The 288358-nt window shown below is 44.7% G+C and overlaps 4 protein-coding genes across 5 annotated transcripts; all 4 read left to right on the forward strand.

The window, feature by feature from the left end:
- Positions 1-6829: 6829 nt before the first annotated feature.
- On the forward strand, positions 6830-35844 carry FAM53C (family with sequence similarity 53 member C). Of its 2 annotated transcripts, none has more exons than XM_044277369.1 (5): positions 6830-6908; positions 8416-8616; positions 22256-22313; positions 34359-35116; positions 35205-35844. In XM_044277369.1, the coding sequence occupies exons 2-5, from the start codon at positions 8539-8541 to the stop codon at positions 35430-35432; spliced, it is 1122 nt and encodes a 373-aa protein (XP_044133304.1). In that variant the 5' UTR covers positions 6830-6908; positions 8416-8538; the 3' UTR covers positions 35433-35844. The 2 variants fall into 2 exon arrangements, with proteins under 2 accessions (XP_044133304.1, XP_044133305.1); XM_044277370.1 differs by lacking the exon at positions 6830-6908 and adding an exon at positions 7267-7360.
- Positions 35845-78315: 42471 nt separating this feature from the next.
- LOC122928121 (C-terminal-binding protein 2) lies at positions 78316-99599 on the forward strand. The gene is made up of 10 exons (XM_044280629.1): positions 78316-78396; positions 83824-83887; positions 86812-86966; positions 89201-89345; positions 89435-89641; positions 89785-89999; positions 92174-92304; positions 92382-92509; positions 92628-92742; positions 97370-99599. Exons 2-10 carry the CDS (start codon positions 83845-83847, stop codon positions 97530-97532), a joined length of 1302 nt encoding a protein of 433 aa, XP_044136564.1. The 5' UTR covers positions 78316-78396; positions 83824-83844; the 3' UTR covers positions 97533-99599.
- Positions 99600-105305: 5706 nt separating this feature from the next.
- Positions 105306-179653, forward strand: KDM3B (lysine demethylase 3B). Its single transcript, XM_044280631.1, has 24 exons — positions 105306-106075; positions 111956-112123; positions 113051-113164; positions 113257-113365; positions 117079-117203; positions 117385-117459; positions 125879-126442; positions 127738-128932; positions 136240-136441; positions 137065-137279; positions 138464-138616; positions 149450-149563; positions 149831-149958; positions 151205-151454; positions 159680-159927; positions 168062-168325; positions 168407-168578; positions 169209-169299; positions 169997-170127; positions 173081-173200; positions 176300-176439; positions 176527-176703; positions 177095-177229; positions 178457-179653. The coding sequence occupies exons 1-24, from the start codon at positions 105911-105913 to the stop codon at positions 178535-178537; spliced, it is 5136 nt and encodes a 1711-aa protein (XP_044136566.1). The 5' UTR covers positions 105306-105910; the 3' UTR covers positions 178538-179653.
- A 5543-nt stretch (positions 179654-185196) lies between these two features.
- On the forward strand, positions 185197-211012 carry REEP2 (receptor accessory protein 2). The gene is made up of 8 exons (XM_044277372.1): positions 185197-185388; positions 192460-192532; positions 195341-195417; positions 200299-200419; positions 202352-202465; positions 203951-204098; positions 208192-208349; positions 209532-211012. Exons 1-8 carry the CDS (start codon positions 185357-185359, stop codon positions 209604-209606), a joined length of 798 nt encoding a protein of 265 aa, XP_044133307.1. The 5' UTR covers positions 185197-185356; the 3' UTR covers positions 209607-211012.
- The last annotated feature ends 77346 nt before the right edge of the window (positions 211013-288358 follow it).

Genomic DNA, 288358 nt, shown 5'->3' on the forward strand with positions numbered 1-288358 from the left:
ATGAGCACAATACATTAAAAATAATAAAAGTGAATAAAAATAAGACAAATAAAATCTTCTGACATAACAAGTCTACTCTGTCCAACTTTTTGGTGACATGGATACATATAATGTATCCATATCATGGGCGTAACTATAGGTGTGGAGGTTGCCCAAGGATATGGGCCCTGGTGCCTCAGGGGGTCTAAAAGGTTCAGTTTCCTCATTGAGGACACTGTGCTATGAATGAGTTTGGAGAACCCATTTCAGATTCTGCATCTGGGCCCTAGCAGCATTGTTACCTGTGCAAAACACTTCATTTTATATTGCTGCACACCATGGATGTCAAACTCATGGCCCTCCAGATGTTGCAAAACTACAACTCCCAGCATTCCCTGATAGCTGCAGTATGCCCAGGCATGATGGGAGTTGTAGTTTTGCAACAGCTGGAGGGCCACAAGTTTGACATCCCTGCAGTGTACACTGTAACATGCAGCGGTTACTTTGTGATATTATTGAGCTTGATACTTGAACTAAGATAACCACTTCCAGACAGGGCCATTTACTCCCCTTTCTGACAAGTCTAGTTTTGCAAATCTGACGTGTCACTTTATATGGTAACTTTGGAATACATTTTTTTGACGCACCATACTTCAAGTGGTAAATTTGGATCCATATATTTTACCTTGGTTTATAAAAAAAAATCCCAAATTTATCGAAATTTTGCCAAAATTAGCTATTTTCTAAATAATGATGCCTCACAAAATTAACATTCACCATATGTCTACTGTATTTTATAAATGTCATTTTATTTTCAATGTTAGAGGCTTAGAATTTTGGAGGCAATTTTTTACATTTTCAAGAATTTCCAAAACTGCCTTTTTAAAGAACCAATTCAGTTCTGAAGACACTTTAAGAGGCTTATATAATAGAAACACCCGTACATTATCCTATTTTAGAAAATGTATCCCTCAAATTATTCAAGATTGATTTTTCTTCCTAGGAATGAAAAAAAAATATTGTTTTGCAGAATTTCCATTTTCCTGTAACACAGCAAAATGAGCCTCAATATTATCCTCATGCTGTAGCTTACAGAAACACCCCATATGTGGTCATAAACTGCTGTATGGGCACAGGGAAGGAGGGCCCTATGCTTTTTGGAGGCCACATTTTGCTGGAATGATTTTTGGGCATTGTTACACGTGAAGAGACCCTGAGATACACATATAATATCCCCCCCCTCCTCCAAAAAAAGTGACTCAATTTTTTCCAGGGGTTGACTGAGCACTTTGACCCAAGAGGTGTTTTATAGAGTTTAGAAACACCTTGGCTGTGAAAATGAAAGATATTAAACTTTTGGACCAATTATTTTTTTTTCTCCACAAGGCGTAACAGGAGAAAATTACACGACAATATTACCCATTTTCTACTAAATATGACAACACCCTATATGTTGTGGTAAACTGCTGTATGGGCACACTGCAGGACTCTAAAGGGAAGGCGTGATCTATGGCTTTTTTTTCAGGTGCCATGTTCACATTTGAAGAGACCCTAAGGTATCCTTATAGAAATTAATGGGTCTGCATCTGACCTACAAATAATAGTTTGGGTATGGACAAAAAACACTGCTATGTGGATGAGCCCTTAGGGTGCTGGCACACAGTGCAGTTCTGACATGCATTCAGGATGCAGCTTTCTATTTAGCCAGTTTAGCAGCCTCGATAAACCCTGGTGTTCTGCATTGTGGGGATGACTTGATTCATTTCAGCTAGCTACAATAAACTGCATTCTAACAGTCGATTTGCTCATCCCTTGTTGTAATAGATGAAAAAGCACCCCACCTTTTTTGGGGGGAGTATGACAATACCTCCTGTGTTGTCATAAACTGCTTTTTGGGCACATCTTAAGGTTCAGAAGAGAGCACCATGTGTATTTGAGGCTTGGCACAAGTTCACACTTCAGTTAATTGGTCAGTTATTTCCATTAGTTACTGCAAGCCAAAACTCAAAGTGAAGCCTACTCAGATAAAGTATAAGGCCGAATGCATGTGGCCGTGGAACACTGATGTGAGTGGTCCGTGGTATCCCGGCCTGGCATCCTGCTGAAAGCAGGGGCGCACAGTCATGTTTGCTATGACACCGTGCGCTTTGTGCCGCTGTACAGTAATACTCGTATGATCTATACGAGTCTATTACTGTACTGCAGTGGTGGCACGAAGCGCACGGTGTCATAGCAACCAATGATGCCGTGCGCTCCTGCTCTCAGCAGGATGCCAGGCCGGGATACCCCGGACCACTCACATCAGTGTTCCACAGTCGTTTGCATTCGGCCTAATGGAAAGATCTGCTCCTGTTCTGTGTTTTTGACCTGCAAGGGAGTCCTCTCCTGCATAACAGAAACGGGACAGATCTGTTATGCAGCTCATAGACTTCTATTATGACGGAATGAATAACGGATCGCCTCTAAAGGCATTCCTTTATACATTTCGTCATCGAATTGCGTTATGGTCCGTGGTAATGGAATCCATAACGCAATTTACCTTTTACCAGTGAACAAAGTACAAACTAATTTCAAAATATGAAATGTGCTCATCTCTAACTATATGAATAGTGACAATCGCATGTCACACGAATAATTACGGTACATAAAGTAATCAAATGTAGATGAACAACCTGTAGCCTAATAATCTCTAATAAACTCTGCTAACATAACTGCATATCATATGAAAATTGAAAATTCAGTGCAAAAATAAAGCCTTTTTTTCACACTGGCGTGTAGCGTGTGAGGGCTGGACAGGATGCGGGTGCATGTTTGGTACCCAGACCCGAACTTCTTCACAGATGTTCGTGTTGTGTAGATTTTATTATTTTCCCTTATAACATGGTTATAAGGGAAAATAATAGCATTCTGAATACAGAATGCTTAGTTAAATAGGGATGGAGGGGTTAAAAAGCATAAACGTAGTGGATCTCCTCTTTCTACATCCTTCAGGACCTGGCTAAAGGACCTTTTGATGACATCACTGTGCTCATCACATGGTCACTCACCATAGTGCTGGACCATGTGATGAGTGCAGTGATACCACCACAGGTCCTTTATCAAAAAATAAAGACATGCCAGGCTGAGCGTTCAAGTGGATTAAGGCGAGTTTATTTAATTGTTTTTAAGAAAATGTAATCCCTCGATCACTATTTTACTATGCATTCTGTATTACGAATGCTATTTCCCCTTATAACCATGTTATAAGGTAAAATAATAAAGATCGGGTCCCCATCCCGATCGTCTCCTAGCAACCATGTGTGAAAATCGCACTGCACCCGTACTTGCTTGCAGATGCTTGCGATTTTCACGCAGCCCCATTCACTTCTATGGGGCCTGCGTTGCGTGAAAATCGCACAATATAGAGCATGCTGCCATTTTCACGCAACGCACCAGTGATGCGTGAAAATCACCGCTCATGTACACAGCCCCATTGAAGTGAATGGGTCCGGATTCAGTGCGGGTGCAATGCACGCATTGGACCTGAGTAATCCCCCCCCCCCCCCCGCACTGCACCCACATAATCCTGCCTGTGAAGGTGGCACTTTACTGGGCATATTACTGTGTACATATCTGGTATAACTACTGTGTGGTGGCATAAAGGGGGAATAATTACTATGTGGGGGGCATTTAGGGGACAGGATGGGATTAGGTATTTAAGTTTTATGTTTTGTGCGGAGTTAGGGGTGTGGCCTAGTGCAGGAAAAATTTGCCGCGGCGTGCTTTGCTCAATATGTCACTCTTCCTCCTTTTCTTAAGTTGGGAGGTATGCAGTCTAGCTGGAAATGGTATATAAGGAGAGCAGTCAGAGGCCCTAGTGTTCTGCAGTTAGGGAACAGTGCTTGGAAGAGGAGACTCTGCCAGACTACTGAGTGACCAGAAGAAGACACTGAGACAGGGATACGCTGCCACAGACCCTGGATCACCAGCCTTGGACCAGGGTACCAACCTTCTGAGAGAGAGGGACAGCTAGCTCAGGCCTTAGTATCAAACCCTTCTTCTGCCAGGGAGGAGACTGGAGAAGCCAGCGCTATGCCTCGCCTGTATTGTTTTGCACCTGAATTCCTCCAGTAAAGAAGCACACTGGTTACTGCAGACCCTGACTCTCTGGACTTATTTCCCATTGGGGTGCACCACGCCTTATCATCCCTTCCGGAGAGCAGCAATACATGGTGACACCTCAACGGTGTCCTGGGAACCTAGCGTAGCGTTGGGCCCATCCCAAACCCGGCCACTGCATTATCGCACCGCCAGGAAAAATGCCCACCTCGACACGTGTTTCACCTGCTGGCTTTGCCAGGAAGTGTCTGCTATTAAAATGGCCAGGCGTATATAGGCCCCTGATCCAGGAAATCTGATAAGGGACCCAATTGAGCTCACCTGAGACGTGCAAAGCGACGCAGCAGCATGATGTGCTCAACTGGTCCGTGCTCACGCCGTGCTTCTGGGTCACGTGATATCCGACGCAAATGTCAGGCACGTGACCCAGACTGCATGTAAATTTGGCTTTTTTTTTAAAATTTTTTTTTTTTTATACATACCTCATGAGATCCTGAGTGTTGATTGCACTGCCCAGGTGCACTCTATATTGGTGGGATTTTCTATTTCCCTCTAATATTCTTCAGCAATACTGATTTTTACATACTTGTATTTTGTGTTATTATGGATTAATAAATTATGCTATGCTTTTATTCTGGACCTGTCTTTTCTTTTTGTTGTTGTGCATTGGAGTCATTCAACAAGGTATTGTGCACGTTTGGGCAGAGAGACTTTGCTGCTGTGAGAAGGAACATTGCTGGCACCCCTTCCACACTTTGGAATGGTTTGGCCAGCTGTATCTTAAAGGGGTTGTCTCACTTCAGTAAATGGCATTCATCATGTAGAGAAAGATAATACAAGCCAATTACTAATGTACTATTATCCATATTGCTTCCTTTGCTGGCTAGATTCATTTTTTCATCACATTATACACTGCTTGGTTACATGGTATGAGTAAGGATCGTTAACTTGAGATCTGAAATGCGGCGATTCTGCATCTGTCTGGTTTTGTATGGATTTTACTGCATCGAATAAAGGATATTGTTTTAGCAGAAGCTGGACCCTTCCACTTTTTACACAGTTTACATTGGCTTTGTCCTGGCCACATCAGTGCCTCTGATACGATACGCAGGTGAGCGCTTCAATTTGACTTTCTATGTTTCCATGGTTACAGACCACCCTGCAATCCATCAGTGGTGGTCATGCTTGCACACTACAGGAATAAGCAGTGTATAATGTGATACAAAAATGAATCCAGCCAGCAAAGGAAGCAATATGGACAATCACAATACATTAGTAAGTGCCGTGTATTAACTTTTTCTACGTGATAAATGCCACTTGGGGTCCATTCACACGTCCGCAATGTGTTTTGCGGATCCACGGATCTGCAAAACACAGCGGCAATGTGCGTTCCCCATTTTGCGGACCACACATTGAGAAAGACCTTTACGGTCGAAACGTCGCCTTTTTTTTGCTGGTAAAATAAATTCCACTGAATTGAAGACAGGAGAGTGCTGCGGTTTCTTCTATATGATGCATCCAAGGGGGAACTTCTGACTGGCTCCCAACACGGCTGGCACCACCACAAGATAAGACTTTAATTTTTCGTTGTGCTGCTATACGCATTTTTTCCATACATTGCTGGCACTAATTAAAATATGCCTATTCTTGTCCGCAATTGCGGACAAGAATAGGACATGTTCTCATTTTTTGGGTAACGGAATTGCGGACCCGCAATTCCGTGTCCAGGCAGCACATCGTGCTGCCCCATAAAATGAATAGGTCCGCAGTTCGGTTCTGCGAAATTGCGGACGTGTGAATGGACCCTTACTGAAGTGAGACAACCTCTTTTGATTCTGCTCCCTGCATGCCGATTTAAAAGAACCTTATTGCATGCCTGAGGTTCTGCAGAGAGACTTTAGGAAGACTGAGTACTATAACCCCCATCATTGGATTTGTCCATATGTTGCTATTGGAGAAGGAATTGCACTGTGATTCTACTTGAAACTGTATGTACTACTACCCCTATCTGTCACTTTACTAAAGAGACTTATCTATTGATACCAACTGCCCTGGTTAGTGACTGTACTATATATTGGTTACTGTACCGACACATGCCGAACACCTAACATCAAGCAGGAAATAAGGGAGAATGTGTACCGGAGTGAACCTGCTTGTCTGAAAGTAGCCGAAGGCTACGTTCACAGAATGGGATTTTTGGGCAATTGTGACAGGAAATGTTATCTGTGATGTTTGCCATAAACCCAGGCCAAAGAACACCAGATGTGAACATAACCAAAGGGCTCATGCAAACTAACGTATTTTCTTTCTGTGTCCGGTCCAGTTTTATTGTGGACTGTATGCGGAACCATTCATTTCAATGGGTCCACAAAAAAAGGTAGTTACTCTGTGTGCTTTGTTTCCATGTCCATATTTCTGTTCCGCCCAAAAAAATAGAACATGTCCTATTACTGTCTGCCCTACGGACAAGGATAGTACTGTTCTATCAGGGGCCAGCTGTTCTGCAAAATAGGGAATGTACATGGGCGTCATCTGTATTTTTTGCGGATTGCAAAATACATACGGTCGTGTGCATGAGGCCTACATGTGATGCAGATCTACCATGGCCCCTACGGCAGCAGCAGTACTCAGAGTCCAGAAAGGTTCTTTATACAAGTGATAGGAAGAAATTCTAGTGAACTCTATGAAACCCATTGTAGAAAGAAGGGTGGTCCGGGTCTGAAACCAGCTATAGGGCACGTCCGGTCTGCAGCATGACTGCACTGTGTGGACATGCCCTCAGGTGGGGAAACACATACCTTCGTGAGAAGAGATGAATGGAAATGGGGAAGGTAACGTAATGGCTTTCATACATGTATGTGATGAATAGGTCGTGTATTTATTACTTGTCACTTTCCAGCTGGCATTTGCCCTCAGTGCTGGAGGTAGGGTGCCAGGCTGTTGCACACCCTCAGTAGCAGTGTGGTACCACAACATGGACACTGGAGGGTCAGGCCTGCATCATCACCGCACACCCACAAGTTAGAGAAATACAGCAGCCTGGCGCTAGAAAACTACACTTCCCAGCACGTCCTGCTTCCACACGGAACCCGTACAAATAGCGGGGGGGTGTTCCTGGCCTGGGTTGTGACCGGCCAATCCCAGCATGCCGCACAGCCCGCGACACACGCTAACGATACCGGCGACACTGCGCCGAGCTCTGGTGACAGCACCCGCCTGCTGACCGCGGTACCCGCTAGAGGTGCAGGCTGACAGAAGCCCAGCCGCCCGCCCCGTCTATGGTGTAAGATGGTTTGTTCCGCACTAGGGACCAGGGCAGCCGATTCGTCTGTGGGGGACACTGATACGACCACGGCTTGTCTCTCCTCCCGCAGCATCACCTTTGCGCTTCAGAAGGCAGGCCGGGACTAAGTAGCTAATATACTGAGCGCGCTCGGCACAGGGTACTAAGGTTTCCATAGCTTTTGTACCTTGCTGTGCCGTTCACTGACCCGGCCGTTCTCCCTATAAAAGTGGTTCGGTCCAGACGGTATTTAAGGGCTCTGCAGGGCCGCTGGTGGCTCACAAGCTGCTCTGGGTCGTTGGGAGGGTCGTTATTGGGGGCAGGTAACGGCAGAGCAGGTGGGGGCGGCGGAGACAAGGTGAAGGGGAGGCGGGCTGACGTGGGAGGCCTCGGCGATGCGAACGATGTAGAATGCGGCCCGGGGAAGGCGCCGGCCAGGCCATCTCCTGAGGAGGGAGATAAACAAGCCTTTAACTCTTCACGCTCCAGAGCAAGCGCTGCAGTCACTGGGGGGCCTGTCATTGCTGCCCTCAGCACCGCATCCTATTCCTGCACAGGCAGAAGATGTCACTGGGCAGACAGGCCGGCACCGCATTGGTTTGGAGGTGGTGAGAGCTGCTCTACCCCCATCCTCCCTCAGATCCTGCATCCCCCATGTCACGATACTAGCACATCAATCTGGAGATGCGTCTGCAGGCCGCACAGATGAGACCCTCCGGGGTGCATGCGATCTGTGTATGTGTGCCCATTGAGAGAACATCCTAGACGTGGTGTGCAGTAGGGCCCAGAGCCCTGGCATAAGGTCAGCGTGTCTGCATTATTTACTCTTCCAATAGATGCCACCCTGCCAACCTTCTCCATATTGCATGATTACAACCCAGTGCTCTGCAGGCCTTCCTCTCACCAAGACCACCTGACAGTGTAGGTAGATGGTTTGTTATGGTCACTAGGCCCCGAGATGATAGTGGAGCCATCAGATCCATCACTATGGGAGTAGTTGTTGTAGCTCTGTCCTGCTCTGCCCAGAGGAATGACTGTGTGTCTGTTTAATGCAGGATGGAATGATGGGGTCTAACTGATTCTCAGCTTGTTGGGCCCAGTGAAGACTGGCACTGAGGTTGCCATCATGTCCTATACTTGTTACTGAGAAGACCAGTGAGAAGCCTGACCTAAGCATCATGATCTCCATGATTACAGAACAATTACAAAAACAAAGTCTGGAGGACCTGAAATGCAAATCTTTCAGTATAAGTCTGGTAAGGCCTTGTGTGTCCTGTTGTGTTCATCTGGTTCATGTCAGGGGAGCTCTATGGTGGTGGTAGTCGGACAACGCCAGTTGGTGGGGTTGTATAGGACTCCCATGAAAGAGTCATGTTCATTGACTTCTCAATGGCCCAGTTGTCGCAGGCTTCTGTGTGAATATCCTAAAGTGATGTCACGTTGCCCTCCTTCATTACTACACTATTTATGCCATGTGCCCTTATGTCACTTGTTTCTGTATTTCTGACCAACAGGTGGCCCTCAAATAAGCTGAGGGGTCCCTGATATAGGCTTTGAAAAGTCATTGTCCTATGGCATCTAAATGCAGATTTGCTCAGTATTTTGCCTCAATATGTGTGTACTAGAAACAGGTAAATTTTCCCTTTTTAAGATGCTCTTCTGGTTTTGAAGTAAAGGCTATGAATGCTTTCAGGAGCATTTGTGTATGATTTCATTATAAGATAAAAATCATGTTTTCAATTAGTCTTTATAAAAAAAAATAAAAAAAATTTCAACCGTTTTTGTCCTACAGGGTTGTGGTTACAGCCACGTCTAGTCCTTATCTCTGAATTCCTGACGACTCATAAGCACTCATTTGAAGGCTACAGACAACTTTGGGGCAATGTTTTATGATTTAATTATTCTCTTTTTGGGCTAAAAAGCATTTTTTCAAGTGGTCTTTGTTAAAAGAGTTCTTCAAGATTTTGATACTGATGACATCATCAGGACAGGTAATCAGTATCTGATCGGTGGGGGTCTGACACCCGCAACCCCTGCCGATCAGCTGTATGGAGAGAAGGCGTACCCTGCGTGTGTGTGCCGTCTCCCTTCTCTCTTCCTGCTCACTATATCTATCTATCTATATCAGGTGTCGGACCCCTCCCAATCAGCTGTTTTGAGAAGGCACTGGCACTCCTGTGAGCATCGCGGCCTTCTCCATGCTCACCAAGCAGAGCGCCGTACATTTTATAGTGGCTGTGCTTGGTATCGTGCTCAGCCCCCTTCCCTTCTATGGGGTTGAGTGTGATATCAAGCACAGCCACTATACAATGTACGACGCTCTGTTTGGTAAGCACGGAGAAGGCTGCGGCGCTCACTGGAGTGCCGGTGCCTTCTCAAAACAGCTGACTGGCAGGGGTCACGGTTGTCGGACCCACACCGATCAGATACTGATGACTTTATCCTGAGAATTGGTCATCATTTTTCAAACTGATCAGAATATCAAGGGTAAGGAATCACATGCACCACCAGCTGATGGGACTGAGAAGTGATACTCTGCATACAGACTGCTTTGTATCAAAAACATCTGAACATAAAAAATAAAAAAAACAATTAATATGATTTTTAGCCCACCTCTCGTCTGCCGGTTGACTATAAACGTCCGGGAGGTGGATCTCTATCTCTGGACGTTTCTAAGTGTCCATTCAGAGATGGCAGCTGCACGCTAATCGTGCAGCTGCAGATCGGGTTGCCCACTGTCAGTGACAGCAGGGCAACCCTTAGAGAAGGCAGGGACAGTGCCCAGGTGTCCCTGCCTTTTAGATCGCTGTATACACAGATCAGGAAGCGTCATGTGACCTCCGAGGCAGAGTGCAGGAGCTGTCGGGTCTTCTACAGACCTCGACCAGCCCTGCACTGAGGCTGTATAGCGTTGTATAGTGCTGTACAGCCTCTCTGGGGGGGGGGGGGGGGGTGTATGTCCCCTGTAACTGGGGCTATTATGTCAGCCCCAGTTACAGGAGGAATCAAAAGTGAAAAAAAAGTGCAGTTAAATGTCCCCCAGAGGACTTGTATGACCTTATGGGGGACGCAAAGTGTAAAATGAAAAAAAGGTTTCACATGTAAAATAAAAAAATTCCCCAAGTAAGGAGTTTTTTTTTTATAAATATATATTTTAATAGAAAATAAAAATAGACATATTTGGTATTGCCGCGTCCGTGATCCACCCAGTCCTATAAACACCATAAAAAATAAATAAATTATAAACTGTGTAAAAAAAAAAAGCAATTTTTGTCACCTTGCATCACAAAAAGTGCACCAAGCGATCAAAAAGGCATATGCCTCCAAAAATAGAACTAATCAAACTGTCATCTCATCCCGCAAAAAATGAGACTCTAAGACAATCGGTCAAAAAAATAAATAAAAACTGGCTCTTAGACTATGGAGACACTAAAACATAATTATTTTGGGTTTCAAAAATGCTATTATTGTGTAGAACTTAAATAAGAAAAGGTATACATACTAGGCATCGCCACGTCCGTAACAATCTGCTCTATAAAAATGTCACATGACCTAAGCCCTCAGGTGAACGCTGTAAAAAATTTTTATAAATAAAACAACCTATTTTTTGGGGTCACATTGCCCCATAAAGTGTTATAATGAACAAAAAATCATATGTACCCAAAAATGGTACGAATAAAAATGTCAACTCTTCCTGCAAAAACTGGCAGAAAAATAAAAAAAATATGGCGTTCAGAAGATGTAGACACAAAAACATATATTAAAAAAAAAAAATGCTTTATTATGTAAAACTGAAACAAAGTAGACATATTTGATATCATTGCATCTGTAACAACCTCCTCTATAAAAATAGCGCATGATCTAACCTGTAAGATGAATGTTGTAAAAAATAAATAAAATGGTGCTAAAACAGCCATTTTTTTGGGTTACCTTGCCTCACAAAAAAGTAATATAGAGCAGTTAAAAATCATATGTACCCCAAAATAGAACAAGTAAAAGGTGAACAAAGTTTATAAAATCAGATTTGAATACCTTGAGGGGTGTAGTTTATGCAATGGGTCATTTTTGGGTGGTTTCTATTATGTAAGCCTCACAAAGTGACTTCAGAACTGAACTAGTCCTTTAAAAAGTGGGTTTTGGCAATTTTCTTAAACATGTTAAGAATTGCTTCTAAACTTCTAAGCCTTTTAATGTCCTAAAAAAATAAAATGACATTTCCAAAATGATGCAAACATAAAGTTGACATATGGGGTAGGGCTGCAGCTAACGATTATTTGAATAATCGATTAGTTGCCGATTAATTTCTACGATTAATCGATTAATCGGGAAAAACGACAAAATTACAAAACAGAGGTTTATATGATCTTACTTGAAAAATTATGTTCAAAGGCCATATTAAAACAAATTGTGGACGACACTTATGGGGGATCTGTGGACGACACTTATGGGGGATCTGTGGACGACACTTATGGGGGATCTGTGGACGACACTTATGGGGGATCTGTGGACGACACTTATGGGGGATCTGTGGACGACACTTATGGGGGATCTGTGGACGACACTATTATGGGGGATCTGTGGACGACACTATTATGGGGGATCTGTGGACGACACTTATGGGGGATCTGTGGACGACACTTATGGGGGATCTGTGGACGACACTTATGGGGGATCTGTGGACGACATTTATGGGGGGATCTGTGGACGACATTTATGGGGGGATCTGTGGACGACACTTATGGGGGGATCTGTGGACGACACTTATGGGGGGATCTGTGGACGACACTTATGGGGGGGGATCTGTGGACGACACTTATGGGGGGGGATCTGTGGACGACACTTATGGGGGGGGATCTGTGGACGACACTTATGGGGGGGATCTGTGGACGACACTTATGGGGGGGATCTGTGGACGACACTTATGGGGGGATCTGTGGACGACACTTATGGGGGATCTGTGGACGACACTTATGGGGGATCTGTGGACGACACTTATGGGGGATCTGTGGACGACACTTATGGGGGATCTGTGGACGACACTTATGGGGGGATCTGTGGACGACACTTATGGGGGGATCTGTGGACGACACTTATGGGGGATCTGTGGACGGCGTTTATGGGGGATCTGTGGACGACACTATTATGGGGGATCTGTGGACGGCGTTTATGGGGGATCTGTGGACGGCGTTTATGGGGGATCTGTGGACGGCGTTTATGGGGGATCTGTGGACGGCGTTTATGGGGGATCTGTGGACGGCGTTTATGGGGGATCTGTGGACGACACTTATGGGGGATCTGTGGACGACACTATTATGGGGGATCTGTGGACGGCGTAGTTATGGAGAGGGGGATATGTGCACTGTTATGGGCATAACAGTGCACAGATCCCTTTCCTCATAACAGTGCACAGACCCCCCTTCCCATAGCAGTGCCATACACAGACCCCCCCTCCTCCCCATAGCAGTGCTATACACAGATCCTCCCCCCTCCCCATAGCAGTGCTATACACAGACCCCCCTTCCCCCTAACAGCCCCGGCGCTTGCATCTTTATTTTACCTTTTTACAATGACGCTCCCGCTCCTGTAACAGCCAGGCAGAGCGGACGGCGGCGTAACGTCACTCAATCACGTGACGCGCCTGCTCCGCCCACTTCATGAATGAAGGAGGCGGAGCAGGCGCGTCACGTGATTGAGTGACGTTACGCCGCCGTCCGCTCTGCCTGGCTGTTACAGGAGCGGGAGCGTCATTGTAAAAAGGTAAAATAAAGATGCAGCGCCCGCCCGCCCGCCCGCCCGAATAGCAACGAATCGGCGATTATTCGATAACTGGATTCGTCGACAACGAATCCAGTTATCGAATATAATCGATTACATCGATTAATCGTTGCAGCCCTAATATGGGGAATGTTAAGTAATAAATATTGTATGAGGTATCCCTTTCCGTTTTAAAAGCAGAGAAATAGAAATTTTGAAAATTGCTAATTTTTTTAACTTTTTGGTAAATATATATATTTTTTCATAAATAAGTGTGAAATATATTGACTCAAATTTATGACTGTCATGAAGTACAATATGTCACGAGAAAACAATCTCTGAATGGCTGGGATAAGTAAGTGTTCCAAAGTTATTACTACATAAAGTGACACGTCAGAGTTGCAAAATTTGGCTGGTCAGGAAGGGGGCAAATGGCCTGGATGTGAAGTGGTTAAACCATATTGTTATAATAGCCATCGGAATAACAACAGGACGGCTCATTGTGAAACTGAAAGCAAGATACTCTGCAGATAGGCCGAACCATAATCCTGTAGGACAAAAACTAACATTTTTAACAAAGACCAATTAAAAATGATTTTTAGCCCAAAATGAGTAAAATGCAATTGTAAACATGCCCTCAATGATGTGCATAGCCTTTAAATACAGATGCAAAATACTGGCCAAATCTGCACTGTGTGAAACTGGCCTTGTACTGCTTTTCGTATCTATAATTTGTACTGATGTGCTTTATATATGTGTATTTTGTGAAAATGTTTGCAGTCCATGACAAGAAGAGATAAGGCAACTTCATCTGTGAAATACTTGATATTGGGTGAAAATAAGAATATAGCAGGACAACTCTAGAAGGCTATGGAGTGTTATAAAGTAGTCTTGTAATGCAGGCTGATGCATTGGCAAGGGGCAGTTTCTTTGTTCACATCTGGCCATTAAAGGGCATCTGTCAGCAGATTTGTGCCTATGACACTGACTGACCTGCAACATGTGCACCTGGCAGCTGAAGGCATCTGTGTTGGTCCCATCTTCATATTTGCCAGTATTGCTGGAAAAAAAGAAATTATAATATATGTAAATGAGCATCTAGGAGCAACGAGGGCGTTGCTGTTACACCTAGAGGCTCTGCTCTCTCTGAAACTGCTGCGCCCTCTGCACTTTGTTTGACTGGGTCAGGAACGATGACATTTACACTGCCTGTCCTGTCAATCAAATTCAAGAGGGCACAGCAGTTGCAGAGAGAGCTGAGCCTCTAGGTGTAATGGCGACACCCCCGTTGCTCCTACAGGCTCATTTGCATATATTAAAACATCATTTTTCTCAGCAATGCTGGCACATATGAAGATGGAACCAACACAGATGTCTTCAGCTGCCAAGTGCACATGTAACAGACCAGCCAGTGTCATAGGGACAAATCTGGTCACAGATGCCCGGACAAAATATTGCAGCATAAAGGCAATTTTGTCCGATAAAGTGTTGGATCCCATGACAGAAACCAAATGGACCTCATATAGTCAAAGGGGTCCATCCAACATTGTTAATGTCTGTCATACAATCTGACACTTGTTATTTTTGATTTATAGGGATTTTCCGAGATTTTGATACTGATGACTAGTGTTGAGCGAACTTGTATTTCAAGTTCGGCGTACAAGGTTCAGGTTATCTAAGAATTCTGTTATGGATTCCGCTACCACAGACAATAAGTTATGGTCCGTGGTAGCGGAATCCATAACGGAATTCTTAGATAACCCGAACTTGAAATACAAGTTTGCTCAACACGGCTGATGACCTATCCTCTGGAAAAGTCATCAGTACCTGATTGGTGGGAGTCCGACACCCGGGTCCCCACCGATCAGCTGTTTGAGGAGGCACTGGCGCTCCTATGAGCACTGTGGCCTTCTCACAGCTTTTCTTAGGCCAGTGAGGACGCGTTCATCTCTCACGTGGCCTAGGAGCAGCTCGGCCCCATAGAAGTGAATAGGGCTGAGTGCAATACCAAACACAGCTGCTATACAATGTACAGGACTGTGCTTGGCATCGACTGAGAAGGCCACGGCGCTCGCAGGAGTGCCGGTGCCTCCTCAAACAGCTGATCAGCGGAGGTCCTGGCTGTCAGACTCCCACCAATCAGATTCTGATGTATATGAAATCTTGGAAAAACCTTTTACTTTGCTCTCATTACTGATGCAGAAGTGAACTATAGCATTATATAACTGCAGTGGTTTCATCCTGTCTTACCACCCAGAACTGCCTTCATAGTTCTGCTAGTTACACTCGGGAATAGGCTCCCGAGTGGCCTGGTTGATTTCTTACATCAGATTGCAGTTTCTTGCCTGGTGTAAAGTCTACACTTCCAGGAATGTCAATCATTGGAGAAAGTTCTGTGTACATGTTACAACAGCAAGGAATGCCTGGAGATCTCAGCTCTGAGGCCTGCAGTATTCAGTGCAGCTCTGGGCTAAAATACAGGCAGGAACCCATGACTGGTTATGTGATGTACTTTATCTATGAAGTTAGGCCCTTACATATCCCATTCCGAAGAACCACTCTCCCGTATGTCTTTTTAGATCAAGGAGGATTTGATCGTGGCACAAGTGAGAGAAGAAGCGCTCCCTAAGAAAATGGGGTGCTGTGATTTGATCCTCCATTTGATCTGAATGGAATGGGAGAATGGATCTCCAGAACACGATGTGCAAGGTGCCTGACACTACTTTTTTCTGTAAATAATTTCTGTGTGTAAAATGATGGGGATATGCACTTTAAGGGGTTTCCCCATAAACTTCTGCTGCTTATCCAAATGATATGGGGGGGGGGTCATGCATCCACACTATCACTACATTCACACAGGGGGCTTTGGGTGCCTTATACTTGTTATGGGGGGGCCCCAGCGATTATGCACAGTGAGAAATGCAGCTTATGGGAAGACCCCCTTACATAGTACAGTTCATTTAAACATCTCAACCCAGTAAAGTTTTTCCAAAACTGCTCGGGATAGGTCATCAATATCAGATCGGTGGGGGACCGACACCCAGCACCCCCACCGATTAGCTGAATGAAGGGAAGGTGTGCCGTCCCCCTTCTCTCTTCCTGCTTGCCATAGACATAGCAACGAGCAGGAAGAGAGAAGGGAGACTGCACTGTGCACGCCTTACCTTCACACAGCTGATTGGTGGGCATGCTGGGTGTCGGACCCCCACCGATCTGATATTGATGACCTATACTGAGGAGATGTCATCAATATTAAAAGCCCTGAGTACACCTTTAATATGGATCAGGGGGGAAAGGGAAGTCCGAACTCTGGGATGTCCCGTGATCCTGAGAACAAGTCCTCTGAATGGAGGGGTATGGCAGTGCCCCATTCACTTCTGTGGTATGATGGCGCGCTGTCTAAAGGCCCCATTACACTTATTGATTATCAGACAATTGTCAGGAGGGAAGCATTCTTTCCTAACAATCGCCTGCTCGTCAGTGAGGGAGACCTCTGCATTTACATGCAGCGATCTCCACAGTACAGGGAGGAGCGATCACTAATGTCATCACTCGTCACCATACAGAATCATTGTTTGCTGGCAGCAGAGACTGTTTAGACTGCACAATCTACTGTCCGCAAACGATTTAGGTGACCGCACAAACAATTCTATTATCTGATGAATGAGCATTTCGCTTGGTACTTACTCAGAAGAATCTGGCTGATTCTCGCCCCCAGTGTAAAGGTGCCTTAACTCAGTCCCATAAAATGAATGGAGTTGTGGATTGGCATGAACAGAGGACTCCTTGTTCTCTCTCCTGCAGATTGGTGACAGACATTTTTTTATGGCATAACCCCTTTAAAAGGAATCTTTAATGTTGAGGGTGTTCAGCATGACCAGTTCCCCTTTTAGGCTGCGTTCACACGGGCAGTAGGTGAACGCATTGCACCTGCACTGAATCCTGACCCATTCATTTCAATGGGGCTGTGCACATTTTTTTTCATGCATCACTTCTGCAATGCTTTAAAATCGCAGCATGTTCTATATTCTGCGTTTTTCACGCAGCCCTGGCCCCATAGAAGTGAATGGGGCTGCGTAATAACGCATTGCATCTGCAAGTAAGTGCAGATGCAATGCGTTTTTCACTGATGGTTGCTAGGAGATGTTGTTTGTAAACCTTTAGTTTTTTATCACGCGCGTGAAAAACGCATCAAAACGCATTGCACCCGCGCGGAAAAAACTGAACAACTAAACGCAATTGCAGCCAAAACTGACTGAACTTGCTTGCAAAATGGTGCGAGTTTAACTGAACGCACCCTGAACGCATCCGGACCAAATCTGTCACGCTCGTGTGAACTCAGCCTTAAGGCTGGGTTCACACCTGAGCGTTTCTCAAACGCGCGTTTTTTGTAATAGTAAACGCGCGTCAAAACGCCCCAAAGAAGCTCAAGTACTTGATTATGCGTCAGGCGTTTTACAGCGCGATCGTACGCGCTGTAAAACGCCCAGGTGAGAACCATTCCCATAGGGAAGCATTGGTTTTCATGTGTTGAGCGTTTTACAGCGCGTTTGAACGCGCTGTAAAACGCTCAGGTGTGAACCCAGCCTAAAGGGTTTGTCTGGTTTCCTATATTGATGACCTATCCTCAGCTGTTTGAAGAGACCACAGTGCTCGTATGAGAGCCGCCTTCTCTTCGCTGTTTACCTGCTTGCTGTAGATATTGCAGTGGCAAGCGGTGTAATTACAGCTCATTCACTCCAATGGGACGGAGTGTAACTACAACTGCTCCTTCACATTGAAGTGAATGGGACAGCTGTAATTACAATGGTTGCCGCTGTAATGTCGACAGCGAGTAAGTAACAGTGAAGAGAAGGCAGCACTTGCACGAGCACTGCATTCTCTTCATACAGCTAATAGGTTAGCAGTATATCCGGAGCATAGGTCATCAATTTAGGAAACTGGACAACCCCTTTAAATGATGTGAAACTGTTTCCAACAGAAAAAAAGTCATGATCAGATCATGTTTAAGCCCATACAGTGTTAGAAATATTAATCACCAAGTTTTGACATCATAATGAGTTTGTCGATCCTTTGATTGTTTTGGTGCGGTATACCAACATCTCGGCATGAAGTAGAAATGGTGTTGAAAACCAACCTAATCTTATTGTCACAATAATTTCTTACACTCATTGACAAAAAAACAAAAAAAAAAAAAACTCACCAAGGAGTTGTTGGAATGAAATGAAACGTTCTATGTGTGACTGTAATGATGAGATATGTAAGTGATTACAATATGAGGGAAAGAAGATTATTGGGGAAACCTGTACAATATAAAGGAGGCTCTAGTACCCACATGGGCCACTTCGGGCCTGGACACAAGATGAGATATGGTTGGGCATGGAGGCATACAGCGGCACATTTGCCCATAGATGTTACAACAGGGCCTGTAGCTCCTGCACACTCATAGGTTGCCGAAGCTGGTGTCCCAGCTGGTCCCATACATGCTCAATTTGTGATAAATCTTGCAACTGGGCAGGTTAAGGAGGTGTTGTAATCTGGAGGAGACATTCGTGGGAAATCCTTGCTGTGTGTGGAGGAGCATTATCCTGCTGAAAAATGCCAGTTGGAAGTCCTACAATGTGAGGCAATACATGTGGCTGCAGGATGTCCTGCACATATCGCTGGGTTGTTGGTGTCCATTTTATCACTACTAGAGGTGACCGACTTCCAAATGCGATGGCTCCCCAGATCATCACAGCAAAGGCACGATTAAAGCGCTCACCAAGAGGCCTCCATACTTGAACCCAACTGAACAAACAGAACCTGATTTAATTACTAAAGACGACACAGTTCCAATCTGTAGCAGCCTTCTTCACGATACCACTGCAAACGAAAGTTACGGTGGCTGGTTGTCAATTGCAGAAAACTAGAAATGGTCCAGGCAGAGACAGAAGTGCGTAATAAAGCTGCTGCCTGTGTCTTAATGGTGGACAAACAAAACTGTGGGAGCTGCTTGTTCTTTATCAGTGGATCAGATATCCTGTCTACTGGTGTGCGTGTAACTACTGCTCTCAACACCTCCTAACAGTTTTATCAGAATACTCTACATGTTGGGCAATTCATCAAAATAACCATCCTTCTCAGTCATTTGCTTCCCCTCACAAAAGGGGAAAAATGTCTTTGAGTGCATCGTAAAGGCATGTCCAACAGTCAATGATCACTACCCACAAGTAGCCTCTGCAAGTCTTATAGGGCAGCGGGGGAAGCACTTTTGCACCCTCCTGTGACAAGACCCAGTGTCTAATCAGACCACATTTGTAATCATTTATATATCTGGCTGAGACATAACTGCATGCCAAGTTTTGCAGAAATCCAACATTTTTATCTAGATGCGTTACTTTTATTTTAATTTTTTTGTCAATGACTGTATTTATATGCTAAATTACATAATGGGACAGTAATTTTGTTGTTGCTGTATTAGCTCATTGGGACTCATTTATCAAAATTTCTTTATTGCGCATCGCAATCAAACAGAGCTCATCTTTCATTCCTTAAAGGGTCTGTCTGGCTTTCTGATTGACGTCCTATCCTCAGGATTGGTTATTAGTATCAGATGGTACAGTTCTCAGCACCTCCACTGACCAACTGTTTGAAGGGACCACGGTGCTTGTCCTCTTCATACTTTACCTGCAGGCCATCTACTTTGTAATGGTGGTTGAGTGTGACTTCACAGTTTACTTGAATGGGAGAGGCAGCTGTAATTACACTGCATTGCTGCTACAATCTAGACCAAGGGTGCACAACCTTTTCTGGTTGGGGGCTACGTTGTCAGCCTAGACCAATTCCAAGGGCCGAAAATAAACCTTAGAAGTACTAACAACTGAAATACTATATTTTTGGCATATTGAACATACAGTATATATCATAAATGTCAGTTACACTTCTATAACTCCCATCTAATGGGAGAATACATGAAAAATACATGTAAGCAGCCACAAGACAAATAAATACATATCTGTTACCAAATAGTTGGGGGCTGCACAGAATGGTATCGAGGGCCGCATGTGGCCTCTGGGCTGCAGGTAAACAATGAAGAGGACAAGCACCGTTGAACGATGGAGGTGCTTTGGAGTTGGACAACTGCAGATCTGCTACTGATGACCAATCCTGATGATAGATCAGCCGTATCATAAAACTGGACAATCCTTTTAAACTGCTCTAAAATGAAAACTGGACTGTGATTGATTACCATGTCATGGTACTGTGAGAAGTTTCGATTGGTGGACATCCTTTTGTTGAGACCCCACCAGTTGCTAAGACGAATGGGCAGAAGCACCTAGCTGAGCACTGCGCCCTTTCATTTCTGTTTTGGCTTTGCTCAGGTCTTCAAGCAAGCAGTATGCAGATTCATAGAAGGTCCATAGACCTTCTGTCAGTCCACACACCAATTACACTGCTTTTCTAGAGGATCCAAACAGAAAGGAAGAGGCACAGTGCTCCCCTAAGCTCTTAGCTTCTCCGCTTGGCTGTAGATGGGAATCTCGGCACCTAGACCCCACACGTCAAACTATTAAAAATAATAGGTATCCTTTAAAATGACTACAGATCCTTTGTAAATACTTGTTGGAAGAACCATGCCCTTAATGAACAAGGACAGAGCACTTCAAGTAGTAGTGGAGAGGAGTTGCAAGGAGACTTTCCCTGGTGCTGTTGTTAGATTAGAGCCCTCAGAATTCTGTCTGTGACTAAAAAAGACAATTCTGATGTACCTGTAAACTTAGGGGGCGATTTATCAAACCGCTCGAACTAGTAGAACTGGCTTAGTTGCCCATAGCAACAAACCAGATTCCACATTTAATTTTCCAAAGAAGATGAAAGGTGGAATCTGGTTGCTATGGGCAACTAAGCCAGTTCTAATTTACACCAGTTTTATAAATGACCCCACAAGTGTTTCCCCATTCAGACAGAAATAAGTAAAAGTAGAAATCATTTTTAGTTACATAAATTTCTGTAAAATCCACTGCGTGTAAATTCACCATTAGGGCCCATGTATGGCACAAGACCATATTCCAGATCTGTCTTGTATTCTTTTTCCCTCTCACATATCCATGCTGGGTGTGGTGGGGTGGAGATCTCCAATGCGTGCTGTACTCAGGGTATTATCCATTAGCACCATACCTTCTAGGGGAGAACATTTCTGCATGAAGGTATCAAACAGTACCGCACAGTGGGGGTCATTTGTTATGCTTATCTGGCGTAAAAATAGTCGTAAAGGGCATTTTTGCAACAATTTTAATGCCTGTGCGACAATATTTTTACAAGGGAAAAAGTAGACTACAGGCATACTGGTACATGGATTGCCATGTGTGTATGTATAATTACATACATGCATTGTACGGCAGCGCAGGGGGGGGCAACTTAGACCAGTGAGAAAAGCCGCCCCCCAGCGCCTGCAATTCCATGATTCCAAACAGGGGTGTGGAGTCAGAGTCAGTGTCCATTTTGGTGGAGTCGTAATAAAATGGACCGACTCCAAAAATATATAATAAATTTGTTCAATGCAGTATGTGCTGAATATATTTTCATAAGAATTTGGGAAAATGATGAAATGTCCTATAGAGAGGCTGTTCTCTAGCCTTAAAATAATTTGATCAGATTTGAGGTCATCTATGAAGGAGGATCTGATGGAGTCAATACTATTTCTCAGAAAAAATTCATAGACTCGCCCCACAAATGTTATTCAGGACGTGTGCAAAACGCATGTTGCCTTACCTGTACATTTTTCTCCAGAAAATAACGACAAATGGGCTTCAAGGTCCTTTATGAACAGTGATTTTATATGGTTTTAGTCAATGTAGTGCCCCCCACTTTACAATGTTATTCTTTCATGGGTTCATTTATTTCCGTTCCTAAATGGATTGAAAGGGTTTTATCACCTGATATTCAGAGGGTGTAAGTCAAACCTCTACTCATTTCATAGGGGGAGCAAGCAAAAACTGGGCCCAGCACTCCAGTGAGGCTCTAACGTATGTTCATGCCATGACATTGATTATTTTTTTGAGTTGTTAAATAGATCTCTGTTGCAGGACAACCCCTTTAAGACTTGTATGGACTGTTAAGCTTTGCAGCAGCTCTCACTTATGTTTGTGTCTCTCCCAGCCACTGCCTGATCATCCAGACCCTGAGGGGTGCAGCAGTCCGTACCATTTTGTGACAGGTAAATGAATCTCTTTGATGTGCAGGCGTGGTGGATGTTGCATTTGACACCTTTCGTGGATTTTTTTGTGTGTGGTTGTTGATGTAGTATCACAGTGGTCGGCTGTGTGCATGTGATTCTCTGAAAACTGGGCTTTAAAATGGCAATGTCACACTTGACTGCATGTCAAGTATGACTTCTATTCCATAAATCTGTGAACATAACCAAAATTAGTTGTAAAAATTGCCATGCCAGTTTATCAGTCTGCATGTATGGGTTTTATCGCACCATGTAGTTGTTGGTTTTGTGTGCGCTATTTGCAGTGTCTCTCGGTGTATGTATGACTGCTCTATGAGGGGAGGTAGTTACTGCCTTATTTGTGGCCACTTCTCTAAGGGTACGCCCGCACCTTCTGGATTCAAATAAACAGGTAAGGCTGCATTCACCTCTCCGTTTAGGAGATCCGGCTGCTTGACCGGTGCTAATGCTGGCCATCGGCCGGACAAAATGCCACTGCATGCTTTTTTGTCCAGCCGAAACCCAGCATTTATACTGGAAATCGGATGGATCACCGCTGGAGTTCATTGCAGACAATGGGGATCTGGCGGTGAATTCGAGGATCCGGCAGACTGCTCTGTGCCAGAATAGCCTGCTGATCTAATGGAGATGTGAATGAGGCCTAAGATAGTATCTGTCCTTTATGCTTTCTCTGCTTTTATGATCCACTCCTGGTTTTGGCTTCAGAAACTGCATAAGAAAGCCTGAATGTGTGGCAGCACCCTTAGCCTTTCATATGCTAAAGATGCTGTAATGGAAACCATATTTGCTCATGAAACGCAACACTATTTGAACAAACTTTGTAATACTTGAGAGAGGGATATATATATATATTTATAATTTATTTTTGTTCCATTTATGTTGTTCTTCCTGAATGTTCATATATGATAAAATGGTTAATTGCAAAAGAGATGATGTGACATTTGTAAGGAACAAATGTTAGTCCTATCACACTGACAATACATAGTAATCTGCAGGCAGCATGTTACAGAGCAGGAGGGGCTGAGCAGACTGGTATATAGTTTACGGGGGAAAGATTCAGTATAACTCGGGGATCAGCAACCTCTGGCACGCCAGATGCTCTGAAACTACAACTCCCAGAATCTTCCTTTCACTTCTATTGGAGTAACATAAACAGCTGAGCAAGTGTGCATGCTGGGAGTTGTAGTTTTACAGCAGCTGGAGTGCCAAAGGTTGACGCTCCCTGGCATGACTGTTATTTCATTCATTTAAATTCCTGCTCATTCTGGGCTTTGATGTGACAGAGACGGTTCCTATCAGTGACTGACAGCTATCTCTATATACACAGTCATAGAGGGAAGGCTGTCAGTCACTGATAGGACCGAACCCTTGTCTTCAGGCAGTGACTGACAGCTATCTCTATATACACAGTCATAGAGGGAAGGCTGTCATCACCGATAGGACCGAATCCTTGTCTTCAGTCAGTTACTGACAGCTATCTCTATACACAGTCATAGAGGGAAGGCTGTCAGTCACTGATAGGACCGAATCCTTGTCTTCAGTCAGTTACTGACAGCTATCTCTGTATACACAGTCATAGAGGGAAGGCTGTCAGTCACTGATAGTCACTGACTGAAGACAAGGATTCGGTCCTATCAGTGACTGACAGCCTTCCCTCTATGACTGTGTATAGAGATAGCTGTCAGTAACTGACTGAAGACAAGGATTCGGTCCTATCAGTGATGACAGCCTTTCCTCTATGACTATGTATACAGAGATAGCTGTCAGTCACTGACTGAAGACAAGGATTCGGTCCTGACAGCTATCTCTGTATACATAGTCATAGAGGAAAGGCTGTCATCACTGATAGGACCGAATCCTTGTCTTCAGTCAGTTACTGACAGCTATCTCTATACACAGTCATAGAGGGAAGGCTGTCAGTCACTGATAGGACCGTCTCCTTGTCTTCAGTCAGTGACTGACAGCTATCTCTGTATACATAGTCATAGAGGGAAGGCTGTCATCACTGATAGGACCGTCTCCTTGTCTTCAGTCAGTGACTGACAGCTATCTCTGTATACACAGTCATAGAGGGAAGGTTGTCAGTCACTGATAGGACCGAATCCTTGTCTTCAGTCAGTGACTGACAGCTATCTCTGTATACACAGTCATAGAGGGAAGGCTGTCAGTCACTGATAGGACCGAATCCTTGTCTTCAGTCAGTGACTGACAGCTATCTCTGTATACACAGTCATAGAGGGAAGGCTGTCAGTCACTGATAGGACTGAATCCTTGTCTTCAGTCAGTGACTGGCAGCTATCTCTGTATACACAGTCATAGAGGGAAGGCTGTCATCACTGATAGGACCGAATCCTTGTCTTCAGTCAGTGACTGACAGCTACCTCTGTATACACAGTCATAGAGGGAAGGCTGTCAGTCACTGATAGGACCGAATCCTTGTCTTCAGTCAGTGACTGGCAGCTATCTCTGTATACACAGTCATAGAGGGAAGGCTGTCATCACTGATAGGACCGAATCCTTGTCTTCAGTCAGTGACTGACAGCTACCTCTGTATACATAGTCATAGAGGGAAGGCTGTCAGTCACTGATAGGACCGAATCCTTGTCTTCAGTCAGTGACTGGCAGCTATCTCTGTATACACAGTCAGAGGGAAGGCTGTCATCACTGATAGGACCGAATCCTTGTCTTCAGTCAGTGACTGACAGCTACCTCTGTATACATAGTCATAGAGGGAAGGCTGTCAGTCACTGATAGGACCGAATCCTTGTCTTCAGTCAGTGACTGGTAGCTATCTCTGTATACACAGTCATAGAGGGAAGGCTGTCATCACTGATAGGACCGAATCCTTGTCTTCAGTCAGTGACTGACAGCTACCTCTGTATACATAGTCATAGAGGGAAGGTTGTCAGTCACTGATAGGACCGAATCCTTGTCTTCAGTCAGTGACTGGCAGCTATCTCTGTATACACAGTCATAGAGGGAAGGCTGTCATCACTGATAGGACCGAATCCTTGTCTTCAGTCAGTAACTGACAGCTATCTCTGTATACATAGTCATAGAGGGAAGGCTGTCAGTCACTGATAGGACCGAATCCTTGTCTTCAGTCAGTGACTGACAGCTATCTCTGTATACATAGTCATAGAGGGAAGGCTGTCATCACTGATAGGACCTAATCCTTGTCTTCAGTCAGTGACTGACAGCTATCTCTATATACACAGTCATAGAGGGAAGGCTGTCATCACTGATAGGACCGAATTATTGACTTCAAATCCTAGAATGAGCAGGAATTTAAATGTATAAAATGCAGGTTTTATTTCCCACAAAACTGTATATCAATCCTGTTCTAGAACATGCTGGCTACAGCTCGGACTGTATGGTCAATGTGACCGATTCCCTGAGAAAATGCACCCAAACCTGCACTGTTGTACCATGCAGACGAGTCAGAAAATCACTAGTATGGTTCAGACTTCTGACGTACAGAATGCACTCGGAGACGTCTTCTCTGTGGGACTTAGCTTAAAGGGGTTTTCCCATCAGACAATGGGGGCATATTGCTAGGATATGCCCCATTGTCTTATAGGTGTGGGTCCCTACAATGAGAACGGAGTGGGGAAATGAATGGAGGGTGCACTGCTCATGTGCAGCTGCCCTCCATTCATTTCTATGGGGCCGCTGAAAATAGCCGAGCGCTATGCCCCCATTGTCTGAGATGGGAATACCTCCTTTAAAATATTATTTTAAATACTCAAATTAACATATCAAAAGATCAGATACTGAATTTCCTGATTTTCTTACTTGGTACAGAGCAGACATTCGTGCAAATACTGCAATAATAGAATAAGGTAGTGAAATTACCAGACGATAAAGCCCATTCTTGGCCTGTCCTGCTGATTACAGTTTATGGCAGTCTGTATTCTTATGCCGACTAGTATAATAATCTAGTTTTCAGGGGTTAGAATCAGAAACTTACTATCTCTTAGTTTATTCATATTTTTTATTTTTTTGCAGCGATATTTGCAAAATTGCAACGTGACAGCTCGGCTGTGCAAAACACGCAATAACCTCTCCATTTCCTCTCCAGGCTACACAGACTAGTAGACTCTGGAGGAAGTACCAGAAGGTGGTAGACAAATATAGGTGGCTGAGAAGTTGGCTTGCAGAAAATAACAAAAGTAGAGAATCCTTAAATGTAGTGTTTTCTGCTGCTATGTGGGTTTACTGTAACGCACATTGCAGGAACTGTTAAGTTCAAATGGAAGCCATACTTAAAGGGGTTGTTCAGCTAAATAAACTTTTTAGAAATGGGGCAGGATGGGTTAAAAAATAAATAAGTCTTACCTAAATGGTAGCCCGTTGAGGCGTGGTCTACACTGGTCTCCACTTCTTAGACTGATCTAGCAGAAAAATGCCTGCTCAGCAATTCTCCACTCTGAGTGACCATTTTCTGTGTGTTACGAAGGGGCCAGGAAGTGGGGATATGGTGGGCATCAGAACAGCAATGGACTGGTGAAAGTAATGCTTAATTTTTAAAACATTCTGTCCCTTTTTTATTTTTTATAAAAAAAACTATTTAAAAAAATCTCCCTGGACGACCACTGTAAAAAATCTAGTTTGCAACTGACCCAATGTGGAAAAGGACTCTGTCATTTCAATGGACATTAAAACTCATGAAAAGCGTTCATATTATTTCTGCTTTGTACATCGATTGAAACTGGAAGTCGGTGGAACAGCTCTAGCACCCTTTGCTCTGGGGCCCATGAGCTTCAGGTTATGTCTCTGGTCTTTGTGGATTTGGATTTAGATGTAGTCTGTAGGATCAGACCGCAAAGGGATTTTTGTTGGTAGACTTGAACGCTGGAGACACATAGGTCTGTGTATGATTGGTAGGTTCATTTTAGTTAAGACCGTTATATGGGTGCAAAAGGTGATCTTAGCCTTTAAATATGAACTATATTTGCTAAATGTAAAATCCCCCTAAAGTTAATACAGTTTCAGTTCTCTTCTTCATCCCAATAGTCCATCTTGTGCACCATATTATAGTTTTAAAGGGTCTCTAATAACTTCCCATTATCCTGGCTGGTTAGTAGATCACATTTGGTTTTGATAAGTCATGAACAGTAGACCTCCCTCACATAACCATACTATTCATAAGGCTGAATGCACGCGGCCGTGTTCCGCGGCAGAGAGTGGTCCGTGGTATGCCTGGCTAGATTCCTGTTCAGAGCAGGAGAGTATGGCGTCATTGGTTGCTGTGACGCCGTGCGCTTCCTGCTGCCACCGCAGTACAGTAATGCACTGGTATAGATCATACGAGTGTATTACTGTACTGCGGCAGCAGGAAGCGCACGGCGTCATAGCAACCAATGACGCCGTGCGCTCCTGCTCTGAACAGGAATCCAGCCCCGCGGAACACGGCCGTACACACATCCATATTTTTGTGGCTGTGGAAAAATGTGGAGTGCACCCAGAGGTTATCCCTATTTTGTGGGCCATAATATAGACACTGCTGTGTGCATGAGGCCTTCAGATGTGCACAACCTTTTCTGGTTGGGGGCCACATTTCAGACAGATCCAATCCCAAGGACCAGAAATAAAACTTGGAGGTATTTCCAACTGAAATACTGTATATCGAACATACAGTATATACCAGTGATGGCTAACCTTGGCACTCCAGCTGTGGTGAAACTACGACTCCCAGCATGCTCCATTTATTTCTATAGAGTTCTGAGAGCAACCAAGCAAGGGGGCATCTTGGGAGTTGTAGTTTTACCACAGCTGGAGTGCCAAGGTTAGCCATCACTAGTATATACCATAAATGTCTGGTTACACTTCCAGGACTCCCATCTAATGGGAGAATACATGAAAGATATGTGTGAACAGCCACAGGATATGCAGTTGGGGGCCGTACAGAATAGTATCGAGGGCCACATGTGGTCCCCCAGGCTGCAGGTTGTACACCCTTGCAGCTCAGAAGAAGCCTCAGTGGGTATTTGCTGACTATTGAAGCTTGATGTCTGCAGCCCATGCCGCATTATGAGCAGTGACATGTGCAAAGTCTGTGCTCTGCTATAATAGATCCCTTATTGAGTACAGCTATCAGTGTTGTTGGGGTTTCTATTTCTTTGCCCAATCTATTGTATCAGTCTAGCGCACACAGGAGTAGGGAAAGTATTCAGAAGGTGATGGTATAAGGACATTAGAATGGTAGTAATACTGGTGCATGCAATTACATCCACTTAAACCGCCCCTGATATGCCAGATAGGGCAGTGGAAGGAAAGCACTTTGTTTCTGTGGAGTCACATGAAGTATCACATGATCCATGTCAGCCAGTCTGCTACCCTGAACAGTGACCATTTGATGCAGCCTGTCCTGAGCTAGCCTCTTTTTCAGGGTCAAAAAGTGCTTTCTCTTTAGCTCTCCTGTTTGGCATATTGGGGAGCTGTGAAGTGGGTGTAGTTAAGGCAGTGCGCCATCTAGTGTGTGAGGTGCAGCTGGGTAGGCAGTTTAGACAGACTGGTACACAGGGCTGTATATAGCTGCACCAGTCTATGGTTTACAAACATAAGGGGCTCCTTTTTGTGCATATTTTGGTATTCTGCTGTCTTCAGGAGATAGGTAAAGGAGTTGTCCAGGTTTCTAAAATATAGGACTGACTTGCAATGACTTATTTGCTAAAAGTCCCTTTACGTGGGACGATGCATAAGTAGATTGTCGTAAAGGAAGCGTTCCTTCCTGAAAAACTGCTGATCACTAGCGGAGGAGACTGCTGCATGCACTGATGTCCTCCAGAGTATGGGGAGGCGCAATCTCTAATGTCATCGTTCTTCCCCATACAGACCCGTTGTGGTTACACAGCACGATTTTGCATTTTGCTTGTTTATTGGGTAATCGGCGGTACATTTACACCGCCAGATCATGGCTAACGAGCATTACTATGAACGCTCGTTAGCAATGATCTTTTCAATTCTCAGCCTGTGTAAAGAGCCATTAAGCTATCACCTGGCTCCTGTCTTTAGGTCCTCCTGGTCCTGGCTGCATCCCGGTCCATCTAATTTATATGAGCAGGAAGTATTCAGCATTATTAAACCTCCTGCAGCCAGGACCAGGAAGACTCAGAAGCAAGCCTGTGGACGTGACCTCACTGGGGAAGAAAAACAAAGAGCAGATGGGGTCGCGTGACTGGCGTCATTATCTGCAGATAGGGTCCATACAGGTAATAACAATTCTATTAGTAAATGAGCAGTTGCAGGACAGTTATCCAGTGCATTTGAAAAATCTTCAGACCCTTTCACTTTTTTCCCTTATTTTTTGTTGCGGCCTTGTGCTAAAATAAAAAAAAATTACGTCCCCCCCCATCATTCTGCACTCAGTACTCCATAATGACCAAGTAAAAACAGAATGTTCAAAATCTTTGCTAATCTATTGAAAAGGAAAAACTAAAGTTTTGCACACATGAATTTTCTGCAATTCTTCTCTGCAGACCATCTCAAGCTCTGTCAGCTTGGATGGGGAACAGCAGTGAACAGCCATTTTCTGGCCTCCCCAGAGATGTTTGATTGGGTCAGTTCAGGGCTCTTGATGGACCACTCAAGGACATTCACAGAGTTGTCCCTAAGCCACTCTTGTGTTGTCTTGACTGTGTGCTTAGGGTTATTTTCTTGTTGGAAGGTGACCCTTTGGGCCAGTTTGAGGCCCGTAGCACTTAAGAATATCTCAGTACTTTGCTCCATTCAGCTTTTCCTCAACCCTGACCAGTCTTGCTATCTCAGCCAGTGAAAAACAACCCCACAGCATGATGTTGCCACCACCATGCTTCACTGTAGGGATTTTATTACATAATTTATCAGGCTGAAAAAAAAGACTTTCCATCTTTCCATCCGGTTCAGCCTGTTATCCTGCAGGTTGATCAAGAGTAAGGCAAAAAAAAAAAAAAAAAACTGAGGTAGAAGCCAATTGTCCTCCTTTTAGGGGGAAAAAATTCCTTCCCGACTCCAATCAGGCAATCAGAATAATTCCCTGGATCAACAGCCCATCTCGATTAACTATAACCTATAATATTATTGGGCAGGTAGTGTCTGGTTTCCTTTAGACCTGACACTGGAGAATCTTGTTTCTCATGGTCTGAGAGTCCTTTAGGTCCTCCTTTTTTTTTTGCAAACTCCAGGCAGGCTTTCATGTGTCTGGAGTGATGCAGTGATGGCTGACCTTCTGGAAGTTTCTCCCATCTGCATCTGTGGTGCTCAGCCAGTAATCTCTCTTGATTACTTAGTTTGGTGAGATTGCCAGCTCTAGAGTCCTTGTTGTCCAAACCTCTTCCATTTAAGAATTATGGGGGCTAGTGTGTTCTTGGGAACTTTTAGTGCAGCTGAATTTTTTTTGTACCAGTCTCCAGATCTGTGGCTTAACAAGATAATGGGGGACATTTACTATACATGTTGCGCCAGAATTATAGTGTACAATGCTCTAAAAATAATGGCCTTTTGATGTGCGCCCAATATATCATATATGTTTTCTCCTTATTTTTCACCAGAAAGAAGGACACGCCAGAAAAGTGTTTTAAATGTCGCATTGGGCGGCGCTACCAAATTAGCGTATATTATTCCTCATTTATGAACTTATGTTTGGTTTAAAAGATGCAGATTGTACCGGTAGATTAATCCTGCTAAGGCTACTTTCACACTTGCGGCAGTGTGATCCGGCGGGCAGTTCCGTCGTCGGAACTGGCCGCCGATCTGCCGCTGACTGAAAGCATTTGTGAGACGGATCCGGATGCGGATCCGTCTCACAAATGCATTGCATTGTGTACATTTTTTTTCTCGTTTTTACCGATATGCGCATGCCGGAACGACGGATCCGGCATTCCGGTATTCTGAATGCCGGATCCGGGGCTAATACATTCCTATGGGAAAAAATGCCGGATCCGGCGTTCAGGCAGGTCTTCAGTTTTTTTTGCCGGAGAGAAAACCGTAGCATGCTGCGGTTTTCTCTTTTTTGCCTGATCAGTCAAAACGACTGAACTGAAGACATCCTGATGCATCCTGAACGGATTACTCTCCATTCAGAATGCATGGGGATAAAACTGATCAGTTATTTTCCGGTATAGAGCCCCTGTGACGGAACTCTATGCCGGAAAAGAAAAACGCAAGTGTGAAAGTACCCTTATGTGGTAGTGATTATAGTTATTTAGTCAAAGTCCCATGTCTGAACAGAAAAAACGACATTAAAATATAAAACGTGGTGTAGATTTTAAAATTTAAAAAAATCTATATAATCACTTCCCAAAACGCAGATACATTTGAAAAAGATGTACAACAAGAGACCTGACAGCTCTCCACATCAATATTACCTTCCAGTCATCAGTTCAGCGCAAGCAGATGTGATACTCTGATGTCATCACAACATGTGTATGCGTCATGGTAGTTTTGTTATTAAAATGATGCAAATCAGCTTCTAAAAGTCGCACGCTCTGCTGCTCTGGGGCGGCTGATAAAATGATGCAAATGGCTCTAAAAAGTTTTGATTTTTAGCGTTAAAAAATCTCAATATTGGGAGAAGAGACCGGTTAAAAGTTTATATTTAGCAGAGACACCTTTTAAAAGTTGTGTGCACCTTTTTAAAAATTTGATGAAACATATTACTACTTTTGATTTGTAATGTTAGTATTTTTTGTGGTGCAAAACACGACATTATTGATAAATGTCTCTCAATGTCTCCAGGCTTTTCCTCCTTCTGGCTTGGTTTTTAGGCTACTTTCACACTAGCGTTCGATCGGATCCGTTCTGAACGGATCCGATCATATTAATGCAGACGGAGGCTCCGTTCAGTACGGATCCGTCTGCATTAATAACTTAGAAAAAATTCTAAGTGTGAAAGTAGCCTGAGCGGATCCGTTCAGACTTTCAATGTAAAGTCAATAGGGGACGGATCCGCTTGAAGATTGAGCCATATGGTGACATCTTCAAGCGAATCCGTTCCCATTGACTTACATTGTAAGTCTGAACGGATCCGCTCGCCTCCGCACGGCCAGGCGGACAGCTGAACGCTGCAAGCAGCGTTCAGCTGTCCGCCTGTCCGTGCGGAGGCGAGCGGAGCGGAGGCTGAACGCCGCCAGACTGATGCATTCAGACTGCATCAGGGCTGGACGGAGGCGTTCGGGTCCGCTCGTGAGCTCCTTCAAACGGAGCTCACGAACGGACCTATGAACGCTAGTGTGAAAGTAGCCTTACTCTGATATGCATGGTCAGCTGTGAGAACTTTTTCTCACAGCTGTCTGGCCCATGCAAGACAATGACCTCTGTGGTCAGGTACCGTTGCATGTCATCTAGCACCCAGACCTCGCTGATGTAAACAGTTTCAAATGGTCTGAAATGACACCTGGGTGCCTCTCACCTCCCTAACCCCATTATCTGCATTATAAGTAGCATTCAAATATGGGGACTATAATGCAGATCATGGTGTTAGTGTTCTATAATGGTCATTTTAGGTAAAAGACTCCCTTTAAATGTGCCTGGACTTGTGTGGCATTCATAATCTGGTTCCGCCAGGGCATTGTTCACAATGAAGTAGTCAGCAGTGTGGGATGTGGCTTAAAGCTCCTTGTTAGAGTTAAACATTAAACAGTTGGACACGTGCATTCAAAAGTCTAGAGAAGGTCACATTACGTTCACCGGTAAAGGTTAGAGTGCATTTTCAGTTCATCCTGAAATTTCACCCACAAACCAAATATCCCTAACTTTTTGTGAGTAGTGTATGTCTATGACAAATTCAAATTTTAGTTGTTTGTGTGTGTTTATTTATTTTTCGTTTTTTCTCGCTCCAGTCATAGTCACATCTGTTTAAATGAGAATGCATAGAGTTCCCCATAATGTTTACAGGGGGACTAGATTTTAACACATTACTTGTGTTAAAGGGGTTTTCCTGGATTTTCATATTGATGGCCTATCCCCTGGGTTAGATAGACAGATAAAATAGGGTAACCTTTCAGAATTGACCACATTTCTTCCCATGGTGTATTTTTGCTCCATGCAGGAAATTCATCTCTGCATAGATAAATATACAACATCCATGATCACAAAATATGATGAAATGCTAAAAACCTAGGCTCTTTTACATAGTGATTGTCAGAAAACGCACCATTGCACCATGTAAACTTGGCACTGACTCCTGATTACCCTGCGCTGCAACCTCCTCACAGCTTACCAAGCACAGTGCTGTACATTACATAGTGGCTGTGCTTGGTATTGCAGCAAAGGGCCATTCACTTGAAACAACTGATTGGCAGGGGTGCTGGGAATCGGACCTCAACCAATCGGATATTTCTGACCTTTCCTGCGCAGTGGCCATCAGTGTAAAATTCCAAAACAACCCTTTAACCACTCTTAGCGAGAAATCAGAAGTTTATCTATCGTCTAAGGAATTTATACCTGTGCCTTTTTGTATAAGCTTCTTCTATTTAAAACAAAACACGTAGTTATTCTTTAAACGGGTTATCCAACTTTATCAAACCCCTTCAGAGTGTCCGGACCTGTTGTGGGGTTCATACTTAGCTGGTCCCCGCTGCTGGGTTCCTGGCTCCATTGTTCCATGGCCACCCTGCAGATCCCAGGTGTCTTGGAATCAATTTTCTGTTGATGGGGCAGCAGATGACCGCTGCATCCAATTACACATGGATGACACATCCCTGCTGTGGCCAGTTATTGTCTGCAGCAGTCATGTGCGGCCCCATCAAGAGGGTGTTGATTCCCAGAGACCCAGGACCTGTGGAGCTGGAACGCAGTGGTGGGGACCAGGCAAGTATGAACCCCACTGTGGGTTCCTCCACTTGGAAGGGGTGTGTTTAAAGTTGGATAACCCCTTTAAGCTGTAAACTTGTTCTATACTTAAGACTATTTGTGTGTTCGAACTTTATCTCATATCGATGAATTAACTTTTCTTTTTTTTTTTTTTTTTTTTTTTTTTATATATTTTTTTTTTAACTTAGGTTAGATAACACAATGAGAGACTAACACTACATTTCTTCTTTACAGAAGAACGCTCCTGGGGCATTGTTAGTCATTGTCCACGGATTGAACTTGAAGATGGAATCCGACCCGGTTGCCATCACCTCTCCAGCCTGAGTCTTCATTTTCCTGTTTTAAGTAGAGAGAACTCGCCAAACAGCAGAGACCCTTCACAAGCACCTGAGGAAGGGAACTCTGCGGCACCTCCAGCCCCACCAACAAAAAGACACTGCCGCTCCTTATCAGTGCCAGAGGACCTATCACGCTGGAGGCCTATTTGGAGGCCTAGTGGTTCTAAAGTTTGGACTCCTGTTAAGAGGAGATGTAACAGTGGTGGGGTTGGAGCAGTACTGGGAGTGCAGACTCAAAGTCCATCTCAAGGGGTCTCCAGTCTCAGGTTCCAAAATGACCCCAGTGCCTCTTTTCGCTGCATCCAAGCCAACAGCCCTCCCTTCTTTAGCCTGGCTTTGTGCCGGGAGTCACCATGTCCCTACACCCTTTCCCCAACCACTATATTCTGGGAGAACACAGAAGGGCCAAGCTGCTTTCCTTTGCAGCGCCGGTTTTCCCTCTCTCCTGTACTCATCAAGGATGCAGGACGGTTCCTCCCTTCAGCCAGCAGCTCCCCACCTTCCACACCAGAGCTGGTCCGGCGACAGCAGTGTATGCCCCGCAGCCAATCACAGCCTTGTGACCTTGACACGAGGAAATGTGGACTCAAGCGAAGGCACGAGGAAGATACACGGTGGCATCGTCCTTCTCTGGACTTCTACAAGATGAACCAGGTGATGTTTTATATTTTTTTATTGTTTACTTTTCTTTGGTTAATGTTGGTCAAGTTTTTCATTTACTAATGGCCTGTTTCATTTGCAGAATGCTGGTGCTATGTGTTTTTTGGACAACTCTGACGAAGGCAGCTCTTCTCCTTTTATGGCTTGTCATCGGGAGTCTCCTTGCACTTCTGGAAGTCCTGTCACAACTTGCACATTGGCACTTAGTGAAGAAGATATGGGTAGGAGGGATCACTCGTCCTGCTCCCAGGCAATGCTCTTCCAGCACGATTTTGCGGACCTGGATTTAAATCTAATTGAAGAAAATTAACACTCTCAGGAAACATCATACTACAAACGGAGTTCTGTTCGTAAGGTGGATGTATGAATGAGAGTGTCTGGGTGCCTGCTGCAGGCCACCACCAAGAGACTTGCACCAAGAGCATTCCACAAACCTTCTAACCTTCATGACAGATAGGAATTGTTTGGGGGAGTAGGGTATAAGGGAGTCGGCCAAAAGTTCCAATCTATTGCTAAAGGAGTAGCCTGAGGCAGGATCATCTGTACTCCCAACCTCTGATTTCCCAGTGATTCTGCTGGCGTTGGGATCTCTCATTACCGTGTTACAAAACTTTACATAAAGGGTGCTGTGGGATTGCTTTATTTTTATATTGATGGCTTTTGGAAGGATGTGTTCTGCACTGCCCCAAGGGGATCACATGCAAATAGAGGCATGTGATTAATTCTTGTCTATGGTGACTGTTGGGGGGGGTATTTAATTAATTAAAACTAACAAGGTGGCAAATCTGGTTGTGCACAAAGGCTGATGCCTTGTTTTCAACAGAATGCCCCAAGACATGAGCCCAGAGCGTCACAGCAGGGGAACCCAATCCTGTGTGTTATAATGAACACCTTTTTAGTTCTCCAGTGCATCCCGAGGAAGGCAACAGAACAAAAAGTTGTTTAAATTGTTGTAGGTGTGTTTGTATATTTTTATTTTATTTTTCCTTTCGTATGAATATTTGCCTGTGGCAAATACTCTAGAAGCGGTATTGAATTTGTTCTTTTCAATTGCTGGCCAGTTAAAAGGGAGCTTCCAGGTCATCCTGAACCTATTTGTTGTCTGCACTGCCATCCAAGTCTTGCATAATGTGACCACCCCGATACCTCAGACAGGCGTTAAAACCTCTATCCTGCACATCCCAAATCCTCCTGTATCTCCCATCTACATGCGTTTCACTCTTCAGGAATGTGTCTTTTTGGAGCGTGCAATGAGATGTGGGTGGTTGTATCATTCTCCAGTGCTGCTGCAGTCCCCAAGACACTGCAGATCCATTCAGAGAGAGTAGTCTGGTTATTCTATATTATTTTGAATGTTATATGGAAGTCATGCAAGCATTTGGTGTACAGCATGCATTGTTGTACCTTATGGACTGAAAATAGCCTATCTGAGTCCAAATCTAAAACCACTATTTCTTGTAGGTTCATGTACAGTTCTAAAATAAGCTGTGGTCAAACTATGTTGCATCCATATAAAAACTAAGAACATAAAGCTTTGTAGGGCAGTGCCACCCCCTTGAAGATGTGACTTGTCCATATCGCCCACTCCTTCTTACAGGGAAAATTACTGTATACACTCCATAACAGTCTGGTACCTGTAATGTGGCACAAAAAACTGGCAAAACCCATTAAAACGGCTATAGGAAATGTTCCTAGAACTACTTCTAGCAATGCATGTAAAAATACAAGCTTGTTTCAGCATTTTTTTTGCCCTGCTGTATTACATCTTGTAGAAATCAGTAGAGGAACCATGCAATGGATGTTGCCTACTGTAGAGTAGGGAAAGATCAGCAAGCTGCAAAATGAAATGGTTAACAATTTCACTCACTTACTTGTTGCATCTGGCTGCCATTTAGAGGTGCGAACATAACCAATCCTCTTCCCTTAGGCCCTTTGTCAAGGTTGTGTGAAATTGGTTAATGTAGGGAAGCAAGAGAATAATTTGCTTTTCGCGACTTCACCTTGTTCCACCTGAGAAGGATGACGCAGCTCGGGGACAGTGTATAGTTCAGAAGATTACAGGCCATACCTGGAAGCAGTATACTAAATATTAGGGACACTGTATAGGCATTTGCCACAAACTACCTGTATGCCCCTGGATAAAAATGTTCCCCAAAAATTTGATCTGATCTGTTTAAGGATGCATTGAACAGTAGTAAATTGTATGCCCCTAGTTTTTTGTTTCCATCTTCTAAAAGAGGCATTTAACTGATGATCCGAGGTAACAGCAGTTTTACATATATTTCACACATATTAAGGATAATTTGTAAAACGTATACAGCATTTTAACATATTTGGCAAAAATATCTTTTAAAAGAGTGTTGTGCTATCAGTCTACACATTATGTCCCCACTTATTTCTAAACAAAAGGACTTGGGGTCCATTCACACGTCCGCAATTGCGGAACGGGTGCGGACCCATTCATTTTCAATGGGACCGCAAAAGATGCGGACAGCACACTGTCAACATCCGCACTTCCGTTCCGCGGCCCCGCCAAAAAATAGAACCTGTCCTATTCTTGTCCGCAGCCACGGACAAGAGAAGGCATTTCTATTGTAGTGCAGTCCACAAAATCCGGAACGCATATGGTCGGTGTCTATGTTCTGCGGATCCGCAACTTGCAGACTGCAAAACAGTTGCGGACGTGTGAATGCACCTTAAGGCTGGGTTCACACTTGAGCGTTGCGCAAACGCGCGTTTTTGACGCGCATTTTTATGCGCGTTTTTGTAATAGTAAACGCGCGTTTGACGCGCGTTTGTGTGATTCACTACAGTGTCCTATGGCCACAAACGCCCCAAAAGTCGCTCATGTACTTTTTGGAGCGTCGGGCGTTTTACAGCGCGATCGTACGCGCTGTAAAACGCCCAAGTGTGAACCATTCCCATAGGGAATCATTGGTTTCTCCTTGTTGAGCGTTTTACAGCGCGTAGGAACGCGCTGTAAAACGCTCAGGTGTGAACCCAGCCTAAGGGTTCGGCACCCCTGACGATCAGCTGTTTGAAGAGGTAGCTGCGCTTGTGTGAGCGCTACTTTCCATTCAAAGTTACCTGCGCATCATCTCACCTGTTCAAGCAAATGGGACGAGCAGTTGTAATTACATTGTGCTGCCTTTACAAGAGAAGCAGCGCACAGTTAATTTTGAAGAAGTAGCGCTCGCACAAGCGCCACTACTTCTTCAACCAGCTGATTGGAGGAAGTGGTGGAAGTCAAACCCCTGCTGATCTGATATAGATGACCTATCCTGTGGATAGGTCCTCAATATTCAACCACTGCACAACCCCTTTAATATTTCATGTATTGTACCGCCTAACTCTTGTACTAGTTGGTATGCTTCTGGTCTATGATTAATTTAGGAACTTTGCCTGTTCCCTTCAGTACTTTTAATTTCTGCTGAAGAAGGGCCAATACAGCAGCTTGACATCAAAATGAATAGGTCATTTGTGTTGGTTCCCTAGTGTCAACAAGTTTTAAAGGTTATGTGCATTTTATTTATTGCTCCAATGTATCTTAAAAATAGTCTTGATTAGGGGTGAGCAAATCAAGCTCCGGATTAGTTGCAAAACTTTGTTTTAATGCTGGACAGAAACCTGTCTCCGTATAGCATTAAAATGTATGTGCCTCGCGGAGGCCAAATTCATCTAAAAGTCTAAAGTTTGGCGAATAACATCGGGATTCAATTCTACGACCAAAACCATTTTAAAACAGGATTCTAAAGTCTGCTTCGTAAACGGGGAAACCAGCCGGTAGTGAGCCAACTTCGGATTCCTGTTTTAAAATGTTTTTAAAGTCGTAGAATCTGAGCTTGATGATATTCACCGAAGTCTCACGCAACTTCTGACTCTGGCGTTGCACCTGCTCCTAGAGGCTCCATTCGCCCACTTCATTTCCATGCCCTTCTGTCTTGATTGACAGGGCCAGGCCAGCGTTGGTCCTCCTGCTGGCCCCGTCTGCCGTGTAAATCTCGCACCTGCGCCGTCCTGTTCAGTATTCGGCGCAGTCGCAGTGCAGGCGCCCTGGCCATGTCAATCAAGACAGAAGGGCATGGAAATGAGGTGGGCGAACGGAGCCTCAAGGAGCAGGTGCAATGCCCCCCCCCCCCCCCCCCCGCTCCTAGAGTTTCATTTGCATATAATAAAAGTAAAAATTACACGAAAACGGGGGCATACTTAAATAAAAGAAATGTAGAGTTAAATTCAGGTGACATTTTTACATCTATATGTCAGCCTGTTTAATAGCGAAAATTGGGGTGACAGAAACCGTTTAATGAATTTTTGCCTCCGTGCAGCAAATACATTTTAATGCTGTATGGAGACAGGTCCATACAGCTGTAAAGCATTAAAACAAAGTTTTGCAACTAATCGACTTCGGATCTTGGATCTGAAGCTCTATTCGCTCACCCCTAGTCTTGATTAAATATTTTTTTCATTGGATCTACTCCTATGCAGACCTATCTGGTTCCATGACTAAAGCCTTGGCCCATCTTACACTCCCCTACCCTCCACACCTGGGGTTTGTTTGTAGTGTGTAACCATGGCTACAAACAGGTCTGCATAGGAGTTGTATACGGAAAACAGAAGGGTATTGTTTAAGGGTTTGTCCCGCCATTAAATATTGTGTAGATCATAAAAAATGTTTGCCGTTTACCAGTGAAGTTATAACATTGACTGATTAAGTATGGCGCCACCTGGTGTTCAAAGTGTACAGTAATGTGTACGCCCTTGTACTGAACTGAGTCTGGAAGGCCATGATGAGTCACTCTCCCCGCATAGTGATCTTCTGTTCACTGCAGAGCAGAAAATAGAAGGAAGGACAGTGATTCCGTCCAGAGTCTGACCCCAGCACCACCAAGGGGGACATTGGGATGCAAAGAGATGGGCATTTTTTATAAGCCAGGAAAACTGTAAATTGCTTTAAACTGCTATTAACTGCATTACTGGACTTCTGTTCTGAAACAAAGTTACTTCATTTCTTAGTTTAGATGCATTGGAGCCTTGAAAGTCTTGCTGCTCTTGGATATTAGTCTATACAGCAGATGGAGTAGGTGCTGTGAAAGGGAGTGCACCATCAGAAAATGGCATTATGTAGACAGTTTTGGCGTTCCTTCCATTTTTATGTGACTATAAAAATAAGTATTCCTTTCACACTGTCTGCTGGAGCATGACAATGTGACCATTTCGGCTTCCTTCCGCTTACTTCTATGCTTTTCTGCGCAGCCTGGGATAGTCAGCAGTCATCTCATTATTAATAGAGCAATGTTGGTTCTGTGTTACTGTTGTGGGACTAAGGCAGGATATCAGCACTATCCTAAGTGTATGCATTTGCCTTTATAGTTGCTGCCAGAAGGGGTTTAATGCTATATGATGTATAAGGCTACTTTCACACTTGCGCTTGATCGGATCCGTTCTGAACGGATCCGATCATATTAATGCAGACGGAGGCTCCGTTCAGTACGGATCCGTCTGCATTAATAACTTTAAAAAAATTCGCAAGTGCGCAAGTAGCCTGCGCGGATCCGTTCAGACTTTCAATGTAAAGTCAATGGGGGACGGATCCGCTTGAAGATTGAGCCATATGGTGACATCTTCAAGCGGATCCGTTCCCATTGACTTACATTGTAAGTCTGAACGGATCCGCACGCCTCCGCACGGCCAGGCGGACACCCGAACGCTGCAAGCAGCGTTCAGCTGTCCGCCTGTCCGTGCGGAGGCGAGCGGAGCGGAGGCTGAACGCCGCCAGACTGATGCAGTCTGAGCGGATCCGCATCCATTCAGACTGCATCAGGGCTGGACGGAGGCGTTCGGGTCCGCTTGTGAGCCCCTTCAAACGGAGCTCACGAGCGGACCGACGAACGCTAGTGTGAAAGTAGCCTAAATCGGAACAGGGAAAAGGACCTAATGGTTAAATCATGTTTTTATGTTAAATACATTTTTAAAGATGGGTTTTGTTATTTTAAATTTTCCATGTCAGTATCTATAAATAGACAAAAAAAACATAAAAATCCTGTAGTTTTTGCACTGGCCACTAAATGTGATAATAGTCACCATTTCATGGCCTGTGCAGATCACTTTACTGCAGTTATCTGCTTATTATCAAAGCTTATCTACCCCCTCCTGACCTCAGCACCGGTCACTGAGCAGGCCTAGAAAACTTTCCCGTAGATGTCAATGAGGTCCCCTCCTGTCCGTTATGGGGGCAAGATGGTCACCCCCATAATCATGTCCAGGAAATAGAATAAAAAATCGGTAACCAGAAAATAAAAAGATTAGAACAAAAGGATGTGTGTTACCATCTGGTTTTAACTGGTAAAAAAAAAATGTCAGTGACCCTTTTCCTTTAAGAGTGCTAGCTACCACTCTGACATGCCTTACAATGATCTTGTAGGCACTGAGGTTGTACCCACAAGTAGCAGAAGCCTGGTGGATATACACAATCTGGCTTGTGCCAGAACTGTTAATGGCAGTTTAACCCCTTAGATGTTGTGGTCATTAATAGCAAATGAATAAAGTAATTGGAGGGCACTCAAATATCTGACCACCTTCAAGGCAGGATATCTGACAACATCTAAGGTGCTTGTCAGAGGTAGGGGGTTTGTCAGCCCTTCTTAAACGTGGGGTGCTGATGAGTTACTTTTTAGCCAGGCCCCTAGCAAAGGCCCCATATCTGCCATGTGTTGAAAGGCTGTTGGGCCATATTTTGGAATACTAATGGGCAATAATGCTTAGGAATACTAAGGGTAGGTTTACACTCTTTGGAGGAGGAATTGAGGCAGATTTTTCAGCCAAAGTCAGAAGTGGAGTTGAAAGGAATTGGAAATACCGTATGAATAAAGAACTTATACTTCTTCCTGCAGAATCCACTTCTGGCTGGAAAATCTGCATTAAAACCTCCTCCAAAAAACTCTACGTGAACCAACCCTAAGGGCTCACGCCCACGAACGTAAGGGCTCCATGCCCGTACTGTGGTCCACATACGGTGGTTTCGCGATACACTGGCACCGGCCGCGTGCATCCTGCATCACAGATCGCTGACCCAGTCACTTGACTGGGTCCGCAATCCGGGAGATGCGTAACAGAGGCACGGATCGGAAGCACTACGGAGTGCTTCCGTGGGTTTACTGTACGTGCCTCCGCATCACAATAAAGTAGTGCATGCACTATTTTATTTTTTGCGGTGCGGACTGTCTGATGTGAGTGAATGGGTCCACGATCTGCATGCGGCTGCCCCATGGTCGGTGCCCTTGCATTGCGGACCGCAGCACGGGCATGAGCCCTAAGGGAGGAATTTATGACCAAGGACATTTTTTAATTCAGTTTTGCAGGAGTCTGATAGATAGATAGATAGATTTTTTTATTTTTTATTCTGTTTCCTAAACATGATTATGGGGGGCTGCTATCTTGCCTGAGCTATTCTTAACGGCATTTAGAGATATGATTTATAGTAGAAACCATGGGCCATAGGCACAATGGACAGGAGGGGACTCCATTAACCTCTATTTGGAGAGTTTTCTAGGCATGCTGTGACCTAGGATTGAGCGATACCGCGGTATACCATGGACACCGGTATATTAAGAAACGGTGATATCACCGTTTCCTAATAACCGCAGTGTTTAATAACTTCATAGGGGCAATAGAGGTTAATGGAGTCCCCTCCTGTCCACAGTGTGCTGTCCGCATCCACATTTCCCTGCCGCGGCCCCGAACTTCCAGGCCGTGGCTCTGCAAAATGTCCTATTCTTGTCCGCAGTTCTATGGGGGTGCCGGCCAGGTGTTTTGCGGATCCGCAATACACTAAGGACGTGTGAATGGACCCTTACATGTCAGCTCCTAGTTCTGAGATCTCCGGGTGCAGGTTGGCTATGTACAGGGAGCTCCCGGTGGGTTTGCAGTGCTCAGGGTCCATTTTCTGCTGCGTATAACGGCTGGTGCAGACGGCTCCTCTGAGCACGGGCGCTGTGCGATCTCTGGCCTCTTCCTCCTGCATTACTACTAGCGCACGGAGGGTATTAAACTTTATATATGCTTTTACAAACAAGCTGCATGTTAATGGAGGCTCCACGACCCGCGGACACATTTCTAACATAAACTGCTGCGCAAGTCACTTTGGTTTTATGTGAGGTGAGGTATGTTATTTCTTCCCCTTTTTTTTTTTTTCTTTTTTTTTTTGTATTAAGAGAGCATTTTCCACATAAAGCCCATCCACAACTATTGGGCATATCATGCAAAGCATCACAGTGCCGGCCTAGGTTCCCCCAAAATTGTGTATTTCAAATTACAAGCATGACAGCATGCAGTATAATGTCTCATTGGCCCCTGCCGCCCCATGCAGTATAATGTCTCCTTGACACCTGCCGCCCCATGTAGTATGTCACCTTGTGGCTGCCCCCATACAGTATAACGTCACCTTGTGGCTGCCCCCATACGGTATAACGTCGCCTTGTGGCCCCCATACAGTATATCTCTTTGTGGCCCCAAGTGTTTTTTTTTTTTTCTAAATGGGCATTTATTGCTATATATATTGCGATAAATTTCTTAATATTGTTATCGTGGGAATATTTTTGATATCGCCCAACCCTACTGTGACCTATGCAGAGATCAGGAAGGAGCTGATAAGATGTGACTTCACCGATTGTGAATGGTAGATCCCATGTTATAGATGTGATATCTGTCATTCTGAGGCTTGGTCCTTGTCTCCGGCAGTCTGTTCCGGCAGAGGAACAGACTGCCAGAGTTTACCATATCGGCACAGCTGGAAACCCAATCACTGTAATAGGTTTCCGGCGGAGATCCGGCATATGTTGCCGGCCAAGGGCTGACATGTACGCTTAATAAAGTGAATTCCATCAGTCTGCTGGAATTAAGGACGTAGATGTGAACCCAGCTTAGTCCTGCCTATAATGAGAGGACTGCTGAAACATGATCTGTACAGACCAAGAAGTGACGGCTATTAGGCTTAATGGTCAGTGCGAAAACTGCAGATTTTTTAAAATTAAATATAGGTAGTGACATGGAAAATTAAAAATAGCATCACCAAAAATAGAACATATTTAACATAAAATCTAGATGTAAACAATTGGTCATTTTCTGATAACACATTCCCTCTAACACTTCTGTCTTCAGATGTTACAACACTTTACTGCAGGAAGATTGAGACAATTTTTGCGACGTTTAAAAAAGTTTCAGCTGATAAGTTTGGTGTGAAACTAAATTGCAACATGGCCAACCACGTCTATTTTCCCACTCTGTTTTCAAAACTGGAGTGAGTAGTGTAAAACTGCAAAAAGTCGGAAATTTTTGTGCAAAATTGCTCAAAGTTTTTTAGGACAATTTGAAGTCCTAATTCTGAAGTCCAGGACTTGCTAAATTCACCCTTTAGGCTACTTTCACACTAGCGTTTTTTAAATCCGGCGTTCAATTCCGACACCGGAACTGCCCGCCGAATGCGGAAAAACGTGTGAAAATGGATTACATTTGAATCCTGATCAGGATTTTGATCACAATGTAAAAATGCATTGGAAAAAATGGATCCGCCATTTATGGACTTTAACTTTTTTTTTTTTTTTCAAAATTTTCTGGTTTAACATGCAAAAGCCGGATCCGGTTTGACTGAACACACAGCGTCGGATCCGGCGTTAATGCAAGTCAATGGGAAAAAGACCAGATCCGGCGTTCAGTCAAAGTGTTCCGGATTTTTAAAGGGAACCAGTCACCTGCAAAACGCATATTAAACTGAGCACAGTACCTTACAGTATCCCCCAGTGTGTTGCTAATCATGTTTTTCTTTCCTCTTTGGGTTTCTTCATACTTGTTAAAAACGCTGTTTTAATGTCGGTTGGCGCTGTCTCCGAGTCAGGCTTGAAGTCAAAGGGGCAGCGGCCTCCTTGCTTCAAGTAAAGCTCCTTACCCCTCCTCTCTACAATTAAATGGAAGTGATGGCTCGCGCTTTTCTAGCGCATGTGTGGTACGCTGCCTGTTACAGCGTGACGGTCAGGCGCGCGTGTGATCGAACTGTCCGGTGCATCTGCAGTCAGCAAAATGCGTGAGGATCGCGCTGTAACAGGCAGCGCACCGTGCATGTGCTAGAAGAGCACAATGCCCCCTTGACTTCAAGCCTGACTCGGAGACAGCAAAGAAATACAAAGAGGAAAGAAAAACATGATTAGCAACACACTGGGGGATACTGTAAGGTACTGTGATCGGTTTAATATGCGTTTTGCAGGTGACAGGTTCCATTTAAATGTTTTTAAACATTTGAGTGATAAAGACTATGGCTTCTGGTACCCTAGCAGAAAAAATTGAAATTAAGATCCATAAAATTGCACAAAATAAGTCTCCATCCATATTTTTTTTTTTTTTTTTTTTTTTTTTTTTTAAAGGGTATGGAAATTAGATACAGCACCATATATCACTTAGGCCTCTTTCACACGGGCATTCTGGATTTGCTCTGGATGCGTCACGTGTGCATTGCGTGAGTGTGCACGCAATTTCAGTCAGTTTTGACTACAATTGCGTGGTGTTGTTCAGTTTTTATCACGTGGTGCAATGCGTTTTGCACGCGCATGATAAAAAACTGTATGTGGTACCCAGACCCAAACCCGGACTTCTTCACTGAAGTTCGGGTTTGGGTTAGGTGTTCTGTAGATTTTATCATTTTCCCTTGTAACATGGTTATAAAGGAAAGCAATGGCATTCTTAATACAGAATACATAGTACAATAGGGCTGGAGGGGTTAAAAAAAATAATAAAAAAATTACCTCGCATTAGCCACTTGATCGCGCAGCCGGCATAGTCTTCTTTCAGGACCTGCAAAAGGACCTTTGACGTAAGATCCTATCTTCATTCAGCATGACCTGCGCTGACGTCACCGCGCTCACCACGTGATGAGCGCGATTACGTCATCAAAGGTCCTTTTGCAGCTCCTGAAAGAAGACTATGCCGGCTGCGCGATCAAGTGGATAAGGTGAGTTAATTTTTTTTACCCCTCAATCAAATTTTACTAAGCATTCTGTATTATGAATGCTATTATTTTCCCTTATAACCATGTTTTAAGGGAAAATAATACAGTGAATTTACTTTAATGGGGTCTTCACTATAATCTCCTAGCATCTCCTGCAGATGCGATGCTATTTTCACACCGCCCCATTCATTTCTTTGGGGCCTGCGTTGCGTGAAAAACATTTTCACGCAACGCACAAGTGATGCGTGAAAAAAATTGTTCATGTACACAGCCCCATTGAAATAAATGGGTCCGGATTCAGTGCGGGTGCAATGCGTTCACGTCACGCATTGCACCCGCGTGGAATTCTCGCCCATGTGAAAGGGGCCTAAAGAATGTAAAAAGGACTTCTTCCTGCTGGATCCATTTCTGGCTTTCACTCCAGAAACTACAGTTGTGTTTCTCACCCAAAAAATGCTGCCCTCTTAACTGCACTTTGAGCAGAGGGATGGTCAGTTGTGTGCTGGCGACAATCTTCTCATTTGGGTGCTTTTGCACAACTATAGTTGTAGACCATGTTCTCTCAGTTTTTATCTTTTTCTTTCTTTCCTGGTATCTGGACATTATTTCATGAAAATTGGAGAAGGTGGAATATTGGTTCAAAGATAACCTCACAAATGCACTCGTGGGTAGAGTGTACAGCTTTTCCGACTTGCCCACTATCATAAAAACTAGTTTTCTTTTAAGTCTTTTTTTTTTTTTTTTCTTCACACCAACTCATGTGGAGCTCAAATACGATAACTATTGTGATAAGACTGGCAAACTACTTGTGTAAAGCTTCAGGGACCTGTAATGCATTGATTGAAAACCTTGCAAAGCCCAAATGGCTTCCACATGTTTGGCTGATATTCTGCACTGAATGCATTTGGGAACTTGAAAGCAATAGTGGTAGGAAGACAGTCTGCACTTGGCTTCTAGACACAAACCTGAATGACCAAGTTTGGTGGCCTGTCATCAGTATTTCATGCTCTTGATCCTTGTTGACTATATTATATAATATATTCAAATTTGAGTAGCATATGTCTTCGTTTGGGGAGAAAAACGGCCTAATTTCTCCTTTAGGCCTCATGTACATGTGCTTTCTTCTCCATGGACAGCACACGTACCTATTGATTTTAATGTGCGTCACTGTTGGACCAAAATAGAGCATGTCTGTGTTGCAGACCAAACCCACCCATTGAAGAGTATGGGTCCGTGAAAACCCCCAGTGGTAGGAGATGCTCTAAAAATTAATTTTCAGCTGAGCAGTGACTGTGGAATACGGATGACATGCAGACCAAGTGCATATATTTCACGGATGAACCACTGATTATCTTGACACGGGTGTCATCATGGACACGAATGTGTGAATAAGGCCTTGGGATAGAAACGCACACAGTTTGATCAGGTTCCGTTTTTGAGGCAGTTTTTTTTTTTTTTTTTTAATTAGCCAAAGCTGGAAGTTCAAGACCCATGTATCCCACATAAAAATGAAAACCAGCCCTCATATAATAGATGATGATAAACCAGCCCTATACCTAACGCGGATCTAGAGATCTCCCCCATTCGTTGCTCCAATTCCCCTGCTTAGATTCTCTTCGGGCTGGCAGTTCAGAGGAATGTCCTTTCTGTTGCAGCTCTCTCCCTATCACAGCTTAGAGGGTGTGTCCTTTTTACTGCAGATCTCGCAGTAACCATCACAGCTTCTAATAGTAGATTTGTCTGGTGGCAATTGTAGGATGGAACTGAGCATGAGCAACCAACTCAGCGACATTACTGACGTGGTCGAGAAATAAAAGGCAAACAGCAGGTGGCGCTATACAGATCCATTTTATTGAATAACTTGGTGGATATACTAAATTATTTATTACATGCATTTGCAAAAAATAATAGGTACTTGCTTGAAAAATGTACAATATTAGTGCGTGGGACAACCACTTTAAAGGGGTTGTCCGGGTTCAGAGCTGAACCCGGACATACCCTTATTTTCATCCCGGCAGCCCTCCTGAGCCTGGCATCGGAGCATCTCATGCTCCGATGCGCTCCCGTGCCCTGCGCTAGATCGCGCAGGGCACAGGCTCTTGTGTTTACAATAACACACTGCCGGGCGGTAACTTCCGCCCAGCAGTGTGTTCGGTGACGTCACCGGCTCTGAGGGGCGGGCTTTAGCTCTGCCCTAGCCGTTTTACTGGCTAGGGCAGAGCCAAATCCCGCCCATCAGTGCCGGTGACGTCACCGGGGTTCCTGTCAGCCCCATAGAGAGCCCCGGTACGTCACCGGAACTCAGAAAATGCCTTTGCCCTGCGCGATTTAGCGCAGGGCAAAGGAGAGCATCGGAGCATGAACTGCTCCGATGCTCATGTCAGGGGGGCTGTCAGGGGGAAAATGGAGGGCTGTCCAGGTTCAGCTCTGAACCTGGACAACCCCTTTAAGTCTTTACATTATATTTTCCATTCATTTTGAATCCACTCCTGGATTTGACTGAAAAACTGCCTCAAAATGCATATGTGATCCCCACCTAACTTGGATGCAAATGGAACAAGATTACTCTCTGACCTTTTTGTATTTCTTTTAAAGCTACCTGTGGAGATAGACATCCCAGTTTGGGAAACCTCATTCAGGATCAGTTATGAATCCTTGTCTGATGTGAGTGAATGTGAATAACATTTAAGGCGCTTTCTATGGCTCCAGGCCAAGAATGTTACCACATGATTTTGGAATAGGTAATAAGCAGAGGAGGTACTTGCTAATAGATATATAGATTTCTGGTACATTTGTATTCATAGTGTATTCTGGTCAGTGGAGGTCAGACACCATGCTGATCGGCTGTTCTGCAGTAGCTCCGGTACCATAACTGCATAGCGCCATCCATTCTGTAGTGGACAGATCTGGTTACTGCAGCGCTGCTCCTATTCATTTCAATGATAGTGTGTAGTTCCAGTGAGCTACAGCAGAGCAGATGACCGTCGGTAGGAGCTGCAGTGTTACAGACCTCTGCCAATTGTATATTGATAGCCTATCCTGAGGACAGGCCATCAATATAAAAGGAGTGGACAACACTTTTAAGATTTCCGTTAAAGAAGAACTCCCGGGAAAAAAAATGTTATTCTGACCTGCTAGAAAAGTACATGATGTAAACTGTAGTGAATGTAATCTTCTCACCAGTGTCTGTACTTGTGAGTTACTGTATAACCTCCCTTCTGCTTCTCAGCTGTGTAATGTGACCAACTCTCTGATCTCCAACTGACACAGGACAGGAAGTCAGTTACTTCTCTATTCATTCCTATGAGACTGACATTGAGGCTCCCAACTGACGTCCTGGTCACATGACACATCTGAGGATCAGAAGGGAGGTTATAACAAATATAGTCACTGATGAGAAGATTACATTCACTACAGATTACATCATGTACCTTTCTAGTAGGTCAGAAAATATATATATTTTGCGGGAGTTCTTTAAAGGAAAACTAACTGCAAAAGTTACCAAACACCTAGCGTCCATAGATGTATGTTCACCCTAGTTGCTGTTGCAGCACCGTTTCTACACTGTAGCAGCCTGTGACTGTTATCTTCATGACATTTTCCCAATGTCAAGGCCCTTTTACATGGGCTGGGAATTTTCTGAATGAGCATTCATAAGAACACTCATTTCGAGTCCTCGGCCCATGTAAATATGGTAGTTATAATCTGGCTAACCAAGCAAACGCTTGTTTGTTGGCTGATCGCATCTTTTAGCCGAGCATGAATTTTATTGTCTGTGTAAACAGCAATGCGCTGCCAACAGAATGCAAACCGTATGGGGATCGACCGATTGCAGTGATGTTCTTTGGTTTCCCACTGTTTCCATTGGCCGGTGTAAAGACCCTTTAAATGAGTGCTGTTATTTCATCAAGTGGTGCTCGTTCAGGCCTGAAATTTGTCCCATGTAAAAGGACCCTTAGACCCTTCTGTCTTCCCTACCCTGGTATAAAGATCAGCTCGCTAGTGTCCACTCACTTGACCATCAAGTTGCTCCCATTGTAAAAAAAAAAGAGAGATTTTAAATGATGCAACTTTAGGCTGACACAATATTCCAGTATGTCCACACTTCACTATTCAAGCCTGGTCATTAATGTAAAGTTGTGTCATACTGGAGTTTTCCTTTAAAGTGCAATGTCATTTGGCAAAATGACAATACGAATAACCATTACAGCAGAATGCATTAAGACTTGCATTGGGCATCTACAGTTACATTCTCATGTGCTAATATGCTCTCACAAAAGTCCTTGCCAGCCACAGAATATGAACTGTAGCCATTACTTGAATTATGTGAATTTTCATATTGACTTTTATTTTTTTTATTTCAACTAAGTCTGCCTCCTTTGGCCATACTAGTACTTGGGTGGAAAAGATAATTCTGTCTGGGACCTCAGATACTTTATCTTCTCGGGTTGGGCGAAGTAAAAGGCTGGGCTGGACTGTTTTTCTGTTCATACATCCACTGGAATGAGCTGACGGTCTGATTATACATGCTATTACTCCAAGAAACTGTGTCCTGAACTGACCTCTGCTCCTCCTGCAGAGACCAGATGACTATCCATTGTGCATACATATCATGACCATTCATTTTCTTTTTCCCTTTCTTTGATATATTTGGGGATTCCTAGTTTTTTTTAATCAAAACCACTTGGTGAGGTGATGAAATGCTGCATCGTACTGTGATTTGTACAGACTCCATGCTATTTTTGTTGGAGTCTTTTAACAAATGGTAATCTGGGATTATTGGGTAGTAAGGGGTTTGTCAGTAATGCTGCTTTTGGGCACTTGCCATACATAAGGTATAAAATTCTGTCCTGATTACAAGATTAGTAATACATGTATGTGCTGGGGTTCTAACTGTTGGGATGCACACTGAGAGTCCCCTGTGTGAACGGAGAGGTAATGCACATGTGCGACCACTGCTTCAGTCACGGTCTATGGCTTGGCTATCTGTGTCATTCCCATTGAAGTGAATGAGGGGTGGTGATTGTTGGGAACCCCAGCAGTCAGAACCCAGCGACCATGCTATGTTCTGGATAGTTTAGAAATATAGTTTATGCAAATCAACCCCATTAAACAAACATGCATACCACCATGCCTGTATGGTGAAGAGAGCTGGGATGGTAGTGCCGCTCAGACTGTAGTACGGATATAACTACATAGGTCATATCCAGTGGAGACCTGATTGTATTACTTTGGTTTGTGCCAAAAAGCAACTTTCTGGAAACCCCTTCAAGTATATTGCATATGTCAATCCCTTCTCTTATTAATTTTTCCACATTCTAGAAATAATGTTCTTTAATGTCCATTAAGATCAGATTGATATGTCTATTTTTTTAAAGGTTGAAATGACAGATTATCCAAAAAAGGAGTCTACATGGTGGGCAGCCATAAAGCAGTGCATATAAGCTGTAGTGTTGTCTATAGCAGTGTGTATACTGCTTCCTCTAGCCAACACTAGATATTGATGGCTCCAAATTGGTTACTGTAGGCAACACCTCCTCATTCCCTTCGTACTTGTATTGATAAATCTGCCAATATGTGTCCATTATTGCTGTTGACAAGTTACTGTTTCAGAAAGTTTTATTTGGAGGATATCTTACTCATTACTAAGTCATTATCTTCTGTCCTGAAGCAGTAATCTTAAAAGGAACCTGTCATCAACTTTATACTGCCCATACTAATGGCAGTATAAACTAGAGACAGGTGAGATGATTTCAGCGATCTGTCATTTAAAAGTTAGAAGTAAGTGGTTTGCGAGAACCAATATGACAATCATTGCAGACTGGGCCTGGAAAAGAGTCCCGACCACCTGAGAAGAGTCATGGATTCCTGCCCACCTGCTGATGACTGACTGAGTCTTCTACCTAGTTTTCTCTCTTTCTGTCTAGGAGAGAACTGCCAACCACCAGCAGATGGGTGAGAGAGCAGGAGATTATGGATAACCATGACTCTTCGCAGGTAGATTTGACTCTTTTCCAGGCCCGGGCTGCAATGGTTATGATGCTGGTTCTTAGAAACCACTTACTTTTAGCTGATGAGTGGCACACCGCTGAAATCAGCATTTCTGTCACTATTTTATGCTGCCCTCAGTACGGTCAGCATAAAGTTGATGACAGGTTCTCTTTAAAGAGAGTTTCATCAGAAAATGTCCTATTGTTTAAAGGGAACCTGTCACTGGGATTTTGGGTATAGAGCTGAGGACATGGGTTGCTAGATGGCCGCTAGCACATCCGCAATACCCAGTCCCCATAGCTCTGTGTGCTTTTATTGTGGGGAAAAAACGATTTGATATATATGCAAATTAACCTGAGATGAGTCAGAGCTTGAAAATATGACTCTTCTCTGGTCACATAAGTAAGATATGACTCTTTTTTATGTTAATTTGCATATGTATCAAATCGTAGTTTGTTTGTTTTCACAATAAAAGCACACAGAGCTATGGGGACTGGATATTGCAGATGTGCTAGCGGCCATCTAGTAACCCATGTCCTCAGGTCTATACCCAAAATCCCGGTGACAGGTTCCCTTTAAATCACCTTTTTATCTTTTAGCTTATCTTTACTTTTGCATGTCACTATCTATCTATGTTAAAAAATGTATATAATCCAGAAGTTTACACTGGCCACTAGGCCTAAACTATGTTAGGACTTTCAGTCTTTTTGGAGCACCTACATGGGCCATAGACACAATGTACATGAGCTGACCCCATTGACTGATATGGGAGAGTTTTCTAGGCATGCTGTGACCTGTGCAGAGGTCAGGAGGGAGTAGATAAGCTGTGATATTGCATATTGTGGCTCCTGTCTTATCTATATAGAGGTGTTATTTGTCGTTATAATTCTGCCTGTGGTGATAATAGCTACTGAAAGTTACCTGTACAGAACAGGTCATGACCTATTATTATTATTAGACCTAGTGGGCAGTGTGAAAATAAGGAGGCAGGATTATGTATATCATATTTTTATTTTTAAATCTAGATGGTGATGTGGAAAATGTGAAAAAAAAAACTCACCAAAATTATGAAAAATGTTTAACTTAAAAATGTGATTTAAACAATTGGTCATTTTCTGATGGCACATTCCCTTTTAAAGGGAACCTGTCACCAGGATTTTGTGCATAGAGCTGGGGACATGGGCTGCTAGATGGTCACTAGCACATCTGCAGTACCCAGGTCCCATAGCTCTCTGCGCGTTTATTGTGTTAAAAAACTGTTTTGATTGATATGCAAATGAACCTGATATGTGTCCTGTATCCGGAGAGAAGTCCAGCGGAAAGGAGCCCAGCACCGCCCCGCGTCCTCCGAATCTCCTCCTTGCTGGCTGATGTCACAGAGCTGGAGCGCCGAAATCTCGCGATGCGCGAGCTAGCGCATGCGCAGTGTGAGATTTCGGCGCTCCAGCTCTGTGACGTCAGCCAGCAAGGAGGAGATTCGGAGGACGCGGGGCGGTGCTGGGCTCCTTTCCGCTGGACTTCTCTCCGGATACAGGACACATATCAGGTTCATTTGTATATCAATCAAAACAGTTTTTTAACACAATAAAGGCACAGAGAGCTATGGGACCTGGGTACTGCAGATGTGCTAGCAGCCATCTAACAGCCCATGTCCCCAGCTCTATGCGCAAAATCCTGGTGACAGGTTCCCTTTAAAGTTGTTTATTACTTAAGCATGGTGGAGGCTATATGGAGGTTGTTCTACAAGTCACGATGAACTATGAGTTTGCAATGAATTGATAAGCTGTATGCTAGCATCGCCTGTGTAATGGACTCTGTGATGGTGAGATGAAAGAGGACGCCTCCTTCTCTGAATCAAAAGCCTGACCCGGGCTCAAGGTGCTGCTGAATCATTCAGAAGAAGGTGCTCCCTTAAGCCGTTCCACCTCCTTGACCAAAAACTAGAAACTTGGTGATGCTGAGTTTGGTGACACATTTGCTTTACAATTGTTCTCTGGGACCATCAGATGAAGTTCATGAGTGTGTGATCCATTCCCCGAGAACCAATCTCTAGCTCCTGTATTTGTTACATGGAACATGCCTGAGGATTTTCGTACATACAACCTGTTTACACACTGTAAACTGCCTTTGTTAGTCCCGGAGAACCCCTTCTATAATCATTGTTTTTATCAGGAACCCCACCCCCCTCATTTAGAACTTTTGCCGTCAACCATCATCTTATTTCTATGTCTATTCAAAATGCCTAGTGTTAAACCAGGTATAAGCTTCGAAATTATTATACATTATGTAGCGTTGGTGTTACCATGATAGTATTGTAAAAGTAACTTCCTATTTTTATATTTCAGATGTCAGCTTTATTTATATGTAACTTTTTTTTTTTTATGGGAAGGTCAAAATATATTAAATCAGTGGCAGACAAGCTACACATGTCTGGTAGAGGTACAGGTCTCTGCTAATGATATAATGTGACAAGAAGTTATTATTGGGAAATATACCATGGTATTTTGACCCTCTAAATCGGACAAAAAGAAACCGTTAATATTGCATTATAAAAATTGTATTTTATTACTAAAATTTAAGGTGGTGATCGATAAAACTGTCCAACCTGCACTGGTCGACCATTTGAACTGATCGATGACTTTTCAGCTGTTCATGCATAGCAGCAAGTCGGTAACTTATTTTTTTCAGAGTGTGTTACAGATTCATTTTATGTGTATATTGAGAGCTCCCTATAAATGTCCCTAATGTGTTTCCCTCCAAATTATTGGCCTAGATATAATAAGGAATAAAACAAAGATGAATTGAGAAACTGGAGAGTATTTGCTTTAATGAAAATGTTCATTGTAAAATTTGGGCAGTTACTGCCCCCACTGTTCACTGAAATAAATTCTTCACTTTAGTTGCCATATTTTTTTCAGATTCTTAGGTGATCAATCATGTGAGTGGGTCTGTATTTAGTTCTAATATATATATATATATATATATATATATATATATATATATATATATATATAATCACCTATCTCCAGCATGAGACCCCTAAATTGAATAGAGAGTAGCCACACATGTGTAGTCACCCTCAATTCTGGAAGCTCCTTAGAAGTGAACGGAGTGGTGTCAGTGCTTTCTCGGTCCTCTCACTATTCATCTCTAAGGCTAAATGCATTTGCTTGGCTGGTTTCGGAACTCCCATAGAAAAGAATAGAAAGCATGCTGTTTTCCTTAACTTTTGGGGGTCCTTTCTGGAGATGGCCCTATCTATCTGACTTTGATGGCATATCCTAATTATATGTGGTCAAAGTCCGAGATGACAAAAGCCCTTTAATTGTCATTCTGTTCTTACAAAAATGGATTGTGTGAACATGGCCTTGCCCCATCTCTGCCTCCAGTTCCACACCAGTTTCTTTTTGAGCTGAACATCAGAGTAAGACTACCGTAGATTTGCATCTGCTATGAAATTCCATTTTCAGTATAGGAACAGAGAAGCTGAAGTGCCAGTTCTGACATGTCAGATACATATGGTACCCTGTGCATTTCATTGACTATAATGGGTATGTCGAGTTGCCATTATGGATTCCAGCATTTTGTCAGGCAAAATATATGCAGCAGCGTTTTATCCAGTATTTTCTTCTAATCTGTGACTGAAGCTCCTACCACAACTTCAACCGCAAATGCGAAACTAGCCTTACCTGCGACAGAGTACTAAGACCACATTGCCTCACCTCATGTATTGTATCCCCTGCTAACACTTTACAGTCGAGTCAAGAAGTATTTGGACAGTGGCACAATTTTCATAATTTAACCTCTGTACACCACTGCCATGGATTTGAAACAAAACCAACATTTGATTGTATTGTAGACTTTCAGCTTTGATTCAAAAGGTCTAACAAACGTTACATTAACAGTTTAAGGTAACGGCAGTTTCTGTAGAATGTAGGGTTTGAAAACCAAATTGTAATGGATTAAGGAAAGATAGCGGATGAAGTGATAATGGACCAGATGCTCCAGGAGTTTAGAGATTATTAGATTTGATTAAAAGTTAACGATTTCAGTTAGGGGAGTAGTGACCGCTGTGGAGAGAGAATTGAGGAGGTGTGAGAGAATACGGTCAGTAGTGCATGTGGTGGGGCGAGAAGAGAGGAGCCTTGAGACTTCTGCATCTGGGTCGAATGTGGGGCGTGAACCAGAGGAGAGGCAGGGGGGGGTCAATTACACTTAGAAGCTGAGTGCTGATTTCTTACCAGATATTTTCAATTTTTTCAATGAAGTAGGTGGCCAGATCTTTAATGCAGAGGTCTGCAATAAGCGCCTGCACTTCTGAACTGAGAAGGGACTGTAGTGAGGTTTTTGGATTATTGGATAGTGAGGAGATCAGGGTCATGAAATAGGTCTGTTTGGCGAGATGAAGGGCAGAGTTATAAGTTGTCTGCATACATTTATAATCCTGTGGTATGAAAGTTTTTTTGTTTTCCATAGTCGTTAGGCTCTTCTGGAGCATTGCTGGAGAAAGCAAGTTGGAGGTGTAAGCCAGGGTTACTTTTGTCTCACTTTGGAAGAGTGAGAGAGGAGAGTTAGTAAAGTCCGAAACAGAGCAGTGCTGAAAAAAAGACTGGGTCAAGTGTATTACTGTCTTTGTGTCTCAGAGTTAGAAAGTTGTGAAAGGCCAAGACAGGAGGTTAGAGATGGGAGGCACACTGGGAGATAGGGCTGTCTATTGGGATGTTAAAGTCTCCCTGAATGATAATGGTAATTCTGCAGACAGGAAGTGTGGCAGCAAAGTGATCAGGAACTGGGTGGGTGAGCCAGGGAGATGGTAAATAACCACCACTCAGAGAGAGGAGATGGAAGAGTCAGAGAGTGATGCTAATTGGGGAATGACCTGAAAAGTGCATAGTGGGGAAAGAAGTATTTCGACTCCACCACCATGTCTGTTGTCAGGTATGGGGTATGTGAAAAATGTAAGCCACTGTAAGAGAGAGCAGCAGGAGAAGCAGTGTCAGGTTACTGAATCCAAGTTTTGGTGAGCACCAGCAGAATAAGTGAATTAGTAAGTAAGAAGTTGTGAATGTAGGGGAGTTTGTTACACACTGACTGTGGGTTCCAGAGTGCACATATAAGAGGACAGAGAGGATAATCTGGTGTAAAAGTGCCACCAATTACCCAATGAAGGAGCAAACGATCGGATTGGGATATAGGATTGTTAATGTGGACATCTAAATCTTTGTTTGCCTGCAGTAGATAGTGTCTACTATCTAAACTGCACTCTGCTGCTGGTAAACAATGATTCTGTATGGGGACAAGCAATGGCATTAATGATTGCACTTCCTAATAGTGACAAGCAGGTGATTTTGTGGAAAGGAACGCTTCCTGACAGTTGTCTGCACAATTGAACAGTTTAAAGGGGCCTGATCACTCAAGTGTTAATTACTTTTGAGCCTCTGAAAATGTGGGGCACTATGTAAAATATGGCTGTAGTTCCTGAATGGTTACTGCTAGGGATGAGCAAATCGACTTTGGATGAAACATCTGAAGTCGATTCGCATAAAACTTTATTCTAATGCTGTACAAAGCAGGCGCTCCATACAGTATTATAATGTATTGGCTCTGATGAGCCGACGTTATTGCTTCACGCAATAACTTCATAAATTAATTTGTACTGTAAAAAAAACATTTCCTGAACTCCGGGTTCTGTTCCAAGTGGTACCTTGGAACTGAACCTGAGTTAGCGAAATGTTTTTTTACAGTACAAATTAATTTATGAAGTTATTGTGTGAAGTCTTGCGAGACTTCGCAAAGCAATAACTTCGGCTCATCGGAGCCAATACATTCTAATACTGTACGGAGCTTCTGCTGTTCAGCAAGCAAAATCCATAGCATAAAAAAAACAGTAGCTGAAAGCAGGTCAGTTTTGGTTGTGGTTTTGTAATTTGGAGGCTCTTTTTAAAGGGAGTCTTTCACCAAATATGACCATTACAGACCACTCAGATCAGGTTCTCCATTACTTTCCCCAGATTACTATGGTACCTTTTCATATTGTAGTCCATCGCCAATTTGCTCCCAAAAACACTTTTATACCATATGGTAATTAGGTTCTGAAGGTGCCCAGGGGCGACGTTCATGCGGCCGGTGCCCATGCCCCTCTGCGCTTTGCTTACAAAGCCCTCCTCTTTCACCCCTCTGGCCCGCCCTTGTTTATTCTGAATACCTCCTCCTCTCCGTCTGAAATCCCGTGCCGCCGCCCGCTGGATCGGGTTGCGCACACTGGCGCATGCGCATTGAAAGGCCCTGTTCTGCCCACAATGGGCAATACAGTGCGCACGCGCCAGGAATGTGTGGAGCGGCGAGGACGCAAGATTTCAGACAGAGAGGAGGAGGTAATCAGATTAAACAAGGGCGGGCCAGAGGGGTAAAAGGAGGAATTTGGTAAGAAAAGCGCCGAGGGGCCTGGGCCCCGGCCGCATGAATGCCGCCCCTGGGCACCTTTAGAACCTAATTACCCAATGGGATAAAAGTGTTTTTTGGAGCAAATCGGCGATGGACTGCAATTTAAAAGGTACCATAGTAATCTGGGGAAAGTAATGGGGAACCTGATCTGAGTGGTCTGTAGTTGTCATATTTGGTGAAAGACTCCCTTTAAAACGGCCTCCAAATTACAAAACCACAACCAAAACTGACCTGCTTTCAGCTACTGATTTTTAAGCTATGGATTTTGCTTTCTGAACATTGCCTCAGACCTCCCTAAATTAAAGGTAAAACCCCATTTTGATGGCTGTGTCCATTGTGGAGGTACAGTGCCTTGCAAAAGTATTCACTCTCTTTTTTGTGTTTTACATTACAGCCTTAGGTTCAATGTTTTGTTAATCTGAATTTTATGTGATGGATCTGAACACAAAAGTCTAAGTTGGCGAAGTGAAATTAGAAAAATATATAAATAACACAATTGTTTAGAAATTGAAAACAGAAAATTGGCATGTGCGTATATATTCACCCCCTTTTGTTAAGAAGCCCATAAAAAGCTCTGGTGCAACCTATTACCTTCAGAAGTCACATAATTAGTGACATGATGTCCACCTATGTGCAATCTAAGTCTCACATCATCTTTCATTACATATACACACCTTTTATTTTTTTAAAGGCCCCAGAGGCTGCAACACCTAAGCAAGAGGCATTACTAACCAAACACTGCCATGAAGACCAAGGAACTCTCGAAACAAGTAAGGGACAATGTTGTTGAGAAATAAAAGTCAGGGTTAGGTTATAAAAAAAAAAAAATCCAAATCTTTGATTCCCAGGAGCACCATCAAATCTATAATAACCAAATGTAAAGAACATGGCACAACAGCAAACCTGCCAAGAGACGGCCACCCACCAAAACTCACGGACGGGCAAGGAGGGCATTAATCAGAGAGGCAGCACAGAGACCTAAGGTAACTCTGGAGGAGCTGCAGAGTTCCACAGCAGAGACTGGAGTATCTGCAGAGGACGACAATATGCCGTACGCTCCATAGAGTTGGGCTTTATGGCAGAGTGGCCAGAAGAAAGCCATTACTTTAAGCTAAAAACAAAAAGGCACGTTGTGAGTTTGCGAAAAGGCATGTGGGAGACTCCCAAAATGTATGGAGGAAGGTGCTCTGGTCTGATGAGACTAAAATTAAACTTTTTGGCCATCAAAGAAAATGCTATTTCTGGTGCAAACCCAACACATCACATCACCCAAAGAACACCATCCCCACAGTGAAACGTGGTGGCAGCGTTGTGCTGTGGGGATGTTTTTCAGCAGCCAGGACTGGGAAACTGGTCAGAGTTGAGGGACAGATGGATGGTGCTAAATACAGGGATATTCTTGAGCAAACAGTGTACCACTCTGTGCGTGATTTGAGGCTAGGACGGAGGTTCACCTTCCAGCAGGACAATGCCCCCAAACACACTGCTAAAGCAACACTTGAGTGGTTTAAGGGGAAACAAATACAGGTCCTTCTAAAAAAAAATTGCATATTGTGATAAAGTTCATTATTTTCTGTAATGTACTGATAAACATTAGACTTTCATATATTTTAAATTCATTACACACCAACTGAAGTAGTTCAAGCCTTTTATTGTTTTAATATTGATGATTTTGGCATACAGCTCCTGAAAACCCAAATTTCCTATCTAAAAAAATTTGCATATTTCATCCGACCAATAAAAGAAAAGTGTTTTTAATACAAAAAAGTCAACCTTCAAATAATTATGTTCAGTTATGCACTCAATACTTGGTCAGGAATCCTTTTGCAGAAATGACTGCTTCAATGCGGCGTGGCATGGAGGCAATCAGCCTGTGACACTGCTGAGGTGTTATGGAGGCCCAGGATGCTTCGATAGCGGCCTTAAGCTCATCCAGAGTGTTGGGTCTTGCGTCTCTCAACTTTCTCTTCCCAATATCCCACAGATTCTCTATGGGGTTCAGGTCAGGAGAGTTGGCAGGCCAATTGAGCACAGTAATACCATGGTCAGTAAACCATTTACCAGTGGTTTTGGCACTGTGAGCAGGTGCCAGGTCGTGCTGAAAAATGAAATCTTCATCTCCATAAAGCTTTTCAGCAGATGGAAGCATGAAGTGCTCCAAAATCTCCTGATAGCTAGCTGCATTGACCCTGCCCTTGATAAAACACAGTGGACCAACACCAGCAGCTGACATGGCACCCCAGACCATCACTGACTGTGGGTACTTGACACTGGACTTCAGGCATTTTGGCATTTCCCTCTCCCCAGTCTTCCTCCAGACTCTGGCACCTCGATTTCCGAATGACATGCAAAATTTGCTTTCATCCCAAAAAAAGTACTTTGGACCACTGAGAAACAGTCCAGTGCTGCTTCTCTGTAGCCCAGGTCAGGCGCTTCTGCCGCTGTTTCTGGTTCAAAAGTGGCTTGACCTGGGGAATGCGGCACCTGTAGCCCATTTCCTGCACACGCCTGTACACGGTGGCTCTGGATGTTTCTACTCCAGACTCAGTCCACTGCTTCCGCAGGTCCCCCAAGGTCTGGAATCGGTCCTTCTCCACAATCTTCCTCAGGGTCCGGTCACCTCTTCTCGTTGTGCAGCGTTTTCTGCCACACTTTTTCCTTCCCACAGACTTCCCACTGAGGTGCCTTGATACAGCACTCTGGGAACAGCCTATTCGTTCAGAAATTTCTTTCTGTGTCTTACCCTCTTGCTTGAGGGTGTCAATCATGGCCTTCTGGACAGCAGTCAGGTCGGCAGTCTTACCCATGATTGCGGTTTTGAGTAATGAACCAGGCTGGGAGTTTTTAAAAGCCTCAGGAATCTTTTGCAGGTGTTTAGAGTTAATTAGTTGATTCAGAGGATTAGGTTAATAGCTAGTTTAGAGAACCTTTTCATGATATGCACATTTTTTTAGATAGGAATTTTGGGTTTTCATGAGCTGTATGCCAAAATCATCAATATTAAAACAATAAAAGGCTTGAACTACTTCAGTTGTGTGTAATGAATCTAAAATATATGAAAGTCTAATGTTTATCAGTACATTACAGAAAATAATGAACTTTATCACAATATGCTATTTTTTTTTAGAAGGACCTGTAAATGTGTTGGAATGGCCTAGTCAAAGCCCAGATCTCAATCCAATAGAAAATCTGTGATCAGACTTAAAGATTGCTGTTCACAAGCGCAAACCATCCAATTGGAAGAAGCTGGAGCAGTTTTGCAAGGAGGAATGGGCAAAAATCCCAGTGGTAAGATGTGGCAACTGCTCATAGAGACTTATCCAAAGCGACTTGGAGCTGTGATTGCCGCAAAAGGTGGCTCTACAAAGTATTGACTTTAGGGGGGTGAATAGTTATGCACATTGACCTTTTCTGTTATTTTGTCCTATTTGTTTGCTTCACAATAAAAAAAAACATCTTGAAAGTTATCGGCATGTTCTGTAAGGCTACATGCACACGAACGTTGTTTTTTCCGTGTCTGTTCCGTTTTTTGTGTGGATAGGATGCAGACCCATTCATTTCAATGGGTCCGCAAAAAATGCATCAGTATGTCCGTTCCATAGCCCCGCAAAAAAAAATAGAACATGTCCTATTCTTGTCCGTTTTAGGCAGTTATAATGGATCTGCAAAAAATAAAAAAAAACGGAGGGCCTTGCGGCCCGCAAAGCACATACGGTCGTGTGCATGTAGCCTAAATTAAATGATGCAAATCCTCAAACAAGCCATGTTAATTCCAGGTTGTGAGGCACCAAAATACGAAAAAAGTCAAGGGGGTGAATACTTTTGCAAGTCACTGTATACAGGGCTACATTCTGGAAATTGTGTCACTTTTGGACATAATGTATCTTAAATTACTTTTTAGCTCAAGGCTGGACTGGCACTAAGGGCTCTTTCACACCTGCGTTCTTTTCTTCCGGCATAGAGTTCCGTCGTCAGTGCTCTATGCCGGAAGAATCCTGATCAGTTTTATCCTAATGCATTCTGAATGGAGAGAAATCCGTTCAGGATGCATCAGGATGTCTTCAGTTCCGGAACGGAACGTTTTTTGGCCGGAGAAAATACCGCAGCATGCTGCGCTTTTTGCTCCGGCCAAAAATCCTGAACACTTGCCGCAAGGCCGGATCCGGAATTAATGCCCATTGAAAGGCATTGATCTGGATCCGGCCTTAAGCTAAACATCGTTTCGGCGCATTGCCGGATCCGACGTTTAGCTTTTTTTGAATGGTTACCATGGCTGCCAAGACGCTAAAGTAGCCGTGGCAGCCATGGTAAAGTGTAGTGGGGAGCAGCATACTTACCGTCTGTGCGGCTCCCGGGGCGCTCCAGAGTGACGTCAGGGCGCCCCGCGCGCATGGATCACGTGATCGCATGGCATGTCATCCATGCGCATGGGGCGCTCTGACGTCACTCTGGAGCGCCCCGGGAGCCGCGCGGACTGTAAGTATACCACTCCCCCGCTCCCCACTAATACTATGGCAACCAGGACTTTAATAGCGTCCTGGCTGCCATAGTAACACTGAACGCATTTTGAAGACGGATCCGTCTTCAAATGCTTTCAGTACACTTGCGTTTTTCCAGCAAGTGGAGTACACGCCGGATCCGGACAACGCAAGTGTGAAAGAGGCCTAAGCTGAAAGCTGCTTGGGGAATGGTCATGCCATTTCACATTTCAGACCATGTTATCATGCATTTCAGCCCTATACAGTAATAGGCCTCATGCAGAACGGAACTGGCGGCCCATTGTAGAAATGCCTATTCTTGTCCGCAAAACGGACAAGAATAGGACATGCTTTTTTTTTTTTTTTGCGGGGCAACGGATGCGGACAGCACACGGAGTGCTGTCCGCATCTTTTGCGGCCCCGTTGTAGTGAATAGGTCTGCACCTGAGCAGCAAAAAATGCGGCTCGGATGCTGACCACAACAACGGGGTGCATGAGGACATACATAAATAAAAAATCTGCTGCTAACCTTAGAACGGTCATCTGTATCTAGATACTCCCACCCGCTGTGTGCCCACAAACTGGCCCTGGAGTGCATTGAGAATACTCAATAACGAGTATACATAATGGAGAGCACTGCAGCAGAAGTCCTCTCAGTATATTCCAGGGCTGGTTCACGGGTGCACTGTCGGGGAATGAGGGTGAGTATCGACATACACATGGTGATCTAGAGCAAGTGACAGCAGTACAATTTGTGTAGTACTATACTTAATAAGGCTTGCAGGAGGTGACAGATTCCCTTTAATAGAATGTAGCACATTGGGTTTGAAAGAGTCAACAATGCTTTAGGGCCATGTCACACACTGGTAATGGTGCTCTGGATTTGGCATCTATTTTTCAAAATAGATGAGATCTGCCATAAGGGTGCCCAAAGGAAATTATTTTACACCATTTTCCCTTTTTGGATCCGATTTGAGTATAGAAACATTTTGCAAACCTTGAAGGTACCTTAAAGAGGTTGTCCCCAGCAGCTTGTTTTGACTAGTGAACAATATCCTACTTACCTGCTCCAGCTCCCAGGCTCCATTCAGTGCTCATACAGTTCACAGCCTACAATACAACCTATTGAAATGGCTCACGTGTACCACTGTAGCCAATGACTGGCCTCGGTAGTAATGTGTCCCCAAGGAGTGTGTGACTCCGTACTGTCCCCAAGCTGCACATTACTGCTGAGTCTAGTCATTGGCCACAGCAGAAAACATGATCCCATCCGGCCCAGGACCGGATGATTGCTAAATGGAGCCTTTGAGTGTGATTTTATTTTATTTTTTATTTTATTCTTCAATAAGTACAACACCCTGCTGGGGACTTTTTAAAAAGGCTGAACAACCCCCGTGCATTACATGTATGTTTAGGGTCAATAACTGGATGTAATTAAGTCTTGTTAGGCCAGGAATCCAGTCTTACCCTCCTGCTCTATATTGGCTCGTGCACAGAGATGTAATAAAGAAAGCAGTCCTCTTCTACACTACTCTATATAATGACACTGTGAAGCTTGAATGAGCTTGATTCTCTAAAACCATGTTCTATTGTGTTCCGTAGCATCATTTATGTTCTTCATTTTTTCTTCACTTGCAAAAAAAAAGTCTTCAGAACGGTTGCAACATGGGAAGTATACTGTATTTTTGCCCAAAAACTCATATGTCCATAAGATGCACCTAGGTTTTATAGGAGGAAAATAAGAAATGTTTTTTGACCTCAGACCTCAGCTCAGACCCCCAAATATTAATCAGACCTCAGACCATAATGGAAGTGTGTATTAGTATTCGCCCCCTTTGCATCATATAGGGTGAAAAACACGTTATATGTTTCTATTATCTGTTAAAATACAGTGGAAGGACATTTGAGTTAGAACATGTTGCAGTTGAAGGGTGGGGGGGTGCATATTACACTCTGAATGGGAATAGATAATTTTAAGGGATTGTCCAATGAATTAAAAGGTATCTTAAAGATACTTTAAACGGGTTGTCCTGGTTCAGTGGACAGAGCTGAACCCGGACAAACCCTTATTTTCACCCAGGCAGCCCCCCTGATGTTTGCATCGGAGAATCTCATGCTCCGATACGCTCCCTTGCCCTGCGGTAGATTGCGCAGGGCAAGGGCTCTTCTGTTTACAATAACACACGGCCAGGGGGAAGCTTCCACCCGGCAGTGTGTTCGGTGACGTCACCGGCTCTGATGGGCGTGCTTTAGCACTGCCTAGTCGTTTTACTGGCTAGGGCAGCGCTAAAGCCCACCCATCAGTGCCGGTGATGTCTCCGGGCTTCCTGACAGCCCCGATATGTCACCGGATCTCCCAAAAATGCCTTTCCCTGCGTGAGGGCGAAGGAGAGCAGCGGAGCATGAACTGCTCTGATGCTCAAGTCAGGGGGGCTTCCGGGGTGAAAACGGAGGTGTGTCCGGGTTCAGCTCTGAACCCGGACAACACCTTTAAGTCTGAAATCTTTTATGGATTGCCCAATTTCAGTGCCAGTCCGGGAAATGGAACTTCTTCTACAAGCACTGGCCTTCGAATGCTGCAGAGCTTCCTCCCCCTACCTGTGTTGGTGATGTGATGAAGGAGGCTAGCTGTCTGGCTCAGTTCATTTTCTAAACCAGCCCAGTTATCCCTCAATGCAGGGACAGAGAAGGGGGACTGGCTTAGCTAATGAAGTGAACCAGGAAGACAACAACCATCATATATGTCTCCCAGGAAGTTCTCTTCCGTGTCTGAGCCTGTAGATAAAGCTCCACGTCGTGGGCCATGGGATTGGAGCTGAGATCAAGCCATCTATAAAGTTTTCAGTGTAATTCAGTAGATTCCAGGTCTGGCAGGGACACACAGCCTTAAAAATCATTATAATGCCCTGCAATCTTGTCAGAGGAGAGGAGGTCAGAACGGGAGCTGCCATACGCTGCGAGTATCTCTAATTAAACTCGCTGTGTCTGGACAAATAGTGACTGATGAAATGCTAAAGAAAAACCCACAGCAGCTGTCAGTGACAAATGTCATCCACATTACATTGCAGCTGGGGCCCCTGGGTCATCACATTTTGTTCTTACTAGATAAAGATAATCATCTTCAATTATTACCAGTTATTTATAGCAAAATATTCAAAGTTCAACAAATCACGGCCTTATAAAATCTAAGGAAACATCCCTGTGCTGAAAGGAACATTAACACTGACTAGAGGCATGGTGAAGACCAGGGATGTTCTACCTGCAGCCCTCCAGCTGTTGCAGAACTACAACTCCCAGCATTCCTGGACAGCCTACAGCTATTAGGGAATGCTTGGAGTTGTAGTTTTGCAACAGCTGGAGGGCCGCAGGTTGAGCATGCCTGGTGTAGACCATTGCGTGCTATTAGTTCCTTAACTTAAGTTCATGTTAATGTGGTTTTTTTTGCTTTTTTTCTACTGGGTTTTTGGTACAAATTTGTGCCAAAACCCCTGAGTTGAAAATCCAGTTTTCTATTGAAGTAAATACTCATTGGTTAAAAACAAAAACCTTGTAAAAAACAAAACAAAAACGATTCTGCGCTGAATTATGTAGGTGGCGTTTCAAAAATGTGAACCTGGTGTCACACAGGTTTTCTCTAGTGTTTTTATTTAGGGCTTTTGGTGTGTGTTTTTTTTCCTGCTGCAGGACAAAGGGGTCTTTTGTAGTGGCATTTTTTCACACTTGAGATGCATTTATTTGTGCATCTGGCAATTTTACAAATTGCATAATGCAGGATTTTTTTCATACTTATTGCCTGGTATTTTTTTTCGCCACGAGCCTCCGTAGTTTTTTTTTTCCCTCTAACCATGACATTATCGCACCTTGTGCTCAAAAACCTAGGGCGCCTTCACACATGGTTGAAACGTTCACCAGAAAACACAGTGGTGCGGAGATCCCCCTTTGAAATAAATGGAGAGGTTCTACTTCAGAAAAGCTGCAGCACATCATTATTTATGCTGCAGAATGTCACAACACAGGGCAAGGACTGACAATTTTCAACCCCATAGGCATAGGATAACATGGGGGAAGTTTATTTTTTTTATGCTGCATATTTTCTGGTGGATTTTTTGACATCACGTGTAGGCACCTTAAAGAGCTCAATAAATTCAAGCATGGTACTGTAAAGCCTCATTCACACGTCAGTGTTTCACGGATGCGTGCTGTACGTGTCCTCCACCAACAGCACACGTCCCCATTCATTTTACTGTGTGTATTCAGACATCAGTGTTTTAGCACGGTCCATGGGTCAGTGCTTTTAGTATGGATACATGCTCTATTTTGTCCGTGTTCACGGATCCATCAGGTCCATTATAGTCTATGGGTCACGGATCATTAAGAAGAGATGCTTTGAAAAGTATTTTTCAGCTGTTCAGTGTCGGTGAAACACGGATGCAACATGGACAGCAAAAAAACGGACACACGGACCCAACACGGGTCATTCATGGACAGGTTCACGGATGCATCACTGACCAACTACTCACGGATTTGAGCACGGACGTGTAAATGAGGCTTAACAAGATGCCACCATTGCAACATGTCAGTTTGTGAAATGTGTTCCTTCCTAAATATTCCACAATCAACTGTGAGTGGTATTATTACAAAGTGGAAGAATTTAGGAATAATATCTCATAGCGCACCTCAAAGTCATCAATGGTCTGCTGACAATTGCAGAGTTCCAAACCTCAGCTCCAAACTGTGTGTCTGGAGCTTCAAGACATGGACTTCCATGGCCAAGTAGCTGGATGCAAGCCTTACATCACCAAGCACAACGCCAAGTGTCAGATACAGTGGTGTAAAGCAGTGGTCCTCAACTCCAGTGCTCAGGGCCCACCTGCCGTTCATGTTTTCAGGATTTCCTTAGTATTGGGCAGCTGATATAATTAGTGTCCATCCATCAGGATTTACGACAGGTATTCATTTTGTGGGAGGCTCCTAAATCCTGACCGGCAAGTGGGCCCTGAGGACTGGACTTGGGGAACCCTGGTGTAAAGTATACCAGCACTAGACTCCAGTAGAGCAGTGGAAACGTTCTGTGGCGTGACGAATCATGATTCTCTGTCTGTCATTCTGATGGATGAGTCTGGGTTTGGTGGATACCAGGAGAACATTACCTGCCTGATTTTCAGGGGTTGGCCTAGGATCCTTATTTCCAGTAATCTGAATGCTTCCACATAGCAAGACATCTTGGACAATTATATGATTCCACCTCTGTGAGTACAGTTTGGGTAAGGCCTTTTTCTGTTCCAGTATGAGCCTGCCCCAGTGCCCAAAGCACGCTGGTGTGGAAGAACTCGACTAGTCTGCACACTGCCCTGACTTCAACGCCATCCTCCTCATCGAACACCTTTGGTATGTTATATATAGAACAGAAATTATGAGCGAAGCCCTTGTGTCCAACCTCAGTGTCCATAAAAAATATTCTTCTGAATGAAAGGACAAACATTCCCACAGACACAATCGAAAATCTTGTAGAAAGCCTTCCCAGAAGAATGTTCTAGCTTCAACGGGGGGAACCAATTAATACCTAGGAATTTAGAATGGGATGTCATGAAAGCTTGTGTAGGTATAATGTATTGGTGTCTAAATGCGGTACTTTTCTCCATATAGTGTATCTATGCAGCTAATGGTTTGGCATATGAACAAAAAAATATCTCTTAGAAAAATAAAAATGTTTTACATCTCCATAACAGAAAGTGAACACACATGTGATTTCCCTAACCCTTTAGGGACATGGCGATTTGCTGTTTTTGCATTTCTGTTTACTACAGGCCTTCTCAGAACCAGAGCTTTTGTTAGTTTTATTTTTCTGTTCACATAGCCGGCTTGTTTTTTTGCAGGACAAGTTGTAATTTCTAATGACACCATGCACTGTTCCCACAATGTAGTGGGAAGCTGAATTTTTTTTTTTTCCAAATGGGGTGGAATTAGAAAAAAAAAATGCAATTACCTATGTGGTAAAACTGACCTATGCCCTTTAACCACATTTGTATAGTTTTTTTTCTTGTGTTTTTTTCATCTCCATATTCTGACCTGTGTAACTGTTTTATTTTTACATCTACTGAGCTGTGCGAGGGCAAATTTTTTGGGCAATCTGTACTTTCCAGGGATACGATTGAATTGACTTTTTGACTTTTGAAGCAATGAACAAAATTGCAAATTGGCCGTTTTTATTTATGTTACGCAATTCACTCCTGGGATAAATATTTTTATATATTAATATAACAGGCATTTTGAGACCCAGTGATGCCAATGAGGTTTATTTTTTTATTGTTTATTTATTAGAATTTGGGGGAAAGAGGGGTGATTTGAAATTTTATATTTTTTTTCTTTTATTTATATTTTTTTCTTTTATTTTAAAAAACATTTTTTTTTTTTTTTTTTTTTTTTTTTTTTTTTTAAAGTTCCTCTAGGGAACTTTAACATGTGATCCTTAGATTGCATCTCTCATAGACTCCAATGCATTGTCATTGAAATCTCCTAGAGAAATTCTCTATGTTCCTAAGGAGCCTCGGCCACAAGCAGGGACTCCATAGGAGCATACCTGGGGCAGTCTCGGATCCTTCAGGAGGACTAAGGCTGCTGCAGGGAAAGAGTGGCTCCCTGATCACTGCCAAGGGGAGCCGTTCCAGCCACAGGAGTGCGGCGGTCCCAGGTTTTCAGCGCTTGGATGCCATGGTCACATGTGACTATAGCATCTGAGATGTCAAATGTCAGCGATTGGTTATCGACAATCACAGACATTATCCCCGGGTGTCTGCTGTGTGAAAAATGTCAAGTGTCATCCATATTCCACGTGCACTGCAAGGCTAAAAAGAAATTTCCAGAGCACCCCTACTAATGGTCAGTGAAAACTACTGTCAGAATATGGATGCCATCTGAGCGCTGTCAGTGGTTTTCAAGTACCGACAGACCTCAATAGGCACTTTTAGTCTGCATCACAGATCAAAGTAGTGCATGCTTCTTTTGTTTTTCCACATGATATTTGAATAAACACATTATTAACAATGGATACTTGTGCTGTTTGTGAAGAGCATGGCAGCACACGGCCTCGCTTTACTGACGTTTGAAAGAGGCCTTTTGAACACATCAGTGATTTAGATAGACCAGTAGTGGATCAAGATAAGGTATCCTGGAAATTCTTTCACCGGTTCTGTGCTTTGGTCCTGCACCTGGTTTTGGATAATGATCATTGCTGTAAAACACTAACCAAACACTGATGTGTGAATAAGGACTTTAGTATCTTGTTGCTTTAAACTATTTATCTTAGGTCCTTTTGGGTTCAAGTCAGGACTAAAAAAAAAGTTCCTCAGTCATTCAGATGTAGATTTGCTTCTGTGTTTTGGATTGTTGTTTTGCTGTCTAACCCTGTTACAGTGAAGGTGCCCCTATACATTACAGAACAGTTGTCTGAGCCCACTAATACAGCACTTCTGTTAAACTCCCCTTTAACCCCTATCCATTGCATGGACTTGGGAGGTAAGCCTGTACAATATAATACACAGCTGGGCTCCTGCTGCAAAAGCCGAGATTAGAAGTAGCTCAGTTCCTGGCCGTCTTAACCCGTTAGATGCCACAGCTAATAGCAAACGCGGAATTAAAATGGTTTACAAAGGGAGGGGCATCCTTATGTACCCGCCTGGGATCCCCACATGATTGCAGGGCGCTGATGGTGGCCTTGGCAACCGGAGGCCTGAAAATGGCTCCTGGGGTTGCTGTGTACAGAAGTCTATAGGCCATGCCAGGGTCTATGGGTGAGCTGTCAGTGTAGTACTAACAAGTAAAATACATTACAATACTTAATACACATGGTAGCAGTAAAAAGAAAAATTAAAAAACAATTTTGGAATTAAATTTTTTTGGTCTCCTCTCCTCACATCCCAAACATTGGAATAAAAATTTATCGAAAAGTTATATGTACCCCAAAATGGTACCAACAAAAACTACAGGTGCATCTCAATAAATTAGAATATCATCAAAAAGTGAATGGACCTAGGGACGTATTTGTCCCATGTTTTTAATTGCCCGTATCGTCTGTTTAAGAACTTAAAATACTTTTATTTATTTTTTTGAGTCAAAATATAAGTTCTTATCAACAAATGGATCTAGCTTTTTTCCAGTTATTTCATGAAATGGCTTAGTTACAGCAACTGAAGTGTACGAACTTCAGTTGCCGTAACAAAATTTTTTGCTTCTTTTGGCCTTCCATTAAAAGTGACCTAAATAGTCACATTTGTCCCGTGTCATAACTCCTCCCCCAAAAATGACACAAGTGTGGAAATGGTTTTATTTATTGTTCAAATACATTCTTAAATGGAAAAAAAATATATATATTTTTATATTGATGACGGTAATCTTATGGTCCTCAAAGGGTAAATTCATACATTCTATAGATTCATTACACACAGAAAGTGATCTATTTCAAGTATTTATTTCTTTTAATGTTGATGATTATGGCATATAGCTAATGAAAACCCAAATGTCAGTATCTCAGAAAATTTGAATATTATATAAGACTAATTAAAATATTATTTTAATACAGAAATATTGGTCTACTGAAAAATATTTTAAGTATATGCACTCAATACCTGGTCAGGGCTCCTTTTGCATGAATTGCTGCATCAATGCGGCGTGGCATGGGGGCAATCAGCCTGTAGCACTGCTGAGGTGTTATGGGAGCCAGGTTGCTTTGATAATGGCCTTCAGCTCATCTGCATTGTTGGATCTGGTGTCTCTCATCTATCTCTTGACAGTACCCCATAGATTTTCTATAGGGTTTTGGTCAGGCGAGTTTGCTGGCCAATCAAGCACAATGATACTGTGGTTAGTTTCACAGTGCGGGCAGGTGCCAAGTCCTGCTGGAAAATGTATTTAGCATCTCCATAAGGTTTGTCAACAGAGGTGCTATAAACTTTCCTGGTAGATGGCTGCGCTGACTTTGGGCTTGATATAACACAGTGGATCAACACCAGCAGATGACATGGCTCCCCAAACCATCACTGACTGTGAAAACTTCACAAAGGACCTCAATCAACTTGGATGGTGTGCCTCTCCACTCTTCCTACAGACTCTAAAACCCTGATTTTCAAATGAAATGCAAAATTTCATCTGAAAACAGGACTTTGACAGGACTATTGAGCAACCGTCAAGTCGTTTTTCTCTTTAGCCCAGGTAAGACACCTCTGGCGTTGTCTCTGAGTCATGAGGGGCTTGACACAAAGAATGTGACAGCTGTAGCTCATGTCCTGGATCTGTCTGTGTGTGGTGGCTTTTAAAGCACTGACTCCAGCCACAGTCCACTCCTTGTGAATCTCCTCCAAATTCTTGAATTGCCTTTTCTTGACAATCCCTTCAAGCCCACGGTTATCCCTCTTGCCTGTGCACCTTTTCTACCACACGTTTTCATTAACTTTCCATTAGTATGCTTGGATACAGCACACTGTGAACAGATGGCTTCTTCAGCAATGACCATTTGTGGCTTACCCTCCTTGTGTCTATAACTGTCTTCTGGACAACTGTCAAGTCTGCAGTCTTCCCCATAATTGTGTAGCCTACTGAACCAGACAGAGGGACCATTTAAAGGCTTAGGAAGCCTTTGCAGGTGTTTTCTGCTGATTAGAGTGTGAAACCATGAGTCTACAATATTGAATATTTTCACAATATTCTAATTTTCTGAAATACAGGCTTTTGGGTTTCCATTAGCTCTAAGCCATAATCATCAACATTAAAAGAAATAAATGCTTGAAATAGATCACTCTCTGTGTAATGAATCTACCGTGTTTTTCGCCCTATAAGACGCACCGGCCCATAAGACGCACCTAGGTTTTTGAGGAGGAAAATAAGAAAAAAAATATTTTGAACCAAAAGGTGTGGTTTTGGTGGGTTTTGAACTAATGGTGGTCTGTGGATGACACTATTATGTGGGATCTGTGGATGACGCACTGTTATGAGGGTCTGTGGATGGCGCACTGTTATGGGGGATCTGTGGGTGACACTGTTATGGGGGATCTGTGGATGGCTCTTATTGGGGTCTCTTGATGGCACTGTTATGGGGATCTGTGTATGACAGTTATGGGGGGATCTGTGGATGACACATATATAGCATCTTATGCTATGTGTCATCCACAGATCCCCTCCATAACAGTGTCCTTGTAGTGTGACTGACCCCCAATACAGGGGGTGGGGGTCGCATCTGCTTTTATAGTGACAGCGGGGCCCGTGCAGTGACTGTATTCTACTACACGGGCCCCACTTACTGTATATAATCTTATCTATAATTGTAGGCATTGTTAATATATAAAAGTTCAGGGTAATCAGCGCCTGTATACCCACGCCGCCTGCTTCATTCATAAGGTGGGCGGCGCAGACGCATTACGTAGTGACTCACGCTGCCAGTGCCCGTCCTCCCGGCCTGCCTCCTCCCTCCTCTCTGCTACCGAGCGCTTGTAAGTATACAGGTGCTGATTACCTGATTATATACATAACAATTAACAATTACAGATACGATTATATATAGTAAGCGGGGCCCGTGTAGTAGAATACAGTCACTGCACGGGCCCCGCTGTCATTATAAAAGCAGATGCCGGCCCTCAGCCCCTCCTCCCTCTTAGCTGATACACCCGCCGGGCGGCATTGCGGCGTGGCGTATCATTGAAAATTCAGCAAAATGCAGCATTCGCCCCATAAGACGCACTGCTATTTCCCCCCCACTTTTGGGGGGGAAAAAGTGCGTCTTAAAGGGCGAAAAATACGGTATATAAGAGTTTCACGTTTTTATTTAAATTACTGAATTAAAGGGACACTGACAGGCCCGATAAACATATTTAGTTATTCCTATGCAGTCATAGATCTATTAAAGTGTATTCTAATGATATAAGAGTACCCCCTGTCCGCATTGTAAACCATGTAAAAACAACTTTATATTCATCTGTCAATCACATTTCTTTATGCCCAAGGGGCGTTTTTTTCACATTTCTTTATTCCCAAGGGGCGTTTTTACTCCTACCTTTGTGCCCCGCCGCGCCCCAACTGCCGTTTCCTAGCGCCGCCCAGCTCATTATTATTCACTTCGCTGGGCGGCTTTTACAGTCCCCGATCCTGCCGAGCAGGCGCAGCAGGAGACGCTGGCATTGAATAAGGGACGCAGGCGCACTGCGAGTGAGGGTGCCGTGCAAGTTATCCGGCGCACGCGCAGAAGGTACGAGTGAGGCCGATGCCCATACGTTTCTATTGGGCATGCGCCGGCTCGGCAGGATCGGGGACTGTAAAAGCCGCCCAGCGCAGTGAATAATAATGAGCTGGGCGGAGATTGGAAACGACAGTTGGGGCGCGGCTGGGCACAAAGGTAGGAGTAAAAACGGCCCTTGGGCATAAAAGAAGGTGATTGACAGATGAATATAAAGTTGTTTTTACATGGCTTACAATGCGGACAGGGGGTACTCTTATGTGATTGGAATACACTTTAATAGATCTATGACTGCATAGGAATAACTAAATATGTTTATAGGGCCTGTCAGTGTCCCTTTAAATTAACTTTTCATTGATATTCTCTGTGTGCTTTTATTGTGTAAAAAAAAACCGATTTGATACATATGCAAATTAACCTGAGATGAGTCCTGTCCCTGACTCATCTCACATACAGGACTCATCTCAGGTTAATTTGCATATGTATCAAATTGGTTTATATTCACAATAAAAGCACACAGAGCTATGGGGACTGGGTATTGTGGATGTGCTAGCGGCCATCTAGCAGCCCATGTTCTCAGCTCTATACCCCAAATCCCGGTGACAGGTTCCCTTTAAACCAGATTTTTCAAACTTATCAAATTAATGAAAAGTTGTACAACATTTCATAAATTGTGGCACAAGTTACAGCAATGCAGACTTCTGAAAACTGACTTTGAAATCCCTCTCATGAAATATTTCTCCCATGGGGTTTTTGCATATTTTTTTTTATTAATATGTAACAGCACCCACCCAACAAATCACAGCCCCAATTGGCAACAGTCTGACACATAAACAGGATACATATTGTCACGGAGGAGAGGCACGGTACTTTTTACCCCTAGAACAGGGGTCCCATTCCCTTTTCCTAGTGGATCAGCAGTCCCATAAATAATGAATGGAAAAGCAGGGAGTATGCTTATCCTGCCATGGGGGCTAATCAGTGGGACCCCCGCTGATCAGTTAGTAATTATCCTATCCAGTGGATAGAGGATAACTTGTAGTAACTGGAACAACCCTCTAAAAGTTACAATAAGTCCAGTAAAAGATCACAACTTTGACCGAATTAGCATGTACATTATGCCACAACCAGTCCTACTTACCTGGGCAAGAAGTCCTGCCCCACGGACACTAAGGCATGGCTATGCCTCCATGCCCTGTATATTCTTCCAGGGCTACCACAAGAAAAGACCTAGAAGGCCCAGCCTCCCACAACATGGAGTCTGAGACCTCGACTCCCTGCTGCCATTAAGTGCTACATTATCAGCCCCTCCTCCCTCTCAGCTGATACATGCGCCGCGCGGCATCACGGCGTGACGTATCATTGAAAATTCGGCAAAATGCAGCATTCGCCCCATAAGACGCACTGCTATTTCCCCCCCACTTTTGGGGGGGAAAAAGTGCGTCTTAAAGGGCGAAAAATACGGTATATAAGAGTTTCACGTTTTTATTTAAATTACTGAATTAAAGGGACACTGACAGGCCCGATAAACATATTTAGTTATTCCTATGCAGTCATAGATCTATTAAAGTGTATTCTAATGATATAAGAGTACCCCCTGTCCGCATTGTAAACCATGTAAAAACAACTTTATATTCATCTGTCAATCACATTTCTTTATGCCCAAGGGGCGTTTTTTTCACATTTCTTTATTCCCAAGGGGCGTTTTTACTCCTACCTTTGTGCCCCGCCGCGCCCCAACTGCCGTTTCCTAGCGCCGCCCAGCTCATTATTATTCACTTCGCTGGGCGGCTTTTACAGTCCCCGATCCTGCCGAGCAGGCGCAGCAGGAGACGCTGGCATTGAATAAGGGACGCAGGCGCACTGCGAGTGAGGGTGCCGTGCAAGTTATCCGGCACACGCGCAGAAGGTACGAGTGAGGCCGATGCCCATACGTTTCTATTGGGCATGCGCCGGCTCGGCAGGATCGGGGACTGTAAAAGCCGCCCAGCGCAGTGAATAATAATGAGCTGGGCGGAGATTGGAAACGACAGTTGGGGCGCGGCTGGGCACAAAGGTAGGAGTAAAAACGCCCCTTGGGCATAAAAGAAGGTGATTGACAGATGAATATAAAGTTGTTTTTACATGGCTTACAATGCGGACAGGGGGTACTCTTATGTGATTGGAATACACTTTAATAGATCTATGACTGCATAGGAATAACTAAATATGTTTATAGGGCCTGTCAGTGTCCCTTTAAATTAACTTTTCATTGATATTCTCTGTGTGCTTTTATTGTGTAAAAAAAAAACGATTTGATACATATGCAAATTAACCTGAGATGAGTCCTGTCCCTGACTCATCTCACATACAGGACTCATCTCAGGTTAATTTGCATATGTATCAAATTGGTTTATATTCACAATAAAAGCACACAGAGCTATGGGGACTGGGTATTGTGGATGTGCTAGCGGCCATCTAGCAGCCCATGTTCTCAGCTCTATACCCCAAATCCCGGTGACAGGTTCCCTTTAAACCAGATTTTTCAAACTTATCAAATTAATGAAAAGTTGTACAACATTTCATAAATTGTGGCACAAGTTACAGCAATGCAGACTTCTGAAAACTGACTTTGAAATCCCTCTCATGAAATATTTCTCCCATGGGGTTTTTGCATATTTTTTTTTATTAATATGTAACAGCACCCACCCAACAAATCACAGCCCCAATTGGCAACAGTCTGACACATAAACAGGATACATATTGTCACGGAGGAGAGGCACGGTACTTTTTACCCCTAGAACAGGGGTCCCATTCCCTTTTCCTAGTGGATCAGCAGTCCCATAAATAATGAATGGAAAAGCAGGGAGTATGCTTATCCTGCCATGGGGGCTAATCAGTGGGACCCCCGCTGATCAGTTAGTAATTATCCTATCCAGTGGATAGAGGATAACTTGTAGTAACTGGAACAACCCTCTAAAAGTTACAATAAGTCCAGTAAAAGATCACAACTTTGACCGAATTAGCATGTACATTATGCCACAACCAGTCCTACTTACCTGGGCAAGAAGTCCTGCCCCACGGACACTAAGGCATGGCTATGCCTCCATGCCCTGTATATTCTTCCAGGGCTACCACAAGAAAAGACCTAGAAGGCCCAGCCTCCCACAACATGGAGTCTGAGACCTCGACTCCCTGCTGCCATTAAGTGCTACATTATCAGCCCCTCCTCCCTCTCAGCTGATACATGCGCCGCGCGGCATCACGGCGTGACGTATCATTGAAAATTCGGCAAAATGCAGCATTCGCCCCATAAGACGCACTGCTATTTCCCCCCCACTTTTGGGGGGGAAAAGTGTGTCTTATAGGGCGAAAAATACGGTATATAAGAGTTTCACGTTTTTATTTAAATTACTGAATTAAATTAACTTTTCATTGATATTCTCTGTGTGCTTTTATTGTGTAAAAAAAACCTGATTTGATATATGTAAATTAACCTGAGATGAGTCAGGGACAGGACTCATCTCAGGTTAATTATGCAAGAACACTTAATGCAATTCCGGCAAGTGTTCAGTCTGTTTGGCCGGAGATAAAACCGTAGCATGCTGCGGTATTTTCTCCGTCCTGAAATGGCAAAAAGACTGAACTGAAGACATCCTGATGCATCCTGAACAGATTACTCTCCATTCAGAATGCATGGGGATATGCCTGATCAGTTCTTTTCCGGTATTGAGCCCCTAGGACGGAACTCAGCGCCGGAAAAAAAATAACGCAAGTGTGAAAGACTTCTGTACTCCTCACTAAATAAGCCGAAATATAATTAGAACTGAGAATGAAGGAGTTTTCAAGGGCCATAAGAGACAATGCTCTGATGACCTGCAGGCCACAGCAACACTAACACAATAGCTGTTTTGTTACAAAATTCAAATTCGCCGCAGAATCATTAATGACCTTATATTACTAGAGCTTTCCACTTGGTGGCGCTGCTGCACAATGAAGTACATTCACAAATCAAGCTGCACAGGACGATCGGCAGGGGGCGCGCTTACACAGCAAGGCCTGGTGCCGCTCTCGCCTGAGTGGTTCTCGCTGATACGGCTAGCGGTCGTTTCCTGTTTCCTGTGTGATCCGCTGCCGAGAGCGCGACGGGTCCGGTGGGGAGGAGAAGGTGAGAAAGGGAAACGGGTGTTCACCGGGTGAACGGTGGGGGCAGCGGGTTGGGGGTGGGTGATCTCATGCGCCGATCCAGTGGGCAGAGCGTTCACTCTGCGGGAGCTTGGCTTTTCATTGTAGCCCTCGGTGTGCAGGACAGCGCCAGGCTCATACATCCATCGTGTCCGGTTATCCACGTCCAGTGCGCTGCAGGTCCCCTAGTACTGCCCGGAGGGGTCCTCCATGTCTTCTGGTGTATGTCGGTCGGAGCCATGCCGGCAGATCCCTCCAGGACACTGAAGTTCACGCATAGGCTCTTCCCTGTAGAGCAGACTTGGTCTCCATTACATTATTACACATGGTATCCATATGTGTATCAGAACTGGGCACATCCCCAGACACTTGCTGCTGGCTCCTAACCTTTTGGGTTCTTTACCATTGATTTCTATGGAAGTTCTTAACTGGGATATTGAAAAGGGGGATCATACTTGCTCCTAGAATGGTCTATCTGGCTCCTAAAGTCGAGATCAGTAAGGGTGCAGAACTTAATAAATGGCCCCAGTTCGTGGTGAAATAATTTTGGGCATGCCTAATGTCCGACATTGCCGGATTCTACAGTTCACCGCCAGATCCCCTTTGACTATAATGGGGTCCAGTGAAGATCCGGCTGCTTTCCGACAGTTTACCGCCAGATCCCCTTTCACTATAATGGGGTCCAGTGAAGATGCGGCTGCTTTCCGACAGTTCACCGCCAGATCCCCTTTGACTATAATGGGGTCCAGTGAAGATCCGGCTGCTTTCCGACAGGGGATCTGGCGGTAAACTTTCACTATAATGGGGTCCAGTGAAGATCAGGCTGCTTTCTGACAGTTCACCGCCAGATCCCCTTTCACTATAATGGGGTCCAGTGAAGATCAGGCTGCTTTCTGACAGTTCACCGCCAGATCCCCTTTCACTATAATGGGGTCCAGTGAAGATCCGGCTGCTTTCCGACAGGGGATCTGGCGGTAAACTTTCACTATAATGGGGTCCAGTGAAGATCAGGCTGCTTTCCGACAGTTCACCGCCAGATCCCCTTTGACTATAATGGGGTCCAGTGAAGATCCGGCTGCTTTCCGACAGGGGATCTGGCGGTAAACTTTCACTATAATGGGGTCCAGTGAAGATCAGGCTGCTTTCTGACAGTTCACCGCCAGATCCCCTTTCACTATAATGGGGTCCAGTGAAGATCAGGCTGCTTTCTGACAGTTTACCGCCAGATCCCCTTTCACTATAATGGGGTCCAGTGAAGATGCGGCTGCTTTCCGACAGTTCACCGCCAGATCCCCTTTGACTATAATGGGGTCCAGTGAAGATCCGGCTGCTTTCCGACAGGGGATCTGGCGGTAAACTTTCATTATAATGGGGTCCAGTGAAGATCAGGCTGCTTTCTGACAGTTCACCGCCAGATCCCCTTTCACTATAATGGGGTCCAGTGAAGATCAGGCTGCTTTCTGACAGTTTACCGCCAGATCCCCTTTGACTATAATGGGGTCCAGTGAAGATCCGGCTGCTTTCCGACAGTTTACCGCCAGATCCCCTTTCACTATAATGGGGTCCAGTGAAGATCAGGCTGCTTTCTGACAGTTCACCGCCAGATCCCCTTTGACTATAATGGGGTCTGGTGAAGAACAGGCTACCAGAAGAGCATGCCGGAGTTGAACCTCAGCTGTGAACATACCCTGAGGGGTTCCTCTGACAGTCAGAAAAGCCTGAGAATGTGTGATCCCCTCAAGAGGAACCAAATATGAAGTTGATTTTATGTACATTTGCTATGTAGTACCGGATGAATAATGTTCCGTTTGGGAATACAAGTTTAGATTAGGACAGTGTGTACCCCTTTGACTTCTATTTCTACAGATATCTCCTATACTGAGAACCTCCAAAACATTGACATACTTAAAGGGGTCCTGTCACTAGATGTTTATACCCTAAACCACCAGTGTTTCATTATACTGCTGGGATTCATGCTATTGTCAGATGCTGCCATGTTAAAAGAAGCTGAACCCCCAATTCCCAAAAATTAAGAAGCTGTAAAATGTAAATAAAAGCTGAATGTAATGCTTAACAATCTCACAGACCCATATTTTGTTCACACAGAACACGTATGAGATGTTCAAAGTGAGACATTTCACGAAAAAATAAAATAACTAATTAGTTCTTGATGGCAGCAACACATCTCAAAGTAGGGACAGGGGCAACAAAAGGCTGGAAAGTGATACTAATAAACAGTTGGAGGAGCAATTTGCTACTAAGTCTGTTATGTTAGGAAGTAGTGTTGAGCGAACTTGTGTCTAAAGTTCGGGTTATCGAACCCGAACTTTAGACGCCGAATTTAAAACACAAGTTTGCTCAACACTACTAGAGAGGCAAAATCTCTCAGAAGAAAAGGCTCACCAATCTGCGAAAACCTGCATCTAAAAATTGTGGAATAATTTCAGAAAAATGTCCCTCAAAGTAAAATTGTGAAGACGTTGAATTTCCCACCATCTACAGTACATAATATCAAAATATTCAGAGAATCTCGAGAAACTAATGTGCACAAAGGACAAGGCCGACTGTTACTTTTGGACGCTCGTGATCTACGGCCCTCAGGCAGCATTGCCATAAAAATGGGCATGAATTCTGTGCAGGAAATCGCTGCATGGGCTCAGGAACGCTTCCAGAAATCATTGTCTGAACACAGTTTGCCGTTCAATCCACAAATGTAAGTTAAAGCTGCATCATGAAAAGAAGAAACCATGTCAACACGATCCAGGAACATTGCTGTCTTCTCTGGGCCAAGGTTCATTTAAAATGGACAAACTCTTCTGTGGTCAGATGAATCATTTTTTTTTATAAACCATGGATGCCATGTCTTGCAGACTAAGGCTCCCTTCACACGTCCGCAAGTGTGGTCTGCATCCTTTCGGCAATTGTGCGGAACGGGAGCGGACCCATTCATTCTCAATGGGAACGGAATGGGTGCGGAGAGCACACTATGTGCTCTCCGCATCCACATTTCCGGAGCGCGGCCCCGATCTTCTGTTCCGCAAGAAAATAGAGCATATCCTATTCTTGTCCGCATCTGCGGACAACAATAGGACTTCTCTATTTAGTGCCGGCCATGTGCGGCCCGGATCTGCAATACACCATGGATGTGTGAATGGACCCTAAAGAGGAGACAGACCATCCAGCTGGTTATCAGTGCATTGTTCCAAAATCCGTGAAAGAAAAACCAGGCCTAGGGAGCAGCTCGAATCCTACATCAGACATTCTTCTCCAACAACTGCAGTAATTGGTCTCCTCACTTCCCAGACTGTTATAAGAGGGGATGCTACACAACGGTAGGCATGGCCCTGTCCGAACTCTTTAGAGATGCGTTGCTGTCATCAAGTTCTAAATGAGTTAATTGCTTTTGTGAAATTGTAAAATCTCACTTTTAACATCTGATATGTGCTCTATGATCTACTGTGAATAAAGTATGGGTCTATGACATTTTATTAAAATTTTACAGTGGCCCAACTTTTTTTTAAAAATACAATCGGGGTTATATATTACCAGAGAAAAGTCTGGAATCATCCAGAGCATGCACGGTGAGGTGCACTGACCTCGACTTTACCTGTACACTGTGCATGCGCTGGATGTTTTCAGCCTCTTCAGCATATCCTATCTCTGTGCAGTATGTTATAGAGCAGAAGGAGCTGAGCAGATTGATATCAATAGTTGTATGGGAAAAGATTTAGTGTACTGCTGGTGTCCCACATTCAGTCCTCTTGCACACGTAACGTATTTTCATTCCGTGTCTATTCCATTTTTTTGCGGCCTGTATACGCAATCATTCATTTCAATGGGTCTGCAAAAAATCCGGAAGGAACTGTGTGCATTCAGTTTGTTTTTCCGTTCCGTAAAAAATGAGAGCATGTCCTATTATTGTCTGCATTACGGACAAGGATAGTACTGTTCTATGAAGGGCCAACTGTTCCGTTAAATACGGAATGCACACGGATGTCATCCGTATTTTTTGCGGACCACATATGGTCGTGTGCAAGAGGCCTCACTCGACCGTATTTTTTGCAGATCCATTCATTTTGATGGGGCCGCAAAAAATGTGCGCACACTGCGTGCTGTCCACATCCGTATGTTCATTCCACAGCCTCTCAAAAATTTAGAACATGTCCGGATCTTGTCCGTTTTGTGGACTAGAATAGGCATTGTTACAATGGGGCGCAAAAAAACTGACGGTCGTGTGAATGCACCCTAACATGTATTAAATGTGTTCTTTGCCGCAGAGATGGCCGTGGATTTCATCCTCTCTATTGCGAAGAGTGAAATCCGCAGCATAAATTGACACTCTGCAGTCTGTTTAAGCTGCGGATTTTTTTCTTACGCAGAGCGTGGATGAGATTTCTTAAAATACAGCAAGTATCCAGATTGTTCCTGTCAGACGCATGGCGGAAGGACACTGTTGTGACATGTTTGTCAGCAGGGAACAGTTTGGTACATCACAGTATAAGTGTGAATACCATTTTTTTGCTACCCAGACCTGTCCTTTCAACAGTTTTAAACGTGAAGTGCTGTAAAAGGGGGATAAGCTGCTGTATACTGAGGCAAGTCAAGGATGCATATGGCCACCACACCAAAGTGTTAAAGGGTGCCTAATCCTTCATTACTTTCTATGGATCTGTACTCCGCACGCTCAGAGCTGATGCAAGCCGAAGATGCATCACAGGTATCCTTTAAGCAGGAGCTATCCAGGTAATAATGGAGAAATCTGATTCCATAACCTGCCTTCCACAGCGCCATCAGCAGTACAGGTGCTGCATAACATACCTGTATTCTGAACGAAGGGGGCCGACCTGTTTCGGAGGAGGACCAATGTGGGTGTTGTGTTGATACTGCAGCACCAAGGCCACACTTTGCGTCAACTGTCCAAGGTGTATCTGTTTTAATGCTTTATATTCCTAGTGCTCTCATCTCCATGCAGTACCCCCTTTTCCAGATTACGCTGCTATTATCTGTTTTATCTAAATAGTTGGGCTTTTTTTTACATACTGAGAGATTGAATTGGGCTAAGGGCTTTTTTCTGGCCATTTGTATGTGCGAAAATGAAAAAGGGAATCTGTCAAGGAGATTACATCTAATTATCCTGCAACCAAGGAGACAAAGCCTAGATGCTAAGGGTCCCCAGAGGAACGAATTGAGGAGCCTCTGGTCCCGATAGTTGTTTTGCTGAGTATACCCTTCAATTACGCTAGGTGTTAGCAGATCAATCCCAAGGGTAGGGCGTTGTCTTGGGACTACCCTCTGCCGGTGAACCTAGATAAGAAGCCTGTAAGTGAATCCTGAACACTTGTAAGGGCTGTATTCGTGTTCTTTTGTTCTGTACTAATGGTAATACTAATTATCCGTTTGTCTCCCCCAGGAGGTTTCTAAGGCCAGAACCATGGACAAGCACAAAGTCAAGAGACAACGCCTGGATCGAATCTGTGAGGGTTAGATATATACTGAGTTTGTAGGAAGCTGTGGTTACAGCAGGCCAATGTCTAAGGCTCCATTCAGACGTCCGCAAGTGTGGTCCGCATCCGTTCCGCAATTGGGCGGACCCATTCATTCTCTATGGGGACGGAATGGATGCGGACAGTACACTATGTGCTCTCCGCATCCACATTTCCGGAGCGTGGCCCCAATCTTTCGGTCCGCAGCTCCGCAAGAAAATAGAGCATGTCATATTCTTGTTCGCAATTGCGAACAAGAATAGGCATTTCTATGGGGGTGCCAGCCGGGTGTATTGCGGATCTGTAATTTGCGGATCCGCAATCCACTACGGACGTCTGAATGGAGCCTTAAGGCCCCTTTACACGGGCCAATTTTACAGGCGATTGTGAGGAAGGAAGCGTTCCTTCCCGGCAAGCGCCTGCTCGTCAGTGGAGGAGACTGCTTAATTTCCATGCAACGATCTCCTCCACAGTATGGGGAAGAGTGATCGGTAATGCCATGGCACATCCCCATACTGACTAGTTGTTTGCCCGCAGCAAAGGCTGTTTACACAGCACGATCTTTTAGGATAAACAACGATTTTTGTGACTGCATGAATGGTCTATTACCCGATTAACGAGCATTTTGCGCGTTCATCGAGTAATAGGCGGCACTTTTACACCACCAGATAATCAACAATATAAATGCTTGTTAGAGAATCGTCCCGTGTAATATTATAAACCTGAGTGTGCTCTCCTTCCTTCTCTGCTGCTTGGTACGGAGATGTCCAAGAGGAGGCACACTGGGCCAGATTCATCATTACACTTGCATCTTACTCCACTTTCACATATGTCCAAAGGCACTTTTGGCTAAGTCGGATTTATTAATGGTCTTTTAATACTGTGATAAATGTGGTTTGACGGTAGCAGTTTATCCTTCAGTAAGCGGCTTTACAAAAGTCACACGTCTTTGCGAAAAAGTCGCACGTTCTATTAAAAAGTTGCATAAGATAAGCATGGTCCTCACTGGAGTGAAATTGTGCAATTTTTTGCAACTTCTTAAATTGTTGCAATAGTAAATCTGTCTAGGGATTCATTTACATAAGAAAACACGCCCACTTTCAGAAAACTGGCGAGCATAGTGCAGAGCCAATAAGTCACACATTTTTGCGCAAAAAAATGCGACTTTTTCACTCCATTGTTTTGACTTGAGCTAATGATAAATCTGGCCCACAGTCTTTACCATAGAAGCGAGCAGGTGCCTTAAAGGGAACCTGTCTCCGGGATTTTGTGCATAGAGCTGAGGACATGGGTTACTAGATGGCCGCTAGCACATCCGCAATACCCAGTCCCCATAGCTCTGTGTGCTTTTATTGTGTAAAAAAACCCGATTTGATACATATGCAAATTAACCTGAGATGAGCCCTGTGCGTGAGATGAGTCAGGGACAGGACTCATCTCAGGTTAATTTGCATATGTATTAAATCTATTTTTTTACACAATAAAAGCACACAGAGCTATGGGGACTGGGTATTGCGGATGTGCTAGCGGCCATCTAGCAACCCATGTCCTCAGCTCTATACACAAAATCCTGGTGACAGGTTCCCTTTAATGAAATCTGGCCTTGACATTTAGTAACTGCAGTTGTCTCCTTCCTTTACTGTTGAAAACTGGCAGTACATTGAGCCCCATGTACAGAGGCCGTTTTCAGTTAGCTTTTGTACATGGGGCTCGTTGTGACAGATGTGTGCCCGCTGGAGTATTCTAACATGTGGGGTTCAGATGCAGATGTTTTACTATCCTGTAGATATTTACAATGTGATTAAATGTTCGGTATGAGGAGCTATTTGGTCCTAGCAAAAACATTTTTATTGACTTTGGGTTCATTCACATTTAAAGGGGTTGTCCTATCTCTTCTTTTCCACAGCAAGAAAAGACTAAGTACCGGCCCTAGGTGGCCGGGCTTACGAAAACAGCAGGATGGTTCCATTGTAGTGAATTGGAGCTATCAAACAGCATACCCCTTCTGCTGTACTATAATTCCCATTTAGTATGATGGGAGTTAAGGAAACAGCAGAATACCGCCCACTTGAATGTTTCCGTAAGCTTGGCCACCTAGGGCTGTCTCTTAATCCCATCTTGCTGTGGAAACGGCATGATGGGACAACCCCTTTGTGACCAAAAAATAGTCCATCAGTGTTCGGGAGGGGTTTGACGCACAAATGAGCCACTGTTCTAAACATTGAAGGCGCTGTCGTGCTTTGTCCTAAAGATTATGGGAGCTCCCAGGCCCCAACTCTACACACGGCGGTCCAGCACCGTGCAGCCGCACAAGCCACAGTGTGTTCTAATTGAACCAATTCATACTTTAGTTGGTCTGTAGTTTAATTAGAGCCCGCTGTGACTTGCGCGGTACTTGACCCCAGCACAACCAAGACACGACCGTGCCATGTGGTCGTACCCTGAATATTGGACTGGGCAACACTAAATTTGGGTAATGCAGTGCATTGTATTATACAAAGTAATGCAAGATATTCATTAAGGTACTCACATTTATGAAGATTATATGTAAAAGGTTTATTTGTTCTATAAATTACTTAATGGTTTGATTAAAACCTAAATGATCAGATTGTGCCATGTTTTGCATCTTAGGCTACTTTCACATCTGCGGCAGGGTGATCCGGCAGAGAATGCCGGGAATCGGCCAGATAAGAACCGCAGCATGCAGCAGTTTCTCACTGGCCAATTCTTGGCATTTTTGCTGGATCACCGCTGGACCCCACTATAGTTAATTGGGCTGGTGGGCATTCTGGTTGCATCCGGCAGTGCTGGATCCGGAGAACTGCGGCAGGTGTGAAGCTGGCCTTAAGACATTTTAGTAGATGGAAAAATACTTGCCATATAAGAAAATATTAATTGCTTTGCTTTTTGGTCAGGTATCCGGCCGCCTATTCTAAATGGTCCTATGCCTGTCCGTCCCTTGGTGGCCCTTCTTGATGGAAGGGACTGCACAGTTGAGATGCCTATATTAAAGGATGTTGCTACCGTAGCATTCTGTGATGCTCAGTCTACACAAGAGATCCATGAGAAAGTAAGTGTTGTCTGCTTTCTGCCTTTGTTTTATGCTGCATAATTTACATATTCGTAAAATGGAAGCCTCTATTGTGGAAGGCAAGTACACATTTGTAAAGACTACGTACAATGGTCGCCATATTTTTCTGCAGGGGACAGTTAAGTCACGGAAGAAGAACTGATGGCATTTCATCTATGGTGATACAGTATTTGTGGGATCCTTGCCCAGTGTGTCCACCATGTTATATAGTCCACACAATGTCGAGCATTGTACTGTTACGTTGAGAGGCTTGGCCCTTGATTCAGATTATTTGGTATTTTTTGCATCACTTTTTTGTTCCCGAACTAAAAGTTAAAAAATAAAATGGAAAAATATCAATTGAGAACATAGTTTAATTTCCTTCTTTCTACTTTTCTGGTCTCTAAAACTGAAAGTCTAGGGTACAAAATAAAAAAATCATAAACTTTTGCATATACCTAATGTATGGCAAATGGCTGTGATGTTTTAAATCTTGGTCAGAATGGTAGGGGTAGGAAACTCGGCTGTAATTATACATAAATGGATTTACTTCTGCCAGTTAAACCAGATACTGGTGACACATCTCCTTTTTTAATGTGTTTTTTATTTTATATGTAGATTTTTATTTTTGTTCTGTTGCCTGAGCATGATTATGGGGACTGCCATTTTGTCCGAGCTGTTTGTAACCCCTGGCAGTTTTCCATTCTGATTTTTGTTTTTTTACTCCCAGCCTTCCCAAAGCTATAACTTTTTTTTATTTAATTTTTTTCTTCTATTCACATAGTTATACGAGTGCTTGTTTTTTTTTTTTTGCAGGACACGTTGTACTTTCTAATGGCACAGTTTTATGGGTTTTGTTTTTACAACGTTTCCTATGCGATAAAACTGTTAGTTTTATTCTCTGGGACAGTATGATTACAACGATGCCACATATGTTTAGTTGTTTTTGCATTTTTAGACAGAAAAAAATTAAAACTTTTTTAAAAAAAAACTTTTTTCTTTTCTTTGCATAGCCATATTGTGACACCCGCCCCCCCCCCCCCCCCCCAATAACTTTTTTTTAATTTTTAAATGGCCGACCGCCGATGTAAATTTACTTACGGTCAGGTAGGGATTAAAGGGGTTGTACAGTGCTAAGATGTTGATAACCTATCCTCAGGAAGCGTCATCAATATCAGACCGGTGTGGGTCTGACTCCAGGCCCCATTGACTTCTATAGGAGAGTTTTCTGGGCTCGCTCTGTGACCTGTGCAGAGGTCAGGAGGGTGTCAATAAACTGTGATGTCGCCTATTGTGAATGGTGAACCCTGTATTATCCAGCCTTCCATCCCTGTCATTATAATCCTGTCTGTAATGATAAGGAGAGGACTGCTGAAAAGTAATCTGTACAGACTAAGAAGTGGCGCCTATTATTAGGCTTAGTGGCCAGTGCAAAAACTGCAGGATTTAAAATTAAAAATACTATGACCAAATATTCTTTAAAAATATGTGAAACATAAAAATGTGATTTAAGCAGTAGGTAATTTTTTTGATTTTTCGATCTTGCACACATAGATTTACTAATCCTGTAGCTGGTGTAAACTTAGGCTGTCTAGACCAGCAGAAGATTTATCACAGGGTTCAGGCTGGATGATAAATGTGATGCCAGGATAGACACTTTTCACTGACTCTATACCAACTACTGGCTTAGGCCTGGAACGCGGCCGTGAGCGGTCCGTGGTATACCGGACTGACATCCTGCTGACAGAGGAAGCGCATTGCGTCATTAGTTGCTATGACGCTGTGCGCTTCATGTCGCCGCTGCACTACAGTAATACACTTGTATGATCTATCTATACGAGTGTATTACTGTAGTGCAGCGGCGGCATGAAGCGCACAGCGTCATAGCAACCAATGACGCAATGCGCTCCTGCTGTCAGCAGGATGTCAGTCCGGTATACCATGGACCGCTCACGACCGTGTTCCATGGCCGTGTGCATTCGGCCTTACTTTCAGACAGATTTTTATGCCAGAATTGTGGTGCAGAATGGCTCTACTTGGGCCCCCCAAGGCATGTCATAAAAATCTGTAGAAACCCTAGATGTGCCAATTTGAGCTAATTTTTTAGCCAAATTTGTGGCACAGACACATTAGTAAATCTGGGCATAGACCTGTGTGTTGCGGATAAGAACATGCCTGTAAAGCTCTGTTTTATGTAGCCTGAGCGATCAGCACTCTGCATTCTTTTACAACAGGTGTTAAGTGAAGCAGTGGGAGCCCTTATGTATCACACAATCTCCCTTTCTAGAGAGGACCTGGAAAAATTTAAGGCTCTTCGTATCATCATACGAATTGGAAGTGGTTATGACAATATTGATATCAAGTCTGCAGCTGAAATGGGTACGTTTTACAGATAAATTTGCATGAGTTTGATTTCTTTAAGACAGTCTTAATTGAAATTGTTTATTTTTTTCTTCCTCTTAATTAAGGCATTGCTGTTTGTAATGTTCCCTCATCGTCCGTGGAAGAGACCGCCGATTCTACGCTCTGCCACATCTTGAACCTCTATCGGCGTGTCACATGGCTGCACCAAGCTATGAGAGAAGGGAATCGTGCTGCCAGTGTGGAACAGATCAGAGAGGTTGCGGGAGGGGCTGCCAGAATCCGTGGGGAGACGTTGGGCATCATTGGACTTGGTAAAGCTCAGTCTAATAGAAACATGGACTTGGAGCACAAGAAATGGTTGATAGCCTATCAACCTGATTAGCAGTTTCCTGATGGCAACATTACTTTAGATTGCTTTATATCAGGCGGTATTATATTTTTTCTTCATTTGCAGGCAGGGTTGGGCAAGCAGTTGCTTTACGTGCCAAGGCCTTTGGTTTCGCGGTCATATTTTATGACCCCTATCTTCCTGATGGAGTTGAGCGTTCCCTGGGCTTACAGCGGATGGCGACGCTTCAAGATCTGCTAATGCACAGTGACTGCATAACTTTGCACTGCAGTCTGAATGAGCACAATCATCACCTCATCAATGATTTTACCATAAAGCAGGTGTGTAACAGCTGCGCACACTAGAGCAGATCACAGAATAGGAGCTGGTTCACACAAGCTGCCCAGTTTGTTACAAAAAATGTTTTTTTCTATAGACACATACTTTCCATTAGACATTTTCCGCATCCTTTAAAAAATAAATGGAGGCGATTTATCAAAACGAGTGCAAAGGAAACTAACTTGCCCATAGAAACCAACCTTATTTTACCATTCGTTTTCCAAAGGAGCTCTGAAAGATGAAAGGTAAATTCTGATTGGTTGCGATGGGCACCTAAGCCAGTTTTAATAAATCTCCCCCATCTTCTTTATATAATTTCTCTTCTAAATTGACGTTGTTTCTAATTCAGGGGTGCACAACCTGCAGCCCCCAACCATCTGGTCACTGACTACCTTGATGGCTGCCATGTCAAAGGAAAGAGGAGATGTGCTTAGGGGCTGGAGTAGGGTGCCTCTCGGGGAACCACATATATTGGTGCTCCAGTGAGGTGGCCAGACTTGAGTGCAGGTATCTTCATTATAGTTTATGGGAATAATGAAACGCTCAGCTGTTCTAGAAACTTGCATAAATTAAAATGGAGAGAGACACTTTCTGGAGTGTGAACTGAGGGGCGAAGGGGGCAAATGTTTTCCCAACAGGTGGGAGTCCTGGAGGTGGAACCTACAGCTATCAAACATTTATGGCATATATTTTCGATATGGCACAGATGTCTCAGATGGTAATATAGTTTTAAAGGGTATTATCCTGGTAAATATATTGATGACCTATCCTCAGGATAGATCATCATTACCGATGGGTGGGGGTCAGCTGTTACAGGGAGCCGCGGCACTCACCAGAGCGCACGTTGCTCCCTGCAACTTTTAAAGCACAGCGTTGTTCATTGTATGTGCTTTGTATCACAGCTCTCCCCATTCAATTCAATGGGGCTGAGCTGCAACTAGGCCATGTGACTGATTTGCGGTGACATAACATGGCCTAAGAAAAGGCTGCAGTGCTCACGGAGTGCCGGCGTCTTCTAACAGCTGATCAGCGGGGGTCCCAGGTGTCAGACCCCTGCCGTTGTGATATTGATGACCTACCCAGAGGATAGGTCATCAGTAGTAATTACCGGATAACCCCAGGGATTTGTTCAGTCTGACAACATGGCCTTTGGAAAAGGTTGTGCACCCTCGAGTTAGGTCACACCTTTTATTTCCAGTTTTCCCCCCAACTTGTAGATATAAACCAGATTTCTGATTGCTTACTAGGACACCATTCAGAACAATAGTCATGAATAAGGGCAGTTTGTATTTGACTGGTCCATATTGAAATTCTAATGAAAGGTGCTCTTTAACGTGATGCAAATTAAGTCATTTAACTTGTGTCTTTCAACGATGTATTGTTCGCCTATATATGCCAGCTGTCTAGTCTCTTGCATGGCCTGTGTGTTCTGTACTCCTACAAATTTAGTTGGAATGTATGACTCTTTATTAGTGTTGAGCGAACCTGCGGTTTCAAGTTCGGTGTACAAGGTTCGGGTTATCTAAGAATTCAGTTATGGATCCCGCTACGACGGACCAAAGATTATTGTCCGTGGTAGAGGATCAATAACGGAATTCATAGAGAACCCGAACTTGTACGCCGAACTTCAAGTTCACTCATCCCTACTCTTTATGAAGCCTAGTTTCTGATTAGGGTTTGTTTGAGGTTTACTTTCAGCATGCAGTTGTCAGCCATTGACTCATTTTGTTAAAAACACTGTTTTTTGCACTATGGTCTTGTATTTGAAAGCATAGACAGCTCCGCTTTCCATTCCGTTTGCCGATACATGGCACCTAGATGTATGCCGGGTGTACATGCCAAATAATGTGGTGTGAACAGAGCTCAAGAATGTGTTTCCATTAACTGAGAACTACTAAGGCAACCTCCTGAGCATGTAGGAAGGTACAGCATAGGTTAATAAAGTATTATCTAAGCCAGGCATGTCCAAACTGCGGCCCTCCAGCTGTTGCAAAACTACAACTCCCAGCATGCCCTAATAGCTGTAAGCTATCCAAGCATGCTGGGAGTTGTAGTTTTGCAACAGCTGGAGGGCCGCAGTTTGGACATGCCTGATAGCTGTTGATGGTAACTCTACACAGGAATTATAATATAGAATCATGCAGCAATAAATAATGACTTTTATTCAAAATTATAGATGCGGCAGGGCTGCTTTCTGGTAAACACCGCCCGTGGGGGACTCGTTGATGAGAAAGCGCTTGCCCAGGCTTTAAAAGATGGACGAATCCGAGGTGCTGCTTTAGATGTCCATGAGTCTGAACCTTTCAGGTATTGCCTTCATCTTGGAATGGTTGTATATTGGCGGTAAGCAGAAATCTAACAAGCAATTCTGTTGCTGCCTACAGTTTTTCTCAGGGACCTTTAAAAGATGCCCCTAACTTGATCTGCACCCCTCACACTGCCTGGTACAGTGAACATGCTTCAATTGAATCAAGAGAGGAGGCAGCTAAAGAAATCCGCAGAGCCATTACAGGTATGTGAATACAGTCTTCTCTGCTAATGTTTTCAGTGTTGTCATTGTTTTTGTACCCACACAACCATATGAAGGCGAAATTCTATTTCGTGAACTGAGTACCTTGGTATCTTTACAGGTCCAATTCCAGATGCATTGAAAAATTGTGTAAATAAAGAGTATTTGCTGGCAGCCGCACAGTGGCCAGCAATGGAGTCTGTTCATCCAGAGCTCAATGGAGCAGCAGGATATAGGTAGGTTTATTTCATGCCATGCAGTATTACAAATTTAAACTGTACATCTCAGTCATTCCTTCACAAGAGCATTGCCATTATGATTTTGCAAGTGAAATATTTTTAAGCCTGAAGCTTTTGTAGGACAAACTACGTTATTTGTACATTTGATTGTAGTTATATAATTTGTATGAGCCCTACATCATTTTTGAGCGTCTTCAAATGGTTTATGAAAATATTGCCTATGTAGACTGGCCTAAAGGCTTGAAGGGCTTGTCTCATAAGAGACCATGCCTATGGAGTTGGAAGAAATGTACCCACTCCAGCTCAAAAAGAATGTTATCTATTAATATTCTGTAATTTCTTGACTTTCATATAACTTTAGAAAAGGTTAGAAATGTTAATCATGAATATATTATGTTCTGTCAATCTAAGGCCCTTATTTATCAAAAACAGTGATAAGCAGGCTGTTCTAGTGGTGATAGAGAATCAGTTCTCACCACTCCTGTGTCTTATACTATTGATAAGCAGGCTGTTCTAGTGGTTATAGAGAATCAGTTCTCACCTCTCCTGTGTCTTATACTATTGATAAGCAGGCTGTTCTAGTGGTGATAGAGAATCAGTTCTCACCACTCCTGTGTCTTATACTATTGATAAGCAGGGTGTTCTAGTGGTTATAGAGAATCAGTTCTCACCTCTCCTGTGTCTTATACTATTGATAAGCAGGCTGTTCTAGTGGTGATAGAGAATCAGTTCTCACCACTCCTGTGTCTTATACTATTGATAAGCAGGGTGTTCTAGTGGTTATAGAGAATCAGTTCTCACCACTCCTGTGTCTTATACTATTGATAAGCAGGGTGTTCTAGTGGTTATAGAGAATCAGTTCTCACCACTCCTGTGTCTTATACTATTGATAAGCAGGCTGTTCTAGTGGTGATAGAGAATCAGTTCTCACCTCTCCTGTGTCTTAGGCCTCATGACCACAATCGTATGTATTTTGCAGTCCGCAAAAAATACGGATGACGTCCGTGTGCATTCCGTATTTTGTGTAACAGAACATGTGGCCCCTGATAGAACAGTACTATTCTTGTCCGTAATGCGGACAATAATAGGACATGTTCTATTTTTTTGCGGAACGGACATACGGAAACAATGCACATGGAGCAACTTCAGTTTTTTTTTTGCGGCCCCATAGAAAAGAATGGTTCCGTATACGTGTATGAGCCCTTATACTTTTGATAAGCAGGGTGTTCTAGTGGTGATAGCACTAGGTGTTCTCTCCTGTCCCTTATACTAGGTATCTTTATGCTGCTCCAAGGCCCTTAGTTGCTTAGTTGCAATACCTGAAATTGTGCTGCACATGCTCAGTAGTGAAGACAAGAGAAGGAAGTTCACCACTGGGCATGCCTGCAGTCATCTCAGAACCACTAGACAGAACAGGAAAGACAGTATTAAATGGGTTGTCTGGGAATAAGTAACTTTTCAGAGGAGCCTGCAGACTGCCTTCTCTATAGAAAGAATCATACTTACCTACTCCCCACAGCCAAAGTGTGTCCATCTTCTGGTCCATCACTTGTTTAATTTGTACCCTGCATGATCATGATGATCTGCTCTGATGCAGCCAATAACTGGTTGGTGTGTCTCTTATGGACATGTCATCGCTGAATCCAGTCATTGGCTGCGCAGTAGCAGATAATCATGCCCATACCGGAGAGGAAGTAAACAAGCCACACACCAGAAAAAAAGATGTGAAAAGTACCACTTGAATTTTTTTTTTTTTCACGTTACACCCACCAACTTAAATGTATTTTATTGGATTTTTTTGTGATCGACCAACAACCAAAGTAGCAAGTATTTGTGAAAAGTAAAGAAATTTATATATAGTTTTCAAAATGTTTAGTAAATAAAAATCTGAAAAGTGGCATGCTCTAATACCCCTAAATAAAATCCATTATTGTGACCAATTGCCTTCAGAAATCACCTAGTTTGTAAATAGTCCACCTGTGTGTAGTTTATTCTCAGTATAACTACAGCTTTTCTGTGAAGGGGGTTGTTAGAGAACATTCGTGATCAAAGAGCATCATGAAAACCAAGGAACACAACAGATGGGTCAGGGATAAATTTATGGAGAAGTGTAAAGCAGTGTTAGTTTATAAAAGAAAATATTCCAAGCTCTGAACATCTCACAGAACACTGTTCAATCCATCATGCAGAAAATGGAAGGAGTATGGCACACATGCAACAAATTAGAAAAGCAGACAAAAAGCCCATGGTCATAGAGAGATCCACAGCTCAGGTGTGAGAATCTGTCCACAGGACAACTATTAGTAGTGTACTCCACAAATCTGGCCTTTATGGAAGAGTGGCAAGAAAATAAATTTTTGGCCTAAATGCAAAACATTGTGTGGCGGAAAACTAACACTGCACTTCAACCTGAACACACCATCCTCACCGTGAAACATGGTGGTGGCAACATTATACTATAGGGATGCTTTTCTTCAGCAGGGACATGGAAGCTGGTCAGAGTTGATGGGAAGATGGATGGAGCTAAATAAAAGGCAATCCTAGAGGAAAACCTGTTAGAGGCTGCAAAAGACCTGAAACTGGGGTGGAGGTTAACCTTCCAGCAGGACAATGGCTTTATACATACAGCCAGAGCTACAATGGAAGGTTTCAGATCAAAGCATATTCATGTGTTAGAATGGCCTGTCATAGTCCAGACCTAAATCCCATTGAAAATCTGTGGCAAGACTTGAAAATTGCTGTTCAGACGCTCTCCGTCCAATCTGACTGAGCTTGAGCTATTTTGCAAAGCAGAATGGGCAAACATTTCAGCTTCTAGATGTGCAAAGCTGGTAGAGACATCCTGCAAAAGATTTACGGCTATAATTGCAGCGAAAGGTGGTCCTACAAAGTATTGACTTAGGGGGGCTAAATACAAATGCATGCCACAGTTTACAGATTTTTATTTAATACAATTTTGAAAATCATGTATAATTTCTTTTCACTTCACACATACTTCCTACTCTGTGTTGGTCTATCTGATACAATCTCCATAAAATACATTTCAGTTTGTGGATGTAACGTGAAAAATGTGGAAAAGTTCAAGGGGTATGAATTCTTTTTCAAGGCACTGTATAAGGTAAGTATGAATCTTTCTATAGTGGAGGCAGGCTGTGGAACAACCCTTTTATGAAAAGCACTGAATATAGGAACTACACTTTTAACATGTTGCTTTTATTCTTTTTATCCTTTCGCATGATTCTCTGCATTTCTAGGACATATGTATAGATCCTTTCTAACTTTTTTTTCTGAGGACATGTTCATAGATTTCTTAATATTAAAGGGCTTCTGTCAGCCCACTACACCCTTTATTTTTTTTCCCGTTAATATTAATCCCTACACTGCAAGCTCCCTGTACATATGCTAAATATTCATTTTCGTTCAGTAGATATTGTTAAAAATCAAGTTTTATCATATGTAAATTACCTTGCTACCAGCAAGTAGGGCGGCTACTTGCTGGTAGCAGCCGCATCCTCCTCTCATCATGACGCCCCCTCCGTCGTTTGATTGACAGGGCCAGGGAACGGGTTCGTTCTCTGCTGGCCCTGTTCGAATTCAAAATATCGCGCCTGCGCCGTACCTTTCTTTAATCGGTGCAGGCGCACTGAGAGGCGGCCTCTCTCCCGGCCGCTCCATCCTCAATGCGCCTGCGCCGGGTGTAGATGTGACGTCATCGGCGCAGGCGCATTGAGGATGGAGCGGCCGGGAGAGAGGCCACCTCTCAGTGCGCCTGCACCGATTAAAGAAAGGTACGGCGCAGGCGCGATATTTTGAATTCGAACAGGGCCAGCAGAGAACGAACCCGTTCCCTGGCCCTGTCAATCAAACGACGGAGGGGGCGTCATGATGAGAGGAGGATGCGGCTGCTACCAGCTGGTAGCAAGGTAATTTACATATGATAAAACTTGATTTTTAACAATATCTACTGAACGAAAATGAATATTTAGCATATGTACAGGGAGCTTGCAGTGTAGGGATTAATATTAACGGGAAAAAAAATAAAGGGTTTAGTGGGCTGACAGAAGCCCTTTAAGTGTATAACTGTGTTTTCCAGTTATTAAATGCATTGTGCATTACTTACAGGAATTTAGAAAATTTTAGAAATTGGATTCCAATAAAATCTGGTTTATATTCTAAGTAACCTGATTACTTACATCATTGTAAGACCGATTTTTACCATTTTACTACGGTAAATGTTGTTAATTCATTGGCTATTTATAAGGAAGTTGGAGCCGGATTTGGAGCGTGTTAAGAGTCAGAACTTTGGCTTATCGACTCTACAGCCCGATTAGAGGAAACCCCTTTCAAAATGTGGCTGCCGGGGGTTCGACTAGGTTTTAATCTTACTATGATTATGCCAGTGTATGCTGTAGGAGAAATGTAGTAGTACATGGCAACTATTTATTTTTTATAGTAGGTGATATAGGGAGGGGTCCTGAACGGAGATACACTCCACCTATGATCTAACAAGGCATATGGACCTTTTTTTAATAACAACCTTACCCTTTCAGAAGGAACCAAATCTATTTGTTGCTTACAAGTAAGTGAAACACAATTTAATATCTGCTTGGTTGTTTTGTTACAGGTTCCCACCAGGAGTTGTGGGAGTAGCTGCTCCGGGACACCCAGCTTCGGTGGAAAGCCTTGTGGCAACCTCACACCCTTTACTTCCCTCTGTTTCCCACACTCCGTCACCAGGACAAACAAGCAAGCCAGAGCAAGACAGAGAAATTCCCACTGACCAGTAGCAATACTGTGCTTTGTTTGTGTTCTTCTTTTTATGTTTATTTTGCCTTGTCTTGTTTTTTTTCCCTTTTTTTTATACCACCAGTCCCATACTTTTGCTCTGCCTTCCCCCTCAGAACGTTTTTGGGGAGAAGAGCGGGATTCCAGGTCTCTTCAGCAGCTTTACCCAGTTAGTGGAATCAGGCTGCAAGCCCTGAGGTGTATCATCTCTCCTCACACCGGAAAGGAGAATGTTCTTATCAATGTCTGGAAACCTTTCGATATTGCCTTTCAACAGATCTATTTTTTAACTGATTTAGTTTTACGTGAAATACTGTATGGGTGGGTTGTGCTTCTGTGTGCCGGGACAGGCTGATCTTTTCTGCTTCCTCTAGAATGAGACATACCCAGTTGTCTCAGGGAGCTGAGGCATCGCCAAATTTTTAGGGTGGTGGGTATCTTGTAATCTAAAGTGTGTCTCAATCCCCTCACTACTGGAAGATAAGAAACGCGTTCTCTTCTGAAGGAGCTACTTGAGCTTCTACATTGCTGTGAGAGCGCACCATCAAATTAATTTTTAAAATTAAAGTTGGATCATTGTTGTTGACTTTGGAAACAAAAGCAGAAGTATTGAAAAGTTAAAATAATGATCACTTGCATGTGTCTCTCAGGTTCTTAGTATATGGATGAAAAGAGGTCTTGTGTCCAGCATGGTGATGAATGAGGCCTTGGGCATTAATTCATTTGTTTGACACCATTGTGTCTACATTGAAGTATAGATTGAAAGAATGACGATTCTGTCGCCTCATTTCATCCAGAAGTTGTAGCTGTTCATGGCATATTGCACTTCAGTAGCTTATTAAGGAGCAGGATTCCCGGATATGGGTGCATGTTTTATTCTGGGCGTAGCTGCTGTGTTCATATTATATAGTGTATGGTTTTAGCCCCTTCCCCTAAAGGATATTTTTACTGGCTCGGGATGATTGTGAATAGCGTCTAGTGAATGTCATTTAGTATAACAAGTCTCAGGATTAAAGTGCATGAATCAGGTTGAAATTGTGTATATTATAGAGGGATATTTTAATAGTCTGGCGTGTTGAAGAAGAAGCAGATTGAGGTTGTATGCTGGCACAAACAGTCCCAAAGCTTATCTTTTTAGTTAGATGGTGACATGACAAAAGGTTTGACTGGTAGAGTTCTGGGTTCTGAGACCCCCGCCAATTACTAAAATTAGAAGGAAGAAGCGCCCTGTTGAATCCTGTCTCTTGCTAGCTGAAGACGGGCTTACCATAAATCCTACTTATCTCTGGTCCCCAAGTTTTACATATATTTGCTATTGAGAAACCTTTATCTGAGTGTTTGGTGCTAAGTTTGTTTATAATGTATTTAATTGAAAATCATCTGTTAAGTTAGAAAGTCCTCAGTCTCTTGGGGCTTATTCCCTCCATGCTTGTCATTCGGTTTGGCCTCTGGGACGCTAGGCTTTAGTCCAAAGAACCCAGAGGATATGGACTTTTATCTTCTTTCCCATCAGCTTTTGAATTGTAGAATACTCACAAGTTACTAGCTTGTAAGGCTGATGCACAAGTGGCTTAACTGACTATTCTTCTTTGCCTCAAGGCGGATACTTATTAAGACTGGCGCTTTCTGCGCCACATCCCCTGCACTGCCGGACGACGTACATAATTTATGACGAAGCACATACCTTGTCATAAATTAGGTGCATCCTCCTGCAGTCTGTGCACCTAAACTGAAATCTACGACCGCTCTGAGCTGCTATGGATTTCTGGCTTTTTTTGTGCCGGAAAACTGGCATAAATTAAGATCAATTTGTCTATGTCTCTTTCCCGCCCTTGCCACTCCCCTTTTAGGGAAAGTGGTGAGGGTGCCTTAAAATCTAAAACATGCGGAAATTTCTTAGTGTCGCAAACACATAGTTTGCGACTTTTCAACAGCATGTTTCAGGCGCAAGGGGGATGATAAATCTCCATAAAGGTGGCCATACACATGGATAGTCTTTATTTGATCAAAAGTAGTGTTGAGCGAACTTGTGTTTTAAGTTCAGCGTCTAAAGTTTGGGTCATCGAAGAATCGCGTTATGGATTCCGCTACCACGGACCATAACGCGATTCTTCGATAACCCGAACTTTAGACGCCAAACTTAAAACACAAGTTCGCTCAACACTAATCAAAAGCTCTTTCATCTGAATAGCTGATGAAAATTCAGTAATCGGTCAGTTAAAATGAATGTTAGTTATCCCCTGTGATGAGCATCTGACTGCATGGACCCTAACGATCATTAGAAGGGGGGGGGGGGGGGGGGGGTTTAGTCCCCTGGAGAGGCAGGTTGTGCATGACCACTACCGCTGTATTCATTTTCTATGGGACTGCCAGACATGGCGGAGTACAGTGCTTTGCCAACTCCATTACTCCCCTAGCAATGGAGTGGTCATGTGACTGCCGCTCCATTCAGTAGAGAGAATGGGATCCCTGTCTCGTGGGGGTCGTGTGGATCTGGTATGACTTTAGAAATTGGCACAACCCCTTTAAATGCCACCAAATTATTGTTTTGGTAGAAAGTTTTTTGATCAGCCTTAGACTAGTGTGTATGGGTATCTAAAGGGTACATGGCTGTGTTACAGTTCTGTGCTGTCTCCAATCTATACAGAGCTGTAATAGGGGGCACCCATAGACTTCTAAGGGGCCGCAGTCTACCTTCTTATGCCTCAGCTTTCATATGGAGCCATGCAGAGGTTTTAGCTGTTCCAATTGGACACCATATTAGGAGTTATCAGACTGAACATTGCTTCGAGGGGCTTCAAAAGTTGGCACCATAAAGTCTGGACATGACTGTGTGCATGATGCCTAAATAACTGACTTTAAATGATGGGAAATTGCAATGACTTGTACTCCTTAAATTGTCTATATACAAAACAAGAGACAGAATTGTCCATGCCTAAGCCAATAGTTTTTCATTTCCATCCATTGCATTGGGAATACTTTTCGGCCAATTCTATATTTTTGCTTTTAGTGGTAAATATAATACAAGTCGCAGCCTATGAAGACTATAGCAGGACGTTTCTTTCCCTTTCCTATCTCCCTGAGTTTCCATATTTTGTGCGCACATACTTTCAGCCTTTTTAGTACTGATTTAGTCTTGTGTTTGTAGATGTTTTATATTATCTTCAGTTTTATCCATTACATTAGCTCTTCAAGATCTAAATAATGTAAGCATTTTGCACTTGAGATCTTGATGTCAGGGGAAGAGCATAACCTTTGCTTGTCTGTTTAGGTGATGACAAATTACGCACCGTGAAATCTTGATTCTCCAGGTGTATGGTGCTAGAAGGGAAGCTGTATCTGATTAAAGGGGTTGTCTGGGTTTTTGACTCTGCGGGGATGCTTATTATGATGACCTATCCCGAGGATACACAATCGGTATCAAAATCTGTAAAATGCCTTTAAGGCCTCATGCACACGACAGTTTTTTGTGGTCCGCATCTGAGCCACATCTTTTGGCAGCTCGGGTGTGGACCCATTCACTTCAATGGGGCTGCAAAAGATGCGGACAACACTCCGTGTGCTGTCCGCATCCGTTGCTCCGTTCCGTGGCCCCGCAAAAATAATATAGCATGTCCTATTCTTGTCCGTTTTGCGGACAAGAATAGGCATTTCTACAATGGGCCTTCCGTTCTGCAAATTGCAAAACGGCACGGTCGTGTGCATGAGGCCTTACTGGAATAATTGTTGTCCCACAGGGCAGGGAGTGGCTGCTGATACCGAGGAGCCATATGAAGTATTTTTGAGAGTGCATCATTTGACCTTACAGGAACGTTTACAGGAAGAGTTGTAATTGTGTTCTGGAACATTATCAGCTAAGACCGTACTAGTTGTCTGATTCCCAAATAGGGGAGAGGAGGACTAATAATTTAGAATTTCCAGGAATGGAATTTAAGATTGGTAACAGTGCGGAGCACAATATCACTGTTTAGCGCAGTTTGGAAGTGCGGACATTTCTGACTGGGATGTCTAGGAAGCAACTCACCAAAGTCTTAAGATTTTTTTAATTTTTTTGTTGTGTATTTTATGTTGAACAGCAACCCAGCACACAGAAAATAATCTCCTACCTATGAATTGACATATTTTATCCGCTCTCCTTTAAAAGGAGCCTTTTTTTATACTGTCTCAAAAACCAGCTTCATAAATCGTCTCAACGCAAGACTTTTCTGCGCCTCGGCATGACACGCACATAGCAGGTTTCTTTTCTTATTCTCATGAACCATTCGGTGGATCACTAAGGGGTTCAGAATAATACAGTGGAGTACGTGTAGATACATGGAATCTGTAAAAACGAAATACAGGCCATGCAGTGCTTGAATTAGATTTCTGTTCACGTGGGATTCCGTTATTTGCATTCTTTCCCTATACGTCCCATAGTAATGTACATGGGTTATTATTGAAGACTCTCTTAATTTTACCCCTGGGGTAAGGACTCCTAATGATTGGCGTCCTGTCTGGTTTATTTTCCCGTACTGGTGATGTCCCAATCTGCATGGAGAAGATATTAGAGCGTTTCTTTCCCTGTACCGTGGCCCCACATCGGCAATGGGTGATCTTGTATTAACCCTGCATGGACTGAGCTGAGATGTGACCCTGTGTCCTAAAGGTGCAGTGTTGTGTGGTCAATCTTGTGTTGGTTTGTTACAGGTTATGCACAGCTGACCAGCTTTTTATAAATTACTCGGAGTGTCAGAAATATATTTTTGTAGACAATGAACAATATGCCTTTTTCAGCTGGATAGCTCAAACTGTGAAACATTGAACCGCTGTCTGTATACAAGTGTTCTGTACTTTCATTGTTTTTCCCCCTCTTCATTTTTTTTTTATTTGACTGCAAATACTTTAATTTTTCACTTGTAGTCCATAGAAAACGATTTCTTAGGATAGTTTTCTGTCTCCTAATCATTTCTCTATAATATTTTAATAAAGTCCTACAACCGATGTCATCCTTGTCTGTTCTTCAGTGGAAAAATAAATGGATTTTGGAGGACTAAGGCAATGGTCATTCTGAGCAAGAACTGAAGGACACGTTCCCATAGCCATGTTTTAAGTCCTTATGAAGCTTTTGGCCAAAAATGGCAGTGCATCCCATCAATGGTCAATGGCCATGCTAAGCTGTATGTACCTATACTCAACAGATCGCAGATGTTACACAGCTTTAGGCCTGGCAAGTACCAGCTTGGGAGACTGGCTGGAATCCCTGGTTCCTTTGACTGGAAGATGGACATTGATTCATGGATTGGTTCCGTGGATCAATATAGCAGGAATACAGGTTGGACTTATGTATTTTTAACAAATCCAACCTTAACAACAACTACGCAAGAGGGAAGCAGAAAAGTACTGTATATATCTACAACCGTTGTATGTGTAATATCAGTGAACATATATAAAATACCCAAGAACCCAAAGCCACTGGGTTTTGAGGACAATACCTCCATATTTTAGCAAAAGCAACGTAACCCCACCCTTGTGATCACACTGCATGTTTGACTCCATAGGGGAAGAAAAGTAACAAGCGATCTTCCAACTATTACATGGTTTCAGTCCTGTATACATATGGGTAGCACTCCTTTCCTCTTCTCGGAGATAGCCGCTGATGTATATTGTTGTGTACATTTGGTGGCCATTACTAAGAAGAGAAGTAATGAGATGGCTATTGTTCTCCTCATGAATTACAGAGGACTTGTCACGATTAGCTCAGCATCGCCATTCAGGAGTCTCGTAAAAGTGGTGAACAACCAGCAAATGAGCTATAATAGTGGCCTAATGATGGGCCCTTATTTACAGGCAATAATCTGGGGAGCGAACCATTCATTCCTGATAATTGCCTGCTCATCAGCGGGAGAGCCGCAGTTACATGCAGCAATCGCATCCGGTCGCAACTGTGATCACTTGTCCTCATATAAATACATTCTGAGCAGCAGATGACCATTTCTAGAGGATGATATGCTGCCCAAACAAGATGATTTAGTTGTCTCCACCAGCAATGCCTTCACTGATGAACAGGTGTTCATAAGAAGACTCCTTGCGCCGATTGTCAGCCTTTAATAAGAATAAGGGTACTTTCACACTAGTGGCGGGTGAACAGCCTGTCGGATCCGTCCTGCCGCTAGTTCATGTGTGCCCCCGGACTGCAGCTCCGTCCCCATTGACTATAATGGGGGCGGAGTTCCAGAGGCAGCATGGCGAGAGGCAGCTGGACTAAAAGGCATGTCGTAGTTTTAGTCCGGCTGCCGTCGGAACTCTGCCCCATTACAGTCAATGGGGACGGAGCTGCAGTCCGGGGGCACACGTGAACCAGCAGCAGGATGGATCCGACAGGCTGTTCACCCGCCGCTAGTGTGAAACTAGCCATAGTTGGACTGAATTTCCATATTTGGTGTCCTTTTTTCCCTCTTGTATCCCATCAGAGGGAGGTGGAGTCAGTGTATGGCCAATTTGGATCTAAAGTGGCCTGCCTTGGATTGGCTCAGAGCTGCAAGGAGTTTGTGTGGAGGGGCCTTGCAGGGGATTCCCGGTGGGCTACTGCCCACCGGGCCGCCTGAGCCCTCCTCACGTCCGGCAGTGGAAGTTTTTGGGGACATATTTCTGCAGCTGGCAGTATTTTGTGATGAAGTATTTGTAAAGGCTGAGCACTCACCACCTGGGCCATAGATGACAAAAGGAGAGTAAAAATCTCAAGAGTAGTAGGTGAACACCTGAGTAATTTATTATTTAAAAAATATAGATATATGGCATAAATTTATATTTAAAAAACTGTACAGGGAAGACTGTACAGACAAGCAACCGCTCAAGTCGTTCCAGCTGACAACTTGTAATAAGGTATCCCACCCTGCAGCCACATGGGACGCCACTGTGTGCAAGTCATACGGCACTTCAATTACCTCTAACTTTGCAATAAGGTTACATATGCATCGTGAAGTGTAATATACAAGTCCGCTTCTTTATGCCTAACACTCTTTTGCAACATTATTGCTTTTATATTGATGGGAGAGAACAAAACTGGGATTGTTATATGTGATATTACCAGTCATGATTATATTCACCACTCAGCATCTATGTTCCAGAATCGGACAATAAACACTGCACTACACATCCACTCTATGCTGTCACTTTATACTGCTGCTATATACATGATTCCATATTGCACCTTATTTATTTTATTGGTTTTCTATGCATTATATGTTTTTTAAATATAAATGTATATATCTATATATTTTTTAATAATAAATTACTCAGGCGTTCACCTCTCTCCTTTTGTCATCTATGGCCCAGGTGGTGAGTGCTCGGCCTTAACCAATACGTTATTCTATATCCTTTTTTGACTGGGCGAGTCATTAGGCTTCGTAGCACCCGTTCCAGAGTTACCGACAGAGTGAGCCATCATACTTTTCTAAGTATTTTGTGATGAGCTGTGGTATTTGGCTCTGTTGGGGTGGTGTAATCTGCCACAATATGGTATTACTGGCCCTGCCCTCCATCAATTTGGACCAGACTACAAAATTGGGCCACTTTTAGTATTTTTCCAGGGCCACTTTAAGTTCTAAGTCTGCCCCTGGGGGCCTTGTATATCTGGACTAAACCTGAAATAAATAAATCAATAAAATGTTATATCTATATCTCTCTCTCTCTCTCTATATATATATACACACACACACGATATATATATTTATATTATATATATATATATACACACGTAGCTGAGCAATTAAATTGTGTATAGCCTTTTAATTCCCGACAGAAGTCGGCCCCGCCCATTCTCTGGGTGACAACCTCCTCGGTATCCTCCCCATTATCTTGAAGGCCACGCCCATACGATCTGGATGAGACGTTTCTGTGGTCCGTACGTTAGGGGCGTGCGCATCTTCTCCGGGTGTCCAGACCACGTGACGGGGCGGCTATTTGCCAGCCTCACGCGGTTCAGTCCCCAGCCCGCAGCCTTCCTCCTCATTTCTAGCCATCTCCTCTCCTGCTGTATCAATCGAATCCCTGTTGTTCTCTAGGATAAGCAAGCGCCATGCCCTCCATACCACTAGGGGCGCTGCGCATTGTAGCTCTGACTTGTCTACACAGCTGAAGGGGTGGGTTGTTCTGTTGCTGGAGATCCCTGTCGGAAGGGGGCGCTAGAGCCCGGACTACATACAACCTAGGGCGGTTTAATGCATTGTTTTGGTGGTTGTTCCCCTCCTCACCACACGGGGCGCCGTTGACTCCTCGCAATGCACTCCCAGCCGCACGGCGGCGTTGTTGTGTAACGCGTTGTCTCCGCGGGTGCTGCAAAGGCCTCGCTCCTTCCACGTCCGGGCATCGCGCGGTAACCGGCCGGAGAGCACTGCAGGACATGGCGGCCCCGGTGTCTCCAGTGGGGAAGCGGCTGAGGCTGCTGTTTGACGAGAACTCTTCCAGACGGGAGGGAGTCCCAGATCCGTCTATCCCGTTGGGGAAGAGGGCCTGGGAGGGCGGAACTGTGCGAGGGCTCAAAGGAGCGGCGCCCGAGGAGCTGGCGGTAAGTGGCCACTCCTAGCTGGTTGTGAGGACGCTTTCTTCCGTGGTCCGGAATCACTCGGGGCACGGTGTCTTGTCCGGGCCTAGTCCGGCCCACCCCCGGTGCTGCCACCCCCGGCCCCGTGACTGCAGCCCCTCCCCCATCCCCAATGTAAACATATCATAGTGCTGCGCTTATTGCTCCCCTGCCACTTCTACAGCCTAAACTTTCTCTCCTAGGGGACGTGACAAGCAAGGGTTAACTGCAGCTCCCATCAGCTCGATAGCCACGTGACTGACCAGGGCAGAAAGTCTAGCAGTTAGGCTAGTCATGGCCCCTGTGTGAGGCCAGGTGGTCACAGGGATCCCCTGTCTACAAGTAAACTTCTCTCACCTGTCAGTCTCTTCTTTGACATAACTGGTTATATTACACCTCTGTGCTGTTCCAATGTTATTCCTCCTGACTAGGGCTGAGTACAAGGTTCGGGTTATCTAAGGATTCTGCAAGCACAGACAATAAGTTACGGTGCCTGGCATTACATAACCTGAACTTGAAAACACAAGTTTGCCCATCCCTACTCCTGATACCAGTCCCTGTGTTTTGGGGGTAAATTTAAACTGACTCTTATTATTTCTTTACTTTCTAAATGCAAAATTAAAGGAAATCTGTCAAAAATGTAGTCTGCGAGCAGCATGTTATAGAGCAGGAGGAACGTATTGCAATCTGCAGGCAGCATGTTATACAGCAGGAGAAGCAGAGCAGAACATATTGCAATCTGCAGGCAGCATGTTATAGAGCAGGAGCAGCTGAGCAGAGCGTATTACAGTCTGCAGGCAGCATGTTATAGAGCAGGAGGAGCTGAGCAGAACATATTGCAATCTGCAGGCAGCATGTTATAGAGCAGGAGCAGCTGAGCAGAACATATTACTATCTGCAGGCAGCATGTTATAGAGCAGGAGAAGCAGAGCAGAACATATTGCAATCTGCAGGCAGCATGTTATAGAGCAGGAGCAGCTGAGCAGAACATATTGCAATCTGCAGGCAGCATGTTATAGAGCAGGAGCAGCTGAGCAGAACATATTGCAATCTGCAGGCAGCATGTTATAGAGCAGGAGGAGCTCAACAGAACATATTGCAATCTACAGGCAGCATGTTATAAAGCAGGAGGAGCTGAGCAGAATATATTACAATCTACAGGCAGCATGTTATAGAGCAGGAGGAGCTGAGCAGAACATATTACAGTCTGCAGGCAGCGTGTTATAGAGCAGGAGGAGCTGAGCAGTGTGTATTACAGTCTGCAGGCAGCATGTTATAAAGCAGGAGGAGCTGAGCAGAATATATTACAATCTGCAGGCAGCATGTTATAGAGCGGTAGGAGCTGAGCAGAATATATTACAATCTGCAGGCAGCATGTTATAGAGCGGGAGGAGCTGAGCAGAACGTATTACAATCTGCAGGCAGCATGTTATAGAGCGGGAGGAGCTGAGCAGAACGTATTACAATCTGCAGGCAGCATGTTATAGAGCGGGAGGAGCTGAGCAGAACGTATTACAATCTACAGGCAGCATGTTATAGAGCGGAGGAGCTGAGCAGAACGTATTACAGTCTGCGAACACCATGTTATAGAGCAGGAGGAGCTGAGCAGAACATATTACAATCTGCAGGCAGCATGTTATAGAGCAGGAGTTGCTGAGCAGAAAGTATTACAATCTGCAGGCAGGTCATAGAGCAGGAGGAGCAGAGCATATTATAATTATGGATGAGCGAATCGACTTCGGATGAAACATCTGAAGTCGATTCGCATAAAACTTTGTTTTAATACTGTACGCGTTGATTTGCTAATCCATAATTACAATCTGCAGGCAGCATGAGTATAGAGCAGGAGGAGCTGAGCAGAATTTATTACAATCTGCAGTCAACATGTTATGGAACAGGAGGAGCTGAGCAGAACCTATTAAAATCTATAGGCAATATGTTATAGAGCAGGAGGAGCTGAGCAGATTGATACATAGTTTTATGGTAAAAGATTCAGTAAAACGTAACATTTACTTCTGCTATTCCTATGCTGAGGAGTCTATGGGCTCCAAAACGTTTCCGTTATGCAGGGGAGTCCTCTTCTGCATAAAGGAAACGGGACAGATCTTTTTTGCAGCCCGTAGACTTTTATTTTGACGGAATGCCTCTAAACCGTCATAGAATTGCGTTATGGTTCGTGGTTACGGAATCCATAACGCAATTCACCTTTTACCAGTAAACGAATCGTGAGCAAATTTCAAAATATGAAATTCGCTCACCTCTAGATAGGAGCATACAGGTAGGGTCTGCAGGAGGAGTGGGTGAATTAAACTGGCTGTGTATGTGTGTACAGTGAGAGGACAGAACCTGCAAGGCGGGAGGGTCACACACCTGGCAGCACCTGGGAGAAGAGATCTCTCATGGGCTGTAGAAGAGAAAAGCAGAGCAGGTATGAAGCTGGATGGATACACGAGAGCTAGTGAAGGCAGCAGCATCTGGGATATACAGGCCTCACTTCCAGCATGTATTGCTGGAGAGGAACACATCGACATGAGAAAAGTGATAGTAAATGAAGATTGCAGACTGCAACTTTGGCTGGATTCACATGTCTGTACAGATGTATAATCCGTCCACATTACTGACATAATATGTTGTGTAATAGAAAACTCAGCACTCCCTAGGTTGATGCAAAAGTGATTTTTTTTAAATTATATTGTTATAGATATAGAATTTTAAGGATCTCATTCAACATATATACACATTTGTTATGGTGGCCTTTTCCAGGGACATCATCGTCCTCCCAGACCTTAATCTCAGCTGGGGGAAAGGGCACTACTTTTTCATACAAACCTCATAGTTGGGCCCGTTGCGGCTCTGGAAATGAAGGCCTTGGAGGATCGAAACGTCCCTGGAAAGTACATAAGCTGCTGTGTTGCATGAGGTCCTATGAATTCATCGACTGACATGCCCACTACTGCTTTACTGCAAGACATATTACCGCTAGGTCTACTTTTACATTGGCGTTCGTGCACTCCGTTCAGGGCTCGCACAAGCAGTCCAAAACGGATCAGTTTTGCCCTAATGCATTCTGAATGGAAAAGGATCCGCTGAGAATGCATCAGTTTGCAGCATTTCAGTCTCCATTCCGCTTTGCAGGAGGACACCAAAACGCTGCTTTCAGCATTTTTCTGTCCGTCAAACGAAACTGAGCCAAACGGATCGGTTCTGGCCTACAATCTAAGTCAACGTGGACGGATCCGTTTTCTATGGCACAATAGAAAACTGATCCGTCCTCCATTAACTTTCAATGGTGTTCCAGACGAGTCCGTCTTGGCTATGTTAAAGATAATACAAACGGATCCGTTCTGAACAGATGCAGACTGGTATTATCTGAACGGTTCCGTCCATGACGTATCTGCACAAAACGCGAGGGTGAAAGTAGCCTAAGTATAGAGCTGGAATTTAGGCTGTATTGTACCTAACTATGCTTCTGATTTCACACAGAGGTTTTCACGTCAAAGTCATACGGGATATAAGGGTAAATGAATTGTAGCATCAGCTACCATATCAAGGATGTGTTCTCCACTAGAGACATTACCTCTAAAGGGGTTCTCCAGGGGTTAAATATTGATTAGCTATCCTCAGGATAGGTCATTAATATGATATCAGCAGGGTTCCCACTCCTGGCGCCCCTGCCAATCAGCTACTTCGCTGCAGCCTCCTCTCAGCTCACTAAGAACAGCAACGTTTATCGTATAGCGGCTGTGCTTGGTATTGCAGTGCAGCCCCATTGACTGAAGGAATGGGGTAAGCTGCGCCTAGGGCACTTGACTGATGAACGTGACATCACATGGCATAAGAGCCCATGGAGCACTGCTGCCTCTTCGTACAGTTGGACACCTTCCAATCTGATATTGATGACCTTTTCTGAGGATAAATCCCAGAGAACCCCTTTGAGGGTGAATATCTTGGTAGCACGGCAGAATACGGAAATGCCTTATGACGTATAGTACAGAACCTACCTAACAAAACTACACACAAATGATCATCTTACTATTTCCCACAGTGCCTATTTCTCTGGATGCAAATACACAAACCTATAAGGCCTGATATAAAGCATACGCTGGGAAAAGGGCTTTTACACGCCGTCTTGATGCGTTTTTTATGTTTTTCTTGTACTTTAAAGGATTAGATTACCTGCTGCCCATCATAGTCTATGGAGAAGAGAGGTGACTGTCTATCTTGTAGAATGTTAGTTTAGGATGGGGGAAGTAAAACTGCTGAAAAAGGCATTTTTCTTTATACTGTATTACAAAGTTTCTTCGATTGATGCATGCATTTAAATATTTGGGGAAATATTGAAGGTCTCCATACATAGAGGCAGAGTGAGCGGATTACACTGCATTTAGGCTCTGTTCACATATCCGTAATTCTGTTCTGCATTTTGCGGAACAGAATTGTGGACCCATTCATTTATATGGGGCCACACTTCCGGGTCCGCATTTCCGTTCCCCAAAAAAATAGAACATGTACTATTAGGCATTTTCTATTAAGTGCTGGCGATGTGCGGTCCGCAAAATGCAGAACTCACATTGCCGGTCTTTGTGTTTTGTGGATCTGCAAAACACACACGGATGTGTGAATGGACCCTTATTAAAGAGGGTTGTCCCATTACAACAACTTATCCCATATCCACAAGGTAGGGGATATGCTTCTGATCAATGGGAGTCCAGCTGATGGGGCCGCAACGGTCATGAGTATGGGGGGGCCATGTCCCCCCATTTGAATGGATCAGCAGAATGCATGCGTGTCCACCACTCCATTCATTTGAGTTAGATCTGCAGCAAAACCGCGTCAAATCCAAACGCATAAAAACTGCAATAAATTGTGCAGATTTATGTGTTGTTTTTGTGCAGTTTTGGTGCAGGCAGATCTTCTGCACACAAATTTCCACCGTGTGCAGCCCACCTAGGCCGTGGGTGATGAGTGCTTCAATAGCCTTATGTTGGTCTTCTCAAAGAGGCCAGTCAACATACCACAAACAATTGTGATCAAGATCAGTATGGTCCTTGATGGGGTTTCACCACCATGCGTGTAGATTTGAATGGGGCAGTCCTGCGCATGCATGTCCGCTGCTCCAGGAGAGATGTGTCTCTGCTCTCGTGATTGCTGGGGACCCCAGCAGTCAGACCCCTGTCCATCAGACACTTTTCCTCTCTTCTGTGGATGGGGGATACGTTGTTGTAATGGGAACACCCCTTTAAAAGGTTTTAGATATTTTTCTTCTACGCTTACTGTGGGCATGGGATACTGGAAAGTGGCTGTGACTTAGCAGAAAAAGGGCTTCGCCTAATATACATCACCGTTTCAACAAATAGGTTACACATGGACTACTAGACCGCCTAGGTAGGGAATGCACCGAATTGATCTTCCAGCATTAGCCAGACTGTGTGGTCCACACTCTCTAAATCTTACAGTAATAGTGAATCTGTCTCAGCGCATGTTGCTGTTTTGCCACTTTTTTTAGCTTTTTGTTTTTTTAATGCAGCATGTGCTGGTTGTGGCATTTTGTTACTCCATCGGCTTCTTTATAGAACTGAAAAAATGCCAGGAAGAACGCCTGTCTAAAATAAAAAGTGAAAGAAGCCATAAAACGTGTAAGAGCCAATAAACACATAAAAAGTGTCTGTCATTTTTTTACATGCATTTTAACATGCTTAAGGGTCTCTTTTGAATCTATTTGGAGTGCGTGAGGCAGTCCGTGAAACGCTGTGTGACTGCAGCCTGACAATTAATTGGTGTATTGCCTCCGGAGATTCGGTCTGCTGTGAATATCATTTTGTGTACTGCCATATTAAGAAATGTCCACATTTCTTCTTCTTCCAGGTGTTTGTAGAATTTGATGAAAAAAGCTCTAGGCCACATTCATGGGTGCAAGTCCATGGAGAAGATGTGTTGGTGATCTTGCTGGAAGGGCCACTGGTTTGGTCACCAAGGAAAGAACCTATTATTGTCCAGGGCAGCCGTATTTGTCCCACACATTGGCCAGCACTGGTGAGCTCCCTGCTTGCTCCATTTAATTATTCGGAGTTGTTTCTTTGCCTTTCTGTTGGTCCAAGCATTATGTTGAAATACATTTTTTTTTCTCTGTGGCTTCCTATGTGATCCACCGGGGCAAAAAGCTGGGGAAGCTACCCCGATTCCTCACCTCATGGAAGCCCAAAGGTACAGCCACGTGGTCAGGTTTCCTGATGCAGCTTTGGAAACCAAAACCAGGAGTGACTTCAGAAAAGAAGTGGCATGTGTCCTTTTATACTTTATTTACTTTTATGATTCACTTTTGGCTTCCAAAACTGCATCCAGAAACTTGAGAATGTGGCCGATCCCTAAGGGTGCCTGCATGCGGTGCGGATTACAGGAAAAACCGCAGCATAATACGTACAGCAAAGTGTATGATATTAGACTAATCTCTTCTCTTTTTTTTTTTTTGCTTAGGCGCGGAAATTGATCTGCTGTCCGGATTTTAAAATCTGCAACATGCTTTGCGGACAAGAATAGGCAGTTATATTAAAGGCTGTCTGTGCCATTCTGCAAATTGCGGAACACAAACGGATGCCATCCGTGTTTTGCGGATCCGCGATTTGCAGGGCCGCAAAACACACCAGTCGTGTGCATGTAGCCTAAAACAGCGGTCTTCTCAAAGAAGAGGCCAGTCAACATACCACAAACAATTGTGGTAAAGATCAGTGGGGTTTCACAGTAGCGTCGTCTTGTCTGGGCCTACAGCACTGACACCAGCCTTGTTTCCCTGTTTCTGATTGATGCATTTACAAGGGCTGGGAGTTTTGGTAGCACTTTTAGTAGGCCATCCCTGGCTGATGACTGGGGGCAGTGCGGGAGGTAGAGCATTAGATTAAGCATGTCAATAAGAGGCACGTGAGCTAATCTTCACCCTTTTTGCATCCTATGTTTTGTTTGCAGACATTCACAACTCTGGTGGATAAGTTGGGCCTGGGAACCCTGGTCCCTATAGAGTTTCTGTTGGAAGAAATCCTGCATTTCCTTCCAGATGCCAGCACGCTCCGCCTCTATCAGGTAGCACATCTGTGTTATCATTATGGCAAGGTTTTTTTTTTTTACACTTCAGTCACAAGTACATTGAATGAAATTTCTGTTTCCTATTCCAGCAGATGGGAGTTGACAGCCACAAATTGGTTTTAAAAGAACAGCCGTTATTGCGGGATGCAGTTACTGACATTATTAACTCCAGGAAAACCCAGGAAATCATTTTAAGAGGTACGTATAAATCGGGCAGTTTGTTGTCCTAGGTGTGATATGCATGAACTATATTCCTATTTCTCTTGTAGTCTTCAAAACACAATGTACAAATTGTTCTTTCATGCATAGTGAGTGTTTAAATGTGTTGTCTTATTTGAGACATTGGTGGCATGTCTCTAAGATCTACCTCCAGAACAGTGATCCGAGAGCAGCTGTGCATGCGCGACTGCCCTTCATTCGTTTCTATGGGACTGTTGAAAAATAGCCGCATACTGGCTCATCCATCTCCTGCGCCTGTCCCTCGAAAGTGAAGGAGAGCGCACTGCGCACTCGCTTTGCTATTTTTGTCAGTCTCATAGAAATGAACAGAGTCCACTGTGCAAGCACAGCCACCACTCCATTCACTTCTATGGGACTGCCGAAAACAGCTGAGCAAGAGCATGGTGCACTCTGCTTCACTTGCAAGGGTTCCTTTTAGAGATGGGCAGGGGTCTCGGAGGTGGGACAGGCACCTATCCGACTTTGAAAGCACCCTAGTGATATGCCATTGAAGTCCCAGGTGACGCATCAACTTTCAAAGGGTTTTCCAGGACTTTTTAACTGATGACCTATCCTCTGGATAGATCATCAGTATCTGATTGGTCTCTGATCAGCTGTTTGAGATGGCGCCGGCGCTCGCAGTAGAGCCACAGCCCTCTCTCAGGTCACCAAACACAGTGCCATACATTTAATAGCGGCTTTGCTTGGTAACGCAGCTCAGCCCCATTAACTTCAGTGGGACTGTGCTGTGCCTAGGCCATGTGACTGATGAACGTGACGTCACATGACCTAGGTCAAGCTGCGAGAAGGCTGCAGCGCTACTGTGAGCAGCAGTGCCTTCTCAAACAGCTGATCAGCGGGTGTTGGATCCCACCGATACAGTTGTACCCACTGTACTGAAGGATTAGCAAATGGGGAAGATTTGAAACACAATGCCCAGATTTACTAATGTGTCTGTGTCTAGAATCTGGCTAAAAAGTGGCGCAATTTGACACAAGTAGGGTTTCTAAAAAAAACTAGCTTGTCTGAAAGGAGCCGGGGCTTAGTGGGAAAGGGTGTTACCTAATATGCAAGATTTCGCTTCATAAATGACAAAATTCTTGCATAAATTTTCGTCTCAAAGTAAGCCAACCAATATTTGGTATAGGGTTAGGCCAGATTTACATGACCGCGATCTGTGTGTCGGCCACATCTCCTGGACCAACCACGGCTCCTCTGACACAAGCTGACTGAATCGTATTGTTTTATGATAAACTCAGTTTCTATCTGATCGCCGGTTTATTGTATTGTCCTGACATGATGTATACAATAGACTTGCGTTCAGAACTGACTGTATTGTATACTGAGGGATCACTGTAGTCTAGGGATGGGCGATATTAAGAAATTTATCGCGATAAATACCTGTTTAAAAGAAAAAACAAAACAAGGAGAAATTATACTGTGTGGGGCAGCCAGAAGGAGAAATTATACTGTGTGGGGCAGCCAGAAGGAGAAATTATACTGTGTGGGGGCAGCCAGAAGGAGAAATTATACTGGTGGGGGCAACCAGAAGGAGAAATTACACTGTGTGGGGGCAGCCAGAAGGAGACATTATACTGTGTGGGGGCAGCCAGAAGGAGAAATTATACTGTGTGGGGCAGCCAGAAGGAGAAATTACACTGTGTGGGGGCAGCCAGAAGGAGAAATTATACTGTGTGGGGGCAGCCAGAAGGAGAAATTATACTGGTGGGGGCAACCAGAAGGAGAAATTATACTGTGTGGGGGCAGCCGGAAGGAGACATTATACTGTGTGGGGGCAGCCGGAAGGAGACATTATACTGTGTGGGGGCAGCCGGAAGGAGACATTATACTGTGTGGGGGCAGCCGGAAGGAGACATTATACTGTGTGGGGGCAGCCGGAAGGAGACATTATACTGTGTGGGGGCAGCCGGAAGGAGACATTATACTGTGTGGGGGCAGCCGGAAGGAGACATTATACTGTGTGGGGGCAGCCGGAAGGAGACATTATACTGTGTGGGGGCAGCCGGAAGGAGACATTATACTGTGTGGGGGCAGCCGGAAGGAGACATTATACTGTGTGGGGGCAGCCGGAAGGAGACGTTATAATGTATGAACAAGTTTTGACCCCGTATAATAATGTCATGTTGCTCATGTATGGAGGACTCCTTACTCCCTAATGACTGCTATTATAGATCAGTGTGCAGACTGCAGCTTGCAGGCAGGAAGGAAGGACCAGGCCACAGAAGACAGACAGACATAGGACCTTTATGTATGACACCGGTCCGGTTCTATTCTATGCTTAAAGGGGTTGTCCAAGTTAAATTTATAGATGACCTATCCTCAGGATAGGTCATCAATATCAGATCGGCTGAGATCCGACACCCGGCCGATCTTCTGTTTGAAGAGAAGGCGTGCGCCATGCCAGCGCTGCCTCCTCTTCATTGTTTACCTTCTCGACGTTGCATCTGCAGCGGTGAGCAGGTGTAATTACACCCAAGCCGCCCCATTCATTTCAATGGTACGGATCGCTCCTATACAAGTGTAGGTCTGGTCTCTCTCACTCCTCGCAGGCCAAAATCTGTGGGCCTGATTCATCATTAAACTTACATTTTACTCCACTTTCACATATGTCCAAAGGCACTTTTGGCTAAGTCAGATTTATTAATGGTCTTTTAATACTGTGATAAATGTGGTTTGACGGTAGCAGTTTATCCTTCAGTAAGCGGCTTTAGAAAAGTTGCACGTCTTTACGAAAAAGTCGCATGTTCTATTAAAAAGTCGCATAAAATAAGCATGGTCCTCACTGGAGTGAAATTGCGCCATTTTTTTCAACGGTTTTAAATTGTCGCAATAGTAACTGTCTAGAGGTTCATTTACATAAGAAAACACGCCCACTTTAAGAAAACTGGCGAGCATAGTGCAGAGCCAATAAAAGTCAGTTTTAGCGATTGCGCAAAAATTTGCAACTTTTTCACTTCATTATTTTGATTTGAGCTAATGATAAATCTGGCCCTGTGTGTGGGAGTTGGAGAGACTTTTCCCGCCTGGCTGTTGTGCTCGCCTCTGCTGTTATCCAACTCCGACGTCGGTGGGCGGTGACATGAATATGGGGAGCTAGGAGGAGTCGCTGTGGGCAGTAATGTGGTTGTGAATACTGTTATGTAGGATGCAGGGGTCAGTGGACACAGATTTACAAGCTGTCAGCGCACGTGTGACTGCTTCTATGGCGTCACAAAATACTGTGGGTTATTAGGAAACCGCCATATCTCTGTTTCCTAATACCGCTGTATGTCGCTGACACCGGTTTACCGCTCAACCCTACTGTAGTCTGATTAATAAGAATAAGGGTTACACACAAGTTTTGTTTTTTTCTGCGTTCCGTTTCCAGTATAGCCGCTCCGCAAACGAATAGAACATGTCCTTATATTGTCCGCATTACGGACAAGGATAGGACTGTCCTATTAGGGGCCAGCTGTTCTGTTCCACAAAATATGGAATGCACACGGCCAGTATCCGCGTTTTGCGCTGTTCCATTTTCCTGGATTTTGGAGACTGTTCTGTGAATAAGGTCTGAATGCATGTGCACTGCTTTCTACTACGAACGAGATTTTACATTGCATGGAGTAAAAACTGTGAATGAGAAGAGGCTATAATTTAATAGATTTGTATTTATTTATTTGTCATTTTTCTAGGTATTTGCAGTATTCAAGGTCAAGAAGTGAAGGTATTTAGACCAGATGAGAATGAAGCATGGATTTGTGGGATAGTAACCAATCAAGACCCTATCACTCGTATAATAAATGTTACAATAAGTGAGGTAGGTATATAGGTATACCATACACACGACTGTGCTTTTTGTCCACATCTGATCCTCATTTTTTAATGTAAAAGAAAAAAAAAAATCCACGTGAGAAACACCAGAAATTTATATTTTATTTAATTTCACATATTCCCCAATCTGTTACTGTAACTTAATCATTATTTCATTGTGTTCACAGGGAGGTGAAACTGTAACTATTGATCCTAAATTGGTACACGTGGTGCTAGTGAATGACTCTGTTTTAGAGCCTGAGGTAAGATGTTCTATTTGGATACAAACCCGGTGGAATGATACGTTGTTCTGCCAAATATTGTAATCCGGTTTTAAAATAATACAGTAATGGTGGGGTGGGTGAGCATTGGTCAACGCTATACTGTGTTGTAGTGGATCAAAGATGACTAGAAAGAGTAGGAGATGTAATTTTTCTAGACTGGTGTACATTTGGAAAACACTTTCGATAGAATAATTTCAGTGGTCTGTCCATCATGGGCAAAAAGTAAGTGGTTGCCAAGAACAAGCATATTGTACAATTAGGGATGAGCAAATCTATTTTGGATGAAACATCTGAAGTCATTTCGCATAAAACTTATTTTCAATACTGTACGGAGCGAGCGCTCCGTACAGTATTAGAATATATTGGCTCCGTTGAGCCTGAAATTATTACTCTGCGAAGTCTCGCGAGACTGCTTCCTAAATTGATTTATACTGTAAAAAATTTCCCGAACTCGTGTTCGGTTCCAAGTGGTACCTTGGAACCGAAACAGAGTTCGGGCAATGTTTTTTTTACAGTATAAATCAATTTCGGAAATTATTACGCAAAGTCTTGCGAGACTTCGCAAAGTAATAACTTCGGCTCAACGGAGCCAATATATTCTAATACTGTACGGAGCGCTCGCTCCTTACAGTAGTGAAACAAAGTTTTATGCGAATTGACTTTGGTTATTTCCATCCGAAGTTGATTCGCTCATCCCTAATTGTAATGCTTGTTCTTGTATACCAGTGAGTATGATAAAATAAAACTTACATAATCGGACTCTGCACCACTTGCACTATACACCACATTATCTAGTTTGGGGGGTGTTTTTGGAGCTGATAGAATCTCTTTAACTCTGGTTTGTGACTGCAATTACAATGGTAAACTTTGAGTTTGCGACATTCTAGGCATTGAGGTAAAGGAGGCAGGGGTATAACAGTGTAAATGACTAGTTCTACTGAATATTGTCACATAAAACAATACATCCATCTGCTCAGTTCCTCCTGCTCTGTAACATGCTGCCTGCAGCTCAGACACCATGTTCAGTGTAACAGGTTACCTTTTTATTTATCCATACATTTCTAGGTGGACTAACAAAGGAATGAAGGAACACAGAGTTCTAACAAAAGATGCTTTACAATTATTTTATAGGATACATAAGAATGAAAGGCGCTCTTTAAACAATAACTGTCCTTTATTTATTTTTTCATAAATAGTGCAGTTGAATATAATAAAGTTCCTTGCCTCCTTCAGTAACTCTCATTTCTATCTTCAATGACGACGGGCTGCCTGTTCACTGAAGGATCAGATTATGTAAAAGTCTATGGAAGTGGGAAGGGGAGTAGGGATGCTGGAGACAGGCAGAGAAACTGTCACAGAGACTGCTGTTGACGTAATTTATTAACTATCTTCGTTCGCTCCTGCATTCTCATCTAAACTGCTTAGGTTTGGTATGTTTATATCCTGCATTATGGCTACTATCTGTGAGGCTGTGCTACAGATACGGTTTCTGTCTGTGGAGACTATGGTCAGACATGAAACCAGCTAGTCTCCACCCGGTAGCTCATGAAAAAACAGAATTACTGACATAACAGAGGGAAAAATTGCTATAAGTCCAAGTCATATAATGGTGAAAAATGGTGTTCCTCCTGTACATGGTAATTTTATACTGAAAAAAATACCTGAAATGACAGTTACACTTTGAAAACCTGCGGGCTGCACGTTATCGAGCAGGAGGAGCTGAGCACATTGATACATTGTGTTGTGGGAAATTATTCAGTAAAACTTGCAATATATGTATATATATTTTTAAATCTCAGCTTTTTTTTAACTTCAGTTGCACACTGGGTTTATCCATGACTGACTGTTATGTACTGTATATAGTTATGTAACACACTAGGATTGTCATGAAACCAGAACTTGAGCTTCGATTTTGATACCAAGTAAAGTATCAACATACTAGATGCTAAATCGATACTTTGCAAAGGAAAAAAAATGCCCATGTTGCCCATTATGTGAGAAGTTAATTGACTGGGTCAGCTACTATTAATGTGAGGCTCATGGAGGTCCAAATTGATAAAGCCATATGCCTTACATTAATAGTAACCCTATGAAGTACCTCCTCACATAATGGTCAACATGGGGTTAATGCCTGGGAAGGGAAGGACACTGCATGGCCGCGTTATGCGTGCAACATGTTCTCTAATCGGAACTGCTACTAAGCTGTGAAAAAGCTCAGCTTAGTATCGAAAAACTGATAATCTTAGTATTGAATGGAACCAGGCATTAAAGGTTTTGTCTTACCTTGGTTAATAATATAGGGCTTTGTTATATGCCTGCAGCTGTATGCAGTGACGGCCAGTTTGCAGTGTTCGCCGACGAACACATGCGATCTGCCATCTTTATTCCCAAGCCCGGCAATGCAGAGGTAAGTCCTTACCTGTGCCTGCACCGCGAGCCGCTCTGAAACACACGCGGTCACCGAGAGCAGGCAGTTCCGAGAACGATAAAGATGGCAGATCGCATGTGTTCGTCTGCGAACTGGCCATCACTGCTGGCATGGACACGTTATTTCTGTGACCGCAGCCCATATGCCTCTGCCAACTGACATCATAGGCGGAGGCATCCCGGCCTATAGTCTGAAATAAGAAATTATTACAGCCCTAATACTCAGACAGTATAACGTTTGAAAACACAATTTTAAAGGTTTTTCCTTCTGGTTCTATAATTAACTATGTTTTATTCCTTATATATAATTGCCGCCCACTCATATCTGCATCTGAATCAATGGCTTAACTAAATATACTATCATGAAATGTTAGGGGTTTGGGGACACCACAAAAGAGATCTATGGTGCTGGCCTTTATTAGAAACTATAATCCGCAGCTCCTGTGCTTGCAGGAGACACATCTCATCGCCAATACCTCTCGGGTATTAAAGAAACCCTGGGTACAATGGGCCGCGCATTCATATCACACCTCTTCTTCATGAGGAGTGTCCTTATTAGTGCACAAGCAACTGCGCTGGGAGGTGAAAAACTCAGTCATTGATTCAGAAGGCAGATATGTCTTTGTTCACTCTCTAATTGATCACCCCCCCAGGATCTATGCAGGTCCTTCACCTGGCTGCTACATTTGTGGCCTCATATCCGCAAGCTTGAGTAATCTGCATGGGTGACCTAAATATGATGTTAGACCCCTCACTCGACCGTCACCAGAAACATGCAGACCCAACAAATGCAGGTACTCCCTCACGACTTGGTAGGTTCCTGACTGAATTTAGATGGCTAGACCTCTGGAGAACTAAGTACCCCACCGATGATGGATACTCCTGCCACATTGGCGGACACGACTCCCTAACCTGAATAGATATATATGTTGGGCAGTGAGGTGGTGATGATCTATCTAAGGGCGATAACATATCTCCCCAGGGGAATATCGGATCACTCACCGATACTGGGCACCCTGATAAGAGGCACTCCTTCAATAATGTATAGGATGCATATACATCCCTTCTGGCTGAACCTTTTAGAATGACGAATGAAAATTAACATAATCTGGCACTAGTGTGGGACATTTCTTCAGGGGTCCCTACACTCCATCATATCCTATATAAAAAAAAGACACTAAACGTTCAGAGGCAGAGCTGGAATCCTGGTGTACTACACTGGAACAGCGATATATTAACCCTTTCATGACCAAGGGTCATTGATGCCCCAGTGTCCAGGTCAAAATTTACAAATCTGACATGCATTTTTATGTGGCAATAGCTTTGGAACACTTTTACTTATCCACGCCATTCTGAGTTTGTTTTCTCGTGACACATTGTACTTCATGATAGTCATATATTTGAGTCAATATATTTCACCTTTATTTATGAAAAAATTCCAAATTTACCCAAAATTTAAAAAAATTCTCAATTTTCCAAATTTCAATTTTTCTGCTTCTAAAACAGATAGTCATACCTAATAAAATATTTATTACTTAACATTCCCCATCTGTCTACTTTATGTTGGCATCATTTTGGAAATGTCATTTTATTTTTTTAGGACGTTAGAAGTTTAGAAGCAATTCTTACAGCTTTTAAGAAAATTTCCAAAACCCACTTTTTAAGGACCAGTTCAGGTCTGAAGTCACTTTGTGGGGCTTACATAGGGAAACCCCCATAAATGACCCCATTTTTAGAAACTACAACCCTCAAGTTACTCAAAACTGATTTTACAAACTTTGTTAACCCTTTAGGCATTCCACAAGAATTAAAGGAAAATGGAGATGACATTTCAAAATTTCACTTTTTGGGCAGATTTTCCATTTTATATATTTTTTTTCTTTAACACATTGAGAGTTAACAGCCAAACAAAACTCAATATTTATTACCCTGATTCCACGGTTTACATAAACACCCCACATGTTGTCCTAAACTACTGTACGGGCACACGGCAGGGCGCAGAAGGAAAAGAAAAGAATGCCATACGGTTTTTGGAAGGCAGCTTGTGCTGGATTTGTTTTCTGAATGCCATATGTTTTTAATTTTTCTTCCGATCGTCTTGTGCAGGGGCTCGTTTTTTGCAGAAAGTGTTGAGGTTTTTATTGGTACCATTTTTGGGTACATAGGATTTTTTGATCATTCATTATTACACTTTATGGGGCAAGGTGACCCAAAAATTGGCTGTTTTGGAACAGTTTTCATTTATTTATTTTTACAGCGTTCATCTAAGGAGTTAGGTCATGTGATAGTTTTATAGAGAAGATCGTTACGGACGTGGCAATACCTAATATGTATACTTTTTCGTATTTATTTAAGTTTTACACAATAATAGCATTTCTGAAACAAAAAAAATGATGTTTTAGTGTCTCTATAGTCTGAGAGCCATAGCTTTTTTATTTTTTGGGCGATTGCCTTTAAATAGGGTATCATTTTTTGCGGGACAAGGTGACTGTTTGGTACTATTTTGGGGGTCATAAGCCTTTTTGAACGCTTGCTGTTGGACTTTTTGTGATGTAAGGTGACAAAAAAAATTGGCACTGTTTTTTATTTATTTTATTTTTATGGTGTTTATCGGACAGGGTCTATCATGTGATGTATTTATAGAGACAGTCGTTATGGACGCGGTGACACCTAATATGTGTATTTTATTTTTTCATTTTTTTTTATAGGGCAAGGCAATTTCTTTTTTTAATTTGCATTTTTATTTATTTATTTTTACTTTTATTATTTTCACTTTTTTTTATCAGTTCCCTCTTGGATCTTGAAGATCCAGTGGGGCTGATAGTTGTACAATACTTTGCAATGCTCTTGCATTCCAAAGTATAATACTTCCAGATGTCCTGTAGGTGGCAGCACTGGACGCCTTTGCCATGGCAACCATCGGGTGCTGCAATCACTGTTCTGCAGCCCCGATGGTTGAGAGAGGGAGCTCCCTCCCTCTATTAACCCCATGGATGCCGCAACCGTGGCATCTATGGGATTACAGGAGAGTGTCAGCATAGAGCTGACACTCTCTGCTGATGGCGGCTCAGGAATGGAGTCGCCGCCATCACCCACAGCAGGGGGATCGGGGGCAGCTCTGGAAAGGGGGGGGGATCGGGGGGTACAGCCGACAATATCGAGGGAGGCTGGGGCAGGAGGGGCGGCTAGAGAATGAATGCATGGGGCGGGGAGGGGGCGGACCGCATCAGGGCAGCTGCCTCTAGATGAGCTGCAGGCGGACACAAGGGGGGGCTTGGGGGGGCACAGGCACAGATCCGGGGGGGGGGGGGGCGGTATTACGAGGACCCTACCTGATTTCATGCTCTGATCTGCAGAGCGCAGATCAGAGCATGAAACCGGCATTTTTTTTCACTGCCGCGATTCGATTGGTTAGTCTGCACAGACTAACCAATTGGATTGATTGTCGGCAAGGGGCCACTCTGATTGGTCCCTTGCCGGCAATACTGCACTGTATGCTGTCCGTGACAGCAGCAGGGCAGGGGCAGAAGCTTAAAGAGCTGCCAGAATGTTTATATACGTGGTAGCTGCACAGGGTATATATACAGATTGCAGTCGGAAGGGGTTAACCACCAAACTAATACCAATAGAAACGCGTGGCTCCAAGCGGGAAGACAATATTTAGCGACCCTTAGAGACAAGGCTGATGGGAAATTATTTTTCCTAAAACAGACTGCATTCAAATTGGGAAACCAGTCAGCCAAACTATTTATTAGCTCGACTAGTCCGTCATGACTCCCCATTCTCAACAATTTTAGCAGATAGAGATTCTACGGGACAACTCACAAGAGGCGATAGTCCGTGCCTTTACACACTTCTACCAAGATCTATGTAGATCTAGCATGACAGCAACTGAAGCGGACATAGCTGCCTATTTGGAAGACATAACTATACCCACCCTTACTACAACGCAGCCTACACAACTAGACCAACCAATTAGCTTGGAAGAAGTTATGCAAGCCATAACAGACCTTAATAATGGGAAATCCCCCGGTCAGGATGGGTTCTAGCTTCTCAATTGCTATCTACTCTCCAATTTTCTTTGGATAGAGGACACCTACCTGACACTTTAATGAAAGCCACTATAATATTATTACTTAAACCACATAAGGATCCCTTAGATTGTGGCTCATATAGACCCATAGCATTACTAAACATAGATTACAAAATCCTGACACGGGTTCTGGCCACTCGGCTAAATCGGGTAATCCTGTCATTGGTCCACCCAGACCAGACAGGATTCATTCCAGGGAAATCCACCACCGAAAATATTAGGAGGGTCCAGGTAGCTGCTCAGGTAGGGTTCTCCTTAAACGAGGACTGGGCCTTGGCTTCATTGGATGCTGCCAAGGCATTCGATTCAATAGAATGGCCGTATCTTATTGAATGCCTTAAAAAGTTTTGTTTTTGGCACACAATTTCTTAAATGGATAACTATACTGCAGGCCTATCAGCAGATTGCCGATAAATGGAGAGCTATCCGACAGTTTTCTACTTCACAGAGGTACGAGGCAAGGATGCCCTCTGTCGCCACTCTTATTTGCATTGGCAGTCAAACTCTTGGCGATTAGGGTAAGGAGTAGCAACAATATAACAGGAGTGACCATGGGGGAAAGAGAGGCGTACTGACGACATTCGAAACGCTGACCCAAAAATATAATATTCCTCGCACCCACTTCTTTTCATACCTATTCCCACTTAGTGCAGCCAAAGGTCAAGAATAGCCCTCTCAGGGTAATTGATAAATGGAAAAGAAATATACCCACACTCACAGATGAGTCTATAGCAGATTTATTGGAATCGCATCTGCAAGTATCGCCAGCAGTTAACAAAATCATACAACATTACAGTATTCATCAAACATATTTAATGCCAACAGAAAGGGCAGGGCTTCATATACTGCAAGTCCGTGATGTGGAGAGCTAGACACAGATTTCTGGCATATGATATGGAGTTGGTCCCATTGCCACGTTTTTGGATAGAGGTGACTGCCTTTCTATGCAATTTGCTGCCGCTCCAGATAGAGTGCACTCCTGACATTTGTCTGCTTGGACTCATAGGTGAAGATAACTGGGATCACTACATGACAATATTCACTATTGTGGCACGCAAATGTATTGCTCTGAGATGGTATGACCCCAATAAACCGACCATATCCATGTGGAAATTGCAAATCGACCAAATGATACCATATTTAGTGTTGGTGTATAAACACCATAATAAACCCCCAAAATTTTAGAAAGTCTGGGGCCTCTGGTGCAACTCTCCGCATACACTGTACTCAGCCCCAAGAATGCGGCAGGCACTGTCGGCAGCCCAAGGATCAGTCGGTTTAGTGGAGTCACAAAAATGTTTAAGAATAGATAAGAAACATTATAGCAATGCAGCAGATGACTGAATTATATATACGAAATGGACTTGATTTATCTGTGTACTCCATGACATGCAATGTGGTCGTAAGTTGTTTCTGTTCTTTCTTTTGTCTCAATAAGAGAATAAAATAAATTATTAAAACGGCATACAAACTTAATGGGGGCGATTTTAGTAATTCTGTCTGAATTAGACAGGATAAAATTAGAACAGGTAGAAACTGCACCAGATGTATCACAGTCTAACACTATATGATACATTTGCTGCATCTTGCTGAAGGTTCTCTTTCATACACCACCTGTTTGTGGGCCTCCTTTACTTCACTGTTTTGGAGCACATTTTTAATAAATCTGCTTATTTCATGACTATTTGGCCACCTTTTTTTTTTTTTTTCTTCTATAGACACTTACAAGGAAGGTAGGAAAATGCCTAGACTTGTACTTCACAGATTGGTGCAATGTGTACATTTCTAACACTTTTGCTTTATGTACAAACTGACCTATTACGTTGTGATCCTCAGCGTACCCTCATTCTCACATGTCTATAATGAACTATGTTTCAGGACATGTTAAAAATAGCAAAAACAACAAAAGCAAAGAAGAAAAAAGAAAATACAGATGGAAGAGATGGCCGTAGAAGAAAACTACCTTCAGATGCAGAAGGTGATTCTTCAGGAAAGAGACAAAAAGCAGAAAAGAAAGAGTTGGATACCAACGGTGGGGATTCGGGTGAACCTAACCGGAGTTCCTGGACTAGTGGCAGCAGTGCTGACCCCGCTGTAGATTCTAGATCCAAACAGATGTTACATTTTGTTCCACAAATTAATCGCAATATTCGCTTTGCAACTTACACCAAAGAAAATGGCCGCACATTAGTGGTCCAAGACCAACCTGTTGGTGACGGAGCACCCCTAGCTTTCCCGTCGTTTTCAGCAGTGGCTAACCAAGGCTCATTGATGCCAGAAAGACCAGTGAATAAGAGTGCATTGCCGGCTGATAATCCTGTAAGCACCACTGAGAGTATAACGTCAAGTGGGGTAACACCAACTACAGTAAGAATATCCGACACCAGTCTTTCCAGTGTAGCAGCAGAGGAAAGCAAGAAACCTAGCTGGACCTCCGGAGAGGTAATTATTTTACACTTTGTAACTAAGTTTCTAACCATTCTGGGGAATTTGGGAAAGCCCTCTTTCAGACGAGCGAGTTCCATAGCATTACATTGATTTATGATGCCATGTAGCCCTTAGAAGTCTGGAATGTATTGGATAACACTGACATAATGCTGTCGGTGTTATCCAATACATTCCTGAACTGTAAGGGTTACATAGCATCATAAATCAATATAATGCTATGCAACCCCTCAGTGCTGGGAGGTCAGGACGGGAGCTGCCGCACAATCATGCTGCAAGTTTGTTGCGTGGAACTCACTCGTCTCAAAGGGGCCAAAACCTGCAAGAAAACTGTAAACCATTGTGTGAAGTTGTAGATTCAGCCATTTAAAGGGCATCTGTCAGCAGATTTGTGCCTATGACACTGGCTGACCTGTTACATGTGCACCTGGTAGCTGAAGGTATCTGTGTTGGTCCCATCTTCATATGTGTCCACATTACTGAGAAAATGATGTTTTAATATATGCAAATGAAACTCTGGGAGCAATGAGGGTGTTGCTGCTATACCTGGAGGCTCTGCAACTGCTGCACCCTCTCTACTTTGATTGACAGGACCAGGTATGATCATGTTTACACTGCCTGGTCTTGTCAATTAAAGTGCAGAGGGCGCAGAAGTTGCAGAGAGCCAGTTCAAGACAGAACTATTTTTGCCCCCTTTATTACCAGACACTTTTTTTTTTTAAGCACTTCCACCATAGAAAACTGTATATTTAAAATTTGGTTGTTTTAAATAATTATTACATCTTTTTTGGTGATGCACAGGACTTTATTTTGATGTGATTTTTATTTTAGTGTTTTTATATATTCACAAAAAAGGAAAACAAATATTCTTTTCCACACTTTATTATTATTTTTTCAATAGCATAAAATAAAATATATTTTTTTTAACTTCGTCATGGCCACTTCCTGATCGGTATACATGGCACTCAGTGAGTGTGCCGTGTACACAGTGATGCGGAAGGTAGGCATAGTAATAAGCTGTGTCTGCCTTCTATGTGTGGCAGCCTGGCCGACACTGACAACCCTCCCTCACCTGCAACTGCATCATTAGCATGCAACTGCCATCTCTGCAAGAACATTTAGAAACTTACTTGCAGAGTTAAATGCGGGCCCAGCAGATGTTAAAATAGACCCAACAGACTGAACCTTTAAGCTACCTATACCATCTTACTTTCAGTTAAATGAGTAAATCATAATTTTGCATATTAAAAACCTACTGATCCCGAGGTTCTATCTTGGTTCATGTCTTGCAGAATTTCAGAAAAACTGTGCCTGTGAAAAGTAGTTTTGGCATGTGTGTACCTCAGCCAACTTTTGGAGAGGACAGAAACCAATCCAATGGTGCAGTTCAAGTAAATAAACCTGCTGCTTTCCATTTTGGAACTAGTAGTCTTCAGGAAGATTCAAAAGAGGCCGATCCTTCTAAAAATCTATTTTTCCAGTGTATGTCACAAAACGTTCCACCAAGTAACTACTTTACTGCCATCTCAGAAAGTACTGCAGAAGAGCCTTCAAGCAAGGACCTGGGGATGCTATGCAAGGAAGGTCCTTCTTCCACACTTTTCAAGCCAAAGGCTCTCACCCCACAGGAGATGAAAGGAAATGCAAAACTACAATTTTCTGAATCTATGCCTAAACTTACCCCAGCGTTTCCTGGAAAGGTGTTAGCTGCTCGACCACCTGAGACCCATGAAAACCTTTTTCTGCAGCCCCCAAAGCTTTCACGAGAGGAGCCATCAAACCCATTCTTGGCTTTTTCAGATAAAAAGGACATGTCTCCATTTGGCTTTGTCACTCCACCTACCCAGAGTTCAATGCCTGGAAATATTTCATCTTCTATATGGCAGGACCAGCCCAGAGTTGATGAACCCAGCTCTTTGTTGAAGACTAAACCCCTTTTCACAACAGAGTCACTTAAAAGGCTACCCATCACATCAAGTGCAGCAATAACTGAAACTCTCCAAAGTTCTACATTTTTGGGAAATGGGCGCTCAGATTCCCCAGGAAATAGCTTGAGTCAACCAATTGAAATGCCAACATTGTCTTCAAGTCCCACAGAAGATAAACCTGCAGTTGGATCTGGACAAATGGACAATCCGTTGTTAAGAACATTCACTGCTTTGTCGAGTCGACTCCAGCCAGGTGTCCTCTCCTCCTCAGACCTTTCTCATGATGGTAAAGCCGCTTTTGAGTCTGTTAACCGGTTCACACTGGATGAACGAAGTCGAACTTCAAAACAAGACTCTGATTCTAGTACGAACAGTGATTTAAGTGATCTGAGTGATTCAGAAGAGCAGCTGAACTCCAGAGCTGGCTTTAAAGGGATCCCAGAGCACCTTGTTGGCAGGCTAGGACCGAACGGAGAGCATGTTGTTGATTTGCTTTTGGCAAAAGGTAGAGGAAAACAGGTCCCAAAACCAAGACCAAGAACTAATGCTCCACTGAAAGGTAAGAAGGAAGGGAATATGACATTTTATTTATTTTGGGTGAGTAGTTCCTACATGAATTGCCATCGTAATAATAATGCTTATTTTACCAGAATTTCTCGCCCATTTTCCTTGGGGGACACAGACCTTGGGTATAGCTCAGCTCCCTAGGAGGCGTGACACTAAGTAAAACTGTTAAGCCCCTCCTCCATCAGCTATACCCTCAGCCTGGAGATAGAGGCTACCAGTTTTAGCTTAGTGTCCAAGGAGGCAAGACACTCCCTGCTACTGCAGGGCTGTTTTCTCCTTGTTATTTTTACTTTTTCTTCTAATTTTGTTATTTTATTTTTTCCTAGGGATACCAGAGACGCATTGACCTCTCTGCTCTCCCGGGGTTGAGCTGCGCCAGTGCCAACTTATCTGCACTGCTGCCTCCCCCACAGAAGCAATAGGAGGATCTGGGCAGCAATGGCTCCCCTACATCCCGCCAGCTAGGGGGTCGCCCGCACGCCAAGCCCCTCTTCCAGCTTCCTGCCACTGCGGTGCCAGTGGCTGAAGGGGCGACCCTGCTGGAAAGGACTGAGGGTGAAGACGTCGCACGGTGAGATGGCTATTCCAGCCCATACCCCGTCCCTATCTGCAGCATCTACCCCTCTGGGTAAGGGGGGCACCCGTGGTCGCTCATTCTGAGCGCTCATCTGCAGGACAATGCAGCACAGCAGCATCCTCAGCACCCCCACGCTTTTCCCCCCCACGCTGCTATCTTCCCCCCCCCCCCCCCCCTCATTCGGGGCTGACTCCATTTTTCTCTTCTCTCTCTCCCCCTTCCCGCCGAGAACGGGGGGCGGGGCTTAGCGGTCCCGGCAGGGGGCGGGGCTTAGCGGTCCCGGCAGGGGGCGGGGCTGCCGAGCGTCATTTTGGGGGCGGAGCTACGTTCTCCTTCACAGGAGACATTTCAAGCGCTGGAGGGGGCGGAGCTGGTTCCCCGCGCTTTCTGCTGAGGTTTCCCGCGCTTCCTCACTCCTGACAGGAAGCTGGGACACGGTGGGGGACTCTAACCTCCTGTGTACATCGCTCGGCTTCTGTGGGCGCTCTCTGCTGCTCTCTGCTGCTCACTGCTGTTCACTGCTTCTCTGCTGCTGCTGATCTGGGCCATCTCCTGACGTTCTTCTGAGGCACTGGTAGGACAGTTAACCCTCTCCTAACCCTCCTGGTCATAGCTGCTATAACCCTTTGTGGTCTCTATATTAGAGTACAACCACACTTCAGCATGTCAGATCCCACAGGTGCCCCCAAACCCTGGTACCATGCCTGTACCGCCTGTGAGGAACTTTTTCCGCGTGGGCAATCTGAGCCGCATTGCCTTGCATGTCAGGCCCCGGTGCAGGGCCCTCTTCCCGCTGCGCCCCCCGGTGCCTCTGAACCCCCTGACTGGGCTAGGTCTCTGTCTCAGGCGGTGGAAAGCCTTACACACGTAGTGGGCCGTCTCGTGGATAGACCGCCTCTCCCGCAGGCTGCCACAATCCCTGTCGCACCCGCTGGGACTACCGTTTCTGCCGCCCCCACTGGTTCCCTGCCTCCCAGCGAATCTTCCAGGGCCCGGCATACTCAGAAACGTTCAAGGGTTGAGCGCACATCTTCTCCAGATGCTTCGCTCTCTCCGCCATGCGTGCGAGCTCAGTCAAGTCTATCCTCTCAAGGGATACGCTTTCTGAGGGAGAACTGGCGGATTCGGACGTGGACATGGACTCAGAGCTTCCGTCCAAATTGGCGTCCGCGGTGGGGCATCTTGTCACTAGCATCCGTGATACCTTTCAGCTACACGATGACCCCCCCAGCTCTGAACAGGCCGGCGTGTCCTTTCTCCGCCCCAAACAGGCCTCCAAGGTTTTTCCCATACACGCTGATTTTTCTTCTGTGGTATCCAAGGCTTGGACTCGGCCTAACGTCCGCTTTATTACACCCAAAAAGCTGGACATTTGTTATCCCTTTCCAGCGGATTCTGTGACCACGTGGACATCCCCGCCTAAGGTTGATCCTCCCGTGGCTCGCCTGTCCAAAAGCACTACTATTCCTGTACAGGACGGATCTTCCCTCCAGTCTGTTGAGGACCGTCGTACGGAATCCCTCTCCAAGGCCATATTTACTGCCTCTGGTTCGGCCCTTAGACCGGTCTTTGCCTCCGCCTGGGTTGGCAAAGCGGTCTCTGAATGGGGTTTGCAACTGGAACGGGAGTTAGGGTCGGACGTCCCTGTTCAGGACCTCCGTTCCTTAGCCCAACTAATTGTTCAGGCCGGAAAATTCGTCTGTGAGGCCTCCCTTGATGCGGGTGCCCTCATTGCCCGTTCCTCTGCCCTGGCAGTTTCTGTCAGGAGGGAACTCTGGCTGAAGGTTTGGGCGGCGGACGCCGCTTCCAAACGCTCTTTGGCCGGCCTACCATTCACGGGTTCCCGCCTGTTCGGAACCCGTCTGGACGAACTTATATCAGAGGCCACGGGTGGGAAGAGTACTCGCCTCCCCCAGTCCAGGCCAATGGGCGCCCCCCGTGGTCGCGCTGGTTCGTCCCGTTTTCGGTCCTTTCGCAAGCCCACCGGGTCTAGACCCGCGGCCAGTTCTTCTTCCTCTGGCCCAGCCCAGGATAGACGCAAGAAGCCGTTTTTTCGGACGCAACCTACCTGGCGCAAGTCCCAGCCTGCACGGGCTCCCACAGGCCAGCAGCCCTCTGCCTGAAGGTGCGCCCCCACCCACCCGGGTGGGGGGCCGCCTTCTCCTATTCAAGAACGTATGGCGGGCCCACATCTCAGACGCATGGGCGCTCGAGATTGTATCTTGCGGATACAAAATCGAATTTGCGTCCATTCCGCCAGACCGTTTCTTCCGATCCCGTCCTCCGCGAGATCCCGTACGAGTGGCCGCCTTCTTCGCGGCCATTCACTCTCTAATGGACAAGGGTGTCGTCGCCCCCGTGCCTCCGACGGAAAGGTTCAGGGGGTTCTACTCGAACCTCTTTGTGGTTCCCAAGAAGGAAGGCTCAGTGCGTCCGATCTTGGACCTAAAACGCCTGAACCGTTTTCTCCGACTGCAGAGATTCCGGATGGAGTCTCTCAGGTCCGCAGTGGCCTCCCTGGAAAGAGGGGATTTCATGGCCTCAATCGACATTCAGGATGCATACCTCCACGTTCCGGTTGCTCCATGTCATCACCGCTTCCTGCGCTTTGCGGTGGGGGACGATCACTTCCAATTCGTCGCCCTTCCCTTTGGTCTGGCGACTGCTCCTCGAGTGTTCACCAAGGTCCTGGCCCCTGTCTTGGCCCTTCTACGTTCAAGAAGTGTTTTTCTTCTCCCATACTTGGACGACATCCTGGTCAAGGCACCCTCCTTCTCTCAGACATCCCGCAGTGTGGAACTCACTCTGGAGACCCTGATGCGGTTCGGTTGGATTATCAACCACCCCAAATCTTCCCTTACCCCCTCCAGACGGCTGATCTTCCTGGGGATGCTCCTGGATACAGAGTTGGCGGAGGTCCGCCTTCCGTCGGACAAGCGTCTGGCCCTTCGCGGGTCGGTTCGCAGTCTCCTCCGTCATCACCGCCCTTCCCTCAGATCCAGCATGCGGTTGTTGGGAAAGATGGTTGCCTGTTTCGAAGCGGTGCCGTTCGCACAATTCCGATCCCGCACCTTTCAGAGGGCAATTCTGTCGGCCTGGGACAAATCACTGAGGAGTCTGGACAGGACCTTTCTTCTGCCTCCCCTGGCTCGAGCTTCCCTCGGCTGGTGGTTGCATATCCCTCTAAGGGGGAAGTCCTTCCTTCCACTGAACTGGCTGGTGATTACCACAGATGCCAGCTTACGGGGGTGGGGGGGGGTTTTCCCTCCCCGGTCCGTCCAGGGCGTTTGGTCTCTATCGGAGTCCAGACTCCCACCAATATTCTGGAACTGAGGGCGATTCTTCTGTCCCTCAGACACTGGACCCATCTGCTGAGGGGCCACCCTGTTCGGATCCAATCGGACAATGCCACGGCTGTGGCATACATAAACCATCAGGGAGGCACTCGCAGCGATGCAAGAGGTGACCCTCATTCTCCTCTGGGCGGAGACGCACGTGCCGGCCTTATCTGCGATTTACATCCCGGGGGTGGACAACTGGGCGGCGGATTTCCTCAGCCGGTCCACCATCGACCCGGGAGAATGGTCCCTGCACCCAGAGGTGTTCGAAGCCCTTTGTCTTCGCTGGGGTCGCCCCGACGTGGACCTCATGGCCTCCAAATTCAACCACAAGGTCCCCCTATACCTGGCCAGGCCACGGGACCCGAAGGCATACGGCGCCGACGCGCTCGTCCTTCCGTGGCGCGAATTCTCCCTTCTGTACGTCTTTCCTCCTTTTCCCCTCCTGCCACGGGTTCTTCGGAGGATCGCGGCAGAGGGCGTCCCCGCGATTCTAATCGCCCCGGATTGGCCCCGCCGGTCTTGGTACGCCGACCTAATGTTGCTGTTGGCAGACGCACCGTGGCCACTGCCCTCCAGGGAAGACCTTCTCTCTCAGGGACCGATCTTCCACGAGCGTTTAGGCTCGCTACGTTTGACGGCGTGGCTATTGAGACCGCCGTCTTAACGCGACGGGGTTTCTCCGCGGACGTAGTCCGCACCATGATCCGGGCTCGTAAGCCCGTATCCTCTAGGATCTACTATCGGGTTTGGAGGTCCTATCTGGGGTTCTGTGAGTCCCGGAGCATCCCACCTCTCCGGTTTTCTCTTCCCACAATCCTGTCCTTCCTCCAGTCGGGTCTGGACCTGGGGCTGTGCCTCAGTTCTCTGAAGGGTCAGATTTCGGCGCTGTCTATTCTTCTCCAGCGTCCCCTGGCCCCTCTAGGGCCAATTAAGACCTTTTTACAAGGGGTGGCTCACTCTGTTCCGCCGTACCGCCCTCCAGTTCCTTCCTGGGACCTGAATGTGGTGCTCTCGGCGCTCCCATCAGCCCCCTTCGAGCCTTTACGGGAGGTCTCCCTTCGCCTTCTGTCCTGCAAGGTCATCTTTCTTGTGGCCGTCACGTCTCTCCGACGGGTGTCGGAGTTAGCGGCTCTTTCTTGCTCCGAACCTTTCCTGATCTTCCACCAGGATAAGGTTGTGCTTCGGCCTGTCCCGACTTTCCTGCCAAAGGTGGTCTCCGCCTTTCACATCAATGAGGACATCGTCCTTCCGTCGCTCTGTCCCTCTCCTTCCCACCCCAGAGAACGGGAACTGCACCGTCTGGATGTGGTCAGGGCGTTGAGGATTTACTTGGAGGTCACCGGGTCCTTTCGGCGCACGGACTCCCTGTTTGTGGTTCCGGAGGGTTCGCGCAAAGGGTTGGCGGTCTCCAAGGTGGCTATTGCCCGTTTCATTAAACTGGCGGTGTCTGAGGCTTATCGAGCCAAGGGCAGACCTCCGCCTTTCGGCGTCACTGCTCATTCCACCAGAGCAGTCGGAGCTTCCTGGGCGCAGAGGCATCGGGCCTCGGCTGAACAGTTGTGCAAAGCAGCCACTTGGTCCTCTCTGCACACTTTCACAAAGTTCTATAGGGTGCATACGCATGCATCAGCGGATGCTGCGTTGGGCCGCCTGGTTTTGCAGGCAGCGGTTTCCTGATGCTCTGGTGGTGTTCCGCCTTGGGTTTGTGGTCCCTCCCTTCTTGGACTGCTCTTGAACGTCCCAAGGTCTGTGTCCCCCAAGGAAAATGGGCGAGAAAAGGAGATTTTTGTATAACTTACCAGTTAAATCTCTTTCTCGCTCTTCCTTGGGGGACACAGCACCCACCCTTCTGTGTTTGGTTACAGGGTTATGGTCTGGCGCCCCGTTGGGTTGCTGGCTGGTTGTTTCCGTTATTGGTTGTTATCCTTTCACTACTTGGACACGCAACTGGTAGCCTCTATCTCCAGGCTGAGGGTATAGCTGATGGAGGAGGGGCTTAACAGTTTTACTTAGTGTCACGCCTCCTAGGGAGCTGAGCTATACCCAAGGTCTGTGTCCCCCAAGGAAGAGCGAGAAAGAGATTTAACTGGTAAGTTATACAAAAATCTCCTTTTTTCATCTCTGTCTAGTTTAGCCTTTTTGAGTTTGATTCCCTTTTGTGGTTATAATGCATATTGATGCTCATATTTACAGTGGCCTATAAGTGCTGCTATAAATTCTCTGGGACTTTGATATTGATGGCCTATCATTAGGAAAGGTGATCAGTATCACATAGGCGAGTGTTCACATCAGCTGTTCTACAGGAGCACCGGCTCCAGAAACAGGCGCCGGAACTACACAACTAGTTAACTGTAGCGCCTCTGAATGTCTACCATTTAACTTAATGTTGTTAATAGGTCCAACATTCTGTACTGATGGAAGGGAACCTGTTAGCCGATTTCCGCTGCCCGTAGAGCAGTATGTAATTGAGGGAGAGAAGCTGATGTTTGCAATTTGGCGCATGATTCCTGAGTAAAAAGTAGAGGAAATCCTGACAGGACTCTTAAGAGACAACGAGAATCTCGATTACCCTGTCACAGGATAGGGTAAAAACTGTTAGATCTTTGAACAACATTGGGGGCCCTGTATCCATTGGGGGTCACCAAAATGAATGGAGTAGCAGGTCAAACATGCAGTGCCACTTCATTCATCTCTATGACAGTGCCGGTGATAGCCCAGTACCAGAATACAACATGAACTCTGTATGCAAGGTATATAGACCTCTGTATCAGAAGAACAGAGTTCTGACTACTAAACCACTGTAAATATATATTAGAAAATGCAACAGCACTGAATTCTGGGCCAATTTAAACAGAATGGTATTCAAGGGTGGACACTTATTTTAAGCAAAATACTGTTGTTTGTCGTCAGTCGTCCATCCCTTTGGTACTTGAGGCATGATAGTAAAAAATAACTTTTTGTCCAGGTGAACATCATCCGTAAGTGAAGTTCAAAAGCTTGGTGTGCTGGGTCCTGTACGTCCACTTTGCCAGTACTTTATTGCAGGGTATATTCTGGTCTGTTTTTCTGAATGTTAAAGGGGTAATCCGGTTATAACAAGTTATCCCCTGTCCACAGGAGTACAGCGCTCCCATAGAAATGGATGGAGTGGCTGCGCACATTTCTGCGGGCTCCATAGGGTACGGAGTCCCCGTTCTCATGATTGTGGTAGGACCCCTACCAATCTGATAGTTATTCCCTATCCTGTGGGTAGAAGGTAACTTGTTATGACTGGAATAGGCCTTTAAGCCTCACATAAATACTTATATCACATCCAAGTAATATTTGAATGCACTCCTCAAGTAGTTTGGGTGATCTAATGAATAATCTCTTTTATTGCAGTTGGACAGTCCGTTTTGAAAGACGTGAGTAAAGTAAGAAGGCTGAAGCAGTCTGGAGAGCCGTTTCTTCAGGATGGCTCCTGTATTAATGTCGCTCCACATTTACATAAATGTCGGGAGTGCAGATTAGAACGATATCGAAAATTTAAAGAACCAGATCAGGATGATTCCACCGTGGCATGTCGATTTTTCCACTTCCGCAGGTATGCTTGTGGATCCAGCAGTGTAGGCAGTTATCGCCATTTTTTTGCTATTAATTATAGCGTACGATTTTATTTTTTATTTTTTAAAGAGAACCTGTCTCCTACACTTCAGTGTAGTGACAGACCCTCTGATTTCAATGGTCTGTTGCTTTTAGAGTACTGACATATGGAAGCCCACAGCGTGCGTCAGTGCTGCAAAAGACATGAGTCCAATCAGGCTTCCTGTCAATCATTATTTGGAGGCGAGGCAGCGAGCCTCATCAGACTCATCTCTCTCGTATCGCAGGTACATGCTGCAAGGTTTGGCATAAAGCAGGATCCATCGTTCACAGTAGGTGATGGTCACAGATTCCCTTTCTGTACAATGACCTTTGCACAGGTCCCAAAGCATGTCTACAAAACTCTCTCATACAATGATTACCTGTCATTGTAATGCTGCCTGTTATGATAATGATATGACTGCTGGGAAGTGACTCAACCGAACAAGAATTGTTAGCCTTAATGGTCACAGTAAAAATTGCAAAATGTAACAGTTGTAATGTTTAACACAGAACTTGATTTAAACAATAGCTCATTTTCTTACGATACATGTAATATTTGACGTTTCTGTCATTGCATTTTAGGCTGGTTTTCACCAGGAAAGGAATACTTCGTGTGGAAGGCTTTCTGAGCCCCCAGCAGAGTGATTCTGAAGCTATGCGTCTCTGGGTTCCCAATGCAGTCCCAGCTGAGGGCATTGACTTGGAGACATCTAAATATATTCTTGCTAATGTGGGAGATCAGTTCTGTCAGTTAGTTATGTCTGAAAAAGAAGCCATGATGATGGTGGAGCCACAACGTAAGTTTTCAGTACTGTAAGGGTACGTTCACACTAGCGTTATTCTTTTCCGGCATTGAGTTCCGTCCTAGGGGCTCAATACCGGAAAAGAACTGATCAGTTTTATCCCCATGCATTCTGAATGGAGATCAATCTGTTCAGGATGCATCAGGATGTCTTCAGTTCGGTCTTTTTGAGTGTTCAGGACGGAGATAATACCGCAGCATGCTGCGGTTTTTTCTCCGTCCAAAACTCCGGAACACATGCCGGATCCCATTGAAATGCATTAATGCCGGTTCCGGCCCTGAGTGTTTCAGCAAAACAGATCAGTTTTTTCGGTTTGCGCATGCTCATACCACAAAAAATGTGAAAATAAAAATACCGGATCCGTTTTTTCGGATGGAAAGGTATCCGGCACTTCAATGCATTTGTCAGACGGATCAGGATCCTGATCCATCTGACAAATGCCATCAGTTTTCATATGTTTTGACGGATCTGGCAGGCAGTTCCGGCGACGTAAGTGTGAAACTACCCTTACAGGAATGTTTTTCACTGTTTATATTAATTTAACCCATTAAAGAGGACCTTTCATCAGTTTTGACATAGGCTAATTATGGTATTACCTTGTAGGGCGGCCCCCACTGATGCCATGGGTGGTTTTTTCATTTTTATTTCAAAAGTCTGTCCGCCTGCTGTGCCCCCCCACATCCCTTCAACCCAAATGATTTGGTGCGCTGTATTATAATGAGCAGTAAACTCTCAATGGGAAGCAGATGCAGTATTCTGCTGTGGGCGTCTCCTTCTGCCTGGCTGCGAGCGCGATACAATCAGAGTGGACCGCTCACAGCCAGGGAGAAGGAGCTCAAGTTCTCGCGAGATTCCTTCTCCCTGGCTATGGGCAGTCAGCTCTGATTGGATCTCGATCACAGCCAGGGAGGAGACTCCCACTGCAGAAGACTGCGTCTCCCCATTGCGAGTATAGTGCTTATTATAATACAGCGCGCCAAATCATCGGGGGATGGGGGGGGGGCTTATGAAAACAAAAAAACCTTATGGCATCAGTGGGGGCTATAAGGTAATACCATAATTAGCCTATGTCAAAACTGATGAAAGGTCCCCTTTAAGCAATGGCAATTTATTTATCATATGTGATTGGATAGCCAAATGCCATTTTTTATATCTGCATTTTTTTTTTTTCTGTACAGAAAAGGTTGCGTGGAAGCGAGCGGTCCGAGGTGTGAGGGAGATGTGTGATGTTTGTGAGACTACACTCTTCAATATTCACTGGGTTTGTCGCAAGTGCGGATTTTGTGTCTGTCTCGATTGTTATCGGCTCAGAAAAAGCAGGCAACTCAGAGGTAAATATCTGTGTACATTTTCCAAGTTGTTAGTATGTCCATTGTGTAAATGTTAATAAAACTATTGTTAAACAAAAAAAAATTATTTTGGGGAATACTAAGTGTCCTAAATTTTCCCTTCATGGGACATCCCCTGTCCATATCACTTCTGAGACGGAATAAAGAGTCACTTTGTTCAAGCAGCTCCCAATGTGGTCAACCTAAATCTTCCTCATAGTACAAGGATGAACATACATCTGACTCGTTGTCATGTAATACTACAGGAGCGGGACCCTAGGCCCATTAACTGTTCTCCTTGGGGAGATTTATCAAAGTGTTTTACACACAACATTTTTTATTTTTTTTGCCAAAACAGTGGTGTAGGGAGATGGTTAAATCACCATCTATATTTTGAAAATGGTTGTGTTTAACCACCTCAGCCCCCCTAGCTTAAACACCCTTAATGACCAGACCACTTTTTACAATTCTGCACTACACTAATTTCACCGTTTATTGCTCGGTCATGCAACTTACCACCCAAATGAATTGTACCTCCTTTTCTGCTCACCAATAGAGCTTTCATTTGGTGGTATTTCATTGCTGCTGACATTTTTACTTTTTTTGTTATTAATCGAAATTTAACGAAATTTTTTCACTTTCAGTTTTTGTTTTAAAAAAAAAAGACATCTATATATAAATTTTTGTCTAAATTGTTCTACATGTCTTTGATAAAAAAAAAAATGTTTGGGTAAAAAAAAATGGTTTGGGTAAAAGTTATAGCGTTTACAAACTATGGTACAAAAATGTGAATTTCCGCTTTTTGAAGCAGCTCTGATTTTCTGAGCACCTGTCATGTTTCCTGAGGTTCTACAATGCCCAGACAGTAGAAAACCCCCACAAATGACCCCATTTCGGAATGTAGACACCCTAAGGTATTCGCTGATGGGCATAGTGAGTTCATAGAACTTTTTATTTTTTGTCACAAGTTAGCGGAAAATGATGAATTTTTATTATTATTTTTTCCCTTACAAAGTCTCATATTCCACTAACTTGTGACAAAATAAAAACTTCCATGAACTCACTATGCCCATCATGAAATACCTTGGGGTGTCTTCTTTCCAAAATGGGGTCACTTGTGGGGTAGTTATACTGCCCTGGCAAATCAAAATCTGTAAAAAATGGCCTGTGAAATCCTAAAGGTGCTCTTTGGAATGTGGGCCCCTTTGCCCACCTAGGCTGCAAAAAAGTGTCACACATGTGGTATCGCCGTACTCAGGAGAAGTTGGAGAATGTGTTTTGGGTTGTCATTTTACATATACCCATGCTGGGTGAGCTAAATATCTTGGTCAAATGCCAACTTTGTATAAAAAAATTGGAAAAGTTGTCTTTTGCCGAGATATTTATCTCACCCAGCATGGGTATATGTAAAATGACACCCCAAAACACATTCCCCAACTTCTCCTGAGTACGGCGATACCAGATGTGTGACACTCTTTTGCAGCCTAGGTGGGCTAAGGGGCCCACATTCCAAAGAGCACCTTTTGGATTTCACAGGCCATTTTTTTACAGATTTTGATTTCAAACTACTTTGCACGCATTTGGGCCCCTTAAATGCCAGGGCAGTATAACTACCCCACAAGTGACCCCATTTTGGAAAGAAGACACCCCAAGGTATTTCATGATGGGCATAGTGAGTTCGTGGAAGTTTTTATTTTTTTGTCACAAGTTAGTGGAATATGAGACTTTGTAAGGAAAAAAAAAAAATCATCATCATTTTCCGCTAACTTGTGACAAAAAATTAAAAATTCTAGGAACTCGCCATGCCCCTCACGGAATACCTTGGAGTGTCTTCTTTCCAAAATGGGGTCACTTGTGGGGTAGTTATACTGCCCTGGCATTTTAGGGGCCCTAATGCGTGAAAAGTAGTCTGAAATCAAAATCTGTAAAAAATGCCCTGTGAAATCCGAAAGGTGCTCTTTGGAATGTGGGCCCCTTTGCCCACCTAGGCTGCAAAAAAGTGTCACACATGTGGTATCGCTGTACTCAGAAGAAGTAGGGCAATGTGTTTTGGGGTGGCTTTTTACATATACCCATGCTGGGTGAGAGAAATATCTCGGCAAAGGACAGCTTTTAAAAATTTTTTATACGGGGGGTGATCAGGGGTTAATAAGGGGTTAATAAGTGACATGGGGGGGGGGGGTAGTGTGGTGCTTGGTGCTACTTATTACAGAGCTGCCTGTGTCCTCTGGTGGTCGATCCAAGCAAAAGGGACCACCAGAGGACCGGGTAGCAGGTATATTAGACGCTGTTATCAAAACAGCGTCTAATATACCTGTTAGGGGTTAAAAAAATCGCATCGCCGGCGCGTCCACCCAGAATAACAGGGCCGCCGCAAAGACGCAATCCTGCATACGGCGGTCCTGTAGTGGTTAAAGGGGTTGTCCGGGTTCAGACCTGAACCTGGACATACCCATAATTTCACCCAGGCAGCCTCCCCTGACTTGAGCATTGGAGCAGTTCATGCTCCTATGCTCTCCCTTAACCTGTGCAGGATCGTGCAGGGCAAGGGCTTTTTTATTTACAACTAGCAGAAGGACCCGACTTTGCACGGGTATATTTAATCTATTTCATTTAATGTTTGTGTGTGTCGATAAAATATATCTACAGTGACCTCTACCCCGTCCCCTTAACGGTTAACTCCACAGCCCCCCACCCCTTAACACTGACCCTGCCACAGTGCCCGGCCTCCTTAAAATGGGATCTCCACAGCAGCCTATACCCTTAACTTAGAACTTTACAGCAGCCTGCCCCTTTAACAGTGAGTTTCACAGCACCCCACTCCCTTCACAATGACCTCCTCAGGGGTCTGCCTCCTTAACAGTGACCTATACAGCCCCCCACCCATTAACAATAGGGGACATCCCCTTATCTGTGACCTCAACTGTTCCCTACCAACAGAGACCTCCACAGCACCCGTCCCTCCTTTACCAGTGACCTCCACAGTACCCTGCCCCCTTAACAGTGACCTCCACAGTACCCTGCCCCCTTAACAGTGACCTCCACAGTACCCTGCCCCCTTAACAGTGACCTCCACAGTACCCTGCCCCCTTAACAGTGACCTCCACAGTACCCTGCCCCCTTAACAGTGACCTCCACAGTACCCTGCCCCCTTAACAGTGACCTCCACAGTACCCTGCCCCCTTAACAGTGACCTCCACAGTACCCTGCCCCCTTAACAGTGACCTCCACAGTACCCTGCCCCCTTAACAGTGACCTCCACAGTACCCTGCCCCCTTAACAGTGACCTCCACAGTACCCTGCCCCCTTAACAGTGACCTCCACAGTACCCTGCCCCCTTAACAGTGACCTCCACAGTACCCTGCCCCTTAACAGTGACCTCCACAGTACCCTGCCCCCTTAACAGTGACCTCCACAGTACCCTGCCCCCTTAACAGTGACCTCCACAGTACCCTGCCCCCTTAACAGTGACCCTCCACAGTACCCTGCCCCTTAACAGTGACCTCCACAGTACCCTGCCCCCTTAACAGTGACCTCCACAGTACCCTGCCCCCTTAACAGTGACCTCCACAGTACCCTGCCCCCTTAACAGTGACCTCCACAGTACCCTGCCCCCTTAACAGTGACCTCCACAGTACCCTGCCCCCTTAACAGTGACCTCCACAGTACCCTGCCCCCTTAACAGTGACCTCCACAGTACCCTGCCCCCTTAACAGTGACCTCCACAGTACCCTGCCCCCTTAACAGTGACCTCCACAGTACCCTGCCCCCTTAACAGTGACCTCCACAGTACCCTGCCCCCTTAACAGTGACCTCCACAGTACCCTGCCCCCTTAACAGTGACCTCCACAGTACCCTGCCCCCTTAACAGTGACCTCCACAGTACCCTGCCCCCTTAACAGTGACCTCCACAGTACCCTGCCCCCTTAACAGTGACCTCCACAGTACCCTGCCCCCTTAAGGCTAGGGCTACACGACGATATGTGTCGCGCGACAATTTTTATAATGATAGGCTATGGTGTCGCAGTGCGACATACTGCGACACGACCAGTGGATTTTACGGTGACTGTCGCGTCAGTCGCAGCATGTCGCAGTGCAACACCATAAACTATCATTAGAAAAATTGTCATGCGACATCAATGTCACAATGTAGTTGTGCCCTATGTGTCTTGAGACTTATTGTCACGCGACACATGTCGTTGTGTAGCCCTAGCCTAAAGGGTGAAGAAAAATGGCTGGGTTGTTATGGAAACTGGAGTAAAACTGTGTGCATGTGGAGACTTAGGGCATGCGAGCTTCTATTGGCTGATAAGGGACATGTGACCCTGTGTATGGTAGTTGGGATATGAAGAGAAAGACTTGCAGGCTTCTATTGGCTAATGCAGGTATTGTTTTGGGAATCTCTCAGGAACTGTACGTCCTAAAGAGCTGAGACAGAGTCTAAAATCTTCCTGGACACCTGATTTACCTGTGTGCCAAATTTGGTGACGATCGGTCCAGTTGTTTGGTCGCGCATAAAAAACAGGCGGACAGACGTCGGGACAGACAGAAACTCATTTTTATATATATAAGAGATAATACACTGCTGGGCGGAGACTTCCGTCCAGCAGTGTGTTCCGTGACGTCACCAGCTCTGATTGGCGGGCTTTAGTGCTGCCCTAGCCGTTTTACCGGCTGTTGTTTGTCCATTGTTTTCGATGAGGACCTTGACATCTGATAGCTCTTCGGCCATTAGCGATGTATCCTTAGATGGCTAATAAGGCCTAGCAGTGCTAAAGCATGTCAATCAGTGCCGGTGACCTCACAAGGCTCACTGCTGGGCGGAAGGCCCCAAGGTGAGCCCGGATCTCCTGAAAATGCAATGGGTGAAAATATGGGTATGTCCAGGTTCAGCTCTGAACCAGGACAACCCCTTTAATGGGGCAAGCTCTTTAACCCCTTAAGGACCGAGGACGTACCGGTACGCCCTATTTCCCGAGTCCTTAAGGACCGAGGACGTACCGGTACGTCCTGACTTAAAATCTGAATTCCGGCGCCGCGGGGGTTAATCGAAACGGGATTTCGGCTGAAATCATTCAGCCGGCATCCCGTAACAACGCAGGGGGGGGGTCATTGGACCCCCCCCGTATCGGCGATCGCAGAAAACCGCAGGTCAATTCAGACCTGCGGTTTTCTGCGTTTCCGGTCCATTCGGGTGTCCTGTGACCCGATGAACCGGAAAAAGACTGCGATCGGTGGCGTAATTTTACACCACCAATCGCAGTCCGAGGATTTGCAGAGGCGGAGCTGGCCCTGGTGCTGAACGCCGCTGTCCAGGGTGCTGATTGGTGCAGGGGAGAGAGGCGCGAGATTCAAACTTCCTGCGCTCCTCTCTCCCCTCCTCTTCCTGTCCAGCACCCTGACCGTGCAGCATCCTCCAGCACCAGCTCCTGTGTCCCCCTAAATCGGCATCCATCACCCTCCTGCACCCATCGCCACCCAGGTAGGTTAGGGTCAGTGAGGGAGAGGCACCTTTAGGCAGGGATAGAAGGGAAAAGTTAGAAAAAAAAAAAAAAAAAGCACATTTATTCCAAACTTTTTTTTTTCAACTTTCAGACCCCAGACCCCCCCTGCCACTTGCCCCCCCCGCATCCCCCCCACCACCAGCCCCCCCCGCATCCCCCCCACCACCAGCCCCCCCCCCCCCCCACCCACCAACCCCCTCCCCCCCCCACCAGCCCCTTCACTTTTTTTTTTTTTCTGCGTGCGCTGACTGGCCGGCACTTTTTAGCGTCCGTCCACTGTTAGCGCATCGCCCGCCCCACCACCCCACCGACCGCTGATCAGCGTTGAACCGCAGATCAGCAAGTTTGAACTTTTTTTTTTTTTTTTTTTCCTAACACTTTTTTTTGCCTGGACTTTTTAGTACGTGAACACCCGTGCCCCCACACACACGCACATAGAATAAAGTTTTACACGCACGCACATACACACGCACACACACACACACCCATGGCCCGCCGGGTGTTCTCGGCCGAGGAGGCATATGCCCAGATTGCCTCCGACTCTGAGAGCCCCAGTGAGGATGAGGATGACCCCACGTTCCTTTTGTCATCCGCATCCTCCTCATCATCATCGGATGACGATGAGCCACCAAGGCAGCGGAGACGCCGCCAGGCGGAGCCAGGGGCCACACATGCTAGGGATCCTGTGGCCCACCCTAGTACGAGCCGCCCTGGGGTTCGTACTGGTTTCCCGGCCCACCAAATAAGTTCACCGGAGCCCCCTGCCGATGAACTTAGCTGGTGTCCCCCAGTGGACTTTGAGCCTGAGATTCCGGATTTCGCTGGCAATCCTGGAATCCAGATTCCCACAGTGGGGTTTACTGAAATAGACTTTTTTAGTTTTTTTTTCAGTAACCCACTGGTGAATTTGATGGTGGAGCAGACGAATCTGTACGCCCAACAGTTCGTCGCTCAAAACCCAGGCTCAGTTTTGGCTAGACCCGGTGGCTGGACGCCGGTCAGTGCAGCCGAAATGAGGACATTTTGGGGCCTCGTGCTGCATATGGGTCTAGTCCAAAAACCCAGTGTCAGGCAATACTGGAGTGGGGACGTCCTGTACCAGACCCCACTGTACAGTATGGTCATGACACGTCACCGGTTTGAGGCCATCCGGAAATGTCTGCATTATTCCGATAATGCAGCATGTCCACCCCGAGGTGATCCTGCCTATGACCGGCTGTACAAGATACGGCCGGTCATCGATCACTTTGGGGCCACATTTCAGCAGGCCTACGTACCTGGAAGGGAGGTCGCGGTTGATGAGTCTCTCGTTGCGTTCAAGGGGAGACTCAGTTTCCGCCAATACATTCCCACAAAGCGGGCGAGGTATGGCGTGAAGCTATACAAAATTTGTGAGAGTACCTCAGGGTACACTTACAAATTTCGTGTGTACGAGGGGCGAGATTCCCGGATTCAACCACCAGAATGTCCCCCCACTCTGGGTGTTACCGGGAAACTCGTGTGGGACCTTATGTACCCACTGCTGGATAAGGGTTACCACTTGTACGTGGACAACTTTTATACCAGCATTCCCTTGTTCAGGTCCCTTGCCGCCAGATCCACGTTCGCTTGTGGGACCGTGCGGAAAAATCAACGCGGCCTCCCTGCCTACCCCCTCCAGGTACCTATCCCCAGGGGTGAGACCCGTGCACTTACCAGTGGAAACCTGTTGCTGGTCAGGTATAAGGACAAGAGGGATGTCCTTATGCTGTCCACAATCCACGGTAACAGCACCACCCCAGTCCCTGTGCGAGGTACCGCGGCAACGGTCCTCAAGCCCGATTGTATCGTCGACTACAATCGGTATATGGGAGGAGTTGATCTCTCTGATCAAGTCCTCACGCCATATAACGCCATGCGCAAAACCCGGGCATGGTACAAAAAAGTTGCGGTCTACATGGTGCAGGTTGCCATGTACAACTCTTTTGTACTATCCCGAAGCGCTGGCAGCACAGGGACATTCCTCCAATTCTATGAGGCAGTCCTCAAAGACCTGATCTTTTCGGACCGGGAAAGAGCAGGCCGGAGTACCTCGGGAACTGGAGGCGCCCGGATCGTCCCTGGCCAACACTTTCCAGGTGTGGTCCCCCATACTGGAAAGAAGGGACGAACCCAAAAAAAGTGCAGAGTGTGTCACAAGAGGGGGATACGGAAGGACACCACAACTCAATGTGACACGTGCCCCGATCATCCGGGCCTCTGCATTATCGATTGCTTCAGGGAGTATCACACTTCCATGGAGTACTAAATTTTTATAATCCCCAACAGTTCACTAGAGAACATAAAACACTATGGCTCTCAGACTTTGGAGACACGAAAACAATTTTTCTTTCCCCAAAAAATATTAGTTTTAGTGCAGGCATCCTCAAACTGCGGCCCTCCAGATGTTGTAAAACTATAACTCCCAGCATGCCCAGACAACCTACAGCCATCATCAGGGCATGGTGGGAATTGTAGTTTTACATCATCTGGAGGGCCGCAGTTTTAGGATGCCTGCTTAGTGTCTCCAAAGTCTGAGAGCCATACATATTGGGCATCGTCGCGTGCGTAAAAGTCGTCGCTATAAAAATAACTTTTTACCAAACGCCTCGGATGAACGGTGTTAAAAATATAAAATAAAAACGGTGCCAAAACACCTATTTTTGGGCAAAATTTAAATTTAAATCCATTTTGCCGGTAATAAAGCAAGGGTTAACAGCCAAACAAAACTAAACATTTATTGCCCCAATTCTGTAGTTTGCAGAAACACCCCATATGTGGTCGTAAATGGCTATATAGCCGCACGGCAGGGCATAGAACGAAGGGAACTCCATATGGTTTCTGGAAGGCAGATTTTGATGGACAGTTTTTTTTTTTTACACCATGTCCCATTAGAAGCCCCCCCTGATGTAGCCTAGACTAGAAACTCCAAAAAAGTGACCCCATCTAAGAAACTACACCCCTCAAGGTATTCAAAAATTACTTTACAAACTATGTTAACCCTTTAGGTGTTCCACAAAACTAAATAGCGAATGTAGAAACAATTTTAGAATTACATTTTTTTGTTACATTGCCTCAAAAAAGAGTAATATAGAGCAACCAAAAATCTAATTTACCCCAAAAATTGTCCCAAAACAACAACCACCTTATCCCGTAGTTTCCTAGATGGGGTCACTTTTATGGAGTTTCTACTCTAGGGGTGCATCAGGGGGCTTGAAAGGGTACATGGTGTAAATAAACCAGTCCAGCAAAATCTGCCTTCCAAAAACCGTATGGCGTTCCCCTTCTTCTATGTCCTGCCGTTTAGCCAAACAGTAGTTTACGACCACATTTGGGGTGTTTTTGCAAACTACAGAATCAGGGCAACCCATTTTGAGTGTTGTTTGGCAGTTAACCCTTGTTTTACTCCTGGAAAAAATTGATTATATTGGAAAATTTTCCAAAAAATAGAAATTTCAAAATTGTTTCTCCATCTGCCATTAACTCTTGTGGAACACCTAAAGGGTTAACAAAGTTTGTAAACCCAGTTTTGAATACCTTGAGGGGTGTACTTTCTTAGATGGAGTCACTTTTTTGAAATTTCTATTCTAGGGGTGCAACAGGGGGCTTCAAATGGGACATGGTATAAACAAAACCAGTCCTGCAAAATCTGCCTTCCAAAACCCATATGGTGTTCCCCTCCTTCTATGTGCTACCGTTCGGCCAAACAGTAGTTTACGACCACATATGGGGTGTTTTTGCAAACTACAGAATCAGGGCAACCCATTTTGAGTGTTGTTTGGCAGTTAACCCTTGTTTTACTCCTGGAAAAAATTGATTATATTGGAAAATTTTCCAAAAAATAGAAATTTCAAAATTGTTTCTCCATCTGCCATTAACTCTTGTGGAACACCTAAAGGGTTAACAAAGTTTGTAAACCCAGTTTTGAATACCTTGAGGGGTGTACTTTCTTAGATGGAGTCACTTTTTTGAAATTTCTATTCTAGGGGTGCAACAGGGGGCTTCAAATGGGACATGGTATAAACAAAACCAGTCCAGCAAAATCTGCCTTCCAAAACCCATATGGTGTTCCCCTCCTTCTATGTGCTCCCGTTCGGCCAAATAGTAGTTTACGACCACATATGGGGTGTTTCTGTAAACTACAGAATCAGGGCAACCCATTTTGAGTGTTGTTTGGCAGTTAACCCTTGTTTTACTCCTGGAAAAAATTGATTATATTGGAAAATTTTCCAAAAAATAGAAATTTCAAAATTGTTTCTCCATCTGCCATCAACTCTTGTGGAAGACCTAAAGGGTTAATAAAGTTTGAAAAAACAGTTTTGAATACCTTGAGGGGTGTAGTTTCTAGAATGGGGTCATTTTTGGGAGGTTTCTATTATCTAAGCCTCACAATATGACTGCAAACCTGAACTGGTCCATAAAAAGTGGGATTTGAAGATTTCTCAAAAATTTCAAAATTTGCTTCTAAACTTCTAAGCCTTGTAACATCCCCAAAAAATAAAATATCATTCCCAAAATGCTACAAACATGAAGTAGACATATGGGGAATGTAAAGTCATCACAATTTTTGGGGGTATTACTATGTATTACAGAAGTAGAGAAACTGAAACTTTGAAATTTGCTAATTTTTCAAAATTTTTGGTAAAAAATGTATTTTTTTATGCAAAAAAATTAACTTTTTTGACCCAATTTTAGCAGTGTCATGAAGTACAATATGTGACGAAAAAACAATCTCAGAACGGCCTGGGTAAGTCGAAGCGTTTTAAAGTTATGAGCACTTAAAGTGACACTGGTCAGATTTGCAAAAAATGGCCTGGTCCTTAAGGTGAAAATGAGCCTGGTCCTTAAGGGGTTAAGAAAATGTTTTTTCTCTTTAACGTTCTGACATTTTCATGTTCTCCAGTTTTATATAAATGTCATTATCCCAAAGAAATTACTGGAACCTTTAGGAGTCAGTTTGAGCAGATTGAGTTTCTTAGTACACTTTTAGACCACTGGATTGCAGTAGAGAACAACCCAAAAATGTAGACTTCTGGAATTATATAATACATATTACTGTTTGAAGAAAGCATAGAACTGAATGGAGTGGTTGCTGTGGGCAGAATGCCGTATGTTTTTAGACTAGCCACTGTCATGCAAGAATGCCCTGTCACCAAGAGTTTACATTCTGTAATAAGGACTTCATATGGAAGGTGCAACTTTAGCCAGATTGAGTTTATATAAAGATAGCAAGAACAGGTTACCAGCAATCTTGGTACCTGGTAGTTTCTTGTGAAAATGTACACGTGTTTTATATATTTATTTATATTTCTAGGTACCCCAGAAGACGAGACAGGTGATGAAGAGGTTTTTGCTTGGTTAAAGTGTGCTAAAGGTCAGCCCCATGAACCCGAAAACCTCATGCCGACTCAGATAATCCCTGGCACAGGTAAGCGTATTGTTACTTTAAGGAGTTGTCCCACAAATAGTATTCTACCGTTTTCAAACCAGCATCTGGATCTGAATACTCTTGTAATTGCATGTCATAAAAAATTATTATAGCTACCGAGTTATTCTGTGACATTTATTTGCTGTTTGCCCTCTTTTCTAATTTCTCTGTCCATTACCAGAGAAATTACCCTTGAATATTTTATTGAAGCTGTTCATTTTAGATTTTTCTTTTATTGACTTCTTTAAAATATATTTTTGTTTGCAGCCCTTTACAACATTGGGGATATGGTCCACGCAGCAAGAGGAAAATGGGGTATCAAGGCTAATTGTCCTTGTATTACCAGGAACAACAAAACGGTATTGAGACCAGCAGTCACAAACGGCATGACCCAGGTAAACCTTTCATTCCGCACTATCATCCGGATATTATATTGTGTATATCTTCAAACCTACATTGATCCCCTTAATTCAGGAGAAACCTAAGAAAAAATAAAATTGTGTATTGTTCTCTATACAAAACAATGAGGGGCCTTTATCAAAACTGGCGTAACCCATACACCAGTGTTGCCACATCTCTGCACTGCCGTGCACCAGGGACTGAAGTCCACTCCAGCTACAGGCTGACTTAGACTTCAGCTATAAGTTTACACCACTTTCAGGCGAAAGATAAAGCAAATCCAGCGGGCAGCACAAATCCTGCCTCTTCTTCTAATCCCCACCCCTTTTTTTTAAACTTCTAAAAAGTGCAGAGAAGCTTAGGCTACTTTCACACCAGCTGGATCCGGCAGGGTTCAGCAAAAACGCTTCCGTTACTGATAATACAACCATCTGCATCCGTTATGAACGGATCCAGTTGTATTACAGTCATGTGAAAAAATTAGGACACCCTTTGAAAGCATGTGGTTTTTTGTAACATTTTTAATAAAAGGTTATTTCATCTCCGTTTCAACAATACAGAGAGATTAAAGTAATCCAACTAAACAAAGAAAACTGAAGAAAAGTCTTTTCAAGATCTTCTGTAAATGTGAAAAATCTTTAACATAGCCAAGACGGATCCATCATGAACTCCATTGAAAGTCAATGGGGGATGGATCCGTTTTTTATTGTAAGAGATTGTGTCAGAGAAAACCGATCCGTCCCCATTGACTTACATTGGGGGTCGTGCCGGATCCGTTTTCCTCCGCATCCAAGGAGGGAAAGCAAACCACAGCATGTTGCGGTTTGCTCTTCGGTCTGGGAACTCAACTAAACGGAACGAAATGCTTTTTTGGAGCACTCAGTTTAGTTTTGTCCCCATGGTCAATGAATGGGGACAAAACTGAAGTGTTTTTTCCCGGTATTTAGCCCCTATGACGGAACTCAATACCGGAAAACTAAAACACTAGTGTGAACGTAGCCTTAAAAAGCTACAACTTATGGCGTGCACCATAATCTGACTTTTTTGCACCACAATAGTGGCATAAAACCTTTAGTAAGTTTCCCCCATTCAATTTTGTCTCATCTGGGCAGAATGCACTGCTTTATATGAGATTTGTCTTCAAGTTGCCACCAAGGCAAATAATGCCTCTCTCTTATAAAATGAATGCTTTCCTGTGCATGGATGACATTGCAATTAGGTTGTGATTTTTACTTTTTCAAGCTTCCATCTATAAATACTCCTGTCAGCGATGCAGCAACGTCATCAACCACAGAACAAACAAATGAAAATGCCCTTAAAACAGAAGACGATTTGAAACAAGACACTGCTAACAGCATGGCGGAGGACACCATGGCTGAACAACAGAACACAGACAATAAAAACAAGCAGCAGTGCCCAGAATCTACCCCCTCATCTGCCTTGCACTGGCTGGCAGACCTTGCAGCACAAAAAGCAAAAGAAGAAACAAAAGGTATTGCACATGTGCACTTTTACTACTACTGTTATTTAAAGCGTACCTATACTTTCAGATGACTGTGTATACTTGAGTTATAATTCTATTTATGATCTATATATGACTTGTCTCCTTCATATTTTAGCAGTTTTAAGGCTACATTTCTAATTTTCATATGTCTGAGTTGATGGGTGGAGACTATCCCCTTAATCCCCAATATCTACCATGCATGTGCTTTATCCTCTTAGAAAAGATACATCTCAGGTCCCCACATTTCACAAGTTTTGTTGTGCCATACTGGGCATAAAAAGGGTGAAATCTATCTGTATTACATGATGGTTAGCCTATTGGTATCATTCCTACCATGTTCCCAAGCTTTAGTAATACTGTGACAACCCCAAAGTCATTGGGGAATAATAGTATTTTCTGTATTCAAGTTACAGATGCTTAGTTAACCTCTTCTGGACACAGGACTATAAAACTACAGAATCAGGGCCATAAATATTGAGTTTTGTTTGGCTGTTAACCCTTGCTTTGTAACTGGAAAAAAAAAATATAAAAATGAAAAATCTGCCAAAAAAGTGAAATTTTGAAATTGTATCTCCATCTCTATTTTCCATTAATTCTTGTGGAACACCTAAAAGGTTAACAACGTTTGTAAAAATCAGTTTTGAATACCTTGAGGGGTGTAGTTTCTAGAATGGGTCATTTTTGGGTCGTTTCTATTATGTAAGCCTCACAAAGTGACTTCAGACCTGAACTGGTCCTTAAAAAGTTAGTTTTTAAAAATTTCTGAGAAATTTCAAGATTTACTTCTAAACTTCTAAGGCTACTTTCACACTAGCGTTCGATCGGATCCGTTCTGAACGGATACGATCATATTAATGCAGACGGAGGCTCCGTTCAGTATGGATCCGTCTGCATTAATAACTTAGAAAAATGTCTAAGTGCGAAAGTAGCCTGAGCGGATCCGTTCAGACTTTCAATGTAAAGTCAATGGGGGACGGATCCGCTTGAAGATTGAGCCATATGGTGTCATCTTCAAGCGGATCCGTTCCCATTGACTTACATTGTAAGTCTGGACGGATCCACACGCCTCCGCACGGCCAGGCGGACACCCGAACGCTGCAAGCAGCGTTCAGCTGTCCGCCTGGCCGTGCGGAGGCGAGCGGAGCGGAGGCTGAACTCCGCCAGACTGATGCAGTCTGAGCGGATCCGCATCCATTCAGACTGCATCAGGGCTGGACGGAAGCGTTCTGCTCCGCTCGTGTGAAAGTAGCCTAAGCCTTGTAACGTCCCCCAAAAATAATGTCATTCCTAAAATGATCCAAACATGAAGTAGACATATGGGGAATGTAAAGTAATAACTATTTTTGTAGGTATTACTATGTATTATAGAAGTAGAGAAATTGAAACTTGGAAATTTGCACATTTTTAAAAAAATTGACAAATTTGGTATTTTTTTTATAAATAAAAATTATATTTTTTACTCAATTTTACCAGTGTCATGATATACAATATGTGACGAAAAAACAATCTCAGAATGGACTGGATAAGTCAAAGCGTTTTAAAGTTATCACCACTTTAAAGTTATCACCAAGTGACACTGGTCAGATTTGCAAAAAATGGCCTAGTCCTTAAGGTGAAATAAGGCTGTATCCTAAGTTTCTCGTACTTTTTTCCATTGGGGGACACAGACCATGGGTATAGCTTAGAGGTATTAGTAGGAGGGACACTATGCAAATGAAAGAGCTCCTCCTCCTCGGGCTATACCCCCCGACTCCACCAGGAGGAACTCAGTCTTTGCTTAGTGTCTGGTGAAGGAGGTTGACACTCTCTGATTCTACTCCTTTTTGTTATTTTTATTCTAGATGGGGACACAGGTCGGCATGGCGCCTTCCTGGTCCCCCGTGGAGTGCCCGCCAGCCGTCTTTGGGACGTTGCCTGGCTGCCTCCATTTCCCCCCAAGAAGATAAGTGGATCCGGGCTCGACCTGTTAGCTCCGGCATCCCACCAGCTGCTGGGACGCCTGCTGCCTACCCTCCTCCAGAGCACTGTTCTCCTGGATTGGAGTCAGAAGTCTGAAGAGGCGCATCCCTGCTGGTCTGGACATCGAGGGAGCATGCTGAGCAGATAAGTATTGCCCAGTCCCTCCCCCTCCCTCTGTGTCTGTTTGTCTGTGGCTACCTGGGTGAGCTTGAAGAAGGATCCTGATGGGGCACTTTCTTCATTTTGGCACTCAGGCATCTCTTCCCCCTTAAACTGTGGGCTTCAGCGCTTCTCTTGTCGGGCCTTGGCTGCTGCGCTCTCTCAGCGCCCGCCGGCAGGCCGCTCCTCCACGTGGTGTTTGTTTAAATCGCGCGCGCGCGCGCTTATTTTCGCGCGCGCGTGCTTATTTTCGCGCATATTTTTCGCGCGTTCGGGGGGCCGAGCCTCGGCATGCCGCTCTGACTCTCCTTACACCGGAGACTCTGTTTGCTCACGGCCGTGCAGCTCCTCATCACTCTACTCCGTTTTGTGCCAGGCAAGCTGGTAGCTCAGTGGTAATGCTGCTTCTGCCCCATGTCCAGGCTTTCTGAGTTCAAAGCCCCTTTCAGCCTTCAAAAATTGTTTACATTATTCTAGATGGGGACACAGGTCGGCATGGCGCCTTCCTGGTCCCCCGTGGAATGCCCGCCGCCGTCCTTGGACGCTGCCCTGCTGCCTCCATTGCCCCCAAAGAAGACAAGTGGATCCGGGCTCGACCTGCAGCTCCGGTATCCCACCAGCTACTGGGTCTCCTGCTGCCACCCTCCACCAGAACACTGCACTCCTGGACAAGGAGTCAGACGCCTGAAGAGGTGCATCCCTGCTGGTCCTGGAGTCGAGGGAGAAGATCTGCAGGAGCAGATAAGTATTACCTGCATCCCTGCCTTACCCCCCTCCTCCACCCCTCCTCCACGTTCCTGGGAGCCTGCGGTCCCCGCTTGGGCATCTGCCATGTCCAGCGCGGCCGCTAAATTGGTCTTAGTCGCCAAGGCAACCATGTCCTTTAATCCTGTGGCGCTACCGATTCCATCTCTCTGTGGTCCCCACAGTGGGTGACTGACTACGAAGAGGCAGCGTGTGCGGCAGCATCCCACTTCGGATGTCTCCGTCTCTCCACCCCCCTCACCTCGCAGGTGGCGCTTGCGGACTGCTCTTCCCCCTCCCTAGGGAGAGTAATCCGAAGGGGAATTATCCGGCTCGGACGAGCCAGGTCCTTTTTGGACTATAGGGCATTTTTAAATCCTGTGACGCCAACCACCTCTCTAAGTGGTTTTCCACAGAAGACGCCCGACTACTAACAGGGAGCGTGAGCAGCAGCATCCCTCCTCGGAGATGGCTCCGGCTCTCCCCCCCCCCCCCCTCGTCTAGAGGCGCGTTCGGGCGACTCTCCCCTCCCTTAGGGAGCGCAAGTCTGAAGGAGAATTTCCGGCTCTGATTAGGTCATGGAGCGGGACCCCTCGCCTAAGCTCTCCACCAGGGTGGCTGACTTAGTGGCGACTGTCCGAGACACCTTTATTCTCCAAGGGGATTCTCCTCCTTCTACTGGTCAGGAGTTCCCCCTTTTTCCGTCCAGGCAGTCGGAGACTACCATGTTCCCGGTCCATGAGGGATTTTTCCGCGGTCATGTCCAGGGCCTGGGGTAGTCTTAATAAGGTTCTCGACCACCCAGCGCATGAATATACTTTCCTTTCCCTGCTGACGGCGAGGAGAGGTGTCTCCTCCCCCTATGGTGGATCCTCCGGTGGCTGGATTAGCCAATTATATGGCCCTTCCTGTCTTAGTCAGTTCCTCTTTCCAGGATGCTGTAGACAGACGCATAGACTCTCTTCCAGGTCCTTTTTTCGCTGGCAGCGCGTCCCTGTGACCTACCTTTCACTCAGCAGGGGTAGCCAGTGCTCTCTCGGTGTGGTTACAGCACCACCACCAGGAACTGGCGGTACGAGATGCGACTACTAACACACTGGAGTTGGTTCTCCAGATGTCTCAGGCTTCTAAGATTCTTTGCGAAGCTTCTAGGGACATTGTTTCCCTCTTTGCCCGCTGGTTGGCCATCTCTGTCACTCAGCGCGAAGAGATCTGATTGAAGGTGTGGGACGCTGACGCCTCCACCAAGCGTTCCCTTGCTAAACTCCCCTTTGGGGTTTCCAGACCTTATGGGGATTAGCTGGACGAGTTAATCTCTGCATGCCTTTTGCCGTTTCTCATCTGGTAGGCCGTCGCCTGCTTCCTCCGCCGGGGGTCTCAGGTCGCCCGCAAAGAGGCCTTCCTTTGCACCAGCCTTCCCGGCACTAGAGGGCCCAGTCAGCCCGCCCTGCTGCTCCTAGGCCTATCACATGTCCCGATTGCGGAATCCCACCATCGATTCCTGCGCTTCGCCATTATGGGTCAACACTGTCAGTTTGTCGCCCTTCCTTCGGGTTGGCGACCACCCCGCGGGTCCTTGCCACGGTCCTGGACCGCTCATGGCGCTTCTTCATACCAGGGGCATTCCTTTGCTGCCCTATCGGGACGATATCCGGATAGAGGCCCCCCTCTCTACTGCAGACCAAGGACAGCGTCCGGATCACTGTTCAGACTCTGGAACGGTTCAGCTGGCTGGTAACTTTCCCAAACTCCTGCCTCTTCCCGTCCCAGAGGCTCTCCTTCCGGAGGATGATTTTGGACACCTCGGCTGCCAAAGTATTCTACCAGCCTTCAAGTCCTCCCAGATCCAGGGGGCAGTGTCGCATCTGCTGCGCTCCCCGTGCCTCTCCATTCGGGAATACTTGCAGGTCCTGGGTCTTATGGTAGCCTCTTTCGAGGCCTTCCATATGCCCAGTTTCACACTCGCCTGGCGCAACAGGAGATCCTTTACCTTTCAGCGGGTTCGGGCAGCTCTCCCTTGGTGGCTGTTCCCGATGAACCTGAGGTCGGGGAGTTCCTTTCTCGCATTCTCCTGGACGATCGCCACCACCGATGCCAGCATCCTGGGTTGGGGGGGCGTTTTCCAGTCTCGCACGGTTCAAGGGATTTGGTCGGCGGCAGAGTCTCGCCTTCCAATCAACTTTCTGGAACTGAGGGGGATTTTTTCCGCTCTCTCTCTCCTATTGGACCTCTCTCCTTGCGGCCTCCCAGTGCGGGTTCAAACGGGCAATGCCGCGGCCGTGGCCTATATCGACCATCAGGGCGGGACCCGCAGCCGGATGGTGATGCAGGAGGTGAAGAGAATTCTGACGTGGGCGGAGACGCACGTTCCGGTGTTGTCAGCAGTTTGCATTCCAGGAGTGGACAACTGGACAGCGGACTTTCTAAGCCACAACAAGGTGGATCCAAGCGAGTGGTCTCTGCATCCAGAAGGGTTCGAAGAAATCTGCCACAGATGGGACCGTCCGGATGTGGACTTAATGGCGTCCGGGTTCAACAACAAGATCCCAGTGGTCCTGGCTCGCGCCCGAGATCCGGAGGCGTACGGATGGATGCGCAGGTGTCTCCGTGGCAGGACTTCAGCCTCCTCTGTTTTCCTCTCCTACCAAAGGGTCTACGCCAGTTCGAGGCGGAAGGGAATCCGACCGTTCTCATCACCCCGGAGTGGCCTCGCTGCGCGTGGTTTTTCGGACGTGGCTCTGTTGCTGGCGGACGCCCCATGGCCTCTTCCCGACAGACAGGACCTACTGTCTCAGGGCCCGTTCTTCCACCGGAATTTACGGTCTCTTCGTTTACCGGCGTGACTGTTGAAACCGCCATCCTGATGAAGATGGGGTTCTCGGATTCAGTGGTTAGGACCATGATCAGTCCGGGGAAGTCTTCTTCCTCCCGGATTTACTATCGTACCTGGATGGCCTTCCTGTCCTTTTGTGAGGGTTCGGGGTTCCCTCCCCTTCGGTTTTCCATCTTGATGGTACTGTTTTTTCTTCAGTCTGGGCTTGTGCAGGGACTGTCGCTTAGTTCCCTGTAAGGTCAGGTTTCGGCGCGGGCCGTCGGGGGTCCCTTGCTCTTAAGGGTCCGGTGGTGACCTTTCTTCGGGGGTGGCGCATTCGGTTCCCCGTATGTTCCCCCTTTGTCTCCTTGGGATCTCAATTTGGTTCTGCGCGCTCTGCAGTCGGCCCCCTTTGAGCCTTTGAGGAGGGTCTCTCTGACTGTTCTCATCTGGACTTCCTTGTGACCATAGCTTCTGATACAGCTACATAGCGTAGTGATTAAAGTTCTGGGCTATTATGCAGTGGCTGTGAGTTCACATCCCATCACGAGCTTTTAAGTCAGACTGGTGTCGAAGCTGGCCGCTCTTTCCTGTCAGGAGCCTTTCTGGTTTTCCACCAGGATTAAGTTGTGCTCCGTCCAGTCCCCTTCTTTTTGCCCAGGGTGGTCTCTCCCTTCCACCTTGATGAGGATCTTGTCCTGCCTTCCTTTTGTCCTTCTCCGGCTAACCCCAAGGAACGCACTCTGCATTCCCTGGATGTTGTACGGGTCCTGAAGGTGTATCTCGCGGCTACTGCTTCCGTCCGCCGTTCTTGGCGCTCTGGATCTGCTTGGCTATTTCCGCGGTGGTGGAGTTCCCCCGGCTAGGATTGCCGCTCGCTCCACTAGGGCGGTGGGGGCTTCCTGGGCAAGACGCAATCGTGCCTCTGCGTCTCAGCTGTGTACGGCGGCCACCTGGTCATCCTTGCATACCTTTGCAAATTTTTGTCAGTTGCATTCACTGGCTTCGGCTGATGCGGCTTTGGCCGCAGGGTTTTGCAGGCTGTGGTTCCTGTTTGACCGTTGGGCGTTCCTTCTGGCGGTGCTGATATTTTTTCCCACCCCATGGACTGCTTTTGGACGTCCCATGGTCTGTGTCCCCCAATGGAAAAAAGTACGAGAAAAGGAGATTTTTGTGAAACTCACCTGTAAAATCTTTTTCTCGTCTTTTCCATTGGGGGACACAGCTCCCACCCATTATTCCTGTTGCAGGAGGGGTCTTTAGTTCAGTTTTTCTGTTTCTGGTTGGACCTTATGGCTTGGTCCGATGGTTTCCATGATTTTTTCTTGCTCCTTCTCCTACTGCTTGTGCAACGCCTGAGTTCCTCCTGGTGGAGTCGGGGGGTATAGCCCGAGGAGGAGGAGCTCTTTCATTTGCATAGTGTCCCTCCTACTAATACCTCTAAGCTATACCCATGGTCTGTGTCCCCCAATGGAAAAGACGAGAAAAAGATTTTACAGGTGAGTTTCACAAAAATCTCCTTTTTCTAAGACATTTTGGTTGGGGTCTGATACCTGGCACTCCCGCTGTTGGGAAGGCATCAGCACCTGCATTTTTTCCGCTGCCTACTCGCAGCTTAGCCTACGCCATATGATGTCACCTTCATTGGTTGCATAGCTAAGCATAATACTTTGATGGTGGCTGTGCGTAATACTAAGTACAGCCACTATCAAATGGCTGGCGCCGTGCTTGATGATCAGGGAGAAGGCCACAGCCCTACTGCGAGAGCCACTGCCTTCTCAAACAGCTGATCGGTGGGGGTTACTGATTAGATACTAATGACCTATCCACATGGTCATTTCGCTTTAATGTTATGTTTCAAGTTATCTTAAAGAGAACCTTTCACTAGAATAAAAAATCTAAACTAAGCATACAGACATATACAGCGACGCACTTACTATTATCCCTGGGCGCCGCTCCGTTCTCCCGGTATAGGCTCTGGCATCTTCATATTTTCGGCTCAACTGGGTGGAGCCTGCCGGCGTCTCCTTCTCCCAGGCTGTAGCGCTGGCCAATCGCAGCGGTCAGATCATAGCCTGAGTTGTTTTTTTTTTCCTCTCAGGCTATAAGCTGAGCGCTGCGATTGGCCAGCGCTACAGCCTGGGAGAAGGAAACGCCGACTGGCTCCACCCAGTTGAGCCGAAAATATGAAGTATTACTGTGTATTACTCATACAGCTTCCAGGGGGATGGATCTCACAGGCTCATCACCGGAAGGCAGCGCGATGCCTTCCTTAGGCATCGCGCTGCCTTCCATGCCGCCGCCCCGCGCGCATTTAGCCAATGTGCCTGCTCAATGATTTGAGCAGGCACCGGGTTCCGATCACCGCCTGCCGGTCTTTAAGGACTCGGGAAACATGCCGTACGGTACGTCATAAGTCCTTAAGGGGTTAAAGAGTGCACATAGGAGGGGGATGAATACAGTCAGCATGCTTATACGTTATATGGATGGTCAGTTCGGTATCGGAAAACTAAACTAATAGTGAAATGTTTTCTCTTAGATCCTATTACCCAGACGCCGATACAACAAAAAGAATCAAATCCTACCTTAGATTTGGAGTCCCCTAATTCAAGTGTGAAGACCTCCTCATCCCCAAAACTCTTCAACAGCCTTTTATTAGGCCCAGCTGCTTCCAACACAAAGACTGAAGGTTCCAGTTTAAGAGATTTGCTGCATTCTGGTCCTGGGAAGCTTTCTCAAGGATCACTGGAAGCAGGCGTTCCATTTCCTCCCGTTTTTAATGCTACAGTAGGTATTTAAAAAAACAGTTTGTATAGAACATGTCTTTTAAAGGGATTGTGCTGAGTTTTTAAGTTATCCCCAAGTCGATCCATTTATTCTCTATGGGAGCGTTGGAGATATCCAGCACTCCCATACAGAATGAATGGAGCAAAAGTGCGGGGGCACAACCTGCCGCTCCATCAGATCGGGGGAACAAGAGTCCCGTTCTCCCTGTGGTTTTGCTTTTCACAAAGCCTGCTGCTTCAGTTTTTATGGCAGCAAATTGCATTAACTCTATATTATGAAGAGTGATCTGATGAATTGCAGTCATTCCTTGTCATGAAAATTAAATGAATTACAAAAAACCCTTTTCCACTGCATTTCAGCCCTGCCACAAAGTGACCTGCTAACATAATTTCAGTCATATTTTTGTTAGAAAGTGTTATTTAGGACAAGGCATGTCATGCTAATTGAATTAGAAGAGCAGACTGTTGCTTTTAAAAGGGGTAGTGGTGCTTGTAACCATGGTCACATCCAAGGAAACACGTGCAGTCATCATTGCTTTGCATCAGAAGGGCTTCAAAGGCAAGGACGTTGCTGCTTGTAAGATCCCACCTAAATCAACCATTTATAGGATCATCAAGATCAGTTGCTTTGCAAATAATCCAGGAAGTGTGATCACTGTCTCCTAAAGAGCATTCAGCTACAAGATCAGGTCACCACTGGGGTTGAGCGAAGCACGCATCGGATCATAGATCCATAGTTCACTGCTTTCAAAACTTTGTTTGAATGCTGTACGGATTCAAACGTACGGGCTTTGCGGAGGTGAAATTCATTAGGTCCGAAATCTCACGTTGGTACCGAATCCGACTTCGGATTGCAGTTTTAAAATAGTTTTCAAGTTGTCTAATCGAACCCTTCAACAAAGTCTAGCGTAACTTTGGACATAATAAATTTCATCTCTGCAAAGCCCATACATTTAAATGATGTACGGTGACAGGTCTCTGTACAGCATTCAAACGAGGTTTTGAACGAAGCTATTTCTGATGTATGATTCGAAGTGCGCTTCGCTCAATGCTAGTCACCACCATTGCAGAGCTTTCTCAAGAATGGCAGTAGAAGGGTGTGAGTGCATCTGCAAGCATAGTGAGGCAAAGATTTTGGTGGATAGCCTGGTGTCGAAAAGGGCAGCAAAGAAGCCACTTCTCCCCAAGAAAAACATCAGGGACAGGTGAGATTTTATTTTCAGGAAGGAAGTGGGGTAATATCTTTTTCTCGTGCGTGGCATTGGGGGACACAGCACCATGGGTATATGCCCAGCTGCCACTAGGAGGCTGACACTAGAAACAAAAAAAGTGTTGGCTCCACCCAGGTGGGCTATACCCCTCTGCTAGAGCCAGAATAACTCAGTCTAGTTCTAGTGTCCGTAGGAGGCAGACCTGACCTGCTAGCAGGTCACTCTGCTAATTTTATTTTTTATTTGTTTTATTTTTTCCTTTTTTCTTTCTCTACAGGTGGCAGGGGTGGCTCCATCGTGTTCCACCTTAGTTGCCCCCCTGCGGGCGCGTACCTAGGTACCCGGCAGCCACCCAGTCCCCACGTGACCTGCTTCCGCAGTGGATTCCGGCGGACCCACGGTTTCCGTGTTGAGTCCGCCGAGGGGGTGGTCATGCTGCGCCTGAAAACATCGGAGGGTGAGTAAGGCGCCCCCCCTACTCTTTTTCCCCCTTAGGAGTCTTCCTATCAGTCTCCTGTTGCCTGGCCCTTCCTTGGGCTTCTGTTCTTTTTATGGAGCCTGCGCCTTTAAGACCGCCGCTTCCGGCGTTCTCACATCCCTACCTCATGGCGCTGTGTCCCCCCCTCTTCTGCCGGTGCGGTCCGCGGTGCCGCGATCGCAGTCTCCCGCTTCCGGCAGCGTTCCTCTACTTCAGGCCCCGGCTTTGCTTCGGCCTAGGCCGCGACTGCGTGGGCGGGGCTTCGTCTTCGCCTCCGCCTCCCAGGCTTCCCGGGTTTTTTCCCCTGCGTCCCTCCCCTTGTGGGTGGCGGTCTGGGAGGTCCTTTTTTCTCGCCCAATCCAGCGCCAGCGCGGGCTGCTGGGGGGGCGTTTTCTTTTGAACGGCGTTTCTTAGCCCTGCTCCTGTCTCTGCTCGTCGCCATCCTGCTCTCCTGCGACCGGCTTCCTGGGACACAGCACCATTGGTAGTGGTAGGCAGCCTCTGGCTGACTCTTTTTCCTTACAGGCTCCATCCTCCGCCCTCATGTCTTCCTCTGGTCAGGCCCCCACTCCCTCCGCCGCCATTTCCACTCATTACGCCTGCTCTGTGTGTAATAGGAAGTTCCCATGCGGCCAACCTACTTCCCTCTGCGTGCAGTGCCTCAACCCCAGGCCCGCCCAGTCCGCTCCTGCGGCCTCCACTTTGTCGGTTCTCCCGGAATGGGCTGCTACCCTGTCCCAGGCCATAGGTAGCCTTGCTAGCCTCTCCCAATCCCTGGCACAGTCCCTGGACAGTCTCCCTGCCCAGATTGCGGCCGCCTCTGGTAGGGCTCCTACCGCTGGTGATGCGCCTGGCGTCAGTTCTCGTCCTGGCTCCGGCACTCGGTGCCGCAAGCGACCACGTACGGTCTCGGCCGGGTCCCACTCCTCCTCCGCTACCCCGGATCGCTCCCCGGTTAGGTCTGAGTCGGGCGAGATTTCTTCTTCAGCCGCTTCCGCCGCTCCTGGGGACTCCTCCGCTTCAGATTCTGAATCTGAGCGGTGCTCGGCGATGTCGGCAGCCGTACAGGATCTCATCAGGGCCGTTCGGGACGCGCTCCATGTACAGGACGTTCCTTCGTCCTCCTCCCTGGAGGCGGTGTCCTTCCGCCGTTCTAGGCGGTCCACGGTTTTTTTCCCGAATCACGAGGATCTGGACGCGCTCCTTGCCAAGGAGTGGCGCCACCCTGACCGGCGCCTTCATCTCACCAAGGCCTCTGATGTCCCTTACCCCTTCTCAGAGGATTCGGTCAATCTCTGGACGATTCCCCCTCTGGTGGATCCTCAGGTCGCTCGCCTGGCGAAAGCTACTACGCTTCCCCTGGCTGATGCGGCTTCCTTGTCGGATCCCGCGGACAAACGGGTCGACTCCTTAGCCAAGTCCGTTTTCATCGCAGCGGGCGCCGCCATCCGCCCTGCGTTTGCCGCCTCCTGGGTGGCCAAGGCATGCGCTATCTGGGCAAAGCAACTTCTCCGTGCCTTACCTTCTGACTCTGACCAGGGGGACCTGGCAGTGCTTGCCTCCCAGATCTATCAGGCTTCCAAGTTTCTTTGTGACGCCTCTATGGAATCGGCTCGCCGCTCCGGGCGTGCGGCCGCCAATTCTGTGGCTATCCGCCGCACCATCTGGCTTCGTTCCTGGGCGGCGGACTCCGCCTCCAAGAAGGCTCTGATCTCTCTTCCCTTTCTTGGTGGAAAGCTTTTTGGGAAACGCTTGGAGGAGCTCATCTCTGAGGCCACCGGAGGTAAGAGTTCTCTTCTTCCTCAGAATCAGCCTCGCCGCCGTCGTTTCCCCGGGTCGTCCTCCCGGACGCAGTCCTTTCGGTCCTTTCGGGCCCCTCCCGCCCGATCTGATAAGAAGCCTTCCAGGCCTTCCTTTAAGTCCAGGCCCTCTTGGCATGCCAAGCCCAAGCCCGCTCGCCCCCAGTCCACTAAGCCTCCTTCCGCATGACTCAATCCCCGTCACGGTGGGGGGGCGCCTGCTCGCCTTTCGGGATGTTTGGCAGGCAAACGTAGAAGACGCTTGGGTTCTCGAGGTGGTCTCTTCGGGGTACAGAATCGAATTCACCGACCTTCCACCCGGTCGGTTCTTCTTGACGTCCCCCCCCGTGTCTCCCGCCCGGGCAGACGGTTTTTTTCAGGCCATTCGTTCCCTGCGTGCTCTGGGGGTCATTGTTCCGGTTCCAGAGTCAGAACGCTTTCGGGGTTTCTACTCGAACCTGTTCACTGTTCCCAAAAAGGACGGTTCGCTCCGTCCTATCCTGGATCTGAAGGCGCTCAATCACTTCGTCCGGGTCCGTCATTTCCGCATGGAGTCCCTCCGGTCTGTGATCGCCTCCTTGGAGTTGGGCGACTTCCTGTCTTCAATCGACATTCAGGATGCCTATCTCCACATTCCCATCGCCCTCTCCCACCAAAGGTTCCTTCGCTTCGCGGTGGGTTCTCTTCATTTCCAATTTGTAGCCCTGCCCTTCGGTCTGGCCTCCGCGCCGAGGGTTTTCACCAAGGTGTTAGCTCCCCTCGTGGCCCTTCTTCGTGCCAGGGGGGTCGCCTTGGTACCTTACCTGGACGACCTTCTGGTTCGGGCCCCGTCTCCGGAGGACAATCTGTCCAGCCTGAGCATCACCCTCTCGGCTCTTGCTCAGTTCGGGTGGCTTGTCAACCACTCCAAGTCCTCCCTTGTCCCACGCCAGAGGATGCTTTTTCTGGGCATGCTTTTCGACACTCGCCTCGGGCGGGTGTTTCTTCCCCCAGAGAAGGTCTCTTCTCTTCAGGCGGGGGTGCATCTTCTCCGCGGGCCGTCCTCTCTGACCATCAGGACGTGTATGCGCGTCCTGGGGAGGATGGTGGCCTCATTCGAAGCCATTCCCTATTCCCAATTTCACTCCCGGGACCTTCAGTTGTTCATCCTATCCAGGTGGGACAAGTCCCCGGAGGGTCTCGATCGCCTTGTCCGTCTCCCCCCTCAGATTCGCCTGGGTCTGTCCTGGTGGTTGCTTCCCCGGACGGTGTCCCTGGGCCGGTCCTTCCTCCCTCCCAGTTGGCGGGTGATCACGACCGATGCCAGTCTCTCGGGATGGGGAGCGGTGTTCGAGTCCCTCACGGTTCAGGGTCTGTGGTCTGTTCAGGAGTCCTCCCTGCAGATCAACGTTCTCGAACTCAGGGCAATTTTCTTAGCGCTGTCGCACTGGACCTCTCGTCTGCGCGGCCTCCCAATCCGGATTCAGACGGACAATTCCACCGCCGTGGCTTATCTGAATCATCAGGGGGGCACCAGGAGCGTGATGGCCCTGCTAGAGGCCTCTCAGATCCTGCGTTGGGCGGAGGAACACGTTCCCGTTCTCTCCGCCGTCCACATTCCCGGGGTCGACAATTGGGCGGCAGACTTTCTCAGTCGTCAGCTCGTCGACCCGGGCGAATGGTCTCTCCACCCGGAGGTATTTCTTCAACTGTGTCTCCGATGGGGAACTCCGGACGTGGATCTTTTTGCGTCTCGCCTAAATCACAGGCTTCCACGCTATGCCGCGCGGTCCAGGGATCCGCAAGCTCTAGCGGTCGATGCCCTAGTTCTGCCTTGGTCCCAGTTCGACCTTCTATATCTCTTTCCGCCCATCCCTCTTCTGCCTCGAGTGCTCAAGCGTCTCAAGGCAGCCCGGGTGCCGGCGATTCTGGTGGCTCCGGACTGGCCCCGCAGGGCGTGGTACGCAGATCTTGTGTTTCTGCTCGCCGACGTCCCGTGGCGTCTCCCTCTGCGCCGCGATCTCCTTTCGCAGGGCCCTCTGTTCCACCCGAATTTACCGCAGCTTCGTTTAACGGCGTGGCTGTTGAGACCGCGGTCCTGAAGGCCCGTGGTCTCTCGGACTCTGTCATTCAGACGATGCTGAGCGCTCGGAAGCCTCAGTCGGCCCGTATTTACTACCGGACCTGGAGGGCGTACTTTGCTTGGTGCGAGTCCGGACGTTTTCGTCCCCTCCTTTTTTCGGTCCCTAATATTCTGGCCTTCCTTCAGGCTGGTTTTGAAAAGGGGCTTCGCCTGGCTTCTCTCAGGGGGCAGATTTCTGCCCTTTCGGTCCTTTTTCAGCGCCCTGTGGCCGCGCGGGCTCAGGTTAGGACTTTTCTACAGGGTGTCGCTCGCCGAGCCCCTCCCTTTCGCCTTCCGGTGGAGCCGTGGGACCTGAATCTTGTCCTCGATGCTCTTCAGTCTTCTCCGTTTGAGCCCTTGGCAGACATCTCTCTGTCGTTTGTATCGTTTAAGGTTGCCTTCCTTGTGGCGATCACCTCTATCCGCCGGGTCTCCGAACTGGCGGCGCTTTCCTGCCGGTCGCCTTTCCTGGTGTTCCATCAGGACAAAGTGGTTTTGCGCCCCGTTCCTTCTTTTCTCCCTAAGGTTGTCTCCTCGTTTCATATCAATGAGGAGATTGTCCTTCCTTCCTTCTGCCCTAATCCTTCTCGCCCTCGGGAGAAGTCTCTCCATTGCCTGGATGTTGTTCGGGCTCTCCGCTGGTACCTTCGCCTCACGGAACCCTTCCGTCGTTCGGACTCTCTTTTCCTGGTTCCGGCGGGTCCTCGTAGGGGTTTGCCTGCCTCCAAGGCCACCATCTCTCGCTGGGTTCGGTCGGCTGTCAAGGAGGCGTACGCCGCAAAGGGCCGTGCTCCCCCTTCCAGGTTGACCGCTCATTCGACTAGGGCAGTTGGGGCTTCCTGGGCGGTGCGTCATCAGGCTTCGGCTGCCCAGCTTTGCCGGGCCGCCACCTGGTCGTCAGTTCACACTTTTTCTAAATTCTACCATATTCATTCCCTGGCTTCTGCTGACGCCAGCCTGGGGCGTAAGGTTCTGCAGGCAGCGGTGCTTTAGGTTGCTGTCTTGGCGTTCTTCTTCCCTCCCTCAGGGACTGCTTTGGGACGTCCCATGGTGCTGTGTCCCCCAATGCCACGCACGAGAAAAATGGATTTTTTGTACTCACCGTAAAATCCTTTTCTCGTAGTAGGCATTGGGGGACACAGATCCCACCCTTTCCTTTGGAGCATTTATTCTTGTTTGTGGCTCCGGCATTTGCTGTGGTTGTTGGGTCCTCCAGTTCAAGACTTGTCGGCGTTCAGTCTCATTTTAGTTCAGGTGTGGCGTTCCTACTGCTTTTGTACTGACTGAGTTATTCTGGCTCTAGCAGAGGGGTATAGCCCACCTGGGTGGAGCCAACACTTTTTTTGTTTCTAGTGTCAGCCTCCTAGTGGCAGCTGGGCATATACCCATGGTGCTGTGTCCCCCAATGCCTACTACGAGAAAAGGATTTTACGGTGAGTACAAAAAATCCATTTTTTTTCCTCTGATGAAGCCCCCATCAGGCTGTGTGGAACATCTGGAAAAATTGATTGGAGAAAAAAAGTTTTGTCATGCCATCAGCAGCCTAAGACCATTCGTGTGTGGGGTTGCGTCTCATCCAAGGGAGTGGGCGCATTCACAATTTTGTCTAAAAACCCTGTCATGAATAATGAAGGGTATGAAAACAGCAACTTCTCACAATAATTCATAAGCAAGTTGGTGATGAGTAATGCTTTTTTTCCAGCATGATGGAGCACCATGTCACTAGACAAAAGTAACATTTAGGTGCTATTGAGAACTTGTGGTCAGTCCTCAAAAAGAGGGTGGACAAAAAACAAAACAGAAATTGTGATAAAGTCCAAGTACTGATTATGCAATAATGCATTTCCCAGAAGATGATATCCAGCATGCCAGGATGAATTGCAGAAATGTTGAAAAAGGGTCAACACTGGAAATGCTGAGTCTTTCTATGAACTTGATGGATTTGTGAATAAAAGTTAAACACTTATGAAATGCTTATAACTCCAGTATACCATAGAACATCTGACAATAAGATTGAAAAGCACGGAAGCAGCAAGCATGTTTGCCTGTCTTGAGGATTTTCTGCATGCTACTTAAACAGCCTTGTAGAATTTTGCAGGTAGAGCAGAGTTTGAGTTTCATCTGATCCCTCCAGTATTTGGCAGGTAGACTTTAAAGGGGTATTGTTATGACACAGGGTTTAGCTTGTCTCATCTCTAAGAGCTACATGTTTTACAGCCACAGGCAGGTCTAATGTAATGATTCTAAGAAGGAGAGGGTAGCAGAGCTCTTGGGACACATCCAAAAACCTTACAGTTGTGAGGTCGGATTGGATAAAATGAATAATTGTTAGGATTTGAGATTTTTTGTAGGTGTCCTTTTAGTTTCTCTGAACTATCACAGAGGTGCAGATGCAGGGCGGCCACATGTAACTCCTCTTCTTATGCTGGTTGTCCAGTGATGTCGGTGTCGTGTGAAGGTCATTGATTTTCAGGCGTTTGTGGTTAGATCGTGTTATTGTATTTGGTCTTTTCAACCAAACTTCAAATGAATTTTGTATTTTTCAGGGAAAGGGAAAATCCAGCTTACCGAACTTTTTGGACCACATTATTGCCTCTGTTGTAGAAAACAAAAAGACATCCGATGCTGCCAAGAGAGCAAGTAGCTCGACTGAGAGTCTGAAGGAAGGCAAGGAGATGGTGATGGGGTTACATGTCCTCGACCCACACACCTCACATTCCTGGCTTTGTGATGGGAGGCTTCTCTGCCTACACGACCCGAGCAACAAAAATAACTGGAAAATATTTCGGGAATGTTGGAAGCAAGGCCAGGTAAGATTATATTTATTGTGATGTACTATCTAGTTACTCTACATCAGTACTAAATGTGTAATATCTTCTTGCTCTTTCCAGCCTGTGCTTGTTTCTGGGGTCCAGAAAAAGCTGAAAGGGGAGTTATGGAAACCTGAAGCATTCAGCTTTGAATTTGGAGATCAAGATGTGGATTTGGTGAATTGCCGTAACTGTGCTATCATTTCAGATGTAAAAGTTCGGGATTTTTGGGATGGTTTTGAAGTTATTGATAGTAAGTGCAATCTTTTTCATAATGTGTTTTTCAATCTGATTGTTACTGTCCTGATCCTCAGCTTTCCCAAAGATTATACCACTCTTTCATTGCTTTACTTTATGTTGACACTCTTCCATAGTACATTGTATTATATGTATGTATTTGTGCATTAAAGGGGTTGTCCAGCTTTTACTAAGTGATTGTCTATCCTAGGATAGGCCATTTATATTTGATCAGCAGGGGTCAGAACTATACAGCACCGTCATTTGTTCAGTGGACAGAGGTAGTCACTGCATTGCTGCTTCCATTGACTTCAGAGGGATCAGCGCTGTAGAAGCACGCTCCCTCCACTAAAAGGTTGACTGCTGTGTAGTTCCAACGCCAACTTCCGGTAATGGAGCCACACATGAACAGCTCATCAGCGGGGTGTCAGACCCCAACTGATCAACTATTGATGGCCTTTCTTGAGGATAAGCAATCACTTAGTAAAGGCTGGACAACCTCTTTAAATATCTAAAGCACACAGCAAGATTGCCAAATGTCTACAAAGCTTTAATTGTTTTTACAAGTGGATGATTCTTTGATGAATGTACATAGTATCCATGTTATTGCAGTTACATCCAGTATAAACTTTTTTGTTTTTTGCAGAAAGACTAAGAGCAGATGATGGCTGTCCTATGGTTCTTAAACTAAAAGACTGGCCTCCGGGGGAGGATTTCAGGGACATGATGCCGACACGGTAAAGTGCCATTCTTATGAAAGACATGATGAAATAAAAGGGCCAAATGGTTTCCAACATGTCCTGCAGACATCCACTGTCCTCTATCTCAAAACACTATATCATTATTGTACTGTCCACATAGCTCAACCAGACCCAGGTAGGCCTGCTCCCTGTAGCGGCGTTAAAGCAGGTTTCAGTTTTGCCCAAAATGACACTTTACTATTGACATGTTGCTGCAGCGCCCTGTGATTGGCTGGCACTCTTACAAGACGTTGGCATGTAAGCCGAAAATGTTTTTACTTTAGCGTTTCGAGTAGAATGACTTGTATCTATCCTCATAACCCCTTTAGGGTGGATTCACAAATGGTATTTTTTTTTCTGAGGTTTTCAATGACTTGCAGTTTCTGTCATTTTTGTGTGTGTGTTTTTTGGAGCATTTAAAAAATGCCACTTCTCGTGTTAGCTGTAAGTCTGTAGGAATTTTGTTATGCAGTCATTTGTTTTCACAATGACAATGCAGAACACATGTGTTTTTACTGGCGGCGACAAAAAATATATATTTTTGTAATTACCTTAATTTCTCCTTTGTCCCCTGTGTAATTTTCTCAAATGATAGGGAGCTGTTGAAACCAAGATTTACAGGTCAGAGCTCCTGGATAATTTTCTATTACATACCAGATTTTTTCAATCCTTTTCTGTTTTCAATTTGTTGTAGATTTGATGACTTGATGGAGAATCTTCCTCTGCCAGAATATACAAAGCGAGATGGCAGGCTTAATTTGGCATCAAGATTGCCCAGTTACTTTGTGCGACCAGATCTAGGGCCGAAAATGTACAATGCCTATGGTATGTTGCCATGCAAAAGTCAGAAGTGGTGTTTCACAATGCCTTGTCTCTTGAAGAAAAGTTAGACATGCCTATTATTAATTCATTAGAGAAGACTTTAGATTCCTTAAAGGGGCTTAAGACCTCTTTTACACGAGCGTGACTGATGCGTTCAGGATGCTTTCAGTGAAACTCGCACCATTTTGCAAGCAAGTTCAGTCAGTTTTGTCTGATTGCGTTCAGTTAAGTTTATTTTTTTCCGCGCAGGTGCAATGCGTTTTGATGCGTTTTTCGTGTGCGTGATAAAAAAACTGAAGGTTTACAAACAACATCTCTTAGCAATGATCAGTGAAAAACGCATTGCATTCGCACTTGCTTGCAGATGCAATGCGTTTTTCACTGAAGCCCCATTCACTTCTATGAGGCCAGGGCTGTGTGAAAAACGCAGAATATAGAACATGCAGCGTTTTTCACACAACACAGAACTGATGGGTGGAAAAAAAAAAACGCTTATGTACACAGACCCATTGAAATGAATGGGTCAGGATTCCGTGCGGGTGCTGTGCGTTCATGTCACCATTGGACCAGGATGGAAAACTTGCTCGTATGAAAGGGGCCTAACAGATCGCATGAGGTTTTCCCACACGTAAAGAAAGACTGAACAATAGGGGTAGCTGCACGCGGTACAGATTCATGTGCAGAAAATCTGCAAGAAATATGCACCAAAACCGTTCCAAAAAAACACACATAAAACCGCACTATGGTTTTTATGCAGTTTTTGTTGCATATTTCATGCCGATTTTGCACAAACATTACCCTTCCATTGAAATGTGTGAAATCTGCACACAAAAAGCGCAATAGCAATTGACCTGTTGCAAATGTGTCTAATATCATACACTTTGCTGGTATTTTATTACGCTGCGGTTTTTCCACATCAGAATCCACGTGGAAAAAACATGCATTATCAACATTGTGTTCCACTACTCTAACACTCAACACCTCTTAGCAGCCTTCAGTGAAAAAAACATTGCATCCGAATGACTTCTATTTTTCACACGGCACCAGTGATGGCCAGTTCGGCGTGTTCGCCCGCGAACACATGTGGGCTGCCATCTTAACTCACAAGTCCGGCGATGCACAGGTAAGTCCTTACCTGTGCCTGTGTGCGAGCCGGTCTGAAACAAATGCGGTCACCAGGAGCAGGCAGTTCCGAGAACAGCCGCCGGGGGCCTTCATCGGGTTGTTCTCGGAACTGCCTGCTCCCGGTGACCGCATTTGTTTGACTGGCTCCCGGCACAGGTAAGGACTTACCTGTGCATCGCCGGACTTGTGAGTTAAGATTGCAGCCCGCATGTGTTCGCAGGTGAACTGGCCATCACCGCACGGCACCGTTAATTTCTATGGGACAAGGGCTGCGTGAAAAACACACAATATAGAACACGCTGCAATTTTTCCTGAATGCAACGGTGATCAGTGATAAACAGCGGACCATGTGGACATACCCATTGAAATAAATGGTTCAGGATTCAGTCCAGATGCTGTTATTTTGCAAAATGGAAGACATCCAAATGGGAAAACTTGCTCAGTGGACACTGTAGCAACATCGGGGGTTCCCAGTCCATACATTCCACTTATGCTTATGACAGCTTTACACATTTTCATATATTCATCAAAACTAAAGACTCCAAAAACCTCTGCAATCTCTCCCTAGATAGTAGTAAACTTTTGACTCGCCCACAGACCTGGTTTGGCACAGAGGGTGATTTAGATGTGGCACTGCTCATCTTATACCTGTTTAGTAGAAAAGATGGAAAACATCCAAATGGGAAAACTTGCTCTGTGGACACTATCAACATCGGGGGTTCCATACATGCTACTTTATACAGACCCTCTTTATATGACAAACAACATTATCTCCCCTCCCTCGACAGACTGTGTAGGGGAGATGGAGCTACAAGCAAGAGCAGGAAGGAGGATCACAAGCACAACTAAAGATGGATTTAGACTGCCCGATTTTCTGGCAAATTATCAGGAAATTATCATCGTTCCTGCGACATCTGCCCTCCTAAATGTGCTGCCGATGAACGAGTGAAACGATTGTTCATGGGGTGATCCTGTCGTTTGTGCAGGCACCACCTATCATCGTTTCTGGGCAGCAGATTGTGCAGTGTAAACAATGATCTGCTGCCCAGCGACAATGATTCTGCTATTGCTATCCCTCGTCCTCATACTGTGAAGGAGAACGTTACATGTAAATGCAGCATTTTCCTTCACTGAACGAGCAGCCGACTGTTGGGAGTGAACGCTTCCTTCCTGACAATCGGCTGTAACATCATGCCCCTTCCCCCCACAAGGCTAGTTTCAGAACCGCATTGGAGACATCCGGCAGAGTATAGCCTGCTGGATTTCTCTGGATCCGGATAGTGCTGCCTGCCAGCCGGACCCCATTGACTGTAATGGGAAGTAACCGAGATCTGGCCACTTCCCAGCATATATGCCAGGATTCTGCCGGACAAAAGTTGCTGCACGCCACTGTTTTTGTCCCACCAAATCCCTGCTGGATGTCTCCTAATGCTGGAGTAAAAGTAGACTAAGAAGTAAAACTCTTCATCCTCCTCGCGCACCAGATTTTTGCAGAATCTCAATGGGGTTAGTTCTGTGACACCTCTCTTGCATGTGAACATAGCCAAACAGTTGGAATGTTTTATCTTACAAAAAGACGACGGAAAAATGGCCAGCATAATATATTTTTGGTCTGTGTCCATGCAGGGGATTTGGACCTCTGTGTCATAAGTTTTGACAAACCAGAGAACTCTAATGCCATCTTTACTTCAGAAAGCTACCCTAAATATATTGGTAAATCTGCCTAAGTTTTCTTTTCTTTTTTTCAGTCCTCAGTTTGTGAAAATATGCATCAGAAAAAATTATTCAGAATAGCCTATTAACTGTCTTTTCCTTTATCTTCTAAATACAGGTTTAATCACTGCTGAAGACAGACGAGTTGGCACAACAAACTTGCATTTGGATGTGTCTGATGCAGTAAATGTCATGGTGTATGTTGGTATTCCAATCGGAGAGAGTTACGACGATGAAGGTAATCATTTCAGTAAATGTCCAAAAGGCATTGGGGTGTAAAGTAGGACTGGCTTAGTTGCCCATAGCAACCAATCAGATTCATCCTTTCATTTTTACAAAGGAGCTGTGAAAAAGGAAACGTGGAATCTGATTTGTTGCTATGGGCAACTAAGCCAGATCCACTTTACACCAGTTTTGATAAATGACTACCACTGTGTCATTTTGACATGTCAGATGACTTTAACGCTGTTAGCTCCAAATCCACAAGCAACATGCTGAATACAAAGCGAGTGGAGAATACTATACTGATGTACTGAAAAAACATACAAAAATAAATCGAGTATAATTCCACTTTTCCACTGCGCTAGTTACTTTTCTCCTACGCTTATGACAGCACCCTGAGAGACCTGCTGCCTCGGACAGGAAACACCTATGAAAATGCTTTTAATGGGGGGACTCTAAAACCACCTCCGTGTTGCCTGTCCTCTGGACTTAATACAGATGGATAATACAGATGGAAAGAATGCCTATGTATTTGGTTTCCTGGGCTGCCGGGCCTTTGTATCTACTTTTCGATCTGAGGTCTTGGAGGTTATCTGAGAGCCTAAGTCTCTGACGCACTTGAAGTCTGGGTTTCCACCTCAAACTTTATCCTCCTCAGTCCCTTGATGCGAGTAGATCCTTAGACATCATGCTTTACTACACTCCCGAAGGGAGCAGTTACCTTACTGCTTCCTTGAGTGTGCCAGGCACTTCCTACCATTAAGTGGTCCCTTGCACCTTTCTTGCATTTGGTAGCTTAGACTGTAAGTGAATCAGTTCTTAGCTGTCTTGGTTGCACTTATTGCCTCGAAGATTGGCTTGCAAACCTACTGCCTCGAGGATTGGCTTGCAAACCTACTGCCTCGAGGATTGGCTTGCAAACCTACTGCCTCGAGGATTGGCTTGCAAACCTACTGCCTCGAGGATTGGCTTGCAAACCTACTGCCTCGAGGATTGGCTTGTAACCTACTGCCTCGAGGATTGGCTTGCAACCTACTGCCTCGAAGATTGGCTTGGCTTGCCAACAAGAAGCCATCTATATTTATTGTAGATAAGGCAAACAATAAATAGAAAGTGAGAGCATGTGCAGGGTGTAAAAATAATCTTTTTTTTTTTTTTTTTTTTTTTGTCTTCACATGCCAGGCCACTTTGTCAGCAGTATTTGCATAAGATAATAAGATTAAGGCGGAACCATTGATTCAGACAGTTAGTTTATGTGCTTAGCTGAGGAGTCAGAACCCTAAAGCTGCATCTATGAAAAACTGAAGAATAACAATCTGCATCTAGCAACCAACAGTAAAAAATGCATTGCACCCGGATGCAATCCATTTTTCACTGAAGCCCCACTCACTTCTATGGAACCAAAGCTGCACGAAAAACTCAGAATATAGAACATGCTGTAATTTTTTTAATGAATGCAGAAATGATGCGCAAAAAAACGTGTGCAAAGACCCATTGAAATGAATGGGTCAGGATTAATTCCAGATTCTATGCACTTGCTTAACGCATTGCTCCTTAAGGGAAAACTAATTTATGTAAAAGAGGCCTTAATGTCTACGATTTTATACATATGCAAATTACCCTGAGATGAGTCCTGTCCCTAAGAGGAGTGAGGGATGGACTTATCTCAGGTTAATTTGCATATGTATCAAATCTGTTTTTATACACAATAAAAGCACACAGAGCTATGGGGACTGGATATTGCGGATGTGCTAGCAGCCATCTAGCAACCCATGTCCTCAGCTCTATGCACAAAATCCTGGTGACGGGTTCCCTTAAAGGCAGTGCATAAAGAGGGGGTAATAGGAAGGTAGGTTTTCGCTCTTTAGACCAGGGAAAATGGTGCCTCTATCAGGATAGTTTTCTCAGATTAGAAATGCTACTTCCCAAACCTGGCCCCTAATCTGGTTTTATGCCTTTCTGCACTATGCCTTCTTCCAGGAGTCTTGATTACTCCCATGTTTGTCCAGGAAGGTTTGGTTCCGATGAGTAAAAAGCTGTCAGTAACAGACCCTTCTGTACTACCAGAGTAGACCTTCTCCTTCAGATCCAGGACTGTCAGGCTTGTCTGATCAGGTTATCTTTTTTCTGGCTAGCAGAAAGAATGCTACTTTTGATATGGATCTTAATGCGTAAAGTCTTGTTTCGGTTCACAGTTAGGTTAATGGTAACTATCACCTTGGGCAAAGTGGGTGAAACTAGTGCTTTTTCTGCCTCTCCACATTACACTAACATCTTAGATGTTAAGGGGTTAGACCAGACAATAGCCTCCCTACCTAAGGTGTTGTCCAACTTCCATAGTTTTTTGGAGTAAGTCTTGATTCTCTGGTCCTGAAGAACCAAAACTTCATAATCTTGATGTTAGATGCCTGTATGTATTTTAAAAAAAAATCCATGCATCTTGGTAAAGGTACTGCCATCTTGCTGAGTGGAGCTGGTCACTCAGGGTGGGCTATCTTTCTGTCATCTAGCACAGTGTTTCCCAACCAGTGTGCCTCCAGCTGTTGCAAAACTACAACTCCCAGCATGCCCGGACAGTCTTTGGTTGTGCGGGCATGCTGGGAGTTGTAGTTTTGCAACAGCTGGAGGCACACTGGTTGGGGAACACTGATCTAGCATGCTGCCTTTACAGGGGAGCACATACCAAGCCATTGACTGGGAGTTATGACATGGCTAGAAATGTTTTGTTGTCTCTTCCATGTGTGACATGTATCTTTATGCACAAACAGTGCTTTTACTGGAAGAAAACATATATACTGGTATAAATAGAGCGGTAGACAGTAGTATTTTTAAAAGGGTTTTCTGAGCTAAATAATTTTTGGGGAAAAATACCTCCAGCTTATACAAATAAAGAACAGCTGGATCATGGTTAGGTGACAAACAGCACATTAGTGATACATCTCACAGCATGAAATTCATTGAACTGGTTTTCAGAATGAATTATGGCTTGATGGTGTCATTAAACTGCTAAGGAGGAAAAAAGTTTACAAAACTATCACCCAGTGTTTAGAGACCAGATATACAGACTGTATAAGAAATTTAGTTTCTTTTAACATGAATGTAATTCAACTTTTAGAGGTGCTCAAGACTATTGAGGAAGGTGATGCTGATGAGCTGACAAAAAAACGTATTCACGAGGGAAAAGAAAAACCTGGAGCTCTATGGCACATTTACGCGGCTAAAGATGCAGAGAAGATCCGTGAGCTTCTTAGAAAGGTATGGCTTTGGTATCTATCAATGTATCAGTCACAGGTTCTACAACAATCTAGTGTGCTGAACTCTATATTTCTTTATATTTTGTAGGTTGGTGATGAACAAGGACAAGAAAATCCACCAGATCATGATCCAATACATGATCAAAGTTGGTATTTGGATCAAACGTTACGTAAGCGTCTCTATGATGAATACGGAGTGCAAGGCTGGGCAATTGTACAATTCCTGGGAGATGCAGTTTTTATTCCTGCTGGAGCACCACATCAGGTACAACACAAAGGGCTTTGGTTCTCCTGTAATGGACCAAAAGCACACATGCAGCTTGGAGCAACATGAATTCCACCTTGCCATTCTGTGTGGCATGCAGTTCTAGTGATAGTCCGATGCCAGTGCATGCAAATAGTTATTTACCAGTGCCTCCTGTCCTGATCGTCTGAGTGGCACTACATTTTCACTTCCATGACATCAGTATTTTTAGTTTTTTTAATCTCGTGTATCTGAGAAATAGAAGCTCCATTACCTTATAAATAACACCGTGCCACAATTCTGCAGCAAACCTGAAATCTCGGGGGCCAAGGTGGCATGATTGTGTTGAGTGAGTTTGTCATACACAAATAGTCTGTTATTTCACGTGATATTTGTTTCCTTTTGTCTGAAGGTCCACAACTTACACAGTTGTATAAAAGTAGCAGAAGATTTTGTATCTCCAGAACATGTGAAACATTGCTTCCGCCTGACACAGGAATTTAGGCACTTGTCAAATACACATACAAACCACGAGGACAAACTACAGGTACAGTAACAAAAAACTATTGTAATAATTCATACCTTAATAAGTCCCAGTTCTGTTTCTTAAAAAAAACTACTGTGTATGTTTGCCTTTTAAAAACTTAAAATGCTAATAAAATAGATTTTTTTTTCCCCCTCACGCTTTTTCTCTGAATATAAGCATTTAAAGGCTATTGACACTTGCTTCCCAAAATTAAAGGAGTTTTCCAATTGTTTATACTGGTGACCTATTCTGAGGCCAGTTGCCTCCTCGCAGCTTACCAAACATCGTACTGTCCATTGGCTAGTGGCTGTGCTTGGTATCGCAGCTTAGTCCCATTGACTTAATTGGGACTGAGCTGTGCCTAGGCAATTTGACCGAGGAACGTTACAGCACTGGACAAGGAAGCTGCAGTGCTCACGCTCAGCTGATCGTCAGGGGTGCTGGGAGGTGGACCCCCAGCGACCACATACTGATGACATCCTGAGGATAGCCCTATCAGTATTAAACACCTGGAAACCCCTTTACACAGCTTTCTAATAGTCATTAAACATGTCCTTCCATTTGCACTACTGCTTGTCCTGCTTCTTCTGACAGCATACTGCTCCTGACTGTATCAGCTCCCTCACCTGTCAGTGCTAGCAACAGAGGGAGGGATGTTGTACATGGCAGATCATAGTGAAGAGAAAGCAGCCAAGGAGAGCTGCTCACACAGGCTATATAAGGAGGAAACAAAATGCAGGGGGTGAGTGATCACAAAGGCTGTGTATCAGTGTACAGAGAGGAAAACCTATGGCAGACTCTGCAGAGGGGAGGATCACATGCTTCCTCAGTACTGTCTGTCAGAACAAGGGAGAGGAGATCCCTCATAAGCATACAAGGAAACCTATCCAGGAAGGAAGCTGTGCTGATACATGAGAGCTAGTGAAGACAGCATCATCCTGGTCTAACAGACCTTATAGCCAGCATGTATTACTGGAAAGGAACACTGCCACTGAGAAAAGTCTGAAAATGAAGGAATAAAGATTGCAAACTGAAACTTAGTTCGACTGTTTAAACACAAAGTAACCACTAACATGTGTGCAGTAAAAAAAATTGTATATGCCAAAGGTGTACATAGCCTTTAATGACACTAGCGTTTGTGATAAAAATTCGTGGTTTGCTTTGTGCTTATTGTGGAAAAAGCTGAGTTTGTATACTGCCCCAAAACATAGATTGTTCTCTTACTCTTGCCATTTGCTTTTATTCCAGGTGAAGAACATTATCTACCATGCAGTCAAAGATGCTGTTGGCACGCTCCGAGCTCATGAGTCTAAACTGGCGAGATCATAGAAAAGATTTGCATTACACTCTTGTACAATTGTAACAGGAGCCTCCTTTACATTTTGGATTTGTCAACTAGAGGCAAACGTGAAGGATCCATTGTACAACCCAGCCACTGTTTTCTATAAAGCCTCATAATCACCTGTACTATATACATGTCTCACTTATGCACTTGACTGAAAGGCGTCTATTTTCTGTTGCTGCCTTCAGCACTAACCACATGAGCTCTGGAAAACCATGCTTCTAGTACAATTCTGGAGTTAAAAGATAGAAGAGCATGTTTGGCTTCTCGGGCATAGTTTTCCAGTCTTGGAGAAATCTACAAAACCAATTCAAGATGAACTAATATAGTAAATACGTAAAAAGAGAAACTCTTCACATTGCACCCAAATGTCTAATACAATGGATAATTGAATCCTTGTTGCAATACAAATCAACTTGTTAAAACCTTTTAAATAGCATAGTTCAATATGCTTACTCGAAGCAGAGGGTGCCGAGTTACTGCTTTTACTGGGGAAAGCAAGGCATTGGAGATGTATTTATTAAGAACCATAGGTTTGTAGCAGAGCAGTTACTCTTTCATGATATTAGACATTTTTAGACCTTTTGCAGACCACCTCTGTTTTCTTGCATTTCCAGAAAGGCACATTGCATTTAGTCTTCCTTTCCAATGAGTCATTCATATGAGTGTAAGCGGTGGGTAGGGTCAGAGACCCCTAAAACTGGCGAGTGTTGGGTAGAGTAAGCCATCATAGAGCATCTTTCCACAGTGTTTGCATTAAGTGTATATAGTTGCCATAGCAACTTCAAGCAAAATGGTCGGCACATGATGATCCATTTCATTCAGCAGTTGTTCACATCTATCGAAAAGCGGTATTTTTAGGCACTGAAATATTTTGCGGTTAATGTTTGAGAGAAATTAAGTGGAGTCGGAGACATCACGGTTTCAGGGAGATTTCCATACTGATCAGTTCTCGCCACGTTGCAGGTCTGTTTATATATTCAGTTACACCAGTTTTTTAAGTGAATTACTGTAGATTACTTTTAATTTGACTTCCTGTACTTTGATTTTGTGAAGGGCTGACTAGGGTTTCCATGTTCTTATTAAAGTACAATGAATCTCTAGTCTGAGTTGTCCTTTTCCCCTCGTTAAGGTACAAAAAGAAGTTTATAATGTTCTTGTAATCTGTGTTTAACCATTTCGCTACCAGTGCCGTACATGTACAGCGCGTGTAGTGCTGTGCAAGCAAGACGCGGGCGTCATGGCCGGCAAGTCTCTGCAGTTTCAAACAGCAGAGGCCTGCGGCTAATTACCGCAATCGGCAATAATGCCAATCGCGGTAATTAAAATCTTTAGATGCCATGATCAAGTGAGATCACGGCACCTGAATGCGCAAAAACCCGGCCCGTGCGGCCAATCAGGACTTCAGTACATGTGCTGAATGCTCTGAATCTCTACAAAGAAATTCAGAGCATTAATGCTGCAATTCTTATTTTGGCCACCAGATGACAGGGCAACATAAGAAATGAGCAAAATGCCCCTATAACAGTGCCATCCACAGACCCCCCCCCATAACAGTGCCATCCACAGATCCCCCCCCCCCAATAACAGTGCCATCCACAGATTCCCCCCCCCCCCAATAACAGTGCCATCCACAGATTCCCCCCCCCCCAATAACAGTGCCATCCACAGATTCCCCCCCCCATAACAGTGCCATCCACAGATCCTCCCCCATAACAGTGCCATCCACAGATTCCCCCCCCCCCATAACAGTGCCATTCACAGATCCCCCCCCATAACAGTGCCATCCACAGATCCCCCCCCATAACAGTGCCATCCACAGATTCCCCCCCCCCCATAGCAGTGCCATCCACATATTTCCCCACCCCCCCTCATAAGTGTTTGGATCACTTTGTTTCTTACATCGTTCACACAATTCTTATGTACAGGATTCGATAGATTCGAGAACCTTTTTCGGATTTGAAAAAAAATTAGATTCGTCCCACCTCTATTAAAAAAAAATAAAAAAATTCTCAAAGTTGAAATTTTATTTTTACACTATTTACACATAAAAAACCTATACATATGGGGTATTATTGTAATCGTACTGACCCAGAGAATGAAGGGCATGGGTCAGTTTTGCCATAAACAAAACGCTGTGGGAACAAAACCTGTAAAACAGTGGTGGGATTGCATTTTTTCCTTTTCAATTCCACCCCATTTGGAAATTTTTTTTTGCCACTTCCCACTACATTTTATGCCATAATTAATGGTGGCATTAGAAAGTACAAATTGTCCCGCAAAAAATAAGCCTTCATACAGCTATGTGACTGGAAATATAAAAAAGTTATGGCTCACGGGAAAATAGGGAAGAAAAATTAAAATGAAAAAAACCTCTGGTGTCCTAAGGGTTAATGTAAGTTCACACCTCATCGGAGAGTTTTCTGAACCAAGGGAGAAGAAACCTGGCTGGTGGTGGAGAAAAAATGGCCTGATACTGCAGAGGGGTTCATTTACATACAATGGCTGCAAGCTTTTAAAAGGGATTATAGTGGCGTGGGCCACTTCTTAGAAAACAATTCATGGAGAACGATTGAGGACACTTTAGGCTTACATGTCTGTCATAGGAATTGGTGAAGGTAAACTGGTCCACATTAAGAACCATATAAATCCCTGAATATGTTAGACCTAAAATCCAATTTTTCTCAAGTATACCAGATATACCTGTTCAGCCACTGGCCCTGAGTCATCATAGAGACCTAGAAGTAAGAGAATTCCACAGAAAAAAAATAATAATCTACCAGCTCCATTACATAGGTAGATTTCTGTGGTTTTGCCGTGTGTGTGTGTGTGTGTGTATATGTATGTGTGTATACACACACACAAATGTTCTGTGGGGGTCAGACTGCTGGGACCCCCACCAATACCAAGAACAGGGGTCCTGTTCTAATGGAGTGGCAGGCCGAGCATGTGCCCTGCAGCTCTATTCATTCTCAATGGGACTGCCAGAGATAGCCAGGTACAGCTCTTCCGTCTAGTATTTATGGAGAGAACATTGACATCATGGCACCAGTCCTACTGTTCTTTATTATGTGGTGGTACAACACAATAACCCCTGCCCACTCTACACTACATGCTCTTCAAGCTATCCAGCAGCTCCCCTGAACAGGCTTGATCGCCAGATCTCTCCCCTGGCAACAGTGGTGGACTTGCCATATACATTACAGGAAAATTTCCCGGTGGGCTAATGACCAGGGGGCATCCCAAGCGCGCCTGACTGTCTCAGGCATGGTACGTAATGATCTGATGCTCTCATCATTAAGTAATGCTAGGGCATCAGGTACCTTGTTCACCTGGTCAGCAACTGCAGGTGCCCTACTGAATTCATCTGTCCTTAGTATGGTGATGAGGCAGGATTTTGTGCGGCACTATGGTATTGCAGGCCCCACCTACTTGAGATGCCCCACCTTCTGACAATTTGAACCCGCCTTCAACTTGGGGTCCCTTTTAGTTTTTTTCCAGTGCCACTTTTAAGTTCCCAGTCCATCCCTGCCCATCATGAATGTCTGGGACTGGATGAGGAGATGGATCTCCCATCTATAGCAGCCAACAACCACGTTGGCTGAACTATGGGTCCAAGCTGAAAGAGTTTGATTGACCTACCACAGGGGAATACCCAGCATCTGTATGACCATTACCAAGTCACGGCAAGGGAGATGCCACCCAGTATTAATGTGACCCTGATGCAGAACCTAAAATAAAGGTGCACCACCTTGGTTGTGTGATCATTGACCATGTACCACTAGTAGTGTATACTTTATCAATCTCAGCTCAGTAACAATAGGTTTTCCAGGTGTTTTTTCCATTTTCCGTTAGTGTACATAGGAAACATGTCCCTTATTATTGTTTATTGACATGGTGTGGTCAAATTGTAGTTTATTGTACCTAATACGTCACCATCGCAGCAGACGACCTTATTTTGTGGTGTCACAGCACTAAGCCACAATTTAACCACACCATATTATAAACCCTGAGTGGCTTCATGTGATGGCTCCGGTGAGTAATACAGTAATATTAGGACACAACCACACGCAGCCTCCAAATGACCAACAACCAGTTTCAATGCAGTTGAAAGCAGAGCTGGCACAGTTTAGCAGCAAATCAGTTTTGTTTTTTTGATTTATGGATAATGATGCGCTGAAACCAGAAACGGCGCCTGTTAGGCCACTTTCAGACATACGACACAGCAATCCGGCATAGCCGTTTAGTGCTGCGTTCCCAGCAGGCCCATTAACTAATGGGAACCAGCAGGGATTCGACCAGACCAAAAAAAAAATGTTCTGGCATTTACGCCGTATCCAAACCGGTTCCCATTATAGTCATTGGCGTCTGGCGGGCACACAACACAATCCAGAGAACTTTGGCAGGCTGTTCTCTGCCAGATCGCTGTGCTGCATGTATGAAACTAGCCTCAGTGGTAAAACCGCATGTGGTGTGATTTGTGGTTGCATCGCACCCATGTCTCATCCAGTGGCCATGTCCTTGTGGTTACATAATCTTTTATTTATATAGCACCACCGTATTCTGCAGCACTTTACAATCAGAGGGAGCATGTCAACAAACAAATCAACAACTCGCAAGAGCTTACAATCTATCAGGAGATGGGGTGACATGAAAGCTAAAAGTGCTTGCTTTGTACAATGGTCCAGCCACCTTAACACAAGGGGAGTAGATATAAAGCTGCATGAGCCGGTCACCAGCTGATATCTGTAGTACTTCTGAGTGTATGGTGGATAGATGATGGATCAGAAGAAGAATGATGAAGAGGGGGTGAATGGAGAAGAGTTGGATTAGGGGACGTGATAGGCCAACTTCAAAAAAATGTTTTTAGGGAGCACCTAAAACTGTTGCACGCACGGCCCCTGCTCCCATTCATTTCTATGGGGCAGACGGAAATAGGCTCAGCTATTTTCGGCTGTCCCATTGAAATGAATAAAGGACGGCTGCACATCCGCAGTGCGCCCTCCATTAATTTCCCAGCTTCGTTCTTGTTATAGGTGCTGGTCCCACCTCTATTAAACAATGGGGGCATATCCTAGCGATATGCCCCCATTGTATGTGATGGCAAAACCCCTTTAAGGATAGATTGGAGAGGGGGGGGGGGAGATCAATTAGTAAAGAGTTACAGTAATCAAGATGGGAATAGATCAGGGCAGCAATGAGAGTGAAAAAGGCGGCTTCCAGAGATGTTTTTCAGGTGCAGGTGAAAAAATACAGGGGTGAGGGAACCCCAAAATAGCAGGCAGCAGAGAATAAGAATCTGTGGAGCTAGCCTGAAAATCCACACCGATATCTGTATTTTATTTGTGCATTTTCTGGTGGATTTCTCCCTTGGAACTACATTACCTTGAAAATCCGTAGCCTGCGTAAATTATTTATTTGTTTGCTGCATAAGGATGGCTTTATTAAAATCCTGCTCACATTGTACGGCACTTTGTGTCAAGGCAGCTGAAGAAGGCCTGAAATACAAGACAGGGCTTTCTAAGGCTACGTTCACACTAGCGCTATTCTTTTCTGCTATTCAGTTCTGTCCTAATGCATTCTGATTGGAGAGCAATCCGTTCAGGATGTCTTCAGTTCAGTCCCTTTTACGATATTTGGCTGGAGAAAATAGCGCAGCATGCTACGGTATTTTCTCCGGCCAAAATTCCGGAACACTTGCCGGATTTCTGGATCCGGCTTTAATTTTCATTGAAATGTATTAATGATAACCCTTTGCATATGGATTTCCGGATCCGGCAGGCAGTTCCGGCAGCGCTAGTGTGAAAGTGCCCTAAGAGTCACATTCTGGTTTAGGCCTCATGCACACAGCTGTTGCCCGGCCGTGGTCGTATTGCGGCCTGCAAACAGCCAGTCCGCAATATACTGGCACCAGCCGTGTGCTCCCCACATCACGGATGCGGACCCATTCACTTGAATGGGTCTGCAATCCGAAGCTGTGGTGCAGAAGGCACTGAACCCCACTCCGTAGTGCTTCCATGATGTTTCTGTCTGTGTCGCCACACCGCAAAAAAATAGAACATAGAACATCAAGTTGAATGGGTCCTGATCCGACCGCCGCACAGATGTTGCCTGTGCATGAGGCCTTAGTCAGTGGTTATAAACTGCTTCCACCTTCTCTTCAGGAGGAAATCTATGCTTTAGATAATACAATATAAAATAAAAAAAGGCCCTGAAAAGATGCATGAAATGCTTGGCGGAAAAAACGTGTGTGAATATTGACTTAGGCCTTGTTCACATCTGCGCTGGCGCCTCCGTTCGGGCATCAATAACGCTGGTGTGAACGAGGTCTTAGAAAAGTGGTGCAATAAGTTATTAAATAGGCCTCCACTTTTCCTCACACATCAGCACTTTTGTCCCCAATCTGTCCCCCTGGGTCACCTCCTCCAACTTGTAGAAATGCCTGCATCAAGGGGTCTGAAACAAGCATCAGGGTCCCCTCATGAAATGTGTCCCGTTTTGGAGGAAAGGGTTAAGCGTGTGATAATTAGCTGGGTACAGTCTACCATGTGATGCCCTCTGCCTATGGCTGCACCAGGTACGGCCCACCTCCCCTCACTGGCTCTCAGCTATGTGCAGCATCCCATTTTTTCTTGCCCTCCGACAATAAGTGCCTCATCACACCGCGGCCTTTAAGACACGGCCACTCCTCCTCCCGGATTGCTGCAGAGACTTTGCCTTTACGGATTTAACCGGCTCCGGGACTGTGATCCCAACATCCCCGACAGGGAGAGCGGGCGTCCTGTGCTGCGGCCGGGACAGGCAGGATGGTGTCCTGGATCATCTCCAGACTGGTGGTGTAAGTGACCGTGGGGGAGGGGCGGGTGACATCCCTGACAGCTCACATAGAGAGGAGGCTGAGGTGTCTCCTGATGCAGGCTGGCTCACTGTCTATTACAGATGATACATACATAGATTCTCCCTAAACTGCCAATACATTAGAAGTGAAAATCTCTCCATTGCCCCTAAATGGCCCTCAGACCACTAGAGCGGGCCTGTCTGTCCCACTAGAATGGAGGAGCAGGCACACATGCATGTCTGACGCTCCATTCAACCCTATAGGCATGCCAGTGCAAGCCCTGTGGGGACCTGTCACTAGGAAATGCAGTGCAGTCTGCAGGCAGCATGTTATAGAGCAGGAGGAGCTGAGCAGAACACATTACAATCTGCAGGCAGCATGTTATAGAGCAGGAGGAGCTGAGCAGAGTGTATTACAGTCTGTAGGCAGCATGTTATAGAGCAGGAGGAGCTGAGCAGAACGTATTACAATCTGCAGGCAGCATGTTATAGAGCAGGAGGAGCTGAGCAGAGCGTATTACAGTCTGCAGGCAGCATGTTATAGAGCAGGAGGAGCTGAGCAGAACGTATTACAATCTGCAGGCAGCATGTTATAGAGCAGGAGGAGCTGAGCAGAGCGTATTACAATCTGCAGGCAGCATGTTATAGAGCAGGAGGAGCTGAGCAGAGCGTATTACAGTCTGCAGGCAGCATGTTATAGAGCAGGAGGAGCTGAGCAGAACATATTACAATATGCAGGCAGCATGTCATAGAGCAGGAGGAGCTGAGCAGAACGTATTACAATCTGCAGGCAGCATGTTATAGAGCAGGAGGAGCTGAGCAGAGTGTATTACAGTCTGCAGGCAGCATGTTATAGAGCAGGAGGAGCTGAGCAGAACGTATTACAATCTGCAGGCAGCATGTTATAGAGCAGGAGGAGCTGAGCAGAACGTATTACAATCTGCAGGCAGCATGTTATAGAGCAGGAGGAGCTGAGCAGAGCGTATTGCAATCTGCAGGCAGCATGTTATAGAGCAGGAGGAGCTGAGCAGAACGTATTACAATCTGCAGGCAGCATGTTATAGAGCAGGAGGAGCTGAGCAGAACACATTACAATCTGCAGGCAGCATGTTATAGAGCAGGAGGAGCTGAGCAGAACGTATTACAATCTACAGGCAGCATGTTATAGAGCAGGAAGAGCTGAGCAGAACGTATTACAGTCTGCAGGCAGCATGGTATAGAGTGGGAGGAGCTGAGCAGAACGTATTACAATCTGCAGGCAGCATGTTATAGAGCGGGAGGAGCTGAGCAGAACGTATTACAATCTGCAGGCAGCATGTTATAGAGCAGGAGGAGCTGAGCAGAGTGTATTACAATCTGCAGGCAGCATGTTATAGAGCAGGAGGAGCTGAGCAGAGTGTATTACAGTCTGCAGGCAGCATGTTATAGAGCAGGAGGAGCTGAGCAGAACGTATTACAATCTGCAGGCAACATGTTATAGAGCAGGAGGAGCTGAGCAGAACGTATTACAATCTGCAGGCAGCATGTTATAGAGCAGGAGGAGCTGAGCAGAGCGTATTGCAATCTGCAGGCAGCATGTTATAGAGCAGGAGGAGCTGAGCAGATTGATATATAGTATTGTGGGAAAAGATTCAGTAAAACCTGTAATTTCTACATTTATATCTTTGCTTTTTCCAGAGCTCCTCTGTAGTTATTATGGCCCCAGTTGTGCCACTATATATATGTGGGGGCCATTTATATGGCACAACTAAATATATATATATGGCAAAACTGGGGGCCATTATAACTGCAGGGGACAAAAAGGAGTAGATGGATATACTTATAGTTGTGTCCCCTTACATATATAATGGCCCCCAGTTGTGTCCCCCACCTTCCCCAACATCCCCACTAGTGTTGACATTAATTTTTAAAAAAATATGAGAAATACCGCATCTACCTGAACACGCAGTGGCACTCCCTGATCACTGGATGGGCAGGACAGGACGCGCTCCCAGCATGATGGCGTATCGCAGGTCCTGCTGCATCCAGTGAAGGGGACATTCACACTCACACCATGTAGTTTGAAAGAACCTGTGATTCAAAAGTCAGGACACTGGAAGCGTCAGGTCCTGTCAGTAGCGAGTGTCCTGGTGCGTACAATAAGGTGATTTTTATTTTTTATTTTATTGTTTTAACCCCTGAATGGCAATTTTCTACTAGTGTACATTCGTTCATCCGTTTTCACTGTAGTGTGAAAGTAACCCTAATCCCGCACAGTTTCCAGCACTGCTCCTCCAGACTGTGTTTACAGGCTGCAGCGGTGATGTAGCTGTGTATGGCATGTGACTGCTGCAGACAAATTGGGGGGAATTTATCATGAGGGGAATATCATTTATCAAATGGTGCATGTTTGATAAATTTGGCTTGTCGTTAGACCTAACACTTCTGTCTGGAGAAGCTACCCCAATTTTCCTACTCCACCCTCTTCCTGGAGTGAGATTGCGACTTATTTGCGACTTAAGTCGCAACGATAAATCTGCAGTGAAACTCATTAACATAGCTAGCCACACCCACTTTACCAGCTATATTACAAAACTGGAGTGAGTGGTGTACACATGAAAAAAGTCGCAAATGTTTGCACAATCACATACATTTTGCGCAAGCGAGTGCTAAAAAGTCTCAAAAGCCCTATTTTGCGACTTTTTGATGCCAGAATTCTGGAGTTGAAGGTATGATAAATCAGGGCCCATGTGCTGTATACCACCGAGGTCAGTCATGCCTGTGAGAGTAATATAATAGGCAGCATGAGAACAGTCAGTTCTTGATGTGTTGGAAGCAGGAAAATGGGAAAGCGTAAGGATCTGAGTGACTCTGACAAGGGCCAGTGTGATGGCTAGATGACTAGGTCAGATCATTTCCAAAATGGCAGGTCCTGTGCGGCGTTCCCCGTTTTGCAAGGCTCACTGATGCATGTGGGGAACAAATGTTACTCTGCCTGGTCCAGTTTCACAGAAGAACTGCTGCAGCAGCAATTGCTGGCTGGCTATGATAGAAAGGCATAATGGAGCAACAAGCCAAGGAAAGCCATACTTACTCCGCCCTTCCTATGTATACACACCAAATCTCACCCAACCCCTTTGTGCCACCACACAGTAGTTATGCTCCTTTAGTGCCCCCTCACATAAAAAAAAGCCCTGAAAGTGGCTCCTCACTGTAGTTATATCCCCTTAGTGGCCCACTCACAATAGAATGCTCCATTAGAGCCCCCACACAGTAGTTATGCTCCCTTAATGTCCCCTTCATAGTAGAATGCTCCCTCACGGTAAGAATGCCTTTTTAGTACCTCCACACAGTAAAATGGTATCATTAGTGCCCCTCACAATAGTGCTGCCCCCTTACAGTGGTGATGCCCCATTAGTGCTTCCTCACAGTGGTGCTGCCCCTGTGATTTGGTTAGATGGCAGTGCGTTCTACACAAGAGCCACCCAACATACCCTCCAGTGCCAAGTTTCACCAGACCGTCAATGTCTTGCATATCCCCCAAAAAAATGAAAACACTGAAATAGGCTAAATTGTTTCCTTTCTTAGACTCTACACTGGATTCCAGAAATTATGTGTTTACTTGTAAAAGATGTGGGCCCAGATTGACTAATCCTGTAGATGGCGTAAGGCCTCTTTCACACTTGCGTTGTCCGGATCTTGTGTACTCCACTTGCTGGAATTACACGCCGGATCCGGAAAAACACAAGTGTACTGAAAGCATTTGAAGACGGATCCGTCTTCAAAATGCTTTCAGTGTTACTATGGCACCCAGGACGCTATTAAAGTCCTGGTTGCCATAGTAGTAGTGGGGAGCGGTATACTTACAGTCCATGCGGCTCCGGGGCGCTCCAGAATGACGTCAGAGCGCCCCATGCGCATGGATGACGTGCCATGTGATCACGTGATCCATGTGCTTGGGGCGCCCTGATGTCACTCTGGAGCGCCCCGGAGCCGCACGGACGGTAAGTATGCTGCTCCTCTGCTCCCCACTACAGTTTACCATGGCTACCAGGACTTTAGCGTCCCGGCAGCCATGGTAACCATTCAGAAAAAGCTAAACGTCGGATCTGGCAATGCGCCGAAACGACGTTTAGCTTAAGGCCGGATCCGGATCAATGCCTTTCAATGGGCATTCATTCCGGATCCGGCCTTGCGGCAAGTCTTCAGGATTTTTGGCCGGAGCAAAAAACGCAGCATGCTGCGGTATTTTCTCCGGCCAAAAAACGTTCCGGTCCTGAACTGAAGACATCCTGATGCATCCTGAACGGATTTCACTCCATTCAGAATGCATTAGGATAATCCTGATCAGTATTCTTCCGGCATAGAGCCCCGACGACGGAACTCTATGCCGGAAGAAAAGAACGCAGGTGTGAAAGAGCCCTAAGCTTAGACAGGCTATATACACCTGCACCAGATATATCACAGGGGCTCAGGCTGGATGATAAATGTGGTCTCCAACTATTGGTTGGCTTACTTTGAGACAGACTTTTTACACCAGAATTTGTGCACCAGGTGGTGTTGAGCATGTCGGAAAAAAGTGTAGAAACCCTAGATGCGCACAACAAAAGTGAGTACACCCCTAAGTAAAAATGGGGTGTACTCCCGCTCCATACAGTATTAAAACAAAGTTTTATGCGAATGCTTCATCCAAAGTCGATTTGCTCATTCCTAATGGGGGACCTTCAAAATATTTCTAGGATTTGCTTCCAATGACTGACCTTTTTGTAAACTTATCCCTAACACTTATTGTTCCAATAAATCATTAAGGCTACTTTCACACCTGCGTTCGGTGCGGATCCGTCTTGTACCTGCACAGACGGATCCGCACCGATAGTGCAAACGCTTGTATCTGTTCAGAACGGATCCGTTTGCATTATTCTTTCATTAGATTGAAAGTCAATGGGGGGCAGATCTGTTTTCAATTGCACCATATTGTGTCAGTGAAAAACGGATCTGTCCCTATTGACTTACATTGTAAGTCAGGATGGAGCCATTTGGCTCTGCATAGTCAGACGGTCACCAAAACGCTGCAAGCTGCGTTTTAGCGACTGTCTAAAAAAACGCAATGAAGACCAAACGCAGCCAAATTGATGCATTCTGAACAGATTCTTATCCATTCAGAATGCATTGGGGCTGAACTTATCCCTTATGGGCCGCTTGTGAGAGCCCTGAAACGGATCTCACAAGCGGACCCAGAAACGCCAGTGTGAAAGTAGCCTTAGGACGTAGGCTACATCTACGCCACCGCACTACACGTCTACATTGATCATGTTGATTTAGTTGTAAGCCCCTTCTATGTTTCACTTCCACTGCACATGAGTTAATCGGACGTGCTGGTGCTCCGTAGTAATGCGTTAGTCCAGTCAGCAGAATCTTTGCTGGATCCCAGAAGCTAATCTATTATTCCTGTAACAGAAGAAAGATTAAGGGCGACACCTCCTTGTCTATGACGGTCATTCTTTATGGCTAGATCTTTACTAAATATGATCTGCAAGTTTATACTACAGCTTTTAATGGGATCTGGGCTAGTAAATCGTTTGGACATTCTGTACTGTGAAGAATGGAGCATTATGTGATGTGTTTGCTACAGGCAAGATGTGGAATGTAGAATTTCTGTAGACTGCCTGGCATGTTTTTGGCAAAATGTGAAATAATGTCATTTTATTTTGACCTTGATGGACGGAAGGGCATACTCCTTATTAAAGGGATTCTGTCACCTGGATTTTGCCTATAGAGCTGCGGACATGCGCTGGTAGATCGCCGGTAGCACGTCTGCAATATACTTTCCGCATAGCTATGAGTGCTTTTATTTAGGCAAAAAAACGATTTTTATATATATGTAAATGAGGCACGTAAGGAGCCCAGTGGGCTGTACTAACGTTTCCGGAGCCCAGCCACGCCCACTGTAAAGGAGCCCAGCACCGCCTGCATCCTACAAATCTCCTTCTTGCTCCCCGAGGTCACCAAGTTAGAGCGCCGTAATCTCACGCATGCGTGAGTACGCGGCATGTCAGTGCCGGCATAGTGTTCCTTCCCTATGCTGGCATCAGCCTCAGGGAACGAACTGCGCATGCGCTAGCTGCGCAATTATAGCGCTCTAACTTTGTGACGTCCGGGAGCAAGGAGGAGATTCGGAGGATGCGGGTGGTGCTGGGCTCCTTCATGGTGGGCTCCAGAAATGTTAGTAATAGCCCCTTGTGCTCCTTACTTGCCTCATTTACATATATATATAAAGTAGTTTTTTTGCCTAAATAAAAGCACTCTCAGCTATGGGGAATGGATATTGCGGACGTGCTAGCGGCGATCAGGCAGCACATGTCCGCAGCTCTATAGGCAAAATCCAGGTGACAGAATCCCTTTAATAAGGAGTATGCCCTTCCGTCCATCAAGGTCAAAATAAAATGACATTATTTCCGGTAAGTCAAACACTGGACCAGACCAAAAATATAAATTTAATTATATATCCACTCACTGCTCCTGGGTTCTCTTGTATGCCAGGCCCAGGCAGTAGTTCTGCTCCTGATGGCAGGTGTGCTGTCATAGATGCATTCGAGTAGGCACTGCCTTCCACTGATGCATCTCTGTCGACAGATTTGAGAAGGCCAGACAGACGGCACACCTGGTCCGGATTTCAACCGCAGTTCTTCAGTTGAGGATCGCTGATATATTTGTTCTCATCTTTATAAAAACTCATTATTTTTCACTAAAGTTATGTTTTTAGTTAGTTCATTTTAGTAAATAATTATTTGTTGTTTCTTTGCTTAGTGAAAGGTTTATTTATTTTTTTCAGTTTAGAACTATATGAAACACATTCTCATTGTTAAATTGTAATTACACTGCTGATTACAATTGTGTAGATTTATATTCTTTCCAGTTGCTGGTACATTCATGTCATATACATTTAATATGTAATAATAACTTCTAATTTCTGGCATGTTGGTATACCTTCAGCTTATGTTTCTCTAGATTTATAGCAAAGTCATAGTCAGTTCTGATCAGTTGACCATGATTATATTCTTCCTGACTCTACTTTTACCTTTTTATTTTACAGGCTGCTGTTTGGCACTTTATATCCGGCATACTCGTCATATAAGGCTGTCAAGACAAAAAATGTTAAAGAATATGTAAGTTTTCCTAAGTGCTGTTGTTTGTGATAACATACACATGAATGTCACAACCTGTCTGGATGGAGCTAATCCACATTATCCATTTACCGTAGTCAGGAATAGTCTATCAGCTTTGCAGTCCTTCTCTTTGTTGCCGGATCTGTAGAAGTGATTTGTTCTTTGCAGTGTACTATAGCCAACCTGTTCTAGAATCATTTTTCCTCTTCTGGAATTTTTTTCTGACCATCTCTGTGCTAGTTAATTTCATCTCAATGTGTTATTCCTCCCCAGGGATTAATCTGCAGATCGTTTTAATGTTACTAAATTTAAAATGATCTTCACTAAGTTACCTGCATTATTCTAAATCAGGGGTGCTCAACCTACGGCCCTCCAGCTGTTGGAAAACTACAACCCCCAGCAGTAGGCTGTCCAGGCATGCTGTGAGTTGTCGTTTTGCAACAGCTGGAGAGCCGCAGGTTGGGCATCCCTGTTCAAAATCATGACCTTTAAAATCCTTTTTATATCATCGCTTTGAGGCCTCCTTCACACAACCGTATTTTTGGTCCATATCTGATACGCATTTGTTGTGGATTGGATGTGAACCCATTCATTTCAATACGTTGCGTGCTGTCCACATCCGTATGTTCGTTCTGAAGTCCCGCAAAAAAGATAGGACAGGTCATAACTGGTTAGCATTGAAAGAAAATTGAATGCAACACTTATTTTTTGTGGGTCTGCGTTTTGCGGACCGCAAAATACATACGGTAGTGTAAAGGCGCCTTAAGGATGCAGCTATGTTGGGCGTCAGCGATATATATATATTTTTTCATGTATGTTCTGTTGTTTTTATGAGTGGGGGATGGAAAAAATAGGAACTCTGTAGTTAGTGTTTTGGGGTTCGCAGCTAACATCTGGAAGCATCATTTTTCTTTTTACAAAAAAATACCACAAATAACGGCGGTAAAAAAATGGGAAAATGCTGCAGAAAAAGTTATGCACAAACCCAGCCTTAGGGTTAATGCCCACGAATGTAAGGGCTCAGTGCCCGTATTGCAGACCGCAATCTGTGGGCACTGGCTGTGTGCACTACATTGACTTGAATGGGTCAGTGATCCACAAGATATGGCCAAAGATAGGACATGTCTTATCTTTTGCGGAGCGGAGGCAAGGGAAACACTACGAAGTGCTTCCAAGAACAGGTCCGCATCCGCAGCACAGAGCCTGTGCATTGCGGACTGCTATTAACGGTCGGCAGCACGGGCACAGATCCCTTACGTTCATGGGCATTAGCCCTTAGGCTGGTGTCACACTAAGGCCTCTTTCACACGAGCGTCACGTTTTGGCTCCGGAGGCGTCCCGGGTGCAATGCGGCAAACCCGCGCGAGTAGGTACCCAATTGCAGTCAGTTTTGACTGCGATTACGTTCCATTGTTCAGTTTTTATTGCGCGGGTGCAATGTGTTTTGCACGCGTGTGATAAAAAACTGAATGTGGGTTTGGGTTAGGTGTTGTGTAGATTGTATTATTTTCCCTTATAACATGGTTATAAGGGAAAATAATAGCTTTCCTAATACAGAATGCATAGTACAATAGGGCTGGAGGGATTAAAAAAAAGAATACATTTTTTAAACTCACCTTAATCCACTTGTTCGCGCAGCCCGGCTTCTCTTCTGTCTTCTTCTTTGAGGAATAGGATCTTTGATGATGTCACTGCGCTCATCACATGATCTTTTACCATGGTGATGGAACATGTGACGGACCATGTGATGAGCGTAGTGACATCACCACAGGTCCTTTTCCTATGCACAGCAAAGAGGAAGACAGAAGAGAAGCCAGGCTGCGCGAACAAGTGGATTAAGGTGAGTTAAAATAAAAAATAATTTTTTTTTTAACCCGTCCAGTGCTATTGTACTATGCATTCTGTATTAAGAATGCTATTATTTTACCTTATAACCATGTTGTAAGGGAAAATAATAATGATCGGGTCTCCATCCCGATCGTCTCCTAGCAACCGTGCGTGAAAATCGCACCACATCCGCACTTGCTTGCGGATGCTTGCGATTTTCACGCAGCCCCATTCACTTCTATGGGGCCTGCGTTGCGTGGAAAACGCACAAAGAGAAGCATGCTGCCATTTTCACACAACGCACATGTGATGCGTGAAAATCACTGCTAATGTGCACAGCCCCATAGAAATGAATGGGTCCGGATTCAGTGCGGGTGCAATGCGTTCAACTCACACATTGCACCCGCGCGGAAATCTCGCCCGTGTGAAAGGGGCCTAAGGGCTCATGCACACGCCCATGTTTTTATCTGCATTTTTTGTGAGTCGGATGTGGACCCAATCACTTCAGTGGGGCTGCAAAAGACGCCGACAGCACACTGCATTTTACGGACAAGGATAGGACTGTTCTACAGATGGCAGGACGTTCTGTTCCTCAAAATGCGGAACACACGTGGCCAGTATCAATGTTTTAAGGATCCGCAATTTGCATACCACTTCGCTTCTAAGGCCCGCACTGCCGCTGCTGCCACAGATGAACACATCTGACGACGGGGGGCAGCCAATAGCAGGCCGCAACAGGGACGAGACTCCCTAGCGTGTTTTCCTTTTTCACCACTGCGGATAACCCCTTTAATACTTCTCACAACTGAAAAAGTGTCTGGTCCAGCTCATCTATACAGCATTGGTTTGTCCGGTAAAATGGCGGGCCCCATGACGGAAACACCACAGAACCTGTTGTAGTTACTGGTGCCCTAGGGTGTTGTCAAATCGGGCACCAGAACATTACATGGAAGCTGCTGAATAATGTATGGCTTCTTGCAGGTAAAATGGATGATGTACTGGATCGTGTTTGCCTTTTTCTCCACTGCGGAAACTTTAACTGACATTATCCTCTCCTGGTAAGTAGCATAAAGCCATATTTATCAAAAGTGGTGCCATTTTAGCCAATGGCTAAAACTAGTCGAATGTATTGCCATGGGTTGTGACAGATTTATGACACCATTTGTCTCCTTTGATAAATTGTCACAACACACAGACTGGGGGAGATTTACCAACCCCATATCATCAGTAATGTTTAATAGGTTTTGAATCAAAGAAATAGACAGTGGCAAGTGATTGGCTCCAAAAAAACTTCTCCTGGATCTTTGGGCTCATTATGGTGCATCATGGAGCATCATCTTGTACTCTGGTGGACCAGTCTGACCCTGACAACAGACATTGTCTGCTATAAACTTGGCTAAAAGTACAGCACTTTTTCTACTTCGGGTCTGTGTGGAATAGAGATTTTATTTCTCATTTGTGTCTTAAAAAAAAAAAAAGTTACATATTATCATTATTATTTATTAAAGCGCCTTCCATTCCATGGTCGCTGTACATATGATAAGAGGTGCACATACATACTAAACAATTGCACTAAGCATGAACAAGACGAGTTACAAACTGATACAGAAGGAGAGAGGGCCCTGCCCGTGAGGGCTTACAATCTACAACTCATAAATATGTCTAAATCCCAGCCACCCAGTAAATTATACTTTCTTTATGGTCCATTATTACTAATTGATGTACAATGTTGCATATGGCTGACAATTCTGGCACATATGCACATACGGCATCACAGTAATTAATGCGCATGTGCCAGCTAATGGCGCGAAAACACCACAAAGGAGGCGGTCCATCGGCGCATGCGCATTAATTACTGTGATGCCGTACAAGGAATAGGCATCGCAGTGCGCATGCGCCGGCCGACGGACTGAGTGCACAGGCGCGGGATCTCTGCGAACCAAGAAGTAAGTAGATGGGCGGGCAGAGGGAAAGAATGGGCGGGGGGAAGCGACGATAAGGCTGAGCTAGCTGGGCACCTACGAGGGTAACGCCGCCCCTGGGCACTTGCGAGCCCTCATTTGCATATGCTACTAAGATGTTTTTTGCCGGTTTTATAAGTCCAGGATTGGTCATAAAGGTAACGTTTTTATTAACTGTAAGGCTGCTAGAAAGCTATGGGAAGGGTTAAAAAGGTGAAACTTTGATGACAGACTCCCTTTAATAAATATGTAGCTCAGCAGACACTATTGTGGAATAAATGCACACAGAAAAAGTTACAAATTCTTTGATAAATGTAAACTTTTGTCCTTCCACTCTTCTGGCTTTGCTTACCTCGCTCTTACGGCCACGCGGTCCGGTTTCCTGATGCCGTTTTGGAAACCAAAACCAGGGGTGGATCATAAAAATAGAGAAAGTATAAAAACCAGATATGACTTCTCCTCTTTTTGGAATCACTCCTGGTTTTGGCTTTGAAATCTGCAGCCTGTCCGCACCTTTATAGTGAGTTTTAGGAAGCGGGCGAATCAATATCTTGATAGGAAAGTGTACTATCTCTGACTGCGTAAATGACTGTAACAGGCTGATTTTCCAAGAGCAGGTGGAAAATGAATTCTCAAGGGTAAGATATGCACACAGGGTCGTGTTACCACTTCATGGATCATTGGAGATGCTCTTATTAAGCGGTGGAAAACAGACATCCAGAAGTAAACATCTAAAGACGTCTGCAGCTGAAGTATTAAGCATGTCAGAACACGAAGCAGGTTTAGCCGTTGGTACATGTAAAATGTGTGTGGTTACCATGCTATACAGCACACCATTTCTCCTGGTCGTAGGTAGTTCTATGACTTTTATCACGCTTGTAGTGTATGTCACCTGTTGGGCCAGTAGGTCATATCCATGCCTTATTATGCTGTGATATATGACACCAAGTAATGTGATGGACACAAACATCTTGTATTCATGCATGTACAGTAGCGTATGTCTGTCATTGTCTGCCATTTGTTTGTGCATACAAGTATATTTAAAAAGTGTGATCAACTACTAACTTTTTAATACTTTTCATACCAGCATATACCAGTCAAATGCATGCTAAAAGTACAAACCGGATTCCCAAAAAGTTGGGACACTAAACAAATTGTGAATAAAAACTGAATGCAATGATGTGGAGATGGTAAATGTCAATATTTTATTTGTAATAGAACGTAGATGACAGATCAAACGTTTAATCCGAGTAAATGTATCATTTTAAAGGAAAAATACGTTGATTCAAATTTTCACGGTGTCAACAAATCCCCAAAAAGTTGGGACAAGTAGCAATAAGAGGCTGGAAAAAGTAAATTTGAGCATAACAAGAGCTGGAAGACCAATTAACACTAATTAGGTCAATTGGCAACATGATTGGGTATAAAAAGAGCTTCTCAGAGTGGCAGTGTCTCTCAGAAGCCAAGATGGGTAGAGGATCACCAATTCCCACAATGTTGCGCAGAAAGATAGTGGAGCAATATCAGAAAGGTGTTACCCAGCGAAAAATTGCAAAGACTTTGCATCTATCATCATCAACTGTGCATAACATCATCCGAAGATTCAGAGAATCTGGAACAATCTCTGCGTAAGGGTCAAGGCCGTAAAACCATACTGGATGCCCGTGATCTCCGGGCCCTTAAACGACACTGTACCACAAACAGGAATGCTACTGTAAAGGAAATCACAGAATAGGCTCAGGAATACTTCCAGAAACCATTGTCAGTGAACACAATCCACTGTGCCAACCGCCGTTGCCAGCTGAAACTCTACAGTGCAAAGAAGAAGCCATTTCTAAGCAAGATCCACAAGCTCAGGCGTTTTCACTGGGCCAGGGATCATTTAAAATGGAGTGTGGCAAAATGGAAGACTGTTCTGTGGTCAGACGAGTCACGATTCGAAGTTCTTTTTGGAAATCTGGGACGCCATGTCACCCGGACCAAAGAGGACAAGGACAACCCAAGTTGTTATCAACGCTCAGTTCAGAAGCCTGCATCTCTGATGGTATGGGGTTGCATGAGTGTATGTGGCATGGGCAGCTTGCATGTCTGGAAAGGCACCATCAATGCAGAAAAATATATTCAGGTTCTAGAACAACATATGCTCCCATCCAGACGTCATCTCTTTCAGGGAAGACACTGCATTTTTCAACAAGATAATGCCAGACCACATTCTGCATCAATCACAACATCATGGCTGCGTAGGAGAAGGATCCGGGTACTGAAATGGCCAGTCTGCAGTCCAGATCTTTCACCTATAGAGAATATTTGGCGCATCATAAAGAGGAAGGTACAACAAAGAAGGCCCAAGACGATTGAACAGTTAGCGGCCTGTATTAGACAAGAATGGGAGAGCATTCCTATTTCTAAACGTGAGAAACTGGTCTCCTCGGTCCCCAGACGTCTGTTGAGTGTTGTACGAAGAAGGGGAGATGCCACACAGTGGTGAAAATGGCCTTGTCCCAACTTTTTGGGGATTTGTTGACACCATGAAATTCTGATTCTGATTCAACATATTTTTCCCTTAAAATGGTACATTTTCTCCGTGATTTATGTTCTATTCTGAATAAAATATTAGAAGTTGGCACCTCCACATCATTGCATTCAGTTTTTATTCACGATTTGTATAGTGTCCCAACTTTTTTGGAATCCGGTTTGTACAGACATTTGGCACACTCTTGGCTACTGAAGCCAATGGGCATGTTAGATGCCAGGAGATTTCTTGAGGTATGCAGAGATGGCGTGATCCAAGTCTTATACAGTATCCTACTACATATGCATGGAAAATAGGTAAATCACAAACTGGTTGTGAATGTAAGCATTAGAACAAAGGTCTTTTCAACGATTTTGTAGGTGTGAGAACTGTGTTGGGAGGAAGTCAAGCAAAACTAGCATTGTTAGCACAAATACCAGTAGTCAAGACCCGTGTAAAGGAAAATACACAGGTGGAATACATGTTACAGTTTAAAGAAGCTGTTAAAGAGGTTGTCTGAGTTATTCAGAAATGGGCCAAGAGTCAGAAGCTATACTACCTCTCTCCCCATCAGCTGCAGTGATGTACCCATATACCCTATGTGACCACCGCAGCCAGTCACTGACCTCAGCTGTCTCATGTCATATACTGCTGAGGTCAGTGATTGGCTCCAGCAGTTGTGTGGGATATATGGTCACTGCATCACTGCAGCCAAGTAAACAGAGCTTGGCATGGAGCAACAGCGCTGGAAGAACAGGTCATTCCTGACTCTTGGGTCATATTTGAATAGCTTTAATAATATTGTCACCTAGTCACTTTAACTACTACAATTGTTAAATGAACGAATTCATGGGTAGGTTCTCAATATTAGAATGGCCGACTCTCAGCACATCCGCTGATCATCTGTTCTGCAGTAGCTCCGGTGCTGGAAAATGAAAGCTTCGTCCACCGTATAGTAGCCAGGGCTAGTTACTGCAGCACTGCTCCTATTACAGTGAATACTGCAGTAACCAGCTCTGTCCACTACACACTGTGGATTGAGTGGTGTAGTTCTGGCCCTTTTGTTCTACAAAGATAGCCATACATTATATAAAAATTTCAGAGAACCCCTTTAAGATTTAAGGTGCCCATTTGCACACCATCAGAGCTGACTAAGAAGAACATTCAAACCAACTAAAATATATTTTGAATTACTTTATTCTCAATAATTTCTACTATGTGCAAATATTGTTATGAGAGCCGTGAACCCATAAATGAATCATGTGAGCTTGAAAAATTACTGATGATGCTGTTAGTCCTTTCACAGAAAGAGGACTGTCTATTTATTCCCTCCATATTATGCGTTTCTGTAATTGTTCTTCTTTAGCACATTCTTCCATTAGGTGTGAGCCTCAGGTTTTTTTTTCTGCAACTATTTAACAAAGACATATTTATGCAGCGGTAACTTTATTGCTTCCCTTTTTTAGGTTTCCTTTCTATTTTGAGCTGAAAATTGCATTTGTGATTTGGCTCCTTTCACCCTATACTAAAGGCTCAAGTGTGTTGTATAGGAAATTTGTGCACCCAACTCTGTCTAGTAAAGAAAAGGTATGTATACTTTCACAAAAGTTATGTTATACTTTGCAAAATGTAATTTATATCAATATAAATATACAGGTCAAGGGGAGCCTTTGATAACTACTAGGTTGTCTAGTACCATACCCAGGGGTGGATTGGGAACCTAAAAGTGGCCCCATATTGTAGGAGGGTTTAAATTGACAGGAGATGGGGCAACAAAAGTCGGGGATAAGCAATACCGTAGCAGAAAATACCATATACCACAGTGCTGCACAATATACTGCCCTAAAAGCTGTCCCTCTGAGTTGGCTATCAATAGAGGCCATTTTTTCTCCTCCTCTTCCAGTTGTCTGGCGGTGATGTGCAGGAAATAGTTGAATTCAGGAGTCCATGTCACTGGCCGGGTACATGAGTACCTCACAGAGTTAATTACCACTGACAGCTTATTATGTGCCCAGCCAGTGGCAGAGATAGGGGCTTTGGCGGCCCCCTTGACATCGGCCCACCGGGACACACAGAATGGCAAAAGGCAAGGATCTTATGTGCATCCTGTTCAAGGCAGATATAAAGGTTCTGTGCTGCCCCAGTTAGAGTCACTGAAATCTTAGGCTAGTTACAGATGAGCGAGTTCAATGCGAGAAACTAGCTGCGTGTGTAGGCGTGATTTCCCGTTCTGACCGCTGCTCCTCTGACAGGATCATATGGTATTATAATAATTTATAATGCTGTATGTCCTTGCCAGCCCTGGAATCTAAAGAATTGTTCGTAATTCAGTAGATTCAGGTGTAGCAGGGACACACAGCATTATAAATCATTATAATGCCATGCGATCCTTTCAGAGGAGCAGAGGTCAGAACAGGAAATCATGCTTACACACACAGCGAGTTTCTCACATGGAACACGCTCATCTGAAACTAGCCTTGGGTTTAAAGGGTAACTGTCATATTTTTATTTATTTGCTAGTTTATTAGAGCTAGGCATGTATACCTGAGTTAGTCTGTCAATGATTGTCAAAAGATCTGTAATTACCTTATAATAACAGCTTTCATTAATGTCCTCTGTCCCTTTCCACTGCTCCCTTAAAAAACAGTTGCTATGGCTTGTCTGTCTCTAACTAAGAAGACAGGAAGACGGAGGGGTGGTTCTTCACACTGCATGCCTGCATTAGGCATCAGAGTGAGGAGGCGTGTCTCTCAGTAATCCAATCTGATTGGCTGGCAGGGAGCTGCTGGCTACAGCAAGTGTGTATGGGAAGTGAGGGAAAGCAGTTTTGGCCTCAGAGAACTGGCAGAGGAGCCATCTTGAGAAGGTCCTCATGTTGTAAATGTTTAAACAGCCGTAACTAAGGGAAAAACTCAAGGAAAACTGTGGTATGTGAAGAAACTATAGATTGCTTTATGCATAATGCTGCTGCAGCAACATATGCTAAAATTGATTTTTTTTTAATGAAATCGTGACGGTTACACTTTAAAGATGCACCAAATGTGCTACATTTGATAAATTTGGCACAAAGTACTCCAATGCAGACTTAACCAAAACTGACATTAAATATTGCCCTCGTGATAAATTCCCCCTGTGGGTGTAGTGTTAGGTAGTATATGTCAAAGCAGCAGTGGGAGAATATGGTATTACATAGTGCTCATTGAATAACTGGGCAAACATAGAATTTATATGGTCATGCTGAGCTTGGGCTGCTCTTTCAGAGGCTCCCTTAGTGATAGAAGTGACATCAATATGCCCCCTCCCTTTTTTAGAGAGTAATTTACTGATTACCATAAAATGGCATCAAGTCCTTCATTCTGGGGCTGCTGTTGTTTCAATATGTAAAGTTAGTTTTCATTCAATTGAGAATAAAGACGTCATGTAACATGTCAAATAAAGCCGTACAGAGCCTTGAAAATGAACCATGTTTTTCAGTATATTGAAATTTGCTTGTAAAGGTCTAATATTCTTGACCTACAGGAGATTGATGAGTACATTGCCCAGGCGAGAGACAAGAGCTATGAAACTATGATGCGTGTGGGCAAAAGAGGCTTAAATCTTGCTGCGAATGCAGCAGTAACTGCAGCTTCAAAGGTAACGTAGTGAGATGTCCCACCGAAAAGCCACATCTCTTATTTGAAATAATTTTATTATTTTGCTTTGCCTTTTCCATGATAACATAATTATCAGCATTCTAGTGATAACTTCTCTACTTTGTGACTTGTAAGATTTGTAGTAATATGATGCCATATGATTAGAGAAATAACATTGTTCACCTTTAAGCAAAACTTTACAGTCCATATATAGGTATCATCTATATAAAATAAAGTTAACAATGTTTAAAAAAATGATCATTTATCTCTTACCTGGTGTTAGGGATGAGCGAATTGACTTCGGATGTTTCATAATACTACAGTATACTACAGTATTAGAATGTATTGGCTCCTATGAGCCGAAGTTGTCACTTTCTCTAAGTCTTTGTGTAATAACCTCAGAAATTAATTTCTACTGTAAAAAAACTTTTTCCGAACTCGGGTTCGTACTTCATCCGAAGTTGATTCGCTCATCCCTACCTGGTGTCATTGAACATGATCAGTTTGAATGACTGTAATGGCCAATATGGACTAAATGTGTATGGCTTTGTCAGCGAAATTATGGTTCACCAGATGATTATGCATTCAACGGCAGCTGCATGCTAATCGAATCAGTGACATCCATGCTTCCCATAGAAAAGGCAACGCTACAGATTAGGAAGCGGCAATGCCACTGCTTTCTGCTCCGGTTCTAGCAATCATGTGATTCCCAGAGGCCAAGTGTCTGGGTGAGCTGCTGGGTCTTAGCAGAACCAGATAAGCTCTGCAGAGAGGCTGTACAGCCTTGTACAAACTATCTGGGGGCTGTATTCCCCTTTTAACTGGCACTACTTGGTCTACCCCAGTTATGCTTAGTTTACATAACCGTTTTGGCAGCTATTCCGGCAGAGAACACCCTGCCAGAACTCTCCGGATCCGGCACTGTTGGATGCAGATGGAATGCATGCCAGTCCGATTAACTAAAATGGGGCCCAACGGAAAAATGCTGAGAATTGGCTAGGCTAGTTATTTTATAACTGATAAGTGCAGAATGATGCTCAAAATAAAGGATCCATTGTGTTTAATAAAAAAAAATTAAGTATTTTAGTTGTACTTCCTGATAGTAAAATAAAGATGAAAAATTTGGAAAACTGGCTTTTATTTTTAGAATTTTCACAGGTATGAAAAATAAAACTAGAGCCCCATGATTCATAAAAACAAGGTTCAAAAATTACTTACATAACCAAACATGCATGTGCCAAAAAAACAAAACAAATGCACCTAGTCAGGAAGGAAGGTAAACGGCCCGGTCTTGAACTGCTTAATCACACTTTTTATGCATAAATTGTATTTTGATGACGATAAGAAAATCTTTGTGCTAATTCTTACATTTTGAGACATCAGTAATACATAACCCTCATAGCTATATGGTTTACCTTTATGAAATGGTTGGCCATGGAAGATGACTGGTTGGACCTGTATGTTTTAGAACATGTTTATTTCTCAGGGTCAAGGGGTATTGTCAGAGAAGTTGCGGAGTTTCAGCATGCAGGATTTAACTTTGATACAAGAGGATGATGCTGTGCACTTGCAGAGTTCAGAGCCTCGGCTACGCAGTGCTTCCAACGGACTAGTGGAGACCATTGTGGATCAAGGTAGAAACTTAATGGGTTAAGTAAAATTTAATGTACAATAGTAGAAAGTGCTGAAGTAGTTATACAAATATGAAATGATCCGTATTATATTTTGTATAATAAGTAGACTGGTGTAGGTCATACATGACAGATTTGTTGCAGACTATTCCTTGAAAAGACTGGAGGTAATTAACTATTAAAACATAACGTTTATTAGTGCTAAGTGTGCGCACACCACCAACCGTGCAACAGACATTACCAACAAAAAACAAGCAATATTGCCATGGGTACCCAGATTTAACAGTATCAAGCACATGGCAAAATTACACAACTTCCCAATCAGGTATAAATTCCACAATATATAAGGAACGGTCTTACAGGTAAATGGGAGTCAACTGGATACTGTCTTGAAGTTCCTGTAGTCAATCTTTCAACATGGGCAGGGTCCTAATAAGAATCACTGTCCTTGGAATGCCCTGTCAGGCCTAGAAGTCCCTGAAGCCCCGACAAGGGCGGCCCCGTCTGGAACCTTTCCCTAAAATATTAGAGGCCCTGGACGTCCCTGCCTAAGGATGCTAGTAAGTAAAGGACCCCTTAAAGCCGATTCTTCCCTACACGTTTCGTCTATAGTATTATTAGCCCTAGACTCATCAGGGGATTAAGGGCTGAGAAAGGGTTGGCTACCAACAGCTGGTATATACTTAGAGTGCCAACCACAATTACAAGTATATCAGAAGGATGGTACCTAATGTGGAAGTATTAAACTGAATGGACCTATAAAAAAAAATATATAGAGACCAAGAGGGGTTAATTGGGGCGTATGGCTCCCAAAAATATTCCCACCAGTGGCTCCTAAGGCGGTCTTCTATCGGATGGAGGACAGCGTATGGCCTGCCCTCTGCTTGTTTCTTGTTGCACGGTTGGTGGTGTGCACACACTTAGGACTATATTTTTTGTTTGTACTTTCTTAGCTCAGTATCTAAAAAAAAGTTATGTTTTAATAGTTAACTACCTCCAGTCTTTTCAAGTTGAATTAATTGTGGTAGCTGGGGAGATATTTTCATCCTGTTGGGCAATTTTTGTTTATTTGCAGACTGTTCCTTTCATCTGGACAGGCCTTGCAGAAATCCATGCACTTGCTGCCGAAACTACCTAATTCAGATGCATGGAACTGATTTTTAATGGCAGAAATCTGCTGACTGAACAGATCCAAAAGCTTGTGGCAAGATGATGCATTCAAATATTGTCTTCTTCTTAAAGATGTTTTCTGATTGTTTTATACTGATGACATCAGTATGTGATCGTTGGGGGGATGACTCTCAGCACCCCCGCAGATCAGATCTCTGAAGAGGTGAGAACCACGGCCTCTTCCTAGGCCAGTGACATCACTGTATATCAGTCACATGGCCTAGGCGCAGCTCAATCCTATTCAAGTGAATGGGGCTGAGCAGTGATACCCAGCTGTGAGGTGAGTTCCGCAGCTGAACAGCGGGGTGCTGGGAGTCAGACCTCATCACATACTGATGACCTAGCCTGAGGATAGGTCATCAGTATAAAACACTTGGAAACCCCATTCGGCTTAAAGATATGCATGACACCTTATTATTTTTCTGTGCAATTCCTCTGGGTCCTTGATGGTGGTTTGCTTAAATGTATATAAATAGATATATGTGTGCATACAGGCGTCTCATCACATCGTGCGCATATATTACAAGAATTAGTCTTCATGTATTCCATATTTCAGTATAGGTCAAAGAAAGAACTTTCTCACAGTCTACAGGTGAAACTCGAAAAATGAGAATATTGGGCAAAGTTAATTTACTTCAGTAATGCAACTTAAAAGGTGAAACTAACATATGAGAGAGACTCATTACATGCAAAGTGAGATATTTCAAGCCTTTATTTGGTAAAATTTGGATGATTATGGCTTACAGCTTATGAAACCCCAAAGTCACAATCTCAGGTCCCCTTTGCTCAGGGGGTATGGATTATTAGCTGACTAGTGTGACACTTTGAGCCTAGAATATTGAACTTTTTCACAATATTCTAATTTTAAGCTGCATTACTGAAATAAATGGACTTTTGCACGATATTCTAATTTTTTGAGTTTCACCTGTATATAACAAAAAAGTTGCAAAAATAACAACTGGATACAAAATTCTATATATCTGCAGGACACTGACTATTGATTTTTTGGGTTGAGCTTCTAAAGCTGTCAGTTGCCAGACTGCTGTCCTGCTGATATTTGGAATAGTCTTGCGCTCAATGTAGAGTTTTCAAAGGATAATCCCTCCAGCTTGAAATGGGAATAATTCTGATTGTAGAGAAATATTTGGGAATTGCTGCATTCGCAGTGCCCAAGTATACAACCCATTTATTCTGGTAGGAGATGGCTACTGAATTGTGCCCTCTCTGTATGGCTTGTTCTGAAGCTGATTACAAGGGACATTGGTGTTATATAATATCACATATTTTAGGCTTTTTTGGGGGTTCTACATACATTTTAATAATGGTCATATGTATGACTGTGGGTGGAATGTTTTCTCATAGTTCTATACCATTTACTAGTTATAGTGTATGGACATATTTATCAAGCAGATACAACACTAGTCTTTTTCTTTGTCTTCTCTGCTTCCATGGATTTGGTGTAAGTGTACAACATAGAGCATGCATTTCCCTTGTTAATCTGCATGATTTATTCTGACTGAATATGAAACTAATGCTAAATAATTAAAGGTATTCTTAAATAATAAAAGACATTAAAGGGGTTATCCAACATTTAATAATTTTCATTATCAGATCTTCAGGGATCTGACACACCGCACCCCTGCCGATCAACTGTTTGGGAGTAGCTCCGAAACTACAATGCTCCGTTCATTGTGTCATGGAAACAGCTGGTTACTGTATTTCTGCCCCTATTGAAGTGAATGGGTGCAGCGCTGCAGTTACCAGCTTCGCCCACTACACCATGGACAGAGCTGTGTAGTTCCAGAACGACTCACAAACAGATGATCGGTGGGCGTGTGGAATGCCGGAGCCTCGACGATTTGATATTGATGACCTATCCTAGATGTAGGTCATCAATTTTTTTTATCCTGGAGAACCTATTTAACATATTTATGAAAATTTTAACGAAAAAACCCTGGTTCCCTGATGTAAGTGTGTTCAATAAGCATAGGCTAGTTGTGTTTGGTGTATAACAACAGTCTCCCCATGGAACTGGTGGCATTTACAGCTCCTTTGGAGATCTAGCTCTGTCATAAAACAACTGGTGGGACTTCTGGATACTGGTGGCCAAGAAAGGTAGATGCTTGGGCCCTAGCTTTGAAGGGTAGATTGGAAGAAAAATGACAGATTTTTGTAACACTTAGCAATATGGTCATTGTATTGGTCCTTTTCCAAATACAGTTGCATCACCGGATCTGGACTCATACTGTTATGCTAATTGAAGTGGTGGACACTCTTAAGCCACAATCCAGTTTGCACTTGTTAAAGTTTATGGGACGTCTACTACTGACAGCTTTTATTGCCATGGAAGCAGCCAATATGTACTTCACCTGGTGGGATTGGAAGGACCACCCTTAGAATTCAGAAACCTAAGCATCCTCCAGAGTGAGGACCCTACCCCAATTTATTACCGCCATTGAAACACTCCATAGCAGGGCTCTCCTAGGTACTGGACTTTGTTTAATTCTGGTAGCAGTAGAGATTCAGATATTTCTGTTATGGGAAAACAATTGTCTTGCTTTATTGACTTTTTCCATTTTTTTTCCATTGAAACTTCCAGTACACAGTTATGTTTTGACACTTTACAGTTGTCCATATGTCCAACACAATAATGGTGTCACAGTCTGAGCAGTGATGTAAGTTAGATGAAACCTTTCTTGCTATTTACAGCATAACACCTAGCACATTGTGACTGTCACTTATGGTCTGTAAACCTGGTTTAGAGACCAAAGATTTCCATATAGTTCTGTCATTTCTTTTTTGTTTTCTTAAAGGCCCTGCAGATGTGTTCCATGTAGTTCCAACCTCAGGGTCATTTATATCTACAAAGTTAGTGATGTTTTATACCAGCTGTATACCTTACCTGACTTTTCCTTTTTGTGTGCAGCCTCATCCAACTGTTTAGCTGCTGAGGAACAACGACCCATGAAGTCAGATGGAGACCAGACAGATGTAAAATCGGAACCCTCAGATGACGATGCTGTGGAAAAAGCACCAAAACGTACAGCAAGTGTCAAAATTGTGAAGAAAGTTACAAAAGTTGAGGTATGGGTTGTGATATTTGGTATTATTCATTGTCGTGTATGTTCTAGATCAGGCATCCTCAAACTGCGGCCCTCCAGGTGTTGCAAAACTACAACTCCCAGCATGCCCGAACTGCCTACAGGTATCAGCCTACAGCAGGGCATTGTGGGAGTTGTAGTTTTACAACAGCTGGAGGGCCGCAGTTTGAGGATGCCTGGTCTAGATCGTCTATATCTTTAATCTGTCCCCTGCAACAAGCAAAGGCATTATGTTATGTTACAGTCCCGTCACATCACTCAACAAGGGACAGAAGGCTGTCTGCTTGGATTTTCATAGGGATATTGCTGGCATCAGAGATGTCTGCCATGTTTCCTTGTAGCAGTAAAAATGTTCCAATCTGAGTCTGCATGTTTCTAATGAGAGATCAGGGAACACTGATGTTGGCTTCCTGATCATTATTGTAGGTATATGGGCATCTTAAGGCCACCTGCCCACGGGTGTGGGTGAACACACAAAAGATCTGCACAAATTTCCATGCAGGTTTATTTGCATTTCTACACCATATCCGCACCAAAATCCGCAATGTCTAATTGCGGGTTTTTGGTGCGGATTTGATGGGGTTTTGTTGCAGATCTCACCCTTCCATTGAAACTGGGGAAATCCACAGCTAAAACTGCAAAGTATACATGAAATTAGTGTAATCTCAAAAACTGCTGGTTCTGTAATACGCTGCCGTTTTTCCACACTGGAATCCACGTGTAAAAACAGCACATATTCAGGTGCAGGTGGCCTAAAGAGATTTTCCAAAACTTTCATACTGAGTATCGGACCCTCTGCATCCCTGCCGTTCAGCTGGTTACTGCAGCTCTGCTCCCGTTCACTATGCTGGAAGGGGCATCACCAATAAGATATTGATGACCTATCCTAAGGCTAGGCCATAGATATAAAAGTTCTGGAAAACCCCTTTAAAAAGCCATGTCTGAAGTCCTTCAAGATTAGGATGATTTTGCTATTATACATACTAGTGAGATAAGTAGTCTTTGAAAAAAGAATGGCGGGCTTAGGAAAACTAGAGTAACACAAATTGAAGCTGATCTACTGTGTTTTATGGTAGGTTTTATCTTTTTTTCGGAGGGGTTGTGTCATATATTGGTGGAAATGAAGTGATATGTGATATGTCCAACATCTGTATTTCTAAAACAGCCACAAACCAAGAATTTAAAGGCGCGCCCCAAGAAGAAACCTACAGGAACCACTGTGCCTGGAGAGACAGCATGAAAACATGTCTTTTCTGTCCAGATTTTACCTTATACGCTGCTGATTTAAAACTCTTTGGAGGACCATGTGCTTCAATAGCAACAACTACTACTTTTAGGATCACTCCACATCTGGTGGTCAGTATTTGAGAGAAAACACGTCTATTAAATTGTATACAGTAATTAGGTATTTGACCGACACACTACAATGTGTGATATATGTGATATTTAGATGGTGCTGAGATCCACATCCAGTACTGTTCTCAGTGATAACAATTGTAGTAATGAATCCTATAAAGACAGACATGCAAGACATGTCCCCCACGCTGCTGCAGATCTTTTGTCAACCAGACTACTACAATAGGTGCTCCGTATTCTGCTAACACTTATAGTTTTCAGTGGCCTCTATAGTGCAAATAATAAGAATTTATATATATTTTTGTTGTTTTAATCTAGAAATGGCAGCCAATATTGTCTGTATACCTTACCTATCCTAAAAGCTTTTAGTGTGCTCATACACAGGATATAGTATAGATGAGGCTGAATTACGCTGGCGGTCATTTATACAGTATATCAATGCACAGAAATACTTACTAGTTTTCGAAGAACTGGAATGCTTTTATGCTGAATTTTAGCCAATGACAGAAATGGATTTTCTTGCGTAAATGGCAGGCACTACAGAATGTGATATTATGGAACAGACTTGATATTGAGATCAGAAAATGAAATGGTTAAAATTGCCAGCAGTGATGACCACAGGCCTTTAGCTGGTTAGATTGTAAGTTTACAGGGAGGGCTGTGTTACCATGCAAGGTTAACCAAACCACAGATTATGAACTATGAGAACATAAAAGAATGTAGCTTAAAAGCCCTCGGCCATGTTTGGTGGAAGATTTACGAGATGCCTTGGTTTCAGATTAATGGATACCTATGAATGTTGACAGAACTTAATATGGAAGTATACATGTAAATATTTGTACTATTTGTAGATTAGACATATTAAGGTAAGATGATTTTCAGGTTGGGAACAGGCAGCAGTACTGTTCATAGGTTGCAGATGTTCATTCTTCAGAGACAAGGTTTTTCTAGAATTCATGGAGAACCACACTGATCCTTGACAATGTGCTTTAGGTCAAATCATGAAGATGAGTTTGTGTTTACAGTCACTTTACACTGTCTATAAGATGTCCAGCTCCTCTCCATTTTACACATTTCTTAGCATAATGCTGCCACCAACAGCAAGATTGCCTTTGTGAAGCATAATCAACACTGCTGTTCTCAAAATAGCTGGTAGTTAATAGGTAGTGTGGTTAGAAATTACAGATTGCCACTGCTTCCATAGCCTTTCTGTTCAGCCTATTTGCAAGTAAGCTCTGTAATTATATCTAAAAGCAAAAATAAACCTTAATATGGAGTGCGGATATAGAACAAGGACGATGATTATGAGCCATACATTCTGCTGGCTAATCCTGGAGAACACAGATATTGGACAGTGGGAAATAGAAGGGTTGATCTTTTGAGTCCATTAAGGAGAAGATTGTTTCAGATGGGCTCATTGTCACCAACTATAAGCATGTGCATACCTGTTCTTAAGGTACTTCTGCACATGAATGTTAAGTTGACCCAAACAGACAACCAAAGCAATTATTTATCGGGTGAAATATCAGAACGAACGATCATTTTAGCAGACCGATGAAAGACCATCACCATCTAAAAAGAAGTTGGTTGTGTTTGAAAGATTTTTCTGATAGTTACATAAAAAAATCTTTTAATTAAAGAAAGATCGTTCATGGACAGACAATATAGTTTGCCCTTCTCTTGGTGTCATTGATCATTTATGGTCAGTTTGAACGAATGTAACCAATGTTAATGGCTTCAAAATGATCCATCTCCAGATAATTGTTCATTCAAGAGTTGTTCAACCATCTGTCTTCTTCTAGATAATGTGTATGGTCACCTTTAGTGTAGAGAAAGCGTTGTCCTCTACGCATTGTCCTGATTTCAAGGTGGGGAAGAAGACAAATATTTGAAATAAGGAAGTCTTGGAGAGCAGATGACTGGCACAGATTAAATACATGTGCACCAGTCATTCATTGGTTTCAGCAAGAGACATCATAGTGGATATATTGGCCAGGTCTGTACCCTATATCATACCATAAAGGTCAATGGCTACCTTAAGGAGAATGTCCATGCCCAGTGATTGCCCATCTCTGCCCAGAAAATAAGATGGAGTGGTGGGAACAGCACTGTTGTGTGATACTTAGCAGGTTCATTCCATAAGTACATATATAAATAGCCTTAATCCATTTTGTAGCCAGTGGTCATAAGCCCTGACAGTACAGCTTACTTGCAGTTCAGTTGTTTCTGGATATTTTACTTTAGTCCATTGTACAATCAACCACAGGGATGCTGAGCATGATCACTTCTCTTAGACACTTTGCAATCACACATGTAGTCTTAAATAAGTAAGAAGGGTCGTTAAGCCCCTTGATTGTTCAGCTTCTTGGAGCAGATACTGTGCCAGGCCTGCTGCTGGTTCCCCAGCTCTACAGGTTTGCTGGCCTGATGTTTACTTGAATCAGTAACTGGAATCGCTGTATGGGAGATAAAGGGTTGGCGACATTTGGTCAGTGATGACTTTTAGTTTGATTTGCACTTTCGATTGTATGAAATCATTTTCATGTGCATTTATTTTGAAGTATTTTTATGAACACTTTATTTTGGATGGGTTTTAGAATATAATAAAGTAGTCATTTTAGGGAGGTACTGTTTCTCATTGTAGAGACACAGCAGTGTATGGAGACTTATTTTTCAGAAAATGCCCCATGTGAAAAAAGTATGCAAAATAGCTCATACCGGCCATTGTGTCTTTGGTTTGTCTGGCGTGAGCTATTTTGCATGGTTATTTTACATTAACAGCAACAGATGGCCAATTCTTAAAATAATTTGTAATTAAAGAATAGGTACTTAGGTGGCACTTGCAAAGTTGGTAGCATTTTGATTTTCTAGTTTACATTTGGTGAAGAGATTTAGGCATGTCAGAAGACTATAGTGATGGGGACTGTGAGGCCAAACCCCCGTAGTTCCAGATAGTGATTATTGTATCACTGGGTTTAGGCTACTTTCACACTAGCGTTCGGGGCTCCGCTTGTGAGTTCCGTTCAAAGGCTTTCACAAGCGGCCCCGAACGCTTCCGTCCAGCCCTAATGCATTCTGAGTGGATGCGGATCCGCTCAGAATGCATCAGTCTGGCAGCGTTCAGCCTCCGCTCCGCTCAGCAGGCGGACACCTGACCGCTGCTTGCAGCATTCGGGTGTCCGCCTGGCCGTGCGGAGGCAAACGAATCTGTCCAGACTTACAATGTAAGTCAATGGGGACGGATCCGTTTGAATATGACACACTATGGCTCAATTTTCAAACTGATCCGTCCCCCATTGACTTTCAATGTAAAGTCTGGACGGATCCGTCTGAGGCTACATTCACACTTAGAATTTTTTTTACAATATAATGCAGACGGATCCGTTCTGAACGAATCCACCGTCTGCATTATATGAGCGGATCCGTCTCAGACGGATCCGCTCTGAACGCAAGTGTGAAAGTAGCCTTACACACACAGATTTATGATCAATCAGATCAAACTTACTTGTAATGAAATTGTCCTGATTTGACTGTTTGCACTTGATGCTATCTAATAATAAGTTAATCAGTGCTCCTTTAAAGTACCTTTCACATGGCTCAATGCTAAGTGAAAGGGGGAGAATGATCACTATTTAGATTGTTCATCCCCATTCACTTTGTCTATTGTCAGCAGCACATTTCCTATTTACACAGGGCAATGTGCTGCTCACAAAAGATGATCTTAGGTACCACATGTAAGAAGTGATCACCCAACAAACAAACTATTTTCTCGTATGTTGAGTGATCAGTGGGAACTTTACCATGGCCAATCTGGAGCAAGCATTCATATAAACATATAATTGACCTGATCCTTGGCTGGTGTAAAAGGGCCCTTTGAATAGAATCGTCTGTTATGATCATCCTAAAAAAAAGCCTTTCTATGCTATGTGATGTACATCAGATCCGTTTCTTGGCAGATGAGTCAGATGTCAGTCACATCAATTGGCTATTTACACGCACCAATTTAGATTGGGTGTGACTGGACTGAAATTAGTCTAATACCTGTACGTGTTAAAGCACCCTAAGGGGTTGTCTGGGATTAGAAAAAATGGCTCTGCTTTTTAGGTCTTGCCAGGCACAGCATCACTCGTGTCCTTAGGCTCTGCCGGGTATTGCAACTCAGCCCCATTCCAATGTTTTTGTAATTCTTAAAGGGAAATTTCTCATTGTTAATAATTATTGAAGAATTGCTCAGATTCCCTATTCCACACATAATGTAACTGCTGTAGATAAACTGTAACACTTATTATTCAGCAGAACAGCTCTTGTTTTGTATTGGTACATACTACCAGCACTTCCTTTCCCATGTCCGCAAGGAAGATAGCTTCCATATTTAATTCATATTATAATTTGCTTTGCAGGTTTTGATGGGGCAGGGCGAAAGAAAGGTAGATGACTTTGTGTCTTCCTGATGCTAATTGTTTTTCACATTTTGTACGTAGATATGAAGACCTTTTTAACAATTCTATATGTATTATGCAATCATTATCTACATATGTGATTATACACACTGAATATCTGAACTAGACTGCACATCTAGCAATGATGCAGCCGATTTCTCTTTCTACAACCACTATTCTAATAACCTTGAAGCAAAGGATGTAATGCATGCGCTTTCTCTGTATGGTGTCACTCACAAAACTAGGCAACAAACTATATTGTGGGCTCAGGATTTGCAAATATACAGTGAGGGGTAGTAATCACCGCAGTGAACTTATACATTCTACTACTAATAACCCAATAGTGTTCCCTTTAAAAGTAGAAATAATGATTTTCATAAACCTTACCACTGTTGTTTCCCCTCAAAAGACAGTGTTCAGATTACTTAAAAATCTGCTCAATACTTGATATGATATGCCTCTGCCACCGAAGCTTCCCGGTAGACTATAGCTTTCTTCCCAACTACCAGTAATGCTAAGCTGACTAGTGTGTTTGGCAGAGCAAGTCAAAGTAAATAATGTCAACACAATGGTAATGCGGTGGGACTAGTACCATATGTGCGTACATTGAAGGCTGAGTCATCAGCCAATGTATCACCAGGGCGGAGCGGGCCTTAAAGAAATGAGATGTTATGCATTGTACCCCTGATTATCAGCTGTTTGTAAGTAGCTCTGATGCCAGAAATAAGCACGGGAACTACACAGCTGTGGTGGATGGAGCTGGTTACTGAGGCGCTGTTCCCATTCACTTTGGTGGGAGCAATGCTGCAGTAACCATCTCCTTCCACTACACCAGGGGTGGCCAACCTTACAGACACAAAGAGCCAAAAAAAACGTATGACTACCAGGAGCCTCAAGCTGTGCATTTACACATGAGTCACCGTATTTTTTGCCCTACAAGATGCACCTAGGTTTTGAAAAATAAAAATAAGAGAAAAAAAATATTTTTCATTAGAAAAAAATAAAGAATATATTTTTCATCAGACCTCAGATCAGACTCCTAAATCAGATCCCCAATCCTCACCTGACCTAAAATAAGATCCCCAAACCTCATCAGACCTCCAAATCAGACCCCCAAAATAAGACCAATGCTCAGATCAGACAACACAAATCAGACTCCCAGTGTCAGATCTTCCTCTTTATGCTCAGATCCCCCCCCATGCTCAGATCTCCCCCCCTTCTCATATCTGACCCCCCCATGCTCAGATCTGCCCCCATGCTCAGATCTGCCCCTATGCTCAAATATGGACCCCCATTACTCAGATCAGGACCCCCTCATGCAAAGATTAGACCCCTATTGCCCTGATCATGACCCACCTCGTGCTCATATCAGAACCTCCCATTCTTAGATCAAACCCCCATGCTCAGTTTTATAATTTTTAAAAAATCTCTTCCCTCTCCTGATCAGACACTGGGCTCCTGCTCGGGCACCTGCTACTCTGAAGGTCTGACACACTCTCCACTGTGACCTGATGAGCACAACGTCAGGTCACAGTGCGTGTCTCCATGTACTAGGTTCTCACACTGTGTGCATCAGGACGTAGTGGAGAGTGTGAGCTGGAGCTGCAAAGTAGCAACAGTGCCCGATCAGTAAAAGAGACCTGAGCATGGGGTGGAGAGTGAGCCGCCTGACTGCTTCCCAGCTCCACAGCTAGAGCCACACTTGAAGAAGCAAAGAGCCGCATGCGGCTCAAGAGCCACGGGTTGGTCACCCCTGTACTACACAGTGGATTGAGTTGTGTAGCTCCAGTGCTTATTTCTGGCATCAGAGCTACTGTAGAACAGTTGATCAGCGAGGTGTATCGAGATTCAGATCCCAAGATAAGATATTCTATTCATAACCTATTCTAAGGATAGGCCTTAAATATAAAGGTCCTGGAAACCCCCTTTAAGGCCCATTTACATGCAATGACTGCCCTGTGTAAATGTGCCACCGAACACTTGTTTGTCGGGTGATCCAACAAACTTTTCATTAATCAATAGTACAGTATGTTTACATTAAGAATAACACTATTTCTATTATATGACTTTTGTATCTGGCATTTTTAGCAGTTTTGATATCTGTATGCTGGATCTCTAGTTTGCAGTTCTCCCAGATCATGTAAGTAAAGACTAGCTCCTATCTACTGTACACAAAAAGTATAGGAGAATCTGCATCCTAACTTTCTCTTACTTACTCAGAAGCAGTCCCAGGATTGTGGAGGGCATTACAGAAAAGTACTGACCTGTACTGATTTAAATATAGCACTTGCATTGAGATTTTAGCTGTGCAGTCTCTCTGCATGTGTGTGTTTCTTTCCTGCACACTCCTCCCTCTCCACAGACTTGTATGCGATGATATAATATGTTCCTTCAGTGAGCAGACAGCCCTCCTGGTCTCGCCAAGATGGATTTCTCATATATTTCACAGGCAAAGTCATTTTATAAAGGGGAGGTGGAGAGATAGCTAAGCTCTAGAACAAGGCATTTTTCTCTGATAAGATATATTACAAAGCTTTTCACAGTAGCTTGTACTTTTGACTTATGCAAAGTTGTGTGAAAAGTTGGTGCCCATTTAAGTTGCATAAACAATCCTCATTTATCGGCAGCACATCACCCTGTTTAAACAGGGAAGTGCTGCAGAGAAGCAATGAAACAATCATAGTAACAAAGCAGCAATGCTTTCTGCATGTACATGTAAATGCAGCAAATAAGCAGACAATGATCTGAACTAATGTTCATATAAAGGCTGTTTCCCAATCACTACTCTTTAATATCAGCAGTCTAAATGGACCTTGAACAGCTAATAATATTTTATCTACCATTGCTTAAGACCAGTCCCTATAGATATCATATGATAAAGCATCTATGCAAGAACAAGACTGATAATGGTGATTGAAAATGACAAAGAGTTTAAAAGGGCTGTCCAAGAATACATTGTTTCTAAGACTTGCCCGCTGCCTGCCTCCTGTGCTGACAGGGTCATACTTACCTGCTCCCCACTGCCCCAGCCCTTCATGTTGGCTCCTGGGTCTCCTTCTTACAGTCTGTTTTTTTTGTTTTTTTACTCCCTGGCATGGGCATTATCTTTATCCTCCTCAGCCAACCTCTGGCTTCAGCAGTGACGTGTCTCTTACAGTTGGCTAAAGAGGGTCACGTGACCATTCCAATGACGGAGGAAGAAAGCAAACCCCAGACCAGAAGATGGAGACACAGGAGCCAACGCGGAGACCACTGCCTGACCATCAATTAAAACAGCCAGACAGGGGCTGGCTACAGAAAGGAGTGGAGCTTAAGTACAATAAGAGCAAAGGTGACACCCTCATTGCCCCAAAGACCTAACTTGCAAATTAGGAAAAAGTATTGTAACTCGGAAACTAAGCCTCAGATCAACAAAAGAAAAACAGCCTTTAAATCAGGTGAACCATGTGTCTATGCAAACCGTTGGATAGGGAGGTCACTGGTGACAGATTCCCTTTAAGAGTTGCAGAAATGGATGGGCGTGGAATGAGATATAGTAATCTATTGACGTACAATATGTGACTAGACAAATTAAACATAAAATCTAACAATAGACTACTATACAAATCAGGAAGTCACAAGAACCCATCTATATTAAAACTGGTTATTTTCCCAGCAACTTTTGTTATTTTGACTGTTGTGCCAAGACTAGGTTGTATTATGGGGCCTATCCCCCCAGCCATTCAGTGACTCCCAAATGCATCCCACGGAATTTGTTGGGTTTTTCTTATGTTACACAACTTCAGCATTACTGAAGACATTACAGTATTTCACGTATTATTGATGCATGTATGAAGAGATGGTTCTTCTGGGTGGAATATAATGGTGTATTATAATATGGTGACACTGATATCACTATAACTGCAGTCACTGAAGTGATATGAACACAGAGCTCTCTTGACGCACTGATGTTACTGTGAAAATGATACTTTCTTCCTTTGTGATTTCAATAATCCCTTTGTATCATAAACCAATAAAGGAACGTGTGCATATTGAATGCATTACAAGCAATGAGAAGTGAAGCAAAACCCGAAGAATGTAACCAATAAAACAATGAACTGTTACATTGTAGTCCTGTGTTGTTTTTTTACTACATGCTATATGTTACTGAGCTAGTAAGTGTTATGTCCCTGTATGAATGCTGAACGCATGGCAGATGGACAGCCCTCTTGTATTCCGCCAGTGATACTGAGCACATTCCCATTACTCAATGTTCTTCCTGATCTCTACCACTTTATGCATATATGGTCCACGTTACTAATTCCAATAAGGCTAAGTTCGCACTTCAGTTATTTCGTCAGTTGTTTACATCAGTTATTGTGAGCCAAAACCAGGATGGGTCACTAACACAGAACAGGTGCAAATCTTTCCATTATATCTTATCTCTGTGTAGGCTTCACTACTGGTTTTGGCTCACAGTAACTGATGGAAATAACTGTAGTTATAGTAATAAGTGTGAACTCAGCCTAATACTACCTGACCCTTGTATAATCTCTTTTTCACTATATTATCTGATTATTGTACAATACTAACTTTCATTTCTACATGGCCATAAGCCAGCTAATAGGTTGTATTAAGTTAGATTAGACTGTCTAAAATGTGAGATCGGCTGACCATCTACCAAGGGCGGATTGGCTATAGAATTTACAGGGAAATTTCCCGGTGGGCTGATGCCCAGGGGGCCGCCCAAGCCCTCCTCTCTACCACTGGCTGGGTTTATAATGAGTGGTAATTAACGCTATGAGAATCAGATACTCATGTGCCCAGCCAGCCACCATACATACCCTCCTGAGTTCAAATGTTGTGGCCTGCATTTCACCTCCTAAGCCCCGTGCTCCATATCTTAATCAAAGACAACTGAAGAAGGAAGACCGAAAATGACATCTAATGATGGCCACCACCGAGGGACAGCTTTTGGATCAATATATTGTGCTGCTCTGTGGTATACGGTTCTGATAGGACACTATTTTGTGCTATGGTATTGCCGACCCAGCCTATTTGTGTTGCCATTGCTTCTGTCAATTTGGACTGCCCTACAACTTTAGGACTCTTTTATGTTTTTTTCCAGGTCCACTTTAAGTTCCCAGTCCGCCTAGGATGGCCACTGGCTTCACCCCAGAAAGCCAGACCTCACAAACCACGCCCCCAAATGAATAAGCCACCCCCCACTCCTTGAAGCCACGCCCTAATCACAGGCAGGAAAAAAAACGGGGGGGAGGAGAGCAAAGAAGTTTCTGAGGGGAAGGTGAGCTGAGGGTAGACGGGGCGCTTCTCTCCTCCTCAGTCAGCCACACAGAGCCATGTCTGGGGGCTCTGGAGGTGAGAGAAGCCTCAGTCAGCACAATGCTGATTGTGTTTGAGGGGAACTGGAGTAAAAGCTTATTCTGCCAACAGCTTTCATATGTGTATGGCCAGAGTATACACTGTCTAAATATTAAGATGAGTAAATCTTCCTCAATATGTCCTCCAAAAGATCCTCACCCCTGGAATAAATGGTCTGAGGGAAGAGAAAAAGAGAATTTGGGGCATTTATGAAGTCATTTCAAACACTACTGTGGCGATAAAAAGTTGCAATTTTGGCGCACACCATATTTTGCAATAATTTGTGACTTTTGAGTAATGAGAAAGGGGTGCGGCTTAGTTGGGATACGGAGCCTATCACAGCCTGATGGATTTACGATAACTTATGCCAGAAACTGGCGTAAGTTATAACTCAAGTCTAAGTCAGCCCCTGGTCATGGCCTAATATGGCCACAATTCTGGCGTAAAATTCTGTTGGACAGTAAGCCAACCAATAGTTGGTATAAAGTCAGGGGCACAACTAAAGGATCATGGGCCCTGGTGCAAGAGTTTAGCTTGGGCTGAGGAGAAAATTGAAACGTCCCTCCCATGCCAAATTCTCAACCTAACCCTAATCTCTTCAGTCCTATTGTTAAAGGGGTTGTCTGGGCTTTTACTATTGATGACCTATCCTCAGGATAGGTCATCAATATCACATCGGCGGGGTCCAACTCCCGGCACCCCTGACGATCAGCTGTTTGAAGAGAAGGCAGCACTCATATGAGAGCTGCTTTCTCTGCTCTGTTTACCTGCTCACCGCAGCAATTGCAGAGAAGGCAGTGCTCATACGAAAAAAAAAAAACTGACAACCCCTTTAAAGAGATACTTGGAAAACATTATATACAGAGATATAGAGCATACAGATTAATACAGCGCCACATACCTCTAACATCCAGTGAGGTCTCCTCTGATGTAGATATTCTCTTTCCTCAACTTCTCCTTTCAGACCAGACCATGATTTCTTTCAGCCATCTCTCATCTCTGCAGAGATTGGCAAAAAGACATCTTAGTTTCCTATTTTTCCATCATCCTCCCCACCTTCTCAACACCCCATCCTGCCACCCCCAAAACTGTGTCCGCTGTGTCCCCCAATACTATCCTGCAGAAACAGTCCCCTGAAAATTCTGGTACCACACAGTGCGCCAGTACAAAAATACCTCTTTATATTGTGTGCCAGTACAAAATAATACCCCCTAATATTTCAGATCAGACCTCAGATCAGACCACCATATGAAACCTCAGATGAGATCCCCTCATCTCAGACCAGACCCCCTTTAGACCTCTATGTCAGATCCCATATCAGACCCCAGTTTTAGAATTCAGATCAGACCTCCATTACAGAAACCCCCATCTCAGACCAGACCCCCATTAGACCTCTCAGAACCCTCATGTATCAGACCTCAGATAAGACCACCATTAGACCTCAGACCAGACCCCCATATGAGACCTCAGACAGACCCCCATTAGACTTCCAGATGCCCATTAGACCTCCAGACCCCCATATCAGACCTCAGACAATTCCAGACCGCCCATTAGACCTCCAAACCCCCATATCAGACCTCAGACCAGACCCCCATTAGACCTCAGACCAGACCCTTATTAGACTTCCAGACCCCCATTAGACCCAATACGTCACTACCTGCCACCAACGGAGAGGAACATGACACCCCATGGACTGTATACCCATTATACTGCCCCCTATACCCCCTCCCCTATGGACTGTATATCACAGCCCCCCATACTGTCCCTTATATCCTCCAGACCCTTATGGACTGTAATACCCTAGCCCCCTATACCCTTCCCTTATTCCCACAACCAAATCCCCCTCCCCTTGTTTATGCTTTGTTTTTGGTCCTGCCAATAAAGCTCTTGGATTTAAATTTGGATTTGGACCTCTAAACCCCCATATCAGACCCCCATTAGACCTCTAGATCCCCATTAGACTTCCAGAACCCCCATTAGACCTCCAAATCCCCATATCAGACCCCCTTTAGACTTCCAGACCCCATATCAGACCCCTATTAGACCTCCAGACCCCAAATCAGACCCCATTAGACTTCCAGACCCCCATTAAACCTCCAGACCCCCATATTAGACCTCAGACCAGACTTCCAGACCCCCAGTAGACCTCTCAGGATCCCCATATCAGACTTCAAAATAAATAAACTTACATCTCCTGCCGCCACTCTTAACATCCGGCGGTCTCCCTGCTCTCTTCTCGTGGACCGCCCTACACAGTCACCTGACTGCCTGCAACGTCACATCACAGTGCGCTCTGTATGTCCTGACCCAGGACACAGCAGAGTGGGCACTGAGAAGAGCAAGCAGGGAGGAGGGGTAAGTACAGCGCTTCACTCCCCCGCCTCCTGCATACTAATGAGCTCTTCCATAATGGTTCAATTAGTTAGTACTTCACCAGGGGACTAGAGTACATTAGTGACTTTTTGCAAATGATAACTTTGGCTAAAAATGCAGATGCATCCACAAAACATCTAGCAGCCCTTTAGTAAATGCGAACCATCCTAAAATTAGCACAAATATGTCAAAAATTTAGCTCAAATGCCTCCTCTATTGACAAAAGAAATCACTCACTTTCACTTTTTGAGCACAGCGCGCTTGATATGTTATCTCAGACAGGCAGTCTAAAGATGTGCAGAATTTGTCACAGTGGCCAGGCTGGATGATACATTTGGTGGATGTCTAGACAGTTGTGTCTAACCTCATACCACCTTTTGCTTTCCTTTGCAAAATAATTTTGTGGCAGATTTTTTATGCAAAATGTTGCATTTAAGTGGGTTTTCTAGGAATAATTTAAAATGGCTGATAACAACTTGTCCTAGAATGTGAGCAGGACTGGTTGAGAGGGTGAGGCTTCACTACACACTACACTGCTTTACAATAGATGGTAATGGTGTGATCCTACCTACAATATACCATCATGGCTGAGCAGCCTGACAGGAGCACTCAACAATGTGTAGTATATGCAGGTGCCAGAGCATAGTGTGTAGTGAAGCCCTGCCCTTCACACCCCAAGGCAGCTATGCAAGCAGAAGCAACCAGTCCTACTCACATTCTAGGATAGGTTGCTGGTGGCTATTTTAAATAATTCCTGGAGAACCCCTCTAAAGGTGCTGGCAGTTCTGATATGCATTTAGGATGCAGTTTTCTATTTAGCCAGTTTAGCAGCCTCATTAAACCCTGGTGTTCTGCATTGTGGGAATGATTTAATTAATTGCAGGTAGCTACAATAAAAAACTGCATCCTAAATGCATGTCAGAACTGCTCTGTGTGCCAGCAGCCTAAGCCTAAACCCTTTCTTATCAAAGACCTGCCCCTTTTCTGCAAAGCCCATACCCACTTAACGGATAAGGTGCAGTGCATTATTCTTTTTTGCATAATATGCGTCATAAATATGTCTAAAATTAGATGTCACAAAACTGCAAATTATGCTAGAATTGAGGCGCAGTCACAATAGTAATGTGTGCTTCCTAATGGAATGTTCATTTTAATGGTATTGGTCCATCCAGTTTTCCTCCCTTTTTCTTTTCAGCTTTCCTGAGCTTAAAGACTTGGTCACTTGTCTGACTATTCTTAAAGTCTCCTCCATCGTCACAGGCATCCATCATGTTCCCTGTTTAGCTTCTGTATTACCCACCTCTAAACCTATGTGGCTTGTCATGGATGTCAAACTCCCTACCTCCTATGTACTAAGACAACAGAGGTCTGCTATTTGCAGTCATCACATTGCATGCCTGTAGAGACAGTGAAGAAATTAAATGATTCAAGAATACTTCTGTGAACGACTTCTTAATGTGTTAATGATATAAATATTCCATGAGTTACTTCCCCCATTATACAGCAGAGTACTGCTGGTTACTAGTATCTGAGCATCTCATATTCTAATTGATCTCCCAGTTATGTTGGAGCCTAAATAATAGCTTAACCCCCTGCTGATGCATATTAGAGGAAGTGTTTTGTATGAAGATGTGTTTTCTGAGGTTCAGAACCATGGACAGGGGAGAATCCTGATACAAAGCTGCGCATGGTGAGGGTGATTAGATAGACCAGTAGAGGGATCAGCAACCTCTGGCACTCCAGCTGTTCTGGAACTACAACTCCCAGAATCCTCATTTCACTTATATGGGAGTTACAAGAACAGTGGAGCAATTGCGCATACTGGGGGTTATAGTTTCACAGCAGCTGGAGTGCCTATGGTTGCTGATCCAAGGACCAGTACACTATAATGGCAGCGGATGGCGTAGTCCTGCTAATGCTGTTATTATTATGGGAAAGTAAAAAATGTATGCAGCCAGATATACACTGTCTGTGCACTCATTTTCTTTAGCATGTTACTGACATATGAGTTACACATTATTAATTGATTGGGGAAAAAAATACTCACTTCTTCCACTATAACATTTGCCTATCAATTCCAAACATGTACTTTTGTCTAATTCATGCCTTAAAGAGGACCTTTCACTAGTTTAAAAACTAACTATATCCGTGGGCAGAGCGGCGCCCAGGGGTCCCCCTGCACTTACTAGTATGTCTGGGCGCCGCTCCGTTCGCCCGGTATAGGCTCCGGTGTCTGCAGCTCCCTCTGTTGTACCGGACAGAGTTTTTGTATTAGGCGTGTCCCTTGCTGCAGCGCTGGCCAATCGCAGCGCACAGCTCATAGCCTGGGACTCATCTAAGTCACAACAATAAACAACAATAGACAATCACAGTCTGCTTAAACTAATAACACACAAAAAATTAAATGTTACCATGTTTTTATTGAACACACCATGTAAACATTCACAGTACAGGTGCAAAAAGTATGTCAACCCCTAGACTAATGACATCTCCAAGAGCTAATTGGAGTGATGTGTCAGCCAACTGGAGTCCAATAAATGAGATGAGATTGGAGGTGTTGGTTACAGCTGCCCTGCCCTATAAAAAACACACACCAGTTCTGGGTTTGCTTTTCTCAAGAAGCATTGTCTGATGTGAATGATGCCTCACACAAAAGAGCTCTCAGAAGACCTACGATTAAGAATTGTTGACTTGCATAAAGCTGGAAAGGGTTATAAAAGTATTTCCAAAAGCCTTGCTGTTCATCAGTCCACGGTAAGACAAATTGTCTATAAATGGAGAAAGTTCAGCACTGCTTACAAAAGTCTCTGGCATATGCTAACATCCCTGTTAGCGAATCTACGATACGTAAAACACTAAACAAGAATGGATTTTATGGGAGGATACCACAGAGGAAGCCACTGCTGTCCCAAAAAAACATTGCTGCACAGTGTACAGTTTTTCAAAGAGCACCTGGATTTTCCACAGCAGTACTGGCAAAATATTCTGTGGACAGATGAAACCAAAGTTGAGTTGTTTGGAAGAAACACACAACACTATGTGTGGAGAAAAAGAGGCACAGCACACCAACATCAAAACCTCATCCCAACTGTGAAGTATGGTGGTGGGGGCATCATGGTTTGGGGCTGCTTTGCTGCGTCAGGGCCTGGACGGATTCCTATCATCAAAGGAAAAATGAATTCCCAAGTTTATCAAGACATTTTGCAGGAGAACTTAAGGCCATCTATCCACCAGCTGAAGCTCAACAGAAGATGGGTGTTGCAACAGGACAACGACCCAAAGCATAGAAGTAAATCAACAACAGAATGGCTTAAACAGAAGAAAATACGCCTTCTGGAGTGGCCCAGTCAGAGTCCTGACCTCAACCCGATTGAGATGTTGTGGCATGACCTCAAGAAAGCGATTCACACCAGACATCCCAAGAATATTGCTGAACTGAAACAGTTCTGTAAAGAGGAATGGTTAAGAATTACTCCTGACCGTTGTGCACGTCTGATCTGCAACTACAGGAAACGTTTGGTTGAAGTTATTGCTGCCAAAGGAGGTTCAACCAGTTATTAAATCCAAGGGTTCACATACTTTTTCCACCTGCACTGTGAATGTTTACATGGTGTGTGCAATAAAAACATGGTAACATTTAATTCTTTGTGTGTTATTAGTTTAAGCAGACTGTGATTGTCTATTGTTGTGACTTAGATAAAGATCAGATCACATTTTATGACCTATTTGTGTAGAAATCCATATAATTCCAAAGGGTTCACATACTTTTTCTTGCAACCGTATATGGAAAACGATAGCATAGTTTATCCTGGCCTTTCTGAGCCATGAATAGAATGTTGGAAGTACGGTAAACACTGACACTTTTGCAGGCAGAGCAATAAGCGGACTGTAGCAATAGAGGAATGCAATTCTTTGATTTTTGTACAATTCATGTCATTGTCCTCTGTGGACTACCCCTAATCCTGTAGCAGCCAGCATCCACATGTAATTCAGAACTTAATGTCCATGGAAGGTGCTGCTATGTCCACATTTCTGAAATGTAGTGTTAGATTGCAAACATTCTGTAGGCAGTAAAGTGTTGGCCTCAGCCATTAATGAAAGTGGAAGATTTGGCTCACTCGAAAAAACTGCGAGTGCAAGTTTTTCAAAAATCTAGGTTTCATCATCAAGCATAACTATATTTGAAAGCCAAACATGGCCAAGACAAGCCCTCCAGAGATGTTCTTTGCAGTGTAACATCAAACTATCCTATCACACACAGGATAACTGTGCATACATAATATACAGTATGTATGTCAGTGATGACAGTAGTGATCTGCTAGTCTAGCAGTACAACATGCAACTGCAATGACTAAGGTAAAGCCTTCTTTTCTCCACCCATGAACATGTCTCTTGTATACCAAACTTAAAGGGGTATTCCAGTTGTTTGAAGTTATCACCTATCCACAGCTGGGACCCCCACGGATTAGGAGAAACACGACCCCGTACAGTGCTTGGCTATCTCCTGAACTCCTATAGAAATGCATGGAGTGGTAGCTCACATGCCCAACTGGCCGCTCCCTTCATTTCAGGGGGCTCCAAGGGGTACGGGGTCCCTATTCTCATGATTGGTGGAGGTCCCAGAGGTAGGACCCCCACCCATCTAATAATTATTCACCATCCTGTGGGTAGGGGATAACCTCAAATAACCAGAATACCTCTTTAATGTTTGATGACATCTCCTGGAGCAGCTCCCATTCACTGCAGTGGGATCAACGCAATAGTTACTATCTTCATCCACTACACAATGAACAACAGCTTATTGGTGGGAGTTGCTGGGGGCCTGACCCCATAGATCAGATATCAGTCTCCCATCCCGAGGATAGGCCATCGATATAAAAGGGGTGTGGACAACCCCTTTAAGGGAGAGTTGGTAGGTTTCACTGTAAGAAGATCATATGACCAGCCATGCATTGTGATCCTGTTAAGATGCTTTGCTGTGTAAGGACCTGACACCTTCCCTGGATAATGCACCCACTTATTAAATATAAAAGGGGCAGTTACTTTTAGATTATGTTGATGTTTGATTTGTCTGTCAACAGCTCTTCAGTCTGTCTCATAGTGAGATCCCATGTGGTGGACCCATTGATGGCATACATATACCCTCATAGGACATATGAACAGGAGTTATCCTGATTTGAGAAGCCCTTTATCGAGGGTGGGACTGCAATGCTATTTCCAGCTCTGAAATGATAAATTCTTTGTGTAATGCAAAAAAAAAGCACAAATTGATTGCTCAAAACTAGCCTAATTTGGCATCAACAACACAGTGCCCAGAGGTGGCAAGACCCAGCAGTCCAACGGCACCCTTGCAGTCAAGCTATAAGCCCCCTCCGCACTGGGCCCAACCAACCCACAAGCAAAGCACCGCAGAAACAACAGCACCATACCATATGAACAGCTCTCGAAAGCTCACCTTTCCATGTGGTCTGAGACAAACAAACTGAGACCAATGTTCTCTTTGTGTTAGAAGACCACTGCTAAATTAGGCGTGTGTGAAAATGTTATAGAGTAGCATTTGGTTTCTTTATAAACTACAGAAAGGGGAGCTCACATCCTAGTGGACAATTATCCTTTATAAAGTTCCATATATTATTTATTGGCTGTTTTCTTGCCCTTTTCTCATTTTTATTACGTGCCTGTTTTTTTGTGGCTAATTGATTTTATGTCAATATTAGTTGCGGCCACTAGATGGCAGAAGCAGCACAGTTAGTCATCTCACAGTTTGTTTTATTCCCACATATTCTGTGCTTTAGAAATAGCAGCAGGATAAAGACATGGTACAAATGCCACTTTAACTTGTTTGGTTTGCACAAGCTCATTGTGTCAAGTGTGGATGATAATTGCTTTATGTAAAAATAATTACGCAGGCACCATAGGTAACTGTGAAGCAATTGGGAAATGTACGGAATCATTTTTGCCTTTTTAGGACATTCAGTTTTAAATTAAGAAATGCAGAAAATAAATAAATAAAGGGGTTGTCTGGACTACAGATATTAATGACCTGTTAGGATTGGTCATCAATGAATTGAGCTGAGCTGCAGTACGTCGGCGCATGAAACTACACTTCGTATGCAGTGGCGTAGGGTGGGGACGGGGACGGGGACGGGGACGGGGGGAGTTGCCAAACTGCAGGGGGCGCTAGGCAACACAGTAGATTCTTGTAATAAAACAGTTCACCCGCAGTTTTGCCTCATAGGCCTCAGGTCACTAGGCCTGAAACCTATGAGGCAGTAGAGAAGACCTCATAGGACCAGTACCAAACGGCCATAATATGGCTTCACTTTAGTTGCAGAAGCCGCAAGATTTGGGCCAAAATGATGTTATTATAACACATATTTCAATCATAATTCAGTTAGTTATGGTAAAACCTCTCTGGTCTACATCTAGACCAGATTTCTTAATGCAATTCTGGATGGTCATCTGAAAGATGCTGCTCTGCAGGAATATATTGGGAAAGGGATATATAGGAATATGCCTCTATTGCAGTTCACAACACATGCATGACAAAATGTTCTAGGGGTTTTCCCACACATTTACAGTTTGTCACATATGTCTGCAGGCTGTCTTCAGAGAAGTGACTGCATGAACGCCTCTCCATTCTCAGCAGCGGCCTAACTGGTCAGAACAGGGATCAAACTGTAGGGAAGCACCTTTAATCATTTCTAGTAAGCTCTGTTACACATTTAGGGAGGCAGAGGCTGGGGAAGGGAGACCAGAGGTAGGCTTAGAATACAGTTGTATGTTGGATTCTCCTTAGCAATGCTCAGTTAGAAAGATGCTAAGAACAGATTTTAGATACAGTTTTCTAATAAAATGTAACATATTTTCCAAATAAAGTGTATTACAAAAACACTCTCGCTGTAACTATTAAAAAATGAGATGACAGTTACACTTTCAAATCAGATAATACTCCCATATATATACACATATATACATATATATAAATGACTTGTAATAGTAGGGCACTGTGGAGGTCACTGTTAAGGGGGCAGGGGCCACTATTAAAAGGGCTGCTGCTGTGTAGGTCACTGCTAAGGGGACAGGGGCCACTATTAAAAGGGCAGCTGCTGTGGAGGTCACTGTTAAAGGGGCTTTCACCGTGGATGTTACTGTTAAGGGGACAGGCTGCTGTGGAGGTCACTGTTAAAGGGGCGGGCACTGTGGAGGTCACTGTTAAAGGGGCGTTCACCGTGGATGTTACTGTTAAGGGGACAGGCTGCTGTGGAGGTCACTGTTAAAGGGGCGGAGCTGTGTGAGAAAGGTCACAGTTAAAGGGGCAGGGTGCTGTGCAGGTCAACATTAAGGGGGCAGGGCCCTATGAAAGTCACTGTTAAGGGTTAGATTGCTGTGGAAGGTCACTGTTAAGCAGGCGGTCAGCTGTGGAGGTCTTTGTTAGGGGGCGGGTGGGGTGCTATGGAGGTCGCATTTTAAGCGGGAGGGGCACTATGGGGGGTCAGTGTTAAGGGATGGGCTGCTGCGTAGGTCACTGTTATGGGGGACACTGTGGATATCTTGTAACAATACACACAAACATTAAATGAAATAGTGGAAATACACCTGTGAGAAGCTGAGGCTAGTCATCCTGCTAGTTTGTCATAAACCTGATCCCTCCCATTACCTCTATTAGTAACATTAAGACTTGCTAATGTATTGCTACGACTACGAGTGTTAATTTCCAATTGAAACACGCCATAAGTACTTCTTGTGTGTACTGTGTGTTCTCACCTGTGGAGGTTTATGAAAATGTCAAAATCCAAGTCGTTCAATCCGGTGGCTGGAAATGTGTTTCTTTTGCTGCAGTTTTGGTGTCCCACACCGTTCTTTACTCCTGGATTATCGATAGAAGCTGGCCGTAGACTGTTAATGCTTATAATGTCATACAGAGGCCAGGCTTCTCATGATTTTGCTGTGGCAGGTGATTGATGTTACTCCATGTGTTCTGGCAGTAAGTTTATCCATTAGGATTTTGTCTCTATCATGTCATATAGAGAATGTTCATGTCAGACGAGGCCAAGCTTCTCATGATGTCTTAATGGCTGGTGATTGATGTTACTCTCCCTGCTCCAGACTGGCATATATATCTATTTGTTTATCTATTGGGATGTTGTCTCTGTATAACCATCTGGCTTCTCATGATGTCTCAATGGCAGGTGATTAGTCTTAGGACTGTATTAGACCTCCAGATAGTCGACCAGATCACCGCTAACAAGTGATCATAGGAACGCTTGTTAGCGATGATATGCCTGTGTAAAAGTGATGCCGATTACCAATATGCGTGCTAAAAAGTGAGCCCTAGCTTGAACCCAGACCACTGATCTTGCCTACTTGCAGAACAAGTCCTAGGCGACAAGTCCACAACTGGTCGACGTTCCCTACACTGGTAAGTGCAGACATACAATCCAAGTGCCCGCGGAACCGCAGGTACCTGTTCACACACAGGACATACAAACAAACACCAAGAGAAGTCGAACCAGAAACAGTCAAACCAGGAGATCGATACCAACAGAATCACAAAGCGGAAACAGGGAGCAATAACAAGCCAAAGGTCAATCCCGGACAGGGAGAAGGTACAGAATCGCTAAGCAGAGAGAGAGGTCAAGGTATATCTGAAGTCAAATCCAAAAGCAACAGTTCAATACACACAGGTAGCAAAGCACAGCAAGGAAAACCTATAACTGGCAAAGGTGATTGCCAGTTGCAGCCTTAAATAGGGAGCTAATCACCTGAGTGCTGACATCACCGGGGGGCGTAGCTCAGGTGTGACCTAAGGGGGCGTGACCAAAGCGGGCGGCCGAGAGGGGGCGTGGCCCATACAGTGTAATGAGGGGCGTAGCCTAAACACAGAGTCACCAAGGGGCATGACACGACAGCACGTCTGGCACCGCGCTGCAGTGTCCGAGACCCAGGCTGCAGCGCTGGAGCTCGGACAGGCAAGTTGGTGACATTGCCGGAGGCAGATTGTGCCGTCTAATCATGATCTGCTGCTGGCAAACAATGATTCTGTATGGGGACGAGCTATGGCATTAACAATCACTCCTCCCTGTACTGTGGAGGAGATCGCTGCATGTAAGGCTAGGGCTACACTGCGACTTTTTGTAGCGCGACTGATTGATTTTTAACTATTGACAGCTGCAGTCCACAAGATTGCATTACACTGAATCTATTCATTTGGATTACAGCTGTAGTTGAATAGTTAAAATAAATCACTTGCACTAGAAAAAGTCGCAGTGTAGCCCTGGCCTAATAGCAGAGGTCTCCTTCACTGATGTGCAGGCGATTGCCGGGAAGGATCGGTTCCTTCCCAACAATCAAAATGCTGATCTGCAGGTCTACTAAGCCATTATTCTCCCTGCTGCGGCTTGGCATACGTATCTACAGTGTCACAAATGGGATGTTGTCTATGTATGTATACCAATCTCAATTCATGGATGCACATACAAAGTAGTGTGGCAAAAACTGCCAGTCTAATTAGTACAGAATTCATCAGTGACCTGCAAGCGATGCTCTTCTCTCTAAAGTCCTTGTACATCAGAAGTTTGACTTGCTGTTTTGTTACTGGTATCTCAGGGGAAGCAGTGCTCCCTTCCATCTTTCATCCCATTGGCACAGGTGAAACTTGAAAAATTAGAATATTGTGCAAAAGTTCATTTATTTCAGTAATGCAACTTAAAAGGTGAAACTAATATATGGAGGAAGAGGTAAAAATAGGAAAGAAGGGCTGGCCAGGGGGCTGAAAGAGGTGTGTTTTTCTGCGCACATAGCCGAGGGACCTGGGCACTTGCGGCAGTAACGCTGCCCCTGTGCACTTGCAGAAACGAATTTGCATACGTTTAAAAATGGTCTTTTTTATGATCTCGACAAGGGACACAGAAAAGAAAGGTACCATTGTAATAAGGGTCAAAGAGTCTATAACCTGATCTGAGTGGTCTAAAATGCTCAGATTAGGTGACAGACTCCCTTTAAGACAGACAGTGATACCTCATAAAATACTTATTAATTATCATTCACCATATGTCTACTTTATGTTGGTATCATTTTGTAAATGTTATGTTATGTTTTTAGGATGTTAGAAGGCTTAGAATTTGAGAAGCAAATTTTAAGGACCACTTCAGTTCTGAAGTCAGTTTCAGGGGCTTACATAATAGAAACCACCCATAAATGACCATTTTAGAAAACACTCCCCTCAAATTATTCAAAACAAATTTTACAAAGTTTTTTAACCAGTTAGGTAATCCACAGGTATTAAAGCAAAATGGAGTTTTCCATTTTAATCCATTTTTTTCTGTAGCAAGGTTTAACAGCAAAACAAACCTTAATATTTAGTACCCAGAATATGCAGTTTACAGAAACATTAAACTTTGGAAACTACACCCCTTAAGGGATTTATCAAGGTGTGTAGTGAGCACTTTGACCTCACAGGCGTTTCACAGATTTTAGAAACAATTGGCTGTGAAAATAAAGACATTTCATTTAGTCCAATAAAATGTTGCTTTAGCCCCAAATTTTCTCTTGAACACAGTAAGATCTCATATGTGGTCGTAAACAACTGTATGGGCACACTGCAGGGCTCAGAAGAGAAGGAGCGCTATTTGGCTTTTGGAGGTGTCACGAGGGTGTCAAGAGCCACGTCTGACTCCGTTATACCCGGGGTCAGGAAGTCGCAGCGGGTGGCTGCGCGCTCTATGTCTAAAGATTACGGTGTTTCTTAGTGTTTGTTTTCTGTGTTTGCCTTGCTATCCTTTTTGTCTCACTCAGGGATCCGTAGCTTCTCCTCCTCAGCTGTTTCTTGTCTGCCACTCCCAAACTCCTTATATTCTCCTCTCACACTTCTCTTGTTGCCAGTTATAGAGCTTCCTGCCTGGACATCTATGCTGACCCACTGGAGCTGAGAATCTGGTTGTTGTTCCAGAGTGCTACCCTCCGGATCCCTGTTGGGCTTTTGTTGTCTCCTGTTGTTGCCCACCTGGGATTATATGTTTAGTTTGTATTGTCTGTCCTCCCCTTGGTGTTTTCCTTTAGAGCTAGTGGTGCGGACTAGTGTTCCCACCGCCCTGTTCACTATCTAGGGCTCATCCTAGGGAAAGCCAGGGTTTTAGGCACGTGATCGGCGTACGGGTGAGGAACCCGTCTAGGGACGACAGGGCAGCCAGGTGCCAGCCGCAAGGTGAGTCAGGGGTCACCACCTTCCCTCTCACTAGGGCAGGGCCTCCCTCTTTTCCTCCCTCTGTGTCACGTATGTGACAGTTACGCCGATCGTGATATTATAACTGGCCCTTATTTTTTTTTTGAGAAAAAAAAATATATATATTTTTTTTCTCTACTTAGAATCCAATATGGATCCTATTGCTGCTTTGGCAAAACAGCTTCAAGGCCTGTCTTTGGAGGTGGCAGGATTGAAGGCGTCTGTCCTCCAACAGCAGCAGCAAATGCAGCAGACCGTAAGCCCAGCGGTTGCTATGGGTAACCAGGTTGTTACAGAACCCAAGGTTGTTCTTCCTGACAGATTTTCTGGGGGATGGGACAAATTTGTGTTGTTCCGTGAGGCCTGCAAATTATATTTTAAGCTGCGCCCTTACTCCTCAGGTAATGAAGAACAGCGGGTGGGGATTGTTATTTCCCTGCTTCAGGGGGACCCGCAATCCTGGGCGTTCTCGTTACCCCCTGGTTCCCAGGCTCTCCGGTCAGTGGAGGGATTTTTTGGGGCTTTGGGTCTCATATATGATGACCCTGACCGTGTCGCCCTGGCTGAGTCGAAGTTACGGAGACTCCTACAGGGAGATCGGCCAGCAGAGGAATATTGCTCAGAGTTCCGCAGGTGGGCTACGGATACTCAGTGGAACGACCCGGCTCTCAGGAGTCAGTTCTGCTCTGGGTTATCTGAAAGGGTTAAGGATGCGCTGGCGCTGTATGAGACCCCCCTTTCCCTTGATGCTGTTATGTCCCTCTCTATCAGGATAGATAGACGTCTTAGGGAGAGATCGAAAATTCCTGAGCAATCGGTAACCTCTCCCAAGCAGCAGTTAGTCTGTACTGACTTGGATGAGCCTATGCAGCTAGGAGGAACTTCTCGTCAGGTCCGTCCTCCTGAGGTTCGCCGTAGGTGGGGGGCTTGTTTTTTCTGTGGGGGGAAGGGTCATTTCATTAATGTCTGTCCCTCCTTTCCCAAAAACAAAAGACCGTCGGAAAACTACTAACCCCAGGCTGTGCGGAGGATGTCAGCTGGGGGGTATACGTTTCCTCCATACGAACATCTCAATTTGTGTTGCCAGCGGTTATTGTTTTTGGTGTTAAGACGGAGTCTATTTCTTTTTTTCTAGACAGTGGTGCAGGGGTAAATTTGATAGAGACCCATTCCCATATTCGCTATTGACTCTGCTCCTCTGTCTCAGAGAAACCTCACTCACGTTGTCCATAACTTACATCTTCGGGTAGGGGACCACCATAAGGAGCGTCTTTCATGTTACGTTCTGGAGGGCCTTCCCTCTCCTGTGGTATTGGGTCTTCCCTGGTTGGTAGCGCACAATCCAGTGGTGGATTGGCAGGCCAGGGAGATATTGGAGTGGAGTGAGCATTGCAGAGAGAATTGCTTAAATAACAATTGCTTAATCGCCTCCATAGCTTCCCTACCTACATTTATTTCAGACTTTGAGGACGTTTTTTCTGAAAAGGGTTGTCAGAAGCTACCACCTCATCGTCCTTATGATTGCCCAGTTAACCTGATTCCCGGTGCAAAATTACCCAAGTCCAGGTTGTATAATCTTTCGGGTCCCGAGAGACAAGCCATGAAAGATTATATCTCCGAGAGTCTGGCCAAGGGACACATCAGACCCTCTTCTTCACCCGTGGCTGCAGGGTTTTTCTTTGTTAAAAAGAAAGATGGGGGCCTGCGTCCTTGCCTAGATTTCCGTGAGCTAAACCGGATAACCGTCCGAGACCCATACCCTCTTCCTCTCATTCCTGACCTTTTTAATCAGATTGCGGGTGCTAGGTGGTTCTCCAAACTTGATCTTAGGGGGGCCTACAATCTGATTCGTATCAAGGAAGGGGATGAGTGGAAGACAGCTTTTAACACCCCTGAGGGGCATTACGAAAATTTAGTCATGCCTTTCGGTCTGACCAATGCCCCTGCTGTCTTCCAACATTTCGTTAATGATATTTTTAGTCATCTCATCGGCAGGTTTGTAGTCATATACCTAGATGATATCTTAATTTATTCGGCTGATCTGAAAACACATGAAGTACATGTCAGGCAAGTACTGCAGGTCCTACGGACGAATAAATTATATGCGAAAATTGAAAAATGTGTCTTCGCCGTTCAGGAAATACAATTCCTGGGATATCTATTATCTGCTTCAGGTTTCCGTATGGATCCTGGGAAGGTCCAGGCAATTTTAGATTGGGATCTTCCTGAGAACCTTAAAGCTCTACAACGGTTTTTGGGTTTCGCAAATTTCTACAGAAAGTTTATTAGAAATTATTCAGTGATCGTTAAACCCCTTACTGACATGACTAGGAAGGGGACTGATTTTTCTAAATGGTCTGACGCCGCTAAAATTGCATTTTCCTCTCTAAAAGAGAGATTTACCTCGGCACCTGTTCTAATTCAACCTGATGTCTCCCAGCCTTTTATTGTTGAAGTTGATGCGTCGGAGGTGGGAGTGGGGGCTGTATTGTCTCAGGGTCCGTCTCCTGGCAAATGGCGTCCTTGCGCTTTCTTTTCCCAAAAATTATCTGCAGCAGAAAAGAACTATGATATTGGAAATAGGGAACTGTTGGCGATTAAACTGGCGTTTGAAGAGTGGCGTCACTTCTTAGAGGGAGCAATCCACCCCGTCACGGTAATTACGGATCACAAAAACCTTCTGTACCTAGAATCGGCTAAGCGTCTCACCCCTAGACAAGCTAGGTGGTCGCTATTCTTTACCAGATTTAACTTTGTAATCACCTATCGTCCTGGGGCAAAAAATACCAAGGCAGACGCATTGTCTTGTAGTTTCCCTGGAGGGGGTAATGTTAGTGATCCGGTACCTATTTTACAAAGAGGAGTGGTTGTCTCTGCTGTACACTCTGTTCTAGAGGGAAAGGTGTTAGAGGCCCAGGGGGACGCCCCGGCCTCTTGCCCCTCAGAGAAATTGTTTGTACCGTTAAGCCTGCGTCTTGAGTTATTGAAGGAACATCATAATTCGGCACTTGCTGGGCACCCGGGTAGTAAAGCAACCTTGGAGCTATTGTCTCGTTGTTTTTGGTGGCCAAGGTTGCGTCAGGATGTAATAGATTTCGTGTCTACTTGTTCTACTTGTGCACGCGCGAAAGTCTCTCATACACGTCCAGCAGGGTCTTTATTGCCACTTTTCATCCCCAATAGACCATGGACACATCTATCAATGGATTTCATCACTGACTTACCTTTGTCTGCGGGTAAAACAGTTATCTTGGTAGTAGTAGACAGGTTTAGCAAAATGGTACACTTTATTGCGCTACTAGCACTTCCTAATGCTAAGACTCTTGCTCAGGTGTTTATCAGTGAAATCGTGAAGCTTCACGGGGTCCCTTCCGATGTGGTTTCGTATCGGGGAACCCAGTTTATTTCTAAGTTTTGGAAAGCTTTTTGTACCCGTTTAGGGGTACACTTATCCTTTTCCTCAGCTTTCCATCCTCAGTCGAATGGACAGACTGAGCGTACCAACCAAAACCTAGAAACATATTTAAGGTGTTTTGCGTCTGAAAACCAAGAGGTGTGGTCATCATATTTACCGTTAGCCGAGTTTGCCATAAATAATCGCCGTCAGGAATCCACTGGCAAGTCACCATTTCTTGGTGCATACGGTTTTCATCCCCAATTTTGTACTTTCAAAGAGGGGGGGTCTTCTGGGGTTCCCGAAGAGGAACGGTTTTCTTCATCTCTTTCATCGGTATGGCAGAAGGTGCAAGCTAACTTGAAAAATATGAGGGGTAAATACAAATGCATGGCCGATAAGAGACGGTCGCCAGGTCCGGACCTAGGAGTGAATGACTATGTGTGGTTGTCTACTAGGGTCCTAGGTTCATTGGTCCTTATAAAATTGTAGCCGTCATTAACCCTGTGGCTTTTCGCCTGGAGCTACCTCAGACTTTTAAGATCCATAACGTCTTCCATAAGTCGTTGCTCAAGAAGTATGTTCCACCTCTAGAACCATCACCGCTGCCACCTCCTCCTGTTGTTGTGGATGGTAATCTGGAGTTTCAAATATCCAGAATTGTTGATTCTCGTCGGGTCCGCCGCTCTCTTCAGTATCTGGTGCATTGGAGGGGTTACGGTCCCGAGGAAAGAATGTGGGTTCCAGCGTCAGAGGTAAACGCCAACAGGTTGATTCAGGCTTTCCATGTCTCTCATCCGGAGAGACCTGGTCCTGAGTGTCCGGAGGCCCCTCGTGAAAGGGGGGGTACTGTCACGAGGGTGTCAAGAGCCACGTCTGACTCCGTTATACCCGGGGTCAGGAAGTTGCAGCGGGTGGCTGCGCGCTCTATGTCTAAAGATCACGGTGTTTCTTAGTGTTTGTTTTCTGTGTTTGCCTTGCTATCCTTTTTGTCTCACTCAGGGATCCGTAGCTTCTCCTCCTCAGCTGTTTCTTGTCTGCCACTCCCAAACTCCTTATATTCTCCTCTCACACTTCTCTTGTTGCCAGTTATAGAGCTTCCTGCCTGGACATCTATGCTGACCCACTGGAGCTGAGAATCTGGTTGTTGTTCCAGAGTGCTACCCTCCGGATCCCTGTTGGGCTTTTGTTGTCTCCTGTTGTTGCCCACCTGGGATTATATGTTTAGTTTGTATTGTCTGTCCTCCCCTTGGTGTTTTCCTTTAGAGCTAGTGGTGCGGACTAGTGTTCCCACCGCCCTGTTCACTATCTAGGGCTCATCCTAGGGAAAGCCAGGGTTTTAGGCACGTGATCGGCGTACGGGTGAGGAACCCGTCTAGGGACGACAGGGCAGCCAGGTGCCAGCCGCAAGGTGAGTCAGGGGTCACCACCTTCCCTCTCACTAGGGCAGGGCCTCCCTCTTTTCCTCCCTCCATGTCACGTATGTGACAGTTACGCCGATCGTGATAGGAGGACAGCTTTTGCTGGAATGGTTTTTGGGCACCATGTCGCATTTGAAGAGACTCTATGGTATCCCTACGGTGGAAACACCCAAAAAGTGACCCTATTTTGGGAACTACACTCCTCAAAAAATGAATTATGGGATGTCCTGAGTGATTTGAGCTTACAGACATTTCATAGAATTTAGAAACACTTGCCTGGCTGTGGAAATAAAAAATTAAATTTCTTCCAATAAAATGTTGCTATAGCCCCAGATTTATTACTTTCACAAGGGGTAACTTTCACAAGGAGAAAAAGCATGGCACAGTTTGTTACTCATTTTCTCCTGAATATAGCAACACCCCATATGTGGTTCAAAACTGCTGTATGGGCACACCACAGGGTTCAGAAGGGACAGAGCGTCCTATGGCTTTTGGAAGGCAGATTTTCCTGGAATTGTTTTTAGGCACCATGTTGCAATTGAAGAGACGCTAAGGTATCCCTACAGTGGAAACCCCCAAAAAGAAGTGACGTTTTGGAAACTACACCACTGAAAGAGTTTATTGAGGGGTGTAGTGATAGCTTTGACCCCACAGGATTGTCTTAGAATGTAGAAACACTTGGCTAAGTAAGTAAGCCCTCTTATTGTTGGTATTATTTTGCCTGAATGTACAAGAGTGTTCAGGAGTAAAAAAAAGCATCATGTGCATTTGAGGCCAAATGTGATTTACGCCTCTTTTGCTGAAACTATAGAGGCTCTTTGGTGAATTAATAAATGGAACCCCCACCCCCCCCAAAGTGACCCCATATTGGAACCTCCACTCCTTGAGGAATTGTGGGGTGGAGTGAGTATGATGAGGCCACAGGTATTTTGCAGAAATTAATACACAGTGAACTGTGCAAAGTGAAAATTTCAAGTTTTCCACAGATAAGGCATTTTAGTGCCCAATTTGTTGTTCCCAGCTGGTGTCATCTGAAACTTACACCACACTACTTGAATTGATAGGCAGGTTCTAGTGGGCATGGAAATGCTGTAAGGAGCACCATTTGGCTTTTGGAGCACGGATTTTAATGGAATGGTTTTCGGGTGCTACATCACATTTGCAGTGCCCCTGAGTTACCTGTACAGTGGAAACCTAATAAATGACCCCATTTTGGAAACTACAACTCTCAAGGGGTAGAGTGAGCTTTTAACCCCATGGCTATTTTGCAGAAATTATAGCATTTCAGTGTCCCATATGCTGTTCCCAGCTTATGCCAGCTGAGACACACCACACCCTTTAAATTGTTAGGTTGGTTCTACTGGGTACGGAAATGCCATAAATGTGGACGTAAACTGCTGTTTGGGTATGCGGCAGGGTTTAGAAGGGAAAGTCCAGCATTTGACTTTTGCAGCACAGATTTTAATGGATAGGTTTATGGACACCATGTTGCTTCTGAACAGCCTATGCGGTACCAGTACAGCCATTTTCTAAGAACCATGTATTTAATATCTTTCTCTCAACGGAGCTGTGTAGGAACTTATTTTTTTGTGAGCTGAGTTGCCATTGTCTTTGGCATTATTCTGCAGTACCTCTCATTCTTTACAGGTTTTTTCACTTTTTGGAAATCTGGAACTGGAAAAGGCAGAACTGATGTGTGAAAAAAATTGCTCATGTACACAGACCCATTGAAATGAATGGGTCAGGATTCAGTGCGGGTGCTATGCGTTCACCTCACGTATTGCACCCGCGCGGAAAAGTTGTTTATGTGAAAGGGGCCTAATATATTGTGACTAGAGATAACGAATTTGTCAAAAATTCGATTCGCCGGTTCGTCAAATTTTTCTGGAAAATTTTGATTCGATCTGAATATATTATGTAAAAGAATGGCTATTTCCTGGCTGCTGAGAGCCTTTATAGTGGTGTAGAACACTGTGCCTTGTAGTAACATGCTTTGGTAGTGAAATAATACTGTTAATCCATATGACATGCAGGTGACAGTCATCGATCTTAGAATCACTGCACACTTCACTTATTAGGGCAGTCACAGGGCCAAAACTGACCAAATAACTCAAGTATGAAGTCAACCTTACAGGTCGATGTTAGTTCCAAGAAGAAGCGCACTCCTTTTACACCGTTTCCAGCTGATTCCACATAGATATTATCAGAACCTGTTCTATTAAACACTTATATAAGTAGAGCCCCCCCGACAGAGTGGAGAGGGTATCAGAGTGGAGAGTTGTGTTGACGCCACTGATTAATTTGCCCTTCCTCTGATCCATCAGAACAATAACCCACAAAAAACGGATCCTGTCTGTGGAGCATACACCTTCACTCGGTCAGCATTTGCTCAATAATCCATCCTGTATTGCTAATGCCAAAAAAAACAGGGCTGGATCTAAAACAGAGTTGACACGTGAATGGAATATTTCCATGTCTTCTGTGTTTTGTACCCACTCCTGCTTTTGGCTACCAAATCATATGCCAATTCTGATGGGACCATACAGGCCTTACAGCTGCTACACAGACAGGATCCGTTGTGCGTCTCATTTTTTCTTCCTTCTGACAGATCAGAAGAGGGGTCAAACAAATGATTATGTCAGCCAGGCCGAAAGGCAAAATAGTGGCCCAGTCATGAAGTGGGGAGGGTGGAAACAGCATGAGGATACCACAGAGTGGCCCAATGACAGTGTCTGGAGGTTGCGGCAGCATCAGGAGGCCACATAGGCTGCCACATGGCATAATGACAGAATCTGGAGGTGGTCGCAGCATGAGGAGACCACAGAGTGGCACAATGACAATGTGGAGGTGACAGCAGCATCAGGAGGCCACAGAGTGGAAATGTGACATAGTGTGGAGGTGGCAGCAGCATCAGGAGGCCACAGAGTGGCAAGGTGACATAGTGTAGAGGTGGCAGCAGCATCAGGAGGCCACAGAGTGTCAAGGTGACATAGTGTAGAGGTGGCAGCAGCATCAGGAGGCCACAGCATGAGGAAGCCACAGAGTGGCACAATGACAGAGTGTGAAGGTGGTGGTGGCAGCAGCATCAGGAGGAGGCCACAGGATGGCATAATGACAGAGCGCTGAGGTGGCAGCAGCAGCATCAGGAGGCGGCCACAGGGTGGCACAATGACCGAGTGTGGAGGTAGCGCAGCATCAGGAGACCACAGAGTGGCAAGGTGACATAGTGTGGAGGTGGCGGCAGGATCAGGAGGCCACAGAGTGGCAAGGTGACATAATGTGGAGGTGGCAGCAGCATGAGGAGGTCACAGAGTGGCACGACAACGAGAGATTGCGGAGGTGGCAGCAGCATGAGGGTGCCAGAGAGTGGCACGACGACAAGAGATTGTGGAGGTGGCAGCAGCATGAGGAGGCCACAGAGTGGCTGCTTGGTCTATTCATTTATAGGGAATATGGAACAGAACAGAAGGTTAAAATTTCTCAACTTTATAAAGTGGTGCTTAAAACATGATTTAATAATACACGTTCACCGACACAAAAGGCTTGGCAAATTGATTGTCAGTGAATTTCCCTTGAAGATTGGGATAATGTATTGGTGAATTTAAGTTTACTTTCTTATAATTTTAAACAAGTTTTGGTTCAATTTAATATTCAATATTTAATAAATTTAATGATAAAAATTAAGTGTTGCCTAAGACAGGAGAGAGTCCGCCAGTCTTCTGTTTATTCAACGACGTGGTTACGTTGGAGAAAGCATTCCCAAAAACTATTTCTTTTCACCTGGAGACGAATTTTGTCAAGATTGGTGCAAGTGCGGTATCGGCTGCTTATACTAGATACTTCTGGGGGAACCTGCCCGGCATGAACAGGCCTCTAGTAACTACAGACAATGAGAAGACAACGACAAGATAGCTTTGAGCCCGGAAGAGTTGAAAAGTTCATCAAGCTACGTTACTAAAGATTTTACCACATATAACTGCAGCGCTGACCGCTGAATAAATTTGTTTTTCGACCGAATGATCTACCCAGGGCACGTTTTGCTCCCGACCTCCCACTACTGCCACCCTGCTGATGTGAACTGAGAATATATTTTTCTTTTTGTACTGAAATAGCAAATAACACATATAAACACCGCACTGACTGACTGCTACCGCCACTACTTCCGTAAACCCCTGCACCACTACTTCCCGAGCAGGTAGTCTGCTGCAAAGCAGGTGCTATACCCTGGGCACATTTGGCTCCCGACCTCCCACTGCTGCCACCTGTCATGGAACCATGAACCAGACGTACAACAAGAGATAAGTGGAAATAAGAAGGCTTTATTGAAAGTCAAGCTGTAAGCAAAAGTCCAAACGGATGGCTAAACCGAAGCAGGGTCTTGCGTAGACAGAGGTCAGGAACCAGAAGGGTAGTCAGACGAAGCCTGGATCAGGAACCAGCAGGGTAGTCAGACGAAGCCTGGATCAGGAACCAGCAGGGTAGTCAGACGAAGCCAGGATCAGGAACCAACGGGGTAGTCAGACGAGGCCAGGATCAGGAACCAGAAGCAGCAGCAGTCTTAGAAGCATGTGAACACAGGAGGACCAAGCAAGGAACTGAAGCCACAGACCTCCTATATATATGAGCTAGGCATCCAGCTCCTCCCAGTGGGAAGGAGAAGCCGCAGGGTGGGAGGCTACAAGAAACCCAGAAACCAAGATGGCCGCCAGCACATGTCAAACGAAGGAGAACAGTAAGAAGGTAAGACCATGACAGTACCTCCCCCTCAAGGGCCCCTCCTCCGCGGAGTAAGGAACGGTTTCTGAGGGAAGCGTGCGTGGAAGGCTCGGAGCAAAGCAGGAGCATGGACATCTGCGGAGGGAACCCAGGAACGCTCCTCTGGACCATAACCACGCCAATGGACCAAAAACTGCAACCGACCGCGGACCAGGCGTGAGTCAAGGATATTGCTCACCTCATATTCCTCACGATTGCCCACTTGGACCGGACGGGGCCGAGGAACCGAGGAAGTGAAACGATTACACACCAATGGCTTCAACAGGGAGACATGAAACACGTTGGAGATCCGCATGCCAGGAGGAAGCGCAAGGGCATAGGCTACCGGGTTTACCCTGCGAAGCACTCGGAAGGGACCAACAAAGCGAGGCGCCAGCTTGGGAGTGGGCACTCGAAGGTTGAGGTTGCGGGTGGACAACCATACACGGTCTCCGACCTGGTAGGAAGGAGCGGGCGCTCGTCTGCGATCAGCCTGGAGTCTCTGGCGCTGCGCAGAGACCTCAAGGGACCTCTGGATCTGTACCCAAGAAGCACGTAGGACGGAAAGGTGATCCTCCACAGCCGGAATATCCTGGGGAGAGAATACCTCCGGTAACACGGCAGGTTGGAACCCATAATTGGCCATGAAGGGAGACGTCCCAGAGGAAGAGTTCACCGCCGTGTTCCTGGCAAACTCAGCCCAAGGCAGGAGGTCAACCCAATTGTCTTGGTGATCGGAGACATAGAAACGAAGGAATTGCTCCAAGGCCTGATTGGATCGTTCTGCGGCCCCATTGGACTGAGGGTGGTAGGCCGAGAAGAAAGAGAGATGAATCCCCAACTGGGAGCAAAAGGCGCGCCAGAACCTGGACACAAACTGACTCCCCCGATCCGACACAATCTCCTTGGCAAACCGTGCAACCGGAAGACCTCCCTGGCGAAAATCGTGGCCAACTCTTGTGCAGAGGGTAACTTCTTGAGAGGAACACAGTGGCACATTTTGGAAAACCGATCCACAATCATGAGAATGACCGTATGGCCTCGGGATGCAGGGAGGTCCACAATGAAATCCATCCCCAGGTGTGACCATGGGCGCTCCCCGGTGGCTATGGGTTGCAAAAGGCCCAACGGAAGGTGCCGAGGGGACTTACTCTGGGCACAAACGGAGCATGCTGCTACATATGCGGCGATGTCGGAACGTAGAGAAGGCCACCAGAACAGACGTGAAACAGCCCAGGACAGCTGATTCTTTCCAGGATGCCCCGCGGCCTTGGAGTTATGGTAGGTTCGCAACAACCGAGTGCGCAACTCCTCAGGCACAAAACACCTGCCGTTGGGTCTCCCAGAGGGAGCACCAGATTGAGCCGCCAAAATCTGCTCACCCAGGGGAGAGGTCAGGCTGGTGCGAATGGCGGCCAGGATCTGATTCTGAGGTATGACCGAAGTCGGAATCGACTCCTCCCCGGACAGCTCGGAGTACTGCTGTGATAAGGCATCCGCTCTGATGTTCTTGGAACCGGGTAGGTAGGAGACCACGTAATTAAAACGTGACAAGAACAGAGCCCATCTGGCCTGACGTGGTGTCAATCTCTTGGCCTCAGAAAGGTAGGTCAGATTCTTGTGGTCCGTCAGGATGAGAACCGGAACCACCGAACCCTCGAGCAAGTGCCTCCATTCTTTAAGGGCCTGCACGATGGCCAATAACTCCCTGTCACCAATCTGATAGTTGCACTCCGCGGAAGACAGTTTCCGGGAGTAAAACCCACAAGGAAGCAGAGGACCCTCTGGTGTTCTACGCTGAGACAGAAGGGCGCCTACTCCCGTCTCAGACGCGTCCACCTCGAGGACAAAGGGCAACCCAGGGTTGGGATGCGACAGAATCGGAGCCGACACAAAGGCGGACTTTAGAGCCTCAAAAGCTCGGATGGCCTCGAGCGGCCAGACCTGGAAATTACTGCCCTTCCTGGTCAGATCCGTGAGAGGCTTGGCTAGCATAGAAAAGTCCCTGATGAACTTCCGATAATAATTGGCGAAGCCCAAAAAGCGCTGCAGGGCACTGGAGACCACTGGGCTGAGGCCACTGTAAGACAGCCGAAACCTTCTCAGGATCCATGGAGAACCCCTCAGCGGAAATGATGTAACCTAAGAAGGTTACCTGGGATCGGTGAAATTCGCATTTCTCAAGCTTACCGAACAGCCTGTTCTCTCGTAACCGTTGCAACACTCGTCTGACATCCATAATGTGGGCCTCCATGGATTCAGAATATACCAAGATGTCATCCAAATAGACCACCACACACTGCTGCAACAGGTCACGGAAAACATCGTTGATGAATTCCTGGAAGACTGCGGGCGCATTGCACAACCCAAAGGGCATAACCAAGGATTCATAATGACCGGTCCTGGTGTTAAACGCGGTCTTCCACTCATCGCCCGCCTTGATCCTTACCAGGTTATATGCCGCCCTCAGGTCGAGTTTGGTAAAGACCGTGGCCCCTTTGAGGCGATCGAACAGCTCGGAAATCAAGGGTATCGGGTAAGCGTTCTTGATCGTGATGCGATTGAGACCCCTGTAATCGATGCAAGGCCTCAACTCACCGCCCTTCTTTTTCACAAAGAAAAATCCAGCCCCTGCCGGGGACGAGGATTTGCGAATGTGTCCGCGTGAAAGCGCCTCCCTCATGTACTCCTCCATGGCCTCATTCTCCGCTACCGACAGTGGATAGACTTTGCCACGAGGAGGAACGGCACCAGATTGTAACTCTATGGCACAATCGTATGGGCTGGTGCGGAGGTAGGGCAACCGCGCGCACCTTATCGAATACATCCCGGTACTCTTCGTATTCAGGAGGCAACAGAGAGTCCGAGGAAGTACACAGCAACTTGACAGGCCCATGGATGCAACTAGCCCCACACTGCGGTGACCACGAGAGGATCTCGGCCGATCTCCAATCGAAAGTCGGATTATGCTTCTGGAGCCAGGGGTACCCCAAGACCACCGAGTAGTGTGGAGACGAAATCACCTGGAGACAGACCGACTCTCTGTGAACGGCACCAATGGCTATCCCCACTGGAAGGGTCTCATGAGTCACGTGTGGCGGCAGAAGGGGTCTGCCGTCTATCGCCTCAAGAGCCAGTGGGGAACCTCGAGGCTGCAGAGGAATGGAATTGGCGGCAGCGAACACACTATCAATGAACAAACCACCAGCACCAGAGTCCACCAACGCCTGGGTCGTCACCGAGCCCCCGACCCAGGAGAGGACAACAGTGATCAGTGGTTTGTCAACACGGGAAACCGGGGACGAGGAGACTCCACCCAAGATCTGCCCCCGACAGGATCTCAGGTGCGAGCGTTTCCCGGACGGTTCGGACATGCCAACCGAAAATGCCCACCGAGACCACAGTACATGCATCGGCCCTCGCGTCTCCGGAGTACCCTCTCCCCCTCGGACAGGCGAGCAAACCCCAGCTGCATGGGTTCACCCCCAGACGAGTCATCCCCAGGAGGCGTGGGAGGAGAGGGAGGCACGGGTGGGACAGCAAACGTAGGCGCCAATCTGTTAGAAGACCTCCGCAGGCTCTCCTTAAAGGAAGGTCTCTCCCTGAGTCTGGTGTCAATCAAAATCAGGAAAGAAATAAGAGACTCGAGCTCCACTGGTAGGTCCTTAGCTGCAACCTCATCCTTCAAGGCATCCGAGAGACCATGAGAGAAAGCAGCGACCAGAGCCTCATTATTCCAGCCCACCTCTGCTGCCAGGGTACGAAACTCAATGGCGTATTCAGCTACGGATCGTGAACCCTGTCTGATGGACATAAGGAGCTTCGCAGCAGAGGCAGCACGAGCCGGCACATCGAATACCTTCCGAAGAGAAGCAACAAAACCGGAAAACTCGGCAACCACCGGATTGTTGTTCTCCCATAAAGGGCTGGCCCAGGCCAAGGCCTTGTCCGAGAGCAGCGAGATCAAGAAGCCCACCTTTGATCTCTCAGTAGGAAAGGCATGTGGCAGCAACTCGAAATAAATGCCCACCTGGTTAAGGAAACCTCGGCACTGAGTTGGCTCTCCCCCAAAGCGCTGTGGAAGGGGGGCAGAACCGGTCATACCCCGAGACACCGCAGGCGCAGCAACAGGTGTCGGGGTAGACTCTGGCGCAACAACCGGAGCGGCAGTAGGAGCGGGCCCAGGAGCGACAACCGACCCATCGGCAACGGAAGCGAAATGAGCCGTGCGTTCAAGCAGGGTTTGCAACGCCACAGCGAACCGACCCAACAGGTGATCCTGCTGATCAAGTCTGGCAACCAGCGTAGGTAGTGAGGATGGCCCTGTACCGTCAAAATTCATGGCTTGGTCCTAATGTCATGGAACCATGAACCAGACGTACAACAAGAGATAAGTGGAAATAAGAAGGCTTTATTGAAAGTCAAGCTGTAAGCAAAAGTCCAAACGGATGGCTAAACCGAAGCAGGGTCTTGCGTAGACAGAGGTCAGGAACCAGAAGGGTAGTCAGACGAAGCCTGGATCAGGAACCAGCAGGGTAGTCAGACGAAGCCTGGATCAGGAACCAGCAGGGTAGTCAGACGAAGCCAGGATCAGGAACCAACGGGGTAGTCAGACGAGGCCAGGATCAGGAACCAGAAGCAGCAGCAGTCTTAGAAGCATGTGAACACAGGAGGACCAAGCAAGGAACTGAAGCCACAGACCTCCTATATATATGAGCTAGGCATCCAGCTCCTCCCAGTGGGAAGGAGAAGCCGCAGGGTGGGAGGCTACAAGAAACCCAGAAACCAAGATGGCCGCCAGCACATGTCAAATGAAGGAGAACAGTAAGAAGGTAAGACCATGACACCACCCTGCTGACTCCCAGCCATGCTTTCAACATATATAACCGCCGATGTGAACTGAGAATGTATTTTTCTTTTTGTACTGAAATGGGCCACTAAACACTTTCAAGACATATAACCACCACTGACGTGAACTGAGAATGTATTTTTTTTGTACTGAATAGGCCACTAAACACTTTAAAAGATATATATAACCGCCGCCGACGTGAACTGAGAATGTATTTTTCTTTATGCACTGAAATAGGCCACTAAATTCTTTCAAGACATATAACCGCCACTGACGCGAACTGAGAATGTATTTATTTTATTTTTTTACAGAAATACTAAATAACAGATATAACCGCCGCACTGAGTGACTGCTACTGCCTCTACTTCCGTAAATCCCTGCACCACTACTTCCCGGGCAGGTAGTATGTTGCAAAGCAGGTGGTCTACCCCGGGCACGTGCATATATATTTTTATTTCTGTAGTGAAATAGGCCACTAAACCCTTTTGCCACAAATAACTGCACCAGTGAAGTGCGTATATTTTTTTCTTTCTATAATGAAATAGGCCCTGAACGACTTGCAAAAAATGCAGATCAGATGCAGACTAAAACAACGGTCATGTGCATTAGGCCTTACTCGGCTTTCACACTGACCAGCATTTGGCCAGTATACTGCACCAGTATTCATAATCCACAACCAGTAGAGGAATATGAACAGAAAAAAAGTAGATGTGTGCCTCTTCTGCGTTTTAGACACACTTACGGCTCTGGATTACAACTACTGCTACTAACCAAAATCAATTTTAGGCTCTGTTAGTAGTGCTCTATATACATCTACGGTATATACATGCTTTTTGATCGCTTGCTGTTGTACTTTTTGTGATGTAAGGTGAAAAAAAAATGGTTTATTTAGCACAGTTTTTATTTTAATTTCTTACTGTGTTTATCTGAGGGGTTAGGTCATGTGATATGTTTATAGAGACGGTCAATATGGACGCAGCAATACCTAATATGTATACTCCCCCCCCCCCTATTTTCTACCAATTTTTTTTTTACTTTATTTGGGGAAAGTGACGTTTTTGTTTATTTTTACTTGAAACTTTTAATTTTTTTGGGGGAAAACTTTATTTTCTCAACTTATGTTTTCACTTAATTTTTTGTCCGACTTTGGGACTTGAACTTTTGGGAGTCTAATCCTTTGCAATGCATTCCAATACTTCTGTATTGGAATGCATTGGCTGTATGAGTAATACTGTGTGTATTACTCATACAGCTCCCAGCCTGTGAGATCCATGGGGCTGGATCTCACAGGCTCGTCACTGGAAGGGAGCGCGATGCCTTCTATGCCATCGGGTCCGCCCTACAGCCGCATGGGGACCCGATGGCACCGCCACTCGCCGCCGCAAACCGCAGGTAAAGCTGCAAACCGCAGGTCTGAATTGGGACCCCCCCCCGGCGTTGTGACAGGATGCCTGTCCTGTTCCTATTAACCCCTGCCGTGCCGCAATTTAGTTTTAAAGTTATGACATACCGGTACGTCATGGGTCCTTAAGTGCTCGGGAAACATGCCGTACCGGTACGTCATAAGTCCTTAAGGGGTTAAAGCCTCTTTTTTATTTCCATTTACCTTCTGTTTTTTTGCATTCCATATACGGACCGTATATGGAAACATTCATTTCAATGGATCCGCAAAAAAAAATCTGAAGGTACTCTGTATGCCTTCCGTTTTTCCGTTCGAAGATAGAACATGTCCTATTATTGTCCGCATAACGGACAAGTATAGTACTGTTCTATCAGGGGTCAGTTGTTCCGTTCTGCAAAAAACAGAATGCACACGGATGTCATCTGTATTTTTTGCGGACTGCAAAATACTGACAAAGCCATACAGTTGTGTGCAAGAGGCCTAAGTGTTAGAGTCACTTTTTGTGCATCACTAGGTAGTTTTGAAAAGTGTCTAGAAAACAGATATGGCTAATTGTGGTGATAAAACGCACTAGCCCAACTAGAAATTAAGGAAGTGAAAAGTGTCTAACATGTGCCAAGAGGACAAATCTATCACACAGCATGAACTACTGAAAACTTTTTTACATTGTCTACATTTAAAGAGGACCTGTAACCTTTCCTGACGTGTCTGTTTTAGTAACTGCTTGCATTCCCCATGTTTTGCCATTCCTTCCTACTAGAAGTTATGAATGGATTCCTAGCAGTTTGCAATGAAGGTCCAGATGGATGTTACCAGATGGGAGTGTGTCCCTGAACAACTGAGTGTGACCCACAACTGGTAACACCCCTCTGGACCTTAACTCATAACTTCTAGCTGAAACAATACAGGAATGGCACAACATAGAGCCATAAGAACAGATGTTCCAGAATTGTTATTACACAGGGATGCAAGTAGTTACTAAAACTGACATGTCAGGAGAGGTGACAGGTCCTCTTTAAGACACTAATAAATCTGAGAATTGTGTGCAACTTTCATCAGTGGGAAGCTTTAATCCATGTATTTCTAAACATTAGGCCCCATTCACACGATTGTATTTTTGGTCGCATCCGATCCACATTTTTTGCAGATAGGATGGGGACCCATTCATTTCAATGGGTCTGCAAAAAATGCAGGCAGCACTCAGTGTGCTGTCCGCATCCATATGTCTGTTCCGTAGCCCCGCGAAAAAAAGATAGCGAACAAGAATAGGCATTGTTACAATGGATCTGCAATAAAAACAGATGCAACACGGACATCACACAGACATCATCCATATTTTTTGAGGATCCACATTTTGAACACTGCAAAATACATACAGTCATGTGAATAAACCCTTATATGAACCAGCATTTCTTATCAGATCTTGTGATGATGCAATGATTAGAAACATATGGGTCTGCAATGCATTATAACCATATGAAAGCACATGGGCAAAAAGGCTCAAAATTTCTCAGGTTCTCATGACCCCTTGTGCACATTAGTGTTACATGAAATCCTGATGTCAGCCATACTTCAGTGCACATTTATATATAGGACAAATTCTTCACCGTTATCATATGCTGCTCTTCCCTCTGCAGAGGATAGCAATTTTAATTTTCCTACAGCATATAGCCCTATAATCATTGCACTGTATATATGTATCACATATTTAACTCCCAGTCTTATATTAGACAAATCTTGGCAGCCGTTACCATGGTAACAAAGTAGGATTTCCTTTTCTTTATATTTGAAAAATATAGGATGTGGCTGTATTTGCTAAGGCTCTGATAATCGTTCCTTGCAGCATGATCTCAAGTACATAAGGTATGGCGGATAAAATCCTCTACAATGAAATAGACTTCAGGTAGCCATGTCACAACTTTCATCTGCACTGATGACTCTAGTATTTTCTGACAGCCAAAGGCAACAAACAAATTTGTATGCATTCTCTAGACTCTAAGCTTTATGGGCAAACAGTCGCATCTGTGCTTTCACCAAGCTTGATGGCAGATTTATATGTCGGAGGTCTGTATTACAATGCCCATAGAAGTCTATGGACCCATCCTTGTGCCTCCACAAATCTCTGATAAAAATATCATCATGGTCCATCAGATGCTGCATCCCAGAGTTATTTTCCTCTAGAAATGTAGTGTTCTATTGGAGAATACAGATCCATTTGTAGGCACCACACAGTAGCTCACAAAGTTCCCATGGTTCTCTAATATAGAAATGTAGGGTTTCTTTGTCCTGCCGTACATACCATATCGACGTGGCCTTGCTGTGAGCGCGTGGGTCCTTAGAGGGGTATTATAGTTTTACTTTAACTGCTTAAACTGTACCACTGCAGAGAGCCGCAGGGTAGGCGGAGAGGATTGGAGTAGATGCACTCACGGTGGTAGTCCTCGTTATGTTGCTCTCTCGGCCATGCGGTGATACTAAGGGATAGTAAATACAAGTCAGCTAGAGAAGTGCAGGGTACGAAGAATTGCTCTAAAGAGACATATGTGCCTGCGTATTCCGACTGCAATTGTATACTTTGTAAGATCTGAGGGAGTTGCACTTATGAAACATCTGCCAGTCCATGCATGAATCTGTGATTAATGCTGTTAAACTTGAATCTTCAGTATAGAATCATTTGCTGTTAATGTGGCCTCCTTATTTCCACGGCACCGACATCTCAAGCTACCAAGGGACCCTCACAGTTCATCACCACCAAGGGCACTCCAACCAACAACAAGTCTCTGTCCTTTAATCAGGCTGTACAATTTCTCCTTTCCCAGCATAAAGGGTGCACTGTCTATCTCCAGATGTATATATATATATATATATATATATATATATTTATATGTATCCTCAGTGTAATACAGTCTCAGAATAGAGGGCCCTTTCTGTCCTTTTTGATATGATGGGGAACCTGAAGCTTATTTGCTCCCACCACATGCAGAGATGTCTGTAGCCTCAATGTAGGTACATTACCTTTCTCTGACAAATGCACTACAATCCTCCTTGTATGGCTGTGGAGCTTTATGCTGCATTCAGTAACTGTTTGCCTCAAAGGCTGTCACATATGCTGTAACTTTTGCTGCTTGTAATCCACAAGGTAGTGGTTTCCTTATTCAGTACTGCTCCCTCGCTGTTTTCTCATACACAACTTGGACTACACTGACTCACTTCCTCCTAAAGAAGAAAGTGATGCTAGCCGTGTCTAGCCACAATAACTAGGGAACTGCCGTCTCCATATACAGCCTCAGAATATAATGGCGTGAAGACAATGCACTACCACTTTAAGAAGTCCTCTCTACTTGACCCAGAATAGATAAACTTACTACTGGGTAGGTTGTAACAGGGACATTGGAAGCAGAGGGATTGAGCAAATAGAGGTGGTTATTAGAAAAAATGTGAACCATTTGGAATTATTCATAAGGCTCTATAGGAAATACATGTTATTTAGTATAATAAATATTATACTTATAATACAAGTATATTAGAATATATAGTATAGTATAAACATAATATAAAGACACAAATCATGAGCTAGACTTCATTTTCATACAAATTACCCAAAATTGCTATTTTTTTAAAACCATTTATACTTAATTTCCAGTGGTGTATCTGAGTAATTTCATAGCTATGTTTAACCACTAATAATCTCTTCATCTTTTTGAATAATGTTCTTCACATGCTTTGCAGAATACACAGGGTGTGGTACCACTGCATGCCATATTGACCATTTCATCATCAGTAGTCCATTCTTGTATGAGGGCTAGGTGTCTGCGTGTAAGCAATCCAACTCCCTGATCTGCATGTTCTTGAGAGCATGTGCAAATATAAGGTGCGCACCAGGAGGTGGCACTAGTGCACCCTCTAGGTTATAATGAATGGCAAAGGAAATAAGGCAGGTACATAAATTCTATGCAGTACATAACAAAACTTTGCTGTACAGATATTTACCTCACTTCACACATTGCATAAACACACATATACAGTACTTATAGTCCATTAACCCCTTAAAGGACTATTTGGATTTTTGCATTTTTTATTTTTCCTCCCCACGTGACAATAGCAAAAACCTTTAAAAAAAATTTACATTTTCTTTACATTACCATTTTCTGACAGTCCTAACTTTTTTATATTGGTCTACAGAGCTGTATGAGGGCCTGTTTTTTTCAAAATGAACTGTAGTTTTTATTGGTACTAATTTTGTGGTATGTACGACTTTTTGATCACTGCTATTCAAATTTTGGTGCGGGACAAGGTGACTAAAAAAATCCTGAATCGTGTTTTTGTTTCTGTCATAGTGTTCACTGCACAGGAAAATTTTAAAAATATTTTTATAACAGTATAAATCAATTTCAGAAGTTATTATGCGAAGTCTCGCGAGACTTCACAAAGTAATAACTTCGGCTCATCGGAGCCAATACAGTACGGAGCGCTCTCTCCTCACAGTATTGAAACAAAGTTTTATGCGAATTGACTTCGGATGTTTCATCCGAAGTTGATTCGCTCATCCCTACTTAATATGTTTATTTTTTAATTGTTTATATATTTTTATATGTAAAACTAGGAAAGGGGGGTGATTTAAACTTAATATTTTGGTGTTTTTTTTTTTTTTACTTTTTTTCACTTTTTATTTAATAACTATTAGCCCCCTTAGGGGGCTAAAACCTGGGATCTTTTTCTCCCTTGTCCTATTCACCCTAATAGATTAGGATTTTGACACACTCCCTTGTAAGCTGTGCCTTGTGTTCTGGTGGGGAGTTGCCTTACTTGACCATTCCCTCTAAATCAACCATTCACAGGGGCTAAGGCATGGACCAGTGGAATGCTTATGAACAGGGAGACTCCCTCTCCTCCTGCGGCATGGTGCTATCACTCATGATTGTGGTATCTTCAGGCAACCACATCGCGGGCCTGGTTTGCTTGCAAAAGATCATTGGGCCTGGTCTGCAACCCAACTAAAGTGTTCATAGGCTGCTTTTGGATGACTCTGTTCAATATGGCTGCTCACCTGTTGTAGCAGCCACTGCAGTAGGCCTAACAGAAGAACAAACTTTATTATTATCATTGTAGTTATACAACAAAACTTCATTTTGGTAGCCCAGACCTGAGAGCCCCAAACTGCTGCATCTGTTTGCCACCATCTGGGGAAATCTAAATTTCCAATCATTATGTCTTTGAAGTGTGGAAGGAAACCAGAGTACCCAGAGGAAACCCACGCAAACACAGGGAGGACACACAAATTCCATGCAGATGTTGTCCTTGGTGAGATGCAAGCCCAGGACACAGACACAGCAAGGCACCAGTGCTAAACACTATAATGCTATTTAAACGCACCCCAAATGCACAAATAATTCAAAGTGGCACAGTGCAGTCCTTTTTTTTTATTTTTTTATCAGGACACCTACTACTTCTTACATCACACATAAGAGCTGGCATTTTCTCTTGCTCTTCTTTCTCTACAGAGCAGAGCACTGTTCCTATTTTTCATGCTATAGCACCATCTAGTGGCTATCTCCCCTCACAACAGTTCATAAAAGTTAATGTAAAGAATGGGGTCAACATCTCCTGGCGTATCAAGTTAGAAATATAAAACAAAGCAGAAACAGACCCTTATGTATATGTAACACATTTATGTAGTATTTGGTGATGGTCGATAGAATGATGTGATCTATAGAAACAATGTGGAAACATGGCAAACAGGACACCTGGTATAGATCCCAGGTTCTGAACAAAATGAATGAGAAAAACAAAATAGATTACTTATCTGTTTCCATCGGTGTCGCTAGAGGGTCGAGGGGAAAAGGCTGCAACAGGGCTCTGGTGACTCATGGAATTGAAAAGCCCCTTGTAGCATGCTGTAAATGGCACATGGTAGGTGGGAGCTCTGTAATAGATTTAACATTGGGCAAAGGGGCACTATACCCCAGTGTATTTTGTGACTTGCTGATGTACAAACTTAAAGGCGTTGTGTCATCTCAGACATTGGTGGCATATCACTCCTTTTCCCAGAACAGGGCCCCCAATGTGAAAGAAAGCAGACCGCGCATGCGCAGCGTCCTCTCCATTCACTGCTATGAGTCTTCAGAAAATAGCCGAGTGACTGTGCATTTTCAGAACTCATATAGTGGTAAATGGAGGGTTGCCAAGCATTAACTGTGTGTTCTCATTCACTTCAGTCCCATTCTGGAGATAGGAGCAGGTCCCACAGGTGGGACCCGTACCTATCTGCCATTTTTGGCATATCCTCAGATATGCTTAAGATGTTATGACGGTAAACCCCTTTATAATAATAGTATTTATTTATATAACTCCACCATATTCCGCAGCTCTTTACAAATTCAGAGGGTTTGTTTACAAAACAAAAGACATTACAACTTAACTGGCTAATATACAACTGAAACACCAGGAGTCAGGGCCCTGCTCACAAGAGCTTGCAATCTATGAGGAAATGGGGGTGACACAAAAGGTAGTTGATTGTGATATGTAGCAGTCAAGCCATTATTGTCTGTGCCACAACTATCCAATAAAGCTGTTGAGCTGCATGCACTGTGTATTATACCTACATTCCCGCATGCACTTTTACATCATATGTTATATGATTCGCTTTTATAAGCCTTTACTATAGCATTGGTGATCATCTACAATGATGACATCAGAGATGCTGATGTATAAAATCAGCGTGTCATCACTTCTCTACGGTGTATTGTACGGTGTAGACACAGTGCGTATTATTATTGCTTAGTCATACGGAAATATTTTACAGTACAGTCCAAAGAGTAAGAAAGCTCAGCCTGCTGTTTGCACACACTTCTAGCGCAGCTCCACACCCCTGCATGCACATCTGCCGGAAACAGATGTAGAATCCAATGAAAACATTGGTGGCTAAGTGTGGGCACTAGCTGAGCGTCCAAGTACCGAAAGAGTCAAAGTATGTCTCTTGTCTGCGCTGAGAGCAAGGCTCATGTTTTCCTCATTTTACTGGAGTCACTGACAGGCACATGGAAATTACTCAGACTAATATCCTATCTCTCTCTCTTTTCTATCTGAGTTTCGATTGGGCTGGAATCCCATTCCTTTGAAATACAGCCTGTTTTCTTTGCAGCGTGGGTTTCCCTTGGGACGTCTTGCGTAGGTGGAAGTCTACCTCTCTGGCTGCCCAGAGGAGATGTTATTAATGTCAGAGATGTGCCATCCCTGCGCCCACACAAATATCTAGCTAAAGAGGCGGGATCACCACTGCAGTAGCATAGCGAGGATCCCCATCAGGGTTGGTAATATAAGAGGAGGTCTCCCATCACTGTATGTGTATTGGAATGCAGCATCTGAGATTTATCCATCTCTGCTTCGTCTCACCTCATTTGTTTCAACCTGCCTCGGAAAACAACGTCCTGGAGCTTCAGGGGTTAACTGCGTAATTAGGCCATATATGTCCAAATAAGGGTATACTGCACATTATTTTAGGAGCTGTCTGCATTTTAATTGGGTTTGTGGGAGGAAGGATGAGTCAGTGCAGATAAGGAGGAAGACATTTGAATGAAATACAGAAAAATAGATAGAGATGAGTAATCAAAGATACTAAAGGAAGGTTGATATAGGAACGCCTAGCCTGAAAAACACCCCATGGCCATGGTAAAGAGGCTGAAGCATAAGCACAGGTCAAAATGGAATCAGAAAATACAGAGGATCCCATGCTTGGTATACCCATTACGTACAGTGCGTCTTATTCTTCTCACTTCACTTTCATTTTTTTGTATTAATCCCATTGGCATACACTGTGCCCTTATTATTATTATTGTCTTTTTGGTGGTCTTTTAATCCCCTGCAAGCCCCGCATTACACATAACACAGTTTTACTTGGAGTGTTTCTTCAAAACCAACCTTCTTTCCACATGGAGAAGCAACACAGTTATTGAAAGGGGGCTTGGCTCTTATTCTAAAAACTGTAGAATAAACGCTGGGTGGGTACCCCATGCCACCCTGGAGCAATGACAGCCAAGTTCCTGCCCCACAGGGATCAGAGAAACTACAGCATGATCAATGGGACTAAGGGGGTCATTTGCTATACTGAAATATGCCTAAATTAGGTGTATTTCAGGCTCAGATGGCGGTGCAATGGTTAGTTTCACCGCTATCTGCGACTTTGCCCCGCTCACGCCAGCACAGGGCCTTTATTAAGACCAGAATCTAAAATGCACCTAAGTGCTTTAATTGGATCATTAGGTTTCCCGGTGATGTGAGTGTAATATATTAGAATATAATATATATTAGAATACAGAAGTATGCTAATACCTTAATAATTTAAAATAAACATGTTAAACAGGTTTTCTGGTACTTTTATATTGATGGCCTATCTTCAGGATACACAAATCAATATCTAATCTGTAGGGGACTCACCCCACACCCCAGCACCACTGCCGGTTAGCTGTTCTGTACAAGAGGACTGGAAAACTGATTTAAATTATAAAGCTTTAATGCTTTAAAGGGGCCGACCCTCAGATTTTAGCTAGGCCCCTAGCATTTTTGACCTAATACAAGAATCATACTAACCTGGTCCCCACCACTCCTAGTGCTCTGGCTGCGTTCAGCTATCTTCCGGTCCCAGGCGTGTTTACTTCTAACCAGGCTGCTGACAGGGTCATGTGTACCACTGTAGCCTATTACTGGTCTCAGTGGTGACGTGTCCCCAAGTGTCATTGGCTGCAGCTGCACATATACCGCATCCACAACCCTATAGGAAGTAATAAGGCCTAGGACTGGAAGATTGCCAAATGCAGTCAGGGGACATGACTGGAGAGGCAGTGGCCAAGTGAGTATGGTTCTTGAATTAGGTCAAATACTGATAGACAAATTCACATATTGCATGAATTATTCATCAATCTCTGAACCCATCCTACCATGTTTTTTCTACTGCTATGTCTGTGAAGTTCCCACTTTCATTGCAAGACAAAAGGAGAGGCAGGTAGTATCTGTGTCTAAGATTGTGACTACCAAGTTGACCACCATGTTACTCTGACACCTAAAAGGTAGTGGTCACCTTGCTGCCAGTGCAATAGAGCCGAATTGGGGTATGCACTCTGACGCCAAAAATGCAATGGATGGGTCAGGTGTAAGTGATAGTCTATAGTTTTGTTTGTGACGCCAATTGCAGCGTGCACAGGGCACTAACACAGGGCCCTTTAAGGTGTTGTAACTCACGTACCAGGTTAAGGATTCCCAGAGTGGTGTAATGTCTCTGTATGGTAGTAGTAATAGTGTCAACGGTGTCTCCTACCTGGGTACGGCTGGACTCCTGGATCCTGGCTCACTTGCAATAAAATGAGTGTGTTGCTAGTAGGAGTAATTGAGGGATTTGCAGCAATAATTGAGATCCAGACCAATACCACAATTTCCACTGTTTTCTCCTTTCCGCAATACTAATGGAAATTGTGGTATTGGTCCCTTAAGTCGAAAAATACTGGTGAATAGGTCTAGGCCTTATTGGTGATGTAAAATATATGTTTTTATATGTTGCAAGAGGGATTGTGTTCACACTGTGCGATTTTTCTCTGTTTCCCTTTTCCTTTCAATCATTCATAAGAATAGGATCAGAGTTCCCTAAGGGTTAAATTGTATGCAAAGTTTCAGCACAGTGTGTAACGCATTAACTCGCTAATGAGTGGGTGGTATTCAGGGTGTGATGCACATGGAGACGACCAATAGGGTTAATGCCGCCTCCCTTAGACTTGGAGGGATGATACCTATTTCCTTTATATTGGGGTGTCTCACTGTGCAACATCGTTACGACTAAGGGTCTCAGTACCCGAAACGCGTCAACGTGAATTCTGTTGTATCAAGTGGCGGTTTGTCATGTCTATATGATGTCCAAATAAAGAAGCAGTTTTAAACATGAATCCAATCTGAATCTGAGACCAATCCTTTCAAATTACCTGCAGCCTGCAACGGGGACACACCCCTAGGGTTTCGGAATCGGGAGTACACAAGACCGGGAGGTGAGCTGGACTAAATTTTTCTCTGACAATGTGAATACACTTAAGAGTTTGTAGCGGGGTAAAAGAGTTTCGTAACATAACTCTGGGATGTTACACCAGCATTGTAATGGCATATTTAAAAAAAATAAAAAATAATGGAAAAAAGGTGGTGTATACTATTAAAACAAATAGCAGAAACCTATTTCCAGCAAACAAATCCTTGTGTGTGTTGTTTTGCATGCCCCCTTTAACACCTTTTCTCTCAGCTAAGGGATTTATGTAAATTCTGTGTATTTCTACATTGTGTACTGGGTTGCTGTTCAGGCTGTATGTCTCTGACACAAGGTTTCATAACAATTTTTTTCCCCCCATTTATTGTTTAATATGTAATGTAATTTTAATAGTGAGCATTTATGGAGCTGTTATTACATTTGCTGCACTCTACGTTGACTGTGATTTTTCTCAGATTGGGTTGGCATTCTTCCGGTCTCCTATTCCACCACAGAATGACCATGGGAAACAATGGCACTGGGCGCAGTGGTTTAGTGAGTTCAGGGCCATCTCCTTAAGGCCTCATGCACACGACTGTATTTTCAGGCCACGTCCCATCTACACTTTTTGCTGCTTGCACACAGACCTATTCATTTCTATGGGTCCACAAATAATGCGGACAGCACATGGACGTTAATCCGTGTGCTGTCTGCATCTGTGCGACCGCTCCACAAATTATAGAACACATCTAATTCTTGTCCATTTTGTGGACAAGAATAGGCATTTCTTCAAAGAACTTGCGTCATGCACACGGTCGGTATCCCTAGTTTGCGGATCCATGATTTGCAGACCGCAAAATACATACGGTCACATGCATGTAGCCTAAAGCAGCCTTATTTGAGAATGCAGAATTATAGTTGTGCAACCCGTTCTAGGAGGTGGAGTTAAAGGGCATAAAATGAGTGTTTTGGTGCCAAGCACTTTTTGGGCATTACCTGTGCGTGTGGAGATGTTCTCTGTGAACTAAGCAGGTCAGAGCAGTGATGCAGAGAGAGTCAGCCACTGTGATAGTGGAGAAAACTGTGACCTAGAGACTCTACAGCTGTTTCCATCCTGGGCTAAAGCAGATCACCTGAGTCTGAAGGGTGTATTAGCCGCCCCAATGCTACAGACGATTGTCGGGAGGAAATCGTTCCCTCCCAGCAATCATCGGATAGCTAGCGTGAGACACTGCTGCTATTACATGCAGCGATGTCCTCCATGGCATGGGGAGGAACGATAGCTACGCCATCACTTGTCCCCATGAAGGTCAGCAGTGTGCTGGCGGTAGATCACTGTTACACAGCTTAAACATACTTAAAAACACAATTGCCCATAGAACAAGCATTTGTTCGTTCATCGGGCATTTGGAGGCAGTATTAGGGCTCGTTAACATGAACGTGTGATGCCCGTTGCAGTATTGCGGACCGCAATACACGGGCACCGTTCTGTGGCCATTCTGCATAATGGATGCGGACCTATTCATTACAATTGGTCCGCATATGTGGAAAGGTGCGGAACGGAAGAACGGAACATTACGAAAGCACTACGGAGTTCTTTTTGCGGAACGGAAGGATCGCAGACCCATTCAAGTGAATGGGTCTGCGATCCCCATGCGCCTGCCCCACGGATGGTGCCGGTGCATTGCGTGTGAACGAGCCCTTAGACTGTATTAGATTCATAGGAACGCTCATTAGCAATCATCTGCCAGAAAATCTGGCAGTCTAATACATCCATAACCCCTTCCCGACCAGACCCGTAATAGTACGGCCCGCTGATGCCAGCGCATTAACCCCTTCTATGCCGCGGTCGCGCTGACCGTGACATAGAAGGGGTTTGCTGCGGGTAAGGGAGCCCATCGGGTCCCCGTGCTGCTGTGAAGGGGGACCCGATGGGTGAGAAGGCAGTCCGATGCCATGCAGAGGCTGCCCAATGCCTTGCACGGCATCGGGACCTGCCTTCTAGAGGTGCCGAGGAGATCCAGCCATTTTTGTCACCTTGCATCACAAAAAGTGCTTTTTAAGTGCTCTATAAAAAAAAACACATGACATAACCCCTCAGGTGGACACCGTAAAAATAAAAAATAAAAACTGTGCCAAAAAAGCATTTTTTGGTCACCTTACATCACAAAAATTGCAACACCAAGTGATCAAAAAGGTGTATGCCCCCAAAATAGTACCAATCAAACTGTTACCCCATCCCGCAAAAAATGATACCCTACCTAAGTCAATCAGTCACAAAATAAAAAAAAGCTATGTCTCTCTTCTGGTTTAAAAAATGCTATTATTGTGTAAAACTTAAATAAATAAGAAAAAGTATACATATTAGGTATTGCCACGTCCGTAACGACCGTCTCTATAAAAGTAGCACATGACATAACCCCTCAGGTGAATGCTGGAAAAATAAATAAAACTGCCAAAATTACCAATTTTTTGGTCACCTTGCCCCCCATGAAGTGTAATAATGAATGATCAAAAAAATCATATGTATCAAAAAATGGTACCAATAAAAACGTCAACTCTTCCTGCAAAAAATAAGCCCCTGCACAAGACGATTGGAAGAAAAATAATAAAAATAAGGCGTTCAGAAAATGGAGACACGAAAACATAATTTTTTTTTCAAAAATGCTTTATTATGTAAAACTGAAACAAAGAAAGAAAGAAAGTAGACATATTTGATATCACTGCATCCGTAACAACCTGCTGTATAAAAATAGCACATGATCTACCCTGTCAGATGAATGTTGTAAAAAAATGAAAAATAAAACCGGTGCCAAAACAGCCATTTTTTTGGGTAACCTTGCCTCACAAAAAACATAATATAGAGCAATTAAAACTCATATTTACCCCAAAATAGTACCAATAAAACTGGCACCTTATCCCCTAGTTTCCAAAATGGGGTCACTTTTTGGAAGTTTCTACTGTAAGGGTGCATCTGGGGGGCTTCAAATGGGACATGGCATCTAAAAACCAGTCCAGCAAAATCTTCCTTCCAAAAACCATATGGCAGTCCTTTCCTTCTGCACCCTGCCTTATATCAGTTTATGACCAAATGTGGGGTGTTTCTGTAAACCGCAGAATCAGGGTACTAAATATTGAGTTTTGTTTGGCTATTAACCCTCGGTGTGTTAAAGATTATTTTTTTTATTAAAATGGAAAATATGACAAAAAGGGGAAATTTTTAAATTTCATCTTCATTTTCCTTTAATTCTTGTGGAACACCTAAAGGGTTAACAACGTTTGTAAAATCAGTTTTGAGTAGCTTGAGGGGTGTAGTTTCTACAATGAGGTAATTTATGGGGGGTTTCCACTATGTAAACCCCACAAAGTGACTTTAGACCTCAACTGGTCCTTAAAAAGTGGGTTTTGGAAATTTTCTTCTAATGTCCTAAAAAAATAAAATGACATTTACAAAATGATGCCAACATAAAGTAGACATATGGGGAATGGTAAGTTATAAATGTTTTATGAGGTATCACTTTCTGTTTTAAATGCAGAGAAATAGTAAATCCTCATTAACCATCCCGTTTTTTAACAAATGGAATACATGATAACTTTCTTCTTGAATGAGAAGATTCTTGCGACTATTGGACCGTTTACAGGTATAGAATGGTTTCTTAAGCTAGGCTTATTGGACCCTGCAGATCCTTGGTACAAGCTACTTAAAGATCAGGAAAGATTAAAAATTTGATGTCTGAAAACAAAATAAGATACATGTTTATTGACATATTTAGTAACATTGTATGTTAGCATTATTCATGTAGGCAGCAAATACCACTTCACACAAAGATGGTACTTTCTCCATTTCTGAGATGAATAGGGGGGATAGGGGATGGGAAAGGAGGGGGCTTGGGAGTTGTGGGAGGGGGGTCTTGAGAAAGCCAAAAATGGATAACATGTTATTACTGAATAACAATTTGCATACCTCAGTAATGTATGCCTTACTATGTATCTCTATTGTCGTGTTGGAGACCTAAGAATAAAATATGTTTAAAAAAAAAAAGCAGAGAAATAGAAATTTAGAAAATTGCTAATTTTTTTATATTTTTTTGTAAATTTGGGATTTTTTCATAAATAAAGGTGAAATATATTGACTCAAATTTTTCACTATCATGAAGTACAATGTGTCACGAGAAAACAATCTCAGAATGGCTTGGATAACTAAAAGTGTTCCAAAGTTATTACCACATAAAGTGATACATGTCAGATTTGCAAAAAATGCCCGGGGCAGGAAGGTGAAAACTGGCCCGGGGTTGAAAGGGTTAAAGGGGTTATCCGGGTTCAGAGCTGAACCCGGACATATACCCTTCTTCACCCAGGCAGCCCCTCTGAGTGGAGCATCGGAGTATTTCATGTTACGATGCTTTTATTTTGCCCTGCGCTGAATCACGCAGTGCAAGGGCTTTTTTGTTTATATTATTACACTGCTAGGCAGGGCTTCCACCTAGCAGTGTTCCTGGTAACGCCACTGGCACTGATGGGTGGCCTTTAGTGCTGCCCTAGCTTTTTCACAGGCTAGGGCAGCACAAAAGCCCGCCCATTAGTGCCAGTGACATCACTGGGCTCACTGCTATTCAGAAGTCTCCGCCCAGCAGAGCTTGGTACGTCACCGGATCTAATGAAAAAGCCCTTGCCCTGCGCAATACAGGGCTGGGCAAGGGAGAGCATCAGTGCATGAAATGCTCCAATGCTCCACTCTGAAGGGCTGCCTGGGCGTGTACCTGAGAGAAAGAAACATTAAAGGGCATGACCAGAAGCAAAGAAGTTACCTCACAAATGTTGGAGCTCCTTAAAAGGAGGGTACCACCACGGCCAACCAGTTTGCCCTCTGTGAATACCGTGTGTTGATGTGAATGGCATTACTGAGAAACGTTAAAGTGCTGTACCTTCCTGTGGAAAGATTCTAAATCATTTAATGAAGTTGTCCTGTTTAAGAACTTGACTTGTACCCCAGTCTTGAATGACCCCAAAGTCAAAAATGCCCCTTTTCTCCAGGTATTTGCCCTGCAGAAGGATATTCAATTAATTAGACTACCTCTCCCGACTACCACTAGCCCCCCCTCTTGGTTGGAAAAACGGCTATCAGACACCCGTAAGATCCCTAAACCACTGTCTACCATATATACAGAGTTGCTCTCATCCTCCCCCCCTGAGCTACACTTCCTCAATTCTTGGGAAAGGGAACTTTCTATCCGCCTCTCGGACCCGGAAAGGGCTTTTATCCTCTCACATTCCCATGGCTTTAGTCGCTGTATTAGAATACAAGAGAATTCATATAAGCTACTTACAAGCTGGTACAAATCCCCGGAATTTCTGCATAAGCTTAATGCAGACATACCAAGTGAGTGTTGGAGATGTGGAAAGGATATAGGTTCCCTATCACACATTTGGTGGCACTGTGAGAAGATCAAAGCTTTCTGGTCAAACATAGAAGCATCGATCAATGAGGTTTGTGCAACGCAAGTCAAATTGGATCCCAAACTGATCCTGCTTTGGTGCCCTAATGACTCGCTGTCTCCCTGTAGATCTGATCTTCCCACTATGCTTATCACGTCGGCGAGATTGCTGATTCCGCTGCTTTGGAAGGATGCTGAACCTTCTACTGTTCCGATGTGGAGGGACAAGGTAGATCAGATCTATAGATTTGAAGAGCTGGCCCATTGGGAATCCTTCACACACCTTCGCTTTCTTAAAATCTAGTCACCGTGGAAAAACTATAGAAAGTTTACTTGACGGAGTTGGAAAACTCTTGACCCCCCCTACCCTTCCTTCCCTTTTCCGTCGTTCCCTACTCTTTATGTTTGTTCCATTAATGGTTTCATTTAGACACCATATACAGTACTGATATGCAATAATTGTCTATTCCGTGGAATGTTTGTCATATTGCCTTTTCACCGAGAATATGATGGTATGTGATTGTAAGGTGTACTTTATTCTTTTAATAAAAATAAATTTGGTTAAGAACTTGACTTGCATTTTTTTTAACCAATAATGATCATAAAGCAGGTCTTCGATTCTGTTTAGCCTTAGTTTACACTGTGTAAGATAGTAAAGATAAGAAATCTGCCTTGTGTCATGGACCACAGTAGCCAAACAGTTTGCAGCTTTCATTTTACCAAGCAGCACCATGACCGGTGTACCACACACTTTTACCTACTTTTTTCTACTATTTTTTAGTCCATTTCCCCAACATACCTGTTTTCACGTACACATCTTCTGCCAATTCTATCAGCTGCTATTATTCTATTATAAATACAGGACTTTATTCTGTCATTATTCATAGCAGTAATTGCTTTTCACTTTAAGCAAATACATGCAACGCAAACAGACGACAGAATAACGAAAGATGTGTGGCCTGGAGCAGAACAGCATGGCTGTGCGCTAAATTAGTGCTGTCCTCATCAAGACAAATTTACCAACAATAACCTGACAAACTCCGCCATGGGCTAAGGAAATACGCAAAAGAGACAGAGAAAACAGGAACATGCAAGCAACAAGCTAAGAATAATTCAGTGTATGCTATAATGATTACCCCAGCGAGCCAAAGATGAAGACATTGGGATATCCCTCATGTATTAGGATATTGAAGACACAAGTAATACGACAAAGCATTTTGCAGGTGTTTAATGTCATGGCTGTATGTGTCAATGGAGAGAACTGTATGCAAGTGAAGCCATCTCTCCATTAATCTCAACAGAGGACGCAGGTGCTTGAAATCTTGTGGATATGCCTTATATAACAGAGTCTGTTCTCTCATTCAATTGGTTAAAAATAACCCTTTATCAGATCGTATCAGATAGGTGATTAGAAAAAAACTGGCATTTCATCCAGATGGATGAGGATTTGGCAGATCGTGCTCAACAACCCCCTATTATTGCATTTCTCAGAAACAAGAATCTTAAAGATGAGCTAGTAGGGGATATTTTCATGGCAATGTTATAAAGGATTGGCTTAGGGCAGTGGTGGCAATCCTATGGCACGGGTGCCAGAGGTGGCACTCAGAGCCCTCTCTGTGGGCACGCACACCCTGGAAAAAGGCTATGGTGTACCAATATGCCTTAGACTCTTCCTGTCATTCATCAGCGCAGGATGCACTATGTACAGCACAGGCAGCGCACTGAATGCAGGCAGGCTATTATATCTACATGATAAAGTACATGGAAGATATACTATACTGGACTGTAATATTCAGGTTACATTGCCGTGTTGGCACTTTGCTATAAATAAGTGGGTTTTGGGTTGCAGTTTGGGCACTCAGTCTGTAAAAGGTTTGCCATCACTGGCTTAGGGGATTATTACCTATAGGCAACCACTAGAGATGTCGCGAACATAAAAATTTCAGAATTTGCAAATTTCTGCAAATGTTCGCGAACGGGCGAACCGGCCAAACCGCCATTGACTTTAATAGGCAGGCGAATTTTAAAACCCACAGGGACTCTTTCTAGCCACAGTAGTAATGGAAAAGTTGTTTCAAGGGGACTAACACCTGGACTGTGGCATGCTGGAGGGGGATCCATGGCAAAACTCCGATGGAAAATTACATAGTTGACGCAGAGTTGGATTTTAATCCATAAAGGGCATAAATCACCTAAGAATCAATTTTTTTTTTTTTAACAACGTGGTTTAAAACATCCAGTGTGTGTATACGATCAGGTATGATGTTGTATCGATCAGGTAGTGTAAGGGTTACGCCCTGCTTCACAGACATTGACAGACCAAACTCCCCTTTTAATGCACCGCAAACAACCGCAAACAGTCCATTTGCCCAACCGCAAACTTCCCATTTGCACAAGGTTGGATACCAAGCTAGCCATGTCCCGTTGATGTCATTGAAGGTTTCTTCCTCCATCCAGTTACGTACAACACCAAGGGTCCCCGAAAGGTGAATTGAATTGATTTTTCGAACGGGGAGATGGTTAAAAAAACGCTTGCTCCTTCCCCTTTGTTTGAATCCACGCCACGGTCACTGCGTCTGCCCCGTGCAATTTACTGTCACACCCGATATGAGTGGTATTTTCTGTAGTACTATTCTCATCAGTTTTATCCCTATTACATCCCCTATCCGGGGACGTGTGTCGATTGTCGAATTGATTAATCATTGTCGAATTAACAACATCCTGAAATAATTTTGTTCTGAGCTCTATACTAGCTTTGTATTGGAATTGATGGGGATTTTTTAAATTGTCTGCATTATTTCTAATAAAAAAAATCATAATAAAGTCTCTTAATAGTTTATTTTATGTATTGAAAACCCATGCAACTTAAAAAAAAAAAATTAAAAAAAAAAAAAGTTTTTTCTATGAAAAATTATCCAGCCGATCGCTTTTAGTCTGATCATAATGAAGCAACGGCCTTATCTGGGGTGTGGCAACATTGCCAACACACTCATAGAGGTGATGATCGCTTCATTGTGATACGCAAGCCCCTTCACCACAACAAGGTACCGATCACGAAGAGGAATTGACACATGTATGTGCCTTTTTTTTGTTTTGTTTTTGCAGCCACAGTGCAGCACTAGAGGCCTGAAAAATTAGGTATTGTTGCAGCCGAGGCGACTTCTTTTGTCAGTGACAATGCCTCCTGCTGCACTGAAGGTCCTTTCTGACAGGACACTTGCAGCGGGGCAGGCCAGAAGTTCTATCGCAAACTGGGATAGTTCAGGCCACAGGTCAAGCCTGTACACCCAGTAGTCAAGGGGTTCATCGCTCCTCAGAGTGTCGATATCTGCAGTTAAGGCGAGGTAGTCTGCTACCTGTCGGTCGAGTCGTTCTCTAAGGCAGGATCCCGAAGGGCTGTGGCGATGTGTAGGACTGAAAAAGCTCTGCATGTCCTCCATCAACAACACATCTGTAAAGCGTCCTGTCCTTGCCGCCGTGGTCGTGGTAGGAGGAGGATTACTTTCACCTCTTCCCCTGTTAGATTCCCGTTGTGCTGTGACATCCCCCTTATGAGCTGTGTAAAGCATATTTTTTAGTTTGGTTTTGAACCTTTCTGACTTCCGGTAATTTGGTAACATTTCCGCCACTTTCTGCTTATACCGGGGGTCTAGTAGCGTGGCAACCCAGTACAGGTCATTCTCCTTCATCCTTTTTATACGAGGGTCCCTCAACAGACATGACAGCATGAAAGACCCCATTTGCACAAGGTTGGATGCCGAGCTACTCATTTCCCGTTCCTCCTCCTCACTGATGTCATTGGCGGTCTGTTCTTCCCCCCCCAGCCACGTACAACACCACGGGTCCCAGATAGGTGACGACAACAACGAGCACCCTGGGATGCTTGCTGTGGATGGTCTTCCTCCTCCTCAAACCCACATTCCTCCTCTGACTCCTCTTGCAGCGTTGCCGCAGGTCCGGCAAGCGATGATGACAAGGCTGTTTCTGGTGGTGATGGTGACCACAACTCTTCCTGTTCCTCTTCACGCTCATCTACAGCCTGATCCAGCACTCTTCTCAGGGCACGCTCCAGGAAGAAAACAAATGGAATGAGGTCGCTGATGGTGCCTTCGGTGCGACTGACTAGGTTTGTCACCTCCTCAAAAGGACGCATGAGCCTACAGGCATTGCGCATGAGCGTCCGCAGAGGTTGTCCTCGCACGCCGGTCATACAAATACTCGTTGACAGCTTTTTCTTGTTGGAGCAGGCGGTCGAACATTAGGAGTGTTGAATTCCAATGTGTCAGGCTGTCGCAAATCAAGCGCCTCACTGGCATGTTGTTTCGGCGCTGAATGACTGAAAAGTGCGCCATGGCCGTGTAGGAACACCTGAAATGGCCACACACCTTCCTGGCCTGCTTGAGGATGTCCTGTAAGCCTGGGTACTTAGACACAAAGCGTTGTACGATGAGATTCAACACATGTGCCATGCACGGCACATGTGACAACTTGCCCAAATTCAATGCCGCCAACAAATTGCTTCAATTGTCACACACCACTGTGCCGATCTCCAGTTGGTGCGGGGTCAGCCACTGATCCACCTGTGCGTTCAGGGCGGACAGGAGTGCTGGTCTGCAACACGCCAGACCTGCAGGGGATGACGAAGTGAGGTCACAGTTATGGGCAATCGAGGGTACTCACTATATTTGAAGAACCCTGGGCAGGCGCGTGGCAGTGAAGGAGAGGTAGACACAGTTCCTCTGGGGCACGCTCTGTAGAGAGGGACCAGGCCTGATGGTAGTTGAGGTGCCCTGGATGTTACAGGTATTTTGTGTGCCTGGGGCAAGGTCCCTGTGGTATTCGTGACGCCAGTGCCTTTGGCCGGTGGCACGCCGGTTGGTGGTTGGAAAGATGAAGGTACACAAGTATGCAGTGAACCAAACATAAACTTTACTGGACAATCCAACTTTGTACAGCAGGGAGTAGTATAGTCTCTGTATTACAGTTCCACAAAAGGGGCTTATTCACAAATATGGCAGGCAATAGTCATGCAAGTTACACTGAGGGTAAATTCCACAAGCACTCAGCAGCAGGTTGTACTTTTCCCAGAATCACTGTACACTGTCCTTTATAGAACTCCTGCTCTGGCTTTATATCTCCCAAGGCCCGGATGCCTAAAAGGGTGGCTCATATCCTTGGTTACTTCCTTCCTCAGGTATTATACTGCTTGCTATGATTCCTAAGATCCTCTGCCCATCAGGGTCACTTCGCTTACCCTGGGACGCCTCCTCCTATCAGGTGGGTAACTGTTGGTTTCTCCCAGGAGGTTGAATCCTGCAACTGGGGTATCTCTTCAGAGCTAACTTAGGCTCTCTTGTTCTTCAGGCAGGCTGGAGCTTCTCAACAGCCTCCTGGACATCACTAGCAGCCAGGGCTATCCAGCTGCATGTCAGGAGCAGGCTTACTGGCCTCTGTCTTCTCAGACTCCTGACTCTGCACTAACTCTCCCTGTCTGGGCCTGGACATTTATACTAGGGGCTCCCTATCTCCCTCTAGTGTCTGGGATGTCTAACTACACCCAACTAGGCCTGCTACTGCATTAGACAGGGGTACATTGCATATAACAACACATTAAAACATACATTAAATGCAGAATTAAATATGACATTTCTGTTCCTTGTGAGTAGGAGTAACGCGCACACCAATTGACCCTTGTGTAGTGCCCACCCATACCTAGTGGGACACTACAGGTCCGGTGTGGCTCTCTGCTTTCAGGCAAGTCAACCCCAAGACAGCGTGACACTGTCGTATCCGGGATGTGGAATAGCCCCTGGGGAGCTGGGGGGATTCAGTTGATGTGCAGCCAGACGCCGCAGCAGAAGAGGACTCAGCCGAGGAGGTTATGGAAGAGGATGGAGTAGGAGGAGTAGAGGAGGTGGCAGTAGGCCTGCCTGCAAGTCGTAGCGGTGTCACCAACTCCGCTGCAGAGTCACGCATTCCATGCTTGGCAGCCGTCAGCAGGTTGACCCAATGCGCAGTGTAGGTGATATACCTGCCCTGACCATGCTTTGCAGACCAGGTATCAGTGGTGAGGTGGACCCTTGCCCCAACACTGTATGCCAGAGATGCCATGACTTCCTTTTCAATCACTGAGAAGAGGTTTGGGATTGCCTTATTTGAAAAAAAAATTCATCTGGGTACCTTCCACTGTGGTGTCCCAATAGCGACAAATTTTTTGAAGGCCTCAGACTCCACCAGCTGGTATGGTAAAAGCTGATGGGCTAAGAGTTCCGTCAAGCCAGCTGTCAGACGCCGGGCAAGGGGGTGACTCTGTGACATTGGCTTCTTACGCTCAAACATTTCCTTTACAGACACCTGACTGTGGGCAGATGAGATGGAACTGCTCAAGGTGAGAGGCGGAGTGGCGGGTGGTTGAGAGGGGGCAAGGAGGACAGCAGTGGTTGACGTGGCTGAAGATGCTGGACCAGGAGGAGGATGGTGGCTTTGAGCTTGTGTGCTGCTTCTACTCGTCATCATGTGTTGATCCCATAGGCATTTGTGATGTGCGATCATGTGCCTTCGCAAAGCAGTTGTACCTCAGTGGGTGTTGGATTTCCCATGACTCAGTTTATTTTGGCACAGGTTGCAAATGGCATCGCTGTTGTCAGAGGCAGACACACAAAAAAAATGCCACACTGCTGAGCTTTGCAATGACGGCATTCTGGTGGTGGCAACAGCATGCATTGATTGGCGTGCTGCCTGGCTGACCCCGGGTGCCGATACATGCTGTCTGACTGTGCCACTAGCTCCTTGCGACGACCTCCCCCTGCTTCCAACTCGTCTCCTCCTTCTCTCTGTCTCCCCTTCTGAACTTTCCCCCTCTTTTTCTTCTCTTCGAGCAGGCACCCACGTGGCATACACGGACACATCGTCATCGTCAACCACTTCACTTGTATCTGACACCTCAGCAAAGGAAGCAGCAGCGGGTACAACATCATCATCACACTGTACGTTTATGTGTGTAATGCTGCCTGACTGAGACATATCCCTGTTATCTACATCCCCTGGCAATAATGGTTGCGCTTTACTAATTTCATACAACTGATGTGTAAATAACTCCTCTGAGGGATCAAGTGAAGCGGCTGTGGTGGTAGTGGTGGCGGCGGGCGGGAGAGTGGTAACTTGAGAGCAGGTGACCAAAGCTGAGCTGGAAGAGGATGGTGCGTCAAGGTTCTTAGCGGAAGCTGTTGAAGATTGGGTGTCCTGTGTAAGCCAGTCAACTATTTTCTCAGAATTTTTGGGGTTCAGGGTACGTGGCCTATGAACACTGGGCATTATTCCGTACTATGTGTGCAAGGTACTGTGCCAACCTATATAAGTGGTGGGCAGTGGGCACAGTACAGTCTGAGTGGGCCTGCCACACACGGGCTTGCAAATGTGATTATATCACAGAAATTTTTTAAATAGAATTGTTTTTATCTGCAAGGTATTTGAGTGAATGACACCCTGTAACGGTATGAGTGGAGGCCTAGCCAGTGGCCACAATATAGTATGTGTGGGCCTCACACACACACGGGCTTGCAAATGTGATTATATCACAGACATTTTTTTTATAGAATTGTTTTTATTTGCAAGGTATTTGAGTGAATGACACCCTGTAACGGTATGAGTGGAGGCCTAGCCAGTGGCCACAATACAGTATGTGTGGGCCTGACACACACACGGGCTTGCAAATGTGATTATATCACAGAATTGTTTTAAATAGAATTGTTTTTATTTGCAAGGTATTTGAGTGAATGACACCCTGTAACGGTATGAGTGGAGGCCTAGCCAGTGGCCACAATACAGTATGTGTGGGCCTGACACACACACAGGCTTGCAAATGTGATTATATCACAGACATTTTTTAAATAGAATTGTTTTTATTTGCAAGGTATTTGAGTGAATGACACCCTGTAACGGTATGAGTGGAGGCCTAGCCAGTGGCCACAATACAGTATGTGTGGGCCTGACACACACGGGCTTGCAAATGTGATTATATCACCGAAAAATTTTAAATATAATTTTTTTTATTTGCAAGGTATTCGAGTGAATGACACCCTGTAACGGTATGAGTGGAGGCCTAGCCACTAGCCAGTATACAGTCTGTGTGGGCCTGACACACACGGGCCTGCAAATCTGATTATATCACAGAAAATTTTTAAATATCATTTTTTTTATCTGCAAGGTATTTGAGTGAATGACACCCTGTAACGGTATGAGTGGAGGCCTAGCCAGTGGCCACAATATAGTATGTGTGGGCCTCACACACACACGGGCTTGCAAATGTGATTATATCACAGACATTTTTTTTATAGAATTGTTTTTATTTGCAAGGTATTTGAGTGAATGACACCCTGTAACGGTATGAGTGGAGACCTAGCCAGTGGCCACAATATAGTATGTGTGGGCCTGACACACACACGGCCTTGCAAATGTGATTATATCACAGAATTTTTTTAATAGAATTTTTTTTTATCTGCAAGGTATTTTAGTGAATGACACCCTGTAATGGTATGAGTGGAGGCCTAGCCAGTGGTCACAATATATATATATAAAAAAAAAAGCAGACTGATGTACCAGCCCTGAAAAGGGCTTTTGGGGTGCTGTCAGGACGCTGTCCTTACAGCAGATGAGTCTGTGGACACAGAACAATGCCCTAGCTAACGCTTTCCCTATTGAATCAGCAGCAGCTACATTCTCCCTCCTCTCACTGTGAATGCAGTTTCCGAATGAATCTAAAATGGATGCTGTCCAGGAGGTGGGAGGGTCTGGGAGGGAGGGTCTGCTGCTGATTGGCTGGAATGTGTCTGCTGACTGTGAGGTACAGGGTCAAAGTTTACTCAATGATGATGTATAGGGGGCGCATATGTTCACCCACAGCGGCGAACGCGAACAAGCAATGTTCGCCGGGAACTATTCGCCGGCGAACTATTCGGGACATCACTAGCAACCACAGATGTGGAAACTGCTCATTTTGAAAACAAATGTGTACTGATAAAATATTGAGATTAGGGTCTGTATCTCATGTAGCGCTCCAATTTATTACTTGTAAATCAGATTTTTTTAGTTCATGTTATTTTGTGCCTTTGTAGATTTTTTTTATATCGGTAAGATGATCAGACCATTATATGAGCATATTCATTCTATAAAAACAGGAAAGGAGTGTGAAGGAGAAACATGATAGCCACCCAGAATGTCTCTCATTTGCGGAATTACAACGGATTTTGCAACCAGCTAGCGGTATGGATAGACATAAATGTCTCCTCCACTGTGAAGAAGAGTGGATCATTCAGAGCACTAGGACCATGTTGTCTTAATGAGAAGAATGAATTGTCCTCCTTTTTATAATTTGTGTTTTTCTATGTGTCATGTGTGTAGCTATTTCGCATATGTATGAGTTAATTAGGTACTGGGAAATTAAGTGGCTTCACCTTCTATCCCATCATGCCTTGAAAAACCGTCTGTGCATATGAAACGGCTGTAGACTGTATCTGATTGTACTGCTTGAGCTACCACTTAGTGCTGTTTTAATGGATTGAAATAAAATAAACTTTTATGGACTGGTGAATGCCATGGATCTATTTTTCTCTTTCTATTGGATAAGTCTTAAAGGCTCGCTTCAGTAAGTGGCATTTATCATGTAGAGAAAGTTAACATAAGCCACTCACTAATATATTGTTATTATCCATATTGCTTCCTTTGCTGGCTGGATTAATTGCAATCCATCAGTGGTGGTCGTGATTACACACTATAGGAAAAAGTACCAGCCTATGTGCGCTCCCATGGTCCTGGCCACTAGAGAGGCCCATGCTTTTTCCTATAGTGTGCAAGCACGGCCACCACTGATGCATTGCAGGGTCTGTAACCATGGAAGCGAGCAGTGTATAATGTGATGGAAAAATGAATCCAGCCGGCAAAGGAAGCAATATAGATAATAACAATACATTAGTAAGTGCCTTGTAGTAACTTTCTCTACATGATAAATACTATTTACTGAAGTTAGACAACCCCTTTAACAATAGAGAATAGACACTTCAAATAAGTTTCCACTTTCATGATTTTATGCAGTTTTTGAAGCAAAAGCCAGGACTGGGTTCTAAAAGAAGTGCAGTTGAGCTCCTACACAAATGTTATCCCGTGGTAATTGAGATGTAACACTGAGGTGGGCATAATAGTTTTTATTTGGTTGACCCTTAAACCATGTTGGCAAGCATTATTTGAAATCTACTATCAGGCAACTGATGTCCCATCTCAATCATTTTAAAGGGTTTTATTTGTCACTTTCTAACAGGAGCTCATACAGCAATACTAATGGACTGAAAATCAATGGAAGCCCCAACAATTAGGGAATAGATAGCTGAAATAGACGACATACACAGAATGTAGTTGCTCACAGCAGAGGATCATGATAGATACTATTGAGTTGAACTACTTTGGTTGCCTTGGATGTCAATCTGTTTTGGCCATCTCTTTCATACTTGGTTACCTAGAGAGGACGGATGCTTGATATTCTTATTTGCTCTTGGGACTGTAATATGTAACATAGGCAGTGGCGTCTCTAGCTTTCAAATTCTTTTTTTTGGGGGGGGGGGGGGGGGAGGGCACACTGGGGGCCAGGACAAAAGTAGGGGGGGCAGCTATAAAAACAATACATTTACACAAGTATGCTTAGAAATGCTGCGATACTTTAGCCAATACCTAAAACCGCAACAGGGAAGAAAAGTCCTGCTGTCTGTGGTTTAAAAAAAAACAAAAAAACAATCACTCAGATTTCAACATGTCCTAGTTGCCTGTGGATGACACTTTATAGGGAGGGGGGATCTGTGGATGACACTTTTATAGGGAGTGAGATCTGTGGATGAATCTGCTATGGGGGGATCTGTGGATGACACGGTTATGGAGGGGGATCTGTGGATGGCACATACAGTATACAGGGAGTGCAGAATTATTAGTCAAATGAGTATTTTGACCACATCATCCTCTTTATGCATGTTGTCTTACTCCAAGCTGTATAGTATCGAAAGCCTACTACCAATTAAGCATATTAGGTGATGTGCATCTCTGTAATGAGAAGGGGTGTGGTCTAATGACATCAACACCCTATATCAGGTGTGCAAAATTATTAGGCAACTTCCTTTCCTTTGGCAAAATGGGTCAAAAGAAGGACTTGACAGGCTCAGACAAGTCAAAAATAGTGAGATATCTTGCAGAGGGATGCAGCACTCTTAAAATTGCAATGCTTCTGAAGCGTGATCATCGAACAATCAAGCGTTTCATTCAAAATAGTCAACAGGGTCACAAGAAGCGTGTGGAAAAACCAAGGCGCAAAATAACTGCCCATGAACTGAGAAAAGTCAAGCGTGCAACTGCCAAGATGCCACTTGCCACCAGTTTGGCCATATTTCAGAGCTGCAACATCACTGGAGTGCCCAAAAGCACAAAGTGTGCAATACTCAGAGACATGGCCAAGGTAAGAAAGGCTGAAAGACGACCACCACTGAACAAGACACACAAGCTGAAACGTCAAGACTGGGCCAAGAAATATCTCAAGACTGATTTTTCTAAGGTTTTATGGACTGATGAAATGAGAGTGAGTCTTGATGGGCCACATGGATGGGCCCGTGGCTGGATTGGTAAAGGGCAGAGAGCTCCAGTCCGACTCAGACGCCAGCAAGGTGGAGGTGGAGTACTGGTTTGGACTGGTATCATCAAAGAAGAGCTTGTGGGGCCTTTTCGGGTTGAGGATGGAGTCAAGCTCAACTCCCAGTCCTACTGCCAGTTTCTGGCAGAAACCTTCTTCAAGCAGTGGTACAGGAAGAAGTCTGCATCCTTCAAGAAAAACATGATTTTCATGCAGGACAATGCTCCATCACACGCGTCCAAGTACTCCACAGCGTGGCTGGCAAGAAAGGGTATAAAAGAAGAAAATCTAATGACATGGCCTCCTTGTTCACCTGATCTGAACCCCATTGAGAACCTGTGGTTCATCATCAAATGTGAGATTTACAAGGAGGGAAAACAGTACACCTCTCTGAACAGTGTCTGGGAGGCTGTGGTTGCTGCTGCACGCAATGTTGATGGTGAACAGATCACAACACTGACAGAATCCATGGATGGCAGGCTTTTGAGTGTCCTTGCAAAGAAAGGTGGCTATATTGGTCACTGATTTGTTTTTGTTTTGTTTCTGAATGTCAGAAATGTATATTTGTGAATGTTGAGATGTTATATTGGTTTCACTGGTAAAAATAAATAATTGAAATGGGTATATATTTGTTTTTTGTTAAGTTGCCTAATAATTATGCACAGTAATAGTCACCTGCACACACAGATATCCCCCTAAAATAGCTAAAACTAAAAACTACTTCCAAAAATATTCAGCTTTGATATTAATGAGTTTTTTGGGTTCATTGAGAACATGGTTGTTGTTCAATAATAAAATTAATCCTCAAAAATACAACTTGCCTAATAATTCTGCACTCCCTGTATAGCATCTTATGCTATATGTGTTATCCCCATTTCCCCATCCCTATAACAGTGTCATCCACAGATCCCCCTCCCTATAACAGTGTCATCCACAGATCCCCCTCCCTATAACAGTGTCATTCACAGATCCCCCTCTCTATAACAGTGTCATCCACAGATCCCCCTCCCTACAACAGTGTCATCCACAGATCTCCCTCCCTGCCACTCACAGGAGTGTACATTTGACATTTCTAAACTGTAATCCATATCCTGCAGTAACTTTAACTTTAAATCAGAATTCAGCGGCCACTCATCTCTACTAGTACCTTAACCTTACACCACTCAGCTAGCTTCGGTAACAGGGCCAGGATACAGCCTACAGGTACTGCCTGTTAGTTGTTACTGAGCGAGTGCTGATTTCTGCATGTCAGAGGATACAGATTACAGTTTAAAAGAAATGTACACTCCTGTGAGCGGTCCAGTGGCGGATCCAGAGCCTGGTCTCGGGAGGGGCACAATGGTGCTTATAGAACAGACTACACAGTGTAGCGGTATACTGTATATTGTGTGGCACAGTGTATGCTATATGTGTATCACAAACATATTTCACATGAAAACTTACAATTACTTGGCTTGGCCCTTGGGGATCTGGGACGCCACTTCAACACTTTGGCTGGGGGCTTGGTGGAGCTGATGTTGTGTTTTATCCTAATGAGAAAGATTTCATAATAAGGATTTGGAGAAGGGGCAGAGGGATAGCAGAGCAGGGAAAGGCTGGTGCTGCTACTAGGGGTTCATACCATGGTGGAGTAATAAAGCCCACCATTATGCCCCCCAGTAGAAATAATTCTCCTTATAATGTGAAAAATACCCCCTTGTAATGCCCCCAGTTGAGCTAATGTCCCCATAAGCCCCCATAATGTGCCAGTATAAAATACCCCTATATAGTGCCCCCAGTAAATGCCCCCATAGTGCTCCTCTCCCCCATTCCTTCTAGTGCCCCCCATAATGTACCAGTATAAAATGCCCCATATATCGTGCCCCAGTAGATCCCCTCAGTGTCCCCCATAATATCCCTTCTTAGTGCCCCTCATAGATGACCCCATAGTACTCCTCTTCCTCCTTCCCCATAGTACCCACCATAATGTGTCCCAGTATAAAATGCTACTGTACAGAGCCCCCCATATAAAATACCCCTTCTTTGTGGCCTCAGTAGATGTCCCTATAGTGCCCACCAATAATGTGCCAGTAATAAGTGCCCCCAATAATGTGCCAGTAACAAGAGCCCCCCATCACGTGCCAGTAACAAGAGCCCCCCCCCACCATGTGCCAGTAATAAGAGCCCAGCCCCATCACGTGCCAGTAGGAGGTCGGCTTACTCGATTCTACGCAGCATGGCAGGGAATTTCCTCAGACAGTTGGGCCTTGAGGATCGTAAGAGAAGGCTACTCGCTGGAGTTTATCCACCGTCCAAGAGACCGTTTTCTATTAACAAGAGCCCCCCCCATGTGCCAGTAATAGGAGCCCCCCATGTGCCAGTAACAAGAGCCCCCCCATGTGCCAGTGTAACATCCCAGAGTATGTTACCAGACTCTTTCTCCCTGATACAATATGTCAAGTGCATATTTCTTATCATCTTGTGTAATCTAACTTAGCATTTTCCATTTTCCCCTGTCGTCCTCGGCAGCACATGAAGGGTTAACAGAGTCCTATTCTCGCCCCAGGACCGCCCACCTAGATAAAAACAAGATAATTAATTAATTAGCAATCCTATAGGTCCCTATAAAGCACTCCCTCTGGCAAACTTCCAATGTGTTTTTTTTCATGTCCTTATTCTGGACAGGTTCCATAGCCCACCTCATCTGGGAGCCCTCATGCCTGGGGGGTGTCCCAGGCTTAGGCTCAGAGTCCAGCTAGCCATGGGGGTGCCTTGGCGCTGCTCTGTGGAGTTTTTTCCTTCCCTGTGCGGGTCCGGGTGTGCAGCGGGGCCTGCAATATGCCGCACCAGCGCTTCTTCTCACTGGGCGGCAATGGCGGCGCCTGCAGGTCTCAGTGGAACGCATCATGGAACGCAGCGTCGGCTGCGTCTGACGTCATCAGCGGGCGCCCGCCCGCCCCGCGGCATTCTGGCGGCAAATTCAAATTATCTCCTGTATTTAAGGTGGTATAGTCCATGCTCTTACTGCCCTTGTGCCTTGGCAGTCTAGCTCTTTTTTCTCTAAGGTACCCCTGATCCAGGCTCTGGTCATGACTAATTACAGCCAGTTTGTTCTGGCTTTATATTATGTGGTATCTTAGATCTTTATATATTTAGTCTGTTCCTCTTTCCAGATGTCCAGCCATTCCAGTAAAGGAGGAAAAAGATCCAGGAAGCACAGGCACAGGCTGTGCCAATCCTGCGACCAGCCTCTCCCTGATGACCACCAGGACGATTATTGTGAAAGCTGTGAATTAGAGGTGTTTTCCCATTCCCCGGAATCCTCACCCAGACGTGTGAAGAGACATAAGAAGAAGAAGCCCTTATGTATTACGTGTATTAAACCGCTTCCTAAGGGTTATACGTCTAACATTTGCGCAGCCTGTACTCAGCCAGAGGTTGTCTCTGAAGATAATACCAAAAAATTGATCTCCTTACTCGAATCCTTTCTGTCTCAATCTAAGAGACAGAAGACGCATAAGAGGAAAAGGGCTGATCCTAGCCCTTCTACATCTCCCGAGAAGTCTTTTCGCTCAGAAGGGGAGGTGTCCTCTGGTTCTAGCTCAGATCTAGAACCAGCCACAGAAGAGAATTTTTTGTTCAGAAAAGAGGATATTAACCGTCTCATCAAGGATGTGAAGCATATAAATGAATCCAAGACGGAGACGCGTACCGACCAAGATGAGGGGAGCCTGTTTTACTTTCCTAAAAAGAAAGCACGTGTCTTTCCCAGTCATCCGGTGCTTGAATCCATCATCCAGAAGGAATGGAAACATCCATTAAGGAAGATGGATTCAGGAAGAAGAGCTAGGGCTATGTACAGAATAGACCCTGCTGAATGTGATAAATGGGGGGCACCTTCCAAGGTCGATCCTGCAGTGGCCAGACTAGCGAAGAGGTCCTTTTTTCCGTCTGACGACTCTACGTTGTTAAAGGATCCCATGGATAAGAAGGCAGATAATCTCCTAAAGCGGCTTCATTCTTATATAGCCTCCCTGAAGAAGGCGTCTATGGCCGCAGTGCCTGTAGCCCGTGCCCTGAGAGTATGGTTGAGTCAACTAGGAAGGGATATTGATGATGGCGTTGATAGAGAAGATCTGCTTCGGCAACTTCCTTCTTTGAAGATCGCGGCGGAGTACCTATGTGACTTTCCCGTGGATACCCTGAAAGGCTTAGCCAAATATATGGCTCTCTCTAACTCTATCAGGAGGGCAATCTGGTTGAAATTGTGGTCGGGTGATGTCCCCTCCAAGAACAACCTTTGTTCTCTTCCATTTGAACCAGGGCGTCTGTTCGGCTCTCAGCTAGACACTCTATTGGAAACCGATAAGGAAGATAAAGCACTGGAATTTCCTCTTTCCAGGCGCAGATTTCAACCTAGAAGCTTTCGGCCCTTTAGAAGACAGCGCTTTCAAAGATCCGATTTTCGCGGACGTTCGGACAGGAGAGGATCTGACCGAAGGTATTTTGCCAAAACATTGGACAAGGGTAGGAAGAAACCAGAGGATAAACCCACCAAAGAGGACTTCTGACGCCAGGTCGGCTTACTCGATTCTACGCAGCATGGCAGGGAATTTCCTCAGACAGTTGGGCCTTGAGGATCGTAAGAGAAGGCTACTCGCTGGAGTTTATCCACCGTCCAAGAGACCGTTTTCTATTAAGTCAAGGAGAAGACCCTCGGGTCATAGACCTCGTGAGAGAATTTATTCAAAAGGATGCTCTGGAACCTGTACCAAAACATCAAGAAGGAACAGGAGTGTATTCCAGAGTGTTTCCAGTCCCCAAGCCAGAGGGAAAGTGGCGCCTAATCATAGACTTCCTCTACGTGAATCAATTTATCACAAAAGTTCATTTCAAGATGGAAAACATAAGGTCTATCACGTCTCTGCTTCAAGAAGGTCACTTCTTAGCATCCATCGACTTGAGAGACGCTTACCTGCATGTCCCAGTAGAGAACGCGTCCAGACGCTTTCTGAGGATCGCAATCGCCATTGGAGGAAGGGTAAAACACCTCCAATTCAAAGCCCTGCCCTTCGGCCTCTCATCAGCACCCAGAATTTTTACGAAATTAGCCGTAATTGCTGTTGCAAGTTTACGCCTACAAGCCTTGCAGGTGTTTCCGTACCTGGACGACTGGCTTGTAGTGGCACCCACCAGGGACTTGCTGAATTCTCATCTCCTGAAAGTCATCAAGTTGCTTCAGTCTCTGGGCTTCTTGATCAATTGGGACAAATCCGACATCCAGCCAGCAACATCCAAAATGTTTCTAGGCTTCAGGATAGACACTTGCACCATGACCCTGTATCTCCCGACCTCCAGGATAAGCTCTGTCACATCAGCAATAAAGATCTTAATTGCGGGCCAGAGACCTACAGTCCACAGGGTGATGAAAACCCTGGGTCATATGACATCGGTAATAGATGCAGTTCCATGGGCTCAGGCCCGCATACGGGAATTACAGCAGGACTTGCTTCAGGTCTGAAAGTACAACCACAATCTTTCAGCCCGTGTCAGGTTAAGACCTTCCACAATCACGGAGCTGAAATGGTGGTTAAGAGAAAGGAATTTATCCAGGGGCAGATCCTTCCAGCTAACACCTACGTTGACTGTTACGATGGATGCCTCCTCCCGGGGCTGGGGAGCCCATCTCGGAAACAGTTGGGTTCAAGGTTCTTGGTCCTGCACAGAACGACAGCTGTCCTCGAACTTCAGAGAGTTGAAGGCAATCAAGCTGGCATTACAACACTTTCGGACAGATTTGGAGAACCAATCAGTCCTAATTCAGACGGACAATCTCCCTGCAGTTTTTTACATAAACAAGCAGGGAGGCACCCGGAGCCTTCTACTCCTTGCATTATGCAGGAAGATCTTTGCATGGGCAGAGAGGCACTTACAGAATCTAAGGGCGGTACACATCAAAGGCTCGTTGAATACTCAGGCGGATCTTCTGAGTCGGAGGAAGATCAGACAAACCGAGTGGGAGCTGAACCAGAAATACTTCCTGCAGATTACAGCCAGATGGGGTACTCCGTCTATAGATCTGATGGCCTCCAAGGGAAACAGCAAACTTCCCAAGTTCTGTTCTCTGAACAGATTCCAGAATCCAGCAGCAGTAGACGCCTTTTCTATAACTTGGAAGGACCAGTATGTTTACATCTTTCCTCCGGTACCCCTCATCTTAAGAGTCCTGCAGAAGATCCTATTAGAGAAACATCAAGCGATATTGATTGCTCATTTTTGGCCACGCAGGCCATGGTTCCCACTTCTACTCCAGTTATCCAGAGGAGTCTACTGTAAGCTTCCATCTTATCCCGACTTACTAGTTCAGAACGGCCTGTTTCATCAACATCTGAACAAACTTAATCTCACAGCTTGGAGACTGAGAGGTCCAGACTAGGAGGAAAAGGGCTGTCTGTCCCTGTCATCAATACTCTACTCTCCTCCCGGAAAACTTCTACAAATATCAAGTATGAAAGGATAAGGAGGAAATTTTTATCCTGGATCTCAGAGAATGAATGTTCAGATATTACAGTCCCTGTTATCCTCCAGTTCCTGCAAGATGGATTCCAGAAGGGTCTTACTCCGAACACTTTGAAAGTGCACATGACAGACATTAATGCCATGACAGAGAGCAGATTCGGACATCATCCCTTAATTGTTTCTTCAAGGCCATTAAGAAGCTTAGACCGGTGGTGAGACACCCTATGCCTGTTTGGGATCTGTCATTAGTCCTCAGAAGATTGACTGAACCCCCCTTTGAGCCCTTAGTAGACGCAGAACTTAATTGGCTCTCCTGCAAAGTTATCTTTCTTATTGCCATCACTTCGGCTAAGAGACTCTGAGAATTGCAAGCACTATCGGTTAAGACGCCGTATTTAAGAATCTTGCCGAATGGAGTTCTGCTGCGCACTCTACCTTCCTTTGTGCCAAAAGTTCCTTCTTCTGCTAACGTCAACCGAGAAGCGTTTCTACCAGTCTTTTTCCCAGACCCCTCAGATGAAGAACATGCTCGCTGGCACACCTTGGATGTCAAGAGGGCAGTTGAGATCTACCTTCGAAGGACGGAGGATTTTAGACTAGATGAAAATCTGTTATTGCTATACTCCGGTCCTAATAAAGGTCACAAGGCATCTAAGAGTTCCCTGGCAAGATGGATCAAGTCTATCATCTTGGAGGCATACACCATGGAGGGCATCTCTCCTCCTTCTCCGATTAGAGCCCACTCAACTAGGGCCACAGCAACATCTTGGGCTGAACAAGCACATGTCTCCCTAGAAGAGATCTGTAGAGCAGCATCATGGTCTACATCATCTACCTTCATGAAGCACTACCGGCTGGACATAGAAAATAAGAGCTCAGCCTTTGGCACCGCGGTGTTAAGTGCAGCAGTTCAGTAGTTCCCTCCCTTCAGTATCTATGCATATCCCTTCATGTGCTGCCGAGGACGACAGGGGAAAGTGAAAATTATTACCTGGAATTTTGCTTTCCATGAGTCCGAAGGCAGCACATACATACCCTCCCTAATAAATCCTTTTGTTTTGCATTTTGCCTGAATCTATTTTTTATACACATTGGAGGTTTGCCAGAGGGAGTGCTTTATAGGGACCTATAGGATTGCTAATTAATTATTATCTTGTTTTTATCTAGGTGGGCGGTCCTGGGGCGAGAATAGGACTCTGTTAACCCTTCATGTGCTGCCTTCGGACTCATGGAAAGCAAAATTCCAGGTAATAATTTGCACTATATGTACTTTCCAGGCTTGTATTATGTATTTGCTGTAATTTCCCTGTCCGCCAGCAGGTGGCAGCAATATGTAGCAGACCATAGCTAGGTTAGTATATCTAGACTGGAATAGTACATTCCAATCTAGCTCCCCCCCTCTTTGAGGAGGTGTGGAATGTTCCCACTTTCTACCTCATGGGGAGGAAAGAAAGTTCTAGTTAGTGTACCAACCTCCCTGCTTGGGGAAGGCTGTGTTAGTAGGAGCTCCCAGAAACAGGGATCCCAAGACAGCATTGAGCCTTGGCTGAGGCCAAAATCACTCTTCCCAGCCTGAGCCATCAGCCTCAGCTTGTTGACAAGAAAAGCAGCCATCTCCAGCCTCCAGGAAGAAGCATCTCCTGTGAGCCAAGCTGTGAGTACTTATCCAGAGTCCAGGAGAAGCCAAATCCCTCCTCAGCTAGTCAGGCCTATACTAAGCAGAAGACAGACAGAGCAGAAGATAAATACCTGCCAGATTCTCCAGGCACATAGTATAGAAGCAGAAGAGATACTGATCCCTGCCATACATTGCCTATACCTGCTGGGACCCAAGACTATTGCTGTAATTTATATGGATTTAAAGCTGCCATTCAGTATAGACAAGTTGGATCATATTACCTGTCTGGATCTCATTTACTGCTATCAAAGTTCCTCCATTACTCCTATTAACAACACTCAATTTATTGCAAGTGAGCCAGGATCCAGGAGTCCAGCCGTAGGAGACACTGTTGACACTACATAGAGACATTATCCCCCTCTGGCATTCCTCACCTGGTACGTGAGCTATAACACCTTAAAGGGCCATGAGACTATTACCTGCGCACATTGCAATTGGTGTCACGAACTAAAAACTATTAATATTGCGCCAGTGTGCACTTAGTCATCAATCCGGCTTACTGTACCAGTAACAAGAGCCCCCCATGTGCCAGTAACAAGAGCCCCCCATGTGCCAGTAAGAGCTCCCCATCATGTGCCAGCCCAGTAACAAGAGCTTAGAGCCCCCCCCAATGTGCCAGTAACAAGAGCCCCGCTAATGTGCCTGTAAAACTATTGTACATATAAAAAAAAAACATACTCATACTTACCTCCATGTCAGGGATCCGATGCAGGCCTCTTCCGGCCTGTGTCCCGCACTGTATGGCTCAGGCGGCGCAATGACGTCCTCGCGCCGCCTGCGCCAGCCTCTGGTAGGCTGCCGGCCTAGTGCCTGCAGCCTATCAGAGGAAGGGGAAGGGACACGCCTCTCCCTCCCCTGCCCCGCCGCACTAGAACAGGCAGATGACTAAGGAGATGAGCGCAATGGAAGCGCTCATCTCCCAGTGCCCGGCTGCGGCCGCTCAGTTGGGGGGGCATTTTAGTTGGGGGGGGGGGCACAGCGACGCCACTGAATAGGGACACACTTTTTTTTTCTCTTTTCTCCCTTTGCTCCCTCCTATCCTTTATGCTACTGTAGATTATTACTATGCTCCTTCATCTTCTTTCCCTTTCTCAAGCAATCTTTCTAGCTTTCCTTTCATGTTTCACCTAACAACGTGTATTTTTGGTTTTAGAATGGACCACAGTGAGTTATGAGAGGTTTGTCCCTTCAGTTATAAGGGTGCTATTTAGGATGATAAAAGCCAATCTGTCAAAGCTGTTGAATGTTTTTATTTATTTATTTATTTATTTATAAGTACTTATTTTATTTATGAGTATTTAACCTATATTGTAAACATGGAAAACTTAAAGGCTAGGGACACTTTTTGGGGGCATTTTTTATCATTGCATTTTACTAATTTTGTATTATTGAAATGTTCATAAATTTTTCATCTACAACTTTCACGTTTACTACATCTACAGACTATTGCTTTTTGCTTCACACTGAATCTGTCAGGAAGCTGCTCTAATAGATCAATCTGTAGTCCTTATGTCTGAACTCTTGACAGCTCATAAACACTCATTTAAGCCATATTCTTATCAGTTTGATAAGAATTTAGATCTAATAAGAGTTTATGAGCTGTCAGGAGTTCAGACATAAGGCGTTAAGATTGAGTTGTCAGAGCATCGCCTTAATGGATTTAGTGTGAGGTGGAGAGCAATACTCTTTAGATGTAATGAATGTAAAAGCTGTAGAGGAATAACTGTTACAATTTTTTTAATAAAGATCCATTGAAAACATAATTTTTAGCCCAAAATGTGTAAAATTCAATGATAAAAAAACCAACCAACTGAAAAACCAACTGAAAAAATGGTGTGGTGTTAAACAAGCAGTAAGTGCTCAAACCCATATGTAGTTGTGCATGTGTATACAGGGGAGCAAATCCTGCACTTGTAGCCCATTGCTAATGGCGATCCCCAGCAAAAATGCATACAGTGGAGGATGCCTGCAGCAGACCACAAGTACCACAATAGGCATCCTACACAAGATAGCAATTATGTGTTTGTGATAACCAATATAACAATATAATAACAATAGCAAAGACAGGTGTATTCTGCGGTCGTACTAAACCCTCATACGGACCTAACTCTCACCTACCTGTGCCATATGGGCAATACCAGGAGCCAGTGGGCAAATTACAGGAGCGTAAGGTCCGACTCATAGCCATTTCACCAGTTACCTCCAGCATGTAACCATGCTTGCAATGAGAGGAGGGAGGAGTCTGCAAGTCCCACTTATGCTCCTGTAATTTGCCCACTGGCCCCTGGTATTGCCCATATGGCACTCGTAGGTGAGTGTTAGGTCCCGAGCTACTTGAGAAACCTTGGCGCGGTGCTCAGGCTCAGACATGTCCTCCACAGTAGGATATGTTGGCTATTCTCTAAATTTGAACATCATTATGAGGGTTTAGTACGACCGTAGAGTGCACCTGTCTTTGCAAATGTTATTATATTGTTATATTGGTTATCACATCAACATAATTGCTATCTTGTGTAGGATGTCTATTGTGGTACTTGTGGTCCGGTGCAGGCATTTTCCACTGTATGCATTTTTGCTGGGGATTTCCATTAGCAACGGGCTACAAGTGCAGGATTTGCTCCCCTGTATATATATGCACAACTGCATATGGGTTTGAGCACTTCCTGCTTGTTTAACACCATGCCATTTTTTCTGTTGGTTTGTATATGAAGATTCTTGGAGGTGTATAAACTCCAATTTAAATGTGCCTGTTTTCCATCCACAGGCTACATTTAGGTGCACCTGCGAGGCCTGGGCCATATCAGCCAGTCTTGAGTGGGACTCGCAGACTCCTTCCTCCTCCCATTGCAAGCATGGCTACATGCTGGAGGTAACTGGTGAGTGAGCTATGAGTCGGACCTTACGCTCCTGTAATTTGCCCACTGGCTCCTGGTATTGCCCATATGGCACAGGTAGGTGAGAGTTAGGTCCCGAGCTACTTGAGAAACCTTGGCACGGTGCTCGGGCTCAGACATGTCCTCCACAGTAGGATATGTTGGCTAATCTCTCAATTTTAACATCAGTATGAGGGTTGAGTACGACCGCAGAGTGCAGCTGTCTTTGCAAATGTTAGGTGTCCATAGCCTTCAAAGGGGTTGTCCACTATTTTATAAGTGATGGCCTATCCTTAATATTTCTTTTATACTCCATTTATAATGCAATATATTATCAGCTCACCACTCGACTACTATACTCCTCAATGACCCAGAAGAACCTGAATAACAGGCTTCACAAGATCTAATGTTGTGGCGCTACATTAGCGAGGAGCAGAGAGTGTAGGAATTTTCTGGGCAACCATCGACCCAAGTACACCCCTGAGAACTAAGGCAGCCTACAGCAGTGTTGCTACTAGGAATAATTTGGAGTTGGACCATTGATCGGAGGGTTTCTGGGCAAACAACTCCCTAAGTGCACCCCTGAGACCTGCTATAATTTAGCCATGTATATTATATGTTCATGTGTCTGTAGATCCATTTGTATGTTTACAATGACCTGCTTATTCAATTTATGGTAGATGAAAGAAAACTGTAAAATATCTTATGCTTTTTGCATGGTTATAAAGATTGTAACTACAATTGAGCGCATTTTTCAAAAATTCGATTTGACCGGTTCGCCGAATTTTCCGAAACGATTCGATCCGAATTTATTTTCTGCGAATCGCATTAAAAAACAGCTTTTTCCTGGCTGCAGAGAGCCTGTATAGTGGTGTAGAACACTGTGCTTTGCAGTAACACGCATAAGGAGTCTGCTGTGGTAATGAAACAATACTGTGAGTTAGTATGACATGTAGATGACAGGCATCGCTCTTAGAATCACTTCAAACTTCACTTATTTGGGCAGTTATGGGGCCAAAACTTACCAAATGTGAACTCAGCATTACAGGTCAATGTTAGCGTCAAGAAGAAGTGCACTCCTTTTACACAGTCATCAGCTGATTCCGCATGGATGTCTATGGAACCTGTTCTATTAAACGCTTATACAAGTAGAGCCCCCCCCCCTGACAGAGTGGAGAGGGTGTTAGCAGTAAGTTTGTGTTGACTTCACTGATTATTTTGCCCTTCCTCTTATCCGTCAGAACAATAACCCCCAAAAAACAGATCCTGTTTGTT

Source organism: Bufo gargarizans, chromosome 2, assembly GCF_014858855.1.
Source record: "Bufo gargarizans isolate SCDJY-AF-19 chromosome 2, ASM1485885v1, whole genome shotgun sequence".
Lineage (NCBI taxonomy): Eukaryota > Metazoa > Chordata > Amphibia > Anura > Bufonidae > Bufo > Bufo gargarizans.

What these genes read in the sequence shown, in the direction of transcription:
- LOC122928121 (XM_044280629.1), top strand. Translation starts at nt 83,845, where the DNA reads ATGGACAAGCACAAAGTCAAGAGACAACGCCTGGATCGAATCT. An exon ending in ACAACGCCTGGATCGAATCT is followed by an intron (nt 83,888 to 86,811) that starts GTGAGGGTTAGA and finishes CTTTTTGGTCAG; the next exon opens with GTATCCGGCCGCCTATTCTA. An exon ending in GTTGGGCATCATTGGACTTG is followed by an intron (nt 89,642 to 89,784) that starts GTAAAGCTCAGT and finishes CTTCATTTGCAG; the next exon opens with GCAGGGTTGGGCAAGCAGTT.
- KDM3B (XM_044280631.1), top strand. Translation starts at nt 105,911, where the DNA reads ATGGCGGCCCCGGTGTCTCCAGTGGGGAAGCGGCTGAGGCTGCTGTTT. An exon ending in CCACACATTGGCCAGCACTG is followed by an intron (nt 112,124 to 113,050) that starts GTGAGCTCCCTG and finishes TTTTGTTTGCAG; the next exon opens with ACATTCACAACTCTGGTGGA. An exon ending in CGATTTTTCCACTTCCGCAG is followed by an intron (nt 136,442 to 137,064) that starts GTATGCTTGTGG and finishes ATTGCATTTTAG; the next exon opens with GCTGGTTTTCACCAGGAAAG.
- REEP2 (XM_044277372.1), top strand. Translation starts at nt 185,357, where the DNA reads ATGGTGTCCTGGATCATCTCCAGACTGGTGGT. An exon ending in CAGTAACTGCAGCTTCAAAG is followed by an intron (nt 202,466 to 203,950) that starts GTAACGTAGTGA and finishes TTTATTTCTCAG; the next exon opens with GGTCAAGGGGTATTGTCAGA. An exon ending in GGAGACCATTGTGGATCAAG is followed by an intron (nt 204,099 to 208,191) that starts GTAGAAACTTAA and finishes TTTTGTGTGCAG; the next exon opens with CCTCATCCAACTGTTTAGCT.
- FAM53C (XM_044277369.1), top strand. Translation starts at nt 8,539, where the DNA reads ATGATCTCCATGATTACAGAACAATTACAAAAACAAAGTCTGGAGGAC. An exon ending in AATCTTTCAGTATAAGTCTG is followed by an intron (nt 8,617 to 22,255) that starts GTAAGGCCTTGT and finishes TGTCTCTCCCAG; the next exon opens with CCACTGCCTGATCATCCAGA. An exon ending in TCCGTACCATTTTGTGACAG is followed by an intron (nt 22,314 to 34,358) that starts GTAAATGAATCT and finishes TCTTCTTTACAG; the next exon opens with AAGAACGCTCCTGGGGCATT.